The sequence below is a fragment of the Choloepus didactylus genome, chromosome 3 (genome assembly GCF_015220235.1).
Source record: "Choloepus didactylus isolate mChoDid1 chromosome 3, mChoDid1.pri, whole genome shotgun sequence".
Classification (NCBI taxonomy): domain Eukaryota; kingdom Metazoa; phylum Chordata; class Mammalia; order Pilosa; family Megalonychidae; genus Choloepus; species Choloepus didactylus.
In genome coordinates, this window is record NC_051309.1 from 77,972,944 (window position 1) to 78,260,089 (window position 287,146).

The window sequence follows — 287,146 nt, forward strand, 5'->3', positions numbered from 1 at the left end:
AGAAGGGGAAAAAGTCTTTCACATAAATACTAAAATCAGTTTTTGTGATTATATATTTGTTGAGAAGGCATGAGAAGGGGATTTTTTGGGGATAAACACAATCTCTAAAATGGAATGGTAGGTATAAACAGATTATGTAATAAGATATTAACTGTTTTGCTGTTTAAGGTGTGGACTAACCCCAAGTGTTACTTTCAACAGTGAAGTCACTTCTAAAAATAACGAGAAAAGAAATACATCATATAGTCTGCATATACATATACCACATCTTTCAAAAAGGAATAAAAAGACCTCCATGGCCTGAAAAGATCATGTTCTTTTATCGTTCAAATAAAAACGTTTTGCATTACATCAGAAATAAAAATGTACCTGAAAAATGTTTCCAGTCAGACTTCTGGTCTGTTAAACACATGGTATTGTGTTTAACAAGCCTGATTTCAAAAGCTAAATATGGGACATCCCAATCTACATGCCCCTGCTCACAGTTTTAATTTAGTGTCAAGAATATACAGATTGTTGTGGAGTTTCTTTTTTGGTAAGCCACACCCCATCTTAAGAAATTTAGCTCTGTGAAACCACAAAACTTAAGTGTTGTAATAAATATTGGGTAGTATCTACTCTCCAGCAGGATTATTTTAAAAAGAAAATAACGCTAGTTAATGCAGGAAAGAATTATGCAAAAAAAAAAAAAATAAGATAGTGGCAAAAGTCATTGTCGAAAATACCGTGTTAAACGGCATCACCTCCCTCTTTCTTCAAAGTGCTCTAATTTTAACTCATAGCTATATTTGTAGGATATTACTTAGTTTTCCCTTTAAATTTGGGCATATTAATGATAGGTAAAAAATCAAATTTTTATTATTTTAAGACCACATTCTAAATTATAAAGATATGTGTTGTTTACAATCTCTGGATATGTTTGAGAAGTCATCTTTTTTTCTCTTTCCTTAGGCTACCAGAGTAGAGAAATCATTTCATTTACTTGAACAGTCAAGGAACCAGATTAAATTGTCTACTTTGGATGATTTACCTGAACCTTAATTAATGTTTGTTTTATTAATGTGAAGTTAATATCTAGTTTAAAACAAAGGCATATTGATAGATACATTATTTCACTTTTATGCTTATGTTCTTTTACATTTCAACCATATTCTTTTTCCATATGAGCAGGGTAGGACACATATTCTTCTTAGATATTTTACTGTTTATTGTTTCAAACGAATGAAATATATAAATCCCATCAAGTAGTTTAATGTGGCTCTGCATCCTATATAAACAGGTTAAAGAGCGACTTTTATTGTAATCTGTATATTCATGTATCTACCAAAAATTGTCTTAATGACAAGTGGAACATTTCTTCTATTACTTGGCCCAAGTTGGCTGCTGAACCCTTTCACTGATAATATACCATATACAAATGCAGTGAACAAGAAGGCTTTAAGATTGGGAAAAAAAAGAGATATTTTCCAATAAATGACTGAAACCTGGAATTTTATGTTGACTTTTGGTTACTGGAAAGCCAATATTAAGAATCAATACTGTCCAAAACAAAACAGTACACTGAATTGTTTAATAATAAATGGTCTATTAAGCGCTTCTATCTTAGATATGTTGACTGGGAACCAGTGGCGGCTTTTCAAACTCTCAGAAAGTCAAAACATTTTAAGATTAGAAGAAACCACTGGGTATGATGAAGGTGCTCCACCTCTGTAGCAGCCACTACAATGAACATCTTTTGAGAAGTGTTTTACTAGCAGCAAGAGAATTTTACTGGTATTAGTGGTAAAGGTGAAGAGAGAACGAACAGTTGAAGAGGGAAGTGCGTATTAGTTTTAAAGGTGTGAAAAGATAATAAAGACACACGGAAAAATGAGAAATTTCTTCTTCTATAAGTGCCTTGCTACAAACAAAGCAGAAAGAGAGCAAGCTGGTTATTTTAAAAGCCAACGTAGGAAAACATCCACTGATAATGCCCTTTGTTTTACTTTATACTTAAATTACACAAGTAGAAAAGTTATGCTTATTAATAGTTTAATGTATGAAGGAAACATCCAGATTTCTGAATATGAAGGTACATATCTCACATTAATTTAAGTCTACATAAAGTAGAGCCTCTATACTGACATATTGAAATTTACCTTCTGCTTAGCCTTTTCTGTTATGTAAACAATTGTACATTTATTTGCCATTCTAAAACTTCAGGATCAAGTTTACATAATTTTGCTAAATTTCCGTGTTTGCTCAGAAGCAGTTTACAGTACTAAAACCAACCAGCCAAAGAACAGCTTCAACAGAAAAGTTAAGTTCAAAGGGGAAGAGGGAAAGAAAAAAAGAAAAATAAGAAAAATGCTAACTAAGGTAAAACAGATGATGATGGGGAATGGGCAGTCACAAATGTTCACAGAAAATAGGTCAGTTAGTAAGTTCTTCTGCAAAAAGCCTACACACTTCAGTCAAGCACATCAGTAGAATGATTTGGGAGCATAAATTTTTTTCGGCCACTTGTGATTTCCACTGAATGAAAACGAATCTGCAGTCTAACAAGTTATCTTCATCAGCCAAGCTGGTTCATATGCACACTGTTCATGTGAGGTGCCCAGGGTCCAGTCCACACCTGTAAATACAGAGCATATCTTTTACTAATATGTAATCAACATATATTTGATTAAAATAACTCTTTAAAACTAAGAATGCTCTTCATATCTATGGACTAAAACACACAATTTATGAGATACTAGGAAATAATGGAGAAAAGCAATGATAAAACTTTTATCTGTTGTTTTCCTGCCTCTCTTCTTATCCTTCAAACAAGATTTGATTTACCACAATTAAAAAAAAAATCATTATCTGAATACATACAGATTGATGGTTATGGAAAGAAAATGAATCAGCGATATTAAAAATACACCAAAATAAGCTAAAATTTATAACTCTTCTGTGAATTTTCAGAGTTAATTATATATTCTGTTTTGACATTTATAAATACTTTTAATAACCTCTTGGTGACCCTTTTTCACAAAACTAATAAATTTTGAAGTGTTACAGTATGATAATCACTTTGTAACTTAAAGTCTTTTACTTATCATTTGCAACACAACGATATCTTCAAAGCCTCTCAAAATTTTAGCTACAAGCCACTTCTTCTGCTCCCATTTCCCATATTCTTATACTATATTTTAGCTATATTAAATTGCCCTCAATTTCACCAACTTTCCATATTTGCTATACTCTCTCACTACCATGGATTTACCTATATTCAATTTGTCTTGGCATTTCAAAAATGCTTAAAAAAATGTTTGTTCACTGAATTATAAGCCTTACCGTTTGAGGACCATTATTTTCTGTGGAGCTTGAAACCATCTTAATCAGTGAATTCCACGAGGGGTCTGCAGCATGAGGGCCATTAAATATGGGTCCCCCAGCACCATCAGGAATAGGTGCTACTGGAGGAATCATTGCATTCCCATACACAGAAAAAGGCATACCCTTGAAGAAGGAGGGGAAAAATATATATATAAAATGCACATTTTAATCACTGTTTACTTTTTCCAATATAATAAATAGCCTTAAAATTGGTATTTGAAACTTCATCTCATTTGGGGAAAGTATTAAGTTATCTGGAGAATATAAAAATTATTTTCCTGCTCTACTTTTTTTTTTTAAACTTTATCAAAAAATTTAAAAAAACATTTCAAACAAAACAAAACAAAGGAATAAGAAAAACAAATTATTTTCCATTATATGATTTCTTCCATAATTAGATTATTAATAAGCCTACTATAACCAGATTACTTTCTTAAAAAATCCTCTTCTCTTCTAAACAACTGGGCCAAAGACAGGAATTACAAATGTTTATATATTGGCTAGATTTGACCTGTAATTGTCAAGTCCAAGCCTCAGGATCCTTTTACAAATATTTACCCACTTGGAAGTGAAACAAGGCTAAGAAAAAGAAAAACATTTAGAAATAATAAAAAGGCCTATTTAAATCACCATTACCCCAACTTTAGGAAAGTCCATGTATCCTGCAGGAACATGTTGATGGAATGTACCAGAAGGAGTTACAATTCCTGTACTATCTCGCTCCATTGCTTGATGCTGTGAAAACACTCCTGGATCAGACATTGGCCTGTGAATCATAGGATTTCCCATTCCAGGGTTACACCAGTCTACTTTGTCTGAGGGAAAACAGGAGGAGAAAAAAAATTGATGACATTTAAAATCAAAGGAAAGCAAAATAGATTATTTTATATGACATATTTCTATATAATACTGTCCACATTAACTTGTGGATCCTTGAGAGTAATGACCCACTTTTATAAATTTATTGCAGTATTTCCATATTTGTAGATGTATAATAGTGTAATAAAATAACCAAAATATTTTGTGTTACAAAACAAAAGAAGCTACATAAAACCTAAACAGGCTCAAAGGAAATACTAACATCTCTTTAATATGATGAAATGAAGAATAAGCACATGCTTCCATTAGATTATTTTCAGGAAGCAATGATAAATAAATTCAGTGGGAGATCACACAGAAACAAAAAAAAAATTTCTAGACTCTTAAAATAAAAATGATTAAGTAGTCAAAACAAAGAGATATGAATACAGATCTTTTAAAAGCGATTATGAAAGTTAAATAATGTTTACAATATTATAGTTAATGTATAAACTTAATTTCTAGACAGCAGGAAAACAAATCATACATACCTTGATTGCCACCAATTCCTTCAAAGGACCAGATCCCACTATGCCCTACTGATGTGGACAAGTTACTCCCAATAACAGATGGAGCTGAAGTTCCAGTTTGCCTGATACGTGCAGAACGTTCAGTCCCAATAGGGACTGGAACTTTTCTGTCCTGAGAGACATTGCTGGCCTTTTCTGACCCTAATGGTACTGATGATGGGGCAGGAGATGGTGCACGCACTCCAGAGGATACCGACTGTGCAGGAGAATCTGAAGAAAACATATTTTGAAACAGTTCAGATGTCATCTGTAAAGCATGTAATTTTGAAAAACCAAATCTTAAATTCTGAAAATATGCATTCACCAAAGGAAAATGAAATATAAGAATAATGTTTAAACAATACATTATGCATATTAAAATTTGTCAAAAAATTTCATGACCTTTGGTCATTTTTTAATTTGGCCCACAATTTTTCCATTTAATTAGTTGCATGATAGAACATGAAAATATCAATGCTGCAAAGTAGTCAACTACACACGTAATAAACCATAAAACAAAAATTTAAATGAATTAACTCCTGACACTGAGTAAAATAAAATACCAGAGCAATGAGAAGGTACTTTAAATTTTAAATTAAAAACAAACAACAAAAACAAAATGGAAATAAGGAAAAAGTATTGCCTATATCATCAATCACCAAATTATTCCTTAGAAACACCTGTTTCTTGGTGTGTTATAATGAAAAGACAAAGGTACTCAGGTATCTAATAAATCTGAAAAATCCAGGTTAAGAAAAAAGATAAGTTTCTTTAAATCAGAACTTCACAGAACCTTTCACCTGCTGATAAAATTCCAACAGAAGGCTATCCTCAATGCCAATATTTTCGTATTGTATTTTATCAGTATTCAGCAGAACACACTTTTGGAAATGACAGCCTAAGCTTTACTTATCAAAACAAGGTGGGTTTATAATATAACCAATCTGGAAATATTCATTAGTGATTCAATCCCTGTATACATAACTTAGAAGAAGGAAAAACAAAAAAAACTTTTCATGTGAAAAGTTAAAGTATCAATCACGTTTAAACTTAAATGGTATAAATGGTGGAAGAGCTTGAAGCTTAAAAAATCAAAACTAACCTGCAAATCCACAATCTAGCTGCCTGATGGTATGCTCTAGACATAGTCCTTTAATAATATTTTTCCATTTAACTGTCTATGTATTTAAGTTTCTGGTATATATTTATTTATGTGCATGCAGATGTGTTTATGTATGTGTACAGGATGTGTTTGTGTGAATCTCCAACCAAAGGGAGTCAAGTATTTAATAAATGTGTAAAATCTTCCTACCTCCCTACCCACTTATCTACACACACATTATGCAAAAGCATAGTGATTCTACTTCCCAAGGTACTTAGGAGAGAATTTAGAAGATAAAGAAAAATTAATTTATACTATTAGCCATAGTATATATTTAAAAAGACTTCTCATCCAGGGAATTTCACAAGGCCCACAAAGAATCTGGGATTCTTACACCTGGAGAAGGGAAAGCTGTGGGTCATTAAAAAAAAAAAAAAAAAAAAAAAAGACTTCTATATATTTAGAATTTAAACAGAGTTGGAAAGAACTGTGGAGATCAAGTCCATTTTACTAGAGCTCTCACAGGTCAATTTTGGTTAAATTGATGTTCCACCTCTCATTGAATTGTAGTGACAATTAAACGAAAAAATAGATGTGCAAGTACGTTATAAATTATAACTTATAAAGAATGATACTTTTAAGGAATATAAACATGAAACATATGAGCTTGTTATCTGTAAAAGTAAACCAGGAAAACCCATCCCCTCTAATAAAAAATTTTAATATATCTGTTGTGGTCATGGATCCATCAGCAATATTTGACAGCATTCACTTTTCACAGATGAAGCTTTAAGGCAGTTATAAGTATTTTTAAAATTCATGAAATTTTCCCATTAAAATCACACTAGTATAAAAGGGAATTCTGGTAAGCAAGAGGGGCAGCAGCACAGGTTTTGATTCTTTCCAAATCCTTCCCCTCCTTATCCAAAAAAGCCTCTTAAGTTTGCAAAACCAAAAATTCATGGATGACATCTATAAGAAAACTAACAGATGAGGTATCCAAAAGTAAAAGTGAATGGGGACAAACCACCAACAGCTATTAAGACTCATGTTGTATCAGAATTTGTGTGGAAGGAAGCGATGAAGAATCTGTCAGACCTGAGAAGGGAAGATTGGAAGAACCTGAAAACAGTGAAAGGTACCCATTGGAAAGTGGGGCAGGCCAATAGGAGAATAGGGGGTGAAATTGTGAAGGTTTTGCCAGCTCATAGGTGACTGCAAAGGGTACACAGTAAAGTCTGGAAAAGCTGGAGCAATCCAGCTTTATCCAAAGCCTTATGCCTTTCCAACCTGCAGAAGTCTCTTTCCAGGACAACGTCCCATACTGATAAGGAACTTCTGGGAATAAATTCCACTTTGAGCAAGAAACGGATAACAGAAGTAAAGAGAAGATCCAGTCAAAAGTGGAGCAGAATGGCTGAGACCAAAGGTGGGGGTGGGGAGGAGGGGAGGAGGAGAAGGAGGAAGGAGGAAAAGTTGGGGGTGAGGATAAAAAAGCCAGGAGACTTAATGAAGTACAGGCTGTATTTGTGTAACCGAGAAGTCAGGATTTAAGGACTGAATGTGATTACTGAATCATTATACAGATATTCCATTTTACTTTCTGGTATATTAGAGTAGAGGGAAATATCTGAAAGCTAAATTGTATTCCAGCTGCCTTGATCTCTGATAATGATTTTATAGCCTTTATCTTGCGCCCTTGTGATTGTAAAAACCTTCATTTGTACCTATTTATGCAGTTTTTTGACTTCCAAGTCTTATGATCACTAAAGACAGCCCGTAATGTTATTAAAGAAGGGACTTCGGTCAGCCCAGAACTAACCCAATCCCCAGTCCAAAGTTATCTTTGGATAACTGGATCTAACCAAAATGGGCCCGCCTGAAACGCCCAGTAGCTTAGACTTTAACCTACAAGTCACCTATAACTTACTATAATACTAAAGATCATGCCCATCATCATATTAAGGCTGCCATTTTCTTACATACGTTCTGTGACTAACCATGTAATCAATCTGTGCATGCTCAATAATTAGATCACTTGTAATTACATCATCTGGGGCCATTGTGCTCATTATCCTAAAACCTGCCTATCTTTTGGTACTATAAGACTATAAGAATTATTGCAGTTTGGGGAAACAGATTTTGTACCGATAGGCCATCTGTTCTCCTGCTTTGCGCCTAGCAATAAAGTCTTTCTTTCTTTGAAACCCTGGTGTCTCACGAATTGGTCATTTGTGTGCACTGGGCAAAAGAATCTACCACTTTGGTCTGGAAACATTTGTGCATACTTCCCAACAACAACAAAAGAGGAAATTTTAGAGTCTTTAAGCTAGAAAAGATATCCTGACCCATCCATTACTTCTAAATGTTCCGGAAAACTTATTTCACTTAAAAATGTAAAACAAAATAAAACTGCAGTATACAAAGCTATTATATAAAATAAAGAGATACTGTCCCATAACATCCCTGTAAACAATAAAAGCATACCAGAAAGAAAGCTATAACCTAATATTCCAAAGAACATCAGAATGAAAACTATTATCTAGTATTCCAAAATGAGCTAAAAGAAATGAAAAAGATATGAAAGAACAATTCAGAATTAGAAAAATTGGACATGAGGTGACAGAACTCAGGAGAGTATTAAAAGTAAAAGAAAAAATTATTTCAGAAAGCACTAAACTCCAAAGAACATAAGAATATGTAAACATGAGATAAAGTTTAAAAAAAAAAAAAAAAAAACTACATGTTAAAAGGGTGCACTTACAGATCTGCGAAAAACCAACCCAGAACCACTAATACCAAGGCATAGTCTAATAAACCACAAGACTTCAAAGAAAAAGAAAGACCTACCTCCCCTCAGCCTAATTCTTGGAGCCTGTCCTAACCTGTGTGTTGGGTCCGGTTTCCCTTTTCTTTCACGTACCCTTCCAAAAAACAAAACAACCCTCTACATTCTGTTTAAATGAACAAAATAACTAGGCTTGTCTGCTAACCCACCCATCTAACAGATTTGCTCTGTCCACAGATTCTGCCATCTCACTAGCAAAAATTTGTATTAGATGACTGTTTCCTGCTTCCTCTCTGCAGGCTTACTGGATGGACTAAGGATGAGAACCTGACCCAAGAATGATCCATTTCAGGCTAGCCAGCAATCTACTGGCAGTCTGACTTGAACATATGAGCTGAGCCAATCACATTCCTTTGAGGAAGTGGCAAATGATAAACAGAGAAAATCTGTTCATTCAACTATGAAGTTGAACCACTGAGGACCATATGAAGATGGCTAGGTCTAAAGAGAGCAGGAAAAAAGACTCACAGGAAATTGAAAGACCATGAATGAGACCATAAAGCCTCTAAGATAGAGAGAGAGAACAGCTATCTTCAATTCTGGATGGTTCTGCATATCCTTATAGCAAGCACCATTTTCCTTGAGACATGCTAGATGGGTTTATATTCCTTGCCAACAAGAGAGCCCTAACTAAAGTACTTTTTTCATTTCTAATTATTATAATTCTTATAATTATGAAAAAGCAAAATCTAATTCAGAATCATGTTATTTAATAATATGCCAACCTTACACTGGAGAAGAAACAGGTTTTACAGGCTGGGGTAGGTCCAGGTTTTGTGGGGCCTGAAGCTTATACAATTTGGGGTACATTTTTAAGAAAAAAATTATAAATACAAAATTAGGCACAGAATCTTGGAAGGGGTCCGTGCAAAATGAGGTCCCCTAAAGCTTAAGCTTCATTAGCTTCATGGGAAATCCACCTGAGTGTAGAAATGAAGACAAAGTCCTGAGTTAAAAGTGAAAGAGCAATGTGACTTAAAAATTTTTCAAGTATTCCTGCAGAAAAATTATAATGTATTTTTTTTCCTCATGTCTTAGGTTCACCGTTTACTAAACTGCAGTAGAACATGAGATTAACATGGTTGGTCACGGTCAGCAAGAAAAACTGTTTTAAAGATAAAGAAAATAGAATAGAAAATACCAGCATGAAATACACATTATAAGGATAAGTACTATTTTGTAAATATATAATTTCAGCTAATCCACATACATAAGTACATGTATATTGGTTCACAATGTAAAATATATATTTTTTAACTGTGAGTCATAGTTTAACAAGTTCAAAAAAGCTACTATATTAATTTCTTCCTTTTAAAACTACAATGTTTTTTATCCTTCATTGTTTTTTGATCCTAACACGGTTTTATAACATTGAATGTCAAAATGACCCACTGGCAAAATATGCCAAGGACTGAAACCCACAGACCAAGCCCACAGTCAGTAACCAGTGTACAGACAAGTTGAGTGTTGATAGGATAAACTTTAGCAATTTGCATGGGACAGAGTATCAGCTGAAGATATTGATTTCTGCAGGGCCTGTATGCAGAGGGCTCTTGGGCATCACCATTCTATAGTTCTGGGGCATCAAGAAAGGGATCTTTGCTTTCTTTCTTTTTTTTAAAAAAAAGAAGGAACCTGTGCCATCCACATCCCAACTTAATTTGCCAGAGTCCCTGTATCATGTCCTGATGTCCTAGAATGGGTAGGGGGATTTAGGGGGAGCATGGGGAGCAGAGGGAGAAGAGAGGTGGAATGTATGAGAAATGCGAAAGAAACTGCTGAAGTACATACAACCAGCTAATATATTGTGAAAAATGCATCATTATTCTGCAGTTAGTAGCACAACAGCATTCAGAATAGCAACTTTTAAGAAAAGTAACTAGATACTGAAAATCTGTACTGAAATTATACAAAATTATAAGAGTACCATAAACAAATAAAAATACAAAATTATATTGATGTGAAAACCAATTAGTTGTCCCTTGAAAGAGGTGTTGGAAGCCAGACAAATAAACTAAATTGTCATTGAAAAGTGACAGTATTAAGCGAAGAAAATGCAAATGATAAAAATTCAATATTAGAGGTGAAAGTATGAGGGCCTTAATCATTAGAATGGTTTCAAAGTAATGACTTTCCAATATTCCTTCTATACTTAATTGTCACACTACTGTCCTTTCAAGCTGCCTCCTATGTCCTTTTAACATATCCCCATCATTCTGAGCAATCAATTACTTTCTGACACAAGACTCCTCATACTTTCTTTGTCCTAATGAATTGGCCATTTTTCAAAGAAGCCCTGGTTCCTTTTAGTGGGAAAAGTCTGTCCAGACTGCTACTGAGGATTCATTGCTTCTAGGTCCTTTCAGTAGATAGAACCAGGGGAGAAATGGCAATTTTATAAGATTTAATCTAATATATATGCAATCTAAACATCATGAGTTCACACTGATCCTTTATAATTCCAATCTAATGCCTCAGATTCTTCCTTGCCTTACTCCATTCCAAATTTCTCTCTTCTCTCACAGTGAGAACCCAGGATCCCAACATCATGAATATATTTATTCGTTCACTTGCTCAATCCTACAACATATTCCAAATAATTTTATTTGCCCACCTGCAATATTATGAAAAACAAATCTCCTCAGTAGAGTTGAAAATATGTCTGAAGTCCGTCTTAAGACTGAGGGTACAAAATACTGCATTCAGGAGTTTCTTGTTTCTTTTTCTTTCAGCCAAGTTTATGCTACTCATTTGAAATATAGATAGGTTCATGTTTCTATTTATAGTCAGTTTTAGCATTTTTTTTTCCTTCATCAATATTGGTTTAATTTCATTTTTTTAAATTGTAAACATTAACATGGTTAAAGCAAACTCATACAAAAGTTTATAATCAGGAAAGTACTTCATTCCCCATTCACTTATACTTCGTGCCTAAAAGTCTGATGAGGAATAAGATCTTCGCCCAATCTCAAAATAATTCCCCATAGATTATTTATTAATTACAAAGAGAAAATGATAACTTCACAGTGCAGAAATCTGAGACACATTATCTTAACCAAGTGATCAAAGTTAACAGCATCCATAATGGTACAAACTGACATTATATGCCTTCTGATGTGATGTATTGAGAAGGCTATAATACTGCTTACTGAAAATTCCTGCCAAAAATACATAACCTAAATTCAGTAATGAAGAAATATCAGAAAAAAAATTGATGGGCATTCTACCAAACACCTGGCATGTATTCTTCAAAAAAAGAAAAATCTGTTTGAAAAACAAAGAAAGGCTGAAAAAACAGTTTCAGATCATTTGAGACTAGAGAGACATGGGAACGGAGTGCAATTTGTGATTTTGATTTGAATCTTAGATGAGGGGAAATAATAAATGAATTATAGGGACAACGGATGCATGTGAATATGGACTATATATATTAGAAAATAATACTGTATCAATGTTAAATGTGCTAAATCTGGCAACTGCATCATAGTTGTGTAAGAGAATGTTCTTGTTTTCAGAAAACATAACCTGAACTAAAATTTAGGGGTAAAATGACTTGATGTCTGCAATTTACTCTCAAATGGCTCATGAAGAAAATTTTATACACCCTCCTATTCCAAACACACACACATACACAGGGCAGAGAGGGTGGGGTGGGAGGGAGCAACATGTTAATTGGTGAATCGGGGAAAAATATGCAAGAATTTTTTATGCTATTTTTGCAAGTTTGAAATTAATTTTTTTAAATAAGAAAGTCAGACATGAAAGATATAATCAAATGCAACCTGTAAACCTTGATTGGATCCTGGATCAAGGGGGGAAAAACAGCTATAAAAGATGTTTGGGACAATTGGGGATATCTGAATGTGGACTGCATATCAGATGATACTACCCAATGTTAATTTATCCAGGTGTTTGATAATGGCATTGTGGCTGTGTAAGAGAATGTCCTTTTTTTTAAAACAATAAAGTTGTTTTAATATACCTAATGAAGGCAATTTCAATGACTTCAATGACATCTTGTGTCAACAATGTAGCAATGTATTAAAAAGCATGTATTTAAAAAACTTAACGTTGGTGAGTGAACATATCTCAATAAAACTGCTAAAAAAAACCCCACAAAATATAACTTGTATGGGTTGCTTTAAAAAAACAAAAACAAAAACAAAAAACCTTCACCCAATGCTTTTTCAACAAAAATATCTAATGAGCATAAAGCAAAACTAAAAACCCCACCAAATCCCTGGACAAAACAACCCATCCTCTGTGAATTTTATCTAAGAGTTTCTGAAATATGTATTACCTGGAAAAAAAAAAACAGTAATATTTATAAGTGTGCGTTTATTATATTTTTTAAAATCCTCTACTTCTGAGAATTAACTTATTTTTAAGATTAACTACCAAAAAAATTTCAAGCAACACATTTAAATCAGCAGTCATATTGTAGTTTTAACTCCTTATGAATATGGAATTTTAAAAAATCTTTGTTTTTATATACATAATAGGTGAATACCAATCACCTATATGTAGACATTTTAAGGAAAATGTTTATTCCTATGCTGGTTTAGTTTCAGTTCAACAGACTCAGCAGACACTGCCCACATGCACTATATATTTAGAGGTACGAATTAATTTTAAGAAGAGTCTATAAAAAAACTTCAAATAAAATCATTCTAAAAACAATGTATTTCAGAATTTATTCATTAGTTATTTAAAAATTTTTGCACTCCTGTTCCTTTATTAGCATACATTTAAGACTTGACTATACAATTCTTAAATTACCTTTTTTGCAGGTTTCACTATTAGTCGCACAATTCGAAAACTATTAAAAAATAGGACTAACGTGTATCATCATCACCATTCTCATTCTTACTATCATCATCAAGAAAAAAAAAATAACAGCAGTAGCCAACCTATACATTATTTCATAGGTATTAACTCAATTTTCACAAATCGGAAAATTTACATCCACCGAAGTGACTTGTCTAAGCTCACATAGCTGCTAATAAGTGTTACTGACAAAGGCTAACCTTGGGGGAAATTAACTTGACCAGCGCCTACAAGCTCAATAAATGTATTATTATTAGTTTAGTATATAGTTATTAGCTGTATTACAAAAGGGGTTCTTTGGTAATCCCAATAATTTTACTTTTATCTTAGGATTTTTAACATCCTAACACCCTAAAATCTCTTCAATTCTTGTCTCTAAAGAGAAGCCTTGAATGAGATAAAATTCCAACTGAAAATACAGAGTGAATTACCTTCCATTCTTCAATATACACTTGTTGATCTTCCTAATAATAAACTAAATAAATATCCATATTCCTCTAGTATACAGAAATTTTTGTTGCATTAAATACAGCTTTAAATAACGCTATAACATTTTATCGTAATCTAGATAGTTAAGACCAAAATGTGATAACCAGCTATCTATTACACTTAATTTCAGTTACACTTAAGTACTCTACTTAATGAGTTTATGTAAATAACAAGCAATGTAACACTTTTACACTATGTCAATTATGACTAAAGAATTTTTTAACCCTTTTCAAAGATACAGTATCTTCAATGAGAACTGCCATAATTTTTTTTTTTTTTTCCCTTCCATGGGTACATTATTTTCAAACTTCTTACATTGTTTTGGGAATATTTCTAATTTATGACCATTATTTTAAATTCTAAATTTTCTTAAAATATCTTCTCATTTAGGGACTCTCTTGTGCAAGAATACTCAATATGGTTTCTTTATGAGTGCCTTTATTATTGGACAAACTCAGGAGAACTATACAATATATAAATCCTTTATAGGCTACAACTTACCCCATGCTTTAACTGGCATGACTGATACGTGACTTCAAATATTGGCATTTTTACTTCTTTTATCCAGTTATCCAGTTATACACGATTACCTATTCTAGCATTGGTATTTGAAGAAAAATGGATTTCTATTTTATAATTTCCTCAAAGAGGAAGTTATAAGATGATGTTCTATATCCACCCAAAATACTTTACCAAAGGGGCAAAAAAAGATATACACAGGAATGAAGGATATGTCTCTCTTAATGGGAGTTGAACTCTCTATTGGTGACTGATTTTATGTAGTTTGAATATCTAATCACTGCTTCAAATGTCTGATTACAGATAGAAATCTACATCTGATAATGTGAAATCAGTTGTGTTATTTAAGTAGTAGAGGAGATTTAAAGGTTGACAAAAAGCACATGATAGTCATACTTTTTAAATTAAGGCAAGACATCTTTCTTCTTGGTAGCTGTATTACCAAATAAAACTAAATTTAAATTAATCGTAGATTATGAGGACTAATTTTTTTCTCCAGAAGTGAGCCCTCCTAGCAACAAACTTTATTATCACATTCTAGGTTTCATAAAGCCTAGGATGATTCCAATAAGTATAAAACCTGGGAATTGTTTTGAAATTCCTCCTAATTTCATAGATTGCCAACGCCAAGAGTACAAATGACATTTTTATAATACTAAATTATGATGGGGTTTAAAATTTTAAAATCTGAAACTTAAAAAATAGAAAACCTTTTATTTCTAAAGGAATATATATGCAAACTCTTAATATGGAATTACACTGTATAATACTCACCATTTGATGCTGATGAACATGGAGTCAACAAACTAAGTGGGGAAAAATGTTGTCTGTTAAAGTTAGTAGCTGTGGGTGCTCCTCCTAGGGGTGCCCCAGGTCCATACATTTGACCTCCTGAAAGGTTTGAGGCAAAGTTTCCCAAATGTGTAGAAGAAGGTGTTACAGAACCATATGGTGGGTCCATATTGACAATACCTATAATATAGGACATCATAATAATTTATAATAGTTTTAACCCCAGGAGACATAATTACTAAAACCTAAAAGTTCAAGAGGTCCCAAACATATCCAAAATTACATAAAAAATATTTTAGATTACTAAAGAAATTTCTCTTTAGTTACTTCTTTCAGTCCATTGATTCCTCATATTCTCCTGTTTTTTAAGAAGGAACAATTATCAAGGAAAATATATTAATATTTAACTTTAATATCTCATATTTTATTAACTCATAGAATACATGTACATTCAATATCAATACTGTAATTTGGGTTTAATGGCTAAGGAGTTTTATAAAAGTTTACCCTTCAAAAGCTACAGGGGAAAAAAAAAAGGCTATATATACATATATATATATATATGCCTCTACAATGGAGAGGACCTGATGAAAAGTACCTTAAGTAAGTGGCCATACTTTTATACCCAATAGTGTGACAATGTGTCATTGAGTGTCTCCTGACAGAATGCAGTGGGAGCTTCAAATCATCAACCTATCTGAGGCTCCTGCCAGAGATGTCTGGCCTGAATCTAATCATGAGGAAACAGATGACTCTGAAATGTGGGACATTCTGCAAGACAATTAGACTTTCCAAATGATTCAGTGCCAAGAACAGAGGGAGGTTATGGGATTTTCAAGACTGGGAGAGACCAAAGAGAAATAAGGACTGAAGGCAATGCCTGAAATTTGATTGGATCCTGGATCAAAAAAAAAATAAAGAGAAAAAAAGGCATAAAGGATGTATTTGGGATAATGGTACTGTATGTTGAGTGCTGTACTGAATTAATGTAACAGTGTAACTGTGCAGGCAAACATCCCTGTGTTGGAAAGATGCATTGGAAAGTATTATAATGTTGGAAACATAATTTCCCATGATCTGCAAAAGGTGGGGAGGAAAAAGGAGAGAAATAGAGAGGGGAACAGGAAGTGGGGGAGGAGGAGAAAAGAAGGGCAAAGAAGGGGGAGAGAGAAGGGAGGAGACAGATAAGAGAGGGGAAGAGAAAAAAAAAAGAAGAGGAGGGACTGAAAAGATGTTAATGATAGAAGAAGAAGGTGAAGTTATATAGGTGTTTACTATTCGGTTTATTCTATTCCTTAAATTTTTATGTGGTTTAAACATTTTTTTTAAACAAAAAAATTGAAAACAGATTTGCATATAAAATATGAATGGACAAATTAGGTACACAAGTTGGTTAAACAGAGAAAGAAAAATGTGTATGGAACACAATGAACTTTTAAAAAAATAGGAGAATCAGGTTCTGGAAGAGGTTTAGTAGAACATAAAAGAGATCGACTACAAAAATGAAGTTTGAAAATATTTCCCATGCATTAGCATATGATGACTCTTTAAAATATAATTTTATCTGTTCAGTTGTTTGAGTACTCAAGAGAAATTACTTTTGAAATCATACATAAATATTTCAGTTAACGTCCACCAAAGAAATACTTACTGACCAAATTCATTATATTTTATTTATGCTACAGAAATAGGTAAAAATAATATCCAGTTCCCATTAAACTTGGAAATTTTAGTCCTAGAATGTCATCTCTACCATAGCACAGATAAGTGGTTGACAATCTTCTTGCAAAGGGCAAAATAAAAAGTACTTTGCAGGTCACATGGTCTCTTTCGCAACTACTCAACTCTGATGTTGTAGTGTGAAAGTTGCTTTGTATGAGTACATGAATAGGCATGGCTGAATTCCAATAAGCTTTATGCCCTGAATAGGATCTAACATTTGAGAAAATGCTCAAAAGGACATTACTGGGGACAAATGAAAATGTAGAATATGAACTATATGCTTTATATCAATGTTTCTTAACCTTGATAGTTGTACTTTAGGTTGTTACATAAATGAGTGTCCTTGTTCACTGGAAACATACATGACAGTGTTAAGTATTAGTGGAACATGATGTATGCAACCAACTCTCAAATACTGAAAGACAGATACATAGGAAATTTGAATTCCATATAATTCTTAGTGTCACAAAATATTATGCTTCTTTTGACTTTTTTTCCATGCAACAAAAATTAAAAAAACAGGCAGCAGGCTGGATTTGGTCTTCAGGCCATAGTTTGTCAATCTCTAGTATAGCTCATCTTTAATTACTTGAAGTGCTCATTTCTAGAATATAGATAACCAGGAGATAGAATGAGGGTAGAGAATGGGGAGCTGAGGCTTAATGTGTGTGGACTTTTTAACTGGGTTGAATTTAAATGTCTGGAAATACATCAAGGTGACGGTAGCACATTATGGTGGGAGTAATTAACAACACTGAATTATGCGTGTGATTGTTGTTGAAATGGGAAGTTTAGAGTCACATATGTCACTAGAAGGAAAGCTAGGGACTATATAACAATGAACGCTGTGGTGGATGATGACTGTGATTAACAGTACAAATATAAAAATGTTCTTTCATGAACTAGAACAAATGTATGTCATTATTACAAGACATGAATAATAGAGTGGTATATGGAGGAAAATGCACCTAATGCAAACTATGGACTATAGTTAACAGTAATATTTTAATATTCTTTCATCAATAATAACAAATGCACCAGACCAATGCTAAGGGTCAATAATAGGGGTGGATAAGGGGTATGGAGTAACGAAAATGTTCTAAAATTGACTCTGGTGATGAATGCACAACTATGTGATGATATTGTGAATCACTGCTTAAAAAAAAAAAAAGAAAGAAAGATAAAAAGAAATAGAGCTCTAAATGCAACTTGGTATCCTGGATTGGATCCTTCAACATTATTAGAAAAACCGGTGAAATCAGCATAAAGTCTGTAGTCTAATTAATAGTATTGTACTGGCATTAATTTCTTAGTTTTGATAAATGTAACAGGTTATGGGAGATAATTGCATTGGGGAAGGTGGATAAAGGATACATGGGAACTCTCATATAAATTTACCATTATTTCAAAACAAGTTGTGTGTTTTTTTTTTTTTTAAAGATCCTTAGATCCTCTATATAAATATCAGCATTGCCCAGTTGAAATGTTCTATATCTGAGCTGAGCTGTCCACTATGGTAGCCACTAGCTACATGTGCCTATTGAGCACTTGAAATTGAGCACTCCTGGTGTGGCTGAGAAGATGAATTTTTAATATTATTTATTTTTATTTAATTTAAGTTTAAATAGCATATCAGGCCAGTGGCTACCAGATCAGCAGTGCAGCTCTATACTCTTCCCCATTATTTTAAAAACAGATCAATCAAGAATGGAAATCAAATTCAAAAAACATTTGTCAATTATTTTATATGTGAAATAAAGCAAACTTTTGGTGTCATTACCTTACTAAATTAAAACATAAGAGGCTTTTTTCTTTTTATTTTGAGAAAGAAAAAAGTGCCTGAAAGAATTTATTTATGGGAAATTCAACATAAAATCCACTGTAATGTTCAAAAGATTTAATATTTCCATACCGAACACACATAATACTCACAATAGTGTTTGAGTTAAATGAATACAAGAATCTCTGTCCGTATGGCCCAGTCATACAATAAAAGCACTAGAAAATAACCAAGAGTTTTCGTATCACTGACATAAATGAGCAGCTTCAGAATGTCAGAAAATACATACTCTCACCTGAGGGACTTGGAACGGGTCTCTGTAATGGTGGTCTAAAACCTGGAGCTTTGGAAGTATCAGGCTGATGTAAAGGATCTGAATTTGGCAAATACGAGGATTTTCCTGATAGCATAGATTCTGGTGTTGACTGAGATGAAACAACAGATCCTCCCCAGAAGGCATGAGCAGAAGTAGGATTGTTTTCAAATAATGTGCTAAAGGGCCCAAATGGTAAGGGAGCACTGAAATTGGGAGCAATAGGCTTATTTGCTGGATGTACTGAATTCTGACAAGCACTTTGTGTACTTAAGGTTGAAGGTAACTGGACAGAAGAGGGAACACTGTGAGGTCTTTTAATGTGATTGACACTGAGGACTGCAACAGATGAATTCTGCACTGAAGCTGGATTCTTGTGAGAAGCACTTGTGCCATGAGAGGGTGGTCTAATAGCAGGGGTTTCCACTTTAGGAGCAGGCTGGGAGCATCCCATTTGTGTCTGAGGCATAGGGTAAGTCACTGGGGCAGTAGAAGACACCGCCACTGAAGCAGAACTTGTAGTTGCTAAAGGAGGAACAGTCATTCTAACTTCTGGGGGAGGAACCTGAGACTGCTGGAGAGGTGGTCTTGGCTCCTGAGAAACAGATCCTGGAGGCTGCTGTTGAGTAGAATGAACTGATGAACTCCCAGAAGAGCTACTGCTGTTTGGAGGTCTGCTATTTACTGGTTCTACTACTGGTGGACTACCTGCTTCCTGTTCAGAGGAAGAGGCCCCTTTATTTGGAGATGCTGTTCCACAATCCAAAGGGCTACTCCTAGAAACCCCTCCTGGCTGGGCTGGTGGTGATGGGGAAGATGGGGATGATATTGGGTAGTGTTCTTTGGCAGTAGGCATAGGATATGTGGCATTTGTAGGTGCAGTGCTGTTGTTGCTTGCTGTAGTTGTGACTGTTGTTGTGGTGGCATTGGATGTCTTCACAACTGTGACAAAAAGCTGCCTTCTGACAGAAGGTGAACTTGGACTGCCATTTGTAGATGTACCAGGCACCGTTGAAACTGATGAACTGGTTGTAGTTGTTGGACTTGAAGTTAAAGAACCTGCTGAATTCACCTGAGAACCACTGCTATTCTGATTGCTATGGCGAGGCACCATGTGAGGCTTAGGCGAGTTAGTAGCTCTGGCAGGGCTCAAAGGCCTGACAGGAAAAGGACCCCAAGTAGATTGAGCTGGTGGAAAAGTACCTCCAAAGTGGGTCATGGGCAACCTTGGTGGACGGATCTGCTGGAAAGTCTGAGCAGCAAGCAAAGCATGTGCAAACTGTGGAGGAGGATATGCTAATGGAAGAGAAACTGGAAAACCAGGCCTCACATTATTTACTGGGTTTTTAATGGTTTTGTGAGTAGACGCAGAAGAAATTGCAGGCACAGTGAGTGCTGTGGCAGTTTGAGATGTTGATGACAGAGCTACAGTCGTCATTTTAATTCCCATCAAGGAACTATTAGCAGCAGTGGTGGTAGGTGCTGATGACCCTATTTTGGAATTTGCTGAGGAGCTTTTCAAACGGTTCTTTGGAATAAGTTCATCAATTTCTTTGTCTGGATCCTTGATCAGAGCATTGATCAACTGAGTTGCTTGTCTTGTTGATTCTGTGCCACCCCTACAAATCGACCAAAACAAAATTAGCTCAATTAACTCTACTTTTAATATGTATAGCTCCAATTCACTCAGGGGTGTGTGTGTGTGTGTGTGTGTGTGTGTGTGTGTGTGTGTGTGTGTGTGTGTGTGTGTACATACATACATACAGAGAATAGATAACAAAAGTTAAACAGTGGTTTTCTGATCATTCTTAAGGTACTCTGCTAAAAAAACAATAAATTGTCCTGAATCACCACTATTATTTTCAAAGTAACAGTAAATGATTTATTTTTTCAAAAATTTATTTTACTGTCATTTCCTTAGACTAAGAAACCATTTTCTTAATGTAATATACATTGTAGTTAGAGAAACCTGTACTTAAAAGCCTATGTAATCCAGTATTATAGTAAATTATTTGTAAATTATTGTAAACAGTCAATATTAAAAACAATACAAGTAAACAAGGAAAATAATACAACTGACTAAGAAAATAGAATTTTATCTTAAATCCAGGTAAATGAGATGACCCTGTCTACTATATATTCATTAGGGTTTCTCTATTAGTAGAAGATTTATTATAATCCCTCTGGAAAGAGGTGTCAAAATGAGGGAGAAATCCTGATAATGCCAACAATGACCCTGAGGTCAAAGGCTAGGGCAAATATTTGATCTTGCAAAGAAAGCCTTAGGGAAACCCTAAGGGTGAAATTACCCATAAAAGGTATCTGCTTCCCTCTTCTCTACATAAGGCAGGTTGTGGCTACCCATCCATCCCAGGACAGGCAAAAACAAGAGAGAAAGAGAAGAGAATGAGTAGAAAAGGGAGATGGCTAATTGCCTCCTTCCTTCTGAGGCAGGCTGTAACCATCAGCCCTTCTACAAACTGCAAAGGGACAAATGCCTCTTCCAAACAAACATATAAAACTTTTTCCAAAGAAACTTGGATTTACTTTAAAGTCATTAAATACAGTTGATTACATCCTTATGATTTTTTAGAATACCATCTTTATTTTATGGATATTCAGGCACAGACATGTCCAATGAGTTATGCAAGGTAAATAAGTTTTCACTTCAGATTTAAATCTATTAATGAGCTCACATTCCAAGGCTACAATCTCAGAATAACAAATTTCAAATGCTAATCTGAGAGAAAGACGGAACCCAACTGCCTAAAATATGTTAGAAACTCACTCGTTCTTACAAGTTTCACAACAAATTTTTAAGTATGTCAAGTATTTAAGGATGCAAAAGAGAGATGTATGTAAAAGATAATCTAAACTTTTTACCCATATGAAACAAAAATTTCTTTAAAGCCCTTTAAAACACTTTGCAAGAGCACAGTATTAACTAGAGGAAAAAAATTGTAAAGGTTATCTTTTCAAACAGTATTAGAATTCTCATTTTTAAAATGTATGCTATTAAATTCAAAGTTTCATTGAAAACTAAATGTCTATATTTATCAACTATAGTGCAATAAAACACAAAGGAAGAAAACAAAAGAGACAAAATTTTGCCTTATAGTTATTATCCGGTCTCCTGTCTTGTCTTTCTGCTTATCGATATCTATGTGTGCACCAGTAAATTCCCGAATAGCATTGATATTACAGCCTCCTCTTCCAATCACTCTGGATATAACAGTTGATGGAACGGATACTTTCTTTGACCTGTTTAAAGAAGTTGCAAACTAAATTAAGATAAATAATTAAATTAAGATAATTAATATTAGTGATTATGATTAAAATGAGAGTATTACTAAAACATGTTTCCAGAAAAACAGAAATATATTATTATTGAATAAGTTTCTTCTATCTATTCTCATTATAGATGAACAGATAGCAGGTAACAAGGAACAAAAATAAATACATAAATAAATAAGAGAGAAGCTTTACAATAGCTTTTCATCTTATTACCCAAGATTGTCTTCCTGACTTTTACCCTTCACTTAAATGCAGCTACTAATGATAAATAAAACAGGCATGGGTTCTTGTCCACATACAATACTATCTCGACACCAAATAAGAAAATGACAACCCAATGTCATGAGTGTTCTAACATGGAAAGCAGAAAGGCACAGTGGGAGTGGGGCATCTAATTTAGCCTGAGCAGTGAAGAAAGGCGTCACTTGGGTGCCTTCTGGTGTTGTATTCAAATTCTTCTCTTCCCTAATATCTAACTGAAAGGATGATGACATTAAAAATTCATTTTTTCCCTGAATTTTTCTAGAGGAACTAAAATGACTATCCATAATATGGAAAGTTGCTAAAGGATACTTAGGAGTCTGAGGAGACAGAAAAGCCTACAGGAATTATAGAAAGCAAAATTCATCTAATATTTGGAAAATTACATTATAATTTTAACCGTTTAAATCTAGGAAGGTGGATATAAATTTCTGAAAAGTTTGAATTAAAGAATACTTCTAAAAGAAATATAACTCTCAATAAAGAAACTCAAGCCAATTATGCTTTAAAGAACAAATAATGCTCTTAAACGACCAGTAGGTCAAGGAAGAAATCACAGGAGAAATCAGTGAATATCTTAAGACAAATGAAAATGAGAACACAACATATCAAAACTTATGGGATGCAGCAGAGGCAGTGCTGAGAGGGAAATTCATTGCCCTAAACACCTATATCAAAAAAGAAAAAAAAGCCAAAATCGAGGAATTTACAGCTCACTGGAGGAGCTAGAAAAAGAATAGCAAACTAACCCCAAAGCAAAGAGAAGGAAAGAAATAACAAACATTACAGCAGAAAGAAATAACAAATATTACAGCAGAAATAAATAAAATTGAGAACAGGAAAACAATAGAGAGAATCAACAAAAATGGAAGTTGGTTCTTTGAGAAAATCAATTAAAATCAATGGACCCTCAGCTAAGCTAACAAAGAAAAAAAGAGAGAGGATGCAAATAAATAAAATGAGAACTGGGAGGTGGGTACATAACTACTGGCCCAGCAGAAATAAAGAAGCTAATGAGAGGATACTATGAGCAATTATATGCTAAAAACCAGACAACTTAGATGAAATGGACAACTTCCTAGAAAAGCATGAACAACCAACATTGACTTGGGAAGAAAGAGATGACCTCAACAAACCAATCACAAGTAAAGAGATTCAGTCAGTCATCAAAAAGCTCCCAAAAAAGAAAAGTCCAGGACCAGATGGCTTCACATGTGAATTCTACTAAGCATTCAAGAAAGTTTTAGGGGGTGATGTCATCAACATGGCGATGTAAACAGCTACTGAAAACTTCTCTCCAGAGATTCAACAACATTAAAAAAAGGAAAATTCTGAATTGTTTGAAACTCTGGAGGAGGATATAGACTGGAGTAAGACACTGCAAATACTGAACTGAAATAGAAGAAATATCAGGTAGGAATTTCCCATCCCAGACCAGCCAGTCCTCTCCCCTTCTCCACTTGGTCTCCGTGCGGGAACTGCACAGAATCAGCAGATGAGATCCTTCCCACTAGGGACACCGACTTTAAAATCTCACAACAGTAAAAAATACCCTCACTGTGTGAAGACCCAGTGGACAGGAGAGGACATTTCAAGGCCCAGATCAGTGAGGGACAAAGAGACCGAAAAAACACGGACAGAGATGCATTTCTAGCCCTGCATCTGAAAACCCTTCCCACACCCTTGAGGGAAGCAGCAGCTGGTGGCCGGCTCCAAGATAGAGCAGCCTCTGAGGACGATTAAGTTACCAAACAGTGCCATCTGCTGGAAAGTCCGGAAAGTGTAAGGACCCTTTCTTAGGAACACAGGAGGCTGGTCTATACGCCTTGCACGGAAACACGGTGCTGTTTTGGCTGAGAAATAGGGAAGACTCAACTGTTAAAGCAGGGACCCAAAACAAACCCAGGTCTTGCTAGCCAGTGGAAAACACAGCACCACTGGAAGCCAGCAGATGTATATTACCATACACAGTGAACTTGCTGGGATGCCCAGTGCCTAGCTCCCAACCCAGCGGCAGGCCATGGTGCGTGCGTGATTTTGAGGGGAAGACTAGGGGGCAGAGCCAATTTGACAACTGGCCAGGGAGAGAAGCAAAGAAAAGATAAGAGATCAAAGTAAACCAACAAGAAAAGCTCAAGCAAAAGAGCAAAAACAACCTCCAAAATAAACCAATCAAGAAAACCACATGCAAAGACAGCAGAAAATCAAAAGCCACATAAGGAAATGAGAAGACATGGCCCAGTCAAAGGAGGAAACTAACATTTCAACTGAGATTCAGAAGTTGAAACAACTAATTATAGATGTTTAAACAAATTTAAATTGAATCAACGAAGCGAGAGAGAATGTGACAAAAGAGATAAAGGATATAAAGAAGATACTAGGTGATCATAAGGAACAATTCAGAAGCTTGAAGGAAGAAATTCATAAGCTTGAAAACACAAATGGCAGAACTTATGGGAATGAAAGGCACAACAGAAGACATGAAAAAAACAATAGTGACATACAACAGCAGACCTGGAGAGGCAGAAGAAAGGATCAGTGAGATGGAGGACAGAACATCTGAAATCCTGCACACAAAAGAAAAGCTAGGGAAAAGAAGAAAAATATGAGCAGGGTCTCAGAGAGCTGAAGGACAACATGAGGCACACAAATACATGTGTTACAGGTGTCCCAGAAGGAGAAGAGAAAGGAAAAGTGGCAGAAGGAATAACAGAGGAAATCATCAATGAAAATTTCCCAACTCTCATGAAAGACATAAAATTGCAGGTCCAAAAAGTACAGCATACTCCAAACAGAACTGATCTGAACAGACCTACTCTAAGACACTTACTAATCAGATTTTCAAATGTCAAAGACAGAGAATTCTGAAAGCAGCAAGAGAAAAGCAATCCATCACATACAAGGGAAGCTCGATAAGACTAAGTGTGGATCTCTCAGCAGAAAGCATGGAGGTGAAAAGGCAGTGGTATGACATATTCAAGATACTGAAAGAGAAAAACTGCCAACCAAGAATCCTATATCTGGCAAAACTGTCCTTCAAAAACAAGGGAGAGTTTAAAACATTTACAGATGAACAGACACTGAGAGAGTTTGTGAACAGGAGACCTCCTCTACAGGAAATACTAAAGGGAGTGCTACAGACCAAAAGAAAAAGACAGGAGAGAGTGGTTTGGAGAAGAGGATAGATATGAAGATATCAGGAGATAGAAAGAGGGTAGAGATTGGACATGTGATGTTGAAGGAATACGGAATGCTCTAGAGGATTGATTGTGTAGATCTAGAAATGGATAGCACAATACTGTGTGATGATAGCACAATATTGTAAGTACACTGAAAAAAGATGACTGAATACAACTGAAAGAGGAAGGTTAGGGGTCTGTATGACACTAGAAGGAAAGATAGAAGATAAAGACTGGGACTGTATAAATTAGTGAAACTTAAGAGTGGTCAATGTCTGTGATTAAATGTACAAATATAAGAATGTTTTTGCATCAGGGAGCAGCAAGAAAGGATGAAGTTATGAGGTATGCAACAAAGTGAATGGACCATGAGGACAGTAGGTTGAGTGAAAGAAACCAGAAATGAAAAGACAAACATAATGCCTCACTAATACAGACTATTACCATAATGTAAACTCTGAGAATTGAATCTGGTATTGAATCTGGTACATGGGCTATAAGGGGAAGGCTTATATAAAGGTTCCTAGATTGTAAGCTCTTACAGCAGTCACATTTACTCATGAATTGTAACAGTTATTTCTAAAATTTTGAGATTCTGAGCTATTTGTGTGTGACTTGGCCAGTCCCTGGAGCTTTTGTTGTCTGTGTGGCACCTGGGACTCAGAGCCAGAGTCTGGCAGTCGTGCGAATTGGCATTACCCCATGAATCAACTGCTAAAGAGGCTGAAAAGATCAGACTTCAATTGGAGATATAAACGAAATGGACTTGGTTGAGATTGGGGTAGATCTAACTAGGGTACAGGATGATACTAACGGTGTTTTAAAACTTTGACTTCTGTGTGGCACCAAAGGAAGAGATGGTTATATGGTGCAAAATCTACTTTCTGTAGCACACGACATAATTTAACTTGTACGGGTCAGTTTACTCAAATGCCATAATTACACAGAACCTTGACTAGGGAGTGAGACCTTCTTGTTTGTACAGGTCAGCATGAAGTCCCAATACAACCCAGAGTAATCTGGGCAGAGAATAGTAATTATTTACAAAGCCCCCTTGAGAGACTGTGGAAAAATGTGGAAATATTAAACTTCCCAAGCTGGGGAATTACTGATATTCTCACAAGCACTGCAGACCACCAGCTAAGTAGGCAAAGACCTCAGTACTGGGGCTTGCCCTTACAAAGTTTGATACCGCAAAGGAGAGCTAATCCTACTCATAATTGTGCCTAGGAGTCATCCCCAGAGGGCCTCTTTTGTAGCTCAGATGAGCCCTCTTTCTCTAAGCCAACTCGGTAGGTAAACTAACCGCCCTCCCCACTACGGGGGACATGACTCCCAGGGGTATAAATCTCCCTGGCAATGTGGAATATGACTCCTGGGAATGAGCCTGCACCTTGCATCATGTGATTTAGAAAGCCTTCTGGACCAAAAGGGGGAGAAGAATTGAAACAAAATAAAGTTTCAATGGCTGAGATTTCAAATGGAGTAGAGAGGTCATTCTGGAGGTAACTCTTATGGGGACAAAAAGTAAACAAGTAATATGGAGGAGGGGGATATGGGACATTTTGAGTGTTCTTTTTACTTCTATTTTGATTGTTAATTTTATTTTTTTGAGTAATGAAAATGTTTAAAAATTGACTGTGGTGATGAATGTACAACTATATGATGAAACTGAACAAACTGTTGTGCACTTTGGATGACTGCATGGTATGTTAATATATTTCAATAAAATTACATTTTAAAAAAAGAGAATGAGTTAGTACCAATCCTGCTCAAACGCTTCAAAAAAATTAAAGAGGAGGGAATGTTACCTAATTCATTCTATAAAGCCAATATTATCCTAATACCAAAGCCAGATAAAGATATAACAAGAAAAGAAAATTACAGACCAATCTCTAATGAATATAGATGCAAAAATCCTCAACAAAATACTTGCAAGTTGAATCCAGCAGCACATTAAAAGAATTATACCCCAAGAAAAAATAATGTATTATTTATTTAGAAGGGTAAATTAAAATATTCAAATTAAAATGTTATATTTTTTAAAAGGTAAGGTACAATTCCTGTCCTTTTATATATTCAACTATGTTACTTGATAATTCCTGTTTCCCTAAAGGGCACAGTAATTAGCCAGTGATCATCATTTTGAAATTAGTTAAGAATTTATTTTCACACCACAATGTATAACACATGCAGAAAAACTGAATTACCTTCTCTTCTACAGACAGTATGTGAATATGTTCAGTAGTGCATGTGAATGAGTGTGTATCTGAATATGGTGATAGAGATGAGAGAGAAAAGAGGAAGACTGACTGACTTTGGTCCAAAATATGATAAAAATATATATTACATTTTTGGATTAATGATAAAAAATTTGGTTCATTATAATTCTTGTTTCAAATCCTCAATGTTAAATTTCTTGGTGGAATTCCTGGGAAGTTCTTTAAGTAGTTGATCTGACATTGAAAATGTATTACACTCTTTCTGGGTTTGTGATATCTTACTACCATCTGATTTCTGGGATACTGTGTTCCTACTTTTCACTAGATACATTATTTTAAAAATTCCAAGCAAAAAATAATAAAACATTTTAATCTTAAAATCCTAGAGAGAAATAAAGGCATCCTATGACTTAAAAACAGGATTAGATCAATAGTTCAAAGCCAATCGTACTTATTAATTCCTGAGATATTCACTAAATGTCTACTACCTATGAGCTCTGGGAATACAAAGTTGAATAAAACATAATCTGTGACTTTAAAGAATTAAACTAGTTCCTTAGAAAACTCCAAGCAGATACCGTAAGTAACTTTCTACATAAAATCTTCCAGTTTTCCAAGTATTAACATATAATGTTTTTAATCTGATTCAGCTTGGGCCACCAGTTTGTTTGCAATCTTTGGAATAGCAGGAAGAATTTAATTTTAAGGTAAACCACACTTCACAATGAAATATAGTACATAAAAAGACTGAGAAAAACAATCAAAGAAACAATCACTCACCTTCTTACAACTTCTTTCCATCCTTCTTCCCTCTTTTGTCCACGCTTAGGACTTGCTACTGTTAACTTGCCATTTGGAGAGGAAAGGGGAGATGGACCAGATTTTGTGCAAGTGGACAGAGAATTACTGGTCACTTCACTGATAGTTTCTGACAATCTTTAACAGAAGGGGAAAAGTACATTAAATACAAAACAGATGGAAAATTTCTAAATGATAAAGATAATTTTGTTTTTAGATTAAATATGGTAAACAAGTGAGGACCTTATTTTTCACTTCTCTTCAATATTTAGCTTAATATGAAGGGCCAATTGTTAAGAAGATATACTCTAGAGGTCACTTGTAGCAGATGTGAATCACAATAATAAACCCTATAAAAACCACAATCAATACTTATCATGGGCTAAATTCAACAATCAGAAAGAAGAAATTACATAGTAAAAATAATTTAATTTCTCATTAATACACAATCTAAAAAAGAATTTATTCTTGAATACAACTGAAATTCTGCCTTCCTTCGCACAAAGAAAAATCTTTATTCTGAAAGTTGCTAACTTGCTTGAATTCCAACAAAATTCAGCAACAAGACATAATTAACACTATGGATACCAAAAATGAAAATTGGAACTAACTTTATTGAAGCCTTGCCACAAACAGATTTTCTCTCCTCCTTTGGAAATGTAACCAGAACTGATGGCTGCTTCTTGCTGGTCACAGTGGTGGTGACCACAGCTGGTGAATGATTGTCACTCTTCCTGCTGCTGTTGCTGTTACTACTTTCATCACTGCAGCTGGAAATCCTCATGTTATCACTGTCCCCACTCTCACTGGTACTGCTGCTCTTAGACTCTCCATTCACTTTCTCAGGCTGACTGTATGAAATTGGTAGTGGATCATCAAATATAATTTGAACGTTTTCTGGAGTAATTTTATTTTTCCTGTTTTTCCTCTTTGAACTGGCTGTAGTTATGGTATTATTTCTTTTACCATGGGAACCTGCCAAAGTTGTCCAGGTTGCAGATATACCTATGGTAGTAGTGGTTGTGGCACTTGGAGGCTCTGTCAAGACTTCAGGTTCATCTATAAAAGTAGGAATAGTGAATCATAAGTTCTAACTGTGCCTAGAATATAATTAGCTTAAGTACTTAGAGAAAAAAAAGCAAAAACCAGGAGTTATTTTGCTACTACTAGACAAAAGTTATCAGTCATTCCAGCATTTGTTGGTAATAAGGTAGACAGGACTAATCCATTCTCTTCTCTGTCCATAAATCCTATCCAAAGCATAACAGGTATGGTTTTAAACAATTTGAGAAATATGGATACGAGCCATATATTACATATTATTATGTAACTGGAAACAGATAGATATATAACAAATACACCAGAAGTTACAAGAAAAGAGTCTACGTGACATGTAGGTGTTCATTGTACTAATGCTTAAAACTTTTCTGTAGTTTGAAATCTTTCATAAGAAGAAGCTGGAGGGGGGAGAAAAAATTAAAAAAACACCACCACTACATACATATTTGCATATTTTGTGGTTAAGTGGCAATGGCTCCTCCCTACAATACTCCCACCTCAATCTTTTAATTATAACCTAGTTAAAAATAATTCCCTCATTTGAGGAAATCTGAATATGTTCTGAATTGCAGATGATATTATGGAATTATTGTTAACTTTTTTAGGTATTATAAATGGTATTGTGTTTATGTAAGCAAATGTCATTCTTAGGATTTATGATCAAGTATTTATAAGTGCAATGTCAGAATGTCTGTAATTTACTTTAAAATGGCTCAGAAGTAATTATGTATGTATATTTAGAAAGAAAATGATAAAGAAAATATAGTAAAATATTTAAGATTTTTAAATTTAGGTGGAGGGTACTCAGATGTTCATTTTATCATTCTTTCAGTTGTGGTTGGTTTGAAATTTTTCATAATAAAAAGTCAGATAGAAAAGTCAAAAGGAAAAAAAAGCATAGAATCACTTTCTAAAGGGCAAATAACTTAGAAGTCTATTTCCCCTTTTGTGACTGTTATTTAAGCAAATATAACTTTGACTACAAACTATCACATGAAAAAAACTGGGTGGTTATTTAGAGAAAATACCTTCAACTTTAAGCTTTTCTTTCTCTTGAGCAGCTTGGAGTTCAAAATTCTCTTTATTTTTGGCTTCAATTTCTTCTAGTTTTCTTCTCTGTTCTTCCTTTTTCTTTCTTCTCTTCTCCTTTCTCTTTTCTCTTTTGGCAGCCAAGGCCAGCCTCCGGCTTTCTTCCCTTAACTATTAATGAATCAATAAAACAGAGATATAACACTGGACTTCCCCCAGGAAAAACTGTTGTCACTTAACAACATTTATTACTACTTAATACCATCACAGGGGAACCGGGATACCATTGGAATAGTATAAAATTGAAAGTCATCTAGTTTAATTCATTGTTTGATAAGATCATGTTCAAACAACTCTAAAGAAACAAGAATATTTTTAAAATATCAAGATCAAATCAGGGATAAAATGGCAATCTAATTTTAGGCAAATGATAAACAGATGCATAACCTCATAATTATTAAAGAAATGTAAATCAAAATAAAAAGGTGCCTTTTTTTGTTCATTAACTTGGGAAAATTTAAAAAGACATCATATATTGGCAAAAGTTTGGGAAAATGAGTTTTCTTCTATAATTGCTGGTGGGTATAAGTATTTACATTTTAGAAGGTAATTTGAAAGCCTCATATCAAAATTATAAATTGCTTAAGAATTTATTCTATAAATTGCCTATCACTAGTAGTGAAATATATACAGCCAACAATTTTCACTGCAAATTTATTATAATGGTAATAAATGGAAACAAGGTAAATCCATCAGTGGGGGAATGGATAAATAAAAGCAGTATATACTCAAAATAACAGGCAATTGTTAAAAGTATTATAAATATCTATGTACTTGGGAAAATGTTCACAATTTATATCTCTTAAGAGAAAAAAGACAAATTGCAGTCCAATGATGTTGTTGATAGGGGAAGGGAATCATTTATGTATGTCTGTAGAAGTACAGAAAAAAAGGTTAGGAGGATACCAATAAAAGGCTTAACAGCAATTACCTTTGGATGGTGGGAGTAGAGGAGGGATAGCAGAAAGACAGTGACATTCCATTTTAGTTTACGTAACTGTATGTTGTTTCTATTAGTTAAAATGAGTATGTGTTACTATCATGGTTAAAAAAAAATTAAGAATAAGTTTAAAAATCCAATAACCTTTGTTATTTTAACCATTAAATGTTCCTCTTTGGTTCTTAAGTTAGGAAAAGTCTTCAAATTCTTTTGCTTACATGACCCCTAAAGACTTTTTAAAAACGATATACTCTCTGCACACATAATCAAGCATTCTGTGTATTTTATGTGAATTTTAAATGTGCCAAAATGATGATGCTCGATTTAAGGAAAATGTCCATAATATCCTAATAATAAAACCTGTGCCTATAGTCAAACTCACAGCCAAATTATAATTACTTTTTGTCATAAAATATCTGACTTCAGTTTTCAAATCTTTCATGTTTGCTAGACTCTCTTTCAGAAACAAATCCTTTTAAAATTATTCCTCTGTTGGCTGCCTGAAAGGTTTAGCCCAGCTTGGAATTTTTACATCCCCAGGCAATGCACTAGATAAGTCTTTTGTTCCTGAAAGGGGAAATAGTTAAGGAGAACCTGAAGAACACTGATACTTTCTAAGGAAGATTAATTTTAGGAAAGAATACATATAGAACTTGAAGATCTAGAAATTGCGTGCATAATATCCACTAGTAATTCCTGGTGGTCCTCCAGAAGTACACAAGCTCCAGTTTGAAGACCTCAAAAGAAGGGGTTCTTGCCCCTTCTGAAGGCCTGGGAAGAAAACAGTAATTGGTGACCTCCAATCCCTAGCTCACTGAAAAGGGAAGAGGAGTATTATCTGATTGGTGAATTTGAGAGAAGGAACCGAGCATGTGTGACTCAGCTCATTTGAGCCTTGCTTTAAAGGAGCTAGCTGCCTGTCCTCAAGAAACGTGCTTTCTGCCATTTGCCTGCGCTCCTGTGAGAAAGGCCTGTGCTTGTCCAGTCCAGCTCTGACTCTGATGAATAGGTAAGTGTAATGGGGAGAGGGGGAGTACAACTGGGGGTGAAGAGTGTGCCAGAAAGACATATTATCAAAGCAACCTACAACCTATAAAGGTAGATTAATCCTCACCAATTCAGAATTAGGAGTAATAAAACTGACATTTAATCTCCATCATATCTGTATGGACAGAAACACATTGAGAACAGTGGAGGAAATGGCTTTTGGGGTATCAAAACAGCAAGTGAAGCTTGAAGCTTTTGGCTCAGCCAAAATAGGTTTTTGACCTTTCTGAATGTTTGAACTTGTCTGGTCACAGGAGCTAACTGTGTTTGGTATGTAAAGGGGCAGGACTTTTTTTTTTTTTTGTATTTTAATTATATTATTTTAAGTATTAAATTAAAAGTCAATAGTATCACACATACCAAATATTTGAGTTATTTTTCCATTTAAGGTGAAGGGTTTATGCTAAGCTATACACACAATCTTCCTTGTGATCAAGGAAAGATGTAATCTGTGGCTACAAAATAAAGTTTGTGTGTGTGTGTGCATAAAGTTAAAAACCTATAAAAGGATCGAACTCCTGTCTTTAGCCTCATTAGCACCATGCTTGGGGCAGGGCTTTTTTAAAAATAGAAGAGTTAAAATCAAAAAGTAGGTTTTGTTTAGGCCTAGTATAGAGGCCAATCTGGCCTATGTGGGTGGCGAAGGGGGTTAGGTGAGCTCTGGGTGGATCTTAGTGTATGGACAGATCTTGGTATATGGGCGTGGGCAGGTTTCAATAATGCAAGTACCTCAAGGCCTTAAAGAGTTCTGTCTGCTTGAGCTAGCCCTTTAGTAACAGTAACTCGAGTCTGGATTACTGAACTTCAGACTTCTGTCCTAAACCCTAGGTTTTTACTCTTAATCTCTAATTTGAAGGTCTAGAGTGGAGTTTTGTTGATCTTATAGATCCTATTAACTCCTGACTCACTAAAAAGAGGGGTACAGAGTCAGAGGTCTCAGAGAAACCGTATTTTTCTGGTGAGGGAGAGCCCGTACTACAACTGCAATGGGAAAGGTATGGGAAAGTTCTCTGGGACTAAGCAAAACTAGAAAAGTGTGGCTCTATGAACAGATATTTAGGAAGCATTGTAAGTTTGCAGGTATAAGTTGAAACTAATAAATTTAATCAGTTTGCCAAAGGGGAAAATATATAAATATGTATGTGTGTGTTTGTGTATATAAAGAGAAACAGAGTAAATATCCAGTATTTAAAAGAGAGAGCAATGAGACTTCAGGAAGGCATAATTAGGTGAAAGAAGACCATCACAGGGAAATGCGAATCCAGTGGGAGAAGAGTTTCATGAAGGGAAGTGAGGTCAACATTGGTAAATATCGCAAATAGGTCAATGTTGATAAAAATTGAAAAGAAGAGAAAATAGGATTTGGAAGGCAATTAAGATGTCATTGGTGACCTCTGCCACAGCTACTTCACTGAAATGGTGGAACACCAGACAAATGATTCTAGCCTGAGGATTGACTAAAAATTTTAAAAAGTAGAGCCAACAAAACATAGATTATTCTCTTAAGACATATGGAGAAGAGAAAAAAAAAACTAAGTTTGAGGAAAAGTTTTACTAAGATGTAGTGACCTTGATTTACCTTGTTAGCAGAGGGTAAAACTTAAAAGCAGGCATTGAAGATAAAGGAGTAGGCGGAGGTGGTGATAACTGATACAAAATCCCAAAGGGAACAGATGAAAACAATAACTATACTATGAACTCAAGTAAATCTGGAGGTACAGGAAAGTATTAGAGATTTAATCTTTTTTTTTTTTTATTAAAATCAGTTTTATTGAAATACATTCACACACCATACAATTATCTATGGTATACAATCCACTGTCCACAGTATGATAACATAGTTATGCGTTCATCACCACAATCTATCTCTGAACATTTTCCTTACATCAGAAAGAACCAGAACAAGAATAAAAAATAAAAGTGAAACAAGAACACCCAAATCATCCCCCCTAGAGATTTAATCTTACATCCTGTATTTTCTTACAAGGTACATGCCTAGGCTTCATTTCCCTTACTGACAAACTGCTATATGTTTGCATATATATGTGCAGGAAGTAGTAGCCTTAAAGAATAGGATCAGGTTGTAGAAAAACCTCATTATGGAATAGTTATTCTATAATGATTACTAATGGAGAGTTCAGGAAACAGGCATTTGAGAGTTAAGCTTTGTAAGATGAGAACTTGAGGATGTAGGAAAAGGCAGTTCACACTAAAGAAATAATACTATGCAAATTTGCAAAAATTTGGATATATGAAAGTGATTGGGGTTTGTGAGGAGACCAATGATTCTAGAATTTTTAGTCAATCCTCGGGCTAGAACCATAGTGAGTGATTAGTCTGGAGAAGTAAGAAACGACCAGATCAAAGAGGATCTGAATGTTTGGAATTTCCCACGCAGTCAGGAGGCACTGAAGGTTTTTGAGGAGGGAATAAAGCAATCCCATCTGTGTATTAGAACCCTATTGGAAACTGTAGCAAAGTTACATTGGAGAGGAGAAGGATTAGATAGAAGACAAAAAATGAGAGTCAAGGGCATTTATGTAGGGAGACTGTTAAGATGCCTACTGCAATATTTCATTTGAAAAATGACAACCCAGTGAGGAGGATGGAACAGAAGAAAGCTCAGATACACATAATGTCAAAGCTGAATCAAAGGTAATAATGATGATGATACCGATACATTTAATATGTAGAGGGCTTAATATGTGCCAGGCACTGGTCTATGTTAACTTACTACACTTACTCCTTTGATGGATGCAAGGCATGGAAAGTGAGGACAAGTGAGAAGCTCAAAGTGACAACAAAATTTCATTTCTGAATGAGTGGTGATATCAATAACAGAAATAGAAGTCAAGGTGTACCAGGGGAAGTGGGGGAGGAATCAACAAAAATTTATTGAGAACCTGCAATGTGCTAGACACTATTCTAGTCCCTTTAGGAGTCTCTCAGGACTCCTCAGTAATCCAGACAAAACATCCCTGCCCTCACGAAATGTACATTTTAAGTGTGTGTGCAGGAAGCGAGGAGGGGGGGTGGGGTGGGTGGGCTTTATAGGTAAAAACATAACTGATAAATATGCTATACAGTTTGTTATAAGGTGATAAGTACAACATAAAAAAGAAAAAGGAAAACCAAAGCAGAGGGATGAGGAGTTTATACATGGGGAAAGGTGGGCAGTTTTTATTTTAAATAGGATGATCAGTAAACCTCATGGGTAAATGCCATGAAAGTGAAGTTTTATGTGAACACCTGAAGGATATGAAGCATTTCAGGCAAAGAGAACAGCCAGTACAAAAGCTGTGAGGCAAGAATTGTACCTGGTATATTCAAGTAGGCAAGTGTGGCTGAGAATAATAGAAAGTAAGTTTCAGGGAGATATCAGGAGACTTGATCATGTAAGGGCTTGCATTTTAAAGACTTATATCTTTTACTCTGAGGAGCCAGTGTAGGGTTTTGAGGAAAAGAGTGGTATTACTTGACTAACATGATTTAAAGGGAGCATTGAATGCGATGTGGAGAACAGACTGTAAGGCAAGATGTAATCAGGAAAATCAGATAAAAGGTTACTGCAGTAATACTTAGATTATATTAAAGGCTTGCCAGTGTGAAAAGTGATTAGGTTTCTAAATAAACTTTTAAAGCAATGGTAACTATATTTTCCAGCATACTGAAAGATAGAGAGGAATCGAGGGTGACTTCAAGGCTTTTAGCTTGAGCAATCAGAAGACAGTAGTGGATTTGGGGTGGCAGTTGAGTTCAGATTTGGATATATCAAGCATGATATCTCTCATAAGATATCCAAGTAGTCTGGGATTCAGGCAAGAGGTCTGGGTTGGAGATATAAATTTGGAATCAGTCGGCATATATTTAAAGTTAACAGGATGAGATGACCAGTGTGTGGAGAAGCATAGATTGAAAAGAGATGACCATGTAATGGAGACAACTTTAAGAGGTAGGGGAGAAGGAAGAGGAACTAGCAAAAGATGCCAGAAGGAATGACCAGAAAAGGAGAACAACCAAGAGTGTGTAGTGTCATGGACGCCAAGTGCAAAGAGTATAGCAAATGTTATTAGGTTTAGTAAGGTAAGGATGAAGTACCCATTGGATTTAGCTACCGGAGGTCAATGGAGACCATGAAAGCACAGTATTGGCATTGTGGGAATAAGAGCCTGGCAGGAGTAGATTCAAGAGAAAGGAAGGGGAATTAAATACAAACAAAACAGACAACTGTTTCAAGGAGTTTTGCTGCAAAGGGGAGCAGATTAATAGGTCTGTAAGTGAAGGCTGGGGCAAGAGGGGTGCAGGATGAAAAGGTGGCTTTTTTTTTTTAAGACTAGAAAAGTATACTTGTATGCTGATGGGAATGATCTAGGAGAGGGGAAAAACTGATATAGGAGAAAGAAAAGACAGTTGCTAGAGCAATGTATTTGAGTAGGGAATAACAGATCTAGTGCACAAACGGGACTGGTTTCAATAAATTATCTAGCTATTGGCAGGAAGTATATGGGCAGATACTGGGGGGTGGATAGATGGATGGACTGGGGAAAATCTTTGGAAGTTTTCTTATTCTCCAGTTTTCTCACTGTTGTAGGAGGCAAGGTTATTAGCTGAAAGTGAAGGAGATGAGGCGTTCGAAGTCTGAGGATAAAGAAGATAAATAGTGGTTTAGATGAGGAGGAGACTGAATAAACTAGGGATAGGAAACATTAAGGAGTTCACTATCACAAATTTAACGTAAATTAGTTGAAAGGTTGAGTGTTTTTTACTTAGACACAGTTAGTGGGGAACAGGTGAAAATAATGAGAAGAAGAAAGGATATCAGAAGGATAAGGAACAGTGAAAGGGTGGTGGCATAAATGGGTAAGAGAGTCTAGAGTGTTGGCAAGACTATGGGAATTGGAATTCTAGAGGGAAGAAAGCTGGAAAGTCAGGATGTGATAATCAGACAATGTGAAATTGAGATTGTAGGATGGTTTAATAAGTTTTGTTTTGGATTGAAGGATTTTAGATGACAGCAGACCAACCAACAGGAAATATCTAGTAGGTTGATTTTTTAAATACACCCTACATACCTTCTTAAAAGGTTATGAAAAATTACAAAAAAAAGAATGGGAGGGAAAAAAAGGAGAAGAAATGAAGTGGAGAGGGCGAGAGAATTGAATCAAAAATACAGGCTGAGAATGCCTGCTTTGATATTTGGGACTTTGGCAGCCAAGAATGTAACTTAGCTCTTAATGTCTTAAGAGAAGAAGAAGCAATTAACTATAAGAGGATTCATAGTTTGACCTCATGTAATTACTGCAGCCTGGAACTCTTCCATGTAACAAATGCTCAATAAATCAATGTTTACTGAATAAGCATAAGGGAATCTGATGAAAATAACGGGTAATATTCTCAATAGTAGTTTTTACAAAGTATGTTAACACTCAGCCAAATTTTTCACATCAGAAAGCTGATCAAAGAGCATTTTTATTCCACAAGGAATTACTTATCTATGCAGAACCCCAACTCAGACCAGAGAAGATCAATTCCAGTGATATTCCTAAGTCAAAATGGTGGAACCAGAACATACTATGTCTCACAAGGCCCAAAAGTACATTTTCCCAGATATAAATGACAATTAAAAAATAGTAAACCCAACCCAAAAACCTCAATCGGATAACCTTTCAACAGAAATATTGGGTTGGAGTTCCAGAGATAAGAGCCTCTGCTGTATCCTCTAATTTTATGCGCTCCCCCCACTCAAAACTATCCGTAAAAGTACACAGTACATAAGGAAAGAGCAATTTATGTCCAACAAACTTATGATTAAGAATTATGTATCATCTTCGAGTTTTAATGGTGTGGAAAAAACATACAATGACATTTGAAGGAAGCTTTTTAACTTCTGAGGCTCTTGAAAGCATGAACATTAAAGTTAGGAAATGCTAGCAAGAATGGAAGAAAATGATATATTGTGGTGGTAGTGTTAACCTTTTTGGAAAAAATTCTGGAAGTACATTCACCCATGTGAAGAAATTTATTCCATAAAAATAAAAGTACAAAGATATAAGGAGATAAGTATTAAGGATATTTATTGCAGTGTTATTTCTGTGGAATACTCTGCAGCTTTGTAATCACTTATCAATTGACAAAATCCATCTGTGATTGAAAGAGTAGAGTATATTTTTAAAGCACTCTATCCCCAAATACTTGACTATTTATTCATTCAACAAATATTTATTGCCTAGAAATGCTAGGCACCATTTTGTAAGCATACATTCTACCAGTGGAGGCAAACAAGATAACTAAGGAAAAAGCAGTACTTAGAATATAGAAAGTGAAAAATAAAGCAGGGAAGGAGGGTAGCAAGAGTGTTTGTGGAGGGAAGACTAAGACACAAGGATACCTGAAGGAACATCTGAAGCAGAGGACAAAGTAAAAACTTTTACTCCAAGAGTTTGCATTAGTGCTTTTAGAAATAGGAGGATGGTCAGTAGGGATGGAGTTTGCATTAGTGCTTTTAGAAATAGGAGGATGGTCAGTAGGGATGGAGTAAAGTGACCAATGAGAAGAGTAATAAAAAGATAAGGTCAAAGAGGTGTAAGGAGTGGTATGGGTGGGTAGAAGATATGTAGGGTCTTGTAAGGCCTTATAGGTTAGTTACCATACCAGGTTGTTAACTTTAGTTTCCTTACATTAATGTCATGTTTTTCTTTATTTATCTTTGCATATTTCACAATTTAAAATGAACACATTATTATAAATAAAAAGAACAGACATCCTTATAGGATATCTACTAAAAGCAGCTTTCTGTCTTTTTAATCCACAGGTATGCAGTAAATTCCAAAATGTATTAGAAGAATTCTGCAAAAACAGGATATTTTAATACTTTAGAATGAAAAAACTAAGAGGTAGGGTGGTAAGTTCAACAGGGATTTAAAAACAGGTTTTAGAATAAAAAACTTGGATGCAAAACCAAGCCTAGCTTAGGCAAGTTACTTAACCTCTCACAGATTCGGTTTCCTCATCTGTAATATGGGGGTAGTATTTTTACTAAACAGTATGTATTCTATCAAAAATTTGGCCCTATTATACTGTCTGGTATTTAGTAGGAATTAAATATTAGATGAAACTGAATACAAAAATAGGTTAAGTAATATTAACAGTAATCCTAACAACCTCTTCTTTCAAAGCACTCATTCCTTTAAAACTTCAAAATAACAAAGGCATTTTAAAAATGAAGAAAACTCCAATATTAAATATCTTTTTCCAGAAAGTAATAATTGTATGTTTCAAATTTAAATTAGAGTAAGATGTTTAGAATAACTCATTATCTTTATGCAGAATGAAATCTAGAGCTTAATGCCAAGTATAGTAAAAAAGAATGGCCCTAACTCAAGTCAAAAAGGACATACATGTAAATTACTACTGTATATTCTTCATATATATATGTGTGTGTGTGTAAGAGTACATGCTGAATTTTACAACACTGACTTTTTCAGAAAAGATTAAATATGGCAGAATATGTATTCCATAAGATTCAATGCCAGTATTTCTTTTCCTGCTATAATTATTATTTCTAATAGATTCTAGAGTACAGTTATTGGGATAAAGCTGGCTGGAGTGAGAAAGGAGCTATGGAACTGTCCAAACTATGTTGTTTTGGGTTATTTTACTCCCTTTGGGAGCAGATGGGAATGATGCTGCAGTCTGCCTGAAAGAGAAAGTACAAGAAAAGTCTCCCATTTTAAAAATGTACTCATTCAATACTCGCTAGTTGGCATGCTTTAGTAGCGCATTTGTATGTCTGATACATCTGTCAGCAATAAATTACAAGGCCTAGGATCAAAGAACTATAGACCTGGATAGGGGATTAAGAGTCACAGTAAGACTAAAATCCAGAATTGGAAGTTAACATCTCTGATTTCCAGATCAGTGTGAATCCTAAAATAAAATTTTGTTAATTTGATTACATTTCTTTTAATAATCTCTATAGTACTTATAATTCTCCTCACTATTTAAGTCAAATTTAGAGAAGAAGCCATACGCATAATTTAAAGAAAACAAAACCAATAAATAATAGATTACAAATTAGGAGGAGAAAAAGGTGGAGGGGAAAAGTGGGTGGTTTTCATACACAGAGACGATCATTACCTTTTCCAAGTCTAACTCCTCTAACAAAATGCTGGCATTTTTGTTTGCTTCAGCAGCCTGTCTATCTTTGGCTTGTACTATTGATTCCATACAAAGATGACATTTCTTCAGCATCTCCTACAATGAAAAATTAAGACATTTCCAGCTTCAAAAGACAATTCACATCTACAGCAATTCTTAAAAATGTAAAGATCTTTATTAAGGAATTTAAACAAAAAACCTAGCCAATTCTTTCTTATGCTAATTACCCCGATTTTATAACATGTTAAAACCTGATTGTGTTTTCTTGCTGGGATTAAAAGTACTATGTTCATTTTTGCTTAGGAATAAAAAAATCCACTGGGCTCTCTAGTCTCAGAATAAACATATATAAATAACAGCACTAATGAATAATAAGAATAGTTTATCCTTATCATTCAACTATAGTTTGAATTGTTTAATGTCCACCTAAAAATTTACCTCAAGTACTATTTTAAAAGCTAAAGTAATTCTATCATGCAGAATTTTTTTATTTCTTCATTGGAGGAGCAAATAAATGGCATACTTACTTCATTCCCAAATACCAGGTAATTAAAAAAATAGTGGGTACCACATGTTTTTTTTTTTTTTTTGGCAGACTCTTAGTATGGGCTACAGATACTTTTTCTTTTAAACCAAAATAAAATCTCCTCGTTCACATAGTGGGATGAATTTGAACAACGTGTTACCTTATCAGTGATGGTTGCTATGTATCTCATACATTCAGAATCTGATGGGAACTGATTGACTTCTTTGACTAAGTAGCGCACCACCTTCACATGACCCTAAAAAATAGATATCAGTGTCACATTGAAAGCAGACTGTAACATGATTCAGAAAGTCTACACAGTATGTCTTAACCAAGATTCCCTTAACATTAGTGCCATAAAAATTGGATATTATTTGTAACTCAGAAGGAGAAAAAAAAAAAGCTTTAGCTCTAGTAAGTTAAATCTATACTGTCCATTCTCACCCCTACTAAAAGTAAAGAATAACATGACCCAAAATTCGAAACCAACTCTGAATAAAAAAACAATAACCCCCAAATCAGTATGAAGAAGAGATGTGGGGGTGTATTTGAAAATACACTTTTATATATATATTCTTTACACAATATTTGAGAAAAACTGGCTTTTCTTTGATAACTCTAGAGATAAGCATCCCGTTTCAATTCTAAACATAAAAGTGTAGAAATAATTTTCTTTGAGATAACAACTGAATGTATAAGACTACACTAGTTTGTAGGAGAAAGACATAATATGGTTGCATGATTCACTGTAATACAGTTCACCAAGTAAAATTCAAAATCCTTAGAGTAAGCAATCAAGAGTCTCTGCACTTTCTCCAAATTTATTTTTGCCCATACTTTTGCTCTTGACACATGTGTAAGTCATCCAGTCTGGAGAAATAGCTGTTTATCTTTAATATATTTCCTCTATTTCTTCCTTTTCATCTGCAACTTTTAAAATTATCCCACTTGCATTATTCCCTGATGATCTATTCCAACATTTCTACAATATTTGGTTTAAACTAATTTATATAGCACAGCTCACACAGTTATCTGGCTTTACCTCCCCTCTTAAATTCACATTTGTAGCCATGCATCTTGTACATTTATATCTCAAACATTACAGTTGTATATGGTAGGTACTCAAAAAATAAACAACACAATGAATACAAAAGAGTATAAAAGATAATCACCATTTTTAAGGCACTAAGTGTCTATTTGGAAAGATAAGATATATGCATGTTAGACAGAATAATAACAAGATATATATTTGTCAAAAGGAATAAAATAAAGACTGTAGAACTTCTACAACCTCTTAGGGATCAGAGATCATAAAGTGAGCTTGTTGAATAGTATGGGGAGAGTCTGTGTAGGAGGGGAAATTTAAATTATACCTAAAGAATGAGTAATTTTGGAAGAATGAGGAAGGACTTGGGCATTCCAGGAGAAGAGAACAAAGGTGATATGAAAGGACAGGTACAAGAAAAAGACCAAGCAATGAGAAAAAGACTCCACAGTAGGGATTCACAACAGGAAATGAGACCTAAAAGTACTAGATTGCCTCTGAATACCAAACTAAGATTGGATTTCAAGTGATTTTCAAATGATTTCAGAGATTGGGGTTCCTGAAGATAATACTATCATAGTGAAAGTGGTTAGGTCAATGAGAAAGAATAAGTTTGATTGGTGAGGGGGTAAAAGAAAAAGAAAAATACAGTGTCAGTGACTATGTAGTCTAGAGCAGCCAGTGAAGAATAGCAGTCAGAAAAAATAAGAGAAAAAGGAAGAGATGACTTTACAATTTATAAATGAAAATCTTTCAATACAATAAAATAATACAGAATCTACAGGGAATTTTACACACATATCTCAGAATAAGAAAACTCAAAATGATAAATCATGAAAGTAATTTGGTTTTCCCAATTACAATTTAAAATTACATTTAAGAGCTCGAGATCAACGGAATATTATCAACTGAATCATTAACTGAAATTACTCATACACAGCTCTGTGCTATGCACTATAGAAAGAAAACAAGTACTTCTGCTGTTCAAAAGTTCCTATTTCTACTTCTAAATGTAGTATACTCGATTTCTAGTAGTTTCAAAATACTGGTAGTCAGGTTTTCATTATTTAATTCCTTTTCCCTATTAGTTATAGTAAATGATTAAAATAAAATCAATTTAAGCTGAAATTTCTCTGTTATAGTAACAGAGAAAACACAGTGGGAAAACAATAGCTGTAATTATTCATTTTTAACTGTTCTACACTTAGTCAAAAGTTAAGATTAAAACTCGATTTTAAAAATACTACTTAGAACAGCTTTTTAGAAGTTTATTTAGCTTTGATGCCCAATATGGATAATATTAAAGGCTTTTCTGGGATATCTGTATCTACCTTCCAATGTTGCCATTAGATTAATTACTGCTTTCACTGTAACCATAAATTGAAAATCTTCAGTGATTACTAAACTATGCATTTCCTGGCATAAGTGAAAAACATCCAAGTGAAGGAGGGGGAAATAAAACCCTCTACCTTTCTAAATGCTGCCATAAGAGGAGTTATCTTGCGGTTATCTGCTGCATCCACATCTGCACCCGCTTGTACCAGTAACTGAACAACATCTAGGTGTCCACCATTTGCTGCTAGCCACAATGGAGTGTTCCCCTTTTTGTTACGTACATCAATATGAGCTCCCCTAAAAATGAAATGACACAGATATCACTGTCCTAAGTGAAATGGAGCAACACAGACAACAATAAAAAACTATTAACTTCTGAAAATATTTTTGTAAAGATGAAAGTTGTTTTTCATATTTGAGAACTAAAGTATATATTTCTCTCAATTACATTACAAAGAATTTCCTGACATCAAATTAAAATCACTTATTTAATAAATTAATATGCATATAAATCAATGTTTCCTTTTCTTATTTTAAAAATAATGACCCTTTTTGCATAATTCTGAGTTTCTAGTTCTGAAAAATGTGATTTTTTTTAGTGGAACATAAAAAGTACAGTCTATTTTTCTCATAATCAATATATAAAACAGTATCACATGAGACAATCATATCTGTTCCAGATTATCATATATTTGTAGCATGTGGCTTCAGGAAAGAATGAACCTAGGACTAACACATAGGTTTAGCACTCAGTGGGCATCAGTTTGTCATAAGACTCATGGTGAACAACAGTAGTTGATAGTAGTTACTCCTAAATATTACTGCTTAGGACACCATCCCAAGCTCTTGACTGCTGAAGTAACAAATCCATTTAAGCAGATGGGCATCCTTGGAAGACCTGGCAGGCAACCTCTAAGTCACTGAAAGCAGAACCTATCTTGGATCCTGTCTGAAACCTTGAACAGTTCCATAACTGCCACTTAAAAGCCATAATCACTGTTAAGAATAAAATCAACAATGAAGCCTTAGATCAATGCCAGACTTTTAAGACTTGGAGTGATACTCTTTGCAAAGCTCAAGCTTTGGGGGAAACATGAGTATGGATGACAATAGCTACACGTTCAAATAGTTTATTAAAGTACTTTAAAAGTATGTACAGGAATAAGAAAGGAAAACAAGTATCTTCAGGTTTTACTGAAACAGATCAGACAATGTAGCATAGCTCTGGATAGGATAGACAGATTTAACAAGTAAGTGTGAAGTAATCACAATGCCCAGAGAGAAGGGTAATCACCAGTAACATTTGTTCATATGTGAAGAGTATGGTACCATCATACCTGCCAATGAGAAGCTCACAGAATTTATAATGCCCTTTATCTGCTGCTATGGTTAAAGCAGTATCTCTTGAGGAGGGCACCGGAGGGGCATTAACATCAGCACCTTTATCCAAAAGAACTCGGCCCACCTCTGCATAACCACCAGAAGCAGCTTCCATTAGTGGTGTGAGGCCAGTCTACATTTAGTGGAAAATAAAAACAACTTGTGGGTAAGGGACTGGAAAGAGCTAACATGTTAAAGAACAACAATCTAGGGAAGCAATATGGTATAGTTGTTACAGAGATTCACAACTGAATGTTAGCACTGACACTTATTAGCTTGCAGAATTTGTAAATTACTTAGCCTCTTAGAGATATAGTCTAATCTATTTAAGGAAGATAATTCTACTTAATCCCAATGACACTGTTTTGTAAAAAAACTGTATAAAATGCAAACACTTGGCATACAGCTGGCATTCAAAAATGTTCCTTCACCTTTTTCAACTGAGACTCCTAATTAATGTCTTTTGCTTCAAGAGTTAATGTGTGACTGAGTCATTACAAATTACTTTTTGGTTAAATATATAGGTAGGTGATATTACTAGAAAGTACTAAAATTACAATAAACAATATTGCTATTGTATACCTTAAATATCAAATTAATAAATCCATGTGTAAAGCTAAGATTTTTTCTTACCTTAGCTCTGTGTTCAACATTTGCTTTTCTATCAAGGAGAAGACTAACCACTTCAGTTCTTCCTTGGAAACAGGCTAAGGTAAGGGCAGTGTTCCGATTGGTTTCTATTTGAGCATTTATGTCAGAGCCCATGTCTAACAGGAGCTTAACGGCAGCTGTGTGCCCATTCATAGCTGCTAACATCAGAGGAGAGATGCCCAATTTGCTACCAGTTCTGGGATAGAGGTAGGGGGAGAGCAAAAAGAAAAATATTCATTTTAAATGACTCCTCAAAATTAGATGATAATATAGAATTCTATTTCAAAATTTAAGATTCTTTTTTTGGCAGCCATCAGTTAAAATAAATAACCATTTTTCTCACTCTAGTAGGTGTCTGTGTTACTATGAAGACTCCATTAGAAATCTTTTACCACCCAGAACTAGAATACATTCTGTCTTTCATTCAACATAATGATTTGAGCTAAAAAAAAAAAAAAAAAACTGAAGTTACTAAGTTGGATTTGCTTGCTTGATAAAACCTCATAAGGAAGATGTGTGTACTTCTGATACCATAAGAAGTAGAATAATTGATATTCTCCAATTCAACATGTTTCTCAATTTCTAATGAAGGTAAGTCTTAAATATGGCATTACAAATATAAATATTCTACAAATATATTTAACATTGACACTCTTACCAAATAAAGGGCTTATAAGGGGAACAGAACTTGCCTAGAATTAATCTCAGCTCCTGCATTTAGTAATATTTTGATGATGTTCACATAGCCACCAGAAGCAGCCAGGCTTAGAGGTGTGTAATCAGAAACATTCCTGTGCTCTTTATTTGCCCCTCGAGCTAAAAGTAGCTCCACAACCTGGAAAGGGAAACAAAACAAAACAAAACAAAACATGTTTTCTTCTCAAGATGAGACAAATTTCAGGCTGTATATTTCTGATTACTCCTTTTTTTCTGGTAAATTGTTTTAACAAAAGAATGGGAGCATCTTTCATCCCCTGCATAAAAGGCCTCAAATGACAGCAAGAGGTCTTATAAGCTAAGAGAGAAATTATTAAGTAAAAAAAAAATTAGGAATCTTTTACCATGCAAAATTAGAAATGGCACCGAATAGATGGACCTCATGTGTCATCATGACATGCTATTTTGGAAGTAATATTTCTGTATTATTATACCACCTAGTGGTAAACAGAATATACGTTAACAATATTTTTTCATTTATGTAGGTGAATGTTTAAAATATTATTTTGACTTTCAATCAATAACTGAGTGTTCAAAAGAAAAAACTAGAATAAAGCTAACACTTATTTTTTTCCAACATTTTATTGTGAAAATTTTCACACATATAGAAAAGTTGAAAAACAGTTTTATAGCAAACAGCAGTATTCTCACCACCTAGATTCTACCATTAGTATTCTATACTTCATCACATCTACTCATCTGCCTATCCTATACTTTGATGCATTTCAAAGTAAACTGCAGATGTCTACAATTTCCTCTTGACAATTCAACATGTATGTCATTAATTGCACTATATTGCTTTCAGTTTAGGTGAAACTTACATGTAATGTATGCTCAAAATGTTAACTGTACATCCAGTGAGTACTGACAAATACAAAAACTTTTGTTATCTAAATCCTTTTTCTTCACTCATACCCCTTGACAGATTAGTTTTATCTGTTTTAGATATTCATATAAATGAAATCACACAGTATGTCTCTTTTGCTTAAGGCTCCTCTGGCTCAGTGTATTCTTTCTTACAGTCTTACAGTCATTTGTGTTGGCCTCATCAGTTCTTTTTGCTGTTTGGTATTCCACTGTATAAATACGGTAGAACTTATTCTCCTACAGTTGGATACACGGACTGTTTCCAGTTTCAGGCTATTATGAATAAAGTTGCTAAGAACATTCTTGCGGAAATATGTTTTCATTATTTACGGGTTCCACCCAGTAGTGAATTTCTGGGTGTATGTTTAATTGTGTAAGAAATTGCCAGACATTTTTTCAAAGTAGTTGAACTATTTCACACTCCCATCAACAATGCATGAAAGTTGTGGTTGCTCAACATCTCATCAGTATTTGGTATTGACAAGTCTTTAATTTTAGCCATTCTAGTGGGTGGGTGGTGGTATCACACTGGAGTTTTAATTTGCCCTGATGACTAAAAATGTTTAGCATTTTTTAAGTGCTTATTGGCCATTCATACATCTTTTGCCCACTATGCCAATTAATGCCTAAAACAACCCTCCGACATAGACTAATATTTTCACCCTCATTTTATAAATGAGTGATAGGAAGGTTAAGAATTGCTTCGGATCATAGTTCTTACCATTGCTCTTACTATTAAAAACATATACTAAAATACTAACTGGGAAATAAAAAATGTTAATAAATGGTGCTTTGTGTTATATGTCAGCTATATCCAATTTTAGACATGACCTTCTGTCCATCAGTCTCTCAGAGCCAGTAAGACCAGGTAGTTGATGTGACAAGGTTATAAAAACAAGACAAAAAATGGTATTAAGACTATTTTATTTTATACTTCAAGTAGAAAATGTTCATCAAATTTCTAAGGTTTTCTTAATTTCATCATGCAAAGATAACAACTACCTTTAGTTACATATCAGAGAAAATGTTCTATTCCTAAAATGTACTAAGCATTCAATATAAACCACATTAATGTGTGATTTAACAGAAAAATGATCATCCAATGTTTTACAAATTACTTAACTATTAAAATAACAAAGAAACAGTCACTGTAGGTAAAATTATCACCTATAAATCAGCCTATCACCTGAAAGACTTTCATAACTAAGAGTTATAACCTCATCTGTTATATTTTAATAAAAACACATAATTCATAAAGATTACAGTGTCCTAGAATCTTCAATATTACTTTAAATGAAGGAAATCTTTTTGATACCACATTGAAAAATTCATTATGTGAAGCAAGTATTATTCCAAACCGCATAACGTTTGAGAATTTCAGTTAAGGCAAAAGACTTTATTTGATTACATTTCAAAACAAAAGTAATTACACTTCTGACTGGTATTTTACTTGAAGATTTTCAGTTAAATGCTGCTATTTAACTACAAAAGTTTCTGTCATGAATTTCCATTCCAGGTTTATGGGGCTCTCTTTTTTTTCTGGAGTAGAATTAATTTATCAAATTAAATTCTTTATTTTTGACTTGGTTACCTATTTTTTTGTTTAAAACCACTTTAAAATAACAATTGCCTCTGCTGCGGATTACAGAAGAAAATGATACAAATGTATTCAGGCTTAATAAAAAGGACAATGTTATGATAATTGGGATGGTTAAAGAAATAAAAACTCAAAGTAGATCGGCATCCAGTCAACCAAGATGATGGCGTATGATGTTTCAGGGTGCTGTTCCCCCATGGAATCTTTGAACAACTAGCAAAAACTGGCAGAGCCATCTTCCTCAAAACTCCGAAACAGTTAAAGGGTTGGTCGAATGCTGAATCAAGAAAATGCAACTTTAAAAATGGTGGGGGAAGACTGTGACACCCTAGCCAACACTTCCCCCACCCCTCCTCAGCAGTGTGGCACCAGCTTGTGATCCCACTGTGGGTTTCTGGTCCTGTTCTGGAGGGAGTAAACCCTATGCACATACTGGTGTGTCTGTAGGTCTCTAGTAGTCTATTTAGTGATGGCCACGAAGACTGAACCAGGAAACTCCTCTGGTTTGCCCTCCCAGAACTTGACCTGCAGGCAGCAGCAGCTTGCAGAAAGCTAAAGCAGTAGAAGAAACAGTTCAGACAAAACAGCTTGGTGGTAAATGACAACCTGCTTTTAAGACATATCACAGGGTTGGTATGAGGTGGGTGTGCGTACGCGCGCATGCGTATATTTCAAAGGGAGTAGATGGGGCATTCCAATTCCTGTAGAGGGCAGAGGGGGTGGGCGTAGGTAGAAGGGTCCTAAGGCCATGAGCTAGCATAAGCCTAGGAAAAGACTCAGGCTCAGAAAAGACAGATAGGACCTTGTACTTCACATTCACTTTGGGCTGATCTTGATAAGAGGGTTAAACTCTGAAGGAGAGCAACAACCAATATAGAGCCAATTTGCAAAGGCAGTGCTGAGAGGGAAACTGATAGTTATAGGTGCTTACATTAAAAAAAAAAGATCTTAAATAAGAGACCTAACTTCACAACTGAAGGAACTAGAAAAGAACTAAACCCAAAGTGAGCAAAAGGAAGGAAATAGCAAAGATGAGAGCAGAGATAAATGAAATGAGTATAAAAAATGATACAGTCAACAAAACCAAAAGTTGATTCTTTGAAAAGATCATTAATATCAACCAACTTTTAGCTAGCCCGACAAAGTAAAAAAAGAGAGGACAAAAATAACTAAAATCAGAAATGAAAGGGGGGTGGGGTATTACTACTAGCCCCACAGAAATAAAAAGCATTATAGGAGAATACAATAAACTGTCTCTGATAAACAAGTGTATGCCAACAAATTAAGATAACCTAGATGAAAATGGACAAATGCCTAGAAAAACAAACTACCTACACTGACTCTCTCAACAAACCAAATTAACAAGTAAAGAGATTCAATCAGTAATCAAAAACCTCCCAACAGAAGTTTAGAGTCATGTATGTCACCAGAGGGAAAGATGGGAGGTTAAAACATGGGAATGTATATCACCGTGAATCTTGTGGTGGACAATGACTGTGATTAACTGTACAAATGTAAAAAAGTTCTTTCATGAACTAGAACAAACGTATGCCACTATTATAAGAAGTTAATAAAAGAAGGGTATATGGAAAAAAATGTACCTACTGCCATGTATGGACTATAGTTAATGTTCTTTCAGTAACAAATGTATCACACCAATACTAGGGGTCAATAATAGGGGGGATAAAGGGAATGGGATGTTTTGGGTTTTCCTTTTTATTTTTATTTCTTTTTCTGGAGTAATGTTCTGAAATTGATCATGGGATGAATGCAAAACTATGTGATGATACGTGAGCCACTGATTGTATACTTCAAATGGACTGTATGGTGTATGAATATATTTCAATAAAACTGCATTTAAAAACAAACAAAAAATCAAAACAAAAATAAAACAAAACAAAAAACCTCACAATAAAGAAAAGCCCAAGATCACATGGCTTCCTCAGTTAACTTTACCAACAATCCAAGAATATACCAATTTTGCTAAGACACTTCAAAAAACTGAAGAGGAGGGAAACTTCCTAACTCATTCTATGAGGCCAACATCACCCTAATACCAAAGCCAGATAAACATATGGCAAGAAAACTACAGATCAATATCCCTTATGCATAATGATCCAAAAACTCTCAACAAAATACTAGCAAACAGAATCCAACAGCACATTAAAATAATTATATACCATGATCAAGAGGTGGTCAACATGAGAAAATCAATTAATGTAATACACCACTTTAAGAACAAAGGAATAAAACCACTGATCATCTCAATTGCTGCAGAAAAGGCATATAACAAAATCCAGCACCCTTTCTTGATAAAAACACTTGGAAAACTAGGAATAGAAGGAAAGTTTCTTAACATGATAAAGAGCATATATGAAAAACCCACTGCTAACATCATACTCAATGGTGAAATACTAAAAGCTTTCTGTGCCGGTTTGACTGTATTGTGTCCCCCAAATGCCATTATCTTTGTGGTTTTGTGTGGGGCAGGCGTTTTGGTGATGGTTGGATTTGCTTGGAATGTGCCCCACCCAGCTGTGGGCAATGATTCTGATGAGATGTTCTCATGGAGGCGTGGCCCCACCCATTCGGGGTGGGCCTTGATCGGTGGAGTTACATAAATGAGCTGACTCGGGGGGAAGAGGAGAGTGCAGCTGGGAGTGATGTTTTGAAGAGGAGCAAGCTTGCTAGAGAGGAACGTCCTGGGAGAAAGCCGTTTTGAGGCCGGAGCTTTGGAGCAGATGCCAGCTGCCTTCCTAGCTAACAGAGGTTTTCCGGAGGCCATTGGCCATCCTCCGGTGAGGGTACCCGATTGCTGATGTGTTGCCTTGGACGCTTTGTGGCCTTAAGACTGTAACTGTGTAGCGAAATAAATCCCCGTTTTATAAAAGCCAATCCATCTCTGGTGTTTTGCATTCTGCAGCATTAGCAAACTAAGACAGATTTTGGTACCGAGAGTGGGGTGCTTTTGCTGCTGAGTTTGCAGATACCAAACATGTTGGAACGGCTTTTTAAATGGATAAGGGGGAATTTCTGGAAGAGTTGTGAGGAGCTTGATAGAAAAGGCCAAAACTGCTTTAAAGAGACTGTTTGTGGAAATATGGACTCTAAAGATACTTCTGATGAGGACTTGAACAGAAATGATGAATGTGTTGTAAACTGGAAGAAAGGTGATCCTTGTTTTAAAGTGGCAGAGAATTTGGCAAAATTGAGTCCTGGTGTCAGATGGAAGGAAGAATCTGGAAGCAACAACTTGGAATACTTAGCTGAGGAGATCTCCAGACTACGTGTGGAGGACATATCCTGGCTTCTCCTTGCAGCTTATAGTAAAATGCGAGCAGAGAGAGATAAACTTAGAACTGAACTCTTGGGTTCAAAGAAACCAGAAGTTGATGGCTTGGAAAATTACGGGCTTCCAGTGGGTAGAATCCCAGAAGCTACAGCCCAACCTGAGGACAAGCCAAGATTGGATAAGGAGTTAAGCAGAAAGGATTTGTGGAAACTCCTATTGTCTGATGGCTTTGACCCCTGCATGCTTCATGCAAAGCCAACAGAATTTTTGCAAGATCTTTATAGACGGAGCCATTGCCGGTCTGGACTGGAGGAGACAGACAAGGAAAAAATTAAAGGAAAAATCTCTTCAAAGACAGAGCCATGGAGGTTGAGGTCGGGAGTCAAGAGGTTTAGGGCTGGGAGAGCGGAGCAGCCCACATGCATGGAAAGGGTGAGTTTGCCCTGGAGGTCGAGGGCGGGCTTTCCGCCTCGATGCTCTGGAAGAGTTTTGGCACCTCAGGTCCCAAAGAGGGTGGAGCACATTTCCAGGGAATTGGGGAGAGCCTGGCTGCCACCACATTGTTCTGAAGGGGTTGAGCATGTGACCCGGAGATGGAAGGGAATCCGGGAGCTGCCCCGATGTTTGAGGAGGGTGGGGCCGAGAAGGTGGTCTCCCCAATGTGTGGAAATGTTGGAGCACTCACCTAAGTGTTTGGAGAGGAACGGGTTGCAGAAAAGGCCCTTGGGAAGGGTTAGGCTCCCACTCTCTCAAGCCCCAAGGATGCAACATTGTTCTGTAAATGACTCTTGGACTTTGAAATCTAATGGAGTTTGTCCTGCGGGTTTTAAGAACTGTTTTGCTCCTGTTAACCCTGTTTTCCTTACTGTTTCTCCTTATGGCAATGGGAATGTTTATCCTATGAATGTCTCTCCTTTGTATATTGGAAGCATATAACTTGTTCTAAGTTCACAAATCCACAGCTAGAGGGGAATTATGCCTTAGAACTGACCAAGCCTAAACTGATTTTGATGGGATTTTGTACTTAACTTTTGTTACTGAAATGATTTAAGTTTTTGTGATATTGTGATGGAATGAATATATTTTGTATTTGGAAAGATAATGTCATTTTGGGGTTCAGGGGGTGGAATGTGCCAGTTTGAGTGTATTGTGTCCCCCAAATGCCATTATCTTTGTGGTTTTGTGTGGGGCAGGCGTTTTGGTGATGGTTGGATTTGCTTGGAATGTGCCCCACCCAGCTGTGGGCAATGATTCTGATGAGATGTTCTCATGGAGGCGTGGCCCCACCCATTCGGGGTGGGCCTTGATCGGTGGAGTTACATAAATGAGCTGACTCGGGGGGAAGAGGAGAGTGCAGCTGGGAGTGATGTTTTGAAGAGGAGCAAGCTTGCTAGAGAGGAACGTCCTGGGAGAAAGCCGTTTTGAGGCCGGAGCTTTGGAGCAGATGCCAGCTGCCTTCCTAGCTAACAGAGGTTTTCCGGAGGCCATTGGCCATCCTCCGGTGAGGGTACCCGATTGCTGATGTGTTGCCTTGGACGCTTTGTGGCCTTAAGACTGTAACTGTGTAGCGAAATAAATCCCCGTTTTATAAAAGCCAATCCATCTCTGGTGTTTTGCATTCTGCAGCATTAGCAAACTAAGACACTTTCCCTCTAAGATCAGGAACAAATCAAGGATGTCCACTGTCACCGCTATTATTCAACACTGTACTAGAAGTTTGAGTCAGAGCAACTAGGCAAGAGAAATAAAGGCATCCAAACTGGAAAGGAAGAAGTAAAATGTCCCTTATTAGCAAGCAATATGATCCTATATAGAGGAAATGATGAAAAGCTACTAGAACTACTAATGCAGAAATAGAGCAAAATGGCCAGACACAAGATCAATGCACAATAATCAGTAATGTTTCTATACAGTAATAATAAACAATCTGAAGAGCAAATCAAGAAAGAAATTCCATTTGCGGTAGCAACTAAAATAATCAAATATCTAGAAATAATTCTGACCAAGGAAGTAAAGGATCTGCATTAAAAAAAACTATAAAATATTGCCAGGAGAAATCAAAGGAGACCTAAATAAATGGAGGGACATTCCATATTCATGAATTGGAAAGCTAAACATCGTTAATGTCAGCTCTATCCAAAGCAATTGACAGAGTTAGCACAATCCCAACCGAAATTCTAACAGCCTTCTTTGCAGAAAAAGAAAAGTCAATCCTGAAATTTATATGGAAGTTAGGGACCTAAAGAGCCAAAGTCATCTTGAAAAAGAAGAACTACATGGGAGGACTCACATTTCCTGATCTTAAACCTTATTACAAAGCCATGGTAATCAAAACAGCATGATACTGGCATAGGGTCACACACAGACCAATGGAATCAAACTGCGAGTTCAGGAATCAACCCTCACATCTATGGCCACCTGATTTTTGACAAGGGTAACAAGCCCACTCAACAGGGAAAGAACAGTCTCTTCAACAAACGGTGCTGAGAAAAGTGGATACCATACACGAAAGAATGAAGGTGGATCTCCATCTCACACTGTATATAAAGTTAACTCAAAATGGATCAAAGACCTAAATATAAGAACCAGAAGTATAAAATTCCTAGAAGAAAACACTGGGAAGCATCTTTAGGACCTTGTATTAGGCAATGGTTTCTTAGACTACACCGAAAGCACAACTAACAAAGAAGAAAAACAGATAAATGGGCCTTCATCAAAATTAGAAACTTTTTTGTACATCAAAGGACTGTATCATTGAAAGTAAAAAAGACAACCCACAGAATGGGAGAAAAATATTGAAAACCACCTGTCTGATAAGGGTTTAATATTCAGAGTGTGCATTAAAAACTCAACAACAAAAAGACAACACAAGTAATTGACAAAAAGACTTGAATAGGCATTTCTCCAAAGAAGATACAAATGGCCACAAAGCACATGTAGAAATGCAAATCAAAACCACAATGAGATACTACTTCATACCCATTAGAAAGCTTACTATTAAGAAAAACGGAAAATAAAGGTTGAAGTGGATGGGAAGAAATAGGAATACTCATTCATTGTTGGTGGGAATGTAAAATACTACAGCCACACAGGAAAAAAGCTTGGTGGTTCTTCAGAAGTTAAGTATAGAATTACTACATAACTTGGCAATCCTACTACTAGGTATAAACCCAAAAGAATTGAAAGCAGATATTTGCACACCAATGTTCATAGCAGCACTATTCACAATTGCTCACAGACGGAAGCAACCCAAGTGTCTTATACACTGATGAATGGATAAACAAAACATGATACGTGCATACAGTATATAATGGAATACAGCTGTGAAAAGGAATAAAGTTCTGATATATGTGACATGGATGAACCTTAAATACATCACGTTGAGTGAAATAAGCCAGACACAAAAGGACAAATATTGTTATGATCTTATTGATATGAAAGTTAGAATATGCAAATTCATAGAGTCAGAAACTAGAATAGTTACCTGGAAATGGGGTGGGGGAGGTAATGGGAAGTTAATGCTTAATGGGTACAGAGTTTCTGTCTGGGGTGATGGAAAATTTTAGTAATGGATGGTGGTGGTGGTAGCACAACATTGTGAATGGAATTAACTTCACTGAATAATATATTTGGAATGTGTGTAAAACAGGAAATTTTTTAGGTTATATATATGTAAACTGGAATATAATTAAAAAAAAAAACAAAACATGACTTACAACATAAATAGTGAACCTTGATGTAAACTATAGCTAATAGCATAATTACATAATATTGGTTCATCAATTGTAACAAAGGTACCACACTAAAGCAAAGTGTTAGTAATAAGGAGAACAGTAGGAGGGAGAGGGGCTTAAGGGAACTCTGCATTTTCTGCATGATTTTTCTGTAAACCTACAATTTCTCTAGTAAAATATATTTTTTTTAATTTGGTTGATTTTGGTGATATCCTTGTTTTATGGTAGCATCCACATTAAAAGGAAGAGAATGAAGAAAGGGAAAAGAATATTTTTAGGTCAAGTAAGATAATGATCTGGATTCAGTAATTCCCTGACTGAAAAGTTGTGGCCAATTCATAATCTAAGGAGACAACATCATGGCTTGTTAAAAGATTTATATCCACTGTACACAGGATTGAATTTGAAAAGATATTAGGTAACTTAGCTATTTTTTCTTTTATATCACAAGCCAAAAAAGACACACAGGTTATTGTAAAGTTATAGTTTCTTGGGTCTACCTGATGATACCATTTTCCAGCATTCTTAAGGAACTAAGAGGTCATATAATCTTATCTGTGAACCTTTCCTGCAGACAGCTGAGAAAGGGTGGGGAAAATCAAAAGGAAGATGAGGGTTCTCAGAACAAATGAAAATTGAAAATTCTTAATTCCCTAAAAACGTATATACAGGGAGCAACAGAGGCTGAGCTGTTATACTAAGCACTCTGGGGTAGCAAAAGATGAGTAAATAAACACAGGCCCTGCTTACCAGAAGCTTACTGATTTGAGTTTAATTGCCTTAGTCATTCTATTAGCCTAAATGCAATGTACAGGGATTCCTATAGCAAGAATGATTCCTATAGCAAGAATGACTCCTAGGTGAAGAGGATTCTGAACAATGTACAATTTTTCTGAGAAGACAGCTGATGCTAACATTGATAGTTGACCATTTCCTAACAGTTAAGTTTCAATTACTGTGGGAAATCTAAATGTCCAACTATAGTTCTGATAGAAAAATCATGTAAGTTAATAGTATACACATTTGCTAAACAGAGAAAGAAAAAAATTACATCACTGGGGAAACGTTACCTCCTGTCTTCCCCCAGAACAAGCCAAAGACAGCGGTGTGTCCTTGGTTCTTTCTGACTGGGCTTCAATGTCTGCACCATTGTCCAGCAATATTTCCACAACACCAACATGTCCAGCTGTAGCAGCCAAGATGAGCGGAGTAAAACCTGGAGAAAAATAATGATCTCACTAAATGCTAAGTAAAGGAAAAATACTGCTTTTTACTATACCTAAGCTCAAAGCAAGGCTACAAGTGGTATTTTTTTTACAGAATACAAACATTCAAGAAAAAACATGTTAATAAAAGTAAGCTCTACCTTTCTTGTCTCGGTGCTCAATACTAGCTCCTCTCTCTAGTAGTGTTTGCACCAGTTCCTCATGGCCACCAGCACAGGCAAGTGTTAGTGCCGTGTCATGGTTACTCTCAGTCTGTAAAGAAGTAATTATTTGATTAGCTTGTTAGATAATTTTATAAGTTAATATTAATTACATAATATGCACATATACCAAATGCACACAGATACAAATGTAGCATTCTGCTATATGAAACACTGGAATATTAAGTTGGTTTTTCTTCATTAGTAGTCAACCTGTGATTTTTTTAAGGTTACAAAGAATATTTTGAGCTTTATGGGCAATTCTTGAAGCAGGAATAAAAAAGTATGATTTTCAACCATATGCTGTTTTCAACTACATGATTCAAAAAAATAGTGTGAACTCACTTTTTGCTTCTGGCCATATTGGAGTGGCATGGACTTGATTTACATTTCCATCTCAAACAACCAAAAAACAGAGAACAAAGTATTTAAAATGATGGTGTTTAGGCAGTATGGGACAGTGATCCTGAGAACAAAAATGATTAACACAACACACTGCCTAGAGAGTTTCCAGACTACAGTGCAAGGAGAGGATACCCAAAGGGAGCCTGGTTGTCTCCCTGAGTCGACAAGACAGAATTCCAAGAGGTCAAGGTAGCTAGAATTCATAGGGCACAATATTGGAGAGAGCTGCACAGAGAAGAGTACTCTGGAAATCTGTAGGGTTCCTCTTGATTCTTCAGCTGAGTACTGATTAGGATGTGGTGAGGAAACTATTATAGGCCAGGGAAAGACCACCAGAAAGGAACAACATCCAGAGCTCACAAAGGGCCAGGAATATTTTGGTTCCTACCAGCCAGAGTGGTAAGCCCTCTAAAAATTTACTTCATCAAATAAAATCTCAGTGGTGAAGTCATGTTAGCTGCTCTAGACCCAACTAACAAGGTGTAAAGCCTGTGTTAAAATGAAAAAAATCATTTCCAAGTATCCTGGCTGCTTTCTAGAACAAAGTCCCAAATATTGAAAGGAACACAAACACAATAATATGTATTTTGAGATATATAAATTATTATAATTGAAATATATTATGTCAGCAAGCCAAATGACCAACCATGGAAACACGACACTGCTTAGATACAACTAACTTCTGATTTCTGCTAGTGATAGTGACCAGTACTGGATCTACCACTGGCTACACTGACTACAGGTCTGTCAAAGCTTATATGCTTATGTAGCTTACTATCTAAGTCCTCATGCTTTTATAGTAATCTAAACTTGTGCAAAACTTTAAACTTGTCCAGAAAAGTAACTACTAGAAATATGTTGCTATTCGCACTTGAATTATGATTAGTGTGACTAAGGAACTGAATTTTTAATTTTATTGAATATTAATTAAATTAAAAATTTGATCAATTCAGTTATTAGAAAACTTTTAAGTTTGTCTAGAACAACCTGGGTAAGTGAGTCTATTTTTCATCAATAATATCAATTTAGTATTTTTCAATGCAATCCAAATTGAGATACACTCTAAGTAGGGTGACCAACCATGTCTCTGGGATGTGGAGCCTTTAGTGCTAAACCAGGAAAGTCCCAAGCAAAACAGGATGATTTGATCACCCTAAGAGATAGAAAATATGCACCTCTATTACAGCACTTATCACCAGTGTGCTTTGCACTAATATTAGTGGTGTGTTTACCCTCAGAGGACTATAAATTCCTGGAAGGTAATGAACATGTCTTACGTGTGTTTCCATTCTGCACCTATAAGTGATGCTTTGCCTAGGAAATAATACAAGTTATGTCAAATGTCAACAGCTGTAAAGGGTCATAGATTCGCAGACTTTTACTTCTAGAACAAAAGATTAGAAATACATATTATGTTTATTATAATTATATACTTATTGCATTTATATGTATTTATGATATTTATATAATAAATATAAAAAGGAAAAGCATATACTCCCAGATTGTCAACAACTTTAAAAACCAAACTCCATTATAAAAAATGAGTAATGAGACAAAAGGCAGAACAGATAGTCAAGAAATAAGAAAAAGCCTACTAGTCAGTGATGAAGAAGGGAGACCGCAAAAGCTGCTCTGCGGAAGAGGCTGGCAGAGAGCAGAGCTACTGACTGCAGAGATCAGGGATGGCCACAGGGGACAGATGCACCAACTACAACAATGGAGAAGGACACGAATACTTAAATGAGTCACTGCTCTGATTGCATTATAATATTTGTTCTTCATTTCAGGTTTATAAGGATGGAATTATTAGGTCTGATTTCAGAGAAAAGGAGACAGAGGCTCAGAGAAACAACTTTTGATGGTCTCACAAGTCAATAACTTACACTAGGTATGGGCTTAGAAAAGCAAGAGGATCTTCTTGATAACAAAACCCTGTTTTCCCCACATCATGAAGCATCCTAAGGCACAGTGGACTTGGGTCAATATAATATTAAGTTCATCTGTTTTATGTTTCCTCTACTTAGTGTATAAACAATCAGCACAAGAGTTGAGTTTATAATGACATTTATGAGGATTCTAAACTTCTAGGGGTTAAAGAGTAATTTAGGAAACTTGTGTCAATTTTAAATGAAGAGTGAAGAGAGATATACAAAAGATAAGCATGAGAAATTTTAGTGAATCAGTAAAAAAAATTTTTTTTCCACATTATAAAACATCAATTCAACTGGAATTTATTAAACACCTTTTATGTTCACAGCACTCATCTAAGTATTCTAGAGCAGACAAAGATGAATAAATACAGGCCCTGCTCACCAGGAACTTACTGATTACAGGTCAACTTTAGGTTAAACTATGAGAGAAGTATAACCAATGTATTATGAGAGTTTAAGGAAAAAATATTTAAGCTGAGAAAGGAAAGCTGGTCAAATGAATTTCTTGTTGAATTTAAGAGTGGTTAGTTCCATCGTATTTCTGCATTAAAGAGAAATTAAAGCAACTAATCCTTTTAAGACAATAATGAAAGAATTTAAAGATTCTGAAGTAAGGCCTCCACACAAATACATATCATACAATCTCAAAATGGTGAGAGATACGCCCCTGTTTCACAATAAACCAAGAAACAAATTAACTGAGTAGAAGTTTGGGAGAAGTACTACTTAAATGAAGGATCCTTTGACGCAAATTATATTGCACAAGGCCAGTTATGTTATACTGGAGGCTTAGGAAGTCACATTCTTTGTAGTATATCTAACAGAAAGTCCCAGAGCTGAAAAAGAAACAGATATGCAGAACTGTTTTAAGAGCTCATCAAGGCTAATTTCTATTTAGCCTGAGGTATAATAAAATTTACTATTCCATACCATAACAGATGTTATGAAGTGTGTGGCTTATAGAAAATTATACTCAATTTGTAAAAAGTATTCTGTAAGAAATGCTCTAAAATCGATCATGGGATTGTTTGCACAACTATGTGATGATTCTGTGAGCCAGTGATTATATACTTCGGATCGTTTGTATGGTGTGTGAATATATCTCAATGAAACTGCATTATATATATATATTCTATAAGTTATCAGAATGACCATTCCATTTTGCAAGAGTAGTTCAGAGGGAAAAAACAAGAAGGAAACCTAAGATAGGTACAATATTAAAGGTAAAAGCACCTTTTAACAAGCTGAAATGTAGCTGAAAAAACATGCTTGAATATAAAAAGAAGGCTATTAATTACTCTTACAATAATTAAATTACTCTGAAAACTATGAGGACTTAAAGGGCTGAAATTTTTAGAGCTCCATAACCTCCACAATCTCAAATGTCTCATTCTCTAAGCAGGTCAAGGATTACCTGTAAGCTTAAAGTAGGATAACATTTTAAGGTATTCAATAAATAATAATCAGTGAAAAAATAACCCACCTAAAACCTGTTCCTGTGTACAAGTAGAATGTATACATGTTAAAGTAGAATGCTTTAATGGCAGCATATTACATATCATTATTAATTTATTTTTCCTGGCCTCCTTAATTTCTCTTGTTAAATCATTATCATGAAATTATTCTCTGTATTGTAAAACCAGTAGGAATTGAGAAAACTCTTAACTTTCAAGTCTTATTTACTGTTTCTCATAAAACTAGTGATTCTTAAAATCTCTATTTGATACCTAATTTTGATATGTAGGGTACCCAGAATAAATCTAGTTATACCAACCAAGTAAAATAAAAAAAATACCAAAGCTATGCTATCAAAGGTATGGTCAAACAGTTTCAATATTTTCTTCAAACTATCACTTATTGTGGATTCCTAAAATTAGTTTTGCTAGATAAGAGGACAGTAAATGGCATTAATCTTAAAAGTCGTGAAAATATCTAGAAATTGATTCAATAATACCATTTATATGAGGTATGGAGCCTGTTGCACATGCTTGCACACAAAAAGTGATTTATAGTCGTATAACATAAGGTTTAAGGAACATTATAAAGAAAGCAAACACTTGTCTTGAGCATTCAACTCCATAAATTAAAGCTATAATTCCTGCTAATTCTTTTTCTTTTTTAATTCTTTTTAAAAATATCAGTTTCTGACTAAAATGATCAACTAAATGATTTTAAGGTGTGACCTTTACCCAAGGATCTTTAGCATTTTTAAAGGAGACTTACTATTTCTGAGGCTCTAAAAAAAATTTTGTTTTTCCTTAAATTAAGATTTGAGGTAAATATGTAGTAATGCCAAGGAGGCAAGCTGAAAGATGCAAAGATAAAGAAGTAACCCTTTCCCACCTAGGTGGTAGACCCATTATCTACTATTTGCCAGGTTGACAGTATTCAAATTCATGTACCTAAGCTAGAGATTGAAAAACATGTGGCATAGTGCAGTAGTTAAGAGCATAGATTCTTGAGCCAGAGTGCCTAGGTTGTTGAAAAGTTGGCACCACCATTTATTAGCTGTGGGCAAGTTAGTTAATATCTTTGTGTCTCAGTTTCCTCATCTGTTAAAGGGGAATAATAAACAGTTCCTACTTCATGGGTTGTTATAAAGCTTAAGTTAAACAAGTTAATACTGGCAAACTGTTAAACATGTACATGCTGAGGTCTGTTAAAAAAGTCAACAAACAAAAAGTTCGCACATTAGAGAATGTTTAATCTTTCAAAACAGAAAATGAAGATTGATCTTAATTTTTTCATTTATATTTAAGTCTGTTAAGGCACAAAGCACTGGTATATATGAACCAAAATACATCCATTATGCAAGATCTCATAAAAAAAATTTTTTTAGTATCTAGAAAAAATATCAGATTTCTGAGAACAAAAGGATATTTATTTTTACCACATAAAGTGTCTGCTTTATTATCATAAAAGTAGTACACTTAAAAAACTAACATGAAATATTAAAGGAAAAAAAACGGTGAACAGTTATTTCTGAATATTTATATTATTTTTTCCAAAGCAGGATTTCTTCATCTCTAAGATAAGCATTATGGAAACCTCCATGGAATGGAATGTAACTCATATCAAGCTAATCCAACGAACGAAAATCCTCAATGGAGACACCAGACAAAGAGGGAGCAGATCTTTAAGGAGTCGCAGTATGATCTTTTTCAACAAGTATTTCCACTACTTTAAAAATGTGATTTATTTTTTAAAAATTATTTATATGTAGCTTCTAAGAAATTAATCTATCATACAGTGATGGCTGGTTGAATACCATAGTCAGGTAAAATGATTCCACCATCATCATATTAAACAATACTTTAAATTCAGTAAAATCATGATCACATTTTGAGGACCTTTTTCAGTGGCTGTTTTGTTTAAAAATATTTCAAAAAAGAAGTCTGTTTCTATTTTGCATTTATTTTTGCTTGTGGATCAATTCTTTGCTTCACAAAACTAAGCAAAAAAGCTTGGGGGAAAGTAATGCAAATTCAATACCAAGTTCAATCCAATTCTAAATACAATCAACATTAAATGTAAATCACTATGGTTTACCATGTGAATGCCTGATAATTTCAAAAAGAGGCCATATAACATGGTAGTTAAGAGTAGGTCCTTTGAAGTCAGGGAGATGTGAGTTTGATTCAAGCTCCACTACATTTTTAGCTAAGTGAAGTTTCTCATCAGAGAAATGGATAGTAAGAAACTACCTCATATATTCATTCTGATGATTAGATGACATTAAGTGCTTAAAAAGGAAAAAACTTAACATATAAAACAATAGACACTTGGGAAATAAGAAAGAACAGAAATGAAATTCCTTTTTGAGTGGTACCAAGAAACTTTTTTTTTTTTGCCACCTACATATTTTATAGAGTTGTAATCACGGTGTACATACAATTTTGTATTCTGGTTTTTATTTATTTTTACATTAGATTGCATTATAAACACATTTCCATATTTCTGTAGCTTTTTCATAATCAGTTTGTTAACCTAGAACCTGACTCATGGTAGGGCCTTGATAAATAGTGGTTGAATGAATGAATTATAATATTTAATAGCTGCCATTTCTAGATGGCAACTGTTAATAAGAATTAGAAATTAATTAATTTCTAATTAATTTTCTATTGTAGATAATACCAACAGGCATATAGTTATTTACTTCTGTTGAATTTTTTTTGAATACCAATTCTAAATACAATCAACATTAAATGTAAATCACTATGGTTTACCACATGATTTATTCATTCATAAAATAAGTGTGATTTATTCATTCATCTACCCAGCACATATTTGTTGAACACCTACTAGGTGCCAGGCGCTGGTGGAACCAAAAAACATATCAATAAAAATAAGAGTTCATATTCAGTAGGTTAAGAGTACATGCCCTTAATAGTCTACATAATACACACACACACACCAACACACACACTTTGGCTGAAATTCAGATTTATAAAAAACTGATTGGAATGTAAAATGGTACAGCCATTGCAGAAAGCAGTACAATGATTTCTCAAAAAGTTACAGAATTACCATATAATCCAGCAATTCCACTTTTGGGTATATAGTCAAAGAAAGTTAAAACCAGGTCTAACAGACACTTGTACACCAATGTTTACAGCAGCATTATTCATTATAGCCAAACTGTGGAAGCAATCCAAGTGTTCACCAACAAATAAATGCATAGTCAAAATGTGGTACATACAGATGATGGAATATTATTCAGCAATAAGAAAGAATGCAGTTCTGAAACATGCTGCAACATGGAGGAATCTTGAAAACGTTATGGTCAGTGAAGTAAGCAAGATACATAAGGACAAATACTGCATGATGCCACTTATAAGAGATGTCTAGAAATAGCAAATTCATAGGGACAGAAAGTAGATTAGAGGCCTGGGGCAGTGGGGGGTGGGTATAGGGAATGCACATTTGGTGGACATGGAGTGTTTGTAAATAAAATTAATAAAACAAACAAAAAAACCTGATTATTTACAAAATAACATGTAAACTCCTCCCCCCACAGTATTAATCAAAATAAAAAAATAAACAACAAACATTTCTCACTTCCAAAGAAGGCCATACATCCTTATCCTGTTTAGCAGTCATCTTGGGTCTTTGCTCAAGACAATACACAAGGTATCTTCTCCATACACAATTTGCCCTGAGATTACATGGTCAACTAATTTTAAAAAAACTGATTGCTTAGTATCTCTCAAGTTTTCTAAAGTTTCACTTAAATAGTGTCTTTTATTCCCATATTATTTCTTCAGAAAATATGAGGAGAGAAAAAGTGCTCTTCTCTCCTTGGGAATTCCTTAACAGTTTAATTTTATAGACGCAGACTCACACTATGTTATTTTGAGCATCAAGACCAGAATTTTCAAAAAAACATAAAATGCAATTAAGTATATATGATACATAAAAATGTCTATAAATGTTAGTCTTTTTTCTTTTATATGCAACCATTATGTATTTTAAAGTACATCTTCTAACTGAAGATCAGAAAATATACACTAATCTTAAATGTTATTTCTTTTTAGATCCTCTTCCAAACTAGAATAAAGTTTTTAAAAAAGTGATTACTTGATGACATTGAAAACCAGACTACCACAACATTTTTATCAGTAATAATCTGTAACTTTGTACTTTATTTTTAAAATGCGGACTTTAATTTATTTATAACTGTGGCTTAAGTCTTTGCCTGGAGACAAAGCAGCAAAAGATGATTTAAATCAATGACGATTAACATTATTTTTAGGATAGTATAATTTCAGTTAAAAATCATCTCTTCTAATTTAGGGCTTACCTGTGCATCAATATCAATGGCAGGGTAGATAGGAAGCATGGCTGAAGGAGAGATGATAGGACTTGGAGTTGGAGTCTGAGGTTGGGAAATGGAAGCAGCGATACTGTGGGTAGGAGTGTTTGACATTGCAGATGCTCTTCCACTGACTGCTGTTGAACAAAATAACTGCACTTAATAAGGATGAAATATCATAACAGTAAGAAATAATTATTAGAAAACATTCAGACTCTTTAAAACAAAATCTCTACAGGGAGACTGCTACAGCACTAATAACTCATTTTCCTGGTTATTTCTAACTTTGGAAAACCGTCCAAAATTATAATGTATAATGAGAACAATCCATTTTCTAAATAATCCACCTGGAAAACAAATTGCTCCTCTTGTGATGTGTAGTCACAAAATCTTAATTCAAAATAACCTTGAAAACAAAATATTTTTATTTATTAAAATTAAATATAAATGAAAAATATAAATATATAATGGTTATCCATTATAACTTCCTAATTAGAAAAGGTAAAATGGTCAAGTTCAGAAGGAGAAAAATGTGATTTTTTCACATTTGTCATTTTCACACCTTAGATTCTAGATCTAATGAAGGTAATATCACTGGGAAGGGAGAACCCTGTGATCCAATCAATTAAAAAACCTGCTACTATTTTATTAATCGTGGCTAGGGGGATAATATTCTGCATTGTAGCCCTCAGTATAACAGCATATTCCAATATAAAAATTTGATCCTCACACAAAAATGTAGTTTCTCACATGAAGAATGATTCTGAGGGGGGCAAAATGCCCAACAATTAATTCAGCAATCACACTGACTTATGAGGACAAAATTAAAAGATAAAGGTAGAAGTATAAATGTATGCACACAACCATCCTTTAAACATGGATTATTGTTAGTTTTTTTAGGTATGATTTTGCTATGATATTGTTTCTCAAAATATGTGACCTAAGAAGGGGCTAATATTAGGTCAGGACTCAAGGTGGGAGAACTGTAAAGGTGGCAGCACAGAATATACTATAGATTCAGTTGAGGGTACTTTATTCCCTCATCAACTCACTTCTGGATTGATATGTGAATGTCATTCCAGTCCTTTACCCCCTCAATTAAAAATATTATAGTATTAAAGTATGGGCATTAATCTTTGAATGGTCAACAACAGTGTGGATGTGTGTTACCAATGTAGTTATCAACTACATCAGGCAGAAAACAATCATGATTCACAACTAGATATAAAACTGGGCAAAAGAGATTATGATCCTGCCAAGAACAAAACTGAAATTGATCTTATTATCACAAGTTTAAGCTTAATTGTTAATTAAGAAATCTATTTTACATGAAATCCTTAGTTCAGGCACAAACATACACTATACATTATAGCAACACACATTCTATAATTATTAAGTCACTTAAAGCCAAAGGAAAAACAAAGGAGGAAACAAAACAAAACAAAACAAAACACTGCTTGAATCCTCAGGGATCTAGACCAATAGAAAAGGGCAAGTATTAACATATTAAGTTGATCATCTAATGACCTTCATATCATTACTTCATATCAACAGTTTTGTGTTTTTAAAAGGATCAAGATAATTTAAATGTACATATTCTGGATATAAGTTTCAAAATCACCAAATCTATGGTTCTTAAAAACAGACTCTATATTCTCCTTTTATTGAACTGATTTTCACAAGTGAAAATGCTAAATACAAAAGGTAGTTTAATAGGGTGAACACCAGTTTGTCCAAAGCACTGATTTTTATTTAATGACACTAAACAAGTAAAAAAAAAATCTAAGCTTTATTGTTAAATGCTAAATTATTATTCACATTTTCAACTGAAATAATTTATTTTAAAGAACCTTCTAAAATTAGAGAATTTTTGTATTTTGGCCAAATTAGTTGTTCTTGTCACTTATCTGAAAGGAGACAGGAAAACATCAATTCTTCCATTTCATTTCCTTTGGGGTACCTCCTATGAAACTGATTTACTAAAACTGAATAACTATCTGTCAACCCTCTATTCACTATAGTTAAAAGTAGCAACCATAAATATGTAGGTACCTGAAAGAACTATGGCACAGATCTTTACATAGGGGACTTCCATTTTAGGATTAGATTTTAGGGAGGGAGAACCCCAGACGTTCAGCAAAGTTTAAATATCAGGATAGGAAAGAAGGGGCCTTGACACCACAGCAAAGTCATGGTGTTAAGACTGTTTAAACAGGGAATTGATTCTGCTTTGGCATGTGTGGAGAACGGGGGAAAGAGAAGATTTTGGACAGTCAAATATTAGAGTGAGAAAAGAGACCGAACTTTAATAAAAGAATGGGCTAACAAATGGGGACTAAGGAAAATAAAGAGCAAACACAATGCTGGAGGGAGGGAAGGAATAATATGAGCCTAAATGGATTGTAATATATTAAGAAACCCAAAGAAAGGAGGGAAAATGGTTACTATTAAACTGAAAGAACCAGTGCTACAATAAGGAGAAGTTTAAAGAATGAAGCTAGGGAAGTGAGTACATGATACTGTGTATGTACATGCCCATGTGTAATGGGTTGCAGGTAGGCAGTCAGATGTTTATCTCCTGTTCTTCCTGCTGGTCATCTTTCCTCTCCCCGTATCAATGAGAATAAAGAATTATTTTTATAGATGGCAAGTATTTGTTATATTTCCTGAAAAGTACATGCTGTTCAAATATTTTTAATATGGTAACAACTGGAACACATGTAAGTAGAACTGAATTGTTTTTGTTTGGTATATGAAACAACAGAAAAGCTACTTTACCAAAACCATCAGATAATTCTGATCAGCATGAAAATCGTACAACTGGCAAGTCACTCTTGATAACTATACCCACACACATCAGGTAAACTCTTATAGCATCATCAAAAATTTTAAAACCATTCATTGGTATGGAATATTCATTCTTCATTAAAGAGGATAACATATTCTTTGGTAGTTTGATTGACATAATAGAAAAAGCTCCATTTTGACCTAGATTAAAGGTCATGGTAGTAAGGATCAAATTTGGGATTCATGGCTACTGTGTTCCAATTTTCATAGGATATCAAATAATTTCTTTTAAAAAATTATAGTCCCAAATATGATAACCAACTAATGGTGATTAATAATTTTCAAATCTATAGAAAAATTTTATATTTATCAATATAAGAACCTTTACAATTCTTACTACTAACGAGTACTAGAATTTTTTTCAAGGTACTTATTGCAACCTTTAGATTAGCAGAGATTTTCATTCCACCCATTACTGTTGAGGTGATATTAAAGGGGACTGAGAAACTTGAAAGCAATTTGTAAATGCAAGATCTGTCTCTTAGCTGGTTTCTTAGTTTCTAAATGTTAGCTGAATACCTAAACACTATAGAATTTAGTTTTCTTTTATTCTTTTAAAAGATGAAAGCTAAATTATATATAATATCACTATAATACATAATGCTATTGAAACATAGTTTTAAAATTGGCAAAAATCAATCATCCTCTATAGACAAAAGGGAAGAGAACAAATAAAAAGTATTTTTTTTTTGTAATCTAATGGACATAAATAATTCAACTTTCTTGCATGAACTTATGGCTTAACAATTACTTTACTTAGTATTATATCACAACTTAGGTTGGCAAACTAATTTTATTTAAGAACAAATGAACAGATTTATAAAATTATCAAAATTCAACTATTTACTCCCTTCATTTTTGCCTTTTCCATCCTTATCAAATTTTCCTTTTTCCTTTTTTAAATGAAGCAAATTATACTTCTCAGGACAGCATTCTTACGTAGCTTATAACCTGCAAAATCTCATTCTACTAACTTGTTACATAACTTACAAAAATAAGTAACAAAAACTTAGAAGCATCAAAACAACCTTCTGAAATATTTTTCCTTGCTAATGAAACTAATTATAATGGAATAAAATTTCTCTGACTACACATTTTTAAATATATCACTTATAATACTGTCCGGAGACCACACCTTCTCATAACATAGTCAGAAAGAGACTACACATTAACATTCAGGGATAAAATCACTGACATACAGTATAACCAAAATCCTATTTGGTCTGGTACTTTATTAATGTTCCAAAGGTTGTTTTTTTTTTTTTTTTTTTTTTAATTTCCATCAGTTTTGAAGTCTGATCCATTAGGATAAAGTATTTTTGTTCAGAAATAAGCTTCCTGATACATCCTACCAGTTTTGCACTTCAACTTCTATTCAATCTCCCAGTTCATTGGTGTGAATACAGAAGCAAAAAAAGCCAAAATTCAATCTTAGTATTCTGAACTTAAAAGTAAAAAACAGACAAACAAGCAAACAAAAACCAAACATCAACCCCACTACTAAAAAACTTAGATTCTCTGCCTACACTGCTAAACCAGAAAGCTTTAGTCACTTGTATTTAAAGAGCTAATCTTTTAATTCAACCTGTTTCCGTCTGAGAACTTCTGAGACTGAATTAATATTTCTAAAGATACACATGGGTCAAGAGTCCAAAAGTAGTTCTCAAGTTGGGTAATGGCAAAAAATTCTGGTACACTCTTATTCGCCTTAAGCAAATCATATTTGATACCTGCTCATAACAATATAAACCCACCTGCCATGATGTCATCCAGCGTGTCATTGAGGGTCTGAGCAGGGCTGGCTACCATTAACCCTTGTTGTGTTTCTGTCAGAATTCCTTGCCCCAGCCCTGCCAACTGTGCTTGGCCCAGTACTGGCTGTCCAACTATCACTCCTTGCAGTTCTGTAAGATTTGCGATGGACCCTGGAGGCAAGGGACCTGCCGCCAGAGGCAAAGCTTGAGGCATCGCCAGAGACTGGACTGGTGCAAAACCCATATGAGCAGCTGTTTGCTGGGGTTCATCTTTAAGCAAAATAGGATCCACTTGCTGTAACCGTGCATAGTCTCCCTCAGAAAGCTGTTCTCCAACTCCAACAGGAGTTAGTAGTCCCAGGTGTTGGCAAGACTGTTGCTGCTGTTGCTGAAGTTGAATTCTTTGAGCTTTAACCTCTAGATACTGCTTTTTTAGCTGCTGCTGAGTTTTCAGTTGTAACTCTCGTTCTACTTTCTGTAGTTCCTCCAAAATCTTTTGTTTCTTCTGAATTTGTTCCTCCCTTGTTTTGTTCAGCTCCTCAATCTTCTCCTTGGTAAGTTGGTCCGCGTGAGCCAGTTCCAAGGACTGCAGCTGTGCATTCTTTTCTATGGCTTCTTTTATCCTCTGTTCCAGTTCTGTTAACTTTCCCTGAGCCTCTTCTACAATGCTCTCTGGAGACTGATTGGTGATGTAACCCTGTACATCCTGGCTGTTTGCTGGCAAATGGCTGCTGGACTTTTGTTTAGAAGCAGCTGTGTGAAAAAGAAACCCCCTCAGAAGTGCACATGAATGGCATCCTCATTACAGAGTTACTGTTGGGAGGTTTAGTGCCAACAGTTATGGACCAAGTTACCATATGCATAGAAGGTGAAAATGCACTGTTAAGGAGTTAAAAGCAAATCCACCTCCTTTATCATATATAAAATGTATGGATTTTATGTGCATAGAGTAATCTTTGGAAATTAATTTTTTCAGAATTTAAAAATTATCACATGGCTAAAATTAGACAGTAGAGGAATGCAGCTTTGTGATATCTAAGTGGTGCAATTAAGCAAAATCTAGGTCTATGTGTAGATACTTCACCTAGTCATAAAGATGTAAAAACTAATCATAAGAACAGAAAAATAATACTAAAGTTTTATTTAAGCTGTAGGGAAAACCTGGACCTCTAAGTCAAGGTTTTTCCACATTTAAAAGTCTGTGCCTTAAAAACACACACATACATACAAAGCATACCCAAACCACTAAGAAGTACCAAGAAATTAAAATCCGACTATAATATGCCTTTGTTGGGGCCTACCATCTCCAAGACTGATAAAAGCAAGAAACAAATTCACACATTCACACACAGCTACCTGGCCAGTAGAGAACTGGGATTCAGTCTATCTGGAAGAAAAGATGCTAGACTATGCCATCCACTGTATCTTCTGACAACCTGGTGAATAAACTAATCTGGATACATGTACAGCAATCAGTTGCTTGCTATACCAACTAAAAAAAGGTGCCAAGGCTCTACATTGATGGTAGAGGTTGAAAATAACTGGTAGAAATACTTAATACTCTTGTTGGTAAGAGAATATAGGTAGCCAAAATAAAAGAAAGAAAAAAAAAAATTTAAACTGCATTTGTTCTTCAGGTAAAACTTCAAAAAAAAAAAACAAAAACAAAAAACTGATTCAACCTGGTAGCTATATAATTTTTTGGGATTTAACTTATGAACATGCATGATGTAACATCCACAAATGAAATATGGACCTCAGAATTCTAGAGAAACAGTCACATCTGAAGTAACTTTTAATTATTGGTTGAGAAGTTATGTCAGTATTAATACTCCTATATTAAATATATCATCCCTAAATTTAACCATTCTAAAATAAATATTTGATCCAAATTGTTAATTTCATGCCTTACATCACTACAGAGATTTAAGTAATTAATTTACAAAAATATCACCCAACTATACTCAACCTAACACTTTAATACAAATAGAACTTACTAGTTATTAGAGGATCATGGATAATCAGAATTTTATCAAAGATGATCATCTGAATTTCCACTGCTAATACTTCTAATACTAGTGTGAACGTTCTATTTTTAACTATCTTCTTCCCTAATAACATGACTTTTTTCTTTTCTTTTGGTTGATAAAAAATTTCTTTAATTATACCAACTTATTAAAAATCTTTTTTAGTGGAAAAATAATTTTAAATGGCTAGTTTTTGTTAACCTTACTATTTTTATATGGATATTATGGAAAAACCAGTCTTTAAAAATATAACTGACCTTTATTCCTGATGGGAAGAGTAGTGGCAACATTGGCAGGTGGTTTGTCAGGCTCCTGAGGTGGGACAACCATGGGCAATGCTTGAACGGGTACACGAGGAGCCTAAGACAAAGGACACTAACCAATTATATTTCTTCTTTTCTTATACATTCCTTTAAATAATATGTCTTAAATGAAGAATAAGATACAAGGATATATTTAAAATATTCAATACATAATGACAGTAATAAAAAAAAAAATGACATATTTATATAAAATACGTTGGTACCCAATTATTTTCCATGACATTTTTTTAAATAGACATTGCATTCAAATGGTTATCCTGGCCATATAAAAATATTCTGGCTATGACAAAAAGGTAAAGCAAAATTGCATCATTTTGAAAATGATTACAATAGATATCCATTAACCATAACAAGTACATAACTATAAAAAGAACTATACACTTTAATAAAATACATTAATCTAGTTTAAACTGAAACTATGAGTGGATGAGGGATAAAGAAGAAATAGTACAAAATGCCTTTTTAGTTTTAAATCTTACCCTATTTAAATCGTGGGATGGGGGGGTTAACTGAGTGACATCTGGTGGAGGGGCTGAAAGCAAGTTATTAGGATAGTCCAAAAGATAGCAAACAACACTTGTATGGCCACCTTTTGCTGCTTCTATCAACATAGTTGAACCATCCTAAAAAAAAAAAGGAAAAAAAATCACGTAGGAAAATAAAACCAACAGGCACAAGACACCTTAAAATTGTAAGTAAAGTGCAAAAACATTTTCCTCTAACCAAAGAGATGAAAATTAATTAAATGGAATATGTAGATGGCTAAAAGTGAAGAATTCACAATGCCACCTAAAACATTTGAGTTACATACTTTCAAACGGTGAGTAGGATCTGCCCCATGAGCCAAAAGTAGTTCCACCACTGCCAGATGGCCTCCTGCACAAGCCAGGGACAGTACAGTATGATCATTATTAGCTGTGGTTCTATTCACATTGGCCCCTAAAATGGATATAGTGCAGAAAATCATGTTAATAGACTATTTTTTTCTTAAATTATGGTACATTTCAGAATGAAAGAATAGAGAGAAAAGTATAATGAAGCCCCACATACCCATCACCCAGTTTCAACAATTATAAACACATGGCCAATCTCATTTCACATATAACCACAACTTCACTCTCCCATCTTGAATTATTCTAAGCAAATTCCAGACAGGCATATAATTTCATCATAAATACTGCAGTACGTTAACAGTAAAAGATAAGAATAAAAGTGCTTTACTCTTTTTACAGAATTGCTTTTTATAAAAAGTAGATTATAAAATCCCTTTCTATAAAAAGTAGAATACGAAATTTGATCTACATTTTAAGTCCTTCAATGGAAAGATAATTAAAAACAGAAAGAAATAAACCACACTCTCCCCTCTATGAGCTACATATGTAGAGAATTAACATGGAACACAAAATAATAGAACTGTTTTTTTTTTTTTTTTAAATAAGAAATATCTGAAAATGAAAACAGGTATATTTTCCCAAATTCCGATTTGGATCACTATGCTAAAAGCATTATGAAAAATGGAAATAAAATAGCAGAAAGAAACTGGAATCAAATTCACTGAAATTAACCAAAGAATATAATGGATGATGACAACATAATTTCTATTCTTGAGACTACTAAGATATAAAAACACATTGTAAGTATTCAAATTGCCTAAAATTTGACCAGTGAGTTATTTCTGATTTCTTATTTTCTTTACCTAACCACTATTACAAACTTGAGATTCTTCAGTATTTTTGATAATAAGGAAATGGCATATATTGCCTTTTTTAATTGTACATGGACTATATAGCCTTTTTAATCAATTTGGAATTAAAATTCATTTTGACTATACAAAATTCAGTAACTACTTTCATCTCACCTATTTAAGAATATGATGAAATCTATAGGAAAAACTGCTTCAACTAGAACTTATGTAATAAAACACCCATAAAATAATTTATAGGGAATAATATGTATTATATGCTCATTTTGTCATTAAGGTTTTGGTATTCAAACTAGAATAGCACTGACCATGAATGAAAATCCCCATGTATTTTGCCTTATTTGACACATCTCAATTTTGAATCTTTTTTGGTGATATATTTATAACCATCTTCCTGTATATTACAAAGAAGGAAACTTAGGTTCAAGGAAATATAAGATAGCAAAGTAACTTGCCCTGTTACTCAGTGGCAGAAATGTCATAAAAATCCACATTTCAAGATTATACTACATTATATGAACAGAATAGACACTATGTTATCTGAAAATTCTTTGTAGTTTAGAATTTTTTTGTGTGCTGCAAGATGTTTATCAACTAACCACTCACTAATTGTCAGTAGCAGCCCTCAATCACGATTGCCAAAAAATGTCCCTCACTCCTCAATCTTCAAATACCTGAGAGCAGGGAAGAGTACACCTTTAGAAAGAAACTACTGCTTTACACAAACCTACCTTTGCTAATTAAGAACTGAACAGTACAAACATGGCCAGCTCTTGCAGCTTTCATTAAAGGAGTTCTTCCACCTTCAGATTCATGTTCCTGTTTAAAAAATAAGAAGCAATTGATACTTAATTGTTAATAAAACAATTTTTCTGTTTAAAGAAAGCGATCAATTTCTGAATCTAAGTATATTAAATATCATGTTTATTTATCAAAATATTATTCAATATTTTGAAGCAAATTAAGAAATACATTTTTAAATTCCAAAAAAAATCTCAAATAAGAAAAATGCTCTATGGAAACAGCTTAAAAACTGAAGCAATATTCACATAATTGTGATACTCTCATCTAAAACCAACTTGGTTTATATCTATCTACAAAAAAGACTGTGAAACTTGAACAGTGTTTGGCACTTTGGCACAGCCGTCTCCAAACATTCTTAAGAGCATTTTCCTCATCTATTCCAAGTCATTTTCCTTTCACCAGTTTGTATCCTGTAAGTGCAAATTTGTTTAAGTACATCATTTCCCTCTCTTTCTAGACCTTCCACCTCAATTCCACCTTATACAAAAATGATAAGGCTTACCAATAATTTAAGAATTTCTAAAACCATCAATTATAAGGTGTTACTAGAGCTTTCTGTGTCTCAGAAGAAACTATTGCATTCTTGTGATTGCTGGGTAATGGAGCACACTACTGGAGAAATTTTTAGGTCTTAGAATATAAAGGTTAGAGAAAAAGAACCTTGTTAGGATTTTATGCTTCCATTTTTTAAAATATTCATATCTGATGAACAACTTCTGATTTCTCTAAAGCCATAAGGGTGTAATAATTGCAATTATTTAAGCAAGTACTACATATTACATTGCTACGTATTTCATAGGCATTGTGGTAAACACTGGAAAAAGAGTTCCTAAGCTGAAGATGATCAAAGTCTAGCAAGGGAGACATGCACACAGCTGACTAGAATAAAACTTGTGTAACAAGGGCTTAAAGAGTTGTATTAACACGTGCAAAGCTGAAAGAGACCACAATAATCATCCACCTCTCAGGCTATGCTTGTACTGTTTCTTACAACTAGAATCCACTTTACAGCAACAATCTATGGGTCTAAACTTCACTCAGCTCAAAATATATTATCTTCGATGATCTCTTTACCTCTTCTGAGCTGCTTTTACTCTGTAAACTTTTCCTTATGGCATCTCTTTACAATCTATTTTATAATGACCTCAAAATTTGTTTTATCCTCCTTATAAAATTATAAACTCTTTGAGGAAAAAGATCATTCATTAAATACTCATCTTTTAAAATTCCTTTATTTAATAATACTCTGAACATTGTTGGGCACAATTATTTCCTAAGCTGCACAGAACTGTCTCTAAACCATGTTTATATACCAAATCAGAAAAGCTTCTAAAAATAGCTAAGTATAAAAGTAAGGAAAGTTGAAAACAGCTCAGGAGTAATGAATTGTATTAACATCTCTGTCTCAAAACGGTCTTTTTTGAAGAAGGGGATGAGTAGTGGATTAGTCCTACTAACTCAAAGAAAACAAGAATGCATACTAAACAGTGTAGAAAAAAAAGTGATTAAATGAGATGAATGACAAGAAGCACAACATAAAATTAAAAGTAAAGAAATTCCTTTCACTTATAATGTCCACAGAATTTTAAATTAGTTTCTTGGTTTTTTTTTTTAATAATAGGATTTGAAAGGTGACAGCTTACCAGATCTGCTCCTGCTTGAAGTAAAACATCTGCTACATCAGTATGACCATTTTCACAGGCATATGTTAGTGCTGTATCCCCTGTTGCTGTGGTTGCATGAACATTAGCTCCTGTAATAATGTTAACAAATAATACATAGACTTTATAGAAGAAAAAACATAAATGATGGACATAGAAATCCCTTATAGATAAGCCATATTTCCTCAAATTGGTTAAAAAAACTTCACCCATTTCTAGAAATAGAATTGTCAGCATCTTCACTTTAAAAGAAAAAAAAAAAAAAAGAAATTTAGAGATAGAAATTTGCTTAAAACTCCACCCTAAGGTAAATTACTCATGAAAGTTTATCACTTTATTTTTAAACTCACAGTGGATCACAGCATCCGAAAAAAAAAAAAAAAAGTTTGCATTATAATATTTTTACTTAAATAAATCATGTAAAAAATTCCCCAAATGCAAAAATGCCTACCTGCAGCTAATAAGTATTTAACTAACTCCAAATGACCCTCTTGAGCAGCTTCCATTAAAGGAGTAGAACAACCTAGCTCTATATCAGCTCCTGCCTTAATTAGAAAGTCTGCCACTTCCAGAAAACCTCCACAGCAAGCCAGAGTCAAGGCAGTTTCTTGAGTTTCTTCTGTTTGTGCATTGATATTTGCTCCTAAAATAGAGAGTCTAATTATTTAAAGAAAGTTATTCACTTATTTCAGAGATAAATAAAACATGATTGTTTTCTAATAAATTATACTTCAAAAAATAAACCATTTATATTACTATACTAAACAAGAAAATGTCTTTCCTTTACTCTTGGAGACACTTAAAAAATAGGGAAGACTATTGAAACCACATCTACTAGTCCATATTTGGTGCCTACAGCTGAAGTTAAGACCTATTCAGTCAGAAGGTACAAAAAGTCAGGTGAAAAAAAGAAAAATAAGCTATATCCTCTCATTATAATGATTCAAAAATAATGATGATAAAGAAGTTGATGATGATAATAACAATAGCTAAAATTTAATAAGCCTTTTGTTTGCACCAGGCAACATTCAAAACATTTTATTTACTGTTTAGGTATTATTATTAGCTCCATTTTACAACAGAGGCAATTGAGGATAATTAACTTGCGCAAGGTCATAACAACATCATAACAACATCATCACCACCACCATCACCACCACCATCACCACAGCCAACACTTAATGGGCACCATATGACAGGCACTGTTCTAAGCATTACATATATATAACTAACTTCACAACAACCCTACAAATGAGAAAATCTAAGGCACAAAGAGGTTAGAGACTTGCCTAGTCAACAGTATGCAGTGGAATTGCTATTCAAATGTAAGTTTGGCTGCAGAATCTGCTTTTAAAATTCTAGTCAATGTTATTTCTCACTAAAGATAAAATTGTTAAAAAAAAAAAAGGGCATTCCTCTTAAATTTATTCAAAGTCTTTACTATTAAAAGAAAAATAAAATCATCCTATCCACATAGAGATGGGAGACTATATCTACATTTAAGATATCTTAATACAGTAAAGTAATTATGTCATTTTTCCCAAAAGAGAAGTCCACTGTGTACTGGGCTTCTAACATAGCATACAGGCACCTTATAATATGCATTCTAGCATTCTCATCAATTAATCCTTATGCCAGGATTTCCCATACTGTGCTTAATGAAACACTACATCTATCAAATATTTATTAATAGGTATTCTGTCCCTGGATATATTAGTTTGAAAAATGTGGAACCCCACATATCCCCCTACACCACCACCAGCCCTCTTCATTCACATATCACAGGATGGCTCTGCAAGCTCTATATTAAAGAACTCTATCTGATTTTGTTTAGCACAGTATGAGAGCCATTTGGATAAAAAATACTTCATCATTAATTTGAGGAACAATGCACTGAAAATCTATTAGGAAAAAAATACTGAAATTCAATTTTATAAAATTGTAATCTCTTAGTTTTTACAAATACACGCTTAAGTATCTTGATTAATCTAGTTACCTTGGCCTAGAAGTAATGCCACCATTTCTTCATGTCCTTCACGAGCTGCTTCCATCAATGGTGTATAACCTTCATCATTCACCTCTTCCAGGCTAGCTCCTCTTTCAATAAGTAAAGCTGCAAGTTCCACATGCCCACCACATGCAGCCAAAGTCAATGGTGATTCAAATGAATCAGCAGGCATGTTCACTTGGGCACCACTGTCAAGAAGTAATCTAGCTACTTCAACATGGCCATCCTAATTATAAGGCAATTAAAAAAAAATTAAATCAGCACCATTAAAAAAGTCTTTAAAAAATCTGAAGACTTCTCAATTGCTAAACAATGACATTTATTGATTTCTATTCAAACAAGAATTACTATATCCACATTTAACAGAGTAAATCAGTATTTATTAAGCCCTGGCAATATTTCTTTAGTATATAAGTAAGAAATAGGTATTGAGGATATAAAACAAGCAGAAAAATGGTGTCTTCAATAAAGAAGCTTATTAAACATCAGGGAAGAAAACAGTACAACATGAGACAAAAGATTACTATGAGACCACAGATAACATCAACACTGCATGGTACAAGTGTAGGTGCTGAAACAAAGTTTAGAGAAGGGAAAGACCAGAGAAAGGTCTCCTTTACTGGTCACCCCTTCCCTCAGATTTCCTAATTATTGGCAACTCCAAGGATCTTTTTTGCCCTCTCTTTTCTGCTTTGATACGCTCTTTTTTCTCTTCCATATATTAACTCCCTAGACATTTCACTTTTTTGACCGTCATGCCCATTTTTGCCTCCATGCTTGCCAGACAACACAACTCTTATTACTATGGTTACTTTCCTGTTGCTTCAGCTTGGAATGCATTCTACATAAATATTCAACTCTTACACTTCCTTTAAAGCCTGGTTTGAAACCTCAGTCTTATAGCAAGTCTTCCAAATGTCTGGCTCCTATTAATAGCTCTGTATTCGTATCTGCTTATAAAACACTTCCAGACCATATTGGTTAGGTCTACAAATTACCACTTTATAATTTTTTGGATCTACATATAGTTTCTTTCCCCAGTAGTGGTATAGCAAAGATGATTTTAAGCCTCATATGCGGAACAGTGACATAACTCTTACTGTTAATAATAATATTATTGACATATTTCACAAACCTTACCTCATTTAATCTTCACAACAACCCCACAGAAGGATATTATCCTCATTTTACAGATGGGGAACCAAGAAACTTCAAAGAAAACTTCTGTTCAGAGGAATAATTTACTAAAGCAAACACTGGCATGGCAATAAGGAAAACAGATAACTCAAATTTTAATGGCTACCTAATATTTTTTAAAATTAATAAATAAGGAAGTTAAGAAACAGGAAACCTCAAATTCACTTGGGTCCTGTTTCTATCTTTGGCATTCTTTTTTTTTTCATTTTATTGAGATATATTCACATACCATCCAGTAATACAAAACAAAGCGTACATTCAATTGTTTACAGTACCATTATATAGTTGTGCATTCATCACCAAAATTAATTTTTGGCATTTTCATTACCACACAAAAATAATAATAAAAATTAAAGTGAAAAAGAGCAATTAAAATAAAAAAGAACACTGTGTGCCTTTTTTTGTTGTTGTTTTTGTTCTTTTTTCTTCCTCCATTTTTCTACTCATCCATCCATAAACTAGACAAAGGGGAGTGTAGTCCATATGGCTTTCCCAATCACATTGTCACCCCTCAAAAACTACATCTTTATACAATCGTCTTCAAGATTCATGGTTTCTGGGTTGTAGTTTGATAGTTTCAGGTATTTACTGCTAGCTATTCCAATTCTAAACCTAAAAAGGGTTTTCTATATTGTGAATAAGAGTGCCCACCAGAGTGACCTCTCAGCTCCTTCTGGAATCTCTCTGCCACTGAAGCTTATTTCATTTCTTTTCACATCCCCCTTTTGGTCAAGAAGATGTTCTCCATCCCACAATGCTGGGTCTAGATTCTTCTCTGAGAGTCATATTCCATGTTGTATCTTTGGCATGTTTTACTCAGAAATCTGTCTCTTATGCTACTCTGATCCATTTCTGTCATAAGTCATAGACTGAGACACAGAGGTTTAAGAGTACTATTCTTACTCACTCCTAACTACAGACACTTAAAAGACCAGGACAGAGATGGAATTAAGTTAACACAAATTAAAAAATTTTCTTTAGTTATTTTATTGGTTTGATATACATGTTATGCTTAATACTGTGGGCATACTCTATGGATGATAGATATACCCCTCTTAATAATATCCTTATTCAACGTTTAAAAAGGTCACTTTTTATTCCAACTCCTTTAAACCAGTATAGATTTATGTGAGACTAAAAATGAGAAAGTAGTACTGGAAAGCTTCAGAATGCAACTCTAATAGAAGTTAAATGTTGTACAACTGGCTCTGAAAACTACAGATAATTCAGATAGCAAAGGTTCTGCTCCATAATAAGGCTATGATAATCCTTCGCACCCAAAGAAAAAGCACTCATTGTACACTAGCTTTGTCTCTCTCTACCTAAGACATAAATAAATTTCATGCATGTATTTCACCAATCTTACCATGCAAGCCTCCATCAGAGCAGTGTGCATTTCATCTGTTTTATGCTCTTGATCCGCGCCTGCTTCCAAAAGAAATCGCACCATTTCTAGGTGTCCTAAACCAAAAATGTGTAAGAATACTTAAAATTATTTTATTATTCCAAAGTTAAATATAAGGAAATATTATAATGGCATTTTGAAAAGTTATTTAACTTCTAGCATTAAATTTATAGGCATAATACTAAAGTCAGCTACAAGCCACCCTCAGCTGATGAATACAGATTATACAAGTGATCTTTGCTGTTTTACTCCTTACCTTATTGCTTTAGAAACTGTTACTACTAGAATTCCTGCTGCAAGTGAGCAAAGATGCCATTAAAATCCAAATCTAGTATACCTGTACAACCTTTTTAAGAGCCCAAACATACTATAGTTATCATTTTACTTACACTATGGATTAAATTAGCTTTCATGAACTAGGAGCCTGGGATGATAACAATCATAAAAACATTTCCTCGTTGAAATAAAAGTTAAAGTTCCAAAAACTAACACACTTTTTAGGAACAACCTGCTTAGTGGGAATGGCACATATAAAAACATTCTTGAAACAATACCACGTGATTTATATTCATTTATTTACATATAAACATACATACACACACATTTACATTTATAGATTCAAGTAAACCATATGTTCTAGTTAAAGGTATCTTACAAGTGGTTAAAAAGCACAAGACAAAATTATACTTAAAATAGAACTTCAGATACTATGCAAGAAAGACATAGAAAAATGATTAGTTTTTTCCAGGTGTATCTGGAATGAGCTACAGTCAATTCACAATCAACTGGGATTGGGGGGAAGGAGAGGGATGGATGGTGAAATAACAAAGAGTTAAAACAAAACTTATTCTGGTGACTATGTACCGCATCTACCACATCTTGTTTTTACTATTTGCCTCTTTTTCCTCTGCCATTCTCCCCTCCCAAAGATTTGAAGCAATGCTCAGTCTCAGCCTGAGTTCTCTCTCTTCTCCATCTCCTCCCTGTCAAACTATGTCCTAGGAAACCTCACCAGAGATAGAGGAAGGGGAGAGGGTCCATGAATTCCCGGAGGTAGTAGAGATGTTCTCCACCAGCTCAGTTCTAGATCCAGCTTCTTATTAAAGCCTGCAAGACTCAACCTCATTTGCCCCTTTGGAAAGCAGGATGGGGCTAGAAGCAAAGGGGAGAGGGAAGAGTAGTTATATGTAGCACCATCTCAAAGCTCTCCTGGCCAGCTGGGACTCAGCAGTAAAATGTAGCCAGTTCCAGGTTCACAAGTAACTGCGAAAAGGGGAGAGAGCCACCCAATCAGCCTGCCCTGGAGAGTCTGTCCCAAAGCTTAATTAATTCCTCTTCTCACAGTGAAGATCAACCTTTGCCTAATTACCAAACAAAGCTGGGGAAGTAAGGGATCTCAGTTGTGCTCCCTAATTACCTCTACTCTGAAAATCTGTCAATTCAACACCTGACAATCAAAAGCACTTTAAAATAAAGCATATTTTCAAATTTAACTTAAATTTTAATTATTTATGCACCCAAAGATTATTTTAACATTATATTAACTGTGAATTATTCCAAAAAGTACACCTTTGGCCACTCTTTCAAGTTGAATGAAACCAAACAACAGCAAGGCTTCACCATCACTAGGGTGAAGCAATTGAAGCACCTGGGTACATGAGGCACTCACTCAGAGGCACCTGCAAATGCCAGGTGGGTCCTTGACAGTGTGCGCCTCCTTAAATTTTATACCCTGCCTAGCTCTTAAGGAGGTAATCAGGCTCCCACAAGTGCCTAGCTTGAGCCTTTTCATAATTCCTCAGGGTCAAAAACTTACCAGTTTTTTAATATAAATCTGGCACAGGTGGAGATGGTATGAAACTTTGGACTCAATGGTTATGCAGACACAAAACAGCCTAAAATTTGCCTTCTTAAAAAAATTCCCTACCTTATATCCATTTATGTACCATAAAGATAGAGTGAAAAATGGTCAGCTTTTTAGCTGACTTTTAAGAATCTAGAATCTAGAGCATTAACTATTTGGAAACCAAGAATCTTTCCAAGAAACTGTCTTGCCCTCCCATAAGAGGGGATATTTTCTAGTTGGCTGACATCATTTAAAATATCAGATATCCCACTTTGTCCTGTTTTGTATAGTAAGCTTTCCTGTAAACTCCAATAATCTCTTCCTTTTAACATTATTTTATACATGTTGATAATATGATATTGTTCTTTTGAATTCAAACTCCCACCACAACATTTTTCTTTTTTTTTTCTTTTATCTCCTCCTTTCCCTTCAATTTTTCTCCTTTCTTCTTGGTACCATGAGAAAGAGCTTAAGCACCTTGATGTTAATAGATCATTCTGGTTTTTAAACTTCCAGGTTGAGTAGTCTGGATTCAACAGGATTCTTTTGTGTAAATAAGTCAAAATTCTGATATGCAAGACCACCATTAGAATTAAGTAATTCTACATTTCTGATAAAACAAGTGTATCAATTACTAGTCATTTTCCATTGACAAACTTTATAATTTGCTTTTATATTTTAAAAGTCTGCATATTAAACTTTGAAGCACTTTACATTTAATTACATACTACATCCTTTTAAACAACTATTATTTTATAATAAATATATTTATTATATATAACAAATTTCTATATATTTTAATATATAAAATTTTATTTATAATACAGTAAATAAATTAATATATATTTACTATATAATACTATAATTTTAATTTTAATGAAAAAATCAGATATATAAAATAACTAATTTCATGAGTTTAAAATCTTTATTTTAAAAAAGGATTTTATACTATACCTTTGTAACATGCTAATGTAAGTGCACTCTCTTTAAATTCATTGGAATGTGTATTAATGCCAGCCCCATTTTCTAGCAGCAATCTGGCTACTTCCACATGTCCAGCACTTCCAGCTTCCATAAGAGGAGTATGACCATTTTCATTATGGTCCTCAATACTAGCACCGGATTCCAAGAGCACCTTTACAACATCTACATAGCCTCCAGCACAAGCATATGTAAGTGCTGTATTGCCTATTTTAATGAGAAAAGACAAAAAGACATTAACATAAAATGCTAAAATAAAATGAAGCCTCTAATTTAGCATTAAGAAGAAAACCGAAATGGAAAACCATAAACTTAATAAAATATTAGATGTTGAAAACTAATTTAATAAATAAATATTAGATAATATATACATACATAATTCCTTTCCTCATTATATTTTATCTTACTGAAATCAACTCCCTATTCTCCTTTCCCATTTAAAAAGTAGGGTCAAATACTTGTGGAAAATCAGATATACTGATCAAGATCTTAGAGTTGTAAAAAAAAATGAGGAAATTCTGTCCTGAAATCAGCTTTTCTCTTTTAGACTGGAACAAAATTATATTCTATGATGAGAGAACTATTTTACAAACTTTAGTTTTTTTTATTTTAATGTTTTCAAACTAAAATTATTCATCCTAAATATATATCATACCATACCGTTTAACTATATGTATCTGTTTCCCATACAACTTCCAACACCAGTTAATGATCAAAGTTAAACATAAAGGAATTTCAGGAACATCCTTTCTTGATGATAAACATCTTTTACTGTAATATGAAAATCAACCTTCTGGGTAAAGGAAGGATTCCTATAACCCCTTCACACAAAAATTTATAAAGTTTATACTAAAGTTATGTCCCTTGTTAGACACAATATTTTCATAGTATTTAATTTTCCCTTGGGTCACAATTTAATGGTGGTTCAAAATGATGGACCTGCCTTTTATTCCATATCCTTCTTACTCTCTCCATGTTCGCTCTCTTTCTCCCAAAAAATAGAAAACCTTGGTTTGAGAGTTGTAGCCCACACCTCTTCATTTCAAGAGTGCAATCCTTCTAACTGGCTCAGTGTTTTAATCTAATCTAAAGGAACCTAAAAAGGCTAATTGCCCTCATAAACAAAACAGGAGAAACTGCATTCAAAATATATTCTATATCCTCTAAACCTTACCCACAGACTTATATAAACTGCAGCATCTATAAGAAATGAAAGACTTGTAAAAGCATCACTAATGATCACTTTCATGTGAAACATTACTGAATAGTGTTGCTATTTAGCAAAAATGAAAAAGAAATACACATTACCTGTTGAAGACTGTGCATTGACATCAGCTTTATGAGCTAGCAGCAACTTCACAATTTTGACATGTCCTCCATTAGCAGCAGCCATTAAGGGTGTAATGTCACCTTTAATTCCCCTATCTTCTACATTTGCATGCATTGCCAACAAAACCTTATGAAAGAAAAATAAATAGAAGTTTAAAGGATATTAGAAAATGATGATTTCATCGAATAATTTTGATCACATATTTTAATAATGCCTACCTATTCATAATATAGCAAAAGGCCCAATAAACAAGCAAAATTTAGCTAATTGCTTATTGTTGAAATGAACCTAATGATTGAAAAGGTTTATTTTATTATTTCCTTACTGAGAAGGTTAGTTAATAAACCATGAGCTTTATTTTGATAATACAAACCTGCGCAAGCTCATAGTATCCAGCAGAACAAGCTAAACAAAGGAGGCTCTCCCCTTCCTCAGTGTGTTCATTTACACTTCGACCTTCGATGAGTAACTTTCGCACAGCGTTTACATCTCCTTCTGAACAGGCTTCTGCCAAACTGCGGCTATTAATGGGAAGGATATTATATTATCAGAATATAAGGAATATAAAAAATTACACAGCATAAGTATTGGTTTTTGATGTCAAACTGGACAACAGTACTAAACAAGAACGATTATTTCAATAAAACCTATGAAAAAATAAAACAAAATGTTTCAGTTCATTGACTGTTTACTATTTTCATATAAAGGCCAATGAATTAAAAATATCAATAATCTAAAATGTTTTCAATTATGCAACTGCAGGATAAAGTCATTACAGTGTAAGTGGAGAATAACAACATCTTAAAACAAAATTTTATAGAAGTTACATGAACAAAATACACATTTAATAACTGCACTTCTTTTTGTTCAGTCACTAGAAAATTTTTATAAAATTTAATAAAATCAGAAAAGATGGAAGCATGTAATATTGACCGATGACATGAAATACATGATAGGTGAGTCTTTTTTTGACATATTTGCTTATACCATCACAATTTGGGGAAGTTTCAAAAATATACAGCCAAGGAAAAAGCTGAATCCAACAAAAAGAGTGAAGAAAGTGGGTTAATAGAAAAACAAACTGGTAGAAAAGTTTTTTCCCTGTAAACCTCTCAAACAATTCCAACTATGGATATTCCTAGACATTCCTAAAGATTCTCTCACTTTTTGATGAACCACTAAATTCAGGGCTATACATGAATACCTTCTCTTTATTTCAAATACAGGTCAATTCTTATAATGCCCTCTTGAAACATGGGCCCGTCATTTCAGATACTGAAGGCACTCACTATAACCTCTTTTCTGAACCTTTATTATTACTACCGCCCAGATTCAAGACCATCACCTTTTGCCCAGATTATGGTCAGGTCTCTTAACAGTGCTTTCACCCTTGATCTAGCCTTCAGGCTCTTCTCAACAAGGCAGTCAAAGAGATCTTAGTTGAAGAGAATTAGATAAAGTCATTTTTCTGCTCCTAACCCTCCAGGACCTCTAATCTCATTGTAAAAGCCTTACACAATCTGCCCAGTGGCACAATGCCACACCCCTCCTTTACTTTTACCTCTGATTTATCTCCTACTACTCTCTCTTTTTCTTATTCTTTCCACTTTAGCCAAATTGGTCTTCCTGATATTCATCAAAAATGCTAAGTAGGTTCCAGCTAAAAATATTTGTATTTGCTATCCCTTTGCCAAGAACACTTCTCTCCCAGACACAGCTTGCTCCTTTAACTATTTCAGGTCTTTGCTAAAAAGCCACCCTATTAAAAATGCAACATGACTTCCAACCTTAAACACTGTCCCAGCACTTACTTGTTCAATTTTTTCCCATAGTTCTTAATATCGTGTGGCAACTATATATTTTATTTACTTGTTATTTGTATTCTCCGCTTACCAAACTGAAAGCCTCCTCAAAGTCTCTTAATTTCCCCTTTCATAGGCAATGACAATTCCGAGACTAAGTGCTCTCTGTCACTTTTAGCAAAGTTTGGACAAATCCTTCCCAGAAGACATTTCCTACCTAAGAACATAACTTTTCTCTCTTCCAACACGGTATCTCTTTCTCTGTCTTATGCACTCAACCTCCTTCACTTTCTCATTTGCATTTTCATTCAATTTCCATATACATATAATAACTAGCCTTATAACAAACTTACAGAAACTTCTCTAGCAGCAGGTGAACTTCAAAACTTGTGAGCAAAGGGCACATTCAATCTGGCACACAACAATGTAATTAACTAATGTAAAATCTGGCACATAGCATATACCTCACCATAGTTCTGCTGCTTTTTCGAATAAATTTTTGCAACAAATATGTGCTATTGTTTTGCTTTATAACTTCTAGTATTTTTCAATGTCAAAGATCCTATAACTTTTTATTCTTCTATTCCATTTCCTGCTTGAACTAACTTTAATTTACTCTTTAAGGAATTTTTAAATTTTCCCTCTTGCCAGTCTCAACAGATACCACACTAAAAATTTTCTGGAGAACAACTATAATATTTTAAACTAATAAGAACTGCACATTAACTAAGGGAAAGAACCTGAGATTAACTACATAAGGAGAATCAATTCAGGAAAATAATAGTAAAGTAAATTAATAAAGTCACAAAAATCAAGACAATTGAAGACTAATAAAATAAAGGTCCAGGAGAAACAGCATATTCATAAGATTGTTCATACTACATAAGCTTTCTTTTATGTCTTAAAAGGTGTTGCATAAGAACACTATTAAATAAAGACGATCCTTAAATGCTATTATTTACTCTCTAAACATAGTAATTCCACATTCCCAACTATTTAAATAGGATTGTTAAAATAAACAGAATGGTCTCTTTCATGAATATTTTTAGTTAGAGAAAAAAGAAAGCCCCCGAGAGTTGAAGAAAGCTAACAAGTATTAATGATTCTTTCCCAGCTGCTTCTTTGGAGTTTACACCCATTTTTTAATACACCGTCCGTAATTGTTTTGTTCCGTAAGATAGCATGATTTTTTTTATTGCATAATAACATCACAAATTTTTAAAACCAAGTCATAAAATATTCAATGAGCCCCAACTAACTGTAAAGTACCGTATACACAGAATTGTAGGAAATAAAAAAGTCAATTAAAGTCCCTGGACTCCCTTTACAGTGAAGTTATGGGAACAAGAATTATGATTTAAGAAAAAAGAAAATCATGAAACAAATAAAACTTTGTCCTTTAAAATGGTCAGAACTATGCACATGAACTAAAATATGGCTTAAGTGGAGAGCATTTACTTATTTGTCACCAAAACATTAAAAGAATATGAAATCTAAATAAGCAAAGGTCTTTTATAATATATTGGCTAAGAACTCAGCCTTGCAGTCAGACTCTGACGTTCCAGCTCTGTCACCTATCTGATTTTGATTAAGCTACTAAACTCTCTCTTCAGTTTTTTCATCTGTAAAATGGGAATTAAAATATATATGCCTTATAGGTTTTTTGTGAGTGTTAATAAAATATCACACTTAAAGTGGTTAGCACAGTGCCAGGCACAAAATAAATGCTCAGTACATGTTATCAATTTTTCAATTATTAAGAAAACTCTTGCACACTGATCACTGAAAATGTACTTACTTGTCCGACTGCCCTGCATTTGCTGTGCTTTCAGCTCTCATACGGGTAAGTGCAGCAGCAGCTTCATCCAACGCACAACTAACAGATGATGTCAACCTCCGAAGCACTTCAGGATCAGCAAATGCTTTACCATCAGCTGTGGATAATTTGCCTATCCCTATTATGTTATTTATCACACCAATATGGATGCACCCAAAAGGAGAAAAAGAACAAAATTCAGGTTACTTAAATCTATATATGCTAAATAATCAGAAATAGCCTCCATATGATACAGTGGACATATATACTATCTACCCAGCATCTTTTGGGAAATCTTTCTTCTCAAATTCTCTAATAAAATAAACATAAATAAAATAAAACCATGTGGTTCATAAGTGCTTTACCTTGTACCCTCTGGTGCTAGAAATGGGTTTCTAATCTATGTTGGGACAATTAGGAGTCCTCATTTAGACTTTTGCCATAGCTGTGGAAGAACAACCTATGTTCAAAGGTTGCTAAATTGGCAAGATTTAAGTCATGAGCTATTTGATCACTTTTATCATCATACAAAGAGAAAGACTGTCCCCAGGTAAGGTCAACATAGAGGAGACAGAGCAGAGAGACAGAAAGGAGACAGAATTCTGATAGAATTATTTTTGATTCATTGATGCTAGTGGTGTCAGAAGCCAGCACCACCTGGTAAGGGCTCACTTAAGAATGTATCGCTTGCTTGAGAAGATATTTGCACACCTATGTTCACAGTGGCAAAAACGTGGAAGCAACTGAAGCATCTATCAACAGATGAATGGATAAACAAAATACGGTATATACACACAGTGGAATATTACTCGGCTGTGAAAGGCAATGAAGGTCTGATGCATGTGCAACATAGATGAACCCTGAAGACACCATTTTGAGTAAAATAAGCCAGACACAAATGGACAAATATTGTATGATCTCACCTGTATGAAACAATAAAATATGCAAATTCATGGAGTCAGAAACTAGAATATAGGTCACCAGGGTCTGGGAGGGGAGGAAGAATGGGGAGTTAATGTTTAATTGGTATGGAGTCTCCATTTGGGATGATGGAAAAGTTTTGGCAATGGATGATGGTGATGAAGGCACAACTTTGTAAATGCAATTAACACTACTGAATTGCATATTGTATATCCCCTGAAAAGGAATTAAAAAGGGAAATTTTAGATTGTATGTAAGTTGCCACCAAAAATAAACCAACATAAAACAAACAAACAAAAACAACCCACAGAAGTGTATAACACAAAGAGTGAATGAACCCCAATGTAAACTGCAAGCTAAAGTTAATAGCATAATTATAATATTGTGTCATCAATGGGAACAAAAGTACCACACTAATGCAAAATGCTAATAACAGGAAAATACATGTGTGAGAGGGGGATATATGGGAACTCTGTATTTTATGTATGATTTTTCTGTAAACCTACATTTGCTTGCTTATATCACTGTGACCAAAAATGGCCTAGAAAAACATTCTAAGCTATATATAAAAGAGACAGTCTAGATGATTACCTCTTATTTCAAATTTTGATTGCAAATTATTACAAATATATTCAAAATCATATCTAAGAGTATCATATCTTAAACCATTCAAAACAGCAAAAGAAAAAAAGATTTTGAAAAGCAGAAATGGTTACTAACCATCTGCATGGAACATAACATTGCTTTTTCAGAAACCAGTGTAAAGCAACTGACATTTATTACTCTAAGACACTAGTGCTTAACCCAGACTGCCAATCAGCATCACTTATAGAGCTTTTCAGAAACATAGATGCTGAGCTCTTCTATACCTAGAGGTCTAATTCAATAAGTAAGAGATAGGGCCTAAAAACAAAACAAAAGCAAACAAACAAAAAAAACTAAACAAAAAATAAAAAAATAAAAATTAACCCCCCCTCCCCCCAAAAAAGATAAAAGAGATAGGGCTTAGGCATCAATACATTTTTAAAGTTCTAAGATGATTCTGATAACACAGCCAGGATTAAGAACCTTCGCCCCAACCTAAAGATAAAAATCTAATATTATGTTATATAAACATCTAATGTCAAAGTTTACATTTTGGTGGGGGAAAGGATACAATTATAGGACCCTGCAACTCAACACCAATGTGTGGTCCATGGAATAGAAGCACTGCCATAACTTGAGAGCTTGTCAGAAATTCAGAGTTTCAGGCCCCACAGTCAAAAACTTGCATTTTTAACAAGATCCACAAGTCAAAGTATGTAAAGGATAAAATCAGTCTTGGTCTGATAGTCATGGATAAGACTGATGCCTACTGTACAATGTGTGTCAATGATATCACAAGTCATGCCATGGTTTGAATACAGCAGGATTTATTCAATAGGACTTCGTAAGTATACTATGGTGCTATTAGGACCAAGGTCACAGATGCAATTCCACATGAGAGAATTAGATCCCATTTTTCAGAAAACCTGCATCAGATATATACAAATATTTGTCAGTGATCGCAACAGGAACTAGGCAAGAGGATATATCTGAATCAGTAGAAAATAACCACTGCTTTAAAAAGAAAGAAAAACAACAAAAGCCCACACTAAATCTTTATGAAATTCTCTTATCATCATAAAAAAGATAACTATATTAGTAAATATAACTAGGAAGTAACTGAAGAAGATATAGATGGTAACCTTTCAAATTAATAAAGTGATAGAAAACTAATTTATTCTGGCTACCTTGGATTATGGAGATCGTTTTACCCAAATTTTAGATGTTATCAGTGAAAAGAAAAAAGCAGAGAAGGAATATGATGACCAGATTACTCTTTACAAATTCTGACATTTAATACTTGAACAGAACTTTCAAATTTCAGATAGAAGGCACACTAAAAGATGATCTAGATTTGTGATTTTAAGATGGCAGAGTAAATACTTTTCTTCTTTTTTCTCTTAAGAACATATTCAAACAAGGAAAACTAAAACTACAAACAAAAGCTCCATCTTTGATAAAAGTAGGAGAAATCTGTAAATCTAATCTATTATTTATCAAGACAAAGTAATAGGTTGGGTTGCTGACTTAGCAAAAATAAACTGAAACCTAGAAATGCAGCGAAACAAAGTGTTACAGCCCAAATAAGATTCAGGAATTATAGGTACCAGATACTGGGATGAGGCTTGGGTCTGACAACAGGGAGATTAGCTGATCATTTGTGTGACCCAGCCAGCCACTTAAGTCTCCATCTCCAACCTGAACAGTCAGGTTTTTTAAAGAAACCAAACGAGAAAGGCTCTGGACTAGGAGACACCAGTTACAAAGAAGGATGAGATGAGGTACTAGATGGAAAATGATGATTAAGTGAAAATCTGAATGATGAACAATGATATTCTCAACCCCCTTCCAACTCTATGCTCCAGAATTCTGGCAGCCAGGCTGTCACTAGACAAAAACTGGCAAATATTTCTCTCAATAAACTGAACAGCCACAGGAAAAAAGAGGACGATTTTGACACTTGGGGTATTCTCAAAGCATTGCCAAGTGTCTCTATCCAGTAACTGTGTGGAAGAAATGTCCTCAAGTTACCCCCCATTGTCTACACTCCTACAATCCTTGGGACTGTGAATTTGATAGATTTTACTTCCATAATTAAGTTATATGGTATAGTTGACCTTAAGATAGGGAGATGATACAGATTGGCCAGATCCAATCATGTGAGCTTGTTAAAAGCAGAGGATTTTCTTTGACTACCTGGAGAAGACCAAGTCAAAGACTCAAAGCAGGAGAAGGACTCAACACACCCCTGCTGGCTTAAAGTTGGAGAGGGCTACATGTCAAGGAATACTAGCAGCCACTAGGAAGTGAGAGCAGCCCCTGGATAAGAGCCAGCAAGAAAACCAGGATCTCAGTCCTACAACTGCAAGGTACTGAATTTTGTTAAGTATAAATTTGGATGCAGATTTCCCCTCAGAACCTCCAGGTGAGAACTCAAACCCTAGATTTCAGTCCAGTGAGATCCTGAGTAAGAAAATCCAGACACATTATGCTTGGACTTCTGACCTATAGAAGGTGAGAGTAAATAAATGGGTGGTGTTTTTGTGCCATTAAAATTTTGATAAACTGTTATGTGACAATAGGAAACTAGTACACTATACAACGAAACCCACCAATTGACAACACATGCATGCAGAACTTCCAGTTTCGCTTTTTACAGCACTGTTACTAACTACAAACAGAATCCAAGGATCACCGGACATTTGCGGACAATCTCAAAAGTGAGAGACATAACCATCCAAAATACAGCAAAATTTTAAAACTTTGGGGAAAGAAAGCTAGGAAAAACAGGCAGAGAGATAGGAGAAAATCAGAAATAAGAGTAGCATCAAACTTCTCAACCTCAATACCAGAAATTAGATGACAATGGAGCAATAACTTCAAAAATCTGAAGGAAAGTTATTTTTAACCTAGAATTCTATACTCAAACTATCAAGTATGAGGATAGTATGAAGGCATTTTTCAGACAAATTTCAAAAACATTTACCTCTTAAGCATCCTTTCTTGATAAAGGTATTAGACACCTAAACCTCAGTCAATCTCAACATCACAAAAAGAAAAACTTTCTATACCTCTTGATGATACACAAGAAAACATATAGAACCATGAATAAATATTCTTGTCCAAAACAAAATGAACCTGAATCTGGTCAAGTCTCTGGATCTGAATTCTGGGAAAATCTCTCATGGAAATTCTACGGGACAAATGACTTGGTTTCTTCAACAAATATATTGAAAAAAAAAAAGAGGGAGGAGGAACTTTTTATGATTAAAAGACACTCAAGAAACATAATCAACTTAAAACAATGTGTGAACCTTGTTTGGATCCTGATTTAAACAAAAGACAATTGGGGAAATCTGAATACTGAAAAGATATTCAGTGATATTAAGCAATTATGATTGCTTTTTTCTTTAGATGCACAATGGTCATGCTTCTTAAAGACACTCTTAATTTAAAGATTTTTTGAAGTACATAGCAAATGATAAGATGCTTAGGTTTGCTTTAAATTAATGGAGGGGTGGGTCAGCAAAACAGTAAAGGGTCGAGATGAAATAAGATTAGCTACATGATGAAGACTGCTGAAGTCAAGGGATTGTTCAACTATTCTCTCTAGGTTTATGAGTGAAATTTTTCATATTAAAAAAAAAAGGAAGGAAGTAAAGGAAGGAGGGAGAGAAGAAATGGAGAAGAAAGGTAAAAGAGAGGGATGGGGGAACTTAGCTTGTTAGCAAAAGAAAATGGAAAAAAAAAAACGGGAATAAACACAGACATGAGAAAACTGAAGCAACTATGAATTTCTTATAAAAAGGAGTACCTCCCAAAGTAGCTCCTTTCAGCTGAAATCTAGCATTTTTGAACCTAGTTTTACCTTTCATGGTCACAGAAAGCAAATATGCCTTATCAGTATGATAGTCTTTTGACCATTTGAAAGGTACCATATTCATCACGAGCCTTCTTATCTTCAAAAAAACATTGCCTGTTCCTCTTAAAATACATTTTTAAATAATTTCACAATCCTCACTGCTCTCTTCTAAACTTCTACAGACACATCAGACTTCTGAAGAATGCTAAATTATGTCTCTACTATTCTATACAAACAGTTTTATATACCCAAGAATAGGACCTTGCATATGCCCGTTATGTTTTCATCTTGTTTGGTCAAGATCGCTTTAATAACCCACTCTAGAATTCCGCCCAGGATAGAAATCAAGTTTAACCACAAGTCCTTCAAATATTTAAATCTGTGTTACAAGATATTTACTGAAATTATTACCAAACAGTAGTAGGCCAGTTTTATGCTACAGTAAAGTAATAGTTTACATGCATTGCATGTTCAATATATAACACATTAGGGTTCTTAAACCTATTAAAAGTTCACAGCATATTTATGTCAACTTTAAAAGTTAAGAAAATACTGTTATTTTAAATGATCATAAAGACTTAAAGTTACCATTTAAGGCATGTTATACATGCTGTGCTAAATCTTCAAAAAATATATATCTATATCACATATACATAAAATACCTAATTAAAACATTGTTCCTATAGGGAAAATATATGATGACCCACTTTACAAAAATATAATGATGAGTCACTTTACAACAAGGTTTCAAGAGGAAGTCTTTAACAAAAAAAGGAGGTGAGGGAGGAGTAATTATATAAGAAGTCCCTCTCTACAAGATCAACAGCAGCATGTGAATTCTGTTCTGGCACTGAAAATTAAAGTAGGGTTTAATGAAATGCTCCATGTAATTTTCAATGAAAAAAATCCATTAACCTTTACGAACAGCATCATGCTAAATATCCAAGATCATAAATTTATAATAAAAGTTTTTATTAGATTTATTTGCAACTTTGACTAATAATGTCAACTCATTACCTATGTAGAGTATGCAGACATACCTGCAGCTTCTAGTAAAGCTTCCAGTCTAGCCTGTGTTTCTGGATCTACTGTCCTGAGGTCTGCACCATCAGTAGTACCTGACAAGAGCAACTTGGAAGCCGTTTCCAGCATTGGATTTTCCAAATCATCCTGATCCAAAATGAAAGACTCCACCTAAAAAACAAATTTTAAAAAGGAAAGAAGGGAGGAATAAAAGTAAGGAAAGAGGGAAGAGAAATAAATAGAAAAGGAGGGGAAGAGAAAGAATATTTTAATATAATCACCAGTGAAAAATACAGCCCAACCTAAATAAATTTAACCCACCGCTTAGTTTAACCCACTTCTACTTGTAGAAGAATATAAGAATATAAGAATGTATTATTTATATTTATTCTTTTCAATTTTGGGAGTGGGCAGTTGAGGTTAGTTCTTAAGCTATGAAAGCTTTGACTTGGTAGATGAGCTCAAACAGCAGTGCTCTATATGTTTTGATCTCAGGATCCCTTTACACACACTTAAAAAGTACTGAGGTCCCAAGGACTTCATTTAAGGGCTGTTAATTGATATGTACCATATTAGAAATTAAACTACAATACTGAAAAACCTCATTCATTATATTACCACTAATTTGATCAGAACAGTTTTTATATACTGGGAAGCAGTCATGCCTCGGCAGATACAAGTTTTCCAAAATTTGAATTTTTGCTTGAAAGTTAAATTTTGTCATTGGCAAGTAACACTGTTAATTGTTTTACTTAACGTGACAAACTCACTTTGATCACTTTTGAGGATGTCAACTACCTCAGATTGAATAACCATAGTTCGACTGTCAATTACACCTCCCAGTAAAAACAGCATTTCATGAAAAAAAAGGAGCTAATTTACCTTACATCTCAAACAGCCTTACAAGTATTTTCTCTCCAAACACTTTATGTGTATTTCTCATTTTGTCGCATAAAATCATATTTTTTAAAAACACGTATTCAAAAATGGAGATTTCATAAAAATCATTTTTATTGGTTCAAGGACATTCTTAAAGTAAAACTGACCTTTTATTTTCTTTTAACTATGAATACATGGCAGTGAATAATAATATGATATTTGATGCCATGGCCTTGATTCTTAAGGGGCCAGTAGTTTCACCCACAACTCATTGCTTTTACATCATCAGTGCAAATATGTCAACACAGTAAAAAGGCAAGTAAGATCTCAGTATTATGATTAAAATAGCTTTGACCTCCTACACATCTGAAATTGTCTCTGGGAACCTCAAGGATCTGCAGACCATACACTGAGAACCACTGGCACAATAGCATATACCAGATTCAATTAAAAGAAATTTTAAGAATCAGAAAAGAGCAAACTCCCAAGACAGGAAAAAGTTTTGTTTTGACGTTCCCCTATCATAGTTCTACTTTCAGGAATAAGGAAAACACACTAAAAATAAATTCTTAACCATCACAACATCAGAAATCATGTATCATTACACTTATGAAAATAACCTATATAGTTGCCAAGCATAACTACTATATTTAATCAACACATATTTGACATTATATACTAAATTAGGAGGGAAATAATGAAAGTTTCACTCCAAATTTCCATTCAACTAAAGTATTTTAATATGAAATAACATTTGAGATTTCTAATATTTCAAATACAAATGGAAAAAGAATACTCTGAAAATAAGCCTACTTGAAAAATTTTATAACATTTTGCGGTATATTAACTTTAAACAATCAAAAACAATTCTGAAGATATAGCCTTAAGAAAAAATCCCAAGAACAAACTAAAAAAAAAAGAAAATTAAGTATTTTTAAAAGCAACAGCCAAAGCACAATTTAACAAGAATTACAGGTCCAGATTAAAGTCTTGTACTTTAGGAAGTGCATGTTTGGGCATGGCTTGGCCACAGTAAGATGTGATTCAAAATTATAGCTTGGTAAAAAATATGTCTTCCTATCTTCAAACACAGTACATAAGATGAATCACTCTAAAGAAAGTGTTTCCCAATGAAATATTCTCCATTAAAATATCTACAATTATTTCAATCCAATGGGAGAAGGAAAGAAGAAAGGAAATAAAATAAACATAGGAAAATGAGCACAGACAGGTGAAAAATTAAATAATTTAAGGTTTTACATTAAAGTTTTAGAAAACAAAAGATCTCAAAGAGCAGATTATGGTTAATTTCCAAAACGAAAGAAGAAAGTAGAGGTGCTAAAGATGGTCAAATGAAACCCAGCATGCAAGAAGGGGATTTTGTATTAGAGAAGAAAAGAGATGGGAGGAGGATATTGCACACAGGACACCGGGTTTTAGGAACTGGGGCAATGATAGACAAGTATAAATATCTATATACTAGAACAGAGGGTTTCCTGTAGGAAAAGTAAAAAAATCTGAAGTTAGATCACAGAAGGTATTCAATTTTAATCAAAAGTGGTTTTCTGGCATAAAGGCTTCTATACCACATTGTACCATAATAAGCCTGGTGAAAATTTACTAGGAAAACTTCATCTCAATCTCCTAATAAGGGATAATAAGTGCAAAAATACCTCATTTTTTAACTTTAAACTTTTCCACAAAAGTTATGTTGATTTTTAATCCCACTGTTCTTGCTACATGAAAAATTTGATAACTAAAAATATTAGATATATTTTGATAAGTGAAGCAATCTTAGTGAGATATTAAATAACTGTTCAAAAGTTTCTCTGCTGAGTACTACTATTAGATTAATACAGCAAAATGTGAATTTCTGCACCTGAGAAAGAAAAGTTTAAGGGAAAATGGCCTCTATTCTCATCAATAAGCTACAATATTGATAAATACATTGAATATATAAAACCATGAAATAAATTGAATACTAAGGTTTCTATGATTCAGTATCACATTTAAAATAGGATAATGGCAAATTCAAATGACTATTTAATTCTATATAAAGAGTTATTTTCAAAAAGATATCAGAATGAAGAATATGAACGGATATCTATTATTTGCTCCCCATCCCTAATTTAAGATTAATGAAGGAGCTAGTTTCAAGGCTGCTTTATTAGAATCAGAAGAGTCAGGAACTAGCCTTGCTCAGCCACCAGTTGTGTGACACAGCACTCTCTCAGCCATCTCTAGACCCTTATTTTGCCTTACTTCTTCAGATTTAACACCACATAACATCTATATATATAAAATATATAGTATATATTAAATACAGCATAATTAAATCCTATATTTTACACATACACATACCATATATACACACACACCAAATGCACATATGTATTATTTATTATTTCTCTAAGCTCCATGCAAACAGAGTCTTTTTTTGGTTCCTTTCTGTATACCCAGCAACTAGAACTGTTCCAAGCATACAGTCAGGACAATAATATTTGTTGAATAAATGAAGAAATCTGTTAAGTTTAAGTTGAAACTTACTTCATGATTTTGGAATCCTTTCCTTTCAGGTTCTAAAAGGCTCTAATGTATTTGTACTGTATTTGGAGAAAGGAAGGAAAATAATGGTATATTTTATAGATCTTATTGGAGGTATAGAAAAATCTTAAAATAGGGTGCCAGTGGGCGAAAATGCTATCTTTCTTGATTTATTAAACAAACTTATTGCAAACGTGATGTACAAGAGATACTGTTTAGTATGATGGGGGATACAAACCAACCCTACTATGTAGGAACTTATTTTTCTAATGAGAGAGCCAAAGTATGCGTGCAAATGAACAATACAGGGAAGAGAGTGCTAAGTTAATGAGAGTTAACAGCTAAAGGAGTTCAGAAGAGGAAGTATAAGATAAGTTCATCCTTTAACACCAATTCCTCTTTTATCAGCTGGAAAGATGATTGTACTACCCTACAGAACAACTGGAGAGAGATGATGTAAGGGGACGCAATCCTTACAGAAAACAAAAATAAGTAATCTCTTTTTTCAAACGTAAACCAAGTTATGGGCATACACCTCCCTACGATGTCCTCAGCTGAGGTAATTCAGATAAAAACTGCATTTTCTCACTGAAATCCAGCTTATTTTTATTATATTATTTCTACAGAAAAAAAATTATTTTGAATCCCAAACAACCAATTATAGTACATACCATTCAAACATTGAATATGGTTTGAATAAGAGATTCAAACAAATATCTTTAAACACTTTCTTTAAAGAGGGAGGAGATGGAGGAAAAAGATGCCCTTACTAAATTTATTCACTAAAGAATAAAATCTACCAGTTACCAATATTTACCAATACTTACAACGTGACAATTTAAGTTATGCTTAAATTATTTTGAATGTATTGCTTTGATCAGTTGGATATTTTATAAAATACTGCTTGTACATCAAATTCTTATCTAATATAAAGAACCACAAAAATGCAAGGGCCTTACAGATCACCAGGTTCAATTCATTTTACAGATGAGAAAACAGAAGCAGAAGCTAGGTCCCTTATGTAAATAGCAGGTTTCTAAATACCTAGCACCAAGATTTCAGTTATACAATTACCTAGTTCAATAACTTATTCATTATAAAATTCATGCTTTAGTTTAAGGGATTGACCTTTTACACTGCTCCAGTAAAGCTGGCCTCAAATTCTATACTTAGGTACCACAGAACTCACTGCTCAATTATTAAAAGCAATAATCCAAACACTATGTGCCCCTGATGTTGGGCAACATAAAGTACACAAGCTTCCTATAAAATATTCTTGCCCCCCAAAATTACACCATAATAGAATAGAGCCTTTAGAGGTAACTTCCAGTTAACAAAAAATAGTAAGGCAAATATAGGAACACGTTAAATTGCAGTTCTCAGACTCAGCACCATTGACATTTTGGATCAGATAATTCTTTGTTGTTGGGGGCTGTCCTATGTATTGTAGTATATTTAGCAGCATCCCTGGCCCTCTACATACTAGCAGCCAGTATCAGCCACCCCTACTCCCACCCTGCTTCACCCCCTTCACCAGTTGTGACAACCAAAAGTATCTCCAGACATTACCAAATGTCCCCTGGAAGCAAAATCACCCCTAGTTGAAAACCACTGAGTTAAATGGAAGCAAACACACAAATCTAAAAGGGGGAACATTATACAATGCAACTGAATAGTTTCTTCAAGTCAGAAGAATGGAGGGAAAAGGGGAGCCTGTTCTAAATTTAAAAGATAAAATAAGCAGCAACATAACATGAAACTTATTTGAATCCTGATTCAACAAACCAGCTGTAAAAATGATATTTTTGAGACAAGTGAAAAAAAAAGCTGAATATGAACTGGGCATTAGATAATATAAAGGAATTACTCTGCTTATGTAAGAAAATGTCCTTAGTTTTAGAGATGCATATTGAAGGATACAGACATGGTGGAAGGGATTTGCTATAAAACACTTCAGGAAAACAAAGTTTTCATGCAAATTCTTGATAATGTTGAATCTGGGTGATAGATATAGTCTTTATTATACTTGATGCTATACCTTTGTAAGACTAAATGTGATGTACTGTAGAGGCTGCTGTTGTTTAAAATATTATTTAAGAGTAATACCATTTAGTTTTCTAAAGTAATTAAAATCCTTTTTGTTCCCTCCCCAAAGTAAACCTGACTTAACACAAACAGTTAATAATGAAAATCAAGGCCTTTAAAAAAGCTCAGAGATGAGTGCATGTGTTTCATTGTACTTCCACAATCCTTCTGTACTCAAAACACAGTCACATGGAAATTCGGAAAATTAAGGTCATCTGGACCTACGGTGAACACAAGCTCTACATTTCAAACCAAGTCCTCCTCAAAACATATATTATGGTTACCATGTTAAAGAAGAGCAGTTCATTTTTAGTGTAAGAGAACTGGTATTTATTCCAAAAGATAATGAAGTAGTATTATCTGATTAACTGGATATCATATATACATATACAAGCTCTATTCAACGTAACAAATATTCAACCCCAATTATATAGTATGTGCAAAACAGTATGCTAGTCACTGGAGAAAATATAAAAATGATTGTTTTATAATCATTGTGTTCCACAGATATACAATATAAAAAGGCAACTCTAAGTGCAAACAACTAATAAATCAAAGAAGACTGAAAAACATACTAAATAGATACTATTAAATAGTGATGGTCCAGAGGAAGGAGAAAACAATTCTGAATGAGGGTGACCCAAGGAATGATGCTTAAGGAAGATGGGGCCTTTTAATATTGAGAAGTGCTGAGAAGTTGAGAATTTACATTTTAGGTTGCTAATGGATTTAAGTATTAAGGCAAATGATCCATGTTTTACGAAGATAATTAGAAACCACGTAAAAGAGGCATAGATGTGAAACCAGAGACGAAGAAACCAATTAGGAATTTATCAAGCTGTTAATCTATATTTCAAGAAAGAGCCCAGGTACAAACCCCTCCCCCCCAAAAAAAGAATGTTTATTATGAAGTTTTCAAAATTTTCTTCGTTTTTACTAAGTGTCCGTGTTTGATTTTGTCACTATTTTTGTCATTTCAATGGCATTAAATGGGTTTACAGACATACATCATAACTGTCTACAAAAAATAAGTAGTTTAAATACAACTTCACTTGAAGCTGTCACTATGGTCTGAATTACATAATAAATCAGGTGTCATTTATTTAGTGACATTCAAAGCATAGGCTATATAAATATAATTCAAAGCAATAATTTCTGAATCTTGATATCATTTGTCACTAAGAAAATAGCTGTTGCATATAAAAAAGCTGCATATAAAAGGTAGACATAAAAAAGTTAAGAAACTAGTTTGAATCTATGATAATTTTAAGGCAGTGCTTGAATAAATTCTTAATAGTTTACATTATGTATCTCATACAAGTCCAGAAAACTATGTTTATTTGCTCTTCCTAGTTCTACTATAACAGATAAATACAAATAATAATAAATATTCATAATTGAAAATCATTATAATTTATTCTCTTTGTACATGGCCCTGAAACCTAGTTAAAAATTTCTTTGGTCTGTGTCTATGCAGTCTTTACTAAGGGTAAACTCCAAATAAAATACCACAGTTCTTAATGAAGAGCTAATTATTTCAAAATTAATTTAACTGGAATATTTTAAATCTTTAGCAAAGTTACCAAATACTGATCTAGGTATCAATGAAAAAAAAAAATCCACTTTTTCTTGTAAAATGAATGTCAATTAATAACATGGCCTATTATGGTATTGCGAGATTAAAGTAAATAAAACTTAATTGGACCTGCCTGGAGATAAATTAGCTTTCAAAATTTCTGTTTATACCCAACCACTACTTTATTCCTTCACTCTCTCATTCATAGTCATCTCTCCGACTAATAAATATTAGTTTGCACCTATTATGGTCTAGGAATGTGCAAAAAATTAGTGATACAGTGCTTAACATAACCTTGTTCTTCATGGAGCTTACACAAAACACAACTTTCTTTCTTAGGCTTCAAAGTACTTATCTCTCTCAGCAACTCAGTATGAAATTACTAACATAATTCAATATGAAAAATTTTAAATTAACTGTAAATTTTATAAAGTGGAAAAATTAATCATTTAAAATAAGACAAAATTCTATGGAATTCTCAAATTTACAGTTTATATATTAAAAGATATTTTTGTAATAGAATTGAAGAATATTTTAAAAATTTCCCCCGAACTTTATACCAGTAGTAGGATGAAATTTAATTACGAATTTAGCCTGTTTCTGGTTTTTATCATTAGGTATTATCTTTAAATAGCCTCATAATAAAATGATTCTTATGAGATTGGCTTTAACACGCACGCCCACGTGCACATGCACACAAAACCTGATGTCATAACCTGTTGAAATTTCAGAATTCCAAGGATTTGAGGTATAGAGTGATTCCAGAGAGAGGGAAAAACCTGTTAATTACAGAGAAATAAATATCAGATTGATACCACACTTCCCAAATACAACACTAGATGCTGGAAGACAACTGTGTAATCAATTAAAAGTTCTGAAGCACAATTCTTTTGAAAGTAAAATTCCAAACTGGAAAATAACTAAAAAGATGACATTTTAGATATCTAAGCACTTTGAAAATTTATAAACCACAATCATTTTCTGAATGTAGAGAATATACTCCTTCTAAAAGAAAAATTAATCCAAGAAAGGGGCAGCTTGGAATACAAGACTAAGTAGTTAGAAAAGAACCAGTATAATACATCATAACATCTCAAGTAATTGTTAATAAATGATTCTATAAAAAGTAGAAAAGTAGAATCATAATATAACATAATCATGGTAGCAAAATTTCAGATTATATAAAAAATAATATAACATAATCATGGTAGTAAAATTTCAGATTATGTAAAAAATATGAAAGCCAGGATTGAATGAAATCAAGACAACAGCCTATGTTCCAGGGAAAGGGAGAAACTAGTTACAAATGCTATTTAATTCCATTCAATGCCTGCAGAAGAACAGAATAAGACAATTTGCAAATTGGGAATGAAGCAGAATAAACACTCAATAAATTCAGCTGAAGCTAAGAAAGAGGAGAAAACAAAAAATTGAGAAAATGTAACATATTAACTATAATCCTCAATGTTAGGAAAAAGACTAAAGACCAAATGAGCAAGTTAATAGTTAATATAAAAGTGAGTGTGCAAAATCTCCCTACTTAACACACACACACACACACACACAGATTAGGCTAAAAAAAACAAAAAGGAAAAACCCATCTATATGTGGTTATAAGGAAGATATCTAAAATTTTTAGTCACAAAGGCTGAAAACAGAGGAATGAAAAAACAATAGCAGCCAAAGCTGCCATTATTAATATGAGACAAAAAAGAATTCAAGTCCAAGAGCGTTAAAATAGAAAAAAGGGTATTTTATCATGATAATGGATGCAATAAACTAAGGGCATGTAATAGCCCAACTTTTATGCAAATAACAATACAACATAGTAATATATAAAGTAAAAATGCTAAAAATATAGGCAATTAGAAAACTCACATAATTTAGTGGGAGCAGACTAAATTATACAAGGATACAGAGGATTTAGAAATTTAATTAACTATATTTATATTTCATAGTGAAATATGATTTAGTATATCATGAACAGAGAATGCACAGTCTTTATAAACAAACAAACCAAAACCTGACCATAACTTAAGCGAGAAAGAAAATCTCAAGAGATTTCTAAAAGAAGAAATCATACAGGTTACATTCTTGGTCCATAAGCTAAAAGAAACTAAAAATTTTCAATAAAAGGATGATGCTATAGTCTGTTTGGAAATCAGAAAGGAACAGAAATTTTAAAATGCAACTAAATAACTCTCAGAATAGACAGGAATTGAAAATTAAAATTACGTTCACGCTTTCCCTATGGGATCTAGTCATAGCTGCCTTTAAAGAAAAAATATAAGGAGTTATTAAAATTAGAAAACTGGGCATAACTATAAATCAATAAATACAAAAGCTTAAACAAAATGGATGGCTTTCTAGGAAATGGAATTATCAAAAATTAATTCAAAAAAAGAAAACCCAAGGAGAATATGTCCATTGAAGAAAACTTAAAGGTAGGTCAGATCTATCCTTCAAAATACAACTGAGCCCAAAAGTATTTTGCGGTAATTTCCACCAAATTTAAAGAGCAGTATTATATTATTTAAGCATTATTTTATTATTTTGAAAAGTACATTTAAAAGGATATCAATTTTGATAAAGTAAAAAAAATAAAAAATAAAAAGTAAAAGGGAATCAAGCCCAGATGGATCTGAGAGTATTTCCACCAATCTTTACAGACCAGAGCAATATATTATTTCGAAAGCCCAGAAAACAGAGGGAAAAAATTCAAGTTCATGTAAATAAATAATCCTATTAACAAACCTAAACAGGAATAAAAAACAAACAAAAAACCTAGATTACATCTGTAAATACAGATGCAAAAATCCTAAATAAAACAAACCATTAAGCAAATCAAACGCAGCAGTAGAGTAAAAGAAAATTATACAATACATAAAAGAAGGGATAAAAGAAATGAAGTACAGATAGCTGAACTCAGATGCAGCGACCTCCCCCTGCCTGAGATGCTTTTTCTAAAGCTTTCATTCTTTAGGTCTCAGTTTAAATTTTACCTTCTCAGATAATACTATCAGAAGAGCTCCTCTTCTCATCTCTCTACCACACTGCCCTCTTTATTTCCTCAGGGTACTATCACAAACTAAAATTATCTTGTTCTTGGGTACTTGCTTCTCTCTCTTCTCCATATAAAAGAGAGAGGAACCTTTTAGACTTGCTCAGTGCTATCCCTTGTGCTTGGCACAGTTCCTGGGACAATGTAAGATCCAAATAAATATTTGTTCAATAAATATTAAAAATAAAGCTCATCATGGTCAATATTAGTAAATTTATTTGTGCAATCCACTATACAAAAATATTAGGTGATTTAAGGCACATATAAATGTAAAAGTGTAAATATTAGAAGGATTTCACTTAAATCAGGAAAAAAACAAAAATGCCAAATCAGAACAAGCAGTGAACAGTTCTAGAAACCTAAGCAGTACAACTAAAAAAACAACAGAAGTTGTAAATACTGAAAACAGAAAAGGCAAACTACCATGATAAACAGAAAATATATTCATCATCCTAGAAATTTCAAGAGAAAGAACTGAAAACTAAGTCAATGGTAAGACCAACATATAAAGATCAATAGCCTTCCTACATACCCGCAATAACTATCAGAAAATAAAAAGGGAAATGGAAGAAAAGATGTAATTCACAATAGCAACAAAAACTAAAAAAAATACCCCGGAATAAACCTAACAAGAAATGTACAAGACCTATATGAAGAAAACTATAAAACTACTAAAGGACATAAAAGAGCACCTGAAAAAATGGAGAGGCATACCATGTTCTTGGAAGGGAAGACTCAATAGTGTAAAGATGTCAATTCTCCCCAAATTAATCTGTAAATTCAATGCACTTCCAATCAAAATCCCAAAGGGATTTTTAATGGAACTTGACATGGTGATTCTAAAGTTCATCTGGAAGAGAAAATACACAAGAATTGCCAAAAAATTTTTCAAAAACACAATGGGATGGGTTGTCCTACCAGATATCAAATTTAATACAAAATGACGATAATCAAAACAGTGGAGTATAGAATACAGAACACATACATTTGGAACTTTTAAAAATATGATAAAGGTGGTATTTCAAATCAGTGGGAAAAAAAGACATCTTGTTCAATAAATTCTTTTGGGAAAATAGCTATGAAGTTGGAAAAATAGGTTCCTACCACAAAAAATATGAAAAAAAAAAAACCTAGATGAATTAAAATTTAACAAAAACATAAATAAAGCTAAATAAGTAGTATAAGAAAATATAAAAGTCTAATTATTATACTGTTGTAGGCAAGACAGTTTTTCTGGAAAGACAAAACCTAGAAGCTAGGAAGGAGAAGACACAGATTTTGATGGTAAAAAAATCAAAATTTCAAAGATACCATAACATATGACAACTGACAAGCTAAAAGAAATTTTATAAAATATGTATGCCCTAAAGAGAACTATAAAGAAATCCTACAAATTCTGTAAGAAAAAAGACAAACATCATAATGGGAAAATGGAAAATGATACATGTATACAATCACAGAAGAAATACAAATGCCCCAAAACTATGTTCAACTTTATTGGGAACCAGGTAAATACAAATTAAAGTTAGATATTGTACACACTGACAGATAATGTCTAATGTATTAGAGGATAATTTGGCAAAATCTAAAATCAAAATTTAAAAATACAATTCTCCTTCTGAGAACTTAGATCTGCAGAAAAACTTGCACATAGAAGCAAAGAAATATGTGTAAAAATGTTCATTACAATATTGTTGATAATAGATAAAATTATAAATAATCCATAAAACCATATTAGAATAATGGTCAAATGATTTATGGTATATCCTATTATGGAATAATAAATAGCTGTGTGAAGAATAAAGCAGATCTATATATAATGACTACATCATGACTAATAATGTAACTGCCCTTCTTATTCTGTCCCATAATTCTTCATCTCTTAATCCTGCATTTTTAATCTTCATATATGTATTTTTTTCCAATTTATTTATTATCTCTCTCTCCCATTTGAAAGTATGTTTCACGGGGGCAGGTACTCTGTTTTATTCATTGCTCTATACCCTGCAACTAGAATAATGCCTTAAACAATAAATATTAAAAATGTTTACTGAATGAAAATATGAATGCCAATGCAGAAAATCTCCACATTACATTAGATGGAAAAACAAAAAAAAAGGAAGACGCAGAGAAGTAAACTTGGTATGTACCTATTTTAATTGATTTAAAAACCACAACAAAACTATTTGTATGCATGTACAAGGTCAAATATAAACTTCTCAAGGATAAACCCAAGCTATTAACAGTGGTAATGTTACGAAATCAATGGAATGATTGGCCTTTTTCCAGTCCACATACCCATCTATACCGCTTACCTTAAAAAACAAAAAACCAAACAAAATCATAGTTTTTCCTACTCTGTGATTCTGGCAAATAATTAAGAAAAAAGATCTTTAGACCTTCAAAAAAACATCAAGAATGACCGTTTAACCATTTCTTTACTTCCAGCAAAAACTGCTTTGAAACAGATAGGATCAATTTGCTGGTATTATGTAATTCAGTATGAAGTATGCATATGAATCCTAATAATTTTTACCTTCTGTGTCAAAGAAACTTTTTGGAAGTCAGGTTTATTTAAGTTTAATTTAGAGTAAAATTCATCCTTTTTTAGTTGTACAAATCTATGAATTTTGACATACACAGTCATGCAATCAACAACACAATCAAAACACAAAATATTTTCAACAATCAGAAATTTCTTTCTTGCCCCTTTGCAGTCAACCCCCCTACACCATCCCTCAGCCCCTAACAACCATCTATTTTCTGTTACTTTTGTTTTGTCTTTTACAGAATGAAATGGAGTCATACAGACTTTTGACTCCTCTTTCATAAAAGCACAATGCTCTTGAGCTTCATCCACGCTGTAGCATGCTTCAGGAGTTGATTAGTTTTTATTGTGAGCAGCATTCCATCATATATACGAGATGTTCCAGTTCGTTTTTCTAATCACCAATTAATGAACATTAGAGCACACTTTGTGTGGGCATGTTTTCACTTCTCTTGGGTAAATACATAAACTTTCACTCAGGTGACAAGTTTATGTTTAAATTTATAAAAAGCTACCTGTTTACCAAGTGGCAGTACCATTTTGCATTCCCACCTGCAAAATCTGAGTTCTGGTTGATTTCCATTTTTACTAGCAATTGGTAGAGTTCATTTTTTCTCCATTCTCCCTGCCTCCATTCTAGTAGGTGTGAAGAGATATCATACTGTGATTTTAATAAAAGGTTAAAACTTTTTCCCCCTTTTTCAATTGGGTTGCTTTCTCTTTGACTTTAAGACGTCTTAATATATTTTCTGGATACAAGTCTTTTATCAGATATATGGTTTACAAATATTTTTTCCAATTATCTTTCTTTTCAGTATCTTCTGAAGAACAAGTTTTAAATTCTAATGAAGTCAACATTACTTTTATTTTTGTGGGTTTTGTACCCTATTGAAAAATACTTTGCCTAACCTACAGTCAATAAATATTTTTCTTGTTTTCTTCTAGATGTTTTATTATTTTAGTTTTATAACTAAATGGGTCTTATAACCCATTTTTATTTAATTTTTGCACAGTGCAAGGCATGGGTTCAACTTTCTTTATGTAAATATCAAAATATTTTACTACTATTTATTAAAACTAACTTTTCTCTACTGAATTCTCAGCACCTCTATCAAAAATCAGTTGCCCATAGTAGCATGTCTGACACCTAAGTTAAAGATAGAAGATAAGGCTGGGACTGTTTAACTTAGCAAAAACTGGAGTGGTCAATGATTGTCTCCATGTACAAATATAAAACTCTTCTTGCATGTAGAGCAACAAATGAATGTAAACCATGCAGAGTGTTGGAAAGGGGATGGTAGTGGATAAAAAATATAATCAAAGCAAACTGGAGTCTATAGTCAACAGTAACATTGTAATATGCTTCCATTAAATGTAACAAAGGCAATATACCAAAGCTAAATAAGTTATGAGAGAGAGATATAAGGGAGGGATATGGGATTCTTGGTAGTGGTGTTGTTGTCTGTCCCTACTATTATATTGTATTGTATGATATTTTATTTTTCTTTTTATTATCTTTTTCATTATTCATTAAAAAAAAAAATCAATTGCCCATCTTTCTGCATAACCTGATCAGTCCCTGGAACTTTGAGTATCTGCGTGACACCTGAGACTCAGAGTTAGAGTTTGGCAGCTATGAATGTCAGTAATATCCCATACTGCAATTGTTAAAAAAGCTGAAAAAGAGTTCAGACTTCAATTAGAAGTAAGAATGAAGCGGAACTGGTTAGGACTAAGGCAAATCAGACTACAGGGTAAAGGGACGATATGACTCTATTTGAAAACTTCAATTTTTGCATGAGACAAAAGGATGAGATGTTTATTTGATGCAAAATCTATATTTTCTGTAGCACCATAAATAATTTAACTTGTATGGTCAGTATATTCAAACACTATAATTACATGGACCTTTGAATAGGGAATGAGATCTGGTTGGTTTGTACAGGTTAGTGTGAAACCCTGATACATCCCAAAGTAATCTGACAAAGAATAAAAAAGTTTTTGCAAAGCCCCCCTGAGAGACTTGGGGAAAATGTGGAAATATTAAACTCCCCCACCTGGAGAACTACTGATATTCTCACAAGCATTGGGAACTACCAATTTAGAAGGCTGAGCCCTCAATCTTGGGGCTTGCCCTTATGAAACTTGTTACCGCAAAGCCTAATTATAATTGTGCCTGAGAGTCTCCCCAGAGAACCTCTTTGTTGCTCAGATGTGGCCTCTCTCTCTAAGCCCAGTTGGCAGGTAAATTACTGTCATTCCCCCTATGTGGGGCATGACTCCCAGGGGTGTAAATCTCCCTGGCAACATGGGACATGACTTCCGAGGATGAGCCTGGACCCAGCATCGTGGGATTGAAAAAGTCTTCTTGACCAAAAAGGGGAAGCAAAATGAAACAAAATAAAATTTCAGTGGCTGAAAGATTTCAAATGGAGTCAAGAGTTCACTCTGGGGGTTATTCTTAGTGCCATATAGCTATCCATTTTTAGGTTTTAGTGTATTCGAATAGCTAAGAAGGAAATACCTAAACTGTAACTGCCACCCAGTAAGGAGCTTTGATTTTTGAAGATGACTGTATAACTATGTAGCTTACACGGTGTGACTGTGTGATTGTGAAAACCCTGTGGCTCACATGCCCTTTATCCAGTACATGACAGAAAAATGGAAACAAAAATTAAATGAATAATAGGGGGAATAGGAGGAATAGGATGTTTTGGGTATTCTTGTATTTTTATTCTTATTTTTATTTTTTATTTTTTGGAGAATGGAAATGTTCAAAAATTGATTTCGGTGATGAATACATAACTATATGATGGTACTGTGAAAAACTGTACACTGTGGATGATTGTAGGGTATATGAATATATCTCAATAAAACTGAATAGAAAAAAAAAAGGGTCCACCAGTGGGGGAATGGGTGAATGAAGTACTGCATATTCACCCACTGAAATATTATATGGCAGTTAAAACAATATTTAGTATGATATCCTTTCCATAAAATTCCAAACATCTGCATTAAAAAAAAAATCAATTGCCCATATATTATTGAGCTTCTCTACGGTCACTACTCTGTTCCATTTATTTATGTGTCTGTCCTTTCATTGATTCTACACTGTGTTAATAAGTCTTAAAATCTTTATAGTAAGTCTTAAAATCTTCCAACTTGGTTTGTTTTTCAAAACTGTTTTGGCTACTCCAATACCTTTTCTTTTCCATACAGAGTTTTGAAAGAGTTTGTCAATTTCTACAAAAAAAAAAAAAAAAAAAAAAAGAGGATGGTAGGATTTTGATGGGACTGCATTCAATGTACAGATCATTCCAAGGAGAAATGACATCATAATTGAGTCTTTCAATCCATGAACATGCCATGTATTTTCATCTATTTAGGCCACCTTTAATTTCTCAAGAATATTTGTAGTTTACAGCATATAAATTGTGCACATACTTTGTTAAATTTATCCCTGTTTCATGGGTTTTAGTGTTATTGTAATTGTTACTTTAAAATTTTTTCATTTTCTAACTGTTCATTGCTAATATGTAGAAATATAATTGATTTTTAGATTTACTGAATAACTTGTGTCATAAAACTCAAGAAACTGGTAAGTTCTAGTAGTGTTCTTTTTGTGTGTGTGGATTCCATCAGATTTTGCATACAATCACATCATCTGTGAATAGGAAATGTATTTGTTTCTTTCCAATTATTATGCTTTTTATTTTTTTTCTAACCTGGCTAGGACCTCCGGTATTATGTTGAATACAAATGGTGAGAGGAGACAACTTTCCCCTGTTTTCAATCTTAAAAGGATATTATTCAGTCTCACTGATATTAGTACATGAGACTTACATTACGATGTTAGTTGTAGGTTTCTGCATACACCAATTACCAGATCAAGGAAGTCCTTTTATATTATGCTGAGAATTTTTTTGATCAGTGGATATCAAATTGTCAAATGCTTTTTCTGCATCTATTGAGATCATCAAATGATTTTTTTGAATGTGTTGTTATAATGAATTACATTGATTATCAATTGTTTGGCCAACTTGGGTTTCCTAGGATAACCACCACTTAGTCATAAAGCATTAACTTATTTACTTATTGTTGGCATTTGTTTGGTAATATTTTGCTACAATGTGTTATATACGCCATGAGATATACTGGGCTGTGATTTTTCTCTTACTAATATCTTTGCTTGATTTTAGTATCAAGATGATGCTGGTATCACAAGGTGGGAAATTATTCCATATCCTGTATTTTCTGGAAAAGTTTGTGTAGAATTGTTATTATTTCTTCCTTTAAATGTTTCATACAATTCACACAAGAGCCACTGAGCTTGGAGTTTTCTTTGCTGGAGGTTTTTAAATTAGGAACACAATTTCTTTACTAGTTACATTACTCAGGTTATCGATGCTTGAGTAGGCTTTAGTAGTTTGTGTCTTTCAAGGAATTTGTCTATTTCATCGAAGTTATTAAATTACTGTCATAAAGTTGTTCATAATTTCCTCTTACTAGCCTTATAAAGCATCTTAATGGGATTTGTACTAATGCCTCTTTATTCATTGCTGGTGTTAGCAATTTGTGTCTTCTCTCTCTCTTTTTTTGATCAGTTTGGTTAAAGGTTTATCAATTTTAATGAGTCAGTGAACCAGCTTTCAGTTTGACTTATTTTCTCTACTGCTTTTGTTTTCAATGTCATTACTCTCTGCATTTATTTTTATTGTTTCATTCCTTCTGCTGCTTGGGTTTGATTCACTCTTTTTTCTAGTTTCTTAACATAGAACTTTAAATTGATGATTGCAGCATTTTCTTCTTTTGTAATGTAAGCATTCAATGTTATAAATTTCCACCTAAACACTGCTTTAGCTGCATATAAATTTTAAACATACTTCATTCAATTAAAAATATTTTCTAACTTCCCACTCAGCTTTCTCTTTGGCCCACGGATTATTTTTAAAGTGCCTTGGTTAATTTCCAAATATGTGGGAATTTTCCACATATCTTTTTGGTTTTTACTTTTAGTTTAATTGCATTATGGTTATAAAGAACATACTTTATGCGATGTCAGTTTTTTAATTGAAATCAAAATGCTTTAAAAGTTTTGTTTACAATAAATAAAATAATTATCTTTATCATAGGAATTCTAAAGAGTTAATGGAAAGATATTAACACAGAGGCATATTGTACCAAAATGTGAATGTAAGAAATACAAATTAAAAATCAATTAAAAGGAAAGACTGTTAGTATCAATATTTCTTCTAAATTCCACAAAGAAAAAATGTTAATGCACCAGTCCAAGAATCTGTATTTTCTGAACTGCAAGATAACTCCTCCTGGATATGCCACATGTATCTCAATTAAATACATCTTAAACCATTATCTTTCAGTACTCTCTTTCCCATACCCAACAAAGAGAAATGTTCTTTTTCCTGTATTCACTCTCAGAGGACAGAACATTTCCTTTAGTATCTTCATCTCCTCATCAACTCCACTGATCAGAAATAAAACTCTACAGTGAACAGCAACATTAGTAGACTTCTAATAGACTATCATTATCCAAAGAAATGGCTAAACTTTATTTCTACACATGTGCATATAAGATACCTAAGACTTATGCTCAAATACCAGTTAATAAATTTCTTAAGTGTTCTAATTCCCCTTAAAATGCAAATCAGAGCATAGCACTTCTTTGTTCAAGCCTATCCAATGGCTCCCATTTCACTTAGATCAAAAGCAAAAGTCTTTACAATGTTTCAAGATGGCAAAGGTTATTTTGTTTGTCACTTAGGAAACCCAAACTCCAAGAGTATGACAGATGAGCAACAAGATAGTTGCTGAATTAATGATTTCTAATATTTGAGTGAGATCCAACAGAAAAAGAGTACTACTGGCTTATCAAACAATAGTGAATATAAGTAACATTAGAACACTAGATACTTGCTCCCTTGAAATGAAACAAGTATATATGTAATATAGTTAATATATTTCAGTAGTTACCAAAACAAATGCTGCCAATTATAATTAATACTTTTCTCAACCTATCTGTTTTGTTTTACCTAAGTTTGAAGATAATAATATCTAAGATAGTACATTTTACGTCACCCAATAAAAACAGGTAGAGTTAGCTTTAGGTTTCACTAAATTTCAAAATACTAAAAACTGGGCAAAGTGGTGACCTTTTTTTGGTCAGGCTTTTGAACATTTTCATATCATCAATCTGGAAGAAATTAGAGAAACATAATTTCTAATTTTAAAGTTAACTGCAATTTATGTAGAAATTAAATCCTAAAAACTAGATTTGCCCAGAGATGTCAAATACCATATACATGCAAATGAAAAGCAATGTTCTCCCCCCAAAAAACATGATTTAGAAAAGGGGAGACACTTACATTTGCCTCCTATTTGGGAGGCACATTAGCCAAAAATATTAAGTCTGGGATATAATTATATACAAAAGCCACATGGCAGGATTTTTTTTTTTTTTTTTTTTTTAAGGTAAAGGAAAGTAACAGGATTAAAATTTATTCCTTGAGATATGGTCTTCAATTCCAAGTGCTGGATATTACCACAAAGAAGCTTTTTTAAGATAACTTTTAAAAACTACCCAGTAAATGACATTTTATTGGAAACAGAGAATAGATAGCTACATAGAGGAAAAATGAAAACCTCAAGTGTCATAAGTTTAAAATAATAGGTATTGTGGTTTGAGATACAATCATTATACAAAAATTGTGAAAAAGCTTTATCTCAAAAATCTTAAATGGAAGGAAAGATGTACAATGGAAAACAGTGCTAGATGACTCAAAAAGCAGCTTTAGTGTTAAGTACAATGTCAAATATGAATGTGAAGATTCAGAATAAAATTATTTTACAAAATGTGAGGGTGGTAAATGATTTTAAAAGTCACTTTATAAAATAGACATTTATGAAGTTCCCTTATATTCTAAACTTTATACTCAAGTCGCTATTATACTGGACCTTGACCTCAACAACCATTTCACAGGAATGCAATATACTAAGAGCTTTCCAGGAACTAAGTTTTTGTTTTCTGGGCTTTTGTTTTTGTTTTTATTTTTGCATGGCTTCATAAAAGTTTGCAAAATTATTCAAACAACTTCTGGAAATCATGCTGCTCTCTGCAAAATATCATTAGCTAACCCTTATTTTGGAATAATTTTACCAGACACACATGAAATCATGATCATGAAAATAACTGCCCAGGAATACAAATGAAATTACAGAATTTATAATAACTGACCCTTATCATGGTTTTTCCACTGGAATCTGTCTCTAATTCATTGATTTTGTTGTCTGTTGGCAGAAAAACAGCAACAGGCACTTAAAGATGGATTCACCTTAGTGTTTACATAAAACTTGCCTTCATCCTAGAATATTTTATGACCATTTCACAGCCAGTTTAACCCAATATGAAAGTAAAACATCTAAAATCACGACTGAAAATTATCATTTGCATTTTTAAAAGAATCACTGTGGTGATCCAAGAGATATCGTTTCGCTAATTAATTTGGAAGCATATCCCAATGATCAGATCAGTAATTCCTGGTTGGTGGGGGCTATGTCTTCACCTCTGTTTATACCACAACACTTCACATATCAAAGGTAATAGATTAATGCTTGCTAAATTTAACACAAGTATAATATTTTACTTCCAGCATTAAAAATGTTTTAAAAAATTAATACATCCAATTATCAGAAGGAGATATATAGGCAAATCCCCAATTAATTCAAATGTTACAGCCAGTACCCAATTAACTCCCATGCTCTATTTGTTGGCTGGTTATTTGGAAATCAGGAGCATCTTTTGAGCCACCCACTTCCCACCAGTCACTGTAAACTGAGAAGCTCTGAAAAGTTGTCAGATGTTGTTATGCTAACACGTCTTAGCTGCAACAAGAAGGGTTCTTATGGTGGAGGGTAGAAAATCAATTACCATGCAAATATCACTTATATACTACATTTCTATAGTCATACAGTGAATACCGTTCACATTATGGAAATCAAGGAAATCAACATTTACGTGATATTTATAGCAATGCAAACAATTGTGCTATAATGCAATAAGTGCATCCCTGACAAATTGCACATTCTGTAAAACAGCACACTGAAAACCAACAAGACTAAAAATACACCGTTTTGGGGAAAATTAGAGATGGGAGCATACCACTCAAAACTTATGCTACTCTGTAACCAGAATCTAAGAAAAACAAATAATAATAGCACACTTGAAAAGATATATAAAGAAAAACTACAGTAAATGTATCTTCAGACATCTATCTCACACCATATACAAAAATTAACTCAAAATGGATCAACAGGAAGATGGCAGCATAGAGAGGAGACAAAACCAGTCTCCCCTGGAACAACTAATAAACTACCAAGAACAACTAGCAAATAATCTGGAATAACTGCAGGGGGACCAACGTGACTGTCCACTCATCATACACCAACCTGAATGGGGAGGAATGCCCAAGATCACAGCATAAAATCTGTAAGTAAAAATTGTGAATCCAAGCTAGAAGCCCCACCCCCCACGGCCCCAACTGCAAAGCCTGGTGGTGCTAGAGAGCAGCACCTCCCAGCAAGTGAATATAGCTCAGCTGAGCTCCAACTGGGGTTTTAATTAACAAACGTGAACTGCTCAATACAAACTACGAATCCCCAAAAAGCAGACAGAGACTTCTGATGACAACTGACCTCAGCTAGCCAGAGAGTGGGCACGGACTGGCCCTGAAGGCAGCTTTCTGTCCCCTTTTCGGCTTACTGGAGTAAGCCTCAGCCATTTTCAGTTCCCAGCACTCTGATCCAGACAAGGGTGTAGACAGCACAGGCAGAGACTACTGAAATGCTAATGGCCTTTCCCTAAGGCAGGTATCTTCCCTAAGAGGAAAGAGGTGGGGCCCAGCTCTACTAGCCACCTTCCATTCAGAACCAGACCCGAGAGCCTGGGGGAAAACAGCCATGGGCCAAATCTCCTTACACAAGTCTGGAGTTACAGGCTGACAGGCGCCACCTGCTGGGTGGAAAAGCAGTGACTTGAGGCCTCACTGCATGTACCAATCTTCTAAGATACCCTCAGGGAAACGGGATACCATTCCCTCTTTCCAAGACCTGAGCCCGTTCTGGTCTGAGAAAACCTGATTGGGGTAACCAAGGAAACCAGATGCTTAGACAACAGAAAACTAAGAAAAAACGAAGTTATGGCCCAAAGGAACAAACTTACACTTCAACTGAGATACAGGAATTTAAACAACTAATACTAAATCAATTCAAAAAGTTTAGGGAAGATATGGCAAGAGAGATGAAGTGTATAATGAAAACACTGGGCATACATAATGTAGAAATCGAAAGCTCGAAAAAACAACTGGCAGAATCTATGGAAATGAAAGGTACAACACAAGAGATGAAAGACACAAGGGAAACATACAACAGCATTCTCAAGAGGCAGAAGAAAACACTCAGGAAGTGGAGAACAAGGCACGTGAAAGCCTACACACAAAAGAACAGATAGAGAAAAGAATGGAAAAATATTAGCAACATCTCTGGGAACTTAAGGACAAAACTCAAGGAATGCACGTGTCATCGGTGTCCCAGAAGAAGAAGAGAAGGAAAAAGGGGTAGAAGCAATAACAGATGAACATAATCAATAAAATCTCCCATCTCTTATGAAAGACATAAAATTACAGATCCAAGAAGCACAGCGTACCCCAAAAAGAAGAGAGCTGAATAGGCCTACGCCAAGACATTTAATAATCAGATTATCAAACGTCAAAGATAAAGAGAGAATCCTGAAAGCAGCAAGAGAAAATCAATCCATCACACAGAAAGGAAGCTTGATAAGACCAAGTGCAGATTTCTCAATAGGAACCATGGAGGCAAGAAGGAAGTGGTGTAATATATTTAAGATACTGAAAGAGAAAAACAACCAACCAAGAATCCTATATCCAGCAAAACTGTCCTTCAAATATGAGGGAGAGCTTAAAATATTCTGACAAAGAGACAATGACAGAGTTTGTGAACAAGACACCTGCTCTATAGAAAACACCGAAGGAAGCACTGCAGACAGGAAAGACAGGAATGAGAGGTTTGGAAAACAATTTTGGGAGATACTAGCACAGCAATGTCAGTACACTGAACAAAGATGACTGTGAGCATGGTGAAAGAGGAAGGTTAGGACCATGTGGGACACCAGAACAAAAGACGAAAGATAAAGACTGGGACTGTATAAAACCTAGGGTTCTCAATGATTGTAATAGAAGGTACTAATATGTTTCTACATGAGGTAGAACAAATGAATGTCAACATTGCAAGGTGTTAAAAAATAGGGTGGGATTGGGGGGGAAATATAATCTATGCAAACTAGAGACTATAATTAACAGAAACATTGTATTATGCTTCCTTTAATATAACAAAGGCAATATACCAAAGCTAAATGCATGTGGGGGGGGTGGGGAATACGAGAAGAGTATGGGACTCCTGGCATTGGTGATGTTGTCTGACTCTTTATTCTACTTTAAATTAATGCTATCTTTCCTTCTGGTGCCATCTAGCTGTCAAGTTTTGTTTTGTTTTTTTTTTCTCTCTCTCTCTCTTTTCTTTTTCTTTTGTCTCTCTGCCTTCTTAGACTCTTCCTCCTTCTTTGTGGAAGAATGAAGATGTCTTTATATAGATAGTAGCGATGGTGCTGAATACATAAATATGTAACTATACAGGCAACCAACAATTGTTTACTTAAAACAGAATGTATGGTGTGTGAAGAAAACCATCTTAAAAGAAATGGGTTGATGAAGAAACCTTGAGGGCACTATATTGAGTGAAATAAGATAGACACATAAGGACAAATATTGCAGAGTCTCACTGATATGAACTAATTATATGTAAACTCATAGACATGAAATATAAGTTACAAGGATATAGAATGAGGCTAAAGAATGGGGTGTGGTTGCTTATAAGCAGAATGTTCAACTAGGGTGAACTTAAATGTTTGGAAACATACAGAGGTGTTGGTAGCACGTTGTGAGAATAACTAACAGTGCTGAATGGTGTGTGAAGGTGGTGGAAAGGGTAAGCTCAGTCACATGTCACCAGAAGGAAAGCTGGAGGTTAAAACATGGGAATGTATAAAACAGTGAATCTTGTGGGGGACAATGTCCATGATTAACTGTACAAATATTAGAAATCTCTCTCATGAACTTGGTTAATAATAGAGGGGCATATCGGAAAAAAATATATACCTATTGCAAACTATATACTATAGTTAGTTGTATTTTAACATTCTGTATGATGGTACCATGGGCAACTGACTGTACACTTTGGATCTTTGGATAATTGTATGGTATGTGAACAATCTCAATAATAAAAAAAAACAGAATGTCAAAAAAAAAATGCATCAACAATCTAAATGTAAGAGCTAAAACTATAAAGCACTTAGAAGAAAACATAGGGGTATATTTTTAGGACCTTGTATTAAGCAATCAATTCCTACACTTTACACCAAAAGCATGAGCAACAAAAGAAAAAATAGATAAACTGAACTTCATCGCAATTAAAAATTTTGAGCATTAGAGGACATTATCAAGAACATGAAAAAAACTACAGAATAGAGTAAAATTGGAAACCATGTCTGATAAGGGTTTAACATCCAGAATACATATATTTAAAGACCCTCCTATAATGCAAAATCAAAAACAAAATTTAATTTTTTTGCCAATTACAAAAATGGGCAAAGGACTTCAACAGCCATTTCTCCAAAGCAGATATACAAATGGTCAATCAGCACATGAAAAGATGCTCAATATCATTAGCCATTAGAGAAATGCAAAACAAAATCACAATAAGATACCACTTCATACCAACTAGAATGACTATTATTAAAAACAAAAAATAAATGTTGGCAAGGATGCAGAGAAACAGGAATCCTCCTATATTGCTGATTAGAATGCAAAACAGTGCAGCTGCTGTGGAAAAATTTGCCAGTTACTAAAAAAGTTATATACATCTTCTTGACTAAAAGGGGGATGTGAAAGGAAATGAAATAAGCTACAGTGGCAGAGAGATTCCAAAAGGAGCCTAGAGGTCACTCTGGTGGGCACTCTTATTCACAATATAGAAAACCCTTTTTAGGTTCTAGTGAATTGGAGTAGCAAGCAGTAAATATCTGAAACTATCAAACTACAACCCAGAATCCATGAACCTTGAAGACAATTGTATAAAAATGTAGCTTATGAGGGGTGACAATGTGATTGGGAAAGCCATATGGACCACACTCCCTTTGTCTAGTTTATGGATGGATAAGTAGAAAAATGGGGGAAGGAAAACAAACAAACAAAGGCAAAGGTACCCAATGTTCTTTTTTACTTTAATTGCTCTTTTTCACTTTAATTTTTATTCTTGTTATTTTTGTGTGTGTGGTAATGAAGGTGTCAAGGATTGATTTTGGTGATGAATGCACAACTATGTAATGGTACTGTAAACAACTGAATGTACGCTTAGTTTTGGGAAAAAAAAAAAAAGTTACGTACAGAATTACCACAAGACTCAGCAATCCCACTTTTAGGTATATACCCCAAAGAATTGAAAGCACAGGACTTGAATATATATTTGAACATCAATGTTCATAGCAGAATTTATTCACAATCAAAGGTGACAGCAACCCAAGTATTCATCAACAGATGAATAGAATGAAGTTTTGAGACATACCACAATATAGATGAACCTCAAAGACATCATCTTGAATGAATGAAATCAGACACAAAAGGAAAATCTAGTATGATTCATTTATATGAAATAACTAGCATATGAAAATTCTTAGAGACAGAAAGTAGATTACAGATGAACAGTGCGGCAGGGGAAAATGGGGAATTAATGCTTAATGGATACAGTTTAGCAATTTGGCTAAATCACCTATATTCTATGCTGGCAAATGGCTTTGAAATTTGCAGATGCAAAATGTCATTCAAAACATCTTTTTGTAGAAGAAAAAGGAAGACTCAAATGCTGACAGTCACATTCAACATGGATGGTGGTGATGATAGCACAACATTATGAACATAATTAACAGCACTAAATTATATATGTGAATGTGGCTAAAAGGGGAAATTTTAGGATGTATATACGTATTTCACGAGAATAAAAGTTTTTTAAAAAAAAGCAAACATAGGACTGTAGAACACAGTGAACCCTATTGTAAAAGATGGACTATAGAATAATAGTACAATTTTAAAAATGCTCTTTCATGAATTGTTAACAAATATACCACCCTAATGCAGGTGTTAACAATAATAGGGTGGTATACGGAAACTTTATTTTATGCGTGATTTTTCTATAAACCTACAACTTTTCTAATAAAAATTTTTTTTAAAGTTAATTCTTGGTATAAACAGTCTAGACTGAGAGAAAGAAAAAAATTAAAACATAATTTAGTCTACTACAGTTTCACCCAAAGTCACAGAGGATATTAAGTCAAAATTATAAATATTCTTTCATTGGACATCTTGTACCCACCATACATCCCTAAACAAAATCAAAGCCATCCTTTACCCCCAAAACAAGGATACCCAGATATGTTCCTCTCCTCTATCATTCTCTATCCCATAACACTGGCATTATTTTTTAGGAATCCTAATGATATAGTCCAAACCAAGAGGGTGTCTGACACCTAGGAGGCAGACAGTAAATATGTGTTGAATGAATACTATTACATCACTAAATATATTTAACTTTGACAAGAAATTTATTTTGAAGATACTGAAATACATCTCTATGGCTCTCATATTTTTTTATCCCCTTAAAAAGTTCCTGGCAATAGAGTTATGTCCATAAAGCACATCTTTTTCACCTAGAAGGGTACTGAATATAATGAAAATTTATAATGAAAATTTAATCACTTTAACATATATCCTTCCTGAAGGCAAAAAAAACATTAAACACTGAAAGTGTTCTCATGGTAACAGAGCTTGTCTACATTATTTAATCCAGCACGAATTCATGTGAATTCGGAATTATAAAGATATATCCATAAAAAGAAACACAGAAGAGCTTTTCTCTCTGTCTGCACTGATTATGGAACAAAATGGCTTTGAATCACAAAATAAAGACCTAGGAGGAAAATTTTAGTTCAGCTTATTAAATATGGAAAATTGTACCACGTAAGATTACAGAATCTCCCCATCTGAACTTTTTAGAAAACACCAGCCAATTCAAAGGTTTCCTTCCATTCAGCATTTGATAAAGAAGCTATTTTATTTTTTGAGTTTGGGGTCAAACTTCTTTAAATTCTCTTTATCCATTATGTCTAAGACTAGTGGTTCCCAACTTTAGCCATACACTACAATTATGAGGAAAAAAACACTGCACCATATGAGATTCTGCACTCTATGAGATTCTGATTTAATCACTATGGAGTATGGCTTAGGCATAGGGATTTTTAAGAGCTCCCCAGGTAATGCTCATGTGAAGCCAAGGTTACATCACTACCTAAGAGATAAAAGTTAATAACTCCATCACAAAAGTGGTTTATTATATGAAGATAAAAATCATTTACCTCAATTGAAAGGCATTTAGTTATTCAAACTGCCATTAGTTCTTATTTATAATCAAAAGTAGCCAAATACTATATGTCACTTCAAAGACATCAGAACCTTTCTTTCTCATGCCTTCTCTCAGATATTCAACACTTATTGAAGTACTATAAAATACTCAGCATTTTGTTAGACACTGATGAACAAAATTGGATCCCTGTATTCCTGTAATCAGGCATCCACATCTACCTTTCAGATGTCCTTACTTCAATATCCACTGTGATCACTGTCTCCTTTTTATCAGGAGTCCAACTCTGAGGCAAACTGTGTACATTTTCGGGCCTGGTATTCAGATTAACTTCAGGGTTATTGGATGTCAAGCTCTGTTATTAACTATTCAAGGATTATCCATAGGATTTAGCCAATTCTAGTAAAAAGAAATTTTACTCCATAAAAAATAGATATACTAGAATAAAACAGGTAGGGAATCACAAATTAATCATCTACTGAAATGGTGCTGGGGAAAAAAGTTAAGATTCTTATCTCACACCACATATTACATTAGAAAATAAAGTCTAGCAAGATTATTAAAGAAAAACAGTATACCTGAATATTATCTGATCTCCAAAAGGAAAGATTTTCTAAGTATAAAAGTGAAGGAATAAATAACCAAAAAAAGTGACACACTTACATAAAAACTCAATTTTTGAAAAAATATCCTTAACAAAAATAATGCAAATAACAAACAAAAAAAATTTTTTTCAATCACATTTGACAGAGATAACATCAGTACAGGAAGATTATCTCAAAAAATAAAGCCACACCTCCTTCAGCAAAAATGCCAAAGGACATTTAAAAAATGCTTTTCCAATAGAAAATCTGGCAATAACCTAGATATGAACAGTAATATAAAGGCACTGCAAGTTACATTTTAAAGCTCTATTACACAATCACCAAAATAATTACTTTCAGAAAAAATTAATAAATTAGGAAAATGCTCAAGATATACGTTAAAGAAAGTCAGGACATAAAACTCTCAAGTCTAGTAAAAATAATTCAGACATAAGCTTAAAAATAGGCTAGAATATAAATATGAAACTACATGTTTTTCCTTTATGCGTCATAATTTTTACAATGAATAGGTATTAGAGTGATGAACAGAAAAAAAAAATTTTAAATCCATATCTCTTGATCCATAAATCTACCTTCTAGAAATTTTCTGAAATTCAGAAGAAACAGAAAAATACTCATTGAGGTATTATGTGTAATAGCAAAAAAAAAAGAAAAAAAGAAAAGACAAATATAGCATATTTAATATTAAACTAATGCTTCCAGTAATATGTAAGAGCACATGACAATATTTAAAATGTGTGAGAGGAAAAATCCAAGATACTTGGGATTTTACCTTTCTTGGAATCTTTTCATATTTTCCCAATTTTCATGAGATGTTATAATTAAAAAATATATACTTTCCTAGAAAGCTGTCTAGGATAGCGTTTGCCATTAGCAATAAACTGCCATTATTTAAAGTGCTTCCAAATGTACTTATGTTCCTAAACATAGGCAACCTAGAGCAACTTCTGCAATTTTTCACTCAAAACTAACATAGCTTACTAAATATGTTTAGGCCTTCTTAAAATGTACTTTGAAACTTAACCATATTAGATGCTGCTAATCAAACAATGATACAACATCATTAGTTAACATTGGCAGTCATCTATGGCAGGAGTTCCCTGCAGTGGCACTGCAGTGACTAATATACTGAGCACATATTGCATATAGACAAAATGAAATTACTTTTACAACTAAATAGAATAGGGCTAGAAAGACTAAGTCTGTAAGATGTTGTCACTCCACTAGCCATGACATACTTCATTGTGAATTTGCCACAGCTTATTTGGTCTGTTTGTTTTACTATGATTCTCTCCACAACAAGCCGTTTAAATACAGTGAATCCACGAGAAAGTAACTGGTACCTAACTAGACCTCTTGTCTCTTTTTCAGACAATGGACAACAGGTAGCAAAGGGGTATCAAAATTAAGAGAAAAGAAGTGAGCCGTACTATCACCACGTCTTTCTGCCAAACCCAGGGCAGGGAGGGGAAAACAAAGAGAGCCAAAGTCTCATTAAGGAGACAGTGATCAGTTGGGAAAAGCTGAGACAGCTGAAATTTGTGGGGCAGAGTACAGGAGAGGAAGGGCAGGGAAAGAACTCCTGGGGACTGTAAGCTAAACAACTACAAGAGCTCCCAAAGGGTTAGGAGAAATCAAGATTCAACTAGCCAGAGAAGAGAGATTTACTGAACACCTGGGGTGTTTGCTAGAGAATACACATGTAATCCACATGTAGGGCTATTCTAATTTTACAGTACAGGCTACTATACAGATGTACTAACTGCTTCACAACAAGCCTCAAAAGGATCAACTGATTCACAAGTAACCTAACTGCTACTCCCCCCACCCCCAAATCAGGAAAATGTATGTCGCAAAACATGGTGAAAAACAGGTAAATAAAAATTAGACATTGAAATGAATGATGTGAAATTAGCAAACAAGGACTATAAAGCAATTATAAATGTGTTCAAGGATCCAGTGAAAAACATGAACATAAGGAGAGAAATGAAATTTACAAAAAACAATCTCCAGAGCTGAAAACTTTAATATACGAAATAAAAAAATTTACTGTATTAGCTTAACAGCAGATTAGACAGTGCAGAAGAAAAGACCAATGAACTTGAAAACAGAGCAATACAAATTGCCCAAACTAAAGCACAAAGAAGTAAGGCTGAAGAAAAAGTACAGAGGGCGATGTTAACTGTGGGGCAGTATCAAGTGATCAAACGTAGCGTAACTGGAATCCCAGAAAGAGAAGCGAGGCAAGGGCAGGATGGGGGGAATAGAAAAAATATTTTAAGAATTAATGCCTGAAAATTTTCTAAATTGGACAGAAAATATAAAGTCACAAATTCAATAAGCTCAACAAACTAAGCAGGATAAACACAAGGAAAACTGCACAAAAGCATGTCACAAGGAAACTCGAAACACAATAATAAAGAAAAAATCTTTTAAAATAGCCAGAGAGACTCCCAGGGAGGTAAATCTCCCTGGCAATGCAGGATATGACTCCCGAGGATGAATCTGGATCCAACATTGTGGGATTAAGAACATCTTCTTGACCAAAAGGGGGGATGCAAAATTAAACAAAATAAAGTTTCAGTGGCTGAGAAATTTCAAATGGAGTAGAGAGGTCACTCTGGTGGGCACTCTTACGCGCTATATAGATAACTCTTTCTAGGATTTAAGGTATTGGAATAGCTAGAAGTAAATACCTAAAACTATTAAACTGCAACCCAGTAGAGCCTTGACTCTTGAAGGCGATTGTGTAACAATGTAGCTTACAAGGGGTGACAGTGTGATCGTGAAAGCCTTGTGGATCACACTCCCTTTATCCAGTGTATGGATGGATGCAAAGATAAATGGGGACAAAAACTAAATGAAAAATAGGGTGGGGGGGGCATGATTTGGGTGTTCTTTTCTTACTTCTATTTTTTATTATTCTTTTTACTTTTTCTGGTATAAGGAAAATGCTCAAAAAATAGATTGGGGTGATGAAAGCACAACTACATGATGGTACTGTGAACAGTTGATTGTACACCATGGATGACTGCATGATATGTGAATATACCTCAATAAAACTGAATTTTTTAAAAAATGCTCCCAAGATGAATCTAATGTGCAGCCGAGCCCGAGGAAGACTGCTTTTCCCTAAAGCTATTGTTCTCAAACTTTAGCATATACCAGAATCAACTGAAAGCCTCGATAAAACAGATTGCTGAGCCCTGCCCTCAGTTTCTCATTTCTTAAATCTGGGATAGGGCCCAAGAATTTGCAAATTCTCAGGTAGTGTTGATGCAGCTGGTCTGCAGACTGCACTTGGAGATCCACTGCTCTAAATCAAAAGCCATTTATCCTACATCTACTGACCCTTCTGACATATTTATAGAAAAGTGTCCATAATACTGATATTAAACTATTTTAAATAACTTATTATTTAACATTTTAATATAGAATTAGCTAACATTTTCCATTTTAAAAGTAATCTATTCTTATCACTAAAAAATAATCCAACAATATAAATTATGGAAAATAAAAAATAAAAGTCCTCTGTTTCCTCCCATCTCTAACTCTAGGGCTGGCAAACTTTTCTATGAGACCAGATAGGAAATATTTTTGGATCTCTGACCCTGTAGATGGAGAGCAGCCATAGACAATAAGTAAACGAACAGGTATGGCTGTGTTCCAATAAAACGTTATTTACAAAAACACGCAGAGGGATGGATTTGGCCCTTGGGCAATAGTTTGTTGACCTTTGCTCTGACCCATGCCCCAGAGATACTCACTGCTAACAGTGCTTGATGTATATTCTTTCAGATAGTTTCTTTGCTTACATGAACCTAAATGTTATGTCTGTGTACACCTATAAAAATATATGCATATGTATATACGAAAAAAAAAAAAGCCAGAGAAAAAGACATATTATGTACAAAGGACCAAAGGTACGAATGATTGTTGACTTTCATCAGAAAGAATAGAAGCCAGAACACAAAGGAACAACCAACACCTTTAGAGTGCTGAAAGAAAATTATCTGTCAACCAAGATTTCTATATGCAATGAAAATACACTTCAAAAAGGGAAATAGACATTTTCAGAGGGACAAAAGCAGACAGAATTTGCTGCCAGCAGACATACAATAAAAATGTTAAGAGAAATTCTTTATGTGAATAGAAAATAATACCTGATGAAACTGGATCTATGCAAAGTAATGAAGAGTGCCAGAAATTCCACAAACACACATACATACACACGGGTGTCTTCTGTTTCCTGTTTTTTAAAAAATTTAAAAAACATTTATTCTAGAAGTTAACTTAGCAGTAAAATATATGACAATAATTTCATGAGATGAGACAGAAAATGAAAATATATTTGTTTAAGGTTCTCATATTACTTGTGAAGTAGTATATTACATGAAGACAAACTATAAGTTGAAAAATGTACGTTGAAACCCTATAACAGCTACTAACATAATAAAAAGAGGTAATAAGCTAATAGAGGCGATAAAGTAGAATACTGAAAACAATCAAAAGAAAGGCATGAACAAAGAAAAAAAGGAGCACTAAGAAATGGAACGAACAGAAAACAAATATCAAGGTGGCAGGTTTAAACATAAACATATTGGTAATTACATTAAATGAGAATGGACTAAAACACATCCATTAAAAGGTAGAGACTGACAGTCTGGATAAAAAGGCAAGAGCTTACTACATGGTTTCTGTAAGAAACACACTTTAAACATACAGACACAGATAGGTTAAAAGCCAAAAATGAAGAAGATGAAGAATATTTCATAATAAAAAGATCAATTCAGCAAGAAGACATAATAATCCTAAATGTACACTGCCTCTTAATAGAGCTCCAAAATACATGAAGCAAAAAACTGACAGACCAGGAAGGGAAAATGGGCCTCTCTACAATTTTAATTGGCGATTTCAACACTTATCTCTCAGTAATTGACAGAACAAGTAGACTGAAAGTCAGCCAACTTGTAGAAGACTTAACAACAATATCAACCTACAATATCAACTAATTGACATTTACAGACCACTCAACCCAACAACTGCAGAGAACATACACTTTTCAAGTGTTTATGGGACATTCACTAAAATAAATCATATATATATTGAAACACTATATATTCTCTAACCACACAATTAAACTAGAAATCTGGAATATCCCAACATATTAGAACTGAAATATCCTACTTTTAAATATTTTCTCAGTTTTCCCAAGGATGGCATATAACTAGTATCATTCTAGATGCACAAGACCAAATAGATGCCTTGGGCATTAATGCTTAACTCTCCCATGAAACCACAGTGGAGAAAGGCAGACTGAGTCAGAGAGGAAATCACAAGTGAAATTAGAAAATATGTATAAATGTATGATAGGGAAAATACAACATATCAAAGTCTGTGAAATATACTTTAAGCAGTGTGTAGAAGGAAATTTATAGCTTTAAATATTGATAACAGAAAAGAATTAAAGTTAAAATCATTCCATATTAAGCTTCCACATTTAAGGAGCTAGAAAAAGAGAAAATTAATGCCAAAGTAAGTAGAAAGAGGAAATAATAATAAGAGCTGAAATCATGAAATAGAAAATGAACAAACTACAGAAAAATCAGTGACATGAAATGAAAACCAATTTAAAGTTTATTAAAAAGCAAACTGATAAACTTCCTATTAAACTGACCAAGAAAAAAAGAGAATATAAATTACCAACATCAGGAATTAAAGAGGGAGCATTATCAAAGCCTACCATCATTTAAAGAATAAGGAACTGTTACAAACAACTCTCGTCAATTAATTCAACAACTTAGATTGAAATAGACAAATTCCTTGCAAGACACAAATTACCAAAACTGAGAGAGAAAACCTAAATAGCCCTATATATTAAAGAAATTGAATTATTAATTAAAACCCTCCCCAGAGCAGATGGTTTCACTGTTTAATGTTTAATGTTGCCATAACAGAATAAAGGAGAAAAATTACAAGATTATCTCAAAAGGTACAGATAAAGGCACTTGATAAAATTCAATGCTTTGATAATAAAAACTCAGCAAACTAGGAATAGAAGAGAATGTCCTAAATCAGTAAAAGGAATCAAGGGGAAAAAAACAAAACACAGAAAATATAATGGTGAAAGACTAAACACTCCTTCTAAAGTGAGGAACAAGACAAAGATGTCCACAGTTACCAATCCTGTTTGACATTTTACTGAAGGTCCTAGCCAGGGCAATAAGCAAGAAATAAAGAAATAAAAGGCATAGAATGTTTAAGGGGTAAGCTAACTTTATCTGTAGACAACAACATGTATGTAGAAAATTCTAAGATCTGAGACACACACACATACACTACCCACCACCACCACACAAAAATAAGTGAATTAGCAAATCTGCAGGATCACAATAAATATATAAATATCGATTGTACTCCTACATATAAGCAACAAACAATTGCAAAATAAAATAAAAGAACTACCATTTACAGTAAACAACAAAAAACACCATGAAATACATAGGGATAAATTTAACAAAATACTTACAAGACTTGAACAGTGAAAACTACACAACAATGCTGAGACCAATTAAGGAAAATGCAAATTAATGGAGATCTATACTCAACCCGTGGGCCAACATTATATGGGCTATACAAAACACATTTATATGTCTGATATGGCCAAGAAGCCACCAGTTAGCAAACTCTAAAACCAAATTTTATCCTTGGGAAAACTGAGTATTTAGACAACATTTTTTAACTGAATTGTATTTTATCAGTAAATCCTTGGCTCACACTGTATAAACAATATGAAGTTTCATTGTTTGTTTTAGATGTATCTACTACAACATGCTGTTTCTGTCCATTATAGGAGCCCAAAGAGAAATTTTTCTCAGATCTAATTCCAGGAAATACATCACTTTTGCAGATCATCTAATATGCCCGTGGAGCTTAGAGACAACGCAAATCTCAAAACTCATCAAGTTTCCAATTTTGCTTTGCTTGCTAGTTAATTTAATCTAAGTTTAATAATTACATATGGGTTATATACACATTTCTGTATACTACTATTTTTATGTCTGGTCTGAATTTATTATGCCTTTTGTATTTTTCTTTTTTAGAGTATGTACTCTAACTTCTAAAGTCCTTTGGGAGGCTAAGGTATGTTTCACATAAATAAACACATCAATAATTTTTAAAAATTTAAAGAGCCAAAACCCCAATAGTAAAGAATTTATCATTTAATCAAGAACAATACAAACCATAAAATTTTAAATGTGTGTCGTCTCACATTACTGTTTAAAATTTACTATTGAAAACTGGAGAGGAATCTGGAGGGAAGTTATCAAAAAGGATGGGAGATAATTACTGTAAAGAAAAGACTAGGGAGTGAAAACCCTAAGAAGAGGTGGGCATCCCTGTTTACACAGATATAAATGTCCCCTCTTCCCTGGGAAACCATTTCCTCACGGTCCTGGGCACTGCACTGTATGTCCTACAGCCAGCAATCCCTTGCCCCAGGCAGCATGACTTGACTACTCTCCCACAGCATTCTGTAAGTGTGCTGAGTGAACCCCCCTTTTACACTCAGGGCGAGTTCTGGGTCAGTGAGTCCCTCAGGCCACCACCCAGACAGATTGGGCCAGCCATACATGCTCCCAGTATAAGAAGGTGGTAGACAGACAACATGAACAATAGCAGGATAGTAGAATACAATGTAAAGCATAAAGTTGGATTGGTAGAATGAAGTCAAATAATCATGTTCAGGTGTCAAATTCAGCTTGGATTTGATTTCTAAATGTGAAATGATAAAGTAAAGCAGTTTTATAAAGCTTCTGAAATATATGGGAGATTGGCATCATCATCTCAAACTTTTTGTTTAGAGGTTACTGAAGTCACTACCTGAAAAGTTCTAGTTACAGACTTTTATACCTAGAAGGAATCAAAGAGAAACAATATAGCAAAACCTAATTTTAGAGATTAAGAATTCCAGGAATAAAAAAAAATCTTGTTTCAAATGACATAAAGCTTATAATCCTTAAAACCCCAGCCTGCTGATCACCTAGCTTGATTTGAGTAACACAAATGACATATAGCTCTTCATCACTCCATGTAAGGAAGATAGGATGTTATTCCTTCACTATACAAGAATATCTCAGATTAAAGTGAAAAAACAAGCATTTACTGTGTTTAAGAATCAATGCTAAGAGTCACTGAAGACACCAAGAAGAATGAAATTATTCACAGAAAATCATACTATACACTACAAGCTCAAAACAATGAAAAAGGAAGCCTATTAAATTCAACTAGAAATACTTAAAATCAATATCAACATAATTCAGCATTTCCACTTTAACACTTTATAGAAGATATATTTTGCTTTAATTCATGAAATATTTATAAAATCATGATCCACTGCAAAATTTTTAAAATGACATATGTAGGACTTGATCTTAATCTTTTGGTTCTTTAGCTGGATCACGTTTTGTAGAAGAAAGCACCTTTTAGCCACTGCTATCTCCATTTACTTTAGTTCATGGAGAAAATTAATAAACAATAGAAAAGAAGGAAAAATTGAGAAAGATGTTTTGAGAAGATTCAAAATACCATACAAAGGTGACACAAATATTAAAAAGGAAAACTTCCCAATACATGTGAACACTTAAACACAGCATGTGTTTCTTGGAAAATCTAACTGGTACTTCCTTATGAAACAAAAGAATTTAGAAACTGTATTTCTCTAACTTACTTAAACAATTTGCACAAATATACATTGTTTTATGCTATGATAACAGGACATAAATTTCAAATGCAGAAATGTGACAAGGACTGGGGAAATAGCAGCAGGAGAAATTCAAGGTTAGAATCAACTAAGAGTAAACACCAGTTAGGCAAATGAGAAGGTCAATAAATGAGAAAGTCTGTGTGAAATCAAGGAGTTAGGCGGGCAGCAATATCCAAACATCAAATGGAGGATAAGAATCTAGACAATGTGTAGAGGAAAAAGAAACTAAGATGAGATAGGCAGCAGGTATCGAAACTCAGAGAAAGAGGCTCAATGACATAAGGTCACAGACTAAACAAGGAATATAGTGGTGGCCCAACACTGCCTCATCTCAACTGTTCACAGGAATTTGGGAGTGGGGCAAATAGGTGGAATTTGAGAAGTGGAAGGACAGAAAGATATACAGATGTTACTGACACTTCATTTTTCCTATGGAAACAAATTATTTACTTCAGTGCCAATTTCAAAACTAAACTGCAGCAAAAATACAGATACATATAAATGTTTACATTTATATAAATACAAGAGGAAGGCATAAAATAAATTTTAAATACATAATTTTAGTATTATGCAAAAGAATTTGAATCTAACAGCTTAAAACTTCTTTGAATACATGAAGACATACATCACCTGAACCCTAATTTTTCATTTTCATAGACAACCTAAAATTTATCTAGTCTAAGAGAAAGAATTAATTTCTCTTGACTGGATAAACACCAAAGTAGCACTTTTGTGTGATATGATACAGAAAAGAAACCTATAGCCTTCAAAATGAAAAAAAATCAAACTTGACAAATGCTATATATATTTGTTTTGCCTGCCAAAATAAGATTAATCAAAGTTATACTTTATGAACTCCATCCCTAATCATTTTTCAGTAGAACTATAACATAACATTTGATAGAACACTAATTTTTAATTATTCTCCTTATTACTGCACAGGAGTTAGTTCCTTTTGATAATGTCAGTGAGGTCTTGCTCTTTTCCTTCTCCAACAGCTAGTTAAAGAAATATCTTTATTTTCTTCCATCAAAACTCTGTTACTACTTAATGTTATTCTACAAGCAAAAGAGCTCTCTATTTCTAGTTTCTCCTTTCACTCACCACTTTGTAAAAAGGTTGTTTTTTTTAATAATTCAATTTTATTGAGAAATATTCACATACCATGCATACAGTCATACAAAGTATACAATCAACTGTTCACAGTACCACCATTTAGTTGTGCATCCATCACCAAAATTAATTTTTGAATATTTTCATTACCACACACACAGAAGTAATAAGAATAAAAATTAAGTGAAAAAGAAAATTAAAGTAAAAAAAGAACACTGGGTGCTTTTAAAAGGTTGTTTCTTCCCTCAGGAGTCCTCAAAAAGCTTACTTCCAGATTTCTGAATGACTAATCTCAGACTTATCATTTTAAAACAACATTCAAACTACCACACAATGATGAGTTTTTCCCACTTCTTAAACTTTCTATAGTGGAGATGAAGGGTAGAGTGACTGGGAGCAAACTGTCAAAAGAGGTTAGAGAAGTTGGGACTATGTGCTAAATTAAGAAATTTTATAAAATGGTAAACTAAAACATTTTAATCAAACACACTTAGGTCTAAAATCCTAGTTGCGTCCACTTACTGACAGTAAACTTCAGCAGTTCTTCAAGTGTATTCCACAAGATCTGTGGGGATCCTCAGGACTCGTTCAGTAGGTCTGAGGGTCAAAACTATTTTTATAATAATACTAAGATGTTATTGGCCTATTTCACTGTGTTCACATTTGCACTGAAAAGCAATGATGAGTAAAAAATGGCTAGCCCCTTGGCATGAATCAAGGCTATGGCACCAATCTGTCCTAGTTAGTTGACAATATATTCTTCCCTGCCATGCACTCAGAGAAGACAAATAAAAAAAGAAAAAGCCAGTTTCCTTTATGAAGCAGTAAAAAGTATTATTTTATTAATTTTCAACCTTGAGTATGTTGACTTTTTAATATTCTGTATGACAAAATGGGAAGTATTTCTGCTGCATATGTAAGTATGGTAGTTGTCTTAAGAAAAACACTTGGGTAAATTTGAGGTGAACCAGGCACTTTTTTTCCATGCAACGCAATACCATTTTTCCTTGAGAAACCATGGTTATTCAGACTTATTTGGCAGACATTTTTTTTCAAAATGAAGGGAGCCGTTCTGTCATTTTAAAGAAAAAAACTGACAGTCTGTCATCAATGACAAAATTCAGGCTTTCAAGGAAAAATTAGAATTTTGGAAAACTTGTATCTGACAGAGTGAATGACACAGTTTCCCAGTTTTTAAAGACTTGTTTAAGGATATCAGTGGTGATACTAACAAATACAGGTTTTGGGTTTTTTTTTGATATTGTAGAATAAAATGTATTAAAATATCTGGAAGTCAATGAAACGGTTATTTTCCAAATGACCAATGTACAAAATCATGCATGGGTAAAAGATCCGAAGTGACCATAAACCAGTGAATTTTAATCCAACAAAGTTAAATTAAAAGTTCACTGAGAAATGTTTCAGAATCCACATTGCAACTAACCTCTAAGAAACTACTATTTGTTGAGTTTAGCACTGTGCTAAATGTTTACAGATTATCTCATTTATTCCTTAGAAGATATGAAGTGGGTACCTACTTCCTCACAGTCATTTAGAGGGTTAAATAAAAACAAGGTTTGTGAAACACATGGCACTGTCCTTCTAACACTCAATAAATGGTAGCTAATGTGCTTATTACTACTGCTACCATAAAACTATTTTATAGCATATATATATCCAGCTAGTTAGAAGTCAGTTTCCATCCAAAACCAAATTATTAATGACCAATATTAATCCAACTACTCATTAAACCAACTGTTATCATCTTATAAACATTCAACATTTATGAGCACTGCATCAAAAGCCTTCAGCTGGGCAAACCTGGAAGCTAAACTAAACCAAACCAGTATTAAGCAGGTCTCTGATGCTAACCAACTTTGCAGTTATCAAGTCACTTTATATCATAATGAACTCTTCAATCAATGTTAGAACACAGACCCCTAACAATTCAGAACTAGGAAAATGCCAATGTTGTTTTACGGATATGCGAATAACAATATATGCCAACCTTTCCTAGTTCATCCTCCATTTGCATGCATTAACCCCTAGTCTATGATAGACTGACATGGAACTGCAGCAAAAGTATCAGATAACCCTGTATTAACTCTTACATAAGGGTAACAGATTAATTCACAAAGTTCTAGTTACACTACTGTTTTTGCATATCCTACTAAGAGCCTCTGTATTCTACTACTAAGATATCAGTCTTCTTTTAGAGGGATTATTAGCTAACGTAAGTGTGCCTTTCAGCCATCTGCTGATATATCCCCATTCGTTTTCCCAAGTTGTTGCGTAAAAGCAACGTTGCAACTTCTGACCCCACCTTCTAAGAAAAATACAGCTTTCAAAGAAGAGTACTTATACTGTATAATATGGCAGGAACAAAAGTATGAGTGTGTATGTGTGTGTGTAATGTAAGTAATTATATACATAAGTGTGTACGTGTTTTATGTGTTAAATGGTAAGAATGGAAAAATCTTTAAAGATAAAAGGTGAAAACAGGATTCAGAGGATATTCTTAACAGCCATACATTCATAAATATACATAGCAATTAAATAAAGAGCATTAAAAAAAAAAAACAACCTAAAGGTGCCTAAATGAAGGAAAATATCTGCTTACTAAAAAATTCAGAATGCATGAAGAATATTTGTTTTCTAAGGACAATGTTAAAACATAGGTTTCCAATGATTTGGATGGAACCAATGAAGTAAAACACAATTATTGAAATATGCACCTGTACATATCCTGAAATCAAGGATGTTTACAATACCAATGGCAGACATTTTGGCTTCTGCCGCACTTTTACCTTTGTGAAAGAAAATAAGCTGGACTAACCTTATTTAATTTTCAAGTGCCTAGCACACTGAAGTTAGTAAATAAATATTCAAGAGAAAACTGTAAGATTCAATCTATACAACATGTATAACCTTGATAACAAAACATAATTCATAGAAAATGTTTCTTATAGTAACGCAAATAATTTACATATTTAGCTAAAATTTTCAGTCTCTTAACCAACCTATACTTATCTCCAGTTACTCCAACTCTTCCTAGTGAAAAATGTCACCACTGCTAGATCAGATACAGAACTTTAGAAATCCACAGAAGACCTATTAATATATAAATCTTGTGTGTTACATAAGTAACTGCTTTATAGAATAAAAAGAAATGTAGCAAGTACCTGTCAAAAGAGTCTACTAAATGTAGATTTGATGTCATTACTAAAAATGTTTATGGTAAATAGCAAGTGGAATTCTGTTTGAACCAGAATCCTCTATTTACCAGCAGCCCATAGTCTTGACAAATCAAAAGGAAACAATAACTTCCCTGTAAATCTTTCAGCCTTATTTGGTGGTGGTGGTGGTGGGGTGTCCTTTTTTGCCAAGATTACAGAGCAAAATGTATCTTTATACCCTGAATAAACCATTTTGAGCTTAATTAAAATTAAAAAGAGATGATGATACTGTTGAGATGACAGTATTTGTGAAGACTCCTTATTTCTAAAGACAATTCTTGGAAAAATATTATGACTGGTTCAATTACAAATAATAAAAGCTAGAATATACAGTAATAGAGTTTCCAAAATGTTTCATGTTTTCATATAAAAAAAGCGTCTATATAAACTTCAGGCTTATGAGTATAGCACCTGGTCATACAAATTTGGGATACACACACAAAAAAAAAGAAAGAAAGTTTGCAGGATTTTTTCTTCCTATTGATCTTTCTAAGGACTAGGATCCATAAATTTTAGGAAAAATTTCAAAATTCTAAAATTATAATCATGTCTCAGCAAAAGTAACATAAGTAGTACAAGAAGATATTTATATGGTCTCTCCACCCTTTTTCAATTATTGGTATTTGGTTACTTTCCTGAATAGTCCCTCTACAGAAGGCGGGCAGATAGAAGAGAAACACTGGCTACTTTACTTTGGATTGGTGGAGAAAATTAGAAGACTAGATTACTGGGTTAATTTAAATAATCAAGTTATTCTATTTAATCCATTACCCTGGAAAGTTGAGAAGCAATGATATAAAGTTGAAATCAACTTTTTCTAGTTTTATTATAAATTTTAGAAACTTACAATATTTTATGTAAGATTTTTAAGAGCATTTTTAAAAATCAAGTTACATATACATGGGATTAATATATATATATATATATATATATATATATATAAAATGTGGAGTATAAATAATAAGCAATCACAATTGAAAACGTAAACCATAGCATTATGAGAAGTAATCTGTACAATACTGAGAGTGATTTTAAGTATTAACATTTAAAACTAGTTCCTTTAAAAAATTTATGACTTAAAGGACCAAATAACAAAGTTTAATTTTCATTTCTGTGGGTTTCCAATTCCAACAGGCATCACCCAATCCCACACGTATTTTTAAATCTCCCATACAATGGGGTTGTATATATTCTGATAGAAGAATCCTTACTCAGTCCCCCTTCCCTCCTTCCATCACAAACACCTTCGTAAGGGTAAAAAACACACACCAACCTTATCAAGGGTAAGACCCAGTATAAGAACCTATGCTCCCATTACATGGTGTCAAATGTCAACTGCTTTAGCCTCTAGATTATTGATACAAGGCTCCTCAATTTATTAACACACTTTTACCAGGTCTAGCTGCCTCCTCACCATTTCTATCCCTATTTGTAGTCTCTACCCAAAGGGATTCTGCCTTAAGAGCCAACCTTGTATGTCCGTAGCAAAGAAGTTATTTTAGGTTGTTTGTTTTTCTTAATCCTTTGCTTTGTTTTTGTTTGAAATGTTGTGTTTTTTTGTTGTTTTTTTAATTTTTCGATAACGTTAAAAAAAAAAAAAACAACACTAAAGAAAAGTCAACCTTGTTACCAGATTTTAGCTTTGCTCTGATACTGTTCCCAAATCACAGTTCTTCTGACCCAAGCAGCATAAGATTTTCCCTACAATTATAAGTTCTTTCAACTACTTTAGACTGCAAAAAAAAATCCTTACTCTTTTAAGTGCAAAGCTTCTTGTGTCAGGAATTTATAGCAGTCTAAGAGGCTAGACCAGAAAAGAAATCAAAACCTGGGCCTCTATAACCCTCCATTTCTAACAGCAATCTTATACTCAAAAATCAGATTGAAGGTCCTACCCTAAGCCTTCACAAAGCTTTCTAGACATGTAGATGAGATCTTAAGGTGACCTAATTCCATTTCACTTTGAGAAAATGCTTCTAAATAACCAAAAATATTTTTTTTCAAAATATTTGATTCTAAACAAAACTTAAATGGCCACTAATAGGATAATCTACTATAGCAAGTAAAATAGATTGGCTTTATGGTATGCCAAGAGAATTCACCTTTCCAAAGGCAGAATAAAATAGCAGGCATCAAATGTTTATTTAATGTAAATAAGCAGAAATCTACATAAAACCCCAGATGTTTAACAAATAAAGTCACAAAGGTAAAATCATGATGACAAACTTCAAACAACTCAGTATTAGGTACCATAATAGAATTGTCACTGTGGTATGTAGATGAGCTTCATTATACATCATACAAAATTTTATACTTTAATTTCTTTTTCCTGGAAAACTCACGAGGTAATATATTATCTATTTGTTTTCAGTTTAAGGTACTTTAGAAAATAGTACATTCAGCTTTGGAGAATTAGCACGTTTATTCTCTTTGCAGTGTCATTAGGTTTATTCTCTTTGCAGTGTCATTAGGTTTGTGTGAGTACATAAAATTTTGGAAAAGAAACCTATTTTATAACAATTTGGAAAATTTTCATATCTAGTCTGCCAATTACTGACAAAATTTTATACTTTAATTTCTTTTTCCTGGAAAACTCACAAGGTAATATATTATCTATTTGTTTTCAGTTTAAGGTACTTTAGAAAATAGTACATTCAGCTTTGGAGAATTAGCACGTTTATTCTCTTTGCAGTGTCATTAGGTTTATTCTCTTTGCAGTGTCATTAGGTTTGTGTGAGTACATAAAATTTTGGAAAAGAAACCTATTTTATAACAATTTGGAAAATTTTCATATCTAGTCTGCCAATTACTGACAAATACATCAAATAATATTTTAAATAAAGAGAGAAAACTATTTAGCATGGTTTAATGCAACAGGTATATAGAACCAAATTAAGAAAGATTGAAAAATTACGATAAACAAAATTGTAGAGGTGATTTTAATAACTAATAACAATGAATAAATTAGGTAATATAAAATCTTAATATGACAATTTTAATGGAAAAAATTAAATGCCAATTATCAAGATAACATTAGAAAAATCTAAACTTAAAGAACAAAACTACGTTCAAAGCAGGTTTTTTTCCCAGAAAATAAAGACTTCTAAAATCTGTTTTATACTGAAGTTTTAAATGGCCAAGGAAAATTGTCAAACATGTATTGAAAAAGATAAACTACACTAATTTAAAATCCAAAGCTAAATCTTAAAAAAAAGCAAATTAAAATTACTGCTACAACTTTATAATCTAATTAGAATTGTTTAAACCAAACCACTAAAAAAAGAATGTGACCACTCCTAATTACTGAACTCCCTTGATAGTTATATACCACTATTTTTAAGTAGATAATTTCCCCATACCATTTCTAAGGAAACTCACTAATAGTACCAAAGTGAAAAAAAAAGAGAGAAGGAATGGAAATTAACCACAGGATTCAACTGTGACAATAATAAGATTTTAAGAGAGGAGGGATGAGTATGTAGGCAGGTGTCTGCAAGGAGCTAGATAAAACAGTGGAATCAGTTTTCATTCTGTAGAACAACCATGAGACTTGCTGCAATGTCAGCTCCAAGCTCACACTCCAGAAAATGCTCATTGATCATGCAGCACTTTATAATGCGCATAGGCTTTTTTCTCCTGCTAACCCCGCCTAGCTTCCCTTTGCAGCTTCTCTCAAGCCCTCTACTCCCAATAAAATCTCCTCCTAAAGGCAGCGAAATGTTTAATAAATTATCTTATTAGACTTAGTATTAGGAATAGCACTCACCATCCTGAAACCTCTTTATCTAAATGGGTTTTTTTTTTCAGTGAGGAAAAAAAAACCTAAAAAACCCCACAACCCCACAGATAAGAAAATGGACTTTAAGTAGCAACAATTATAAATACTAATGCTGAATAGTATACTATACCTAAGGCCAAAATCAATTATAGTTTTGCTTTGACATGTATTTCCTTGAACTGATTTATACTCAAAATAGGTTCTTACAAAATTGATACACCAAAGAGAAAAAGAAAATATAATTTTAAATTCTCATGACTCAAAACACAGGAAATTTTTGTTAGCTCTCTAACATTAGTGCCTTAAATTTTAGGGTTTTGAAATTTTAATTTAGTAATTTAAATATTATATAATAATCAAAGGCACATGAAAAATCTAGGACCAAAGAGTACCAGCTAAATTAAGCAATCACATTGATATATATGCTTAACGTTATCCTAGAAGCTAAAATAATCAGCTGTTTTGAACAATTAATAGCAAGCAAAGCTTTAGGCTTATATATGTAAATGAATTCTAAGACAGGATACTAAACCTACTCAAGCAGCTTTGCAGACCCCACCTTCTAATGAGTTAATCTAAAGGTCACCAAGAGCACAAGGCTTTTTATTAAGTCTGAGGCCCCTTCATTTTTCCTATCAAGCATACATCTACAATTTGAGAAAATATTCAGTTTAAACAAAATAATTCTAGACTTGTTTAGTAATCATGTAAACCAGACTGGCACATTTTCATGCGGAATGAGGTCTGACCTGTCTGTGTCTTGCTTTTATGTCTTGCCTCTGCTCTCTCATCTAATCTATTCATCTGTAAAATTAGTCCTGCAGATAAGATTTCTTTGTTCAGATTTTAACTTTCATTTTATTTACAAACCTAGCCCTACCTCAAGAATGTCTTCTAGAACATATGCTTCCATTTCAGCCGCTGTCTCCACCATGTTTTATCAAACTGCCATGTTTCTTACTGCACTATGATTAGATCATTGCCAGCAGGAACACTCCTCTGTGTCAGCAAGGGAACAGGAAATGGAATGTTCTATTACATGCCTAAAGCAGCTTAGCTGTTCAACAGCCAGGCATCTACCAAAAGAGCAGGGGGTGACTCACTGTGTATTTTTTAAAGATACAGAAGCTCTATTCCAAAGCAAACTTCTGTCAAGCAATTTCAACAGGCAAAATAAAGTCTCTTATTTTTCCATTGCAAATTTTTAAATTCTAAAACTTCAAAAAGGAAACAGTTATACACATTTATATTTTAAAAGCTATTTAACATGTCTGGCTTCCTGGTTAAACAAAAGAGGTTGAAGTGGGTTAGGCAGCAATTTATCCTTAGTAAAGCCTTGTAGTGAGATAAATGCCTCTATTATAAACCAAAGAAGGAGGCAAGATAATGCCAAATTAGGAATTTGCTCACCAGGCAAATGGACTATATAGCATAAATGTATAGTTGTTGACTTGGAGGTGTCTAAAATAATTATACCAACGCAGATTTTTTTTAAATGGTAAACTGGTTAATATAAACTAATCTATTTGGAAATAACTAAGAGAATGAAATTAATACTCAACTGATTTACAATCTCTGAAGCAAGATATACCACATATTGCATATTCATTTCCTACTAGTGTCTTTAACTTTATTTAACAACCAAAGAACTGATCTTTTTTTTTCCTTACCTTAAATACTACAAGAGAGTAGAATATTACAGATAAATTAACTTTAGAGCCTCTATATTTGCATCAAAGAGTAAATAAAATGAGTGAATGAAAAGAGACAATTTATATAATATTCATTACTGTAACTAATCCTTGATGTAGTAAAATTTGTCATTTTTTTTCTTATACAAAATAGACTATGAAAAATGATATGGAATAAAGGAACAATGTTTTATGCTCTGCGACATTAATATAATGCTGTACTTGTAGAAACCAAACTGAATTTAAAGATTTGGATGATCCCTAAATCTGCAGATTATCAATCCAATTATAAATCTAAAGTGAACAACAGTTTTTCTAGTCTAAATTTTCATAACCTAACTAAAGAAAATGAATTTTTAAAAGAAAAGGAAAAATAGAGGGGAAAACAGAGGATAGAATTAATAGATTTATTAACTCATAAGAACCAAATCTAAACTGAGAGAAGTGATGATGTAGATGACATTGCCAGTAAAATCTCTTCAAAGTGACATTGTGGTTTAGCTGAAAGAGATTTTGGAATTCTCTTGGGCTTCAGTTTACTTATCAATAAAACGTGATAAACATTCATTAGGCTTAGAATATCTATTATGTATCACAAACAAGACAGATAAGGTTTCTTTTTACAGGTTTAAGTGAAGATTAAATGAGATAAAATATCTATTACATGGAATATCTATTCAGATATTTAGGAGGCACCCTTACTGTGCCAGACAATATATGAATTAAAAAAAAGCATGTTATTTAACCGTCACAAATCCACTAATCTAGTGATGATATTTTTAAATATTTATAAATACACTGTGCTTACAATGTGCCAGGCACCATTTTAAATGTTTTGCATATATTAACTCAGTTCTCATAATTATCCTAAAATGCAAGTACTATTATCATACGAAAAGGTAAGTACCATTATTATATGTGGAAACTGGGACACAGAGAGGTTGAGCAACTTGCCCAACTTACAACAATTAAGCTAAGAAGCTAAGATTTGATCCCAGGTAGGTGGGCTCCAGAGTCCATCCTCTGGACCATCAGCTATGCTTCTCCAGGTGACATTATTGTCATTTTTTACAGATAAGTAAACCAAGTCTCAGACAGCACACACAGCTATTTAGCAGAACTGGAATTCAAATCAAGGTCTGTCTGACTCCAAAGGCTTTGTGGAATGAATGACCAATGACAATATATATATTATTTTCCCTCAAACCACACATAGTGCTTGTATTTATGTATGGGTATGTCTGGCATTTGTAGGCTCCTCAAACAAAAATAATAAGTTTTCATTGTCAAGATTTCGTTTAAAAGGAACTGGCAAACTGGCTTTTAATACTTCCTGCCTTTCTTGTCATTTCTTCCACGTTTCAAATAATTTACTTCATCCTGAAACTAAGAGAAGTCATTAACAAGGTCACCCTTTCTCAAAGTCTCCTCCAATGTAAGTAAACAAACAATACGTTTGGGTTTCAATGAACTCATCTGTTGGAGGGCTCTTCTTTCCCGTAAGCCTCCTTTCCTCCTTTACTTGACAAGAAATAGAAACCCCTTAGGCTCAAGTCAATCAAATTACTCTCTCTCCTCCCCTCTCTTTGGTGCTAGGATCATAGGGAGCTTATTTTGTATTGATATTTACTGTTTAGTTTTTCAAAATAAATGTGATTATGAGTTTCCTACAGAATTATGGATGTCTCCTTACAGCTTGATGAAAAGTCATAATTTGTTCACCAATTTGTTCACTGATTTGTTCACCGATGCATACCCAGGGTTAGCACAGTCTCCGGCATTAGAACAGGCACTTAAGTATTTGTTGATTAAATAAATGAATGCATGAATTAAAAAAATCATCTGATCTCTAGTAATGCATCCTAATCCCTTTTAAATTATTGCTATCACTGGTAATAATTTGATGATAGAAAAACATTTGTTCTTAGACTATTTCTGTAGGTCAGTGAAATAAGACATTGGAAACAAGTATTCAGTACAAAAAGAATTGAAATTTCAGAATTTCTGTAATTCTCTAACAGCCTTAAAATAGTCACTTTCTCCTTAATGGTTTTTTTGGCTTTTTTTTTTGGGGGGGGGGGGTCAATAGCCTCTGCCATGGCAGGATACTTTGTGCAAAACAATGCAAAAGGAGATTGATATTCCTCTGCTTTAGGATCCTTCATCCTAAAAGTGAGCCACCTTTTTCACCCTCATTTTGTAGGCAAGAAAATTGTATTCCCATTTGTCTAAAATGGATTTCAATGGAACAAGACTTTTTATTCCACAGTCAAATGCCAAAAGCAGTAAAGTGTAGTCATTAACATACTAACAGTTATGCAAACAAATGTAAATTAACGAATGACTTAAAAATCATGAAAGAAAATACTGACTAAAATAAGAAGACTCAAATGTCCAAAGTGAAGAGAGAAGGTAAAAAAGGGGGTAAAGGACAGAAGAAACTCAAATACCTATACTGGGTAAAGGAATTTTCCAACATTTACAATTTTATTTAGGACCAGTACTGATTTCCTTGAACAAGGGATAAACAAGCAAACCAAAACCAAAAAAAAGTAGAAAGGTGCAGACAAGAAAGCAACCCTATGAAACCTTTTTTCCATGAGAAACTTCTTTCTTTGTAAAGAACTTCTTTCCTTGTAAAGAAGTTTTGTTCCCATCAAATATATTTTCCTATTTACAGAAAGGCCAAACTTTTCTAAATACACATTTCCAAACAGAACAAGGATGGATGATGGCAGTAGGAAAAATGTAATGATCTCACTCACCTACATAAAAACATACTACTAGAAAAACAAATCTTAACTGATTTCACCTCTCAAAATGTAAAAAATTTACTCTTTACTTTATAATATTTCTATTTTTCTCCTTTTTACCATGTAAAATATATTTTAGCAGAATTATGAAACCCAAGTGTGAAACAGCCCGGACCAAGTATAACCATGAAAGATAATTAAGCATTATATAGAATTTAAATTAAAAGGTTAATACAATCTGGTAAAATTTCTGAAAGCCCGTATGTTATTAAAACAGCACTATCCCTAGGACCTTACCTTATATTTCTGCTAAACCAGTTATGCTATGAAATAACTGAGGGTTCTAAATGGACATCTAAAGCAGCAGAGCAATGCTCTGCTCTGTATCACTACAGATTTTTTTTAGTAACTATGGTTTTATGTATAGTTATGTATAAAGTTATATATATGTATAAAGTTACATAGTTACATAAAGTTTTATATGTAACTATATATATATTACACAATATAACAATATAAAAGAGAATACAGGGAAAAGTAAATCTGTCTCTCACTAGCCACTAAGAGGCACAACTAGTTAGTATATTCTCCCAGAAATAACCTATGTGTAGTCAAGCGTATTCTTCCAGAAATAACCTATACGTGGTTACGCATATCTTAGTGTAAAATTATTTTCATACAATTGGAATTATATTATGCATATTTTCTGCATCTATATTTCTTAATTTAATATTCCTTAAAAACTGTTCCAGATTAACACATGCAGATCCATCTCTTTGATTTTAACAGCTGCTCAGTTTTCCACTGAAGAACTGTACCATATTTAGTACTTAGCCCCCTACTGATGGACAATAATATTGTTTCTAATCTTTCACAATGTTGCAAAAATATCCTTGGGCATATATTCTCTACACACACCTGAATGTAACTGTACAGTAAATTTCTTGATGAGTACATATATTTAAAATTTTAATAGATATTACCATATTACCCCTTTAAAGAGTTGAATTAATTTTCTCACAGTGAATGAGATGGCCTGCTTCCCCACAAGTACAAAGTATTAACACAAATCTATTAAAAAACTCCAGAACTGAGATGAGCATAAATTTTAAAACAGGTATTATCTAGATTTAACTTTAGTTTCTCATCCTTTCTAGTTTTCAAGAAATCTCAAATCAAAGTTACACCTCCTTTCATCTAACTTCTGTTCCTTTCAAAGTCACATAAATTCATTCCCTGAAAGATTAGGAACCAACTTCAATAACAACAAAATGTTACAATGCAGATTTATCTATCTATACATATATATATATGCATGTAGTTGGGGAAGAAAGAAGAAGGGAAAGTTCAATTATCTACCTTTAAAAAAATCTACTGCTAAAATACAAGTTCCATCCAAGGTTTAAGAAGTTCTTTAATTTAGTAGACTGTGAATAGATGTTTCTGCCAGAATTTAGCATTCTAAATATCCAGAATTTCTTTGGGAAATATTTGGGTATATTCTCACTAAAGTAAATTAATAAAATGCTGATGGATATATTTATTTGTTCACCTTCCACACTTACTTTCAAATTATTCATTTTTAAAGCATAAAATTCTAAAGTAATTCTTCCATCATCATAAAAAAAAAATCACTGTATACTAAGAAGAATATAGGGCCATATTAATAAGGGCCATAGTAAGCAGTATTAACACAACAAGCACCAATTAGTCTCTCTTGGTTTCTTGATATACACCCCAGGTCTAAATTTGATGGTAATATTTTAAAATAAAAATTATTAAACCTTCACCAGAACCTCCAAAATAAAATTAGTCCACCACCAAGAGTCTAAAATCTGAAAGAACTCAATCCTGATTCTCAGCAAGTTTAACATAAAAACATTTATAGTCTCTTTCCATTCTTCTCTAACACAACTAATAAAGAAAACCTAAAACTCCACATAGAATACTATGGAAAATAATTATATTTAAATGAAAATTTAAATCTTCGTCTAGATGTGTCCTATGTACAGATGGAATACAAGCAATCTTGTCCAAATATAAGTAAGATATTAAACAATGTAAGAAACAAAGCAACTTTCCCCTCTTTCCACATCTTCAGCAATAATTGTCCCTGTTAGACACTTGCATTCGTTGTCTCTACCCATTATGGGTCACATCATGAATTCATTCATTTTATCCAGTGTTTCACAATGGGTTCTATGTATACAAAATTGATAAAAGTTATTGTTTTTAAGCTCACGTTCACCACCCCCCAGATATTTCTGTATTAAACATTTTGAATTAAAAATAAAAACAAGTACATGCATAATAGAAATTACTTATTTCAATTTTGTTATTGTTTAATAGGCTAATTCTACTGGTGGTTTAGCATTCAAACTGGTAAGCAACACATTAGCTGTCCTGTGCTCCAGAACAACACACATCTATCTACCAAAATGAAATATGCACACACACATTGGGGATGGGGTGGGATGTGAAGGACATAAAAATACAAATTAGAAGAAAGGACAAGTCCAAAACCAACTTTTCAGAGTGATCAATTTCTTACCACCCTCCAGGGGACTGAAAAAACTGCTTCAGGTAACTCACTTAAAATGGTATCAAAGCATGGAGAATTATCAGGATGTAAAAATTACCCAGCTAACCTTGGAATTCCATTGTTCTCATCGGTTCTCCTCCTCCGGTTCCTTAATGGTCTGGGGTCCCTGTCAATAAGCACTAACCAGTCTAGTCTATCAAGCTACCATTTCTAGCCTAATCTATTCATAACAAACCTTGAATGCACTGGCATGCAAGCAATTGCTGCAAGTACCCAAAAAGACTTACTACTCTTTCAGATTTCTAATTTATCTTCTAATAAATGTATTACATTAAATTATCTTTATTCACAAAGAGCTTGGTCAGAAATTGCATAATGGAGCACCATTCTCTTTCCCACTGAACTGATCCTGTATATAGCTCTTTGGGTGTCTTCACGTTTGAGAACCTCTCAGAGCACTACTGTAACATTCCATGAAGCTGCCAAGGTCAATATATAAACAGGATTCCATCACTACCCTCATACATATACACACAAAGAAATACTGGTCTCATTCAATATTACTGAGAATTACCGCTAAGGTCATCATGAGGACATCTCACAATGTTGGAAGCAATGTTACAATTACTTTCAACTTCCCCATAAATTTTGGCTACCCATTTATGACCAAATCTTCCACAAAAACTAACATAATATAAGAAAACAGAACGCCATATTTCCCAGCATTTACGTGTGTAATAGATACCTCACTCATGTTTTATGAAGTCAAACTTAAACCACAATTGTATCTTTCAACTCCTCTATCAACAAATTCATATCAGAGTCAAGTATTTTAGAACGCTAATCAACTCCCATACTCTCAAAGAACATATACACCAATTTCTAAGTGAAATTATATAATACTATTTAAAAGCATGACTGAACTGCCAAATACAGTTTTATATTTAATATTTGTTTTTATATCTGGAGGAAACTGCTTCCCTCTCACACATACAAAGTCTATAACTTCCAATAAAATATATAGTTTTAAATTTATTTCTCGTGGTTATTTTAATGCTTAGAGCATAAACAGGACGGCCAACCTGCCTTTAGGCAGAAGTGGCATCAAAATAATGTTGATTCTTTCATTCAACAAATATTTTCTGAGAGAGAGAGAGAGAGTCAGAATGTGTCCTCACTAAGGAAGGGAGGGCTAGGTACACAAGATGAGCCTTATCTTTAGGGAAGGAAGGAAAAGAGGTCACCTCTATTTTCATCTTCCTTCTTCCAAGAGATATAGCCTGCTTCCAATAGGTTGTGGCTCTCCTTGATCACGAATTGCCCTTGTCAAAAGGACAAACCAGGTTTATAATCCTGGCCATCAATACATTGGAGAGAAACCGTCATCTTGTTTAGAGGCATTGTAGGAAAGGAATATTTAAAATTTTCCCTTATTTTTTTTCACAATGAACATTACCTAAAAAAAAAAAAGTTTCCTACATGTTTACTATGGAAAAAATTCAGGTATTGAATGCAGAATCGTGAATGTGATCCAATCAAGAAATAATTATGCATCCTATACAAAAACAGTCACATTTGTATTCTATGCAACTTTCTAATTTCCTAGAGTTAATCCCTGTGCATCCTCTAAAAACCAGGTGGCCTTGGAATGCATTTGCTTCATAAATAGAACTATTATCATCTAACCAGATAGATTCACCACATCTATAATCTTTTTAATATTATAGAATTCAAACACTACAAAAATATAAGGCAAACAGTAAAAGTCTTTGTTACCATCTTGCATAAAAATGGCAATAAATTGTTACACTGTTATTAATATTCTAGTTTTGGTTAGCAGTTTTACCTTAATATTATTTTACTTCTGTTTCTTGATTCACCAACTTTTGATGCTATTTCTTGACCCTACATTGAAGAAATAAATGACTTTCCATTTACACTTCCTTTGTTGTCCTCCATCTCCTAATTTTATACATATTATTTTTATATTATAAAGGTTTATAATATTTTAACTCGTAATATAATTAAATCCATTTTATATATTTCCCAGGTTGATTTTAAAAACCAAAAATCAATTAAGTGAATGCATAACATCATGCTGTATTATTCACTGAACAAAATGTAATTTTTTATCATTTAGATGTTAATGGTTTAATAACTGTCCACGTACACTAGACTAATAACACTCTGAAACTTCCTTCTAGCATTCTTCACTTCTGGGAAGCCAAAGATACCACTGTAACCACCACTGTTTCCTTTTCCCTCCCACTATATCCTCTATCTTGGATATGGTGCTATAAAACATCCCAAATAATATTTTCATAAAGATGCATAGTTTTTCCAAGTACAAAAATATGTTTGTCTTCACATGATAGTGTGGTAGGCTACAGAAAACTTAGGTTCAAATCTGTTTTCCCTCAAACAGTGAAGTCACTGTTCCATAATTCAAGCATTCAGTAGGCTGCTAAGTAGTCAGTCATTTGATTTTCCACTTTTTATTCTCTTTCTCTGGTAGTAATTTTAGGATTTTCTTTTTATCCTTAGAGATCTGAAATTTTATCTGATGTTTTTTAGCTGTGGATCTTTTTCCATTCATCCTGCTTGGTACTACATGGGCTCTTTCAATCTGAAAATTCATCTTTCTCTCCAGCTCAGGAAAGTTTCTTCAATTATTTCGTTCATTATTTTCTCCTTCCCAGTTTCCTGTTCTCTGCTTCTAGAACTCATATGTATGGATGTGGAAAGTTTGTGATGTATTTTCCATACCTCTTAAAATTTTCTCTCAATTTTTCCAGATCTATTTTTTGTTCCATATACAGAGTTTCTCCTCTTTAGTTCCAATTCAACAAGTTGGTCTTGATTCACAGTAAACTGTTATTTGGTCCATCCACTGAAATTCTTCTTGTAATTTTCAAAACCTTTTCCAGTTCTCTGCCCTCTTTTCAGTGCTGCTATGATTAATCAGAGCAATGTGTTCGTAAATCTTAAATGAAATACCAGTTACATTTTTCTTTGAAATTTTCTTCTGTTCCCTGAATTTTATTTGAGGTAAGTTGTTTTTCTATTCATCTTAATCCTCTTCCATCTTCTTCATTTTCCTCAATTGTGCAGTTATCCCTGTCTGTTTATATTAGCAAATGAAAGATCACTTTAGGAGTATACGAAGCCAATGTGAGCTTTCTCCAAGGTTGTTCGGGTTTATTTACCCAAGCGGCTTCTCCCTTAACTGGAGGCATTGACTGTAAGTACTATTTAAAGTGGCAGGACATATGGGTAAGCAAGCACCCCAGTAATGTACATGGGTAGGAATTCAAACAGACTGGGAACTGCCCAAACTGTTTTTCTCTCAGTGTCCAACACCTCAGCAAATGCCTACTGAATTGCTGTTCTACTTTCTTAAGACAAAAACTCTTAGTTCAAGCCTGAAGGCAGGTACCATTGCCACCAGAGTTGTTTAGGCTGGAGAAAGGTCAGGAGGAGGCCCAACTGACCCAGCACTTTGGAAAACAATTCTTTAAAAAATATTCTTGATTATTACCCGAATGCCCACTACTGCTCTTTGTATTTGTAGACTCCAAGCTTGAAGCCTTTCTGAAGTTCCCTGGGAAAACCTGAGCTTACCTCTGGTATCTTGGGTTCCAGTATCCTCTGGGATTTTGCTGTCAATCCAATCCTGTGAGCTTTCTATCTCCAAAACTGCTGGTCCTCTGATGGTACCTGTAGTGGACTGTGAACTGCAATTTTACTGTTCAACATGCTTTTTCCCCCACCCCCTTTTCCTAGTAATATAATCCCTCTTTTTAGTAGGGAACATATTTCATGTGGTTTGGGTGGAAGTGATCCTTCCAGGCTACTGTTGGGGTGGCCAAATAACCCAGATCTAACTAGAATATCCCATCCCCGCCCCCACCCCACCCCCTACTCCTTTGACTAGCAGCCATCTCTGTCTGGCTGAAAACAAAGCCAATACAGAGAAAACAAAACCAAAAAGATTGTGAGAGAAAACAGTACTAATAACATTATTTAAGTCTGGATCTATTCATGCCTAAATTAGATCCCCCTCCCCCCTCGCCCACCACCACGTTAACATACATTAAAGTTAATATGAGCTAATAGAAGTTTTTTAATCCTCTTTAAGGTAATTTGATTAATACCATCTTTTCCTACTTTTCAGAAGTGTGGTTTAATTCAGTCTTTCTCAGACACTATCAATGGGATCTCAGGAGAAAAGGAAGGTAAAGGAGCATGCTCAATTCACCATATTTAAAAAAAAAAATCAATAACAGCAAAGTCTGAAGAAATCAAGTTATAGCTTTATAGTTTACTACTAAACATAAAATGTAGGAAATAGTTGCAAACTTTATTAAATACATCTTCTCATTCCATAAGACAGCTTTCACTTCTCCAGAAAAAAAACAGCTATAAAAACAAATTATCTGTCGACTAGTTTTTTTCCAAGTCAAGATTCCAATGGTTTCAGAAAGAAAAAGGAAGAAATTTCCTAATCAACTATTACCCAAAGAAAACATTCTGAATGGTTATGTGGTAGTAATCCCTGGCAGAAAAACTCTGTAGCTATTAGTTTTTACTGGGGGTAGAAATGAAGAAAAGGTTGTTTACTTTTCAATCTTAAACGTGATTAAAAAAAAAAAAAAAAAAAAAAAAAAAGGAGGTCATTGAACTCTCCAATGGAGAAAAGATGAAATCCAATATTCTTGACCTAAGGTTCATAATCTATGATTCAAAGACGTCAAGAACTCTTTGCTATATAGTTTAAATGCTATATATATATGCTATATATATAGCATTTAAGTGCATTTGGGGGAGAAAAGGTTCACAGTTTTCATCAGAATCTAAACAAAATCCATAACCCAAAAAAGGTAAAAATTGTTCCTGACTAAAAAAGAACTTCATTCCAGAATATTACATAATTAAATCCAGAGAACTATCAAAATAAGTAATGAATACTCCCAACATGTAAGGCTGAGTACAAAATATATAGGCTATCTCCATTCTGTATAAAAACCCTGTTAGAAAGGAGTCAGTAGCTCCCATTATGGATGAAGAAAATGAGGTCATGTAAAGCAGTACTTTCCCAAAATCACATAGCAATAAAACAGGATTCAAATCCAAGTTACCCAATCTGGTTTCAAATTCTTTCTATGTTATGATTTTCCCAGGAGAAATACTGGTCAGAAAAGAAATACAAAGGCAGAGTTATTTTCAAAATGAAATGTAATTTTTTATCAGGCACAGAAATTGACAGGAATTCACATGCCTGGGGTTTAATGAGATTGGAATCTGATCCTTCTTCCTAATTGCCCTTCAAGATTTTCAGGGAAACTTCTGCTTATTGTAGTGAGGTCAGGAGGACCTTAATACTTGATTAAGATTTATGAATCCTAACATTCACGACTGCCTATGTCAATGAATGGGCCCTTCTGGCCTCCAATGGGATATAAAACAAAGTTTCTCATGCATGGAAGACAAAGGACTGCAACATCAACTCCATGCTTTTTATGTTTTGGCATAAAATACAGGAAGATCTGGTCACAAAGCTAAAGTAGGTAAAAACTTCCTCTTTTGAAAAGACCTCCTACATACAAGGCATATTCACAACTTGAATCATATTATTATATTTGTATCTGACTAAGAGAACTCAGGCACTGGAGTTTTGATTGGAGACAGAAAGCAGGGTCATGTGGAAGAGAGGATCTTGGACTGTGAGGTGGTTATATGGGGGCAGAACAAGAAAAGAAACGAAGAAATGGTACAAGTGAAAATACTATCCACAAAGCAAGTTAGGAATATTTTTTAAAGGTCTTGAGATTTAGAAAACATCATGATCACATCTTTGTTATCTTGATACTTTGCCATTTTATCTAGAACTTGAGCAGTATCTGCTAAGTCCACAGCAGAGAAGCCATAGCAATATGGTTTGCTTCATCATTCCCAGAAAAGGAGATGAGATGGGAAGAAAAGGATGTGTAGTTCCCATTACTCTTATTTCTTCCTATTAATAATACAATAAAATACTATAAATTTTTAAATTCTGGGAGAATTTAAAAACATATTCTATTTAAATATCAAAGATCTAATGAATGTAGAATAAATCCTAAATGGGCATCTAACCCAAACAACTACCCTTGTGGAATCTTCATTATATAAACCCACTCCCTTAGCCTATGCTTAACTTTACCTGTGATAAAGAACTCACAATATTCCAAAAAGCCTACATTCTGTTTCAAAAAGTTCTTTTGGAATGTTCAAAACACTGATTTCTTCCATCCAATGATTGTAACTCTACTCTTTCAGGAGAATGATAAAATGCCCACTATCACATTACAGATGAAAATGGGTGCCACAGCCCAAAGTCTTCCCACTTCATACCGATAAAGATAACTCTTGGTCCATTCAGCTGTTCTATAAATATCATATTCTAAATTCTCTTCTATAACCTGGTAGATTTTCTCTGAACATATTAAAGTTTATATGCAATACACTTTTTTTCTCATATATACTAGGACATAAAAGTAAAAAGTACCTTTATTAATTCATATTTATAGAAGCTGTCCTGTGATTTTTGTAGCCTTTAATAATCTGTCTAAAATAATTCCTGAGACTGTGTTTCTCAGTCTATCGTCTGTGCCATTATCTTCTTCCTCATGCTAGCTTTATGATATATTCATTCAAGATGCTCCTTCCAAAATACCTTGTTTATGTACCAACTACTCCATAATATTCCTGTTTTACATGCCTGTCTCTATCACTAGAATTTTTAACACTTTAATGCCACCACGTACCCTTTTATATACTTTCATATTCCCAGTCTCTCACAGCTCACAGCATTAGTTTGATACGGAATAAGTGGATAAATGGAAAAAGGGATAATGGTACAATTTCTCTCAGATTTTATAAAAAATTAATAACATAATTTAGTACTGAGAAAAATTAATTCCCATTATAAAGTATTCTGAAGTGAACACTTTAGATAAGGCTCTGGTTCTAGTTCTAGAAATGCCACACATCATTTTAACTTTTGGCTTAAAACAAAAAGCATAAAAGTGGAAGCCAAACTTTAAAGAGAAAAAGAACACAGTTAATATTCAATTTACTTAATAATGTACTAGTGAAACAAGTCCTATGCCATTTAATTCAGCATTATTAAAGAAAAGTATGATTTTTAATTAATTTAACCAAAAAAGATCAGGAAGCTCTCCTATACATAGAAAGCAACCATTTGAGCAATCAATCAGCAAAGAAATAAAACTTTACTTAAAAAAAAAATTATAGTCAACTTCAATAAAAATGTCATTCCTTCTACAGAAAAACAGATCAGCTCCACCTAAAATGAATGAATCGACATGTACAGTTACAGCTAAAAAGCTTTACTGGCAATCTATAAATTCAATAAAATAATCAAATTAAATGGAATTAAGAAGGAAAATCAAAGGGTGAGGTTTTTCTAAATTATAGGCTTTAAACTGTATTTTTAAAAATCCAAATATTACTAATCAGTAATTACATTTTCACAAAGCTCTCTATTCTTCCTCATCTTTCACTTTTAAAAACTGATACTGACAGAGATCCTTATAGTTCACAAAACGTTTTCACACATATTTCATCTCACCCCCACCAAACGAAGGTATTTCATGTCACTTTTATGTGAGGCTCCGAAAGATTCAGCTTACATGTTATACTTACCTGGGAGCATAAATTAAAAGGTATAGATGGGTCTAAAACAATGCTCTTCTCAGTTCACACTTTAAGCACTTAGTATAAAAGAGTTAATCTACAAGGTATATATTCTGATTTGATGTTCCAGAAATGGTGAATAGTACACTGATTTATTCACAATGTATGGAGTCCATCTCAAGATCAATCACATTAATTATCCCAATATAGGGGTCAGGGAAATAATAGAACGGGGTAACAGCTCTAGCTACACTTGTGTAAAGCCTTTTTTGGGATCTTATAAACTGATTTTCTAACCAACACTTAATGTTCCAGGACTACTTACATTGTCATTCACAAGAACCTGTGAAGAAGACCTAAATGCAAGATGCAATGAGCTAATGAGAAATTTATAGAAATTTATACTGAACTTATTTCTTGAGTAATTCTTAACAAGTTACTTATTCCTTGCCTTGATTTTTTTCAACCATAAAACATGAATAATATTATTATCTACCTTTTAAGAGTTGTGACGATTAAATGAGATAACATATACTAAAGCAATCAGAACTATGCCTGATGTACAGTAAGAACTCTTTAAAATATTAGATTTTGGGGTTGTAATTACTGTGCTAGGTGCTATGAACATACTATTGAGTGAAAAATATCACTCAAAGGGAAGGGGTGGTATTTGATCTGGCTCTTTATGGACAAAGTATTAAACAGATAGGGACAGCCAAAGGGAACAGATATGGACAAGGCTTGAGACAAAAGCCACAGTGATTTTTAAAATACGGTGTTGCCACACGTAATAAAATGGTAATCACAGAACAGACCCATGTACCTTTGATTTACCACTTTCACCACTGGAATATATCCTACCAAAATACAGACAGACACAAAGGTACATATCAAAAAGAGTATACTGCAGCATTGTTTGCAACAGCAGAACAATGGATACAACCAAAATTTTCATAAATTGGGGAACAATTAAGTCATGATACACTGACAAGGGAATAATATATCCACAGACAATAAAAGGAAGAAAATAGCTTTCTGTGTATTTACATGGAAAGTGTCTATGATGTACTATTAATTTAAAAAGAAAGTTTTAGATGATATTTTAATAATGATCCCAGTTATGCAAGATAAAAATTTGTTCACATAAGTACACATGTATGTGTGTGAAAATGCACAGAAGAAGGCTTGGAATTATATACATTAAGCTTTACACCTTGGGATATAAATGATGACAGATTTTCAACTCTTATTCTAAATCCTCCTCAACTGTTTAAACTTTTACAGTTAACATACTATGATTTAATAAAAACAGAAAAAAGATACTACAATCCCCCCATTTAGTTTTCTCAACCACAAAAAATTAAAAAAGATACTAATCACAGTTTAGTATCATCGCTGCAAACTTTAGCATAAGCATGATTTAAAGGATGTCATCCTCCCAAAAGAATTAAACTGTACTTTGGTTTTTACAGCAGTTCTTTTATTTTGGCATTTCTTGAATAGCTAATGTGTAAGTTTTAAATCACTCCTAGTTTGTTTGAAATTTATAAAAGAAACAGTGAAACAAAACCAAAGAACAAGAGAATGATAGTGCAAGAGGGCTGAAGAACATTCAGAGTGTGTAGGTCCTGCCCTGATAGTGTATGGAGATGTTCAAGTCCAAAAATAGTCTAGGTAATAATAATATTACACAAAGATCAGTAAGAACATTATATAGATGCTGGTGCCGTTTTTATCTTCTTCCTATTAAAAGCACCTTAACTTCTTTACAGGAATATGTCTGTAAGGAAGGGAGTGAGGGAGAGAAGGAAAGAAAGAAGACTTGCCTCCTTAGAAGCTTAAAAGTAGAAGACAAAAAATTGCTTCAAAAAACCATTGACTAGATTAAATGAAAAATAATTAAATGAAATTGACTAGATTAAATGACTAGATTAATTGACTAGATTAAATGAAAAATAATGCTGTAAAGGAGAGGCTAAGCCTTCCTATATTTGTGCCTAAGAGCCTCCTCCCGAATGCCTCTTTGTTGCTCAGATGTGGCCCTCTCTCTCTAGCTAAGCCAACTTGAAAGGTGAAATCACTGCCCTCCCCCCTACGTGGATCAGACACCCAGGGGAGTGAATCTCCCTGGCAACGTGGAATATGACTCCCAGGTAGGAATGTAGACCTGGCATTGTGGGACGGAGAACATCTTCTTGACCAAAAGGGGGATGTGAAAGGAAACGAAATAAGCTTGAGTGGCAGAGAGATTCCAAAAGGAGCTGAGAGGTCACTCTGGTGGGCACTCTTACGCACAATTTAGACAACCCTTTTTAGGTTCTAAAGAATTGGGGTAACTGGTGGTGGATACCTGAAACTATCAAACTACAACCCAGAACCCATGAATCTCGAAGACAATTGTATAAAAATGTAGCTTATGAGGGGTGACAATGGGATTGGGAAAGCCATAAGGACCACACTCCACCTTGTCTAGTTTATGGATGGATGAGTAGAAAAATAGGGGAAGGAAACAAACAAACAGATAAAGGTACCCAGTGTTCTTTTTTACTTTAATTGCTTTCCTTTTAATTATTATTCTTGTTATTTTTGTGTGTGTGCTAATGAAGGTATCAGGGATTGATTTAGGTGATGAATGTACAACTATGTAATGGTACTGTGAACAATCGAATGTACGATTTGTTTCGTATGGCTGCGTGGTATGTGAATGTATCTCAATAAAATGAAGATTAAGAAAAAAAAAAAACCATTGACTAGATTAAATGAAAAATATGTAAAATTACTTTGTTAACCATAAAACCTTACACAGATGTTAGCTACTTATCAAAGAGCACAGGAAACTGCTTAGAATAAACAACTAATTTAAGTATGTGGCCCTTTAGCTGATCTAAGGCAGTATATATAAAGGCATATATACTGATTAGATATAATCGTTTATTTATGCAATAGAGGTAGCATTCCAAACAATAGGGAAAAGGATAAAATATGAAATAGCTAAGTCAACTGATTAACTATTTGGAAATAAAGATTAAATTACCATCTCCCTCCTTACACTCATATAAATTTGAAATAAATGAATTAAATGTAAAGAATAAGAGGTATGAATTACTTAAGCCACTAAAAAAGTTACTAACTATAAAACAAATAAAGCACTTGATAAAACTCCTTTCTAACATTTCAGTGGCAAATATGGTTAAAAATAGAACATATATCAAAAGGAGAAGGGATGCATAGAAATTTAATCTGTAATACACAAACCTTTTTACAAGGCTGATGAATAAATACCAACAACTGCAGACAAGATATAAAAAGGAAGGAGACAGCTGCATATTCACAATAGCCAGAAGCGGGAGGAAAAAAAAGGGAAGGAGATATTTATTTAGTTTCTCCCAACAAATTTAAAAATCTAACATGAAATGGTAACTTCAGAGAAAACGTAAAATAAAATGCTAATGAACTCAAATTAACAGTGTGTTAAAAGAATACTACATCGTATCAAGTATTCCAAACACAGTTTAACAATAGGAAATGTATGGCTGCAATCCACTATATGAATATATCAGAGGCGGAGCAAATGATTTAAATAAACGCCAAAAAGGCATTTGATAAAATTCAATATATATTTCTGACAAAATTTAACAAGCTAAAGAGAAAGAGGGATACTTAAATTGAAAACGGATATTTGCATCCTAATTTTGGCACACCAACACTCCCATTAAAATCAAAGGGACAAGGATGACCTCTATTACTACTAACAGTCAACATTTTGTGGGTGTTCAGTAATCAGTGCAGTAAAAGACAAAAAATAAGAAGTATAAATATTGCAAAAAAAGAGATGAAAGACAAAATCATTTATTGGAGTCAATATGGCCGTTTGGTCAGAAAAACTAACAGAATAAACTGTCTTAAAATGAGAATTTAGTCTAGTGGCCACATAAATGAGCTCAAAATACCAAAATCAATAGGTTTCTGTATACTCTAACAATAATTAACTAGACTAATGGAAGAAAAAATGTCATTCACAATAGCAATAAGAACCATAAAGTTATCTGGAATAAACTCCACGGGAAATGTGCAAAGTCTATATGAAAATATAAAATTTTATGAAGTACAAATAAAGGGCCTAAAGAAATAGAGGAATGCCATGCTTCTGGATGGGAAGGCTCAGCATTATACATCTATTTCTCCCCAAATTAATCCAAATTCTAATGCAATTGCTATAAAATTCTCAATATTTTGAGATTTTAAGACTATTTACAAAAGATGATTCTAAAGCACATCTGACAAGTTAAATGCATAGTATCCAAAACTCTTGAGAAAGATCAGTGACAGGGACTGCCCTGTGAGACATCAAAACATGTTAGCATATATGGTTGAGCCACCTGAGATCATAGAAATTAGATGACTTGTGACCTAAAAAACAGCAATCTCATAAGGTTGAACCTATCAAAAACTAAAAATTATGTGGACACAGGAATAAACAAATGGTTGTTAGGAATATGGGAATGTTAAGTACGCAAATCCCCCACCCCCACCACCCAAAAACACTAAGTGGGAAGAAAAAGAACATAAAGAATCCCTTCAAGTTTTAATACTCGCAAAAGCTTGGTCAATGACCAGCAAGGTTTCCTACTTCTTATGCCAATATAACTTACTCATTACAGGCAGAACATTGACAGGGAGGGTAGAGAAAAGACAACATAGAGGGGGTAAATGCTTCCTCCAATAATCCTGCACAGAGAAGGATGTTAAATTTAAACCTCAAGGATAAGAAACAACAACAAGCCAGGGGAAGAAAATTCTAGGAAAAAGTAAAAAACCTTTAGCCAGGAAAGGCTGTATGTTCTAAGAATCGAAAAATCAGTATGACTAGATCTGAATGGACTGAAAGGGATATAAACAGAGGCTGGAACAATAAGAAGGACCAGTCACAGAAAGTCTGTATGCCAAGTCAGGGGTTTGGATTTTATTCTAACAGCAATGAGAAGTCAAATAATGATTACTGTTCAGAAAGATTAGTCTAGTTGCTACATAGAGAAGGAATGAATTACAGGGAGACAAGAAAGAGCTGGGAGAACAAATTAAGAGGCTACTGTAAAGTCCAAACAAGATAAGACCCTGGGCTAGGATTATGGTAGTGGGATGGAAGCAGTGCAAAGATTCAAGTTGCACTCTGAAGGTCTTATGCCCAACACTCTTTTTCTTCGCACCCTACCTTTCCAGCAATAAAAACACTGTTTGGGAAACCATTCCAGTCCACCTCTTATGTGGGGTAGAAAAACATGACCTAAGGCTGAACAGAGTATCTGTTTTCTTAGTGACAGTGGCTGGTTCGGGAATGGACATGTGACCCAACCTAGACCAACATGATTATTTCAGGAACCAGGAAAAGAGACTTTTTCTCTTACATTGCTAGCCAGAAAGACGATATAATCCTAGAATTATATCCATGTAAGACATTAATTGACCCCAATGTCTATACTTCCCTTCTTTGCTTGATAAAAGACCACCTCTCCACAAGTTTTACAAAGGTATATGGGCACTAAGCAAGAGCTACAGTTCCTAATCGTAGCCACGTAACTGCTGATGGGACACAGTAGGAAGTGATGCTTGCAACTCTTTAGCCAAGTCCTTAAAAGGAATCTATCTATGCTATATTTCTGTTTCTTATTTTTCATGGGATGGAACACGAGCATGATGCTGGTGAGCCACATTAGACATTGTAGATGAGGTCAACGTCTTAAGGCAGAGCTGTCCTATAAAATTTTCTGTGATAATGGAAATGTTCTATATCTGTACCTTCCAAGATGGTAGTCAGTAGCCACATGCGACTTGTAGCTACCATACTGGACAGCACAGCTTATGGTATGGTATAGCAATAGGACCTCAGATCCATGGATCACCTGAAGGACTATCTCTGGGGTATCACATAAAAGAGAAATAAATTTCTATTTTACTAGAGCCACTCATGTTTTAGAGTCTATTTGCTCAAATAACCCATCCTATACCTTAACTTAAGAGTGGAGTGCTGCCATAATAAACTTGGATAAAGCTTGGATGTGAGGCAACAATGAAACATATCACAGGCAGGAAAGCTAATGACCCTTGTTATGCAGTAGCAAAGCACCTGTGGAATCTGCAACAACACGGAAAGCACATCACATGCCTGTAGTTCTAAGAAAAGCAGTTAGCAAAACTCAGAATATTGGTGTGTGTTGGCTGTTTTAGAGATCAACCAGTAAGATCAACTCAGCTAAGGATTAGGCAGCTTGCAAGCAGAGACAAACATGAAAACAGTGCTTCCAAGAGAAGCTCTCAGCAGCAAACTCCAACCTGTCTAAGTCCAGTAATTTGGGGCATCTCAGGTTGCTTCAGTGCCCAAATACCAGGAAATAAGTTTAACGGTTCTTTGCTAGATGGTAGCAAAGCTCAGATTAAGAGTGTTGTCTTCCAACCAGTGATGGTTTTTGATGTGTCAATTTAGGCTACACTAAGAGAAAAAAAAGGGAGGGAAGCAGTCATTTTGCAGCATACAAAAAATTCTCTCAGTTATTCAACACAACACTAATCTGTGAGGTGATTTTGTAGATGTAATCTAAGTCCCTAATCAGTTGACTTTAGATAGGAGATCATCCTCTGCAGACATGACCTATCAGGTAAGACTGAGCTCTTCCTGACAAATGAGACTCCAAACAGCAGCTGAGTCTCTCCCTTTGTTGGATCATTCCTTTGTGACAGCCTGCGGAGAAAAGCTAAACTTGTGTCCAGGGCTTCCAACCTATCCATGATCCTAACTGCCTGCCTTACAGATTTAGGACTTGCTTAGCCCCCACAACTGCATAAGCCAATTCCTTTTAATAAATCTCTTAGTATATATACATACATACAAACATAAATACATAAGTACATGCATATATGTGTGCACGTGCACATCCCCTACTGGTTGAACCCTGACAGATACATCATCCAAACCTATTATTTCAGATGGCCTCAAGGTAGACAGGAAACAATAAGAGGAAGAAGAACAGACCTAATACAGAGACCAGTAAACAAAGATATCAGTAAGTTCCAAAATTATGATTAAAAGAGATTTGTTGATGTACTTAATATCACATGGACCTGACTTAAGGAAAATAGAATAGAAATCTATTAAGTTTTTCAAAGAGTTTACTGCTAAACTACATTACTGGCCTAAAGCAACATGTGACTAACCTCTCAATAACTCTCCAACTATCAAATGTATACCAGCAGAGAGAGGGCTGCAAAAGTTGCACAATTCCTAGGAACTTCATACTCTCAAATGCCTACATCAGATGTGCCAATGAAGATAACAGACAAGGAAGAAACAAGGACAAAGGCAAGGACAAATGACAGCTGAAAGGGCATTCCTTTCACAGGGCAAAATCAGAGTTTAACCAACAAATTTACACAGCTGCCAGGGCAGGTTGTCATGACTTCTGCCCAGAAGGATTTCATTATTAATATGGACACCTCTCCAAAGGAACTTTCATTATGATTGTCCTATTAGTACTCATCGTTATATAAAGGATTGGGTAAAAAGGGAAAGATAAGATGTTTATTATATTATAGATTCTTGGAGCCACATTTGGACTGAATTGCTAGGAAAGGCATTATACTGACATCCTTCACTTGGTGCTGTATGTAGCAGCTGGATGTGACTTTGGGTTGCTTCTCTTGAGGAAGAAAGAGGAATCTGTTTGGAAGAAAGGCTGTACAAATGTTTGGTGGCCAGAGGGTGAGCCCAATACTTCGAGAAAGGTTTAGGCCAGAGATATAAATTTGAAAGTCACTGGCATAAGGATAAAAACACAAGACTGGGTAAAAATCACCTAAGAAGAAAGACCAGATACAAGACAGAAGAGGGCTCAGGACTGAGCAATGGGGACCAATCAAAGGATGCAGAGTTAAAGGGGTAGGAGGAAGCAGCAAAGAAGCCAAACTAAGAGCAACTGGTGAAGCAGAAATGAAAAAGGAATGGATCGTATTACAGAAGCAAAGAGAGGAGCACTTTTTAAGAAGTAAGGATTGGTCAACTAGAACAAATGCTATACAAAAGACTGAATAAGAAATGGACAGAACAATTAAAACACTGTATCAAAAAAGAGATCCATGTATCATTGGAAATCAAAATACATACATAGCAAAAGAAAATTTCTAAGAATATCTTTAAAATATCAGGGTAAGAAATGTCTCCAGAAGCCATAAAGGAATAACACATTTTACTACACAAAAATTAAAAAGACACTATAAACAGAGACTATGTGTAACAAATAATACCGTGAAGAATCAACAGACATAAATATAAATTGCTCCTTAAAATCACTAAGAAAAAGACAGATATTCTCAATAGAATAATAGGTTAAAGATAAAACAAGAAATTCTCAAAAGAAATTCAAATGGAAAATAAACATGAAAATGTACTCAATCTCAATAGCAATCAGAAAAACGAAAATGAAACATTTTTTGTTTAACAATTTTAAAAACTAAGATCATATCCAGTGGAGTAAAACTTGGGAGTATTAATCAAATTTAACATGTGTGTACCCTCTGGTCCAGCAATTCCATTTCCAGGAATCTATCCCACAAAAATATTTTTATACTAAAAAAAAAACTATAAAAGGATGTTCACTTTGTCATTATATTTGTAATAGTCTTGTACTGAAAATATCTAAATGTCTACCAACATAAAAGACCAAATAAATTATGGACAGTCATACTATGAAAGCTTCCTAAGTAGGTGGGAACAATGAAGCAAATCCTAAAGTACTCTTCCAGACAAACATACATGCAAAATATCCATTCACTCTCATCAAGAAAGAGAACTGGAACATCTGATATGCCCCAAGCTGCTACCAGCATTTACTCAGAAGGAGTGGGATTAAAAAAAAACACAAAAAAACCTTATTAGAAGATTTTTTTTTAACAAGTATGAACACACTTAAAAGTTTTTACAGTAAAATACATAAACACTATCAGAAGACCCATCTCTTCAATTGATATATTTGAAGAATGCTCATCAATGAAACTCTGGCAGGCAAAATTTCTAAGTGACAACTCTGACCTATTTGATAGAAAATTCAATACTAAGGAAAAAAGAATGAAAAAGTCATTTTCAATAACTGATTAATTCTGGAGAGCAGGATTATAAATATTTCTGTATTCTTTATATTTTTACTTTGTCAACTTTTCTACAAATATGTGTAACAAATAATTAGTAATGTTTAATTATAAATACTATGTTTAAAATATAATTCAGAAGAGATTTAATATTTTGCTTTACACTGTCCTGTAACTCAATTTCTTCTATTTTAGCACACCTCTACCTGCAGCAATCTTAAGTATACTAATACAGACACCTCTTTCCTTACTACAAAATCTTCAGGGTAAAATTAAGAGTAGACAATTCTTTATTGTAATTTAGTTGTCAAGGGCACTATGGAAATATATCATGTACAGACTTCATCTTAAAAAAATAGAGACAAAATGCCAAAAATCAGTGAGTAGTCTGAGAGATACTTATAAAAGACATAAAGTCTACCCTACTAGAATTCAAAAAGCAGAAGACAAAATGGTCCCTATAATCAGAGATCAATCTAAAGGCATACAATTACACTGAAAACACAGCCTCTCAATGTAATTATATAGGATTTAAAATCATCCTAACAGTTTTTAATTATTAGTAGTCTTACCTCAACAAGATTAAAATTTTTTGAGGCTAGGAAAAATGTTTCAGCTTCTTCAAATTCCTCATAATTCCTAAATGATTCTGCTAGGTCTCAATAAAGCCAAATAAATTTAGTTATAAATTTATATTAATAAGTGATACTTAAATGCTAAAAATCATAGGGAAAATTGAGTTCTATTACTGTTATAACTTCCCATGCATGCAAGTTGAAAAATTTCCGAACTACAACATGAATAAAATCATTTAACTCAACACATACAGCTGTAATGTTAAATATACCCAACTTTTTCATATTCATTGAAAAGGAAATGTTTTAGACTACTAGAGAAAACAGCTACACATAGGAGATGTTTGTCAAGTAAAAGAATTAACCCCTATAGCACATCTCACACTAGTGAGAGCTATGCTAGAGGTTTCCCATGGGGACTGTTTTCACTATTAATCCTACATTAAGAATATAAGAGGGGAACATGACATCAAAAAGGAAGAGAGACAATAATGGGGTCAAAGAAGTAAACTAGAAATCAACCTAGTACAACACAAACAGGACTTCTTTTTCTTCTTGGGTTTCAGATTTAGGGTGATAGGAAAGAGGGAAAGGAAAAAGAGTTCCATGTTAAAGCATATTTATGCCAAATTCAAAACTAACAAAACCAATCTTTCCACAGATCTCTCTGAAACACTTTTCAATCAAATGTTCTTCAATTAACAGACAATCCGTGAGTAAAAGACTCAGAACTAGAATTAATTTTAGGGTAAGTTTCTATTTCTTCACTTTTGTTTTTTTCTGTTATTTTTTGGGGTGGTGGGAGGGGGTAGATAAACAAAAATAAAAGGTCAAATAAAACCAGCTGATAGTATCTTCAGAGGAAAAAATGGGAAATACCCTGCTAGAGAGGCATAGCTATGGACTAGTTCCATAAATTTACATGCCTAATATATACTCTCAAATAATAACAAGATATAAAAATTGAGAATTCTACTTATTTCCAAAATGAATCTACAATATTTTGTATACCCCACGTTTCCCCCTGCTCTGGTTCAGATTTGAGGAACTGGTTAACTTGAACATTAAATAATAAAAATAAAGAATACAGTTAACCAGTAAAATCTGCAATCCTCGATTGTGGATTGCATCCCTAATTCTCCAATCATTTTTAAACAATCCCTGTCTACACCTTCCCTCATTTTGGTAATCACTGACACAGTACAATGGGCCAGAAATACACAGATTTTGTGCAGATGTATCATAGCATTATTCTGAATAAGAATTATGATTTTATAGTTACCTTATTAAATCTTGACCAACCTTACGCTGAATTTCTACCCCAAAAAGCATATAAGTACTTCAGACCAATTACCTAAAAAAACAAACCACATTATTTAAACCTTGATGCATAAAAACCTATTTGCCATTTTTCACTCTATTCACAACAATCTATGAGCAAAACTCACTACGATCTATCTGCAAGCTTTGAGAAAGATTTCACCACATATCAAAATTGTTTACAAAGACACTGAACTCCTAAATTACTCTGATTTTTCCATCTGTTCTCTCCATCCCTTTTTATTTCTGGTGTCTCCCAGAAGCTAAAAAGACAACATGCTTAAAAGATCATGTAGATGGAAGAAGATGGCGGCACAGAGAGGAGTGGAAGCTCGTTTGTTCACCTGGAACAACTAATAAACTACAGGAACAACTAGTAAATAAAATGGAAAAACTGCAGGGGGACAAACATGATTGTCCAGTCATCATACACCAACCTGAATGGGGAGGAATGCCAGAGATTGCAGCATAAAATCTGCAAGTAAAAACTGCTGATCCAAGCTGGAAGCCCCCTCTCCCCACAGCCCAAATAGCAAAGCTTCATGGTGCTAGAGAGCACCACTCTCCAAGAAAGCGAACACAGCTCAGCTGAGCTCCAACTGGGGTTTAATTAACAAACGTGGACTGCTCAATACAAGATACAAATCCCCAACAAGCAGACAGAGGCTTTTGGTGACCACTGACATTGGAAAGCCAGAGGATGGCCGCGGACTGGCCCTGAAGGGAGTTTTCTGTCCCTTTTTCAGCTCAGTGGAGAAAGCCTCAGTGATTTTGAGTTCCCAGCACTCTGACCCAGATAACGGTGGAGATAGCACAGGCAGAGAAACTACTCAAACATAAATGACCTCTCCCTAGGGGGGTTATTTTCCCTAAGAGGAAGAAGGTGGTGCCAAGCTCTACTACCTGCCTTCCATTCAGAACCAGACCCCAGAGCCTGGGGGAAAACAGCCATGGGCCACACCTCCTTACACTAGTCTGGAGCTACAGGCTGAAAGGTGCCACCTGCTGGGCAGAAAAGCACAATGACTTGAGGCCTCACAGGGTGTACCAATCTTCTAAGACACACCCTGAGGGAGACGTGATACTATTGGCTCCTTCTGAGACCTGAGCCCGTTCTTGTATGGGTAAACCTGATTGGGGTAACCAAGGAAACTAGATGCCTAGAAAAGAGAAAACTACAACCTACACTAAGAAAAATGAAGTTATGGCCCAGTCAAAGGAACAAACATACACTTCAACTGAGATACAGGAATTTAAACAACTAATACTAAATCAATTCAAAAAGTTTAGGGAAGAGATGGCAAGAGAGACGAAGCATATAATGAAAACACTGGACGTATATAAGGTAGAAATCGAAAGCTCGAAAAAAAAAACTGGCAGAAACTATGGAAATGAAAGGTACAACACAAGAGATGAAAGACACAATGGAAACTTACAACAGCAGATCTCAAGAGGCAGAAGGAAACACTCAGAAACTGAAGAACAAGACACCTGAAAGCCTACACACAAAAGAACAGATAGAGGAAAAAACTGAAAAATATAAGCAATGTCTCCAGGAACTTAAGGACAAAATGAAACGCAGGAATGTACATGTCATGGATGTCCCAGAAGGAGAAGAGAAGGGAAAAGGGGCAGAAGCAATAATAGAGGAAATAATCAATGAAAATTTCCCATCTCTTATGAAAGACATAAAATTACAGATCCAAGAAGCACAGCGTACCCCAAAAAGAAGAGATCTGAATAAGCCTACGCCAAGACACTTAATAATCAGATTATCAAACGTCAAAGATAAAGACAGAATCCTGAAAGCAGCAAGAGAAAAGTGATCCATCACACACAAAGGAAGCTTGATAAGACTATGTACGGATTTCTCAATAGAAACCATGGAGGCAAGAAGGAAGTGGGTGATATATTTAAGATACTGAAAGAGAATAACCACCAACCAAGAATCCTATATCCAACAAAACTGTCCTTCAAATAAGAGGGAGAGCCTAAAATACTCTCTGACAAACAGACAATGACAGAGTTTGTGAAAAAGAAACCCGCTCTACAGGAAACACAAAAGGAAGCACTGCAGACAGAAAGGAAAAGACAGGAGTGAGAGATTTGGAAAACAATTTTGGGAGATAGTAGCACAGCAATGTAAGTACACTGAACAAAGATGACTATGAGCATGGTTGAAAGAGGAAGGTTAGGACCATGTGGGACATCAGAACGAAAGACGAAAGATAAAGACTGGGACTGTATAACTCAGTGAAACCTACGGTGCTCAATGATCACAATAAAAGGTACAAACATGTTTCTACATGAGTTAGAACAAATGAATGTCAACACTGCAAGGTGTAGGATAGGACTGGGGGGAAAATACAATCAATACAAACTAGAAACTATAATTAACAAACGTATTATGCTTCCTTTAATATAACAAAGGCAATATACCGAAGCTAAATGCATATGGGGGAGGAGGGGGCAAAGGAGAAGGGTATGGGACTCCTGGCATTGGTGGTGTTGTCTGACTCTTTATTCTACTTTAGTTTAATGCTATCTTTCCTTTTGTTGCTTTCTAGCTGTCATGTTTTGTTTTTTTTCTGTCTCTTTTTTTTTTCTTTTTCTTTGTCTATCTTCTTTGACTCTTCCTCCTCCTTTGTGGAAGAAATGGAGATATCCTTATACAGATAGTGGTGATAGTGCTGAATACATAAATATGTGACCATACAGGGAACCAACGATTGTTTACTTAGGAAGGAATGTATGGTGTGTGAACAAAACTGTCTTAAAAAAATGGGTTGATGAAGAAACCCTGAGGGCACTATATTAAGTGAAATAAGACAGACACATAAGGACAAATATTGCAGGGTCTCACTGATATGAACTAATTATAATATGTAAACTCACAAACATGAAATATAAGTTACCAGGATATAGAATGAGACTAAAGAATGGGGAGCGGTTGCTTCTTATGAGCAGAATGTTCAACTAGGGTGAACTTAAACATTTAGAAATAGACAGAGGTGATGGTAGCATGTTGTGAGAATAACTTAACAGTGCAGAATGGTGTGTGAAGGTGGTGGAAAGGGTAAGCTCGGAGTCACATATGTCAGCAGAAGGAAAGCTGGAGGTTAAAACATGGGAATGTATAAAATAGTGAATCTTGTGGTGGACAATATCCATAATTAACTGTACAAATATTAGAAATCCCTCTCATGAACTAGAATAAATGTATGACACTAAAGCTAGAAGTTAATAATAAAGGGGCATATAGGAAAAAAATATATACCTATTGCAAACTATATACTACAATTAGTAGTATTTTAACATTCTTTCATAAACAGTAACAAATGTACTATACCAAAACCATGAATCAATAATGGAAGGGAGGTGGTTAGGGGCATGGGAGGATTTGAGTTTCCTTTTTTTCTGTCTTTATTTCTTTTCTGGAGTAATGAAAATGATCTAAAAATTGAAAAAAAAAATTAATTGTGGTGATGGATACACAGCTGTATGATGGTACCATGGGCAATCGATTGTACACTTTGGATCTTTGGATAGCTGTATGGTATATGAACAATCTCAGTAAAAAAATTAAGAAAAATTTTAAAAAAAGATCATGTAATGTTTTACGATAGTTCTATAATGACAGAAAGCAACCCACATGCTTTCAATAGTTAGGGCTATATTAATTTGGAGTTTCATAGCATTCTTGGGGAAAGTAAAATTCACCATTTCCCTTTTCTATAATTAAAACTCCAACTTATAAATCACAACAAAATAACACCTATATTGTTCCACAATTCTACTTCCTCTCATGACTGCATAAAAATAGTTTCTAAAGATGAAAAAAATACTGAAGAGTTAAGCATCATAAATCAAGAAAATATTTTGCTTCTGGGTAGCAAATGGCAGGAGTTAACTATACAAGACTGGTGAGTACTAAAAGGGTATATCTACTCACTACCTTCAATTCCCTAAAACTTGTTTGTTTTTTTTATTCAAAAGGTGAAAGTAGTTTATTAGGCTTAGCAGTTTACCATGGATGTTAGTGCCCCCTATTGGTCCTAACAAAAACATAAGTGGTATCAGCAGGTACTACTTAAGTATGGAAAAATTATAAGGACTCTCATTACTTATTACATTCACATTTTTTGACCCACTAAATTATGTCTATAAAAACAAAGAATAAACAACTATCATAAATGTAGTTACTACGCTCCCTCAAGGACCTAAAACTGTTTTCCTGATCAACTGGGTCACATAACTTGAATGCCGGTAGAAGTTGGAATTTCTGAAAGTCAAAATGTGCTGCATTAGAACTAGGGAATAGCTACAACCAGAATGTTCTGTTACGTAAGATCTGAAGTCCCAAATATTCACGAAATATTTCTGCTTCAAAGATTTAACTTCATGAAAATGTAGCAAAGCTAAGGCTTATATGATGTGCAAAGTACTGTGTTATATGAAACATAGTACTAAGACAAAGTTTCTGTCTTCAGATTTGATAGTCCATGACTGATTAGCTGGAAACTGCTTTATCAATTAAGAGGTAAAATAAGAAGATGTGAGAGGAAAATTCATAGGGATAGTTATCAGAAAGATCAATCTTGGACCCCCTACTTTACTAACAGAGCTTCTTTTATGAAGCAATTTCCCACCTCCAAACAATCCAAATAAATGGCTGCCAGATTCCCCACGACCACTGTTACAAGGATGTTTCAAAAGAAGGGAAAGTGGAAGTGGTGGTCATAGACCTTGCTGAATATCTAATGTAAGCTGTGCATACAAACTATTGGAGGGGGAGGAGAGAAAGAAAGAAAAAAAAAACATTTATAAGCACCTTCTACAAAATCTTGTGTTTAATATGGGGGGGTATTCACAGCATCCCTAGACCCCAAGTTAATGCCTATTTCTAAAGAAAATATGTTTTTAATTTAATAAGGAAAGATAACCATGAAAAGTACAAATCTAGAGGGGCAGGGGAAACAACAGATTGCCTCTGAAGAGAGAAGGAGCCAAATATGAATGGGAATGGTGTTGAAGGGTACCTGTAGTTTCACTGTGGAATTTCATTTTGTTAACAGTTGTTATTCTAGATCATGGGAATAATAGGTATGTTTTATATATGTGTATGTGTGTGTGTGTGTGTGTGTATACTTTACTGTATTTATTTTTTTATGAGTTTTTCAGAACAAGAAAAGGGGAAAAAAAAAAAAGCTTGGGGGTAATCAACTTGTCTTAAACAGTTACCTTAACTGCCAAAAAAGTATCTTCCCTTATACCATCTGAATTTAACATTATCTGAAAAGGCCAACAAGAAAGACACGGCACTCAATATTATATAGCATAGTAGAGCATGTGAATGAATGAGTGAATAAATCAGTGAATGAGCTGGCTTTGAATCAGACACAGTTTAAGTCCTTGCTCTGCTTCTAATTAGCTGTGTCCCAGATGAAGTTACCCAACACCCTTCTAAGCCAGTATCTTTATCTGTAAAATATGTCCCCACCCAACACCCCAACATTTATATACCTCTGAAACTGACTCACCTTACTCATGATATACATTTCACTATTTAAATTCACTCTCACACCTCACGAAACCTATATTTAATCATTGGTGCATTTTACAATCAACATGTCTTAAAACACTTTTGCTCACCGTTGTATGCCCAGTACAGCATAATGTCCAGCACATTTAGTAGGAACTCAAACATTTACTGAATAAAGAAAAAAATATGGCAGTACCTATTTCATAGGGTTAAGGTGAGAATAAAAATACATGGAAACTATATTAACTTATTCTCATAACAATGCTATGAGGTAGGATCTACTATTATCATCATTTACATACAGGGAAACTGAGGCAGAGAGAGGTTAAGTATCTTACCCAAGAACACAAAGCTAAGTGAGTGATAGATCAAGGATTTGAACCCAACCCAGACTCCATGCCCTTAACCATTATCTTATACTTGACACACTGTAGGCACTGAATATCAAGTACTAGTTTTTATTATGTTTTTTAAATGTAAATATATCTAAGAGGCTTAAATCAGTTTATCAAGAATTCAACAACCAGCATCATTAGTTTAACTTGCTTTCCCCCTAATGCCAAGGTAAGATCACTATCACAAAGGGAAAGAATTAAGACATTAAAAGATGCTGAAATCCAAACTTCAAGTATTTGGCTCTGGATTCAAGAAAGGTGAAAGAAAGTCTATTCCTTCTCTACATTTCCTAAATGAATTCTGGATCCTCCCTAAGTACTAGTTATTCACTTAAAATGTTTTGTTTTTATCAAGTACTATGCTTAAGCAGGATAGGAGACAAAGATCATTACAGTTAAGACAGAATTACTGCTTCAAAGATCTTAGTATTCTCGTTTAACAAACAAATACTGCTTCAACAATTAAGAGAGAAAATTAGGGAACAGCCAAATTTCTCTGGGCTAACCTGGGATTCTAACAATTAAAACAGAGGAACTTAGAAGACATATTTCCATTAAACAAAAAGAAACAAACAAACAAACAAAAAACAGAAATGAGCTTGAGGAACACAGCCTAATTCTGAAATAAGTTTTCTTTCTCCCTGACTTGAGCTCCTGCTCGACCCTAATTCTTTTATGTCTGCAAACAGATTCTCTCTGGCCTTGCAAATCCTTTCAATATTGAATAAGTCAGGACTAATTTATTTACTGGCTCTCCTTGTCTAAAATTTCTTCACTAGGTTTGTCTCTTAAATTTAAAGCCTCTGGTTACCTACAAAAATAGATAGTATTCTGATCGATTCCTACTGTATTTACATTTTATGCATCCTTAACAAAAATTTACTTTTACATTCACCAGCAAATTTTAATAGCAAGCTTTTTTCCTTTGAATTCTGTTCTAGGAAACAATGACATTAAATTATATTTAAAAATGCATATACTAGAATGCAATTTCATTTCTGAAATGGAATATTAACTTCCAATTTCAACATCTTTCCTATTTTTGAGTAAGCAACTTAATTAATTTAGTCTACCAAATTTGAAAAAAAAGTGCATAATGGTTTTTATATTAAGAAATACACTTGTCTATTTTCACTCACCCACTGAAAGCTAAGAAATTATACATTTTCAATTTTAGATGTATTCCAAAATATCATTAAGAAAAATCCAATTCTCAATACCTACTCTAATGTTTAATAAAAATTATACTCTTGTTCTTCATCATTTAAAATAAAGCTCTTGTTTAAATCTTCTTTCCTTCCACTTTTCCTCTCTCAGCAGATACAGGGAACATCCAGATAGCATTTCTTCACAGCAAACACATATATTTTTGTTAAATTATCCTTCATTTTTTTAGGTTATTCCAAAACTATAACTTTTCATATTCCTTTTTAACCTTTTGATGATTTTTATTAGAAGGATAATCTCAAGGATCATGTTATCCAGTTTTTTTATTATAGTCTATAATAGAATACTTAGAAAAAAGGTTTACATACAATGCGTATTAGCCACAAAATTCCCTAGCTCTAGAAAGTCAAACTACTGAGATGCCAGTAAAATGTAATTAAAAGAAAAACATTACATAACTCACCCATTTAGCTTTTACTGTACAGTGACCATGAGGTGTCTTCATTTATTTTAGTCAAAATAAGGGACAAGTGCTGAAACAGACTATATTCCTTTCTGTCTGCTCATCCCTCATGATGTACCTGTACAGATTTTTTTTAATGGTTGTACTTTCTTACACTTATTTCTCCTGACTTATCTTCATAACAAATGAAAAACCCACTGTTGATGGCACTGTGCAGAAAACAGTATAAAGCACAATAAAAACAAAGAAACTTGTCCTCTAGTTGACAAAGTCAAGATATGGAAAACACCCACAAAATTAACACACCTGTAAACTTAAGTCCATTTACATGATTTAAGAAATTACTAAGTTTTATTAGGCCAAATTTCAGTGGACAAAACTACCTAGGTATCTAAAGTTTATAGAATATTCCAGTAACTAGAGCACTCAACTGTCATGACCTTATTCCAAACCATAGCTTTTGCCGGAGAATTTTAAATCATTTTTAAAAATCGGTATTTTGCTCATAGCCGCATGATTGTTACCTTGCAATTCACTGCTTATTTTTTGAAGGAAATAAATTATCATAAAAAGTATACTTGTCTGAGTCATCAGAAAACTTTGATTTCTACTTCTTTTATCACCCTCTGCAACCAGTTTCCTCTATGCTTCTATTTCCTCACTTTTAAAATAAAGGAGTTGAACTAGATTACCTCTACATTGTTTCTCATCTCTGAGAAGAATCACAAAATTGAATGACTATAATTACCAAAGTAAATTTTACTGGATAAGTCTCCTATCTTTCTCTTCATTATTTTGAATGCAGCCTTAGCAATACACTATCCTACAACCTCAAATTAGATCAATATGAATCTATCAACACATTTATCCTCAGAATTCAAAAGGTTAAATGCAGGGAGATACAGGTAATATACATACCTGTATCACTACATCTTAACTATTACATAACTTCTTCCAATCTGAGGTCGAAGAGAATCCAGTCTTCAACTAACAGACAAGACTCAAATCCTATAAAAGGCGTTTCTAGATGGAAGATCTATCAACTATTTGAACAGAAGCCAGGATCAAATAAATGCAATTTTCAGAAGAACAGCCTTGGACCAAGAAAAGACCTCTGTAGAAAGGAATAAATGGAAAGTGGTATTTCTGGATAATTCAGTTGCTCTCCCCTCTTGTAACTAAGTTTATAATGAGCCACGTGTTGTTTTCCTTCTGCTGCCTTAAGTTACTACTTTTTTCTCCAGATCAAGATTTTCTAACTTCTATTTCAGGTAGTGGACAAGAGAACTACAAGTGAGCCGGTAACTAGTAAGGCTCTTAGTTTGCTGTCAGTATGGTATGTTTTACTGAGCTTTGGGAATATATGGCTTTCTTTGAGGAATAATGTACTCCAACGGGGCCTGTCTGTATACCCAGGAAAAATTATAAACAATTATTATGAAACCAGATCACTAGGACAAACCAATAGGCCTTCGTATTCTAACTCACCACAACCAAGCCTGGCTCCAAAGCAGACACTTTAGCTGCCCCATATTATATGGAAAACAACGTGCCCTACCTTAATTATTCCTTAATAAGGAAGTATTAGAAGATGTACATGTATGTACGTGTAAGGATCAAATATATTTCTCATCTAATGAGTTTGTTATGAATGGATATAGACATAAGATCAGTTCATCCAAAATCCTTGAGAGATCGAGGATGTGAAGGTTTCTTCAGCAGCCACAATAGCTATGGAAAAAAAAAAACCTGCAGCATAACAGTATGGAAAACTACAGCTTCTCACGTGTCTCTCACATACAAATACTTAGCTCTGAGTCCATTACAACCTTACCTCCCCCAAATCTGCTCCCTGCCACCTCAGGACCGGGAGAAATTTATCAACCTCTGGTTGTTCCCCAAGAGACTCTTACCCTTCCCGCTTTGGTGCCGGCCCCGGTCCCGCCCCCGGAATATGGTGGCCCTACTGGCCAGAGGCAGACACCCCCCCCCCCCCCACCTCCCGGGTGTGCAAATAGGGAATCTACCAATTCCTTCCATTCTTAAACATGGGAACCAGCCCAGGACAACATGCTGCTCACCAACTCTGTTGTCCATCCACCCCCACGTGTCAACTACCCTCCCCCACGTTCCCACACCTCACGATTTAGGCCGGGGAAAGAAAGAGAGCAGTCGAGAGCCTGACCCCTGAGATGGATCAACCCACAGGAATGTGCACCACCGCAAATCCCCTCCCACCTTTAGCCCTACCCTTTACAGTCCCTTCCTCCCTCCTTCCTTTGAAATCAGGCCCTTGCCTCGGAAACCTCCTCTTCCTCGTCGTCGTCGTCCTCTTCTTCCTCGCTGTTGTTGCTGCTGGTGCCGCCGCCGCCGCCACCACCTCCTCCGCCGCCACCGCCGCCGCTGTTGTCGCTGTCGCTGCTGCTTTCGCTGCTGCTGGGGGGTCGGCAAGTCCGGTTACGCTTGGCCTTGTGGTGTTGCTGCTGTGGCGGCTTCTTCTTCAGGAGCAGATCGCAGACTCGCACCATCCCACGAGGAGAAGAAGCCGAATGAGCCCCGCCGCTGCCGCCAACGCTGCCGCCGACCTCCGCCGCCACCGCGGCGGGGGGGCCTGCCACAGCCGCCACCGCCGGGGGGCTCCCTTCTCCCTCAGTAGCCGCCGCCGCCGCCGCCGGAACCGTCGCCTTCTCCATCCCCAGGGAAAGAGGGAGGGCACGGACGGGGAGGGGCGTGGGGGCTACGCTCTACCGCTACTTCGGCCGCACCGGGCCGACACAGCTCTCCGGGCCGCCTCAGCCGCCACCGCCTCGGTCACCTCTACTGCTGCCGCCGCCGCCGCTCCGCCAGCTCTCACCTCGTCTCGCGATACTAAGGGCGGGGAGCCTGACGATGGGAGGGAGGGAACAGGAGGCAGCGTGAGGGAGCAAAGGCGGGAGGGGGGGTGGTGAGGGGTAGAGTGAGACCGAGTTTCGGGAGACCCAGAGAAAAGACTGAAAGAGACGAAGGAAGTGTGCTTAGCGCGGCTTCCGATGGGGGACACGGCGGGGACAAAGAGAGCCCGCGGTTAGTGCCGTAGCGCCCGCGAGCGCCTGGATTTCTTCTCTTTCCTCGCACTTCCCCCACACTCAACCCTTCAGCCCTCCCTTCTTCCTTCCTTGCTTGTGACTAGAACGCAGCCGCAGGCGGAAGTACTGGTGACGCCATCAGTCGTCGCCTGAGCGCTGGCGCGCGGGTGACCAAAAGACGAGAGTGAGATTTCGAGTGTGGGGACCGGGACCCGGGCGGACGGGGTCCCCGCGTGTGGGTAGTGCGGTCGTGTGTGGGACGGGCCGGGAGGGTGGAGCAACTGGCCCCGAGTTCGTGTGGGAAACCTGTGCGGAAGCGCGGTCCAGGCACTGTTAGCCGAAGACAGGGTCCGCCAGATACGGGAGGTGGGGCCTCTTTCTGGACTGTAATTTCTGGACATTTCGTTTTATTCCTGGACATTTTTTTTCTTTGACCGCCAAATCGTGAGTTAGGAATTTGGATTTCGAGAAATGGCGTCGTGTAGGGGAAGAATCTTTGCTTAAGTGAAAGTCTTGGATCGTACACTGAACCTGCGTTTCCTCTTGTGTAATATGAAGGAGTTGGACTAAGTGATGTCTAAGTTTGTTACAGCTTTTAAAGTTTCCAAAGGGGAAAGAAAAAGAGGAGGAAGCAGGACCTGTGCCAGACTTGGCAGATGATTCACTAAATGACCCTTATTAGATCTTCTGCCCTTCACCATTTCAGCTTTTATCTGTGAAGTGGACATAATTAACTAATCATCCTTGTCTCTGCATCTCTTGGAAGGAATATTGTGATGGGATTGAGTTCATTTTTAGGTGTTTGAAAGACTTCTGGGACTTCTGAAATGATGGTGTAGAACCTACCATGGAACTTCAAGTTTGTTGAAGTCGAGCAGGAACAGCATGAAGCCCAGAATCCCCCAAAAGACTAGCAACAGTGGGGACAGCACCCAGGAGAAACAGGGCAGTCCACCTATGGACAGCTCTACCAGTTCCATACCGTTACGAGATAGGGTTGTTGGGGAGAGACAGGCTCTACTCCAGACTTAATATCCATTGAAATTTTACCTCATATGTTATGTTCTGTGTCTGGTTAATTGTCCCATGGAAGTGGGAAACACTCCATGTCAGAACCCAGCCCTATACTGTTTACCTTTTAAATAATCCTACCACAGGTCCCAGGGTGTTTTCTGCAGTCAAGGTTTTTGATTTTCAAGGGGCAGGGCATACTAGGAAATGTAGTTTCTCTAACTGCCTTACCACTAGAATGGCCATGTGTCCCAGTTCATGCCTTTTGTTCTTGAGTAGTTAATAGCACCCTCTTTCACTCTCAAAAGTATGCTTGCTTGGACGATATCCTGTGTAGTCACATTACATATCACCCTCTGTGCTTTGGGTTCAGAGTCCCCATCTAGCCCATGTCTGGATATTAGCCGTTCTTCCCAACTTGACTTCCAGAGGAGCCATTCTTGGTGAAATTTAGTTCTCCTTATGGTTACAAGGCAGTAGAGGTAAGAGAGTACAGCTTGGAAATGAACTTTTCTGATTTAGGAAAGCAGACTCTGTCCTAAAGTAGTGGAGGATTTATTTAACTTAGGTCCTGCTCATTTAAAAAAAGAACTTCAAGTGCTTTAATGGTTTTTAGTATTTTTTCACCTTGCTGAACCAAGCCTCTAAAAACTCAAATTAGTCTCCTGGTAATTTTTTTAATGGAAACAAACAAACAAATACAAATACATCATTAAAAAAATCTTTAAGACCATAGTATTACATTAAATTTGATTGTAAAGAGTTAAATGGGATATGGTAGCATTTAACTTCTCAGGAAGACTTCTTCGAATAAGGCACAATGTTGCTGTTCACACTGCATCTCACCTACAATTTGTTATTATTTGCAAACTCAATATATTGATCAGGTACTTATTATAGGGACTAGAGAGTTAATGTAAAATCAATCTCTTCCTCAAGAAAATTAAGATTGATTTATTTATTTAGTGAGATAAGGCCTACATACAGAAAACAACAAGGAATGGGCCAATTATTTATAAGATACTAATTTCTTTATTCTGTACATCCTGCCCTTGCTGTTCTGAGAATGGGAAGGTTTGGGACAGGTTGGGTAGAGATACCAGCCACTCAAGTTTAGCAAAGAGAAGGAACCCCAGAGGTAATATCAGGTAAGTTAATTATTTGGCATTGCTAGAAGCAAAAGGAGGTAAAAGATAAGTAAAAAGCATGGCTCGGGGAAAAAATGCTGGAGAGCAAGTTGATGAAATTGAATCTGGTATCAGATGCAAGGAATAAATGTACAGCAGAAAGCCAGAAGACAAACCATAGGTCATAAGTTGTGTCACCACAAGAATACAGTAGGAGAAAGGAACAATTTGAGACTGAGGCTAGAGGGTTTAGCACTCTAGGCATGAGGAGGGCTGAATTGCCCTGAGGCTTTCTGTTATTGTGTGTTAGTCACATGGTGAGTATGTGAGGGCCTGAGTTAAAGGGAACTGGTTAGGGAGATTTCCCCTGTGGCTCTCAAAGACCCAGGCTTGCCTTCTCAAGAAAGAGAAGGCTTTCCCAGGGCTTGCCCCAAAGGTATCAATTCTCTTTGGTAGGAGATTCTGTATAAACTCTGTGCCTTTAATCAGGCAAACATGGCCATCGCCCCAGGCATCTGCATACCCCAATCTGTTCACTGTAATTATTGTGTACATTCCTCCCTGGCTCCTCATCTACACTCATTCACTCCATAGTCCATTTGCCTTCTGACTCTGGCTCCACTCCTAATTTATAGTTCTGCTTCTATCCTTTGAACTAGACTTTGATATTTGGTTTCCTCTTTCTGATTTTTGGTTTTCTCACAAAAGACTAAAATAATGGTCATTTTCACTTCAAACTACTTCACTTTCATTATTCTAAAGGGACCCAAGCCTCATTTCTGGTCATGGACCTCAACGAAACCACTGGACCTCTTACAGAGGGATTCACATCAGTGGTTGTTCATGTGTGTTTTCCTCTATTAATTACTCTCTGAACCAGATGAACTACCAGGGCTAGTTAGAATAATGGCAAAGTCCAGATTATCTCCTCCTGTATATTTTCGCTCCTTGTCTCTGGCAGTTGGGATAGGTTGCAAAGGCATTGGGTTCAGAGAAGAGTTATAGGGCCACATGCAAAGGGATCAGTAAAAACAAATTTGGAATGCTTCAGTGGTAAACTTGAAAGCAGAACACCCCCAATTTATGTCTTAGTAACCTTGTAGAGGCCCAGAGAGTAGTGATGGGTGATACATAATGTGAGGACAGCCGCAGAGTCTGTCTTTGCATTGTCTTCCTTGGTATTTAAGATTATCAGTTTAAGTTTTCATTTATTTAACAGATATTTATTGAGTTTCTACTATGTATGTACTAGGCACTGGGTTAGAAGTTGGGGATACATTGGTGAACACAAACAAGCATGGCCTCAGGTCTTACTGAGCTTATAAGCAAACTGGGGAAAAGACATTATACATTTATTAAAAATTATTTAATGGAAATTATATCTAAATATAACACAATAATATAGCCATGCCATATAACTAAATGTAAATATAATAGTATAAGTATAATTAATGGAAAATTAAACTTTGTTAAATATAATGAAGAAGTACATGGTGCTATGACATAGTATAATTCTGTGAGTTGCTTTCCTTGGAAATTATGTTTGAGCTTAGGTCTTAAGGAAGAGGCGGAGTTATCTAGGTAAAGAAGGGATGAAGTATAGCTATGCTAAGACCCTGTCACTAAAGGAATCTTGATGGCTTCAAGGAGTTGAAAGGCTATTTTTGCCATTGTGTCAGAGAACTATGAGAAGCATGCTGCAGGATGAATCTAAGAAGCAGGTAAAGGCCAATTATAGAGGACCATTGTAAAGATGTCTGTCTTTATCTCAAGAACAGTGGGATATCATTGAAGTGTATTAAACTGGAGAATATTGTGATTTGTTTTTTGGAAAGATCATCTTGGTTGCTTATGTGGAAGAGGCCAAAACCAGGCAGGGAGACCAGTCAGTCAGAGGGCTGATTGTGGTAGATACAGGCAAGATATAATGCTGGCTTAGACTGTGGTATTAGTGGTGGAAGAAACTAGAAGTGGTTTGATTCAAGATATATTTTGAAATAAAAATAAATAGGACTTGCTGATGAATTGGAAATGAAGGATGATACTTTCCCCAAATCTCTGACACCCCCTACCTCCATGATCACTTTTAGAAGATGATCTCATCTTATATTTTACTAAGAAAAAAGAAGCTGTTAGACAAGAGCTCACTCATTTTCCTGCCAAAAAAAATATGCATTTGAGAGTGGTTAAGGGTGAGTAGTATCTTCGGGGGAAAGCCAGATTTAAGTTAAAGCAAAGGAGTAGTTCACGAGCAGAGAAGTTTCTAAGGATATATGGACATTTTCTAATAAGGCCTGGATGTTGTAAAGAGTTTACTATAAAGGCTCGGAAGGCAAGGGTAGGATAGGAACTGATCTGAAGAAAGGAAATGAGGAACATTACAGTGATGATGATGAAGTAGAGGATGGATGGCCATATAATTTGTCATACAGTGAAAGTATGGGTAAAAGTCATGGTGAATTTCTTTGAAGGAGAAGACAGTGGAAGGTGGCTAGAGAATTTGACCAGGGTAATCCTAGAAATAATTAGCATCCCACATGTTGAAAGGTCTAGGTCTAGAAATCACTGAATGTAGAAACTGAAGACTCACATGGTACAGTTTGGTTATGAATCTTGGTGATGGTGGATATGGAAACCACAGAAGGCGTGCATAAAACAATGTTCATAGCTTCTTTTGGTTGTTTTGGATCTCTTCCAGGAATTGACTTGTGGCAAAGGTAATGGTGGTACTAGGTGATGAAGGAAAGTAGTGGGAATGAAATCCATGTTGGCTGTAGAATGCGGTATGTAAAAATTGCTATAGGCCAACTTCTCTGTGGTAAGATCCATGACTGTGATGGTTAGGATCATGTGTCAACGTGGCCAGGTGATAGCACCCAGCTGCCTGGTCAAGCAAAAACTGGCCTAACAATTGCTGCAAGGACATTTGTGGCTGGTTAATAAACCAACAGGCTGGTTTATTAAATCATCAGTCAATTGACTGCAGCTCTGACTGATGACTCACCAAAGGGCGTGTCTTCCACAATGAAAGAATGCAAGTGGCTGGATTTAATCCAATTAATCAGTTGAAGACTTATAAGCAAAACAGATAGAGGACCTTCACTTCTTTGGCTGACCAGCAAAGCGTTTCCTGAGGAGTTCGTAGAAGTTGTCAGTTGTTTCCTGAGGAGTTCATCGAACACATTCATCGAATTTCCTAAGGAGTTCATCGAAGTAGCCGATTTGTTTCCTGAGGAGTTCATTGGACATCTTCCTTGGAGTTGACAGTTTGCTGACTGCTGTACAGAATTCGGACTTGTGCATACCCACAGTTGCGTGAGTCACTTTTATAAATCTTATATTCGTAGACACCTCTCACTGATTCTGTTTCCTTAGAGAACCCTAACTAATACAACTTGGTACCGGGAGCAGTTCTTGAGAAACAAAATCTTAAAATGGGCTTTTACGATTTGTTTTCTACTCTAATTAGATTCAAAGGCACTAATGACTCTATTTCCAATAATCAGGAGGGAACTGACACTCCATGGCATGAGTTGGCAAAGGAGATACGCAAAATAGCACTGTTTGATTCTCCTAATCATATTCTTGTACGAGGCAAGGATCTGGGCAGCACTGTTTTCAACACCTTCACAGAGTTTTGCAGAATTAAGCAGTCTAATGATGTTGGCTGGCTGCTCTTCGATACTTTGGATAAAGTTGTAAGAGAAAGGGACAAGCTAAAGGCTTCAGATTCAAAACTTAAATGCCGTATGACAGATGTAAAGGTTTCTATCTGTGCCCTGAAAGAAAATCTTATTTCCTGTGCCCGCAGACTTGAAGTTGCCAAAAACCAGACGCAGAATCTCATTGTGCCCATAGCAGATTTACAACATAAACTAAAATCTCAACCTCTCAGGGTGTCTGCTGTTAAAGTAAAGGCATTGATTGGAAAAGAATGGGATCCAGAAACTTGGGATGGGGACATATGGACTGATAATAATGGCAGTGAGGACATTGGAACCCTGGAGTCTACTGAGTCATTATTAGCTTTACCTGTAGAGGGCTGTCCTGAGGAAACAGTTCCCCACCTCCAGTCTGCCCTAAGGAGCCTTCCATCCAACCCCCGCCTAAAGAGATTAATCCTTCAGTGCCTGCTAATCCTGTAATCACCTCCCCTGAGGAAACAGCCCTTACTCCTCTGTCTGGAGAGATTAATCCTGTTTTAAGAGATGTAAATACAACAGAATTTCCTGAGGTAAATGGCTTTAGAGATAATGCTAACCCTTTTCATGACCCACCCCCAGCACCAGTCTTTGCTTCAAGACCTATAACTAGACTAAATTCCCAACAGGCCCCAAAGGGTGAGATACAAAGTGTGACCCATGAAGAGGTATGCTATACTCGAAAGAAACTGTATGAGTTTTCCAACTTATACAGGCAGACACCAGGAGAATATGTGTGGGAATGGATTTTCAGGGTGTGGGATAATGGTGGAAGGAATATAAGGTTGGATCAGGCTGCATTTACTGATATGGGTCCACTAAGCAGAGATTCTGCATTCAATGTTGTAGCTCGAGGGGTTAGAAAGGGTGTTACCAGTTTGTTTGGGTGGTTGGCTGAAACATGGGTCAAAAGGTGGCCGGCAGTATCACATCTTGAAATGCCAGAACTGCCCTGGTACAGTGTGGAGGAGGAGATTCAAAGCCTTAGAGAGATTGGAATGTTAGAGTGGATCTATCATGGAAGACATGTTCACACACCCCTGGAATGTCCAGAGGACACACTGTTTACCAGGACTGTAAGGAATAAATTTGTGAGACTAGCTCCATCATCCCTGAAGAGCTCTGTAGTCACCCTTCTCTGTAGGTCAGATATTACTGTAGGAACTGCTGTCACTGAGCTGGGATCCTTAAACACAATGGGGATAATCAGGTCCTGAGTCGGCAGAAGCCAAGTGGCTGCAGTTAATCGCCAAGGTTAAGGTGGGCATGGCTACCATAATGGAAAACAGGCTCAAGGCAGCAATCAAAATAATATAACTTCCAGAGACTTATGGCATTGGCTAGTGGATCATGGAGTACCAAGTAGTAAAATAGATGGGCAATCGACTAAATTCTTGTTTGAGCTATGTAGGCAGAAGAATTCTAGGTCACATGAACAAAACTCTCCCTTGAATCACAAAAAGAGGAGTCACAGCCCCTTAATCAATTCCCAGTCTTGAGACAGTTTACAGATCCAGAGCCCCTTGAATGAAGGGAAGGCCAGGTACCCTTGGGGAAGGACCGTTACCCTGCCAAAAATTTATACTGTTAATCTTCCTCCCAGCCTTCCCCAGGGGGAACTTTTACCAGGGTAACTGTGCATTGGGGAAAAGAAAATGATCAGATATTTCATGGATTATTAGACACTGGTTCAGAAGTGACATTAATTCCCGGAGATCCAAAACGTCACTCTGGTCCACCAGTCAGAGTTGGGGCTTATGGAGGTCAGGTGATTGATGGAGTTTTAGCTCAGGTCTGTCTCACAGTGGGTCCAGTGGGTTCCCAGACCCATTCTGTGGTTATTTTCCCAGTGCCAGAATGCATAATTGGAGTAGACATACTCAGCAACTGGCAGAATCCTCACATTGGTTCCCTGAATCGTGGAGTCAGGGCTATTATGGTGGGAAAGGCCAAGTGGAAGCCACTAGAACTGCCCCTGCCTAGCAAAATAGTGAACCAGAAGCAATACCAGATTCCTGGAAGGATTGCAGAGATTAATGCCACTCTTAAGGACTTGAAGGATGCAGAGGTGGTGATTCCCACCACATCCCCATTAAACTCTCCTATTTGGCCTGTGCAGAAAACAGATGGGTCTTGGAGGATGACAGTGGATTATTGTAAGCTTAACCAGGTGGTGACTCCATTTGCAGGTGCTGTTCCAAATGTGGTATCATTGCTTGAGCAAATCAGCCCATCCCTTGGTACCTGGTATGCAGCTGTTGACCTGGCAAATGCTTTTTTCTCAATTGCTGTCAGTAAGGACCACCAGGAACAGTTTGCATTCAGCTGGCAAGGCCAACAGTATACATTCACTGTGCTACCTCAGAGTTATATCAACTCTCCAGCCATATGTCATAATATTGTCCACAGGGATCTTGATTGTTTCTCCCTCCCACAAAACATCACACTGGTCCATTATATTGATGATATCATGTTGACTGGACCTATGAGCAAGAAGTAGCAACTACTCTAGATTTGTTGGTAAGGCATTTGCGTGGCAGAGGATAGGAGATAAATCCAACAAAAATACAGGGGCCTTCCACCTCAGTAAAATTTCTAGGTGTCCAGTGGTGTGAGGCCTGTTGAGATATTCCTTCTAAGGTGAAGGATAAACTGTTGCATTTGGCCCCTCGTACGACCAAAAAAGAAGCACAATGCTTAGTTGGCCTCTTTGGATTTTGGAGACAACACATTCCTCATTTAGGTGTGCTACTCTGGCCCATTTACCAAGTGACCAGAAAAGCTTCTAGTTTTGAGTGGGGACCAGAAAAAGATGAGGGTCTGCAATAGGTCCAGGCTGCTGTGCAAGCTGCTCTGCCACTTGGACCATATGATCCAGCTGACCCAATGGTGCTGGAAGTGTCAGTGGCAAACAGAGATGCTGTTTGGATCCTTTGGCAGGTTCCTATAGGAGAATCACAATGCAGGCCCTTAGAATTTTGGAGTAAAGCTTTAACATCCTCTGAAGGTAACTACTCTCCATCTGAGAAATAGCTGTTGGCCTCCTACTGGGCTTTAGTAGAGACAGAACACTTAACGATGGGCCACCAAGTTACCATGAGACCTGAGTTACCTATCATGAGCTGGGTGTTGTCTGACCCACCAAGCCATAAAGTTGGGCATGCAGAGCAGCACTCCATCATAAAATGGAAATGGTGTATATGAGACAGAGATCAAGCAGGTCCTAAAGGTATAAGTAAGTTACATTGAGGAAGTTACCCAAATGCTCATGGCCCCTACTCCTTCCAGCTTACCTTCTCTTTCCCAGCCCACAGCTATGGCATCTTGGGGAGTTCCTTACAATCATTTGACTGAGGAAGAGAAAACTCAGGCCTGGTTTACAGATGGTTCTGCACAGTATGCAGGCACCACCCGAAAGTGGACAGCTGCAGCACTGTAGCCCCTTTCTGGGATATCCCTGAAGGACAGTGGTGAGGGGAAATCCTTCCAGTGGGCAGAACTTCAAGCAGTGCACCTGGTTGTTCACTTTGCTTGGAAGAGAACTGGCCAGAGGTGCATTTGTATACTGATTCCTGGCCTGTTGCTAATGGTTTGGGTGGATGGTCAGGGACTTGGAAGGAACATGATTGGAAGACTGGTGACAAAGAAGTCTGGGAAAAGGGTATGTGGATAGACCTTTCTGAGTTGGCAAACAATATGAAGATATTTGTGTCCCATGTGAATGCTCACCAGAGGGTGACTTCAGCATAAAAGGATTTTAATAACCAAGTGGATAAAATGACCCCTTTGGTGGATACCAATCAGCCTCTTTCCCCAGCAACTCCTGTCATTGCCCAATGGGCTCATGAACAAAGTAGTCATGGTGGTAGGGTTGGAGGTTATGCAGGGGCTCAACATGGACTTCCACTCACCAAGGCTGACCTGGCCACAGCCACTGCTGACTGTCTAATCTGCCAACAGCAGAGACCCACAGTCAGTCCCTGATATGGTGCCATTCCCTGAGGTGATCAACCTGCTGTCTGGTGGCAGGATGAGTACATTGGACCATTTCCGTCATGGTAGGGGCAGTGATTTGTTCCTACTGGAATAGACACATACTCCAGATATGGGTTTGTTTTCACTGCATGACATGCTTCTGCCAAAGCTACCATCTGACAACTTACAGAATGTCTTATCCACCGTCATGGTATTCCACACAGGATTGCTTCAGACCAAGGAACCCACTTCACAGCAAATGAAGTGAGGGAATGGGCACATGTTCATGGGGTTCACTGCTCTTACCATGTTCCCCATCATCCAGAGGCAGCTGGGTTGATAGAATGATGGAATGGCCTGTTGAAGACTCATTTACGGTGCGAACTAGGTTGCAGTACCTTTCAGGGTTGGGGCAGTGTCATCCAGTAGGCTGTGTATGCTCTGAATCAGCGTCCACTCTATGGTGCTGTATCTCCCATAGCCAGGATTCATGGGTCCAGGAATCAAGGGGTGGAAACAGGAGTGGCACCACTCACTATCACTCCTAGTGATCCACTAGGTAAATTTTTCCTTCCTGTCCCTGCAAGCTTAAGCTCTGCTGGTCTACAGGTCTTGATTCCAAAAGGAGGAGTGCTTCCACCAGGAAACACAACAATAATCCCATTAAATTGGAAGTTAAGACTGCCACCTGGCCACTTTGGTCTTCTTATGCCTCTGAATCAACAGGCAAGGAAGGGGCTTACTGCACTGGCTGGGGTGATTGATCCTGACTATCAAGAGGAAATAGCACTGCAACTGCACAATGGAAGTGAAAAAGAGTTTTCCTGGAATACAGGAGATCCCCTAGGGTGTCTCTTAGTACTACCATGCCCTGTGATTAAAGTCAATGGAAAACTGCAACAGCCCAATCCAGGCAGGACTACCAATGGCCAAGAAACTTCAGGAATGAAGGTTTGGGTCAGCCCACCAGGCAAAGAACCATGGCCAGCTGAAGTGCTTGCTGAGGGTAAAGGGTACATGGAATGGGTAGTGGAAGAAGGTAGTGATAAATATGACTTATGGCCACGTGACCAGTTACAGAAATGAGGACTATGATGGCATGAATATTTCCTCGTTTTGTTATTATTATGTTTGTATTTGTCTGTAAAGCAAATATCTTTGCTTTCTTCTCTTTCTTATCCCCTTATCATATGACATAACCCATAGTGTTCATTTTGCTGTATTTAAGCTAAAGGAAATCAATTTTTAAAGCTAATGTAGAGAGAGCTGAAAGAAGCTAAGACAGAAGCCCAGAGACATTTTGGAGAAAGCAACTGAAACCAGAAGCTAAACCTGGGAGAGAAGGATCAACAGAGCCAGCCATGTGCCTTCCCATGTGACAGAGAAACCCCAGATGTCATCGACCTTTCTTCAGAGAAGAAATAATTCATGTGCTCAAAAGTATATGGACAGACATCCAGGCAAGATGGCAGAGTGGTGAGGTGCAGAATTTCATCTCTCCCCTAGACTGGCTGCCAATTACCCAAGAACTATATGAAACAGTGTTTTCGGGGTCTCCAGTAACCAGTCACACATTGGGCACAAGTTTGGAATTGTAGGAAAAGCTGAGATCGCAGCGAACATTGTTAAGTTCCCCAGACCAGGGATCTGGTGCCCCTCTCCACCCAGACCTCACAGACTGTCTTGCTGCTGGCTCCCTGAAAGGGGGAAAGAAAACTCAAAAAACAGCAATCTGCTGAGGGCGACAAGGGGGGCTCAACCCAGGCTCAACTGCAGAATTAATTAACAAATTAATTAACTAATTTTGGGAGCTGGGGTGCTAAAGAAGGGCTGGGCTCCGAGAAGTGGGGGCATGTAAAAGCGGGCACCCATTCCCAGACTCCAAAAAAGCCATTTTTTTTTCCCCTGCATTTTGTCCCTTCTGGCTTCTCACTGATCCCTTAACTTTTTGCATTTCAGTAGCCCCCAGCAGAGATGGAATTGGAGAGTAATTATCAGACAATAGCCCAAAGCATATCTTTAAATGCTCTATTCTGACACTGACAAAACTTCCAGGGTGGGGAAAGACTTTTAAAAAGGACTCTTTTTTTTTTTCTTTTTTCTTTTTCTTGTTTTTCTATTCTATTTTTTTTTAATCTAAAAGTAATATGTGGGGTTATTTTCTATCGGAAAGCCCAGGTTGAGGGACTAGGCTGGACTTGCGGGGAGACAAAGTACCCACAGCGTCTTTGAGTTCCGTATTCACTACTGAAGGTCTCCACCCCCGTCTTTAATTGGCAACTCAGGATGACCAAGGAATCTACCTGGAGAGGCCCCAAAGAGGAGAGGGGAGAAGGGAATAGTGCCCCTGAGAGACAACTGGAGTTCTGAGGATTGGGAGAGTGGAGGGAGGTCCAGCTCAACTGGCAGTCTTCCTTTTGGGAACTCAGACCCCAGGGGCTGGAATTCAGATTCCAGCTTCAGTCAGCCATGCCCCCGACAGGATCAGAGTCACCAGGAGAACTAAAGTCTCCATACCTCCTTACACTGGTGGGGGAGCTGCGGGCTGCCAAGCGCCACCTGCTGGACGGGAGAGAAAAAGCACCAATTCTAAAGGCCTCATAGGAGGGTCTTATTCTCAGGAAAACTCCATACCCTCCCAGTGAGACCTGGGCCTCACTAGACTGGGAAAATCTGACTAGGGTCGACCATATCTGAGGAGACCCACTCACAAAAAGGTTACATAGAGGCAGAGCAAGAAACAGAAAAAACAAGAGGGGAAAAATTCTGATCAACTAAGTAGAACCTAAGTTAGAGGTCTAGAATAAGTTGAACTAAATAACAGAGGCCAGAGAACAAAGCCAACCAACAAGAAAACCACTAGGTAAAAGATAGAAAACAAGCTCCAAAATAAACTAATCAAGAAAATCAGATACCTAGACAACTTAATATAACAAGCCATACTAGGAAACATGAAAATATGGACCAGCCAAAGGAACAAACTAATAGCTCAGCTGAGATACAGGAGTTGAGGCAACTAATGCTAAATAAATTCAATGAAATGAAGGAAAATATAGCAAAAGAGCTGAAGGATATAAAGAAAACACCGGATGACCATAAAGAAGAATTCATAAACTTAAAAAAAGAAATGGCAGAGCTCATGGGAATGAAGGCCACAATGGAGGAGATGAAATACACAATGGAGGGACATAACAGTAGATTTGAACAGGCAGAAGAAAGGATCAGTGAACTGGAAGACAGGTCATTCAAATTCATACACACAAAAGAACAGATGGTGAAAAAAATGGAAAAATACGAGCAGGGTCTTAGGAAGCTGAGTGACAACATGAAACGCACAAATATATGTGTTATGGGTATTCCAGAAGGAGAAGAGAGGGGAAAAGGGGCAGAAAGAGTAACAGAAGACATATTCACTGAAAATTTCCCAACTCTTATGAAAGACAGAAAATTAGAGATTCAAGAAGTACAACGTACCCCAAATGGAATAGATCCCAATAGACCTACTCCAAGACACTTACTGGTCAGATTGTCCAATGTCAAAGACAAAGAGAGGATTCTGAAAGCAGCAAGAGAAAAGCGATCCATCACATACAAGGGAAGGTTGATAAGACTATGTACAGATTTATCTGCGGAAACCATGGAGGCAAGAAGACAGTGGCATGATATATTTAAGATACTGAAACAGAAAAACTGCCAACCAAGAATTCTATATCCAGCAAAACTTTCCTTCAAAAATGAGGGAGAGATTAAAACATTTTCAGAGAAACAGACACTGAGAGAGTTGGTGAATAAGAGACCAGCACTACAAGAAATACTAAAGGGAGTGCTACAGGCTGATAGGAAAAGACAGGAGAGAGAGAGTTGGAGGAGTGCAGAAATGAAGATTATCAGGAAAGGTAAAAGGAGAGGAAAGAATAAGATATGACATATAAATTCCAAAAAACGTAATGGTAGTAGAAAGTACTGCCCTTACAGTAATAACACTAATTGTAAATGGATTAAACTCCCCAATAAAAAGACACAGACTGGCAGAATGGATTAAAAAACAGGACCCATCTATATGCTGTCTACAAGAAACTCACTTTAGACACAAGGACAAAAATAGACTGAAAGTGAAAGGTTGGAAAAAGGTATTTCATGCAAACAACAACCAGAAAAAAGTGGGAGTAGCTGTATTAATATCAGACAAGTTAGACTTCAGAAGTGAAACAAAAGAGACAAAGAAGGACACTATATATTAAGAAAACGGTAAATTTATCAAGAAAACATAACAATCATAAATATTTATGCACCAAGCAAGAATGCCCCAAAATTCATGAGGCAAACACTGCGATCACTGAAAGGAGAAATAGATACCTCTACAATAATAGTTGGAGACTTCAATACACCACTCTCATCAATGGATAGAACATCTAGACAGAGAATCAGTAAAGAAACAGAGATGTTGAATTGTATGATAAATGAACTAGACTTGACAGACTTTTATAGAACACTATATCCAACAACAGCAGGATACACTTTTTTCTCAAGTGCTCATGGAACATTCTCTAGGATAGACCACATGTTGGGTCACAAAGCAAGTCTCAACAAATTTAAAAATATTGATATTATACAAAACACTTTCTCAGCCCACAATGGAATGAAGTTGGAAATAAATAAAAGGCAGAAGGTCATAAAATTCACAAACATATGGAGGCTAAACAACACCCTCTTAGAAAACCAGTGAGTAAAGGAAGAAATAACAAGAGAAATTAGTAAATACCTCAAGGCAAATGACAATGAAAACACAACTTATCAAAACTTATGGGATGCAGCAAAGGCGGTGCTGAGAGGGAAATTTATTGCCCTAAATGCCTATATTAAAAGAGAAGAGAGAGCAAAAATTGAAGAGTTAACTGTTCACCTGGAGGAATTAGAGAAAGAACAGCAAACTAACCCCAAAGCAAGCAGAAGGGAAGAAATAACAAAGATTAGAGTAGAAATAAATGCAGTTGAGAACAGGAAAACAATAGAGAGACTCAACAAAACCAGAAGTTGGTTCTTTGAGAAAATCAATAAAATCGATGGACCGCTGGCTAGGCTAACAAAAAAACAGAGAGAGCAGATGCAAATAAACGCAATCAGAAATGGGAAAGGAAATATAACTACCAACCGTGCAGAAATTAAGGAGATAATGAGAAGATATTATGAGCAACTATATGCTAATAAACTAGACAACTTAGATGAAATGGACAACTTCCTAGAAAAGCATAAACAACCAACATTAACTCAAGAAGAAATAGATGACCTCAACAAACCAATCACAAGTAAAGAGATTGAGTCAGTCATCAGAAAGCTCCCAAAAAGGAAAAGCCCAGGACCAGATGGTTTCACATGTGAATTCTACCAAGCATTCAAGAATGAATTAGTACCAATCCTGCTCAAACTCTTAAAAAAAATTGAAGAAGAGGGAAAGCTACCTAACTCTTTCTATGAAGCCAACATCACCCTAATACCAAAACCAGTCAAAGATACTACAAAAAAAGAAAATTATAGACCAATTTCTTTAATGAATATAGATGCAAAAATCCTCAATAAAATACTCGCAAATTGAATCCAGCAGCACATTAAAACAATTATACACCACGACCAGGTGGGATTTATTCCAGGTATGCAAGGCTGGTTCAACACAAGAAAATCAATGTAATACACCACATCAATAAATCAAAGCAGAAGAACCACATGATCATCTCGATTGATGCAGAAAAGGCATTTGACAAAATTCAACATCCTTTCCTGATGAAAACACTTCAAAGGATAGGAATAGAAGGGAACTTTTTCAATATGATAAAGGCAATATATGAAAAACCCACAGCTAACATCACACTCAATGGGGAGAGACTGAAAGCTTTTCCTCTAAGATCAGGAACAAAACAGGGATGCCCACTATCACCATTGTTATTCAACATTGTGCTGGAAGTTCTAGCTAGGGCAATTAGGCAAGAAAAAGAAATAAAAGGCATCCAAATTGGAGAGGAAGAAGTAAAACTTTCACTATTTGCAGATGACATGATTCTGTATATAGGAAATCCGGAAAAATCTACAGCAAAGCTACTAGAACTAGTCAATGAATACAGCAAAGTAGCAGGCTACAAGATCAACATGCAAAAATCTGTAGTGTTCCTATACACAAGTAATGTGCAACAAGAGGAAGAAATCAAGAAAAAAAATCCCATTTACAATAGCAACCAAAAGAATCAAGTATTTAGTAATAAACTTAACCAAGGACACAAAAGACCTTTACATAGAAAACTATAAGAAACTGCTAAAAGAAATTGAACAAGACCTAAAAAAATGGAAGAACATGCCATGTTCATGGATTGGAAGACTAAATATAGTTAAGATGGCAATTTTACCTAAACTGATTTACAGATTCAATGCAATACCAATTCAAATCCCAACAACTTACTTTACAGAAATAGAAAAACCAATAACTAAATTTATTTGGAAGGATAAGGTGCCCCGAATAGCCAAAAATATCTTGAAAAGAGGAATGAAGTGGGAGGTCTCACACTACCTGACTATGAAGCATATTACAAAGCTACAGTGCTCAAAAGCTAATGTCAATCTAGTGCTTGCACCCTATTCTGGAGAGATTTAGTGCATTTCCAGTTGTATGCTGCACCATGGAGTATTGTTAGGCAAAATATATGTCTGTTATTGTTATTTACTTAGAGATAAAGTATGGTTGTAGGTGATGTTTATAACTGCCAAGTTGACAAGGGGTGGACTGTGATGGTTAGATTCACATGTCAACTTGGCCAGGAGATAGTACCCAGCTGTCTGGTCAAGTAAACACTGGCCTAACAATTGCTGTGAGGACATTTGTGGCTGGTTAGTAAACCAACAGACTAGTTTATTAAATCATCAGTCAATTGACTCCAGCTGTGACTGATGACCCACCGAAGGACATGTCTTCCACAATGAAAGAATGCAATTGGCTGGATTTAATCCAATTAATTAGTTGAAGACTTATAAGCAAGACAGATAGAGGACCTTCACTTCTTCTTCAGCTGTCCAGCAAAGCATTTCCTGAGGAGTTCATCAAAGTTGCTGGTTCGTTTCCTGAGGAGTTCATTGGACATCTTCCTTGGAGTTGACAGTTTGCTGACTGTTCTACAGAATTTGGACTCATGCGTACCCACAGTTGCGTGTGACACTTTTATAAATATTATAGTCATAGACACCTCTCATTGATTCTGTTTCCCTAGAGAACCTTAACTAATACAATGACCTAGTCGTATTGTTTGTTTGATACGTAGTCATGATTGTTTTCTTTCTGAATTTGGTTAATGTATTCTTTTTAACCATCATCTGAGGATAGTGGCTAAGAAAGGGGTGAATTTAGCTATGAAAGAATATGAGGGATGCATTCTATTAACACAAGACTAATTGTAATACATGGTCTCACTTTAAGTTGTCAGATAGCTTATGGAGATGGAATATCTCCCTAATCAGCAAGTCAGCAGAGTCTGAAGTAGAATATCATCTAATGTAAAGGATACTTTGTGCCCCATCTTGGTGAAAGCACTAAGAATTATGTTAAATCTTTATGAAGAGGGAAGGGCTATGATGAACCATGGTAACAGTTTCTCAGTGGGCTCTGAGGTGTCAGGAAAGATTGTAATCTCTCCTTGGTTATCCTGAGCCTGCTCTGGTTCTAGATGCAAATCTTGTAAGCTTTAGTGTTCTAGTTTGCTAATGCTGCCAGAATGCAAAATACCAGAGATGGATTGGCTTTTATAAAAGGGGGGTTATTTGGTTACACAGTTACAGTCTTAAGGCCATAAAGTGTCCAAGGTAACACATCAGCAATCAGGTAACTTCACTGGAGGATGGCCAATGGTGTCCAGAAAACCTCTGATAGCTCGGAAGACACATGGTTGCCATCTGCTCCAAAGTTCTGGTTTCGAAATGGCTTTCTCCCAGGACGTTCCTCTCTAGGCTACAGTTCCTCAAAAATGTCACTCTTAGTTGCACTTGGGATATCTGTCCTCTGTCAGCTTCTCCCAAGCACGAGTCTGCTTTCAACAGCCATCTTAAAAGTGTATCTCATCTGCAACTCCTGTGCTTTCTTCAGAGTGTCCCTCTTGGCTGTAGCAGCTTGCTCCTTCTGTCTGATCTTATATAGTGCCCCAGTAATTTAATTGAAACCCACCCAATGGGCAGGCCAACACCTCCATGGTAATTATCCAATCAGAGTCATCACCCACAGTGGGGTGGGTGCATCTCCATGGAAACACTCAAAAAATTGCAATCTAATTAACACTGATAGGTCTACCCACACAAGATTACATCAAAGATAATGGTGTTTGGGGGGACATAATACATTCAAACTGACACACCCACCCTGAATGGGTGGGGTAACACCTCCATGGAAATTATCCGAAGTCTTGCCCACAGTTGATTGAGTCACATCTCCATGGAAACATTCAATCAATAGGTTCCAACCTAATCAACACTAATACATCTGCCCCCAAGATTGCATCAAAGATAATGACATTTGGGGGGACAAAATACATCCAGACTGGCACAGTGTCCTAATAGGAGCTTAATACATGTGACTGGTCTTCACTTTGAGTGAAGCAACACCTTGATTCTTCAGGGCTACTTCTGGTAATACTGGAGCTCCCTCAGATACTGTGTGACCTGAGTGTCTGCTATTATTGCCCCTTGATAAAGTCTTTTGCTTCTAGCTGTGGTTGTAGAACCATGCCAGTTTTAGGGACAAAGGCTATCTTGGGCATGAATAACCTTGCCCATTAATGAATTCACAGATTCCTTTTGCCTGGTACATACCTGGTGTAAACGTGATATAGAGTTTGACTACCCAGGAGAATATGATACCCTGTACCTGACTTATGCTTAGCTCTCTTGTCATTTGTGCTGCTCCTTGCTAAGAACATCAAACTTCCTGTAGGGATGGTTCTAAAGCCTCTTAAATTAGTATATCCAGACCTTAAAGACAGTGTTTACAGTGAGCATGTACAGACTCACTATATAATTAATTATTGCCACAGACAGCTTTCTCAAGATATATGTGCACAGTTAAGAATTCATCTTGACCATCCATGGAGATGGTGAAGGCCTTTCTATGATTAGGGAAAGAAATTGATGGCATGGTATGATTGAGATTTAGATGATGAAGCTCTTCTACTCTTAAAAGGTCATTACCATTTGTGGGCTATTGATACCTTACGTGGTTCCTCTAACAAGGTTAAAAGTATATCATTCATGGTACTGTCAGGACAATATAGCCACTATAAAAATTATGGGAAAAGAGATTTATTAAATGTCAAGGAATCTGTGGAAATGAAGGTTTGGAAGAAGGGAGTCAGAGGATCAGAGAAATAGTCACCAACCAGTACTCTCTAAATACCTGTGTGATGGACAAGTTGAAGCTTTCAGGGAAAAGCAGGAAGCCAAATACTTTGGGCTGCTGAAGTGAAACAGGAAAGGGGGAACTCACAGAGAGGTCTGTGGAAACTGCTGTCTCTGGGAAGCTATTGCCTTCATGGAGCCACTGCCTCTGTGGTTTCACAGTTAAGCACCTGGTGGAGGGTCTGGGGCCACTGTTGATGTGCTGGCCCAGCAGCTGGGAAGATTAACCAAATGTGAAGGAGGAGTAGAACAAGCTAGGATATGCCAACACTCTGTGTTCTGGTTTGAATGTATTATGTCTCAAAATAGTTGTTTCAGACAGTTTATGCCTTTTTAATAGTTGTTTTGAGGTTGGGGGGAAAACTGAGTCCTGGAACTCCTTACTTTGCCACCTTCACCAGAAGTCTCCAATTAAGTCCCAACTTCATTTTCTTACACTGGCTTTTTCCACAAGGCTGGAACCACAGCTACCAACAGTTCCCAGCTCATATCACCCCAGCCTGGTCAGAGAGAAAAAACTTGCCTATAATTTTTAATTTAGAAAAGTCTTAAGCAAAGCCTCTGATTGGCCAGATTGAGTTCTGTGCCCAATCTAATAGAGTATGTTACTGGCAGACTCCATTAGAATGCACATTTGGAAACAAGGGTGGGAATGGGAGAGGAATAGTTTCCCCCAAAGGAAAGCCTTCATCTTCCAAAATGAGAGGAGTGTAGGACAGACAAAACATGGATGGGCAACTCTGAAACTGAGGTTTAAAGCTAGGTAAGTTATAATTATCCAGTCAGAATAGAAATAAGATAGGACAAAGGCTAAAAATCTAAACTAATATGAATCAAACATTAAAAACTTCACTTATCCTCTTATACACATTTATTCTGTAATTCATAAGTGTCACTAGTCATAGGAGATGCTTGACATTTGCTTGGCTATGTATTGGTAACTAGTAGAATGAGATGAAATATAGCAAACAAAAGTGTTTGTCAATTAGGGTCTGTGCTGGTTTGAATGTATTGTGTCCCCTAGAAAAAGCTATATTCTTTGATGCAATCTTGTGGAGCACACATATTAGTGGGGATTAAGTTAGAACGTTTGGATTAGGTTGTTTGCATGGAAATGTGCCCCACCCAACTGTAGGTGATAACTCTGATGAGATAATTTCCATGGAGGCATGGCCCCACCCATTCAGGGTGGGCCTTGATCAGTGGAGCCACATAAATGAGCTGACAGGCAGAGGGAACTCAGTGCAGCTGTGTGACGTTTTAAAGAGGAGCTACAGCCAAGAGGGACACTTTGAAGAAAACACAGGAGCTGCAGATGAGAGACATTTTGAAGACAGTTGTTGAAAGCAGACTCTTGCTCCGGAGAAGCTGAGAGAGGACAAATACCCCAAGTGCAACTAAGAGTGTCATTTTTGAGGAACTGCAGCCTAGAGAGGAACGTCCTGGGAGAAAGCCATTTTGAAAACAGAACTTTGGTGCAGACGCCAGCCACGTGCCTTCCCAGCTAACAGAGGTTTTCCGGACACCATTGGCCATCCTCCGGTGAAAGTACCCGATTGCTGATGTGTTACCTTGGACACTTTATGGCCTTAAGACTGTAACTGTGTAACCAAATAAACCCCTTTTATAAAAGTCAATCCATCTCTGGTGTTTTACATTCCAGCAGCATTAGTAAACTAGAACACTCTGTCTTGACTGGTCACCATGGTTGACCACAATGCCCTTCTGCGAGTAATGACTTTAGCTTTACTTTTTTTAAAATTCAGTTTTATTGAGATATATTCACATAAACTACAATCATCCACAGTGTACAATCAGTTGTTCACAGTACCATCCTATAGTTGTGCATTCATCACCAAAATCAATTCCTGAACATTTTCACTGCTCCAAGAAAAAAAAAAAAGCAAGAATAAAAACACAAGTAAAGAAAAACACCCAAAACATGCCATCTTCCTTATCCCCCTATTATTCATTTAATTTTTTTTCCCATTTTTCTACTCATCTTTCCATACACTGGGTTAAGGGAGTGTGAGCCACAAGGTTATCACAACTGCACAGTCACACCATGCAAGCTATGTAGTTATACAATTGTCTTCAAAAATCAAAGCTCCTTGGTTGCAGTTCAACAGTATCAGATATATCCTAGCTATTGTAGCTTTATTTTTTGCCTTCCAAATCTCACATAGATCCTCTTCTGGCAAACCATAATCTAGTACATAGAGGGAAGGGAATTTGGGGAAAGGTTATTTTCAGCCTTAGATAAATTCATATAACACTATTCAGTACAGACATTTAAAACCAAGGCTCTCAAAGATATGTTTACTTGGATTTCCCAAGAGCTGAAGCTGATATAGTAGTCACTAGTGCAAAAACAAAAACCAAACAGACATTCACGTGAGACTAGATTTTTGACATGTCTAGGCCATGGGGAATTAAAAGACATCTAGTTTTGCAATGGTTGAAGCATGTCATCAAATACTGAATGAACCGAATGTGTCTGGAAGGCCATTTCCTTGCTATTGCTCTCTTGAGTGTGGATTAGGTGTCATGCTCCTTCTAAATTGGTCTAAGGTTTTGGAGAGAGACGGTCTTATAACAACACAGCTTTGTAGTTGGACTAGTCATGGCAAAATTGGAGCATCTCATTCTTCTCCTAAAGAAAACCAAGACCCTAGCAAAGAGAGCTAATCTGTATTCCTGAGGACGTGGAATTTTTCCAAGAGTGGAATACCTTGTTTTGTTTAGATTTGAGGAACAGACACAAAATAGATCATACAGTCAACTGTTAATTCACAGTTAATATCTGCTATCTGTTTCAGGAACACCATTAATAAGTCAAATACACCATAGGATCCTCAAGTATGGGAGTGTCATGTAAAGTAGTTGTCCTATGTCCCATGAGAATGCTGGGCTCAGGTGAAGTTCAAGATCTAAGTATCTCAGGATTTGACAGCATTGTACGTTTGTTAATGATAATAGCCTATAATAGCAGTTGCCTATCTAACATATATACCTGGGCACATTCCCCAAAAATGTTCTGGCTCAATTTGGACCTCAGTGCAAGCTCACTTGTCTATTATTCTTTTTTTCTTGTCTGTCATTCTTTTTTTCCTGATTAGGAGGCTGGCTATGTATGAAGTCTGATGAAGATTTTGATGATCCTGGCCAGGTTTCCAAAAGAGCAATCCAGGCCATCTAACCCCATTGTGATGGACACTGATACACTACCTGGGTTCCCCTTCAATGAAGGACTGTGGCCTTAGCTGCTGAGAGGGCTATCAGCAAACAGCCTTCAAGTTATCAGCCTCTCAGGGATTGCCTCAGCTGCGGAGAGCCACCAGCGAAGTTCCACATGCAATGGCTGATTGATGTGGGTTATAAAGACCTTGCTCTCTAAAGGGCCATTCTAGCTCCAAAACTTCCAATGGGGTTCACTGAGGCTGTTGCTCAAATTTCTCTGCCCAATTCTGCTTTCTTTCCCTCCCCTCCACAGGTGTTAATCTCATGGGCACTAATCTCCATCTCAAAGTCTACTTTCTTGGAATCCATTCTCAACACCTGTATAGCTTGTGAGTCTTTTTTGGAGCTCTGCTTGGAGAGTCAGTCTCCCTATCCTCAGGTACTAACCTTATAGTCAAGTTATGGATTAAATATATATGGTTGGATTAGAGAAGTCCTTTTGGATTTTAGAAGGAAGAAAGTGTTCAATGAGACTCGAGCAGTAAAGGGGAGGATTTACAAAAGATATGGCATATTTCTGGTCTTTGAAAGATGGCAAGCATGTCATAATTACAGGACATGAGATGGTCCTTTACACCCTTATCTCAATCCATTCTCTTTTCTGGAGCCACATATTTTTAAACCCAGATAAGATCAAGTAAACTTGCTTCTTAAAATCCACAAATTGCTTCTCATTTTTCTTGGGATAAAGTGGAAATTCCCTTAAGGAATCTTTTGACTTGGGTCCTGCCCCACTTCTTTGTCCTCATTTCTCATTCCTCAGCTCTACTGAATGTTTTTCAGTTCCCCGTGTTCATGCATTGATGGGCCTTTTCACATACTTCTCTGCCTGCCTGGACCACTCCTGTCTCCCATCACCTAGCCTACTATTACTTATATTTCAGGACTCAACTTCAATGTCACTGTCTCTGGGAAGCCTTCCCTGACAATGTAGTTGCCGTTGTTTGGCCATAGTACCTTGTTCTTCCCCTAGAACAGCACTTACCAAATTTTAATTTTTTGTGTTCCTTAAACACAGTAAGCTCCCTCATAACAACATCTAATATTTGTTAAGGGTTTTCTATGCGCTAGAAACTGTTCTGTGCACTTGGCATGTACTATTTCCTTTAATCTTTACAACAAATCACAGATAAGGAAACAGATAAATGAGGGAGTAAGGAACTTGCCCATTGTTACAGTTAGTAAGAGGTCAAACCTGTATTTTAATCTCAGCTGTTTGCTTCTAGAACCTGTGCCACCATTCCATTTTGGTGCTTGCCACAGGGTAGGCACTTAACAAATATTTATTGAGTGAAAGAATTCAATAGATCCAACCAGAATAGAAGAAGAGTACTCAGGGGTAAAAAGTAGGATGTTAGATCCAGATTGTGAAAACTCTAGGGTCCTGAAAAGTAGTTTAGACAAGATGTGGTTGGGAATTAGAGACTCATTGTTGAAATCATATTTTAAAGTAGAATGGCAACAACTTGTGCCATTTATACTCTGTACCTTCTACTTCAACTTTTGTCACAGGTTTGTTTCTTTATACCTCAAACCTATGATCTCTGTTAGAAAAGGCCTGAGCCTTATCAGGTCATGATTCAATGGGTTTGGACTTCATCAAGTAACCTCCCATTCAATTAAGAGTATAGGGACAGACAATAGTTTAAAAGTAAAGAGCACTCAGGGCAATAATTCATCTTCAACACATTTGTACTAAAGGAGCATTTAAGGTAAAAGGAACAAGTTTACAATGTGAAAATTAGTTGGTACATTACCAAGTCTGGGAGCCCCCACTCCTCCAGATGCTGCTGGACATGAGATCAGAGAGCTCCTCCTTGTTTGAGTTAAAGAAAATTTATAGCCTTTTGATTTATAGTACATTTCATTAAGTCATATTCTATTTTTACATTAAATGATGCTTCGTGAACACAAATGACTCACAAAGTGAAGCTTCTTGATCCATGAGTGGTTTAAGATCAAAGGAGGATGTCCACATTATCAGAGACCCAGCCTTGAATGCTGTGCTGGTTTGAATGTATTATGTCCCCCAAAATGCCATTATCTTTGATGCAATCTTGTGTGGGCAGATGTATTAGTGTTGATTATATTGTAATTCTTTGATTGAGTGTTTCCATGGAGATGTGACCCACCTAACTGTAGGTGGTAACTCTGATTAGATAATTTCCATGGAGGCATGACCCCACCCATTCAGCATGGGCCTTGATTAGTTCACTGGAGTCCTATAAAAGTGAGCTTGCTACAGCCAAGAGGGACACTTTGAAGAATGCACAAGAGCTGAGAGAGAAGCTGCAGATGAGAGACAGTTTGAAGATGGCCATTGAAAGCAGACTCTTGCTCCAGAGAAACTAAGAGAGGACAAATGCCCTAAGAGCAACTGAGAGTGACATTTTGAGGAGGAGGTGCAGCCTAGAGAGGAATGTTCTGGGAGAAAACCATTTTGAAACCAGAACTTGGAGCAGACACCAGCCACATGCCTTCCCAGCTAACGGGTTTTCTGAATGCCATTGGCCATCCTCCAGTGAAGATACCCAATTGTTGATAGGTTACCTTGGACACTTTATGACCTTAAGACTGTAATTGTGTAACCAAATGAATCCCCTTTATAAAAGCCAATTCATTTCTGGTGTTTTGCAATCTGGAAGCATTAGCAAACCAGCACAAATGCCTATAAAACTCTACTGATAATATTTTTACTAATTAAGCTATGACTTCTATAAGAGCAATATGAAATACTTTTACTTGCACAAAGTCTGAAAATTAGAAAAGAGATTACTATTACTTGTCTCCAACTTGTTAATATAGTTTTCTCATTTTATTCCATGATCAGTTTAGCCATTATATCATATTGATAAACATACATTTGACTGTATTCAACCTTGCTACACTATTTATGATTTATTTATGATTAAAGTACCAGCTGCAGCTCCATCCTGTTTTTCAGAGACTAGGTGATTACATGTTATCTATATCTAAGAAGGTTGAGAGGACCTTTCTGCTTTCTTGAAAATACTTGCAACTTTTTAACTGTTTAGCTTCTCCTTCAGTATAGTTTTCTAATATAGTACGTAAAGGATATGAATCATCTGTCCCAGTTATTATTGTAGGAACTTTCCACTTTTTATCATTTAGAAATTGTACTTGAGCATTTTTAGATAAAAGTTCTGTTAAATATGCTTCTATATCAGAAGGAACAATTGGTTCTTCTCTATCAGAACAGAAAACATTAGGTGGTATATGAGAGCAGCATAGAGAGAAGGAGCCAGTGTCCTCATTATCAGATTCCTTAGTAGAGATATTACCCTGCAACACCTTCAATTGAAGTTAGAAGATGCAGAAAGGGACAAAATGAAACATTCATGGAAAAATTCAGTAATTTAATGCATAAACTCTAAGGGCTGAAAAATTTATTTTCTTTAATTAAAGATCATATAATTTACAGAAGCAGAAAGTATATCTTTTTTAGATAATTTTATGGAATGTTATAAGATTTTATATTTAAAAAATGCAAATAGTTTTTTTTTTTTAAATCACATACTTTCTACAGGATATTTATGGGGAAATCATGTCTTATTGAGAATTGAATTACATGTCTTTGTCAAAGCTCTTCATATATATATATATATATATATATATATATATATATGTATGTATATATATATTGATAGCTCCTTCTTAAAAAAACATTTTTCTTCAATTAGGGTTTTACAGTCTGAGCTAAATGCAAATACTGAAAACAGTTGTAGCATTCTATAATGTTAAATGCTTTCTGTTGGTTCCATGTTCACAAAGCAAGTAATACATTTTGTTGCAAACAAAGCCATCTATTGGGCCAAGTATTTTAACTAGAAAACTGTTGTTAATCTCTAATTGTGAAATTCTACCTTCAAGTATGTTTGTTGAAAGTGGAAAAGACTTAACAATAACTTTCCTTCAAAATGATTTGACTACATTGGGTGAATGCCGGGTATCATTTAAACATGCTCATTGGGGTTACCCGGAGAACCATAAGCATCATAACATTACACTTCTTTTTCTGCCCTGCCCCCTCCCAATTTTTACTCATATTACACTAACAGGTGAGAAATTGCAATATGATTTCCCTCTTATAATTTTAGTAATTCTCATTCTCATTATTTAGGGTTCTTAATCCACATTCTTCTGTTCTTCTTTAATTTTTTTTCACTTTCCCCTTCCCCCATTGTGCTGGTTTGAAGCTGTTATGTACCCCAGAAAAGGCCATGTTCTTTTCATCCATCCCTGTGGGTTGGGCCTGTTGTTATTGGGACCTTTTGTTTAGGTTATTTCAATTGAAATGTGACCCACCCCATTCAAGGTGGGCCTTAATCCTTCTACTGGAGTCCTTTAAGAAAGGATAAAGGACAGAAAAATCAGAGAAAGCTTAGAGAGAAAAGCCTTGGAGGAATTAAGAGGAAGTAAACCTAAGTGAAATCGCTGAAGAAGCAACAAAACCCAGGAGTGAAGGACCATCAGATGCCAGCCATGTGCCTTCCCATTTGACAGAGTGTCCTAGATGCTGGCACCCTTTCTTCAGAGTCCAGGTATCATCCTGCTGCTTCTTTAATTTAGACATTTTCAAGACCTAAGAACTGTAAATTCTAAGTTAACAAATCCCCATTGTAAAAGCCAACCCATTTCTGGTATATTTCATTGCAATAGCTTTAGCAAACCAAAACACCCATAAACATACATTAATCCTGCTGTACTACTGATGCACATTGTGACAATTCAGAAACATATGTAAGAGTTTTAGTGCAACAGAATAGGACAGACTAAAAGGAAGAGACTCGCCTTTGCATAGTTGTTGCCTTGGGCAGCATATATCTAAATCTGAATATTCCTATTTTTGTCACTTGTGAAAACAAGGGTTAGAAAATGTATAAAAACATACATTAAACTGCAGGATGTCTAAGTATGATCAGAACCTAGCATGGTATTTGTTACAAGGAATGTCAGAGTCTTGCATCCCAGAAGTGAAAGCAGAAGTCATTTACCTGTAAGACATAGAGTTCACGTTTTCATTTATGTTCTATACAAAGTAATGTGAATATAACTGCAAGTTCTATTCTCATTTTCTCTCATTCCCTCTCTCCTTCCTTGTCTTCTCTTCTTCATTCCTTACATCCTTTTTTTAACTATTTATATTGTGAACTTTAACATATATACATAACAGTGATAACATTCAATTTATGATTTCACAGGTAGTTAGAAAGCAAATCTCAAAGAATGTCATGTGTCACAGTTCCACAGCTTCAGCAAATTCAATAATTGTAAATTATAACATACATACAGAAAGGTGTCATCTCAACAAACAGTCATATAGGTAATTTCAAAAATTGTTACTGATTACAGTTCCACAATTTCAGTTCTTTCCTGTATTCTACTTTTAAAGACATTTATTTACATTTTTCACAGAGTTCACATTAGTGGTAACATACAATAACTCTCCTTTTGTGCCTGGCTTATTTCACTCAGCACTATGTTTTCAAGGTTCATCCATGTTGTTATATGTTTTACAACCTCGTTCCTTCTTACTGCTGTGTAGTATTCCATCGTGTATATATCCCACTTTGTGTTTATCCACTTATCTGCTCAAGGGCATTTAGATTGTTTCCATCTCTTGGCAATTGTAAGCAATGCTGCTATGAACATCCGTGTGCAAATATCTGTTCGCGTCACTGTTTTCAGAGCTTCTGGGTGTATACTGAGAAGTGAGATTGCTGGATCATAGGGTAACTCGATATCTAGTTTTCTAAGAAACTGCTAAACTGTCCTCCAGTGTGGCTGTAACATTATACAGTCCCCCCAGCAATGAATAAGAGTTCCAATTTCATCACATCCTCTTCAGCATTTGTAGTTTCCTGTTTGTTTAATGGCAGCCATTCTAATTGTTGTGAGATATCTCATTGTGGTCTTTATTTGTATCTCCCTAATAGATAGTAAAGATGAACATTTTTTCATGTGCTTTTTACCCATTTGTATTTCCTCTTTAGAGAAATGTCTTTTCATATCTTTTGTCCATTTTATAATTGGGTTGTTTGCACTGTTATCGAGTTGTAGGATTTCTTTATATATGCAAGATACCAGTGTCTTATCAGATACATGGTTTCCAAATATTTTTTCCCATTGAGTTGGCTGCCTCTTTAACTTTTTGACAAATTCCTTTGAGGTACAGAAGATTGTAAGTTGAGGAGTTCCCATTTGTATTAGTTAGGGCTCTCTAGGGAAACAAAATCAATGAGAAGTGTCTATGAATATAAGATTTATAAAAGTGACTCATACAACTGTGAGTATGCATGAGTCCAAATTCTGTAGAACAGTCAGCAAACTGTCAACTCCAGTGAAGATGTCCAATGAACTCCTCAGGAAATGAACTGGCAATTTTGACGAACTCCTCAGGAAATGAACTGGGATCTTCAATGAACATGTTCGATGAACTCAGGCATGAACTGGCAACTTTGATGAACTTCTCAAGAAATGCTTCACTGGTCAGCCAAAGAAGAAGAGAAGGTCCTCTATCTATCTCACTTATAATTCTTCAACTGATTAATTGGATTAAATCCAGCCAACTGCATTCTCTCATTTTGGAAGACACGCCCTTCGGTGAGTCGTCAGTCACAGCTGCAGCCAGTTGACTGATGATTTAATAAACCAGCCTGTTGGTTTATTAACCAGCCACGAATGTCCTTGCAATTGTTAGGCCAGTGCTTGCTTGACCAGAGATCTGGGTACTATCACCTGGCCAAGTTGACATATGAATCTAACCATCACAGTCCACTCCTTGTCAACTTGGCAGTTATACACATCACCAAAAACCATACTTTATCTCTAAGTAGATAACAATAACAGACATATATTTTGCCTAACAGTACTCTGCTTTGCAGCATACAACTGGAAACACACTAAATCTCTCCAGAATAGGGTGCAAGTCTTTGAGTGATATTAGCTCTTAAAATTGATTTCCTTTAGCTTAAATACAGCAAAATGAACACTATGGGTTATGCCATATGATAAGGGGATAAGACAGAGAAGAAAGCAAAGATATTTGCTTTACAAGAATACAAACATACTCATAACAAAACAAGGAAGAAATATTCATGCCATCATAGTCCTCATTTCTGTAACTGGTCACGTGGCCATAGTTCATATTTATCACTACCTTCTTCCACTACCCATTCCATGTCCCCTTTACCCGCAGCAAGCACTTCAGCTGGCCATGATTCTTTGCCTGGTGGGGTGACCCAAACCTTCATTCCTGAAGTTTCTTGGCCATTGGTAGTCCTGCCTGGATTGGGTTGTTGCAGTTTTCCATTGACTTTAATCACAGGGCATGGTAGTACTAAGAGACACCCTAGGGGATCTCCTGTATTCCAGGAAAACTCTTCTTTACTTCTATTGTGTAGTTGCAGTGCTATTTCCCCTTGATAGTCAGGATCAATCACCCCAGCCAGTACAGTAATCCCCTTCCTTGCCTGTTGATTCAGAGGCATAAGAAGACCAAAGTGGCTAGGTGGCAGTCTTAAGTTCCAGTTCAATGTTTCCTGGTGGAAGCACTCCTCCTTTTGGAACAAAGACTTGTAGACCAGCAGAGCTTAAGCTTGCAGGGACAGGAAGCAAAAATTTACCTAGTGGATCACTAGGAGTGATAGTGAGTGGTGCTACTCCTGTTTCCACCCCTTGATTCCCAGACCCATGAATCCTTGCTATAGGAGAAAGAGCACCATAGAGTGGATGCTGATTCAGAGCATACACAGCCTCCTGGAGAACACTGCCCCAACCCTGCAAGGTATTGCTACCTAGTTGGCACCATAATTGGGTCTTCAACAGGCCATTCCACTGTTCTATCAACCCAGCTGCCTCTGGATGATGGGGAACATGGTAAGACTGCAGAATTCCATGAGCATGTGCCCATTCCCTCACTTCATTTGCTGTGAAGTGGGTTCCTTCATCTGAAGCAATGCTGTGTGGAATACCATGATGGTGGATAAGGCATTCTGTAAGTCCATGGATGGTAGTTTTGGCAGAAGCATGTTGTGCAGTGAACGCAAACCTATATCTGGTCTATGTGTCTATTCCAGTAAGAACAAATTACTGCTCCTTCCATGATGGAAGTCGTCCAGTGTAATCAACCTGCCACCAGGTAGCAGGCTGATCACCTCGGGGAATGGTGCCATATTGGGGACTGAGTGTGAGTCTCTGCTGCTGGCAGTTTGGGCACTCAGTAGTGGCTGTAGTGAGTGGAAGTCCATGTTGCTGAGCCCATGCATAACCTCCATCCCTACCACCATGACCACTTTGTTCATGAGCCCATTGGGCAATGACAGGAGTTGCTGGGGAAAGAGGCTGATTGGTATCCACAAAAGGGGTCATTTTATTCACTTGGTTATTAAATCTTCTTATGCTGAAGTCACCCTCTGGTGAGCATTCACATGGGACACAAATATCTTTATGTTGTGTGCCCACTCAGAAAGGTCTATCCACATACCCCTTTCCCAGACTTCTTTGTCACCAGTCTTCCAATCATGTTCCTTCCAAGTCCCTGACCATCCAGCCAAACCATTGGCAACAGCCCATGAATCAGTATACAAACACACCTCTGGCCAGTTTTCCTCCCAAGCAAAGTGAACAACCAGGTGCACTGCTTGAAGTTCTGCCCACTGGAAGGATTTCCCCTCACCACTGTCCTTCAGGGACATCCCAGAAAGAGGCTACAGTGCTGCAGCTGTCCACTTTCAGGTGGTGCCTCCATATCATGCAGAACCATCTGTAAACCAGGCCCAAGTTTTCTCTTCCTCAGTCAACTGATTGTAAGGAACTCCCCAAGATGCCATAGCTGTGGGCTGGGAAAGAGAAGGTAAGGTGGAAGGAATGGGGGCCATGGGCATTTGGGCCACTTGCTCATGTAACTTACTTGTACCTTTAGGACCTGCTCAAGCTTTATCTCATTTATACCATTTCCATTTTATGATGGAGTGCTGCTGTGCATGCCCACCTTTATGGCTTGGGTCAGACAACACCCAGCTCATGATAGGTAACTCAGGTCTCATGGTAACTTGGTGGCTCATGGTTAAGCATTCTGTCTCTACTAAGGCCCAGTAGTAGGGCAACAGCTGTTTCTCAAATGGAGAGTAGTTATCTGCAGAGGATGGTAATGCTTTACTCCAAAATCCTAAGGGCCTGCATTGTGATTCTCCTATAGGAACCTGCCAAAGTCTCCAAACAGCATCTCCATTTGCCACTGACACTTCCAGCACCATTGAGTCAGCTACATCATATGGTCTAAGTGGCAGAGCAGCTTGCACAGCAGCCTAGACCTGTTGCAGACCCTCATCTTGTTCCAGTCCCCACTCAAAACCAGAAGCTTTTCTGGTCACTTGGTAAATGGGCCAGAGTAGCACACCTAAATGAGGAATATGTTGTCTCCAAAATCCAAAGAGGCTAACTAAGCATTGTGCCTCTTTTTTGGTTGTACGAGGGGCCAGATGCAACAGCTTATCCTTCACCTTAGAAGGAATATCTTGACAGACACCACACCACTGGACACCTAGAAAATTTACCGATGTGGAAGTCCCCTGTATTTTTGTTGGATTTATCTCCCATCCTCTGCCATGAAAATACCTTACTAACAAATCTAGAGTAGTTGCTACTTCTTGCTCACTAGGTCCAATCAACATGATATCATCAATATAATGGACCAGTGTGATGTCTTGTGGGAGGGAGAAACGATCAAGGTCCCTGCAGACAATATTATGACATATGGCTGGAGAGTTGATATAACTCTGAGGTAGCACAGTGAATGTAAACTGCTGGCCTTGCCAGCTGAATGCAAACTGTTTCTGGTGGTCTTTACTGACAGCAATTGAGAAAAAAGCATTTGCCAGGTCAACAGCTGCATACCAGGTACCAAGGGATGGGCTGATTTGCTCAAGCAATGATACCACATCTGGAACAGCACCTGCAAATGGAGCCACCACCTGGTTAAGCTTACAATAATCCACTGTCATCCTCCAAGACCCATCTGTTTTCTGCACAGGCCAAATAGGAGAGTTTAATGGGGATGTGGTGGGAATCACCACCCCTGCATCCTTCAAGTCCTTAAGAGTGGCATTAATCTCTGCAATCCTTCCAGGAATCTGGTATTGCTTCTGGTTCACTATTTTGCTAGGCAGGGCTAGTTCTAGTGTCTTGCACTTGGCCTTTCCCACCATAATAGCCCTGACTCCATGATTTAGGGAACCAATGTGAGGATTCTGCCAGTTGCCAAGTATGTCTATTCCAGTTATGCACTCCAGCACTGGAGAAATAACCATAGAATGGGTCCAGGGACCCACTGGACCTACTGTGAGACAGACCTGAGCTAAAACTCCATCAATCACCTGACCTCCATAAGCCCCAACTCTGACTGGTGGACCAGAGTGACATTTTGGGTCTCTGGGAATTAATGTCACTTCTGTACCAGTGTCTAATAATCCATGAAATATCTGATCATTTTCCTTTCCCCAATGCACAGTTACCTTGGTAAAAGGCCATAGGTCCCCCGGGGGAAGGCTGGGAGGAAGATTAACAGTATAAACTTTTGGCAGTGTAACAGGGTCTTTCCCCAAGGGTACCTGGCCTTCCCTTCATTCAAGGGGCTCTGATCTGTAAACTGTCTCAAGACTGGGAATTAATTAAGGGGCTGTGACTCTCTGCTTTTGTAATTCAAGGGAGACTTTTGTTCATGTGACCTAGAATTCTTCTGCCTATATAGTTCAAACAAGAATTTAGTCGATTGCCCATCTGTTTTACTACTTGGTACCCCATGATCCATTAGCCAATGCCATAAGTCTCTGCAAGTCATATTATTCTGATTGCTGCTTTGAGCCTGTTTTCCATTATGGTAGCCACACCCACCTTGTCTGTGGTGATTAACTGCAGCCACTTGGTTTCTGGTTTCTGCCAACTATGGACCCATTTATCCCCATTGTGTTTAAGGATTCCAGCTCAGTGACAGCAGTTCGTACAGTAATATCTGACCTACAGAGAAGGGTGACTACAGAGCTCTTCATGGATGATGGAGCTAGTCTTACAAATTTATTCCTCAGAGTTCTGGTAAAAGGTGTGTCCTCTAGACATTTGAGGGGTGTGTGAGCAGGTCTTCCATGATAAATCCACTCTAACATTCCAATTTCTCTAAGCCTTTGAATCCCCTCCTCCACATTCTACCAGGACAGTTCTGGCATTTCAGTCTCCAGTAATGCCGGCCACCTTTTGATCCATGTTTCAGCGAATCCCTGAAACAGACTGTTAACGTCCTTTCTAACCCCTCAAAGTGCATCACTGAATGCAGAATCTCTGCTTAGTGGGCCCATATCAGTAAATGCAGCCTGATCCAACCTTATATTCCTTCCACCATTATCCCACACCCTGAATATCCATTCCCACACATATTCCCCTGGTTTCTGTCTGTATAAGTTGGAAAACTCATACAGTTCTTTTGGAGTATAGCATACTTCTTCATGGGTCACACTTTGTACCTCACCCTTCGGGGCCTGTTGGGACTTTAGTCTAGTTATAGATCTTGAAGCAAAGACTGGTGGTGGGGGTGAGTCATGAAAAGAGTTAGAATTATCTCTCAAGCCATTTACCTCAGGACATTCTGTTGCATTTTCATCTCTTAAAACAGGATTAATCTCTCCAGACAGAGGAGTGAGGGCTGCTTCCTCAGGGGAGGTGATTACAGGATTAGCAGGCACTGAAGGATTAATCTCTTTAGGCAGGGGTTGGATGGAAGGCTCCTTAGGGCAGACTGGAGGTGGGGAACTGTTTCCTCAGGACAGCCCTCTACAGGTAAAGCTAATAATGACTCAGCAGAATCCAGGGTTCCAATGTCCTCACTGCCATTATTATCAATCCATATGTCCCCATCCCAAGTTTCGGGATCCCATTCTTTTCCAATCAATGCCTTTACTTTAACAGCAGACACCCTGAGAGGTCGAGATTTTAGTTTATGTTATCACTCTACTACTCACACAATGAGAGTCTGTGTCTCATTTTCAGAAACCTCAAGTCTGTGGGCACAGGAAATAAGATTTTCTTTCAGGGCACACAAGGAAACCTTTACGTCTGTCATATGACATTTAAGTTTTGAATTTGAAGCCTTGCCATGGACTGTCAGTGCCCTCTTGATTATTGGAAATAGAGTCGTTAGTGCCTTTGAATCTAATCATAGTAGAAAACAAATTGTAAAAGCCCATTTTAAGATTCTGTTTCTCAAGAACCACTCCCGGTACCAAGTTGTATTAGTTAGGGTTCTCTAGGGAAACAGAATCAGTGAGAGTTGTCTATGAATATAAGATTTATAAAAGTGACTCACAGAACTGTGGGTATGCATGAGTCCAAATTCTGTAGGGCAGTCAGCAAACTGTCAACTCCAACGAAGATATCTGATGAACTCCTCAGGAAATGAACTGGCAACTTCGACAAACTCCTCAGGAAATGAACTGGGATCTTCGACAAATGTGTTCAATGAACTCCTCAGAAAATGAACTGGCAACTTTCAACAAACTCCTCAGGAAATGCTTCACTGGTCAGATGAAGAAGTGAAGGTCCTCTATCTATCTTGCTTATAAGTCTTCAACTGATTAATTGGATTAAATCCAGCCAACTGCATTCTCTCATTGTGGAAGACATGCCCTTTGGTGAGTCATCAGTCACAGCTGCAGCCAATTGATTGACAATTTAATAAACCAGCCTGTAGGTTTATTAACCAGCCACAAAGGTCCTTGCAGCAATTGTTAGGCCAGTGCTTGCTTGACCAGAGAGCTGGGTACTATCACCTGGCCAAGTTGAAACATGAACCTAATGATCGCAACATTTATCTATTTTTTCTTTTGTTCCTTGTGCTTTAAGGTCTGAGAAGTGACCTCCTAATACTACATCTTGAAGATGTTTCCCTACATTATCTTCTATGAGTTTTATGGTACTGTCTCTCATATTGAGATCTTTGATCCACTTTGAGTTAATTTTTGAATAGGGTGTTAGGTAGGGGTCCTCTTTCACTGTTTTGGATATGGATATCCAGCTCTCCCAGCTCCATTTGTTGAAGAGACTGTTATGTCCCAGTTCAGTGGTTTTGGGAGCCTTATCAAAGATTGTTGACTGTTGATCTGGGGGTCTATCTCCAAATTCTCAATTCAATTCCATTGATCAATATGTCTGTCTTTGTGCCAGTACCATGATGTTTTGACTATTATGGCTTTATAATAAGCTTCACAGTCAGGAACTGTAAGTCTTCCCACTTTGTTTTTCTTTTTTAGAATGTTTTTAGCAATTTGAGGCATCAATCCCTTCCAAATAAATTTGATAACTAGCTTTTCCAAGTCTGCAATGTAGGTTGTTGGAATTTTGATTGGCATGGCATTGAATTTGTAGATGAGTTTGGGTAGAATTCAAATCTTAATGACATTTAGCCCTCCTATCCATGAACATGGAATATTTTTCCATCTTTTTGGATCCCCTTCAATTTCTTTTAGTAAGGTTATGTAGTTTTCTATGTATAGGTCTTTTACATGCTTGGTTAAGTTTATTCCTAGGTACTTATTTTTTTTAGTTGCTATTGAGAATGGAATCTTTTTCTTGAGTGTCTCTTCAGTTAAGTCATTTCTTGTGTATAAGAACATTACTGACTTGTGTGCATTAATCTTGTATCCTGCTACTTTGCTAAATTTGCTTATTAGCTCAAGTAGGTGGGTCGTTGATTTCTCAGGGTTTTCCAAATATAAGGTCATATCATCTGCAAGTAATGACAATTTTACTTTCCTTTCCAATTTGGATAACTTTTATTTCTTTATCTTGGCAGATTTCTCTGGCTAGCACTTCTAGTGCAATGTTGATAATAGTGGTGACAGCAGGCATCCTTGTCTCGTTCCTGATCTTAGAGGGAAGGCTTTCAGTCTCTTGCCATTGAGTACTATGCTGGCTGTGGTTTTTTTATAAATGCCCTTTGTCATATTGAGGAAGTTTTCTTCAATTCCTACCTTTTGAAGTGTTTTCATCAAAAAAGGATGCTGGATTTTGTCAAATGGTTTTCAGCGTCAGTTGAGATGATAATTTGATTGTTCCCTTTTGATTTATTAATGTGTTATATTACATTGATTAATTTTCTTATATTGAACCAGCCTTGAAATGCCCGGAATGAACCCCACTTGGTCATGGTGTATGATTTTTTAAATATATCTTTAGATTCGATTCGTAAGTATTTTTTTGAAAATTTTTCCGTCTATATTCATTAGGGAGATTAGCCTGTAGTTTTCCTTTCTTGTAGCATCTTTACCTGGTTTTGGTAATAGAGTGATGTTAGCTTCATAAAATGTGTTAGGCAGTGTTCCATTTTCTTCAATGTTTTGAAAGAGTTTAAGTAAGATTGGTGTCAGTTATTTTTGAGAAGTTTGGTAGAATTCCCCTGTGAAGCCATCTGACCCTAGGCATTTATTTGTGGGAAGCATTTTGAGGCCTCATTGGATCTGTTTGCTTGTGATTGATTGGTTGAGGTCTTCTATTTCTTCTCTGGTCGGTCTAGGTTGTTCATGTGTTTCCAGGAAATTATCCATTTCCTCTACATTATCTAGTTTGTTGACATACAATTGCTCACAGTATCCTCGTATAATTTTTTTAATTTCTTTGGGATCTGCAGTAATGTCACCTGTTTCATTTTTTATTTTGCCTATTTAGGTCTGCTGTATTTTTGAGATTGAATTTTTTAACTTAATGGCAGAACTTTTAATTAGTGACCTCCAAATTTTATCTCATTTATGTCACTTATTTCTCCTCATCATATAAAGCAATTGAATCTTCTTTCATTGGTCATTTTTTTTTTTTTACTGTATGACTTCATAATTTTTTTCTGTTAAATGCCAGATAGTGAATATTTTAGGTTTTGCAGGTCATATATGGTCTTTGTTGAATAGTCTTCTTTTATTTTAAAATATAAAAACCTTTAAAAATGTAAAAACCATTCTTGGCTCAAGGGTCATACAATGGCAGATCTCAGAAAAGATTTGGTCCACTGGCTGTCATTTACCAACCCCTAATTGACTGTGTTGGTTATCTACTGCTCTGTGACAAATTACCCCACAACTTAGTGACTTAAAATATCAAACATTCATTTTCTCATAGTTTCTGTGGGTCAGTAATCCTGGCTATGGCTTAGTTGTGTACTTTTGCCTGGAGGTCTCTCACCAGGCTGTAATGAAGGTGTTGGTCAGGACTACAGTCTCATCGGTAGCCCCAGTTGAGAGAGGATCTACTTTCAAAGTATATGATCCTCAATTTTCTTTTTAACCATCTGGCAAGCTGCCTTCTCCACTTCCATTTATGTTCTCCTGGAAAGATTTTTACTTTTCTTGTCAAATAGCTAAGAGACCAAATTAGGAAAAAAATAGCCTTTAGAAATATTGTGATAGTAAATCACAATCAAAGTTTGACTCAGGGATCTTTCAGAATTAAAGAATACCAGTTATTAATAGCTGCCATCTAAATAGCAACCATTTACCAGTACAATGTTTCTATTGCTTGAAGAAAAAAATAAAATGGTCTAACCAGAATTGTCAATATGAAGTGTCATTGTTTTAAGTGCTGTATCAGACTCAAACTTCAATCCAACTGACAGCCCCAATATCTTGCAACTCATTCCCATCAAATAATAAAACAATTAGTACTTATTGGATGTATACTATGAGCCAGATGGTATGCTAAACAATTTTATGTGAATCTTATCATTAGTTCTTCTTAATAGCTTTGTGAGATGGTCACTATTATTATGTGTATTTTACAGAGAGTTTAAACAACTTTCCCATGGTCATTCACCTGTTAATGATAAAGTCAAACTTGTATACCTAGTAGCCTAAATCCAGAGTTCTTTCTCTCAAAGCAGAGGGACAAGAGTAATATTTGTTTAATTGATAATTGCTAAGAAAACTTTTCCTAGGAAACATGGTTGAATGATTCACTAGAGAAGATAATTATTTCTTAAGTTTGAAGCCACTAGATGGCAACATTTTCAAAAGATTTTTATTGCTTAAGGTGGATGTTTCAGTTTGCTAAAGGTGCCAAAATGCAATATAACAGAAATGGGTTGGCTTTTACAATGGGGCTTTATTAGTTTAGAAATTTACAGATCTAAGGCCATGAAAATATCCAAATTAAGGCACCAACAAGACAATATACCTGGACTCAAGAAGACAGGCTGCTGGTATCCAGGACACCTCTGTCATATAGGAAGACACATGGCCAGCATCTGCTGATCCTCTGCTTCCAGGTTTCATTCTTTTCAGCTTCTGTCTTCAGTGGCTTCTTCTGTCAGCTCCTCTGGAGGCTTTTTCACTCCAAACTTCTTGGAGTGTTTCTCTCTAAGCTCTCTGGGCTTTTTCTGTGTCCTTCATCTGCTCATAAAGGACTCCAGTAAGAGGATTAAGACCCACCTTGAATGGAGTGGGTCACATCTCAGTTGAAATAACAACCAAAGTCCCACCTACAACAGGTCTGCACCCATAGGAATGGATTAGAAGAACAGGGCCTTTTCTGGGGTACATAACAGATTCAAACAGTCACAGTGGAAAAGTAACTCAACTTTATTATTGATTGTTCTGCTATGAATGGCTTATTAATCTTTGGTTGTCCAAATTATAATTGCATTATTTGTGAAGAATTTTCTACTGGATTTATATAAGCATGGTAGGTTTTAAGTGGGACAAAAATTGGAGCTCAGTGTGCTATTTCTCTCTGTTTGCTTATGGCTTGATTTTGAGATTGAAGATAAGTTCTTATGAAACATAAAATTTCTTCCTAGAGATTTTCACCTATGCCACAGTACTGCTACCAGGTACTGTTTTTGTTTTTTCATTTGTTTGTTTAAATTCAGGCATGGAAAACAATTTGTTTTCAGAAAACATTATACTTTAACAAGCTTTAGTGCCTTTACAAATACAATTTTCACTGCCTGGAATGTATATCCCCTTCTCTACATCATGTACTCTTGTGCATTTTTTAAGGTCTAACTTACCTATGTGCCTTTTTCCACTGTGATGCCTCTTCCAATTAGTGTAGGCAGTTAAGGAGTCTTCTGACTGCACCATAACAATAGCATATACATGCATCAATTAAAGCTTTCACCACATGACATATGTCTTAGTGATATACTTATATGTGTATCCTCGCACTTCATCGGGAGCACCTCAAAGTCAATCTTCTTTAAATTCATATTTGAAGCTTCTCCCCATCCCACCTCAGTCACTATTCATAGTGTGTAGCATTGTGACACAATATGTTCTCAATAACTGAATAAAAAAAAAATGACTTCATATGAACATATCACAACCTATTTACCTCATCTCCTACCAATGGCATTTGAGTTCTTTTCACATTTTTTCCATTGCATACAATGCTTTGAAAAACATCCATGTTCCTTTCTTGTATGTGCATGAGAATTTCTTTATAGTGTATATCTAGAGGCAGCATTTCTAATTATAGGGTACATATTATTTCAACCATAGTTGACATTTGTCATTCATTTTTGGCTGCTCATCAACTAATTTGCCTTCCTATGCTTTGGGAATTTCCCGTTTATGAGTATGGTAGGAGACAGAACCTGATTTCCACTATAAACACTGAAAATGTCAAATATTGGTTTTTCAGTTTTCCTTGTACCTTGGGTATGGGCACATGATCTTGGCTCTGTGCCTGGGATTGGGAGACAGCCATGTAGGTCATTGCAGCAAGATTAAATTTTGTGGTAGTAGGAGCAGCCATGCTATTAGCGGCACTCGGTTTTCAGTGCAGGCTGCAACAACCAGTGTTTGGTGGAGGCTGTGATGGGGTTCTCATTAGAACACTTCTGTGGTGTGATTTTGGGCATTGTTTTTAGTTACAAAGCCCTGACCCTAATTCTCTAGGCTTCCTAATGATTGTATGAACTACCCCAATTCCTTTTAATATTTTTTTTTCTTCTTAAATCAGTTGAACTTAGTTTACTTTTTGTTTTGCACGAACAATGCTGACATATATAAATGGGTATCAGGAGTGGACTGGGGATTGTTGTTTGTAAATATGCTGAGCAGTTAAAAAAAGAGAATGACGTTCTTAAATTTTAAAATTTCAATTTACGGCACATTGAAAACCAGTTTTATTTCTATGACTGGGCTAAAAAGAATATCTTCTCTCTTGCAACCAATGGATTGAGACAGTCAAAAATCAAAGTCAAAGTTTAATTTTGCAGGTTTCCCAACTCCAACATCAGCTGAATTTATAGTCTTAACTAGTATCTATCTATCAAGAAAGAATGAATCTTCACAAATTGGAATGGGATAAATTGAGAGATTTAATTTTGACTCAGAATATGCTGCCTCCTTCACCCCACAGAGATTTCCTTGCCTGCAGAAAGGCTTATCTCCACCTGACTCATGAGATTGTTTTACTTCCTTGGAAGAACCTGTCACAACCTTGCCTAAGAAGTCATCTTGCATAAAGAAACCAATTTCCTTCTTCCCACACTCCCAACACTCCTCATTATCTTTAAAACTATAATGAATGTCAGATTCTAACTTAAATTCAGTGTAGAAAGTAAGTGAAATTACATTATCAATCCCAGCAAGAAAAGTCCTAGGCTTTAAATGAATTTCAAGGATTCATTAACTTACAGATATAAATCTGACCAATATGTAGGTGATAGTTGGGTTCATGTGTGAACTTGGCCAGGTGATGGTACCCAGTTGTCTGCTCAAGCAAACACTGAGCTAACTGTTATTGCAAGGACATTTGTGGCTGGTTAATAAACTAGAAGACTGGTTAATTAAATCATCAGTCAGTTGATTGTATCTGCTATTGATTACATCTACAATCAAGGAAGCGAGTGTCTTCCACAATGAGAGAATACACTCAATTGGATTTAGTCCAATCATTTGAAGACTTCAAGGGAGAAGAGAGAACTTTCATTTCCTTTTCAGCTAGCCAGCCTCTCCGGGGGAGTTCATCAAAGACCTTCATTGGAGTTGCCAGTTCATGGCCAACCCTATGGAATTTGGACTCAGGCATCTTCACAGTTGCATGAGACAGTCTTATAAATCTCATATTTACAGATATTGCCTGTTGGTCTGTTTCCCTAGAAAAACCTAACTAATACATTGTATGACAATGGAATCTGAGCAGGCTAGACTAACGGCAGAATATAATTTAAGATTGAACTGAATTATCAATATGGATACACTTGGCAGAAATCTGTGTTCTCATATACTACCTTATGCATCTGGGCATGATTTTTATTATTTTCTGGCTTGATTGACTGAAATCTAGATGGTAGCCCATGCTAAAAGAAATTAATGTGCTGGAATTTTTTTGGTAGTAGAAAAAAGAATTAAGACTTGGGAGGTAGAAATGTTGGATTAATTTATCATCTGCATTCTATTCTCTCACTCCTAAATACATCCCTCAAGAGGGTTAGAAGACAATCCAAGGCCTTGAGAAATACATTAGAGAGAAGAATGCCAGCATCTTGAAGGCTCCCTTGATGCAATGAGAAATAGAAGATCCTAGGTTGTTAGAAGCTAATTAGACGTACTTAATCAATAGAGGCAAATTAGCATGAGTATAATAATGGTAGATAGTGAATTCTTGACCATGAGACCAGGTAACCATTAGATCTGAGCTGCCCATGAAGAACCATGTGTTATCAAATCCAGATAACTAAAAAGTTGGACATGCCCACCAGCACTCCATCATCAAATGGAAGTAGTATATATGGGAGTGACCCTGAGACGATCCAAAGGCACAGGTAAGTTGCATATGACTCACATTCTCAGTGTACTACTTCTGCTACACTGTCATTTCCAGTGCATTCTCATTTATGGTCTCCAAGAGAGTTCCTTATGGCCTATCTATTGAGGGGAATATTTTTGGCCTTGCCTAACAGGTTAGTCTATGTGAATTGCTGACACCAGCTGTCAGTGTTCTGCTGCAGCCTTACAGCCCCACTTGAGGATGGCTTGTAAGGACTATGGAAAAAGGAATTCCTCCCAATGGGTGAAATTTTGAGTATTTCAGGTCATTTTCCAGTTTTTGTGGAAGGTGTGGCCTGAATTAAGAATCTAGATGGCACGGGCATTGGCTAATGAGACCTGGAAAGAAGATTGGAATCTTAGAGGCAAGTGGTTTGAGGAGGAAAATATGTGGATGGACCTTTTCTAATAGACCCAAAACATGCAACTATTTGTCCCAAATGAATGCTAATCCAAAGGCCATCACCATAGAAAAAGCTTTTAATAGTCAGATGAACCAGGTGGCAATTCCTGTAGCTGTCAGTTATCCTCTTTTCATGGTCACATCATTGCTTTCTCAATAGGATCTCGAACGAAATGGATTCCACAGGGGAGGAAGCTCTCTGAATGGACTCAGCAATATCAATGTCTACTCCATAAGACTGATTTGTCTACTATCATTGTCGAATGCTTAACTTACCAGCAGCAACAATTTACCCTCACCCTCTTACATGATATCTATATTAGTTTTCTATTGCTGCATAAAATTTATCACAAAATTAGCAGCTTATAATAATACACATTTATTATCTCATAGTTTCCATGGGTCAGAAATCTGGACATGGCTTAACTCGCTTACCTTTGCTATCATCTGGAGGCTAGACTGGGGAAGAATCTAATTCTAAGCTCATTTAGGTTGTTGGCTGTATGATGGATGGTGCTCTAGTCTGGAAGCTGCTTATAGGTTGTAGAGGCTTCTCACAATAATTTACCATGTGGATTTCTCCAACATGGCAACTTCATCAAACCCACAAACAGGGCTGGCTTCATGGGAATGTGACTTGTGCTGTTGCTCACAGCCCCACACTCAGAAGGCCCTGGGCTTGGTTTCATGATCTTCTGTAACCATCTTGAAATTATTAATAATTTTTGAACAAAGGGCCCCACATTTGCATTTTATGTATGTGAGCCCCACATTTTATGTAGCCAATCCTGCCCACAGAGACTCTCTAGCTGCAGTCTACTAAGATAGTCTTTTATAATATAATGTAATTGCAAGAGTAACATCCCATCATCTTTGCCATATTCTCTTGTTTAGAAGCAAGTCACAGGTCCCAGCCACCTGTGAATTATACAAAGAGTTGAATATCAAGAGGTGGAGACAATGGGGAGGCCCTGTCTAGGATCTTTCTGCCATAATGCCATAAACTGCAATAGGGCAGGTGGAGAGCAGGTAGCTACAAAGGATTTCAGTGGGATCTCTGCCTGCCTTGCTTTTGCTAGAACCACTATTCCACGGAATTTCTGAGTGGCTTATTCACAGTCATTGTATCCCACACGGCATTGCCTCTAAGGATTAATTTTATAATTTACAGTTGATTCCTTACCATTTGCATTATAGTTTGGTAGGATGCATTAGAGGTTGATAGAATGCATTACTGAAGAATAATTTACAGTGCCAGGTGAAAAGGCAGTATCTTGGGGGGTCTGGGTGTTGTATCAGATGGTGCATTGCATGCTCTGAACCAGTAACCAATATGCAGTGCTATTTCTCCATACCCAGAATGCATAGATTTGAGAAGCAATGAATAGAAGTGGTGGTGATTCTTCATGAAATTACTCCTAAGGAACTACTTTTAAAGTTTTTGCATTTCTTCTCCACAACACTAGTTTCTATTGATCTTAATAATTAAAAGAAATGTTTCAATAGGAGACATAAGTAAGTGTAATTGAATTGAAAATGGACATTGCCAGCTGGCAATTTTTGGCAATTCATGCCACTGGATAAACAGGATGAAAAGGGGCTTTTGGTGTTGGTAGAGGTGATTGATTCTATTTATGAAGTGTAATAGACCTGATTGCTACAAAATGGAATATAGATAAAATTCCTCTTTTGTTACAATTTTAATAATTTTATTTTTCTTATTCCATTGTCTGATAGTAGTACATGGTTGAAAAGAGGTGCTGTATTATGCATGACTCTAAAGGGAATGCTTTTAGTATTTTGTCATTAAGTATGATGTTTGTGGGAAGTTTTAAAAAATGACCTTTAATTAAGCATGTTTTCTTCTATTTTTAGCTTACTGATTTTTCTTTTAATCATGAATATATGTTGAATATTTCTAATGTATTTTTCATTAATGAAATAATGTTAAGTTATTCCTTTTATTAATGTAGTACATCACATAAATTGATTTTCTGAGGTTAAGCCATTTTGGAGTTCCTGGAATAAACCCTATTTGGTCAAGTCTGACTCTATTTTTGTCTCTCTCTCTTTCATCTCATTTTCTATCTCTATATTTCTATCTCTGTCATCTCTACAGTGCTGGATTTGGTTTGTTAATATTTTAATTAGGATTTTGCATCTATATTTATAAATGACATTGAAATACAATTTTCCATCTTGTATTGTCCTTTTCTAGTTTTACTTTCAAGGTAAGTTCGTTACGTATTAGTCAGGGTTCAGTTTGGACAACAGAATCTACACCAGCTAAAAAGGATTTATCCTATTGGATGTTAAAAGGGCTGGAAAAAAGAGACTTTTATCTGAATTCCCAAATCCATATCACAGAACAGGGAAATACTGCCAGTGATGCAATAAAAAAAATATGAAAAATTGAGAAGTTACTATCTCTACTATGAACAGGAAGCCACTAAAACAGAAAGTCACCTGTTAACTCAGAAAACGGCAGCTTCTCCTGTTGCCAGCTCCAGAATCACACCACCTCTGCTAATCAGGAAGCCTTTAAATCAGGAAGCTGCTGCTTAGCTACTGGCTCAGGAACCACAGGGTTTGCCAAAATTCACTGCAGCAAAGTGGATACCCTGCACCCTGCCTTCCTCCCCCTTTGATTCTCTTCCAAATTGAAGTTTCACAAGAATAATGCTGGACAGCAGAACCCAAATCACATCACAAAAAAAAAGAAATTCTGGGAAATGCAGTTTTTGTTGTTGTTTTGTTTTGTTTTTTTGTGTGTTTTTTTTAGCACAGCTTCTACCTGCTTTAAGGTAGAATAGATATTGAATAAACCAATTAACATTAGTGTCTGAGGTTATCTCCCCCTCATTTTCTGTTATCTGAAACCTTTGTATAATACTGGTATTATCTGTTTCTTGAAGGTTTTGAGGAGTATGCTTGTAAACTTTTGTCAAGGAAAGTCTTTTAAACCTACCAATTAAATTTACTTTATGTGGGGAAAAGGAGTAAAAGAAATAATATTTATATTAACTTTTAAATAAATAAGATGTCCTTGGAAGTACTCACAAGTAAATGATAACATTGGGATGCCTATGGGAGGGATATAGGGTGGTTAGAGGATATGGTAGGAGAGCTTTTACTATATACACTGTAGTATTTGTAGTTTAGAACCATGTGAATGTATTATATTGAAAGTAACAAAGTATATAAAAATGTAAAAAGTATTGGCAAAATTTATAGTATTGCTTTATGGTTTATAAAATTTTTTCTTTATCTGTAGTTAAGTCCCCTTTTTCATTCCTCATATTGCTTTTTGTCTTTCATAATTGAGATTTTATTGGTTGTTTTGAAGATCATCACATAGACATTATGAACAAGTTTACATAATTCTTAATGTGTGCACCAAAAATCTAAAAAACCATGTAGTTGTAATTCAAAAGAATTAAAAGCTATTTTAGTAAATTTCTAGCTTAAATTTTGGAGGCAAGTTGTCCTTAAAAGGATAGCAAGTACCAGTATCTTCAAATGTTGGTAAGCTGTTACGTCGTAAGTCCTACTAATTCACAGTTTACTATCATACACACACACACACACTCTCTCTCTCTCTCTCTCTCTCTCTCTCTCACACACACACACACACACACACACACATTTCCAACTTTTCACAGCATATAACAAAGTTTTTAGGAAAACCGGACGACCAGGACAGAGTACACACAATTCTGACAGGGAGAGCCACGATCAGGGAGTGGTTTTAACAAACAATTCTACTAAAAAACATGGGAATAGAAATAATTTAAAATGTGCAACATAATAAATACACGACTGTGACTCCAAATCATCATATAGTATGTATGATTTGTTTTATAGGTACAAAATCTGGTAACCCCCACCCTAAGGAATGTTGACATCCAAGACAGTCAAAGTCTCCGGTAATCGAACCTCCCACTATTTTCCGGTTGCACCAAAAAATAAACCAACAAAATATTTCCCCTCTTAAAAAAGCATTAACACTTTAAAAATGGGATGAGGTAGAATTTCAAACTCCTTCTTAAAAATGTCTCTTTTAGATCTACTGAAAAAACTTGCATTTATAAAATCTTCTGGATTGTACAAGAAAGGAGAAACAGAGACCACTGATAAGACATGTATAAACATCTGTCAGACTTGGCTTCTTTCTCTCCTGTTTCATCAGAGGCTGGAGGCTCCCACTTTTGAATTTCTCCATTTTCCGCAGGTAAATCTTTAGTTTCTTGGTTAGCCACTTCAGCTTGTTTTCCCTTTGCTTCTCTTTTCCCTTTTGTTGGCACTTTTTTTTGTCTGAAGATTTATACTTTCCCGCTGCCTTTTTTGGCTTCGTTTCCACCTTTTACCAGAGCAAGTTTAGCTCACAGCCTTGCGGACCTCCTCTTGGGCTCCTCCTTCCCGGCGCCTTTGGCCGGGAGCGAACCTTCCACTTGGGCGTCTTGGGGTGGAGCCTCGCGAAGCTGGGGTGCTGCCGCTTCTCCCGCGCCTGGAGCTGCTGGGACTCTCATATTATTTTTGTGACTTCTTTTTTTTTTTTTTTTTTTTAATCTCTTTTTCCTCCCTTGATTGCTAAGTGTTTATTTTATTAACCTTTTCAGCTAGCTTTTGGATATTCTTTTCTTTTCCACTGTGTGCTATTTCTTCAGTTTCTGGGTGTAGCTTTATTATTTCCTTCCTGATACTTCGGATTTTCTCTCCTCTCTCTCTAATTTGAATACTTAACGAATTTATTTCCCCCTCTCCTGCCATAAATGCAGTTAAGGCTTTAAATTTCCCTCTAAGTGCACTTTGGGTTCATCCCACATATTTTAGTTTATAGTACTTCACTCTTTTTTTTGAACTATCAAGGCCGTTTTTATTGTTCATTTTAACAAGTTAAAAATTGGTTGTTTATGTAAATTAATCTTCCAAATGCAGTCTACTCTAGATATTCTGGGATTTTATTTCCATATACCACAATATGAAAGAAAACGATGTGTTATTCTGATGTGGAAATCAAGGAAATGAAATCAATCTACTCATTTTGATGCCTCGGTTAAATTCCCAGGGAGCATTCTCAGTTTTAGAATGATACAGAACAAAAAACCTTTATGAAGTCTAAACTATATTTGCAGTTTGCAGTTATGTCATAAAATATCTTAGTCCACATTTTTCTTTTTTTTTAATGGGTCAAAGATTTGAAGGTGCAGACTTTTGTCTTGTTCCCAGATTCCTCTTTTGGCAGTCTTTTCCTTGTTTCAGGTTTATCAGGCATTCCCTTTATCTCCTCATCTCATCAAAACCAGGACAAATCAGAGAACAATCACTGACACTTACTATTTATTTACTTTCTCATTATGTTTAACCTGAAGCTTATTTGAATTTCCATCATCCATCTGCATTTAAATTCTTGTTCTCTATTTGTGGGATTTAAAAGTATCTGCAAGAAGTGAGAAGATATTGAGGGGACAGTCAGTGAGACCTCTGAAATCTCATGAAGCCCTGAAAAGAAGCCTGAAGCTTATCTTTCAGGATAACTCAAAATGGGGATGGGAAGGGATGGTGAAGATAAATTGATTTTTCTTGCTTTCTCTCCCCTATCCTAGTTCTTTTGAGGAGACTGTTCAAGCTAGAGCCTAGTTTTGAGAATTTCTGAGCATGCAAATAGCTATGTCTTTCCCTATCCAGGCTAGTTTGTTCCACCATCTGGTGCCCCACCCTGTGTTACTACACATATGCCTATTACTTCATCTTTTCTCCATGCCTCTTAGTACTTTTCTGCCTAATCATGGATGGGCCTATTCTTTAACCCAATCCTTACCAGCCTCTCCCTCTCTACAGATACTTATTTTATTGTATATATTTTCTTGCACATTTATGTTTGCTACAATTCACAAGACATATGTTGATCATTTTCTTTGCACAAAAGTACTGTAATAAATACTAATTCTAATTATTAATTTGCATTAAAACTTTTCTAGTGTCCAGAAATGTACGTGTCAGTATCAATTCTAATTCTAAGATTTGAAGTTTATAACAGAAGTGCGACCGGAACATAACTTCATTTACTACCTATTCCACTCTTTTTGGCACTCATACTGCTTTGCCTTATATTTATGCCACAGACTTTCTCTGTTGGATTTTTACCTCCTTGAGGAAAAGACTACATCTTTTTATCTAACATAGCAATTAGAAATAGATCTTAAATCTGTAGGGTACTTAAATGTATGAACATAAAAGCATTTAATGAATATTGAAAGTTTTCTGTAGTCCCAGTGCTTGCTGGTAAATGTTTAACAATTGGCTCTCTGAAAAAAGCATGCATATATATATACATAAGTTAATTATAAAGTTCATTGATATAAGGTATGTGTAACACACAATTTAAAAGTAATAATGTAATATAGAATGCTTTTTAATGTGTATTCCATATAGCCAATTGCTTCTCACACAATGCTTTCATTAAGTTTCACCAAACTCTTGTGTTGGTAGCTGTCCTGTGGTTACAATTGAGGAACAGTGTAATTCCAGCATAAATGTTGAGTGATATTTTTGTTTAGACTAGCAAGTAAGCTGGGAGTGAAAAAATAAAGATTATATCAGAACTTTACATTTGTCAATGATGTATTACTTCTTTGCTGATCAGGTAACAGCTTTTGAATACTAGAAGAATATTTTCTCAAATTTTTTTTGTGCTACTTGCAATGTCAAGCACTAGCAGAATTCCTAAGACCACTAGCAAGCACAAGCCCAGGGTAAAAAGCAGAATTCCTGCCTTCAGGCAGGCTCAGATAAGATGGAGGACCATTGCACTTTAATCTGCATTAACATTTTCTCCATAATTTTCTTAAATCTCTCATTAAAATAGTAAATCAAGCCCTGATTTGTAGAGTTTGAAAAGAATAAATGAAAATCATTTCCCTTCTTCTATTTAATGTACCTTGTTGGGTATATGTGAGCTTCATTGGTTAGGGGCATAAATTTGAATTTGCTTTTTGAAAATAGTTACTCTTGTCATGTGTCTTTCTCTTGTGCAGATGCATAGGTAAGTTGGCCAACCCTATTCCTTTTTCATTTATAGATTGTTCACATAAACAAAAACATGGCTTCTACTAGAGGAGGACTCTTCTTCAGAGATCTGGCTCTAATTAGTTGTATAACTCTAAGTAAATAATTTCCCCTTGCTGAGCCTAAGATTTCTCATCCACGTACTTGGGAGGTTAAATGAGATGGTCTCTCCAAAAGGGGGATGTGAAAGGAAATAAAATAAGCTTCAGAGGCAGAGAGATTCCAAAAGGAGCCGAGAGGTCACTCTGGTGGGGGCTTTTACACATAATATAGATAACCCTTTTTAGGTTCTAGTGAATTGGAGTAGCTAGCAGTAAATACCTGAAACTATCAAACTACAACCCAGAACCCATGAATCTTGAAGACGATTGTGTAAAGATGTAGTTTATGAGGGGTGACAATGGGATTGGGAAGACCACATGGACCACATTCCCCTTTGTCTAGTTTATGGATGGATGAGTAGAAAAATGGGGGAAGGAAAAAAACAAACAAACAAACATGCAAAAAGGCACCCAGTGTTCTTTTTCACTTTAATTGCTCTTTTTTCACTTTAATTTTTATTCTTGTTATTTTTGTGTGTGTGGTAATGAAGGTGTCAGGGATTGATTTGGGTGATGAATGCACAACTATGTGGTGGTACTGTGAACAACTGAATGTACATTTTGTTTTGTATGACTGCATGGTATGTGGATATATCTCAATAAAATGAATTAAAAAAAATGAGATGGTCTCTAAGGTTTCTTTCAGATCATATCATTCATAGTGATGGTTCCTATGTATTTGCTGCTTCTTCCTGTGAAAGGTTGATAATTCCCCATCCTGTGATGTTATGCCTAACAGTGTGACCAGTGGTGGGAGGGGGCCCTTCCCTTTAGGACAATTGTGCATCCTGGCTCAGTGATGACATGTGTCTCCAGGTATGGTAGATTTAATTATATACCCCTGAAAAAGACATATTCTTAATCTTAATCTACTTGCTGTGAGTGTGAACCTATTTGTAAATGGGACCTTTTGAAGATTTTAGTTAAGGCGGGTCACATGGAATCAGGGTTGCCTTAATGCATATTATTGAAATCCTTTATAAGCAGAAGAAATTAAGTCATGATTAGAGAAAGCTGCAGAAGGAACCAAAAACTGGAAGTCAGCAGAAATCAGAAGAGCAGACCCAAGAGAGATATCACCATAAGACGGAGGCAGAGGTGCAAGCCAAAACCCCAAGGATTAAGGCAGCAAGCCAACTCTAGAAAAGTACAGACCTTGGGGGAGAAAGCATGACCTTGCTGGCACCTTGATTTGGGGCTTCTGGCCTCTAAAACCATGAGCCAACCCCTTGTGTGGTATTTGTCATAGCAGATTGGCAAACGAAAACACCAGGTCACTTGCTTTGGCCAATGGAATGTAACCAGAAGTGACGTGTGCCATGTGTGGTCAAAAGTCCTGAGAGCTTTTCTGTGGTTCTCCCCTTTCTCTTTTCCTTTTACTCCAATAATGACAAAGTTCCAGATAGAGGCTTCTTTCTTACTTCGATTATGAAGGGGAAGGAATGTGGAGCACATAAGTAAACTTCAGCTGAGGTGAAATGTAATTAGAAACATGCATCTATTGTTGTAAGCCCCTGTAAGGGGTTTTTGTTACTGCAACACAACTCCTGAGGCTAGTTGAACATTGCAGAATCCAAGGCAGGATGGGAGAAAGAGGCTGGTAAATTGCAGTAAATACCGATGAATTTCACTTTCCCTGCAGCAGCTACTGTCCCCCAACCCCCCAGCCTCACGGTAGGCAGCAGTGGAGACTTCAGCTTGGGTTCCTGGAATAGTTTGCTGGTACCAGGGTGGGACATAAAGACCCAGTTCTCCAAACTCCAGGGGTGTGTGGTCTGATCTCTGATCACTGCTTTTAATCAGCTACTTGAGATCACTGGGGGTAGGATCTGAGGTCAGTCTATCCTTCCAGTTTCCCTCAGGCAAAAGCAGCAGAGGAATCTTGAAGATAGTAACCTTCCTCAAAACTCCAGAAAACAGGTAAAGGGCTGCATTAACTCATCAAGTGCTGAATCAAGACAACAGCTCCAAAAACCTTAGAAGAAGCTCCTGACACCCTTGATGGCTCCTCCCCTACCCTCTCCCATTGTGGTTCCCTGGCCCTTTTCTAGAGGGAACAGAGTGGCTCTTGTGTGCATACTGGAGTGCCTGTATGTCAGTGCCAAAATATTGGGAGGAAGTCTGAAACACTGACTAGAAAGCTTGTCTGGGCTCACCAACCCAGAATTTGTCCTGAAGGCAGAGAAGTACATCACAGACACTAAACCAGTGTAAGAAACAATTAAGTTGAAGTGGCCTGGGGCAAAGGATTACCTGCATTAAGTCACACAGGAGAACACCTAGAAGGAGATGAAATTTTATTTCAAACTCCTGTAAACTATAAATAGTGGAATTCCTGAGACCACTAGCAAGCACAAGCCCAGGGGAAAAATCAGGATCCCTGACTTCAGGCAGGCTCAGATAAGATGGAGGACCATGCCCTTTGCATTTGCCTCAGGCTGATGTTCTTGACAGGAGGTCTAATCTCTAAAGTAGACAATCAGCCAAAGCAGAGCCAATTTGCAGAGACCATGAAAGGTGCCTTTTGCTTTAGTTTGTTTTGATTGGCCCCTGGCATTCAAAAAGTTCTCTGTTATATCACTAGCTGGATACAAACTTAAGGAACTGAAAGATCAGGGACAAAAATCCAAAGGTTAACATGTTAAAATATTAAAATATACAGTGTGCAAACATAGAAACAGTAAATGGTAGCCTATCCAAATGAACAAGGTAAAAATCCAGAAACCGTCAATGAAAGAATCAGACTTTGGACTTACTGGGCAAAGACTTTTAAAATATGATCCACAGTATACTGAAGGTAATAAAGAAAAACACAGAGAAAGAACTAAAGGACATGCAGGAAACAATGAATGAACAATACGGGAATTCTCAGTAAGAACCAAACAGAAATTCAGGAGTTGAAGAACACAATAACTGCAATGAAAAATTCCCTAGAGGGCTTCAGCTGCACAGTGTAGGTGGCAGAGGAAGAGTCATTGATCTCAAAGACAAGACAATTGAAATGATTAAGGCTGAGGAGCAGAAAGAAAAGAGAAAATCCTGAAAGTTTCACAACAAACTACTAGAACTTATAAACGAATTCAGCAGTGGTGAGGTGCAAGAACAAGAGGTAAAGATCAGTAGTTTCTATACACACACTGAACAATCTAAAGAAGAAATCAAGAAAAAATTCCATTAACTGTAGCAACTAAAATATTCAAATATCTAGGAATAAATCTAGTCAAGGATGTAATGGTCTTGTACACAGAAAGCTATAAAACGTTGCTAAAAGAATCAAAGAAGACCTAAATAAATGGAACAATATTATGTGTTCATGGATTAGAAGACTAAATATTTTTAAGGCATCAATTCTACCCAGGGATTTACAGATTTAGTGCAATCCCAATCAAATTTCCACCAGCCTTCTTTGCAGAAATGGAAAAGCCAACTATCATATTTATATAGAGGAGTAAGGGGCATTAAATAGCCAAGGCCATCTTGAAAAAGGAGGATGAAATTGGAGGATGACACTTCCCCCAATCTTAAAACTTATTATAAAGTCACAGTAATCAAAATAGCCTGGTCCTGGCAAAAGGAGAGACATATAGACCAAAGGAATCAAATCAAGAGCTCAGAAACCAATGCTCACATTTATGGCCAACTGATATTTGACAAAGATGCCAAGTCCACTCAATAGGGAAAGAATAGTCTCTTCAACAAATGATGCTGGGAAAACTGGGTATCCATATGCAAAAAGAAAAAAAAAAAAAAAAAGAAAGAAAGAAAGTGGGCCCCTACCTCACATCACATAAGAACCAAAACTATAAAACTCTTAGAAGAAAACATAGGGAACATCTTCAGGACCTTGTGTTAGGCAATGGTTTCTTAGATTTTACACCAAAAGCACAAGCAACAAAAGAAAAAAAATAGATAAATACGACCTCATCAAAATTAAAAACTTTTCTGTATCTAAGGACCTACTCATGAATTTAAGAAGACAACCTGCAAAATGGGAGAAATATTTGGAAACCACATATCCGACAAGGACTTAATATCCATAATATATAAAGAAATCTTACAACTCAACAACAAAAAGACAAACAGCACCAATTAATAACTTGATCAAAGTCTTGAATAGACATTTCTCCAAAGAAGATATACAATGGGCTAAAAAGCACATGGAATGATGCTCAATATCATTAGCAATTAGGGAAATGTAAATCAAAACCATGAGATACCATTTCACACCCATTAGAATGGTTACTATTTTTTAAAAAATGAAAAATTGCAAGTGTTGGAGAGGTTGTGGAGAAATAGGAACACTCATTCATTGTTGGTTGTAATATAAAATGGTGTAGCATCTGTGGAAGATAGTTTGGCGGTACTTCAGCAAGTTAAGTGTAGAACTACCATATGACCCCACAATCCCACTTCTAGGTAAATACCTGAAATAACTGAAAGCAGGGACTCAAACAGATATCTGCATACAAATGTTAATAGCAGCATTTTCATAATTGTGAAGAGATGGAAGCAACACAAGTGTCTATCAACAAAATGTGGTAAATCTAAACAATGGAATATTACTCAACTGTGAAATTGAATGAAGTTCTGATATATGAGACAACATGGATGAAACTGGAAGACATTATTTGAATGTATAAAACAGACACAAAAAGACAAATATTGTATGATCTCATGATATGAAATAATTAGAATACATAAATTCATAGAATCAGAAACTGGAACATAGGTTATCAAGGGCTGAGATGGGAAAGGAATAGGGAGTTAATGCTTAAATTATACAGAGGTTCTATTTGGGATGACAGAAAAGTTTTGGTAATGGATGCTGGTGACTGTAGAACAACATTGTGAATGAAACTAACAGAACCGAATGATATATTTGAATGCGGTTAAAAGGGGATACTTTAGATTGTATATATGTTACTATAATAAGAATTAAAAAAAAAAAAACAGAAAAAACCTTAGGACTGTACAACACAAAGAGTGAACCCAAATGTAAACCATGGACTATAGTTGATAGTAAAATTATAAAATGCTCTTTCATCAATTGTAACAAATGTACCACACTAATGCAAGGTATTAATAATAGGGTGGTATATGGGAATTCTGTGTTTTATGATTTTTCTGTAAACCTACAACTCCTCTAATGAAAATTCTAAGTAATATATAAATTCATTGATAATTGAATATCAGTTTATACTAAAAACTTAATGCACAATAAACTCAAATCAAAATTTAGTATAAAACTTATATAGGTAATATAAATGTTGACATGGTAGAAATAAATTATAAAGCAACTAAAAAATAAACATAAATAGAGTTTTCTTTTAAGAAATTGATCTAAATATGTACTCATTAATATTCCTTGCAATTTCTGCCTTGAATCTTTGAATGACTCTTCCAAGTAAAAAAAATGAATGTTTTTCTAAAGTAGTTCTTCCTCATTAAGATATTGTATTTCTACCCCAAATGGCAATATTCCTTGGTAGTTCGTGGTTTCCAAAGATTAATCCATTTGCAGGGCTTCATTTCTAAGTGAATGGTAAATATGTTCTACCTCAGGTGTATTATTATTATTATTATTATTATTATTATTATTATTATTATTATTATTATAACCACTTGAAGTTTTCATTAAATAAATTTCTCTTGGATAGATACCCAGGCATAGAATTGCTAGGTCATATGGTTACCCTATGTTTAACTATTTGAGAAATTGCAAGACTTCTAAAAGTGACTGCACCATTTTACATTGCTACTAGTTTATAAGGATTCCAATCTCTTGACATTGTTGTCAACACTTGTTATTGTCTTTCTTTTTTGTTATAATCATCCTAGTGAGTGTGAAGTGGTATTTCATTTTGGTTTTAATTTGCATTTCTTTGATAGCTAATTATGTTAATGATGTTGAGCACCTTTTCATGTGCTCATTGGTCATTTTTATATCTTTTTTGGAGAACTATATTCAGATCCTTTGCTTATTTTTTAATTGTGTTATTTGATTTTATTAATGAGTATATATTCTGGATACAAGTCCTTTATCAGATATAATTTGCAATTTTTTTCCAATCTATGGGATAATCTTTCACTTTATTGATGATGTCCTTTGGAGCACAAAAGTTTTTCATTTTGATGATGTCCACTTTATATAATTTTTTTCTTCTGTTGCTTGTGTTTTTGTCATATCTAAGGAAGTATTTCCTAATTTAAGGTCATGAAGATTTATGCCTGTGTTTTTTGTTTTGTCTTGTTTTAGCAGTTTTATTGAGACATATTCACATACTATGCAATCCATCCAAAGTATACAATCACTGGTTCACAGTATCATTACACAGTTGTACAGTCATCCCCACTAATCAATTTTAGAACATTTTCATTACTCCAAAAAATATATGCCTGCATTTTCTTCCAAGAGTTTTATAGTTTAGTGATTACATTTAGGCCTTAGATCCAGTTTGAACTAATTTTTTATGTGGTGTGAGGTAATGTTCAGCTTCATACTTTTTTTATGTGGATACTCAGTTGTCCCAGCACCATTCTTTCCCCCATTGAATTATCTTGGCACCCTTCTTGAAGTTCAAATGATTATATTGTGAGGGTTTATTTCTGGAATCTCAATTTTATTTCCTTGATCTATGTGTCCATCCTTTTGCTATTAAGACGCTGTTTTGATTACTGCAGATTTGTAGTAAGTTTTGAATGATCATTTGATATCCAAATTTTTATCAGTTTTGTCATTTGCATATCATGGTTTATCTTTGGGTAGTACTTAAGAGGTGGATGCTTATGACTTGGAGTTTTATGGTTAGAGACAATAGCACATAATGGTTATGTGCATAGGTGTTCAGAGTTAGAGAAACCCAGATTTGATATGATTGTATCAATTACTAGATGTGTGAACTCATGTAATCCTCTCTGAGCTTTAGTTTCCCATCTTAAAATGGGAACCATAATGCTTACATTAAAGAATTTTGTGAGGGTTGAATGAGTTAATATGTGGAATATGCTCAGTAAAAATGTTTTATTTTCTTAACAGCATACCAATTTGCATTATCTGTGTATCATGTGTGTACAGTTGCACTTTCAGATATGACAACATACTGACTTCTACTTGATTAAGAAAAGAACAATAAAACTTCCAGGTATTTGGAGCTCATTTTGCAACAAATGTGAGAAAATAAAGAAGCCAGAAGAAGTGAAAAGTAAAGCAAAGCAAAACTACCTGTAGAAGAGTGTGGGGAGGAGGCAGAAAGAAATCCAAGCATGCTCCTTCTCCAGGAATTTAAGGAAACTCCTTTCTCCAATAATTCTTTAAAAATAGTTTAAATAGTTGTCCTGCCTGTGAAGGCTTGCAGTCTCATTTTCAGACATCAGGGAATGTACTTTCAAACAACCTCTTGGAATCTCTTTTAATATGTTTTATTGAGAGTGGGTTTATATGAGAGAGAACAGGGTAGGTTCATACTTAACCAGTTTCAGCTCCTAGATCATAATTTGTTGCATTTTTTTACCTGAAAAAAAATTTTTTTACACATATATCAGAGGACACAGGCTAAGCATTTTCCACCATGTAGCAATCAATCTACTAAACTCAGGCATTAGTGCTATTACGCTAATGAAAAAAAGGCCCTGGGCTCCCTTTCTGCTGCACTTGGAAAAACATCTGTTAACAATTTTCTCTTCCAAGTTACTCCTGAGAGGAAGTTTCAATGGCCCCATCCACGAGTAGCTCAAATTTTCACTTTTCAGAAAGCGTGCTAGGACTTGTGAATAGCCAGTGATGCGGCACAAGGGGGCTCTCTTCTCCCAGTGAGTTCTGGAGAACAGTCAGTACAAACTTTCAAAACCTGTGGTTGGTCTGAACGCTATTGGGTCTCTTGCAGACAAACTGAGCAGTTGACCAGGCAGAGTCAGAGGTGCCCTTTCTTAGAAAGCAGACTGGTACCATGGGGCAGGGGCAAATGGTAGTAAAGTGATAACCTGAGAAAAATAGTAACTGGTGTCTGAACGCTTCTTTATAGCACAGTACACTTATTAGTTACACTTATTATAGATTTTAATCTTTGTAACAATGATCCTTCACACTGCTACTCCAACACCCATGCCTAAAATGCATATAGATAATGACATTTCCTCGCAGAAATAATGGCTCCCCTTGTTCTTCAGGATAAAAACCTGCATCCTCTCTAGCCCAGCTTCACCCCTTCTTTAGTACTGAAGTGTCTGGAGTTCCTGAAATTTACCCTGGTCTCTTGCTTCTATGATTTTTCCCCATGATGGCATTCTGTCTAGAAATTTCTTTCTCTTTTCATACTCCTGGCTGATTCCTGTTCCTCCTTTTTGAACCAACTCAGCTGTTACTTCCTCCTATAAGCCTTTCCTGACCACCACCTGGGCAGGAAGGTGAAGACTGAAGCTAGTATATGTAAAGTACCTAACAGTATAGATGTCTAACAGATGGAATCTATTGTTGTCATACAAATCCAATCATTTTAGTCTGTATACATTCAAATCATTTTCATTTATTTATTTATGAGTATTTAGCCTTTTCCAAATCCATCTTCTAGTCTGTTATGCTTTTATTGTTAGGCAATGGCTGGAATGCCATTTATTTATTTTTTTTTTAATCTTCATTTTATTGAGATATATTCACATACCATGCAGTCATACAAAACAAATCGTACTTTCGATTGTTCACAGTACCATTACATAGTTGTACATTCATCACTTAAATCAATCCCTGACACCTTCATTAGCACACACACAAAAATAACAAGAATAATAATTAGAGTGAAAAAGAGCAATTGAAGTAAAAAAGAACACTGGGTACCTTTGTCTGTTTGTTTGTTTGTTTCCTTCCCCTGTTTTTCTACTCATCCATCCATAAACTAGACAAAGTGGAGTGTGGTCCTTATGGCTTTCCCAATCCCATTGTCACCCCTCATAAGCTACATTTTTATACAACTGTCTTTGAGATTCATGGGTTCTGGGTTGTAGTTTGATAGTTTCAGGTATCCACCACCAGCTACCCCAATTCTTTAGAACGTAAAAAGGGTTGTCTAAAGTGTGCGTAAGAGTGCCCACCAGAGTGACCTCTCGGCTCCTTCTGGAATCTCTCTGCTACTGAAGCTTATTTCATTTCCTTTCACATCCCCCTTTTGGTCAAGAAGATGTTCTCCGTCCCACGATGCCAGGTCTACATTCCTCCCCGGGAGTCATATGGAATGCCATTTAATATTCCCAGTGTGGACCTTCCACTTTTTGCAAAGGTAAGATGAAATTTTCTGTTTTGTTTTCAGTGTTCTTCTTGATTAATTCATTCAATAAATATTTGCTCAGTACCTATATACAAGGTACTGTTCTAAACACTGGGAATGTAGGAAATAAAAATGAATAACATAATGGAGAAGCTTATTGGCTAGTGATTCCTTAATATTTTTCTTGTTCTTTAAAATTTCTAGAACAAATTGCATCGTTGTTGGAAAAAAACCTGGTAGTAATCATATTTTTCCTGGATTATAACTGATAGCTTGTTTTTGTTTTTTTGTTGTTGTTGTTTTGCTATTTTCTAACTATAGTTTATATCATTAATTCCCAAATGACTAACCCTTGCCCATAGTAAAACTCCTACCATGTTTCTGCTAATTAACACTGCCTCAAAAGATTCTCTTAATATTCATTTTCTTTATCTTTATATTTTAAAAATCCCTAGAAGATCCTAATATTAACCCACAAAATCTGTCCCTTTGTCAAGATCTTATGCAGAATTGTGTAGTTAAGGTCTTCTAATAGGATCCTGGCAAGAATCAGATGGCACACACAAACTAGGTAATTTGAAACAAGTTTAAATAAAAGGACTGTTTACAAATATGTAGACAGCATTTAGAAAACTAAACTATCCCAAGGCTAGGAAAATGGGGAGAGAATACTACTTGTAGGACTGAAGAAACAAGGAGAGGGAGTGGTTACCAAAACCCGGAGAGGGTAACTGAATAGAGAGGACCTTCTGAAAAGGTCTATAAATTTCCACAGAGAGTTGCAGCCAACCAATGGTGACCCAGCAGGCAGGGAACCAGGGAAATTAATTTCTTCACTTCACTCTTCAACCAACTCTCAGTCTCTTGCCAGGACTTCCCATAGACAGAACCCAGTGGAACCCAGAAGGCAGGAGAACCAGTTGATGCAGCCCATGCAGATCAGCCTTTTGGGACGTGGATCTGGGTGGAAAAGGGTAGAGCATGGATATAGAGAATGGAAAAAACTCAACAGAGGTTTTAACTTGTCCATAACCTGGGAAGACCCAGGTATTCATATTTTTTAATTGAAAGACTTATTAATGTATCCCTACAATTGTTTCATGTCTACAAGTCAGTTCCCTTTTGCTGAAAAATTATCCTTTCTCTCCACTTTTTCCAACCCCAATTTATTGAATCCTTCTTTGGGTCAGGTGCTAAGGGCATGGAGATGAAGACACAGTCCTCCATCTCAAAGGTCACACCTTCAGGTGGGAGGTAAGAGAAAAAAGCAAACCATCACCTTATCAGGCATAATCAATGAGGGGGAAGTTCAGGGGCAATGGGCGCTCACAGACTGGGTGGCTAATCCAGACTATGGGTTGTCTGGGAAGGGCTCCTGGAGAAGGTGATTTGGGCATAATTCTTGCCCAAGTTTAATTATCTGGTCCTTCCTTTTTGCTATGTTTACTTAGCCCTTATTAAGACTTCAAAGATCTATTGTAGATTATATGGTTATGATTTTTCTTTCCCTTGCTTCCTTTCCAACTTTACCTTTTTAATTCTTAATTATAATTTATTAGGTTGCTTAAAATGGATTTCAGCATTTTGTATTTCACAAATTTCTGGACGAATCTCTGGAGCTATTTTATCATCCTGCATTTGGAATGAAACTGGGGATCTTATTTTATTTTGCTACTTCAGGCAGGTTTCATGTGCTTATGTAAGTACTCTAGGAGCTAGGGTGGAAAATAATCCCATCTGCATAGGACATGTCAATGCATGTAGTTGAATGTTAATACTGTCAGGAACCACTATGAACATACATTTGGGGGCACATCTCTGAATCCTGTCTTGGGATAAATAATGAAGTATGGATTTCTATGTCAAATAGTACGAGTATTTTTATGGTTCTTAATGCATATTGCCGTATTGCTTCAGAAAGACTGTGCACTATTTATATTATTTTTAACAGTGTATGAGAACATGAATGTCATACACTTGTACTATTTAAGGGTAAATACAAATATATATATGTGTGTGTGTGTGTGTGTGTGTATTTTTTTTTTTTCTGGTACAAAAAGGAAAAGAGACATTGCCCCCCACCCCTTCTTAGAGCATTCTTTAGAAAACTTGTAATTGTAAATCCTTTGAGATGTATGTAAATCTTTTTAAAATTGCCAGCTTTACAGCCCAGGAATATCTTTTTCAAGGACCTGGGAGCTATCTCTCTGAAACGTGAACGTCAAGGAAGTTGGCGCCCTTACCTCCTTACTTCCATGGGAGCTTGACTTAGGCATCTGGATCCAAGTTACTGTAGAGATACAAGAAGTTTTATTATTCCTTTGGCAATGAGCAAACACAAAGATAACCTCAATTACCAGGTGAATTTAGATGAACTGTTGGCAAATGGTGCTGTCAAGTCCTCTTACTTGACAACTAGTTTTCATTTATCCTGAGAACATGTATGTAATGGGAATATGTATCTGCCTGGCTATATAAAAAGGTGAGGTTTCTTTCTTTCTTTGCAATCTCTTTCTAGAATTTCCATCACATTCTGCTTTAATGCTGATTCAGTAGTAAAATTGTTTTTCTTTCTCTTCTATCTTTGTGGAGAGGTTTCCTGAGTTGGGAGAAGGTTTTGTTTTTAATTATATTTCCCCAACAGCTATCACTAAGAATGATATTTTTTTTATGTTTTCTAATTTTTGTTTGCTCCTTCTTGTGAACTTGTTCATGTTAGCCTCACCCTAGCCATGGTCTTTTCTCTGGCAGCAGCAATTGGTTCCAGTTCCCACCTTCTTGCTACATTTCCAGAATGAGCCTCATTGTACCACCTCAGAAGCATCAGCAGCAGTAGCAGTGTTCTCTCCTCGGGTGTTTGGGTCCCAGCTTCCTCCAAGATTCATTAAACTACTCTATTTTATGCATGTTTGAAGTTTTCTATCGAATGTTCTGATAATAACACAATTTCCCTTTGTTCCTAGTTCTTTTTCCATTGGGTTTTAGAATTTTTATTGATATCTAAGATACAAATTACCTGGTTTGTCTTTCCTGGAGGCAGAATTCCCTTTTATTTTTAATTCTTCTCTTTCACAGATCCAGTTATGTGTCCTTTTGATCACTTCAAATTTTTTGCATGATTTCTCTTTTTTTGATCAGTTTTGCCAGAGGTTTGCTGATTTTATTAATATTTTAAAGAACCACTTTTTGTACTTATTGAAGTTCTCTATTGCATCTCTGTTTTCTGATGCATCGACTTCTGCTCTTATTCATATTGTTTCTTGTTTGTGTATGTTAGTCCTCCTCTAGCCTTCTCACCTCCTTCTCTGTGGCAGACAATAAGCTTGTCTCTTAGTTGGTTCTAAGAGACAAGTTGAAGAACCAAACTGATATAATCCAAATGAAATGTTTTTGGAATCTATTTTTATTTTCTAGGGGAAAAAAAAACCACAAAATTATTTTTCTTTCTTTCTCCCCCCCATTCCTTCCTCCCTCCTTCCCTCCCTCCCTCCTTTCTTCCCTTCCTTCCTTCCTTCCTTCCTTCCTTTTTTTCTTTTCCTTTCATTGTTATAACTGTGGGTACTGGTATAATAATGATGACATAGAAGACCTAGAAAGGTTATACTATTCAAGTCTTTCTCAGTATGCACTACATTCTTGAAACACTGCATTTGCTGCAAATTCCAATGAAGTTCTTGGAATAACAACATGGTGAGTGGATAAACATCCAGGTGCTTGAATCAGATCTGGTTTTGAATCCCGGCTTACCTACTAACTAGGTCTATGGCCTTGGGTAAATTATGTAACTTCTCTAGGCCTCAGTTTCCTTGTTTGCTATGAGAGTTAAATGAAATAATGCCTGTAAAGCCGGTGCTTGGCACATAAGTGCTCAGTAAATGTTAGCTTTTTATCATAATCAGCCATATTCAACCACTGTGGAATATTCTCCCTCTCGTATAAAACATTGCAGACATGCCTATCATTTATTAATGCCTGAAGTCCAAAGGTAGAAGAACTTAATGTTTAAAAATGACCATGGCCATGGAGTGAACATTACATAAAAAAGCAAACATTTGGATAAGCACCAAGAAGGTCAGAGGTGGTTGGAACATTGACTGGCTGACAAAAATACTGGGGTTGCTTAATGTTGTACAAAGACATTGCAAACACTCCCTTTAGATGTGTTATATTTTCACCTTTTTTTCCTAAGGGATTAGGAAATATAAGGTATATTCATATCATAAGTGTATGGGTTATACTCACTTTGAGGGATTTCTGATTGCTAGAAGTCAAAGCAAAGCTTCTTCTCTTTTTTTATAGTGCTGTTTTCCTTTTCTTTTATGCAAAATGCATCACCTGTAAGTTTATCGCCTTATAATTCATGCATTAGAGAAGCAGTACCTGTCTCCTTGACTTTTCACCCCTGTCAGAATCAGTGGCTTTCTTTGTACAAACCTATATAAGCGGCAGTTGAAGGCCTGTATAAGTAGTTCTTCAGTTCTACAAACATGATTTATGTGCCTACAACAGGCCAGGGAGCTTTGCAAACAGGTTGGGCAACTATGGACCAAAAGGCTACACATGCATGTATTGCTGGAAAGGGTAGGAGAGCATGCTGATAAACCACCATCAGGGCTATTGCAGTAATAGAATGACAGTAGTGTGCTGGATGCCTGCTTATGGTCCAAAATACTGATTGTCAGTCTGCTTAGAATAGCAACAACTTTTGATTTCTTACAATTCTCTATTAAGTGACTCAAGAAAAACTTTGAAGCAGCATTATTACTGTTTTACAAAAGATTGGTTATTTTAATACAGGGATTGTACAAAATTCATTTGTAAATCTTTAGGAGGAAGTGGACAGCTGAGTAAACTTACTGCACAACATGATTTACTAGTAGATATTTAATACACAAGTATTTGGTGAATTAAATCTATTATTTCTGGAAATTTCCCTGCCTTTCTTTGGTGTACTCTGTGATATTTTCTAGCTTATTTCCTTTTTTTTTTTTTTGCTTCATCTCTAAACTTGCTGCTTTTCTCTCCAACTCTGAATTTCATTATGGAATTGAATAAGGCCAGTATAATATTGCTGCTAGTCAGACACTTTCAACAACTATTATTTCAGTTGTGTGTTTGGATAGTTAGACAATTATTCATAACCAATAATGTTGAAATAATGATAATACACTCTTTAACTGGAGCTGCATAACAACATTATGATGGGAGAAAGACTGATAATTTCCTGGGCTGAAGATCAGATAGGTGAGAAAACTCATCAAATTGCACAGCAAATTAGGGCAGAAAAGAGATTACAGCTCTCCCTCACTCCCTGTTCAACTCAATTTGCATATACCACAGAATTTTCTCACTATTTTAACGGTGTTACAGAGTCTTTCACAAGCCCCAGAGAGAAAGACTTAAGTATTCTAAAGTGTTTGGCCTCCCTGTCAAAATATATTTGCATCATTTATCTTTCGAAACTTTTCGCAGGATGTGTTTAGTGGAAACAAGATTGCTTTGACTCTGTTGTAAGAAGCCATATGCAACTCTTGGTGTACATTTTGAAACTGGGTAAACACTGGAAATAATGTTTAATTTGGTGGGACCACCAGATGAAAAGAAAGATAAAGGAATCAGGAAATTACATTAAGAAAATCCTTAGAATCTATTTTTTTTCCCATTTAAAAATAATATTGTTTCTCTATAGACATGCTATATCTATATTCAGTTATAGAATATCTGGAAATTTCAAGAGAGAAAAAAGGAATTATTCTGGTCCAATTTTGCACATATAATCATCTCATTATATTTCTTTGCAGTTTACAACACCCCCTCCCCATGTATCTGTTTTTTTTTTAAACATACTTTATATTCACAGAGACTATATAACTTCTTTTCTGATTTTCCTTTGTTAACATCATAACATAATAAGCATTATACTTTCAACTGGAAAAATTCAACAAGAAAAGTTAAAATTTGAAAAATTTTTCAGTAATAAATGTTACTAAAAATGACAAAGTTTTTAATTTGAAAGACTTTTAAGTGAAAATTCTTAAACTAAAGTGAGAAAAAATTATGAGTTGGTATTTGCTATTCCAAATGAAAAAACAGGCTAATATTTTTTATGTAAAGCCTTTAGCAGTGAAAACCATGGGTCTTTTAATTTGGTGATTTGCCAGAAAACTTTTTCTTATGCATTTCCATATACAAGAGTTTTTTCCTAGTTAGCCTAAGGTACCCAACTTTCATATTTGGAAGTTGGTGGTGAAATTTGGACTTATTATAGGGATGTAAAAGAGAAGAAAAATAATAATATGGTATCTGGCGTTTGCTTTAAGAGTCCAGCAGGAAAAGAGGGATTATAGATGAAATAAGATTAGTATATGCTGATAATTTCTAAAACTGGGTGATGCATATATTTTATTATTCTCTCTACTATTATAATTTTGCAAAATTTTAATAAAAATAAAGCTAAAAGGGTGAGGCAACTTCTGGATACCCCCAAAAGTTCTTATGATAGCCTTGAAATCTAGCCTTTGTGGAGAGAAAAAAGAATTTTCCAAATTACTTAGCTCCCATTAATATAATAAGGACCAGGACTTAGATCATAGGGTTTCTTTCATTGCTTATAAATAGTTCCCCCTCTAACTATGTTGACTAGGCCATGAGGCTAGGGTAGAAGAGGGATTTGGAGAAAGAGAAAAGCCTGAATCTGCCTATTCTATCCCCAAGAGATTGTATGTGTGTGTGCATGAGAAAGAGAGAGAGAGAGAGAGAGATCCATGAGATACACATGTTCTGACTGCTCTTAACATGGGAGCATTTATTCTAGTGAATGGATGTTGAGGACAGAGGGGCTTTTGCCCCACCCATTTGATATGCTGGGCATCTACCACTCTGCAGGGAGGTCCTGCACCAACGTGAGACAGCCCCAGTGGAAAAAATGGGTGGAGCAGAATGGATGGACAGAGACAGGAGTTGTCCACACTCTTGATACTTCCTCTCACTCTACCCTCCTCATACGCCCTCTGTTTAAGCTGTAGACTCAGGAACAGATAGCAAAAAGCACAAAAATGGCTCTTTATCCTCCACACCTCAGCAGCATGCACACCTGAAGACAAGCACAAGTCCAGAGTTCCCGCTCTCCCAAAGCCATGAGAGCAATCTATACAAACAGATGCTATTTAGGGAAAGATGCTGGGGGGTGGTGGCAATGCAAAAGAGCAGAAATTAAAACAGAAAAAAAAAGAAAAGCAAAAACAAACTAAAAAGTCCTGGTTACCCACCAGACTATTTAAATTGGAAGAGATGAAGATAGCATACTTCAAAAATTAAAATTTTATAACTTTCCCTACTACTCAGTGGGGAGAGGACTCATGACCAGTTCTAGAAACAAAAAAGCTATATTTTAAATGCACATCTGAGAGCAGTGAGAATAAATATTTGATGCCACTACAGTAAAATATATACATGGTGATTATTCTAAACAGTACAGAATGGTTTACCAAACAAGTAATACATTCTCTAACCCAGACCTCTGGATTTCCATTCTAGCTCCCCAGAAATTACTATTATTCTTCCAGAAATGCTCTGTTCATGTGTAAGTATATTTATCTGTGGGAGAGGTTGTTAGTTGCCCACCAATATCCATTTTCCTCTTTTTTCTTTAATAATAGACTCCCAAGTTTTAGCTGGGCACACAGCTACCCAGCTAACAACTGCACTTCCAGCCTAAGAAAAGGCCAGACTAGGTTTGGCCATGTGACTATGTTCTGGCCAACAGGATGTGAGTAAAAATGATGTTTGCCTTTTCCAGGTTATGTCTTCAAAAGAAATGGGCCTATTCTCCCCTAGCCCTTTCCCCCACTAACTGGGGGTTGGAGAGAGTGGAATAGCCTCCTGATTCTAGGGATAGATGGATGTATCAATGAAGGCTGCCCAGTCAGACCCAGACTACTTATATCTGATGTTATATTAAAGAGAAATAAGCCTTTCTCTTGTTTAAATCACTTATTTTGAGGTCTTTTTGTTACAGCAGATTAGTATCCTAAACAATATTATACATAAATATCTTTTAGAAAAATTAATGGGAGAACACTCTAACACTACTTTGTATCATGTTTTAGTTTTTAAAACAATTAATACACTTTAGAAGTCTTTCCAGATTTCTTTCTTATTCTTATTCTATCTGGTGTCTCCAGAAAATTCTACACATCCCATTTATTAGTTCATTAAATGTTCATTGGGAACATACTATGTGTGTATGTGTGTATGTTTTTTAAATGCAGTTTTATTTGAGATATGTTCACACACCATATGATCCATCCAAAGTATACAATCAATGGCTTACACATCATATAGTTGTACATCCATCAATACAATCAATTTTAGAACATTTTCATTACTCCAAAAAATAATAAAAATAAAAATAAAAAAGAGCACCCAAAACATCCCATACCCCTTATTACACCCCCATTATTTATCTATTTTTGTCTTTATTTTATTACTCAACTGCCCATACAGTGGATCCAGGGTGTGTCAGTCACAAGGTTTTCAAATCACATGGTCCCATGGTAAAAACTATATAGTTATACAATCATCATCAAGAATCAAGTCTATTGCATTACTAGTTCAACAGTTTCAGGTATTTCCCTCTAGCTATTTGTGCCAGTTTGAATGTATTATGTCCCCCCAAATGCCATTATCTTTGATGTAATCTAGTGTAGGCAGATGTTGTCAGTGTTGATTAGATTGTAATTCTTTGAGTGTTTCTTTGGAATGTGCCCCACCCAGCTGTGGGTGATGACTGATTGGATAATTTCCATGGAGATGTTGCTCCACCCATTCAGGGTGGGTCTAAGTTGATCAGTGGAGCCATGTAAATGAGCTGACATAACAGAAGGAACTCAGTGCAGCTGAGAGTGAACTTTGAAGAGGAGCTACAGCCAAGAGGGACACTTTGAAGAAAGCACAGGAGCTGCAGATGAGAGATAGTTTGAAGACGGCCGTTGAAAGCAGACTCTTGCTCCGGAGAAGTTAAGAGAGGACAAATACCCCAAGAGCAACTGAGAGTGACATTTTTGAGGAACTGCAGCCTAGAGAGTAACGTCCTGGGAGAAAGCCATTTTGAAACTAGAACACTACTCTGATACAATAAAATCTTAAAGGAATATCTATATAAAGCATAAGAATAGCCTCCAGAACAACCATTTAACTCTATTTGAAATCTCTTAGCCACTGAAACTTTATTTCATTTCATTTCTTTTCCCCCTTTTGGTCAAGATGGCATTCTCAATCCCACAATTCCAGGGCCAGGCTCATCTCTGGGAGTCATGGCCCATGTTTCCAGGTAGACTTATACCCCTGGGAGTCATGTCCCATGTAGGGAGGTGGGGTAGTGAGTTAATTTGCAGAGTTGGCTTAGAGATACAGGCCATATCTGAGCAACAAAGGAGGTTCTCTGGGGTGACTCTTAGGCATTGTTATAAGTAGGGTAAGCTTCACAATTGAAGAGATAAAGTTCATAAGGGCAAGCCTCTAAATGGAGGGCTTGGCTTATTAAATTGGGAGTCCCTACTGCTTAAGAGAATAGCAGGAATTTCCCCAGTTAGGTAGTTTAATAGTTCCACAATTTTCCCCTGTCCCTCAAGGGAATTTAAAAATACTTTTTTATTTCCTGCCTAAAATATTCTGGGATGTATTTGGGGTATTACTTTAGCCTGCATGGAATAACAAGATCTCCTTCCCTATTCTAGGTTCCATGTAATTATGTTGTTTAAATAAACTGATGAGACAGGTTAAATTAGATAGTATGCTATAGAAAATATACATTTTGTACCCAATAAACCCTCTTTCTTTGGTCTTACACAGAAGTTGGAGTTTTAAAATACAATCACTATCAACCTTTACCCTGTATTCTAATTTACCTTAGTCCTAACCAAGTCCATTTCATTCATGTCTCTAATTGTAGTCTGATCTCTTTTTTACCTTCTTTAACAGTTGCTATATGGAGTAATGCTGACTTTCAGAACTGCAGAACTCTAATTCTGAGTCTCAGGTGTCACAAGAATACCCAAATTTCCAGGGAACTACCAGGTTATACACAGAGAGCTCAGTATCTCAGAATTTAGAAATGACAGTTAAAACTCAGGAATAGATATAACTGTTGTAAGAGCTTACAATCTAGGAACCTTTAGAATAAGCCTCATTGAACATTCTGTACTCCTTAATCATTGATTGCCCAATCAATGCCCCTGTTCTATCCCCAGATAATCTATGCTCTCAAATTCAATTTTCAGTGTTTGCTCATTATAGTTATAGTTTATATTAGTGAGGCCTTACAATATTTGTCCCTTCATTTTTGGCTTATCCCCCTCAACATAATGTCTTCATTCACCTGATTGCATGACTCAAGACTTCAGTCCCTCTTGTAGACTTTCAATATTCTATTGTATATATATATATACCACAGTTCACCCCCTTTTCATCCATTGATGTACCCTTAGGCTACCTCCATCCATTGCAAATAATGAATACTGCTGCCATAAACATCAGTGTGCAAATGTCTTTTGTGTATCTGCTTCCAGTTCTTCCAAGTATACACCATATAACAGGGTTGCAAGATCATATGGCAGCCTTATATCCAGCCTCCTGTGGAAACACCACACTGCCCTCCAGAGGGTCTGCACCATTCTTCTTCTCTACCAACAGTGAATAGGTATATCTCTCTCTCCACATCTTCTCAAGAACTTGTATCTTTCTGTTTAATTTTTAAACAGTTTTATTCACACACCATACAATCCATCCTAAGTGAACTATCAATGGCTCCCAGTATAATAACATAGTTATGCATTCACCACGACAATCTATATGAGAACATTTCCATTTCTTCCACAAAGAAATAAGAAGAGGAAAAATTTTTAAAAATAAAGAATGATTTTAAAAAAATAGGAGAGACAACCACCACAACAAGAATCCCATACCCCTTCCTTATATCTGCCTCTATTGATGTTTAGCTTTGGTATATCGCCTTTGTTACAATTAATGGAAGAATAGTACACTGTTACTGTTAACTATAGACCCTAGTTTGCACTGATTGTATTTTTTCCATATACCATCTCATTTTCAACACCTTGCAATGGTGACATTCATTTGTTCTCCCTCATGTAAAAACTTTGTTATGTTTCTACATTTCATCCCCATCATTGTCCACTCTAGGTTTCACTAAGTTACACAGTCCTAGTTTTTATACTCTGTCTGTCCTTCTGGTATCATACATGTTGCTAGCCTTCCTCTTTCAACTATACTCACACTCAGCTTTGTTCATTATAGCTACCATATTGTACTACCATCAGATAATATTGTGCTATCCATTTCTGGATCTTTACAATCAGTCCTGTGGAACACTCTATACTCCTTCGGCATCAAATGCCCAATATCTACCCACTTTCTATCTCCTGATAGTCTGTGCTATTAACTTTAATGCTCAGAGTTTGCTCACTACAGTTAGTTCATATTAGTGAAATCATACAGTATTTGTCCTTTTGTTTCTGGCTAATTTCACTCTACATAATGTCCTCAAAGTTCATCCACATTTTTGCATGTGTCTTGACTTTATCATGTCTTATAGCTGCATAATATTCCATGGTGTGTATAGACCACAGTTTGCTTATCCACTCATCTGTTTATGGACATTTGGCTGTTTCCATCTCTTATCATGAATAATGCAGCTATAAACATTGGTGTACAAATGTCTGTTAATATCCTAGCCTTCATTTCCTCCAAACATATACCTAATAATAGGATTGCTGGATTATATGACAATTCTATACTTAGCTTCCTGAGGAACCACCAAACTGCCTTTCAAAGTGGTTGCACCATTCTATTCTACATTCCCACAAACAGTGAATAAGTGTAGCCTTTTCTTCGCATCCTCTCCAGCACTTGTGGTTTTCTGTTTTGTTTTGTTTTTTTTTATAATGGCCATTCTAGGAGGTGTGAGATGATATCTTGTTGTGGTTTTGATTTGCATTTCCCTAATAGTTAGTGAAGTTGAGCATCTTTTCATCTGTTTTTGAGGTGTTTATATTTCCTCTTCAGAAAAGTGTCTGTCCATGTCTTTTGCCCATTTTTAACTGGTTCCTTTGTCTTTTTGTTGTTGAGGTGTATGATCTCTTTATATATTCTGGATATTAAACTCTTATCTGATATGTGGTTTCTAAATATTGTCTCCTATTGTGTAGGCTGCCTTTCTACTTTCCTGACAAAGTCCTTGATGCACAAAAGTGTTTCATTTTGAGGCAATCCCATTTGTCTATGTCCTTTTTCATTGCTTGTGCTTTGGGTTTAAGGTCTAGGAAACCACTTCCTATCACAAGATATTTAAGATATTTCCCTATATTTTCTTCTAAAAATTTTATGGTCTTAGCTCTAATGTTTAGGTCTTTGATCCATTTTGAGTTAATTTTTGTATAAGGTGTGAGATAGGGGTTTTCTTTCATTCTTGCCCTGCCTGTATGGAAGTTTCTTTTCTTTCTTTCTTTTTGATGAGGGTCTCCCCAGACAGGATCTTCCCCACCCCAGTCAGATTTTCCCAAACAGGACAGGCCTAAGACTCAAGAAGAGGGTGTAATCAGTATCAAACTTCCCTGGTGATGAGGTTCTGCAGGGTACCAGTCTTTCCTGTGAAACCTCTTGATTCTGTGCTTTTCCTATCCTACCCAGCAAGTACCACCTGTCAGTCCACAGCTCCCCACTGGTGTAAAGCAGTCCAATGCCTTTAATTCTTAGTAGACCCTGCCTCTGCTAGGGGTGTGGTTGAGATAGAGGCTGAGGTAGAGGGTGGGCTTTGACTGTTTCTGTTTTCTGACTCCTGTAGTCTGAATTCTCTGAATGAAAGCTGCCACTTGTGCTGGTCCTTGTCCCACCCTCTTTCTTGGAGAAGATATGCCCTTCAAGGAATTATCTCTTTCACCTGACTAAATTACTTCGTCTCTCAGAAACATCTTAGCTCTGCCCTTGTCTGGGGCAACACTGACAACTGAAAAAGACTACTGATTTCGTTATGCTAAAAAAGCTGAAAAGTTTAAAAAAAAAGTCCCTTTCAGACCCAGTCTCCATCCCCCTGGTTTGGCCAGTCAAGAGCCAGAATTGGTACCCAGCTCTATGTGCCCCTTTTCTTGAGTACAGCCCTTTTCCAGTACTCTGAATTTGTCCAATTCCAAAAGACTCTGTTTTCTTTTCTGTTAAATTAGCCCCACATCCTTTCTGTAGAGGAGCTACCTTTACATTCCTTTTGTGCTTGCTCTGTGTTTACCTGTATCTGCAACTTGTATTCAGCAGTTGTATTTTTGTTAATGAAATCCATAATTGGAGCTTGCTTGAGCTCTCCTTCCCTTACTCCTAGTAGAGACTGCTTCTTTTTTCCCCAGTGAAATGTTAGTGGGGGATTATCCCAGCCTCCAAGCTTGGGAGACTTCCTTACAGTTCTGTGCTGTGATCTCAGCCCTTCCACCCATTCCAGACTGGTGTGTGATGTGTGTCTGGTCACTGAAGTCCCCCAAACAGTTGTTCCAGACAGTTCTTGGCTATTTAACAGCTACCCTAGAGGACAAATTAAATCCCACACCTCCCTATGCCACAATCTTACCCCACCTCTCTCCAAATATTCTGTGTTTTTTCCCTGAAATACCTACTCTGACAGCACAGGCTGAGAATTAATGTCCCTAGAAACAATCTTAAACCAATGAAAGATAGAGATGGTGACAATTCAAAGGTGAGTTTCACACAGTATTTCATGGGTCTCCGGAAGGATTGAGACCGAGTTGCCTACAGAATCATGAACACACTCATATTGGCTTTCCTCTCTTCCTTGTGTCACTTTCCTATTTCCTCTCTCCGCTTTCAGGGATTGCCTCCCAAATAAAGTATTTGGTCTCAGGTTCTGCTTTGGGAGAAACCCAACTAAGAAAGTGGTCCAGGAAGGTTTGTTTCTTAGGGGCTGACTTTTAAATAGAAGCTTGAATGTTCTGAGAGAGCATTAAAGAATAGTAGGATGTCCAGTGGCTGAAGACAGGTATGTGAGAGGAGTGGTAGGAGATACTTTTGGAGGGATAGGCTGGAGCTGATTCTTATGGTCTTTGATAAGGGCTTAGGATTTTATTCTACGTGTCATGGGAAGCCATGGGATGATTCTGAGCTGGTAGTAATGTAATACGATTTAAATTTTAAGGAAGTAATTCTGGAGATTCTGGTTAAATGTAGCAGATTGTACACATTTATCTCTACTCCCTATCAAAACTGTAAATAAATAACAAAAACCCACAAGGACATAAACCCACAAGGACAAAGAGAATCAGATAGTTGGCAACAACACATAAGAAATCAACACAATTTTGCAATCTGGAAAATGGATAGAAAAGATGTAACAGACCTAACAGACTGGAGAAAGCTGAAACCTAAGAGAAGTGGGGAGAGAGGCCAATAAAAATCAAGCTGATAAATTTGTCACAGACTGTAGGATAGCATCAGAAATGGATGAAGTTGGTGACTTTAAATGTGGGGGTTAAAGAGGGTAGGGGTAATTGAAGAATTAAATGAAATTCAGTAAACGGAGTGCTTAGCTCCTCAGATTCCCTTTCCTCTCCTGTGTGCCCAGGTGACTACCCTTCCCTTACTACAGTAGAAAATTAAATATTTATTCAATAAAGTTGTTGAACCAGAAAATCTCTGGACCCAGGAATAAGGTATAGGAGAACAGTAAGGATAAGACACCATATTAAAAATAGGGGAAATAAGTAAAAATCAGTATTTTAAATGGTGAGACTCCCACCCCCTTTTTTTCCACTCGCCCTCAGAACACTTCTGCCAGGCTTATACACCCAAGCATGAAAAGGAAAATTCTTCTGTAAGGAAACCAACAGACCCAAAAGAAAACAACAATAAAATGTTTGGATTACATGATTACTCTGCAGGAAAGTCCACAGTCAATAAGTTCCAGAGGTGCCTACAAAATTTCCAAATAATATCTACCTTCTTATTTTTAAATATGGAAATCTAAGAATCAGTAGATGTTTGAGAAAACTATCTTAAGTCAGAGAACAGATTATAAAACAAAATTCAGGGGAAACAGAAGATACAAGTAGCAGAAGAAAAGAAAACAAAACAGAAATCTAAAATTAATATTAGAGATAAGAAAATATATTTCAGAATCTGTGAAACAAGAACAGGAGGCTATAGAAACATGAGTGATCACTTAAAAAGAAAGAACTAAAAATAAAGCAAAAATGTGATAAAAGAAATAAAAATTCAACATAATTTGGGTTGGGAGATAAAGTTTAGGAAATTTCCCACAAAGTAGAACAAAGATATAAAGACATAGAAAAAGTTCAGGATTTAAAATACAAGATTTGCAGAAAGAGAAAAAAGAAGGGAGGAAATCATCAATGAAACAATTCAAGAAAATGTCACAGACCTGAAGAATATTAGTTACTGTTTGAAAAGGCCCAATTATGATCAAGTACAATGGTTGAAAAAGACCCATACCAAGGCACTTTATGAAATTCTAAAACACAGGTGATGAAGATCCAAAAGCTCCCAGCAAGACTAGCTACATAATTTGTATGTCCCAATGTAAAATTAAAATTTGGATTCCTTGTTAAAAAATTATAAGAATTACAAGACGGTGATACCAGAGCGTTAAACCATGCATGGGCCCCTTCTGTGTATGTGGCCCTGTGTGACTGCCCAAATCACACAGCCGTGAAGCACACCTGGATCCCAGCAAGAAAAATGGCTGGAAATCAGAATAAACACCTCTTTCCTCCTCATCACTCTAGCTTCTGACTGTGATTCTTACCTCATGCAAGATACAGAAGCAATCAGAAGAGAACTACCTTATCCTTCCAACCCTGAAACTACCACTCCACCTGCCCCACATCCATACCATAAACTTTGCTTTCACTTGTTCATTGACTGAACTGTCCCAGTTCCTGTCTAAAGCCTACTCTTTCACTTGTATTTCATATCCCATCTAACTTGACCCATTCAAAAGAAGTTTCTCCTTCATTTAGAACCTTTCTCCTGTATCGGTTTTTGCCTTTCTTTTGGATTATTCCCATCAGAATATAAATATCTCCACTACCTCATCTTAAAAAAGTACTCACTGGCCAAAATCTTTTCCAGCAGAGCTTAATTTCTCTACTCTCCTTTATAGCAAGATCCTCCATCCCCCCAAACTGTCTTTACTCAAGATTCTACTTCCTTGTCCATTCCATTCTCTTCGCAACACATTACAACATTACTCCACTGAAACCACTATTGTCAAAGGCAATAGTGACATACATCTTATCAAAAACAGTGGTCAAATCTCAGAACTCATTTTCCTTAAACTTTGAGGTGGATTTCAGACAGTTTATCATTCCCTTTTCCTTAACGTGTTTGTTTCATAGGACACTGTGCTCTTCTAGTTTTCCTCCTCCTTCACCAGCCACTTTTCTCTTTTCTTTGTTGACTCCTCCACTTATATTTGGTCATGGACTATTGGTTGATATGGGGCTCAATCTTTGATCCTCTTTTTTTCTCTATATGTTTTCTCTATCTCATCTCATGGTATAATTACCATCTATAAACTGCTGTCTCCCATAGTTTGAGATCTAGCCCTGACTTCTCCCTTGTGTTTTAAACTCATATATACAAACACCTACCTGAATTCCAGGTGGATGTCTAACAGGAAGTTCAAATATAACATATCCAAAATAGAACTCAACTTCCCTTCCCAATTCCGTTCCTTTTCCAGTCTTACTAACCCAATAAAATGGCCTCATTTCCATTGAAGTGCTTCAGTCCAAACTCTGGCAGTTGTTCTTGATTCCTCTCTTTCACTCACAAGCCATCAATCATTGTCATAGTCACTCTAATTAAAAAAAAAAAAATCCTGAATTTGATGATTTTTCACCATTTCCACCACTACCCTTAACTCTCCCCTAAACCATTGCAATAGCCTCCCAAGTACTCAAATACTTTGTGCCCATGGGCCTTATCTGTACCCTGAGTGCCAGTAGCACTTGGCACTCAATAGGAACTTAATGACTATTTGTTGAATTAATTAGTCAATAACATCTGGCCATCAGTGATTACTCAATAAATCGTTTTAGCATGAAAGTCTTAGAATTGAAGCTTCCCAGAATGTAAGAGTTTAGAGGAACCATTGCACTATACGTATAATAGCAAATTATAAGAAACTAGTAACTTGCTATTATATAATAGCATTTCTTTTGCAGCAGGAGTATTTTGTTTGCTACATTCTCTGCTTGGAACCCAACATTGGCTTCCCATTTCATTCAGGTTAAAAGCCAAAATTCTTTTGATGGCCTATAAAACCCTATACGAGCTGGTCCCCCTTACTTCTCTGACTTCCTGACTTCCACTTGGTTACTGTCTCAAACATACTAAACTTCTTGCTATTCCTCCGACATTTTAGGCATACTCCTGCTCAGTCTTTGCACTAATTGTTCTCTCTGCCTTGAACACACTCTATGTGCCATTTATGCACATGGCACCTACCTCATATCTTTCAAGTCTTTGTTCAAGAATCATATTCTCAATGAAGCTTACTCTGATGGCCCTATGTAAAACTGCAACCAGTCTCTGTTGTCTGCACCTCCAATCTCTTTTAATCTTCTCTGATTTCCCTTTTTTTTCCATAGTACTTATCACCTTCTAAGATATTGTATAATTTACTGATTTATTATCTTACTGTCTGTCTCCCCCTGCTAGAATGTAAACTCCATGAAGGTAGAAGTCTTAAGAGCCTGGCATATAAGGCAATCAATAATCTTTGTTGAATGAACAGATTAAAGTTTTGAAACAACCTGAGAAAGTTATTTCCTTTATATAGTTTTGAGAATTTGTGTTTATGGTACTTAGTTTATTAAATTTTTGTGGTAGTGCCACATTAAACACTTGCTCATTTATAGATAAATACCATATAATTGAAAATGGTGAAAAATGTTCTACAAAATTTGAAGGAACATTAAAGACTAATAAAAATAAGTAGAATTATTATTTGTGACTTGATTATCACAGCTAACCTCTATTGGAATAAGGCAATTTTTTTTCTGTCCATCCATGGTTATAAAAACTAAGTTCTTGAAATCAGATTATTTCATAAGGGCTCTCTTCATTCTTTAGTTTATTCCTTCATTTGCAAGGCTACCTTTCCTCCCTGTAAAATTCTCATTCTGTTTTTCAACCATCCTACATGGCTCTGTGAGTTTTGTTAAGAGTTAATCATCATTATTTGGATAATAAAGGAATTTTAAATTTATTTATAATCTTTCTTTGTCTTGTTAATTGATGTAGGCCAGTGTTTGTCAAAAGTTTCTAACACTAATATATGCATATAATGTATTTTGCATATTGGAACTCCAATATATCCACAGATTAAAGTGGTTTTCTATTGGTTTAAATTTATTTTATAAATTCCAATTAAAATATTTAATAACATAAAGTTAGTCAATGAGAACAATAAAGCTGATGTGATTAAACGTATCTTAGGTAATTCAGAGTTCGTGAATGATGGTTGCAGTATTTTTCAGCTTCCTTCTCAATTTGTATCTGTAAGTGTTTTTGTTGCAAGGTATCCAAAGAAAATAGTTGCGAATGGCAATATTGAAAAACAAAACAAAAGTAAAAACAAGATCATTTGAAATTTCAGAATAATCTTCGTTAAACTCATTCAGAAGCTGAAGGAGGAGTAATAGGATATTTTTATTTCATAGCTGAATCACCAACATCTAACAACTGCTTACATTATTTGTCATAAGTCTATATCACACTAGAAACACCCCAGATTTAACATGCTATAAAACTATGTATTATGCTCTGTGTTAGAAGTACACTTGCTTTTGCACGTGTGATTATGATTTAAGAAAAGCATGCACCAGGCAGATATGTATGAAAGTTGCTTGACACTTATTTGAGCATGATACATATATTTCTAAGTATTGATATTTATCTCCCCCTCACACACACTGCCATACCCTTCAATAAGAGTTCAAAAATTCTTTCATTTTTAACTCAATGGTATTTTTCCTTTTTCCAGCATGCTATTATAGGAGGGGTAAAATACAGAAAATTTGGATGCATTATTGAAGAGCAAGTTTCCCCACTTCCTAGAGATGAAGTACTTATGATCACAGAAAAGAGAAAAGTAGAATAGCACACAACTTCCTCCATCCCCTAACCAGTTAAAGCGATGATCTCCATCACATGGTCCAGTATTAGGGAGCTGCGTGGAAGCTTAGGTCAGTTCCAGATAGTATCTATTGTTGCTACATGATCAGAACCAACCACCAGAACTCGGTCTGTTATCCATTATTTTTCCATAGGAGTGACAGACATCCTATGTAACTTGAGACTCTGTGTAGCCCCCATCAGGTAATCTGCCTAACAATGGACCAGGACACTTGTAATGCACACAGTCCCCAAAGGGTGAAAACTTACCCACTTTGAGAAGTGATGATGCAAATATTTCCCTGCCCTATGTGGGACTAGATAGGATCAGTTTGAAATTACCTACCCAGCTGGGACTGCAGAAGACCAGAACGTCCCTTTCACATAGAATTTTACATACTTATATATGTGCAGTCCTGAATTCTAGAAAAACACAATTGCAATGTTTCAACCTTTGTAAGCATTCATATTTTCAAGAACTTCAAACATGTGCCTAGAGAAGATGTTTCCTAGATTTGTGTAAAAAGGAGCCACCCTGGCCATTGAAGTGAATGGTTTCATTATCTCCAATGTCTTTGGTTTCAATATAACATGTATACATATACATGATTATATATAGAAATATGTTATATTATATGCTGGCTATAACACATATACACACATACATATATACATACACATACATACAATTGAAGCTATATAAACTTTAAAAAATTTATCATATCAAATACTTGCAGAATGCCAGAAGCACCCAAGGGTTCTATAGAACATAATTTGAAAAGTAGTGTTCTTGCTACTGGGCACTACAGAGATGAATAAGAGACGGTATTTGCCTCAGAGAACCACACAATCTTAGAGGGGCTCTTCAAGTAAAATGTACATCAATATAGTTCATTGGCTAGTTTCCAATTGAACTAAAATGTTTGCTTTTTCAACGGATATATTTTCTGTGTTTCCTTGATTTCTTTAACATAATTTCTACCATCCTTCAGTACTATAGTTTGATTATAGAATGAAAATATCATGTGCTGTGGTTGAGATTTAATGTTGCATTTTAAAAGTCCAGAGAAAGAAGTAATTACTAAAGAGTGCTGCTGCAGTTTCTCATTCTATCCAGTCACCATATGACCAGTGTGACTCAAGATAGATCAATATATGGACCTAATCCAGCAGCAGCTGTTTTTTATTTAGAAGTAGGAGAGAAGGAATTCTTTTTTGAGGAACTATATGAGAAGTTATCTGAAATATGTGACTTCAGTTATCATCTGTATATTCCTAGAATTAATATAACAATGGAATAATATTTACCAGTTCTTAGATTCACAAAAAATCACCTTATGTTTTAAAATTTGCTTACTTTTAATTTTTTTGAATGAATAAGACATCACCATGATTCAAATTTTACAAAAGCGTAAACGAATATTCAATGAAAAGTATCCATTCCATATCTGTTCCATAATCATCAAATTTCCCTCCTGAAGAATCAACCAGTGTTACTAATTTCTTGTGTATCCTTTCATAGATTGTTTTATGCATTAACTAGTCAATACTTACACTTCCCTTCCAACATCCGCACCCCACCCCTCTTTTAAACCTAAACGGTAGCACATTATACATTCTATTCTACACTTTGCTTTGTTTTTGCTGAACAATGTATTTTGGAGACCATTTCATATGTGTTTTTAAGAGGTTTTCTCTTTCTTTTTACATAGCATTCCACTGACTTGATGAATTATTGATGGCATTTAGACCACTGGAAGATCATTTTAAAATCAGGATTATACCATCCTTAGTGTGGGATGTTGTTGGGACACTATGATTTACTAATAGATGTTTCAGTCCCATTTCCCCAACGATGATTTTAGACACATGAAAGATTGAGGCCTATCCTCTAGAATGGTAGCAGGATCAGACTTTTATTACCCTGAATCATATTCATCTGGTTGTTTCTGAATGGGAAGTGATACCTGTTACTTTCCATTTATATTTCCTTCCTGCAAGGACAGATATTTTAAAATCATATTCAATATCAAATAGAAGTACATAAAGAGAGAGAGGAAGTTCTCTTCATGTATGTGATAAAAATGGCTCATAAGAGAAAAGGAAAGTTTAGTAACTTATGAGTTTGGGAGTCAATGCTACAGGTCTGTTGGAAATAAAGGGAAAATGGAGGATGATGAGAAAACAATGGGAACAGGAGTGGAAAATGGATGGATGGAATGCTTTTCGTCGGTTTTTTGTTGTTGTTGTTGTTGTTGTTGAGTTCTTTATTTTGGGGATGTGACCTCTAATCCTCGTGGTTAGTATTTCATAGCCAGAGTCAACAAGCTCTCAGTAGGACTGGTAATGTTTTGTTGGAGAACATAGTAGACAAATATGTGTGGGTGAGTTCTCTGGACTAAGACATGTTGTGAATGCTCTAGATTATTTTTCCATGTGACTTTGGACTTACTGATTAAACTGTTGCCAAAGGGACTGTTAATTATCTCCCAATATTTTGTGCCACTCTGCTTCAGACCTGACAGAATACCACATTCTTATCACAAAGCTGCCTATACAAGCAGTGTAATGATCAAAATGATGCTTGTTGTTCAGTACTCCACTTTTTTCCTGATTTACAGGTATCCTAAAAGAATGATTAGGATTTAGCTTCTCAAATCTGCCAATATATCAGATGTCAAATTTTACTGCTCTGGAGTACTTTTAAAATATTTTCTCTGTTATTCTTGCATTTAATTCTCCTGTTCTAGTTCCACAGGATTCTACAGTGTAGGGGGAGAAAATATTAAAATCCAACCTCCTGTACTTAAGCTAAAGCTCTATGAGGCCCATATCTGACTATACTAACGTATGACAGCTGGTCAATTCACCAAATAAGGTTGTACTGCCCCAACTTCAGACCCATGAGCTGGGGATATGAGCTGATTGCACTTATCTTTCATTCATCAGTAAGATATGATTATAAATCAACAAGACAATGCTGTGGATCATATAAGAACTCTCTCTGTCACTATGTAATTGTGTTAATTTCTGCTTGGCTGAGGCCTCCTCGTGTTGACATAGGGGAGTATTCTGGTTTAGAGTCTCTCCAAAATTTCCAAATGGGAATAATTAGAAAACTGCTTTTGGCTTCTTCCACAACCTATCTGGGGTTTCTATCTGCTTGCTTCCTGCTTTCCTTACCAGGGATGCTGGGTCTCAGAAGGACATTAGCTATGTATTCTCCCTAAATCATTCCCTTTGAATTTCTCTTTTGCGCCTCCTGCTGCTTCTTCTATAAATGTTCTCCATTTTATTCCTAAATAGAATGGAATGTCCCTTATGCACTTCAAAGTTCTCTCTCTCTAAGGCTTGTTAAAAAAAAAAAAAGACACTGTAGGTTAAGACCATTAGTTCTGCTTTTGAAATGTAGATGAATAGTATTAAAGAGTAAAAGCTTTTCTCTGTCAACAAAAATCTCTCAAGATTATTGTGTCACTTGAAAATTTTATGATAGATGAGTACAGTCCTGTGATTTGCTTTGGCTTTGACTATTTTATATATATACACAAACATATATACATATCAGTTTCTATCTATCTATCTATCTATCTATCTATTTATGAATTATAAGTTTGTAAATGTTTCTAGATTTTAAAACCCAACCCACTTCTCCTTAGCTGTCATGATAAAAGAGAATCTTCATTAAGCTCTCTTTGCTCTATATGAGTCAGTTTAACTCTCTCCTAGGACTACCTAGTAGATGTGTGAATTAGGCTGGGTGGACGAATATTGGGAGTGACAGTCCTGTGGTGAACAGCATAGGGCATGTTCCACCTGATAGCATATAAAATTAAAACACTTTTAAAACACTCTTTACTGCAGGGTGAATAAAATGTATATCTATACTTTTGAACGACACATGCTTTACTAATACTTATATTAGAATGAGGAGTAGAGAGAGGGAGGGATCTCCCACAAAATTTCTGTTCCAGTAATTGTAAGGACTAGTCACACAGATTGGCCTATGTCAAATAGGTGTATAGGTCAGACCATGGATTTTATATCTTTGTTCATGAATGTGTTAGAAGTTTAGGAAATGAAAAGGCAATATATTTTTTTAATTCAGTTTTTTTTTTTTGGAGATACATTCACATACCCTACAATCATCCACAGTGTACAATCAGTGGTTGACAGTAACATCATATAGTTGTGCATTCATCACCAAAATCAATTTTTGAACATTTTCATAACTCCAAAAATAAAATAAAATTAAATTAAAATTAAAAAATAAAAATGAATAAAAATACAAGTAAAGAACACCCAAAACATCCCATCCCCCATCCTCCCTATTTTTCCTTTACATTTTGTTACCATTTTTCTACTTATCTGTCCATATGCTGGATAAAGGGAGTGTGAGCCACAAGATTTTCACAATCACAGAGACACACCGTGTAAGCTATATTAGTTGTCTTCAAAATCAAGGCTACTGGGTTGTCGTTCAACAGTTTCAGGTATTTCCTTCTAGCTACTACCATACGTTAAAAACTAAAAAGAGATATTTATATAACACGTAAGAATAACCTCCAGATTGACCTCTCGACTCCATCTGAAATCTCTCGGCCACTGAAACTTTATTTTGTTCCATTTCTCTTCTACTTTTTTGGACAAGAAGATGTTCTCAATCCCATGATGCTGGGTCCAGGTTCATCTCCGGGAGTAATGTCCCATGTTGCCAGGGAGATTTACACCCCTGAAAGTCATGTCCCACATAGTGAAGAAGGCAGTGAGTTTACCTGCTGAAATGGCTTGGAGAGAGAGCAACAGAAGAAGTTCTCTGGGGGGTAACTCTTAGGCACAGTTATAAGTAGGCTTAATCTTTCCTTTGCAGTAACAAGCTTTATATGGCAAGCCCCAAGATAAAAGACTCCAGAAAAGGCAATACTTTTAGAGTAGATTTATCACTATGATTGGCAAGACAAGATATATTTCTTTAACATCCTTTCACCAAACCCAATTTATAGTTTATAAAAGAGAAACCAATCATAAAACCAAACAAAGCACAAAATTAAGTATGTGTGTATATTTGTTTGTGGAGATTTATAGATAATGGACATACACATACACACATCTGCTTATTTGCTTATTTCCATTGCAATATTTGAAGCACAGTTAATAATTTCCTCTTTGAGAAGGCCACTGGGATTTGTTGCCTTTTTCCCGAAGGAAAACCTCCTGAGGTTGACTTTCATAATAAACTGCTACTGAAGTCTAAAGTCTTTTCAGTGTTCATAGTAAGTTATTTCTTATTTTTGTGTTATTTAACAGTCCTTTTTAAAATCTTACTTACTAAATCTTATAATAACACTGATAAGTAATTGCATATACATGGGTAAAGTGAGAAAGGAAAGCAAAATTAAAAGATGAGCTGAAGGAAATAGTAAAGGATATGCCCTAATATACTCCTCTTGATATCTTTAATTCTGATCTTTGTGATTTTTATGGTTATTGTTTCTAACCTTATTTAACCAAATTAGGAAGAATTCTGAACTCAAGGTATAAATGTATTAAGACATGTTTTCTCTAGGTAAAACACTACATTTAGAGAAATCATGAATTTTAACATTTCTATTACCTTGACTTTGTTTCTGGCTTCCCATAATATGGCTGAACTACATAAACCAGTTATGATGTCCACCTATGATTAATCCCATGTCAGACTTTACAAATACAATTTTGATGGTTTGTGAGTTACCAATAATCCTGCTTCAGACAATTTGTCTACTACATGAATTCTACATATTATTCTTTAGATGTTATTGGATGAAGGTATCTAGAACTAAGATAATACTTTGATATTATTAGACTATGGAAAATACATATAAACAAGCCAAGGTATTAAGACAGTCTGAAGCAGTAGAAAAACCTAGACAAAAAGCAAAAAGAAAAGTGTTTAAAACCTCAATAAAGGAAAAAAAATAAGTGAAAACTGCCAGAGTTTTACATGCCTGTTCATTTTCTTTTTAAAATGATTTTATTCCAAGATGCAGTGATTATGGCACAATAATATTAACATTCTGAACATTATTGTCAAAGTATATTGGAAATTAATTTCCTTTATTTAATTAAATGATTTAAATTTTCTTTGCCATGAAATTAGGAGTGACTTTATCAAGGGTTTACATTTTCCCTTGTAAAAGTGTGCTTATGATATTTTAATGAAATTCAATTTAAAATAGGACTATATTATCAGAAATTTGCTTAGAAATACCTCTATTATTTGAATAAAGGATATTGTAAGGCAAAGAGAACAACTAGTTTTTATGGTATTTATGATATCATAATTTGATATTTTAATTTAAATTTCTAATAAGTTTATTTCAAGATTCCAGGGATCATTCTCTTGAGGAATAAAACAAAAAGATAGAGATGTCCTCTCATATGAAGTATAGCTGAGATAAAAGATAGGAAAAAGAGTATTTTTTTTTCAGCCTGGGGACTATTGGGTTTGGTCTGTACTATTCCATCCAATTCCTTACCGGTGAAATTTTCCCTTTGTGGGGAACAACACTGGTTCGTTAAACAACGTGTGTGTGTGTCCAAGGGTTTGTTTAACTCGAAGAGATGCGGTATCTACCAGTTTTCCAAACAGAAATGGCCAGGTCAAAGTTCTATGACCAGTGGCATGTAAACTGAAGCAATCAATGCAAGCTCGTTGATACTCTGTTAAAATTCCAAAGGTTACCCATGCTTGGGCTTTAGAATTTGTTTAGAGAAGCAAGACTAACTTTGACTCTTTCCACAGAACTGCAAATTTATTAAATCCAAGGCCCATAATCCATATTTTAATCATTAATGTTTACCTTCAGGGCCAGATAATCACTCATTCTACAGTAGGTTACCTGGTTCTTAAAGCTGGGTAATTATATTTTATGTTTGTTTTCCTCTATATCCTGCCATTTTAAACTGTTTAATTAATTAAATTTAATTCTATTAATTCAACTTGGTGTCAGGTGGTATATTAGGGTTCTCCAGAGAAATAGAACTGAGAGGAAGATAGATAGATAGATAGATAGACAGACAGATAGATAAAAGATTTTTTTTTTATTTAAGAATTGACTCCTGTGACCTTGAAGCCAAATTCCATACGGCAGGCCACAAGTCAGAAACTCAGTGAAGGTAAAGTTTAATTCCAGGAGAAACTGACTGTCAGAAATTCTTTCTGACTTCTGAAATTTTCAGTTCTTGTTTTTAAGACTTCCAACTGATTGGATGAAAAGACTTTCTTCATTGCTGAGGGCAATCTCCTTTGTTGATTGCAGATGCAACCAGTCCTAATGCAATAAACTTATTAATTATGTATTCCATCTACAAAATACCCTTATAGTAACAATCATGACAGTGCTTGCTTGACCAAACCACTGGATCATAACCTAGCTAGGCTGACACGTGAAATTAACCACCATGGGTGGCCTGACACAGTTAATAGGGGTCTTTTACTGTCTCTGTGTGAACAACTGGATTGGGCTAGTGACTTGATTGCTAAACTCCAATTTAGGTGTTTTCTTGTTTGGTTTCTCAGTTGCTGAAATAGAAATAGACCTTAATTTTATTTTCTAAACTAGATACTTCATTTTGAATTGAAAAGCTCTTTTGTGCATTGGTTAGTAAAAACTGATCTTTCAAGGAAAACACATCAAAAATGATCAGTTGATGCTTAGAAACTCTGAAGATGGAGAAAGAGATTAAGCGAGAGAAAGGAATAGCAACAAACAAGATAAGATTTAACAAAGATCTAGGAATACTGAAACTTTATATAAATATATATATTTAGATGCTGGGGTGTTGGAATAGCTGGAAGGAGGTAAATGACATGGTGGATGACCTATAACATTCTTTGAAATTTGCTCTATAGTTACTCATTGAATTGTGCTTTGAAAGTCTTCACCTTTCTGTATATACCCTATATATCATAATAAGGAAAGAACTGAAACTGTGGAACTATAAACTATAACAATTTTTGAAATTACCTATATAACTGCTTATTGAGCTGTACACTGAAACTTAACACCTTTTTGTATGTATGTTATATTTTACAATAATGGAAATAGATGAAGTTGTGGAATTGTGACCCATGACATTCTTTGAAATTTGCTTTCTAACTGCTTTTTAAATTGTACTTTGAAAGTTATCACTGTTATGTATATATGTTAAAGTTAACAATAAAAACAATGCATCAAAAAATGATCAGTTGGGGGTGAACTTCATCAAACCCTGTTTAATAGGTGCTGAATATGTGTGGTGATTTAAAGTTATATGTACCACTGAAAAATGTTCTTAAATTTAATCAATTTCTGTGGGTGTGAACCCATTGTAAGCAGAGTCTTTTGTTGACCTTACTTAAGATGTGGCCTACCTCAATCAGGATGGGCCTTAATCCTATTACTAGAGTCCTTTATAAGTGGAGTAAAATTCAGACAGAGAGAGAGAAAGCCATAGAAGGAGCAGCCAGAAGCTGAACATCAACAGAATCCAGAAGAGAAGGGAGAGACCCAGAGATGCCGCCATGTGCCTTGCTACGTGACAGACCAAGAACCAAGGATCACCGGTAGCCAGCCCCAGAATGCCAAAGTCTAGAGGAAGAGAACATCACCTTGATGATGCCTTGATTTGAACTTTCTTTTAGCCTCAGTACTGTGGGCAAATAAATTCCCATTGTTTAACCTAAACCATTTCATGGTATTTGCTTGAGCAGCCCAGGAAACTAAAACAATGTGCAAAATGGTTTATTCAATGAGTAGCAACTAATGTTCATTCAGATCTCTTTTTCCAGCTGTAATATGATAAGTTCTTAGTTTTCTTTATGTCTAAAAGACAAACTTGCATTTCTACTTCGCAATACATAACTAAACCATAATTGTTATTATTCTTTCCTGACTTTATCCTTTGACTTGCCAGAAAAATAAGCCTTCTATTTGCAAATGTTGTCTGGAAATATTTTATTTAACATATATATTTAATATATGTATTTCTTAGATGTTTGGCCAGTAGCTATAAATCTTCCTACTTCTTTATAGATGATCAGTTTTAGGTTTTAGGATGAAGTCTAACCCAGGGGAGTGAATCTCCCTGGCAACGTGGAATATGACTCCCGGGGAGGAATGTAGACCCAGCATCATGGGATGGAGAACATCTTCTTGACCAAAAGGGGGATGTGAAAGGAAATGAAATAAGCTTCAGTGGCAGAGAGATTCCAAAAGGAGCTGAGAGGTCACTCTGGTGGGCACTCTTATGTACAATTTAGAGAACCCTTTTTAGGTTCTAATGAATTGGGGTAGCTGGTGGTAGATACCCGAAACTATCAAACTACAACCCAGAACCCATGAATCTCGAAGACAATTGTATAAAAATGTAGCTTATGAGGGGTGACAATGGGATTGGGAAAGCCATAAGGACCACACTCCCCTTTGTTTAGTTTATGGATGGATGAGTAGAAAAATAGGGGAAGGGAACAAACAAACAAGCAAACAGACAAAGGAACCCAGTGTTCATTTTTACTTTAATTGCTCTTTTTCACTTTAATTATTATTCTTGTTATTTTTGTGTGTGTGCTAATGAAGGTGTCAGGGATTGATTTAGGTGATGAATGTACAACTATGTAATGGTACTGTGAACAATCAAATGTACGATTTGTTTTGTATGACTGCGTGGTATGTGAATAGGTCTCAATAAAATGAAGATTTAAAAAAAGGGGGGGGAAGACTATAAGAAAAAAAAATTAAGACTTTGGAATAAGCAAAAGAAATTGATGGATACCCTTTCAATGGAATGTTGGAGCCTCCAATGATTATCTGAACCTATAGGATTATGTACCTGTCTTTAAGTAGGCTATTTTATAACTTTGTCGAGATTAGGGTTAATTTGTAAAAATTTGATAACAATGCAAATAATTCTTATCTATAAATATGCAAATAAATTCTGTCTGATGAAGGGACAACTCTCCTTTCCATGGAAAAGCCATTTTTGCATCTTTTTGCCAATTTATTTCTATATTCCTAATCTAAAAATGTGTCTGTTTTTTGGATTCTCCTTTGAACTGGCTGTAACACCTTGAAATTCCTGCATTTCATTGATGAGTTAAATAAAATCTTTGACTTGTTCAAAAAAAAATAATATTAGACTTTTAAATTAATAAACTTGAACAAGACCAAAAAAAAAAAAAAAAATGAAGTCTAGGATAATGAACTTAGAAGAACCAGGTCTTCATCCTGGGTCTAACACTTACTGTCATTTTAACCTTGGACAAGTGTGTTCTCTCTGGAGTTTCCACATCTTCCTCTGGTGCTGTTGAAAGAAATTGGATTTAACCTCTATAAGTAACTATGTTGCATCAATATGTAGCATTATTACTAAAATAAGGCCTTAGAATAAAAGACTGTGCCTGTTCAATTAAATTATGTGGATCATATTTTGAACCCAAAATAAATACTTATGGTCTAACAAATGATTTTTTTGCTTGTGAATTTAAATGACAGGCCTAAAAATGGATAAAATTAAATCATATTTACTTATACTTTTAACTAAAGATATAATTGAACAGAATAAAGTGAAATAAAAATCTGTTTCAGAAAATTCTGGTGGTAATTTGCCATATACAGGGATCAGATTAGTTGCTTTTGAAAGCAATAAATTGATCTTTTAAATACTGGATTAGTATTGCTCTCCATTAAGTTTTTTTTTTTTTTTTTCATTTTGCCTTATAAAGAGGAAGCAGAAGAAAATTGGCTACTTGTCTAAAACGTTTTTTAATTTAACATTTGGATAGTAGTAGTTGTTAAATTGCTAATTTAACAAATACATATTGCATGCTCAATATCCTATCCACTGGGGATAGAATGAGAATCAAGATGTACTCCCAATTTTCAAGTCTACAGTCTAGTGCCACAGTCTTCAGGGAGAAAACACTGCCTTGCTGATACCTCAATTTTGCACTCCTCCTAGACTCAAAACCATAAGCCAATAAATTCCTGTTGGTTTAGCCAACCTGCTATCTGGCATTTGTTTTAGCAGCTAGGAAACTAAAACAGGTTCTGTGACTCTTAAGCACACAGCTGACTGGAGTGGTTAAGAGCATGGACTATGAAGCAAACTGCCTGGGTTTGCATCCTGCTCCTACTACTTACTAGCTGTGTATTCTTTTTTTTTTTTTTTTTTTTTTTTTTTTTTTTATCATAATTTTTTTGTGTTAGTTTAACATACCACGCAGTCATACAAAACAAATTGTACTTTCGATTGTTTACAGTACCATTACATAGTTGTACATTCATCACCTAAATCAATCCCTGACACCTTCATTAGCACACACACAAAAATAACAAGAATAATAATTAGAGTGAAAAAGAGCAATTGAAGTAAAAAAGAACACTAGGTACCTTTGTCTGTTTGTTTGCTTCCCCTACTTTTCTACACATCGATCCATAAACTAGACAAAGTGGAGTTTGGTCCTTATGGCATTCCCAATCCCACTGTCACCCCTCATAAGCTACATTTTTATACAACTGTCTTCGAGATTCATGGGTTCTGGGTTGTAGTTTAATAGTTTCAGGTATCCACCACCAGCTACCCCAATTCTTTAGAACCTAAAAAAGGTTGTCTAAAGTGTGCGTAAGAGTGCCCACCAGAGTGATCTCTCGGCTCGTTTTGGAATCTCTCTGCCACTGAAGCTTACTTCATTTCCTTTCACATCCCCCTTTTGGTCAAGAAGATGTTCTCCATCCCACGATGCCGGGTCTACATTCCTCCCCGGGAGTCATATTCCACGTTGCCAGGGAGATTCACTTCCCTGGGTGTCTGATCCCACGTAGGGGGGGAGGGCAGTGATTTCACCTTTCAAGTTGGCTTAGCCAGAGAGAGAGGGCCACATCTGAGCAACAAAGAGGCATTCAGGAGGAGACTCTTAGGCACAAATACAGGGAGGCCTAGCCTCTCCTTTGCAGCAACCGTCTTCCCAAGGGTAAAACTTATGGTAGAGGGCTCAACCCATCAAACCACCAGTCCCCTATGTCTGTGGTCATGTTAGCAACCATGGAGGTGGGGTAGGCGAATACCCCTGCATTCTCCACAGGCTCCTCAAGGGGGCACTACATCGTTTTTTTTTTTTTTTTTTTTTTTTCCTTGTTTGTCTTTTTTCTTTTTTTTTTTTTTTTTAACTTTCCCTTCTTTTTTCAAATCAACTGTATGAAAAAAAAAGTTAAAAAGAAAACAAACATACAATAAAAGAACATTTCAAAGAGACCATAGCAAGGGAGTAAGAAAAAGACAACTAACCTAAGATAACTGCTTAACTTCCAACATGTTCCTACTTTACCCCAAGAAAGTTACATACTATAGCAACATTTCAGTGAACTTGTTCCTACTACATCCATCAGAAATTAACAGACCATAGTCATTTCTGGGCATCCCCAGAACGTTAAATAGCTTATCTGTTCTTCTTGGATTATTGTTCCCCCTTCCTTAATTGCTCTCTACTGCTAGTTCCCCTACATTCTACATTATAAACCATTTGTTTTACATTTTTCAAAGTTCACATTAGTGTTAGCATATAATATTTCTCTTTTTGTGCCTGGCTTATTTCGCTCAGCATTATGTCTTCAAGGTTCATCCATGTTGTCATATGTTTCACCAGATCATTCCTTCTTACTGCCGCGTAGTATTCCATCGTGTGTATATACCACATTTTATTTATCCACTCATCTGTTGATGGACTTTTGGGTTGTTTCCATCTCTTGGCAATTGTGAATAATGCTGCTATGAACATTGGCGTGCAGATATCTGTTCGTGTCACTGCTTTCCGATCTTCCGAGTATATCCCGAGAAGTGCAATCGCTTGATCGAATGGTAGCTCTATCTCTAGTTTTCTAAGGAACTGCCAGACTGACTTCCAGAGTGGCTGAACCATTATACAGTCCCACCAACAATGAATAAGAGTTCCAATTTCTCCACATCCCCTCCAGCATTTGTAGTTTCCTGTTTGTTTAATGGCAGCCATTCTAACCGGTGTTAGATGGTATCTCATTGTGGTCTTAATTTGCATCTCTCTAATAGCTAGTGAAGCTGAACATTTTTTCATGTGTTTCTTGGCCATTTGTATTTCCTCTTCAGAGAACTGTCTTTTCATATCTTTTGCCCATTTTATAATTGGGCTGTCTGTACTATTGTCATTGAGTTGTAGGATTTCTTTGTATATGCAAGATATCAGTCTTTTGTCAGATACATGGTTTCCAAAAATTTTTTCCCATTGAGTTGGCTGCCTCTTTACCTTTTTGAGAAATTCCTTTGAGGTGCAGAAACTTCTAAGCTTGAGGAGTTCCCATTTATCTATTTTCTCTTTTGTTGCTTGTGCTTTGGGTGTAAAGTCTAGGAAGTGGCCTCCTAATACAAGGTCTTGAAGATGTTTTCCTACATTATCTTCTAGGAGTTTAATGGTACTTTCTTTTATATTGAGATCTTTGGTCCATTTTGAGTTAATTTTTGTGTAGGGGGTGAGGTAGGGGTCCTCTTTCATTCTTTTGGATATGGATATCCAACTCTCCCAGCCCCATTTGTTGAAAAGACCATTATGGCTCAGTTCGGTGACTTTGGGGGCCTTATCAAAGATCAGTCGGCCATAGATCTGAGGGTCTATCTCTGAATTCTCAATTCGATTCCATTGATCTATATGTCTATCTTTGTGCCAGTACCATGCTGTTTTGGCAACTGTGGCTTTATAATAAGCTTCAAAGTCAGGGAGTGTAAGTCCTCCCACTTCGTTTTTCTTTTTTAAAGTGTCTTTAGCAATTCGAGGCATCTTCCCTTTCCAAATAAATTTGATAACTAGCTTTTCCAAGTCTGCAAAGTAGGTTGTTGGAATTTTGATTGGGATTGCATTGAATCTGTAGATGAGTTTGGGTAGAATTGACATCTTAATGACATTTAGCCTTCCTATCCATGAACATGGAATATTTTTCCATCTTTTAAGGTCCCCTTCTATTTCTTTTAGTAGAGTTATGTAGTTTTCTTTGTATAGGTCTTTTACATCTTTGGTTAAGTTTATTCCTAGGTACTTGATTTTTTTAGTTGCTATTGAAAATGGTATCTTTTTCTTGAGTGTCTCTTCAGTTTGTTCATTTCTAGCATATAGAAACATTACTGACTTATGTGCATTAATCTTGTATCCCGCTACTTTGCTAAATTTGTTTATTAGCTCTAGTAGGTGTATCGTTGATTTCTCAGGGTTTTCTAGATATAAGATCATATCATCTGCAAACAATGACAGTTTTACTTCTTCTTTTCCAATTTGGATGCCTTTTATTTCTTTGTCTTGCCGGATTGCCCTGGCTAGCACTTCCAGCACAATGTTGAATAACAGTGGTGACAGCGGGCATCCTTGTCTTGTTCCTGATCTTAGAGGGAAGGCTTTCAGTCTCTCACCATTGAGTACTATGCTGGCTGTGGGTTTTTCATATATGCTCTTTATCATGTTGAGGAAGTTTCCTTCAATTCCTACCTTTTGAAGTGTTTTTATCAAAAACGGATGTTGGATTTTGTCAAATGCTTTTTCAGCATCTATTGAGATGATCAATTGATTTTTCCCTTTCGAGTTTTTAATGTGTTGTAATACATTGATTGTTTTTCTTATGTTGAACCATCCTTGCATGCCTGGAATGAACCCCACTTGGTCATGGTGTATGATTTTTTTAATGTGTCTTTGGATTCGATTTGCAAGTATTTTGTTGAGGATTTTTGCATCTATATTCATTAGGGAGATTGGCCGGTAGTTTTCCTTTTTTGTAGCATCTTTGCCTGGTTTTGGTATTAGATTGATGTTAGCTTCATAAAATGAATTAGGTAGTGTTCCATTTTTTTCAATGTTTTGAAAGAGTTTGAGTAAGATTGGTGTCAGTTCTTTCTGGAAAGTTTGGTAGAATTCCCCTGTGAAGCCATCTGGCCCTGGGCATTTATTTGTGGGAAGATTTTTGATGACTGATTGGATCTCTTTGCTTGTGATGGGTCGGTTGAGGTCTTCTATTTCTTCTCTGGTCAGTCTAGGTTGTTCATATGTTTCCAGGAAATTGTCCATTTCTTCTACATTATCCAGTTTGTTGCCATACAGTTGTTCATAATATCCTCTTATAATTTTTTTAATTTCTTCAGGATCTGCAGTTATGTCACCTTTTTCATTCATTATTTTGTTTATATGGGTCTTCTCTCTTTTTGATTTTGTCAGTCTAGCTAGGGGCTTGTCAATCTTGTTGATCTTCTCAAAGAACCAACTTTTGGTGATATTTATCCTTTCTATTGTTTTTTTGTTCTCTATGTCATTTATTTCTGCTTTAATCCTTGTTATTTCTTTTCTTGTACTTGGTTTAGGATTGGTTTGCTGTTCATTTTCTAGCTTCTTCAGTTGATCCATTAGTTCTTTGATTTTGGCTCTTTCTTCCTTTTTAATATATGCGTTTAGTGCTATAAATTTCCCCCTTAGCACTGCTTTTGCTGCATCCCATAGGTTTTGGTATGTTGTGTTCTCATTTTCATTCGTCTCTATATATTTAGCAATTTCTCTTGCTATTTCTTCTTTAACCCACTGATTGTTTAGGAGTGTGTTGTTTAACCTCCAGGTATTTGTGAATTTTCTAAGTCTCTGATGGTTATTGACTTCTAATTGTATTCCATTGTGGTCAGAGAATGTGCTTTGAATAATTTCAATCTTTTTAAATTTATTGAGGCTTGTTTTATGTCCCAGCATATGATCTATTCTGGAGAAAGTTCCGTGAGCACTAGAAAAGTATGTGTATCCTGTTGATTTGGGATGTAATGTCCTGTAGATGTCTGTTAAATCTAATTCATTTATCAGATTGTTTAGGTTTTCAATTTCCTTATTGGTCTTCTGTCTGGTTGATCTATCTATAGGAGAGAGTGTTGTGTTGAAGTCTCCCACAATTATTGTGGAAACATCAATTGCTTCCTTTAGTTTTGCCAATGTTTCTCTCATGTATTTTGTGGCACCTTGATTGGGTGCATAGACATTTACGATTGTTATTTCTTCTTGCTGAATTGCCCCTTTTATTAGTATGTAGTGGCCTTCTTTGTCTCTCAAAACATCCCTGCATTTGAAGTCTATTTTATCTGAGATTAATATTGCTACACCTGCTTTCTTTTGGCTGTAGCTTGCATGAAATATTTTTTTCCATCCTTTCACTTTCAGTTTCTTTGTGTCCCTGTGTCTAAGATGAGTCTCTTGTATGCAACATATTGATGGTTCATTTTTTTTGATCCATTCTGCGAATCTATATCTTTTAATTGGGGAGTTTAATCCATTTACATTCAACGTTAAAACCGTGAAGGCATTTCTTGAATCGGCCATCTTATCCTTTGGATTATGTTTGCCATATTTTTCCCTCTCTCTATTAATATCCTTTATTGTACCCATACCGAATCTCTTTAGTACTGAACCTTTCTCCAAGTCTCTCTGTCCTGTCTTTGTTTCTCTGTCTGTAGGGCTCCCTTTAGTATCTCCAGTAGGGCAGGTCTCTTGTTAGCAAATTCTCTCAGCATTTCTTTGTCTGTGAAAAATTTAAGCTCTCCCTCAAATTTGAAGGAGAGCTTTGCTGGATAAAGTATTCTTGGCTGGAAATTCCTCTCACTCAGAATTTTAAATATATCGTGCCACTGCCTTCTCGCCTCCATGGTGGCTGCTGAGTAGTCACTACTTAGTCTTATGCTGTTTCCTTTGTATGTGGTGAATTGCTTTTCTCTTGCTGCTTTCAGAACTTGCTCCTTCTCTTCTATGTTTGACAGTGTGATCAGTATATGTCTCGGAGTGGGTTTTTTTGGATTTATTCTATTTGGAGTTCGCTGAGCATTTATGATTTGTGTATTTATGTTGTTTAGAAGATTTGGGAAGTTTTCCCCAACAATTTCTTTGAATACTCTTCCTAGACCTTTACCCTTTTCTTCCCCTTCTGGGACACCAATGAGTCTTATATTCGGACGTTTCATATTATCTATCATATCCCTGAGGTCCATTTCGAGTTTTTCAATTTTTTTCCCCATTCTTTCTTTTATGTTTTCATTTTCCATTCTGTCATCTTCCAGGTCACTGATTCGTTGTTCAACTTCCTCTAGTCTTGTACTATGAGTGTCCAGAATCTTTTTAATTTGGTCAACAGTTTCTTTAATTTCCATAAGATCATCCATTTTTTTATTTAGTCTTGCAATGTCTTCTTTATGCTCTTCTAGGGTCTTCTTGATTTCCTTCATATCCCGTACTAGGGTCTCATTGTTCATCTTTAGTTCTTTGAGTAGCTGCTCTAGGTGTGTCTCTTCTGGTCTTTTGATTTGGGTGCTTGGGCTTGGGTTATCCATATCGTCTGGTTTTTTCATATGCTTTATAATTTTCTGTTGTTTTTGGCCTCGTGGCATTTGCTGACCTTGATAGGGTTCTTTTAGGGTTTGTAGACCAGTTGAAGTCCTTATCTCTAATTTATCAGATCTACAGCTTCGTGGAGTACACTTTCTCTAACTAACCAGAAGGTGGCGTCCACGAGCCACCTGTTCTCCACAAGCCAGATCTCCCCTGCTTAGCCTTTTTGGTGAGTGGGGGAGTGAGTCTTGTGGGGCCCAATTGGTGTCCCAAGCTTGCGTGTGTAGTTGGTGTTGCCTGCCCTGTATGTGGGGCGTGTTTCTGGGCAGTCGGGGAGGGGGGGTGGCCCTAACAATCAAATCTCCCTGATGATCCTAGAGTTTTAAAGCTACTGCAATAGTCTAATCCTTCAGTTCAGTCCTGCCACAGTTTGTCTCTGCCACTGACCCACAAGTCTTTGGTATTGGCGTATGGCTCCTGAGACTTGCAAGTGGGCCCCTCTTCCAGGCTGTGCACCCCGGGTCCTCTGTTGAGGGATGACTGTGCTATGTCGCAGGTGAGTGCCGTCCCCCCAGGGCAGTTCTGGGCTGCTGGGCTGTGTAGGGAGGCTCCCAGTCTGCTCAAATGATGGCTGAATGGGGCTCTGTTAATTCACACTGCTCCCCCTTCCCAGCTCTGGGACATTCAGCTGAGGTTGCAGGGAAGGCTAATGTCCACGCCCAGTTTTGTGGTGTGTGCCTGTTATTTGAAGCACTTCCGTCACACTGGGTTGTCTGGGGCAGCTCTGGGCTATGGGGCTGGCGATGGGCAGGAGTGTTTCCTGTCCACCAGGATGGTGGCTGTGAGCGGACACCCCCCTTTTCTTGGGAAGTTGTGTTGTTTAGTGAATTTTCTCAGCCACTGGATTATTGCCTTTTGTCTCAGAGCTCTCTTAGTTCTGCTCTTGACTTGACGTGCCCAAATTTCAATTCTTTGAAGCTTTCTGTATTGAGCTTCTTAGAGTAATTGTTTTAGAAAAAGCAAAAAGGATTTAAAAAAAAAAACAAAAAAAAAACAAAAAAAAAAAAACGGCCCTCCTCCGAGATCTAATGGGTTATTGAAATGCTAATAGACAAAGCAACCAGGGCCATTAAGGAAAAGTGCCCAGGGCAGAGAGATCAGCCTTGCTTCGGGATTTGCATATGCGCCTCAAGGCCTGATCTCCGCCCTTCCCCTTTCTGTGTTCACCAGAACTCCAAAAATCCTCTGCTTTTATTTTGGAGTTTTTCGTGTTGTTTTTTTTCTATGCCTGTCTCCTCTCTGCTGGGCTGGCTGCTCTCAGAGTCTCTGGTGTCTGGCCTCAGTCTATCTATGGTTGGAGTTTGAATCAGTAGAATGAGTTTCCGGTAAGAGCAGCCACTGCAATTCTCCCTTCTCCTTCCTGGAGCTGACAGCCCCTCCTCCCCCGGGACTGAGCCTGGCAGGGAGGGGCGCGGGTCCCCTGGCCGCAAAAACTTACAGATTTCGCTGATCTCAGCAGTTCCACGTTTTCATGAGTGTTGTATGAAGTATGCCCAAAGACAGATTGCTCTGTGGTGTCCAGTCCACGCAGTTCCTGGCTTTTTACCTACTTTCCTGGAGGAGTAACTAAAACATACAGCTCACCAGTCTGCCATCTTGCCCCGCCTCCTAGCTGTGTATTCTTGAGCAAGCTACTTAACCTCTCTGTGCTTCAGGTTCCCCATCTGTTAAACGGGCACCATACCGTGAGCCAAACCATTAAATTCCCATTGTTTAAGCCAACCCATTGTAAGCTATTTGTTTCAGCATCTAGGAAACTAAGATTGAATTCAGGGTCTTACTCTGATTCAAGTTGCTCTATTTTTGTGCATTTAGATTTTTATGTAGGCATAAAATCTTATTAATGTGCAGTTTCCAAATTCCAGATTTCAAATTTTCATGCTTCTGCTTTGTGGTGCTTTCCCAAGTCAATCCTGACCTTCACTTTCTGATGCTTCATGTGGGTTGTCTGAGTCCAAAGACGACAGTCCTTGTTAAAAGTTAAGAACAGTGTAAGGCTAGAGATGCTTAAGACTCTTCCAACTAAGTAAGTCTACTTTCCTTGATAAAATACAAAAAAGAAAAGAGGTGGATTATGAAAAACCCAGGATACTGAAGATAGAACAGTAGTAATCCAAGGCATTTTGTATCAGGAATAGGCTTTATCAATATGTAAATTTACAAGAATATTAAAATATTCAGAATAATAAAAAATACCTTTAATGAAAAATAGGGCATGCTCACTGTAAAACAGGAAAAACACTGGGAAAATTCATGTTGTTGCAATGCTTGCTTCAACATGAAAACTCTTAAGTATGTGAATTAACAAAATTCAATTTAATTCAATTTGCCGTGCCAGATGCATCATTTAGAGGAAGCACACATAGAGATAGGCTATAACAGTTGTGTTGTATTAGGGGAGAGCTATTACTTATAAGAAGCATTTCTATAAAACTGTTTTTCCTCTAAGATTTTGATATCGGTTGGTTCTTTGTTCAGATCAATTGTGTCTCTTTTTGTCTACCAGACAATGAGTTTATTTTTATGTCACTCTCTTAAGTTCAAGTCATAGTTGAGATGACAGTAGATTCTGTGGTAATTGCAGATTTAATGTTCAATTTTGATTATTTTCAAGCAACTCTTCAGGACTTTTCCATATACATATTTATAATTGTGCTGAGGTTGAATGAGCTTGTTGAAGGGTAGACACTCCCTTATTCATTCATAGAACAAATATTTATTGTTTATTTGTTATGTTTCAGTGAATAATCTCGGGCATCTAGGCAGCCCCATGTACATTTCAACATTATTTGTGGGTTTCTGTTTTCCCTGGCTTTGTCTAGTGACTCATTACAGTGGTATTAGCAAATGTGAAGACTGAAGAGGACAATTTAAAGCATCTTCTGTATATTCTTTTATATATTTCAATATTCAAAATGATATTGAATATGGAATGGTCACTGTGGTTAAGTCTGATGAATCAGGTCTAATATATTTATTTCCACTCTGTCTGATTCTTTAATTATTTGATATGTCACATATTTCTTGGCTTACATTCTTCAGCACCTTGCAAAACACATGTTAATTTGAATCAAATTAATTAAAGCATGTCCTAAATTAATTAGCTCTATAATTTCTCTGTTTGTATAGTAATCTTGCTGTGGTATGTGCTCATAAACACAGCAGTAGCTACAATTTATTTTTTTAATTCTTTAAATTGAGAGCAGAGCATCAAAATATACAGTGACCTATGAATTTGGTTAGTAACTTGGAGCCAATAGAGTATACGAGAATATATGTGATCTCAGAAGTATCAAAATCAGCTGATCAATTGTGACAGCCATTAATAGGTTCCAATGGATTTGTTATTTAGGCAATGAAACATAAGAATTGTTAGACTTTGTCCCTCACAAGAGTTAAATCTATTTATCTTTAAGGCACAGGGCTATTTATATTTATAGTCTCTGCACTCAACTAAATAACACAAATAATTCTGTTGGATGGAAATAAAATAATGATTTGAAAAGATGACCTTTAAAATACTGTAGTCTGTTAATCTAAAAGGCATATAATTTTTTAATCATTGTGACATTTCTAAAATTAGGATGCTTCTTGCAATTGATAACGTTTTCTAATGTTTTTCTTTTTTTCCTTCTTTCTTCCCTTTCCAAAAGTTATTATTAAATTGATGCTATATCTATAACTGATGGTATATTAATATTGAAGAATAACATAAGTCCAATGGAATATGAGATAGACAGTTTTAATTTTGGTTCAATTTCATGAAAAATATATAATCTAAAAGACAAACAAACTAACCAATTATGCCCATGGATTTTTCAAATTATTTGAATTTCCTTACCTTTCCTGTTTCCCAGGATTTATGTAAAAGGCAGAATTCTAGTAGTGTAATCACAAATCAGTATGACTGTTACCTACATATTGGATTTTATGAAAACATAAAAACTACATTTTGAAAATATATTTACTTTTTATTTATTCAACAATTACATTTTGGGAACAAGGCATTTTGCTGGCAATTCTAGCACAGTTCCTGGCATACTGAAGGTACTCAGTTAATATTTGTGGACTGAGTGACTAAAACAATGAATGGTTCAAAAGAGCATAACCTATATTTAGATGTATATATAAGCATTTAGAGATTATATTAGATATTTACATCAACATATATTAGATTAACATAAATCTATATAAAGAGTTACCTAAAAATCTTTAGCAGGGTATGTGGTTAAATTCTATGAATGCCCTTAATATAGTGGAATAAAAACAGAAGGAAATAAATGCAATTCTAGATTGTCAAATTGAGTCCTAAATCTGACCTCTATTGTTTAAAGAAAACAATTAGGTGAAGGTGTTGAAACATTTTACATGTAGTCATTGAATACATGCAAATATATGTAATATTTGACCTGTGGGTTAGAGGAGAAAAGAATTTCTCCAAACCCAACTTAATGTATCTCTAATTGTTTTTCTAATTTGCATGTAATATGGTACCCATCCAATGTTATCAAGATTTTTCACATTGGAAGAGGTAAAGTGGTTTTCCTGGGTGCTATAGAAAACTGACATTATAATCCCTTTTTTAACTACACCACATTATTCCTTACAAATGTCTCTCCACTGATTGTTCAAAATGGCCCCAGCAGGACATGTGAGATATAGCAATTGAATATTTTTCGTATTTCCCCAAATTAGATTATTGTCACATTTATAGGAGCAATGGATAGTTGTATCATTTATCAGTGGAGCTTTCCAGAGCTGTACCCGGTACGTCATATTAGAGGCTGATGGGATTCATTTGCCTAAGAGATCTCCCAGAATAACAGACAAATGCCAGAATCAGCATTTCTTCTTCTCCAAAAGAGCGAGGCTGGTAGCTGGAGGTCATTTTTTGTGTGGCTTTCTGTAATTCATTTGCCCAGAGTATATTTTTAAATGGACATAGTTCACTCTTTGTTGATTAGCATTTTAAGTGTGTTTGCTGTCTGACTGGATTTTGTAAGTCATCTGTGGTAAAGGATTAAAGCGTAAACATCAGGTCGTTGGACTTCAAAGTGGTGGATGAGCTGATACTGTAGTTTGAAAATCTTTAAATGCATTAATTCTTTACTATATGAAGCGTTTGTAGCCCTCCCTCATTAGCAAAAAATATACATGAAGGGTTTGTGAAGGATGTGCTTTTTGTATGTGAAATGAATTAAATATTTTCAGAGGTGATTCTAAAATTTAAAAAGTTAGTTATTTCCATATTTTAAATTTTAAAAATACTGATTGAATTGGATATTACTTGCACCTCTAATTAACTCATGGCCCATGTCTTATAGGGTTTTTTGTTGTTGTTTCATCTTTGCTTTTAATCTGTGAAATTCTTAGTAGGAATTACTGTACATATTCTTATTTTTTGTGTGTATCATGAAGGCCTAAAGTTGTTTCTAATACAATGTAAACTTGCAAGAAAGACTTTGAATTAACTCTTTGTACCAAATCAAATGCAAGAATAAATCTACCTTATTCTTTGCACATGATTATTTAAATCTTAGGGTCAAGATTTATAGATAATGGTCACAAAGATAGGTATTGTGTCACTAAATCAGAAAGGTGATGTGACTAACCAGAAATTGTTCATGGGGAAAACTGAGAGATATACAGAGAAATATCCATTTACAACTCAGGAAGACTACAACTAAGTAAAAATAGGAGGTAATTATTATTTTTCCTATCAGGGTAAACCTGGTGTACAATGTGTCATATATACATATAATCAATCAATGATTACTTAATTAATTCTCACCAGAATTTTCACCATAAATTTAGCTCTATTAAGTTTTGTTTGGGATATGAAAAAAGTGTAACTCAAGGTTTCTGCTGTCTTCAATGTGTTTATAACAGCAGTTGTCTTAATTCCGCCTCTAACTAGCAACACTGCTTTGCGTAAGTCTCTGCAAGTCTTTTCTAGACTTCTGCATTACAAATACTTCTGGTTTTCCTTTTACCTCATAGTGGCTCCTACTCATTCATCTTCTCTGTCTTCCTCTCCACCCTTGGACCTCTGAAGGCTATAATATTGTGACTTCTGTTCTCAGTACTTGTCTCTTCTCTGGCTATACTCTCTTCTTATGTAATCAGATGATCTCATTTAAACCATGGCTTTAAACACCAACTATGTACTATTTTTTTTTTCAAAAATTTATTCATAGCCTAGACTTCTTCACTGAGTTCTTAATTTATGTATTAAATTATACATTTCTACCAGGATGTTTATCAGTCATTTCAAACTTAACTTGGCCAACATGCAATTTTTATCTCTTTTAAACTTACTGTAACTCTTCCCTCTCCCCCAAACCTTCCATAGCCCCACAAATTACTCTAGCATTCTCCCTGTTGCTTAGATCAAAACATAAGAGTCATTATTGAGTTCTTTCATTTTTTCCTTCTCACACTTCACATCCAATTTATCTGTAGGAACTAATGGCTCGACTCCCAAAATATATCCAGAATCTTACCACTGCTCCCCATTTCCTTTGCTATAATCCTAGTCCAAATGACCATTACCTCTTGTCTGGGCTACTGTCCCAGCCTGCTAACTGGTTTCTCTGCCTCCAATCTTGTCCCCTGAGGTCTATCCTGCACATTTAGTATCTTAGTTTGCCAGGGCAGTTATGACAAATACCACACAATGGGTTGGCTTATGCAACAAGCATTTATTGTCTTATGGTTTTGATGGCTATAAATCCAACCTCAAGGTCTTGAGAGCCATGCTTTCTCCTGGAGTTGGTAGCATTCTGGTATTGACTTGCCACAATCCTTGGGGTTCCTTGGTTTGCATCTCTGCTTCCCATCACATGGCAATGTCCTTGGTCTCCTCCTGTGGCTTTTTCTCATTTCATCACCTGTCTTTATAAGGCCTCCAGTAATATAATCTAAGACCCACACGGATTCATTTGGTCACACCTAAGCAGGATCTTCAAAGATCTTATTTACAACTGAATCCAAACCCTAACTGATTTTCAAAAGGGTTCACATCCATAGGAACTCAGGTTAAGGTTAACAATTGGACTTTTGTTGGGGTACATGATTCAGTCTACCATATTCAGACAGTGATCTTTCTGAATTTTAAAGCAGATCTTATCATGCTACTGCTTAAGAATTAACCTTTGATGATGCACAACAATCTGAATAAAGTTCAACCTCCTTTCTGAGGTCTAGAGAGCTAGAAAAAGCTGTCTTCTACCTCCCGCTGGACTTCATCTACCTCTATTCTCTCCTTATTCTCTACCCTACCGTTGATTACATCTTAGGGCCTTTTTACATACTATGTCTTTTGCTTTGTATGACAGTCCTTCCCCATCTCTCCACAGCGGTCCCCTTGTCATCATTCAGAATTCAACTGAAATGTCACCTCCTCAGAGAGAATTTCTTTGACTCCCCTCAATAATGATGTTGCCCCTCTCCAGGCATGCTCTTACATAGCACCTGCTTTTATTATCTTCCACTATCAGTGCATGAAATTATCTTTTTTATTCATTTATTTACTTGTCTATTTGCCATCTTCCCTACTGGAATATAAACTCCTTGAGGGCAAGGGATATGTATGTCTTGCTCAATGTTAACTCTCCATCCCCTAGAACAGGGGCTGGTAGGTACATAGTAAGTCCACAAAAAATATTTAACAGGCTGGCTAACTGGCCTTTAGAGTCTTATTTGTAAAATGAAGGGCATAGACAGTCGATTTGTTCAAACACCACAATTGCATGGAACTTTGAATAGGAAGTGAGAAACGGTAGGTTAGTATAGGCTGGAGTGAAATAGTGACACATCCTAGAGTAATTTGGGCAGATAATAAAAAATATATTTACAGCCTCCCCCTCCCCAGCCCCGAGGATCTGGGGGAAGGTGCAGATGTGTTGGACATCCTCACCTGGACTGGTGTTGATGTTGTCACAAACATTGGGACTGGCAGTTTGATGTGCTGAGCCCTCGAGCATGGGACTTGCCCTTATGAAGCTCATTACCACAAAGGAGAGTCTAAAGGTGTATGTAATGGTGCCTAAGAATCTCCCCCTGAGTACCTCTTTGTTGCTCAGATGTGGCCCTCTCTCTCTCTAACTGAGCCATCTCGACAGGTGAACTCGCTGCCCTCCCCCCTACGTGGGACCCGACTCCCAGGGGTGTAAATCTCCCTGGCAACGCAGAGTACTCCCAGGGATGAATGTGGACCTGGCATCGTGGGACTGAGAGTATCTTCTTGACCAAAAGGGGGATGCAAAATGAGACGAAATAGTTTCAGTGGCTGAGAGATTCCAAATGGAGTCGAGAGGTCACTCTGGTGGACATTCTTATGCACTATATAGATAACACCTCTTAGGCTTTAATGTATTGGAATAGCTAGAAGTAAATACCTGAAACTACCAAACTCCAACCCAGCAGTCTGGACTCCTGAAGACAATTATATAAGAATGTAGATTACAAGGGGTGACAGTGTGATTGTGAAGACCTTGTGGATCACACCCCCTTTATCTAGTGTATGGATGAGTGAAGGAATGGGGATAAAAACTAAAGGACAAATGGGGTGGGATGGGGGGATGATTTGGGTGTTCTTTTTTCACTTTTATTTTTTATTCTTGTTCTGGTTCTTTCTGATGTAAGGAAAATGTTCAGAGATAGATTGTGGTGATGAACTCATAACTATGTTATCATACTGTGGACAGTGGATTGTATATCATGGATGATTGTATGGTGTGTGAATGTATTTCAATAAAACTGAATTTAATTAAAGAAAAAAAAAATGAAGGGCATAGAACCACTCATCTCGGTCCGAAGATTTTGCTCTGTACTCTTAAAACGGAACTGATCTGAATAATGAGGAGAGCAAAATGTCCAAGTCATACTCATCTCAAAGACCTAGATTAAGACACACTTCTGACCACCTTGACCCACAGGGTCTTTCCCTTCCTGCATGGAAAACTTTAGTCTCTCCAGGACAGTCTGTGGTAAGCCATATACTATTTTGCCTTAGTTTAGTGCTATTGCATGTGTCTATAGCTGCAATTTCATTTTAATACTTTTGAGGTAAGAGCTTGTGCCGGTGACAGCTTGCTTCTTCTAATAGTTACAATGATAATACTAGCTAAACCCATTGAATTCCAATATGGGCCAGATGCTGTTTAATCACATGACATGTATTAACTAACTTAATCCTCACAGCAACCCCATGAATTAACATTATACCCAACTTCACACAGCTCTTAGTAGTAAAAGCTGACATTTCAACTTAAGAAGTCTGTTCCTGATTCTGTACACTTAACCAATATATGATAATGCCATGCATAGTACCTAGCTCAGACCCTAGAAATATGTGGAAATACAACACATGCTAGCTATTCATTTGAATGAACTGAATGAATGAGTAAAAACAAATAAAAAAAAGTGTAGCAGCAGTTCTAGGGAATGGCTGTGTACCTTCTGCAGAAACCCCCAGGTAATTATAACTGAAAGGACACTCATTACAACGAGTAGCTTGTTTTTCTGTTTTCTGCCTTCATGTGGCTTGCATTTGTATTTATCATTCCAGTCCACTCTGCCTCTGCTTAATCCTGCTGGGCATCTATCTATCTTCAAACAATTTCCATAGAGCTCCCAACTAACCTACTTAACTTCAAAGGTAATTATTGTTACTAGTAGACTGAAGGCAAATTCAAACTTAATCTTCCTAGGAAGAGCAGGTCTTTGTGTAGGTTAGAAGGACTTTGTTTTCAGAATTTTAAAACAATGTTCTTTCTACATGTCTTCTAGCAGTTTCAAGCAATAATCAAAAAGAATATCAAACTATTATAAAATAAATTTTTGTACGATTGCTTTTTAAGTGCAATTTTATTAAGATATAGTCAGAAGTATGATTGTTTTTAAAATTGTAGAATAAAAGTAATATGAAGTAGTGAATTCCCCACCTTGTATTTATGGTCAGACTATCTGAATTTGAAATCTTTACCTAATTCCCAACATGGTTGCCATTGTCTGTTTTCTTTTTCAGAGCTTTCACTGACACCTTGGCCATCTATGTATCTTGCTTCGGTAACTCTGGGATTTTTACCAGGAAAGGCACAAAATAAAGTCTCTATAATACTTAGAGACCTTTTTTGAGGAGAACAAAGAATAAAGCGTAAGACAAAAAGCGTACATCCTTATGCCAGCTATTGCATTCCAAACAGAAGAAAAATATTTTCACTGTCAATGCCAATGGATGTAACTCTGAGAATAAAATAAGTTTTGAGGGACTATCAGAGAGTAACTGCCTTAATTTTCTGAAAGGCATCATAGAGTAGATCTATACAGATCCTCTTGACCCAAGACTGTCTGAGTTAATAATCTTGTCTCTGTTGCTCTCTAGCTGTTAACCTTGGGCAAGTTGCTTAATCTCAGTTACTTTACCTTGACTTCAATTTCCTCAATTGTAAAAATGAGGATAATAACATTACCACCCTCATAAGGTTGTTCTAAAGAGTAAATGTGCTAATGCTTGTAAAGAGCTGCTAAGAACGGTTACTGGGGCATTGTAGGCACTTTATAAATGCTTACTAAGTAAGCAGATGATCCTCAAGACACATTCTGTGCTTCAGTAGAGTTGATGTAGTTCTAACTGAATGTAGAGACACTTTAGGTTTTGGTACCTTAGCAGGAATAAATGCAAAATTTCTATTATCATTTTTTGTAGTATTGACACTATGCTCTCGGACTCTCATTACACTTTCATGGATATCAAGGAGTTGATTGACATGATACTGGAAATTATTTATTCATTCATTCATTCATCACATATTTGTGGAGCATCTGCTATATGCCAGGAATGTATATGATTATTGTCTGAATCTTAAATTTGCTAAAGATGGATATTTTACAACCCTCCTTAGTTTTTTTGTTCATAATATAATCACTTTGCAAGTTCATTCTCATTTCATTTAATTCATGATTACTTACTAAGTGTCTAACACTGAACTGACATTTTGTGTGGAATACAATGGATAGGACAAATCTTTACTCATAAAATAATTAGAATTCAATAAAACTGTAAAAATCCAAGAGTTATGACTAAGAAGTAAAAGTAATAGAGGTGTTCAAAAGAGAGTGAGAAGAATGTAAGCCTGGGGGATAAAAGATCCAGAGGTTTTCTCTGGAGATGGGGAAGATTAGGGTGGAAAGCAGAGGCAAGTCATCATGGTGGGAAACAGCCCAATAAGCAGAACTTGGCGTGGAAAGGAACATGGTTTGTTGGGAAAGAGTGACATGACCTCATGCACCTTGCACAGTCTTCTTAACAAATATGGTATTTTACACTTTGCAGACTTGCAAAAAAAATGTTAAAGTGACTATTACTGACTTAATAGGGGAACTTATATGTGAAAGAGAAATAAAAGATGATGCTACAGAGACAATTCTTTCATTCATTTGTTCACCCATTTACTCATCCATTCAAAAAATGTTATAGAGCATATATTATGTGTTAGTCACTGAGCTAGCCACCAGAGATACTGCAGTGATGGAGAAAGATAGATTCTCTGCTTTTAGAGACAATATAAACCAGTAGAATCAGATTATGGAACATTTGAATACCCAGATAAGGAGCTTGTCTATTATTTAAAATCTAATGGGGAGCCATAAAGGATTTTAAGGAGAGGAAAATTTTAAGATTAATCAGAATAGATAGAGACTAGCTGTATGAACATTAATTAAGAGTTTATCATAATAAGTCAGGCATTATTTGATGAGAGCCTGAACGAGTATGGTATCGGCATCATAGGCGATAAGGAAGAAAGTGAGATTTTAAAGGGTGTACTATTTAGAGATAGATTCCAAGGTTCAAGCACAAAAGTTCAGGCCCTAATGGCTATTTACATGGGTCAATTAACCTTCTGTCCTAATGGAATAGACAGTGACCTCTGTGGTGAGATTTGAAGAGCCAGTGAATCACTGCATCAAGTTCTTCTCTGCACTTTGTCACCTGTCCGAATTCCATCCATTAGGAATTCACGGACACAACAGCAGTCCCTTCTAAAACGCCTCTGTTTCTAGGAAAGTTCTAGGTATGGTTTTGTAGAAGAAATGGAGTATTAAGGGAGTTGGGAGCACTGGGCTGAGATATGGGGAGGCTCTCAGATTTTGTGGAGTTAATTTAATACAACTGCTGATCTTTAACACCTACCTGGAGTTGCCCACAAGAAAAAAAATGGGAGTTTTGGCATGGGGCGTGCATTAAAGAGGAGGCATATGGAGCTTGGTGGAGTAATAAAGGGGGACTTGGGGCATCTAAGTGAAGAGTATTGCTGGTGGGTAATGTAAGATAGGTGTTTGAGCATTGGGGAGGACTGTGGCATGGGAGAGAGGATTATGACGAGCCCCAGTAAGGGGTGGAGAGGGAGAAAAGTGCCACAGGCACACTTTTCTTACTTTTCAGCTAAGCTCAAGGCAATGTCTCCTTGCTCAATGAACTTTCCCAATCTATATGACTATTTCAATCTTCTCCATTTCTCTAAAATATTCAACTCTAATCCCTTCATTTTTAGCAGGTGACACCAACTTCTACCTTACACAGAAAATAGAAGCCAAGGGATGAGTATCCTCTATCTTCCTGATACTAAATGAACAAAATCTAACTATATCTACACCATCCTATCCTCCTTCCCTTCAGTTTTGCTAGTTGAGCTGCCCCTCTGCTGCCCTGCTGCCTTCACTTGTACTTTTGGTCTTATCTCTTCCAGTTCTTATCAAGTACTCATCAATTATCTCTTCTTTCTTGTATGTATAACATCTTCCTCTCAATGGAATCCTTCCCATTGGTTTCTAAATGCTCACAAGCCGCCCATTAAAAAATAAAACAAAAACTTTCATTGACTCTCAACCTTCTTCAGCTGCCTTCTTTCACATCCAAATTTCTTGGAAGTTACTTACGCTGGAGTTATTTATTCCTTACCTCCCAGACACTCCTCTACCCACTCCAATCTGGTGTTTGGCCACCCTATGCTACCAAAACAGCTTTACTAAGAACACCAATATCTCACAAACAATAGACATTTTTTTCAATTTTCAGTTAACCATCCCTGTCAGTTATATTTGTAACTCTTAATGTGTTCCTCCTTAAACTGCCCTGAATATTTTCGCCTCCTCTACCCACCTGTTCTTTGATCTCAACACTTCTTGCCTTATCTCACTCTATTCTCCCCCCAAACTTGGGAGAAGTCATCAATGTTGCACTGCTTGATCACTCACAAATAATATCCCAAGCTTACGCCTCATTTCTCTTCTCTAGATCCATGTATTTATATATATGGATGTCTCAAAGATGCCTGATATTCAACATGTCCAAATCATACTAATGATCATTCTTTATAGCTCTGGTACTTGTCCACTGTGGTACCAGTGAGTGGTACTACAATCATTGAATTGTGCAAGATAAGGAGCTAGAAATCATGACATCTCCATTTCCCTCACCATCCATTTTCAATCCACCAAGTCCTGCTAATTTTTTTTCCTTGGAGTTTTGTTCTGGGGAGAACCACCCACGACTCCTGGTCTGCCCCTCCTGCATTGAGAAGGAACCTCAGTTTTATGCTATTTGTAAACCATCGCCACAGCTCAAGGTCTCATCACCTGTTGCCTGGATTATTCTGTTAGTTTCCTGACTGGTCTTCCTGCATACACCATTACCCTTTCCAGTCTTTTCCCACATTGCAGCCAGATAATCTTTCTGAAATATGAATAAAAACACATCATTGAGCTAATAAAGTCATTCAACAACTTCTCATTGCCTTTAGAATAAAGACCAAAATTCTTACTGTAGCTAAGAGGACATGCAAAGCCATCTCCTATTATCATATCTCATCTCACATTGTGTTTCCCTCCAAGTCTCTGTCCATCCTTTCTCAGTTATTTTTTTCTTCACACTCTTGTCTCAAACATTAGCACATGTTGCTCCCTCTGCCTGGAAGCCTAATTTCTTCCCCCATTACTCATGCTTATTTATAAAAATCTCAGCTCAAATGTCATGTCTCCAGGAAAGTACTATCGATTACAAGGCATATAGTATTGCTAAATGAATACCACTTGAGTGAGGAACATTGTTTTACCACTAAATACTCAGATGATCTACTGAATATTTTGTCAATCATCTTAGATAAACTAGTTTCCCATGGAAGTTTTGTGGCTTTCTATAAGACCAATATTTCTCTCTGGGGCTTGAAATAGTCAAATGACCAGTTTGCCATCCTTAGCTTTGCTTGGAAACTCAAATAATTGCAAATTCTGCTTTTCTTTCCTAACACTCTTGCAGGAAGGTCTGTGGTCTTCTGATTGGGGCCTATTGCTTTCTACAAACAGACCTTTTAGCAAACATTTAGAGGTTGCACATTTTCTACCCTCTTTATTTCCCTCAGTTCTCTGCCTATGCATTCCATTTCTCCAGGCAAACTTTCCTCACAACCAAAAATGCACCTAA

The 287,146-nt window shown here is 35.7% G+C and overlaps 1 protein-coding gene and 1 long non-coding RNA gene across 6 annotated transcripts; both read right to left on the reverse strand.

Annotated features, from left to right (window-relative positions):
- Window positions 1-1,474: 1,474 nt before the first annotated feature.
- ANKRD17 (ankyrin repeat domain 17) lies at window positions 1,475-176,852 on the reverse strand. 4 transcript variants are annotated; one of them, XM_037829953.1, is made up of 34 exons: window positions 176,107-176,852; window positions 95,798-95,951; window positions 89,372-89,528; window positions 86,145-86,292; window positions 85,750-85,897; window positions 84,415-84,648; window positions 81,576-81,670; window positions 79,001-79,238; window positions 77,456-77,647; window positions 76,987-77,096; window positions 75,271-75,358; window positions 73,649-73,776; window positions 73,317-73,460; window positions 72,772-72,874; window positions 70,488-71,240; window positions 65,875-66,020; window positions 57,679-57,790; window positions 57,383-57,528; window positions 46,798-46,940; window positions 46,088-46,301; window positions 45,412-45,587; window positions 44,209-44,371; window positions 41,855-41,950; window positions 41,148-41,264; window positions 30,964-31,135; window positions 29,488-29,935; window positions 28,859-29,014; window positions 22,234-22,383; window positions 19,105-20,741; window positions 15,290-15,487; window positions 4,713-4,961; window positions 4,000-4,178; window positions 3,322-3,486; window positions 1,475-2,614 (listed from the first exon to the last, which is right to left on the reverse strand). In XM_037829953.1, the coding sequence occupies exons 1-34, from the start codon at window positions 176,500-176,502 to the stop codon at window positions 2,555-2,557; spliced, it is 7,815 nt and encodes a 2,604-aa protein (XP_037685881.1). In that variant the 5' UTR covers window positions 176,503-176,852; the 3' UTR covers window positions 1,475-2,554. The 4 variants fall into 4 exon arrangements, with proteins under 4 accessions (XP_037685881.1, XP_037685880.1, XP_037685882.1 ...); XM_037829952.1 differs by having other exon boundaries at window positions 65,875-66,023; window positions 176,107-176,851; XM_037829954.1 differs by lacking the exon at window positions 176,107-176,852 and adding an exon at window positions 141,412-141,641 and having other exon boundaries at window positions 65,875-66,023.
- LOC119529504 lies at window positions 149,361-166,571 on the reverse strand. Of its 2 annotated transcripts, XR_005215877.1 has the most exons (5): window positions 166,205-166,571; window positions 164,920-165,005; window positions 151,139-151,234; window positions 150,284-150,468; window positions 149,361-149,422 (listed from the first exon to the last, which is right to left on the reverse strand). It is a non-coding gene; the product is annotated as an uncharacterized LOC119529504 (long non-coding RNA). The 2 variants fall into 2 exon arrangements; XR_005215876.1 differs by having other exon boundaries at window positions 164,920-166,571.
- Window positions 176,853-287,146: the final 110,294 nt, after the last annotated feature.

What these genes read in the sequence shown, in the direction of transcription:
- ANKRD17 (XM_037829952.1), bottom strand. Translation starts at nt 176,502, where the DNA reads ATGGAGAAGGCGACGGTTCCGGCGGCGGCGGCGGCGGCTACTGAGGGA. An exon ending in TCTTCCCATCAGGAATAAAG is followed by an intron (nt 71,241 to 72,771) that starts GTCAGTTATATT and finishes TTTTTCACACAG; the next exon opens with CTGCTTCTAAACAAAAGTCC. An exon ending in ACCCGTTCCAAGTCCCTCAG is followed by an intron (nt 15,488 to 19,104) that starts GTGAGAGTATGT and finishes CCTATATTATAG; the next exon opens with GTATTGTCAATATGGACCCA.